General features: G+C 41.3%; 1 long non-coding RNA gene across 1 annotated transcript; it reads right to left on the reverse strand.

Annotated features, from left to right (window-relative positions):
• Positions 1 to 44,604: 44,604 nt before the first annotated feature.
• On the reverse strand, positions 44,605 to 243,203 carry LOC113594217 (uncharacterized). The gene is made up of 4 exons (XR_003414537.2): positions 242,333 to 243,203; positions 75,610 to 75,822; positions 75,136 to 75,251; positions 44,605 to 44,682 (listed from the first exon to the last, which is right to left on the reverse strand). It is a non-coding gene; the product is annotated as an uncharacterized LOC113594217 (long non-coding RNA).
• Between the last annotated feature and the right edge of the window lie 21,378 nt (positions 243,204 to 264,581).

A 264,581-nucleotide genomic window follows, 5' to 3' on the forward strand; every position in this document is an offset into this window, starting at 1 on the left:
TTCTGTTTTGTGACCGTAGTCCTCCCACTGGTTACTCTCAGTTCTATGTTAAAGGGATTCCATGCTCTTAACAATGACTTCTCAATACCTGAATTCTTTACTCTGTCTCTAGTTGGCTGGAGTTTGGCATTTGGTAGTTTTTTTTCCCCTCTATCCATGAGTGCTATTTCTAGACCTCTTTCTTTCTTTTTTTTTTTTTTTTAAGTTTACATATTTTTTTTAAATTTTTATTTTTAATGTTTATTTATTTTTGAGACAGAGAGAGACAGAGCATGAATGGGGGAGGGGCAGAGACAGAGGGAGACACAGAATCGGAAGCAGGCTCCAGGCTCTGAGCCATCAGCCCAGAGCCTGACGAGGGGCTCGAACTCACGAACCGTGAGATCGTGACCTGAGCTGAAGTCGGAAGCTCAACCGACTGAGCCACCCAGGCGCCCCAGTTTACGTACTTATTTTGAGAGAGAAAGAGAGCAAGAGAGAATGAGCAGGCGAGGGGCAGAGAGAAAGAGAGAGAGAGAGAGAGAGAGAGAGGATCCCAAGCTGACTCCGCGCTGTGAGTGCAGAGCCCGACACGGGACTCAAATTCATGAACTTCGAGATCGTGACCTGAGCTGAAATCAAGAGTCAGCTGCTTAACCCAATGGGCCACCCAGGTGCCTTGACCTCTTTCATATTTGAGAACTCCTGTTGCCTTTGGACTTCAGGGGCAGTAGGACTGGGCCAGACTTCTCTTTCTCGAAGAACTATGCAGCTATTGCTACACTGTCTCTGACACTGAACTCTGCTGTGAGTTGTCTAAGGGTAACTTGATATGTCCTCCCTTTGAAATCTTCCTTCATTTTTTTTCTTTCTAATAAACTTTATGGCTCAGAGCAGTTTCAGGTTCCCAGAAAAATTGAGCGAAAAGTACAGAGGGTTTCCATATATCCTCTGCCCGGACAGACCCCCCCCCAGCCTCCCCATTATCAACATGCCTCACCTGACTGGTACATTCGTTACAACTGACGAGCCTGCCCTCGCACATCGTTATCACCCGAAGCCCATCGTTGTCTTTAGGGTTCACTCTTAGTTTTGTACATTCTATAGTTTCGAGGAATGTACAATGATATGTGTCTACCATTATAGTTTCAAATATATACATATAGTTTCAAAAATACATATATTTTATATATCATAACATATTTTATGTAATACACATATGTTTACATCTAGTATAGCCACGTATATAGTCACGGAGAAGTTTCCCCACCCTAAAAAGCCTCTGTGCTCTGCCTATTCTTCCCTGTCTTCTTTCCAACCTCTGGCAGCCACTGAACTTTTTACTGTACCCATAATTTTGCCTTTTCTGGAATGTCAGACAGTTGGAATCATACAGTATGGAGCCTTTTAAGATTAGCTTTTTTCTTTTAGTAATTACATTTAAGTCTCTTCTAGGTCTTTTCATATATTCTAATAGCCAAATAATGTCTTCATTTTTAAAATTGAAAAAATATAATCTGAAGTATCTGAATGTTATTATTCTAGATCTTTTTTTCTTGGTATAAGATGTGACCTCTAAATTTTATATTATAATCTTTCACACATGAAAACATAATAACAAAACAAACTCCTCTAACCTTTCCACCACAACAAAGATCAGAATTTTTCCAGAATCATTGCCTCCATCAACATTCTTCTCTGCTCTCTCAGCCCACAGTCTATCTAACAGAGATAAACACTGTCTTGAATTTTGTATTTATGATTCTCTTGTTTTGTATAATGAGTTTTACCACATAACAATAAATATATTCCTCTAAAGCATATATTGTTTAGTTTGGTGTGTGGGTTGTTTTCAGTTTTATAGAATATATAATATATAGAAATACATAATATATATAATAATATATAGTCTTCTACAACTCGGTTTTTCACTCACTATTATGTGTTTAAGATTCATCCATCTTGTTGCATAATATTTCATTGGGTAAATATGACTTAATTCTCCTATAGATAGATAGGAGATAGATAGGCACTCAGGATGTTTCCAGTCTGTCCTTTTTTGTTTTTAAGTTTATTTATTTAGTTTGAGAGAGAGAGAGAATGAGCAGGGGAAGGGCAGAGAGAGAGAGAAGGAGAGGAGTATCCCAAGCAGTCTCCACACTCAGTGTGGAGCCCAGTGTGGGGCTTGAACTCACGAAATGCAAGATCATGACCTGAGCTGAAATCAAGAGTTGGATGCTTAACCAACTGAGCCATCCATGGTGGACAGTGCCCCCATGATCACTTACTTCTATCATGACGTACACATGCAATTTTCTCTAGGAGTGGAATTGTTAGATTGCAGGCCAATGTAAACATTCATTTTGCAAGATAATGCCAAATTGTTTTGCTAAGAGTGTTTACTAATTTATACTCCCACCATCAGTATATAAAATATATGTTTACCCATTTTCTTGCTAACACTTGGCATTTCAGACTTCTTACTTTTTGCAAATTAGTAGATGAAAAATAGCACTTCATTATGGTCTTAGTTTGCAGTTTCCTGGGTTACTAATGAGGTTGGCACCTTCTCAAATGTTTGTTGGCTGTTTTGGTTTCTTCTGGGAAAGAACTGTCATTTACTTATTTTTCATTTAATTGTTTTTCTTTTCCCTTTTCCTTTTTAAAAAACATATATTTTTATACATTGGTTATATTCATCGCAAATATAGTCTCACTTTTTTGGGTTAGTCTTCTCGCTTTTTTGTTGCAATATTTGAAAGAAGTTGTTAATTTTAATATAGGCAAACATCAATCTTTTCTTTGGTGTTAGTGCTTTTTGATTTCAGAAGTTTTTTCCTTATTCTAATGTCAAAAAGATATTTTCCCACATTATCTTTGAAATACTTTAAAGTTTTGCCTTTCACTTATAAGCCTTTAATCCATCTGGAATCTTACATAACACATGATCTTGTATATGGTATGAGGTAGGGACACAATTTTATTCTTTTCCACATAGATAACTGTCTCAGCAACATTATCAAATGATAATCACTGTAGTATATCAAGTATTGATAAATATGTCTGTGTGTCTTTTCTAGGCTTTTCTCTTCTGTTTATAACAGAAGCTACACCAATACCACAGTGTCCTAATTAGTCATGCTTTATAATAACTATTGATTGTGGGGTGGGGAAAATTCCCCTGACTTATTGTCTTTTTTTTTAACTTTTTATTCTTTGATATACATTTTAGAAACAATTTTTTAAGTGTCTCTGAAAATTCTATTAAGGTTGCTTTAGTTTCTGATTTTTTTTTTTGTTTACACTGGCAAGCATTAAATCTATAGATCAGATTAGGAAGAATTAAAATCTTCTGATATTGGACCTTTCTACCTCTTTACGTGATAAATTTTACAATTTCAGTCTTCTTTAATGTCTTTCCATACAGTTTTATAATTTCCCCAAACAGGTTCTGCACAATTTTTGTTAGATTTATTTCCAAGGATCTTCTATTTTTTCATTGCTATTTTAAATGTCATGTAGTTTTTAAAATAACAAAGTTTAGCTGGTATTTTAAAAATGCAATTAATGTTTGTTTCTTGATCTTTCATGTCCATCTTGCTTTATTCTCTTATTCTAATAATGTAAATCATTAATCTTTAGATAATGAGCATTTTATTACTCCCTTCCTAATCTTCATGCCTTTAATTTTTGTCTTCTTGTTTTATGGAACGACCAAGGCCTTCAATAAATGTTGAGTGTATGCAGTGATGATGAGAATCCTTATTTTGGTCTTAATTTTAAAGAGAGTACTTCCAATATTTTCCCATCAAGAATAAAGTTTTCTCTAGATATTTTTAAATAATATTTATTAGGTTAAGAATGTTTCCTTCTAGGTTCTAATCGGGTATTTTTAACCTGAATAGCTGCTGTATTTTATCAAATGATTTTTCTACTCTCATGGGATTGGTATATGGCTTTTCTCCTTAATTCATTAGTGTGGTAAATTACATTCATAGTTTTTCTTTTTTTTTAAATTTTTTTGTGTTTATTTATTTTTGAGAGAGAGAGAGTCAGAGTATGAATGGGGGGCGGGGCAGAGAGAGAGGGAGACACAGAATCTGAAACAGGCTCCAGGCTCCGAGCTGTCAGCGCAGATCCCAATATGGCACTCAAGCTCACAGACTGTGAGATCATGACCTGAGCCAAGGTCGGACGCTCCACTGACTGAGCCATCCAGGCGCCCCCATAATTTTTCTAATGTGAAACCCCTCTTGGCATTGCTGGGATCAACTCAGCTATTTCTGTCAATTCAGCTATATATGCTGTCAATTTTTGCTTGATATTATTTTGTTTAGGCTTTTTACATCTACACACACACACACACACACACACACACACACACACTAATATGGTTATAGACAACCTACCAGGTTGTATTTTACAGAGTATGTAATGTTGGTGAACTGCAGGATTTGTCCGATGACAAATACTTAATAGCCACTCAACAGATACTTTTGATACTGATGATGAAAGTGATAGAGTTGACAGAGTGTCTTTCTATGTTAGAAAAATGCCACTTTAAGATGCTGGTTTGGAAGGGAAGTATCTGATTACAGAGGCCATTATGGACACTGTAAACACAGCCAGTCCACATGTGTCCAAATGGTATCTATATAGCCAATAGAGAATAAAAATATTTTCAGAACAGGATAATATTTCCAAGTTTCTGGAATATAACGGTGAAAATTATTTGGGGGGAATGGGATGTCCTTGCTCCCAGAGTAGAATTTTCTGACTTTAAACAGAATATCCTGTCTCTACAAGAATACATTTCACCGAAAGTCTCTAATGCTGCAATGGAAATTGAAAGGGACAAGATAATTGATGGTTCCCTCAATTAGGGATGTCGTTTGTTACTATAGTAATCACGCTCCCTGTCCTCCTTATATTCCTTGCCTTTTTACCTTTCCTTAAACATCAGAATTTATATTTGTTTTTTAAAATGAATTTTATACATGAACTATAATATGAATCATCTTATTTTCAGGTCTTAGGTATAATGCTTACTATTACACTGGTCTTTCTTCATTTTTTTTCATTTAATCATTCCAGGACTTATTGTTCTCTCTGCCATCGTGTTTTGTACTGTGTAATGACACTCCTTTATAATTTGCTTTCATGTACCAAAATACAGACAATGAATCAAAAATCAATATTATAAAATGATAAAGCAACTCCAAAACACACAAATAATTTTTTAAAAGCAAAGGAAGTATGTAAGGCAGAGAAATAAATATACGTTATAGATTGCATGAGGACTCAGACTTTTTTCAAAAGTCACAAGGACGCTAAAATTAGGAAGTGGCAACAAAAATCAAGAGAACAACTGGACCGTGAAATTTTATCCCTTAAAAAAGGAGAGGATTTCTCACACTAATGTCCTCTCGATGTTTTATTTTTATCCTTCAGCCTGTATGACAATTACAGAGGCTAACAAGTGGATTGCTTGCTCCAAGATAAAAATAGAAGGGAAGCTGTGTGGCAGGAACGTGTCTGAGGCTGTTTCTTTGACGAAATGGCCTAATCCCACAGATATCAGTGAGCAGGGAACATGATGAAAGTCATTTAAATTCGAGTACGGAAACAAAGGCTAAGAAATCAAGAGAAAGCCTTCAAATGAGATGTAATGTAAGGGTTGATTTTGTTCATATCTGAGGCGTATATACCAAGTGAAGGGACGTGCCATGTTTCAGTATTTGTCCTGACTGCCATAGGTAATTTATTTTTAAGAGTTCTGCACTGTATCTATCCAAGTATGTGATTCAGTATATGACAACCCCAGTCCTGGGTGCCAATAATCCCTATTTCTGTCACTGATATGTTTCATCGGTCATTTATCCAACACACTCACTTCTGCCTGACCAAAGGCGAGAACAATGACAGTCATTCCAGGGAGCTGCAAGTTAAAAACCAATCCAAACAAAACACATTGTTTTAAAATACTGAAGGCAGCCTGATGCATCTGGCAGAAAGCTCCCCCAAAGATCATTCACTTCAGAGAAGCGGCTAATGTTCCAGTAGCTTCTTTCACTTTTTGCCTTTCCAGAATAGCTTTGGGGTATTAATAAGACTTCATGGAGAGCCCATGACGCTCAACAAAGGAAAGGACTCTTGAGAGAGTCCACGCATTTAAATTGACATTGGCCTTCTAACTCCATAAGAAGCCATAGAGTTTTAAGTGAGACTTTATTGGTTTGTTCTGTGCCCTTTAGAATCCCCTTGGATTTTAATGAAATATTAGAACTAATAAAACAGTGAAGGGCACTTGACCCAGAAAGAATCCTGAAAAGTCCACTTTTATATTTCTTATTGGAAATACACCTGCAGTCACCTATGTTTCTCATTCATATTTTTTTTTTCAACGTTTATTTTATTTTTGAGACAGAGAGAGACAGAGCATGAACGGGGGAGGGGCAGAGAGAGAGGGAGACACAGAATCGGAAACAGGCTCCAGGCTCTGAGCGATCAGCCCAGAACCCGACGCGGGGCTCGAACTCACGGACCGCGAGATCGTGACCTGGCTGAAGTCGGACGCTTAACCGACTGCGCCACCCAGGCGCCCCTCTCATTCATATTTTTAAGTGAATGCCATTGAGGACGTATTACAAAGACGTAGGGAGTAGATATCCCTACACGTTCCTGATACCTCAACACTAGGTAAGCCACCATCCCCAGTCCTGGGTGCCACTCTTAGGCAGATGGGAGGGTGAGGAGAAATCCTGAATTAACTGAGTTAAAATATGAAGTTACTGAATTATTCCAGAATGGATTAATGTTATTTTTTCCCATAATCAGAGATAATGAAATTTAAGGTCGAGATTAAGTTGAGTTACGGAAAGATACAGAACATTCTTTTCTTTCTCACACATGAGTAAGTGACCAAAAAATTAATACCCACAACATCTTTCTTTTGGCTTGTATATTAGTTATCTATGGGTGCACAGCAAGTTATGTCCCCCTCCCCTGCAAGATGGCAGCTTAAAACAACTACAATAATTTACTTCACATAGCTTCTGTGGCTCAGGAATTCCAGAGCAGCTCAGTTAGGTGCTGGATGGTTCTGGATCAGTGTCTCTCCTGGCTACTATGAATATGGTGATTGGAAAGACTGACTGGTTTTGAAGGGTATCGTTCCAAGATGGCTCATCCAATCACTGGCCAGTTGGTGCCGGCTGTTGGCAGGAGTACTCAATTCCACCCCATGTCTATTTTTCGTAAAGCTGCTAAAGTGTTTACACCACATGGTGGCATTCACTTCCTCCCAAGTGAATAATTGCAGAGAGCACAAGGTGGAAGCAACATGTCTACCCTCAGAAGTCATAGCCCATCATGTCTACAATATCCTATTGGTTACAACTCGTCAACCCTGATCAATGGGGGAGGTGGGGACTGGGGGCCCCTTAACTGAGGGACCCTTTAGGAGGTGGCTAACACAGTGTGCAAACTAGAACTACATGTTTAGAAGCATTTCTTCAGTAGTTATAAATACGGAAATGGTATTTCAAGTGGACATTCAAACAGGCATAAGCAGCCAAACCGTGTGAGAACTCAGTTTTGTATTGTTCTCTTGTTGGCACAACATCATCTGATAAAAATCACAGGATTTTCCATGGTACACACCTCTTTTTTTTTTTCCCCACTCCACAGTGGAGTGCAAATGTTGTTTTTCCAGCCCTTACATAAGGCTAAAGTACGGGCTCCTTGTTAAAAGTTACCCTGTATGTTACAGAGCAAGGTTAAGGCTCCGGCTGAAGTTATTTAATACACACGAAGCATTTCATCTACATTTTGTTGTTACTACAGATACGAGCCAATAAAATCAGAGGAAGGAAAATAAGTGTCTGAATAAAAGGAAAACAGGCAAGAGTTACAGTTTGTCGGGAGTATTATACAGACATCTTTTCCCAAGTAAGATAAGGGGAAAAGGAAGGTAAAGAAACAGAGAGAAGCTAGAGATGGACCTCCAGCAGGGCCTTCTAGTTCACTCTCTTCATTTTGCAAATGAAACACAGGCCTAAAAACTTTAATGGACTTATCCAAAACCACACAGTAGATTAACCAGGCATATATTCAGAGGTGATTTCACAGGACTGAACGTCTTTCTCCTGATTAATTTTGTACTTACACACAACATCAAACAAGTCAAAAGTCCAAACTTGAGTTAAATCATCAGCTATATATTGTCACCCAGACAAATAGGAAAGTGATTGCTTGGTGACTTCAACTAATCGCAGTTTTTTGGTTTTTTTTTAGAAACATCGGTTTGGTCCAAAAGCTTTGCATTGTGAAGATAATGCAGGCTAATGAAACTTTCTTTCCAGGTCCCAAACTGTAATTCACGGTGTTGTGGGTTTTTTTTTTTTTTTTTAATGAAAGAGACCTTTCATTAGGACGGTCTCCTTACAGAAAAAAAATACTTCTGTTTCTCTTTTGTTTCGAAAATAATCTCATGTTTTATATAATTTTGAAAACGAAGGATACTTGTTTCACGCAGGAAGCACTAATCGTAGAAAACAGTGCGACAGTGTGCCTAAATTCGGATCCGATGAAACTGCTCTCCTACAGCTGAATGTCTGTTTACTTGGTATATTACAAGTGTGTCCCAGGAAATGTTTCCCAACCTCACTGCTTCCTTTCAACTCCCCATTGCCTGCTTCCCTTTTGTGTGCAAAACTTTCTGATTGTTGTCATTTTGTTTTCATGCCACATTAGCCTGGAAAACGTTCTTCTAAACAAACAAGTGTTGTCAAAAGGCAGAAGATGCACTATTTATCTTGGATTCTAGCCAATTAAAGTAACCCATAAGAGTCTGTGGCTTGGTTTAGAAATGTGGCCGCTTCATGCGGAAACAGAATTAGCATATGCTAAATGGCGACTCTGAGTTGCTAGGACAAGGTGGAAGAGGTCCTGGGTTTAATTGATTAGAAAATGTGAAAATTAATGGGCTCTGCAGATGAAGAAATACAGTGATGATGCACAGGCACCTACATGTCTTTATAAAATCAAACATTTATTGAGTACCTACCTTCGATCATGGGTGAGGCTGGCGATAGGGTTTCAAGGTTGACTTGGAGTTTTAGGGCTCAAATTCTATTTCTCACCTCTTCTATCCTCCAGGTTTTATGCTCAATGTATTAAACACAGAAGGAAAATGGCCAAATACCTTGGAAAATACTTGCTAATCAGTGCTCCTCCAGAAAAGGTTTGCTAACATGGCTCATGCCAAGAGGCTTAAACACATCTCAGCCTGTGTTAACAGCCACTAGACTTCACCCTATTGGAAAACCAATTCAAAACACAACCACCAGTGCCCGTGACAAGGAAATAGGAAAGAAATGTAAAAAGAAAATCATGTAGTTATCACCAATGCCTAGTGTTTAGCTGCACAGCCTACCCAGACCCTTCCTATGGACTACCCTTGATAGTCCATAGGCTTCCGTCTTGATGGAGCCTGCCTCTGTAAGATGGGTCAGGAGCACTACTTAGGTAGCCCTACCGTTTGAGAACAGAAAGCCCCAGGAACGAGTGCAGGAAGTAAAAGTGAGCAAAGAACCTGCCCTGAGAAAACTGCCATCAGAAGCAAAAGAAAATATTGGGCATTCATTGGCGTTCATCCATTTTCAATGCAGTGACCCCATCCACTAGTGAGCTATGACCCAATGAATGTCAGACTCAGACCAAAAAAACAAAAGAAAACAAACAAAAAGCAAAAAGCCAAAAGCAACCAACCAACCAAACAACAACAACAACAACAAACAAATAAAATGAAACAAAACAGAACAACACACAAAACTCCACTGATATTTCTTTCTGCAAGCCTCCTGCTGGGGAAAAGAAGCTTGGGTAGGAATTCTGTTTCTTTTGAGGTTTAAGTGTATGGATGAAGGAGTCTCCCTTCCCATCAGGCACTAACCTGACTCTTAAGGACTCCACCATCACCATCTAGCTGGATAAATGTCGGCTTATTACCTCCGAATTTCAAATTCTCAAGTCCCTCTGTGAAATGTGAGTGTCCCCCCACTAGCTGTGATGGGTAAAGGCATACTCCCTGTAGGTTTACCCAAAGATTCCTCTGGGCCAATCCTGAGCAGGCCTACGAGTCACTTAGAAGTCTCCCATCCCCTAAGAGATGGTACCCAGAGGAAAGATCTAGAATTAGTCTTGCAGCATGAAGACAGTGTGCCTGGGGCCAGCCATTGACTTCAGTGGGACCACTGAACAACATTTCCAAGTCCTCCTGGGACGTCTCAGGACTGGCTTCTACCCTGATCCTTTGAGTATGTTCCAGCTTTCTCACGTGCGGACCTCTAGAACTGTGGTATGACTTCTCTGGCTCAAAGGAAGAACCTGCGTTTCCCTTGTAGTTGTTGACGAGATCTCACCGCAAAGCCCATGCTGCTGCTGGCTCGGCATAGCCAGGAAATATTATGATCACTCATTCCTTCAGTGTCAGCCCCAAGCTCACCACACCCCTGGGTTAGTGTCACGTGCCCCATGCCTTAGTTTCTCTGGGGGCCGGCCACATAGCTGGGTCAGCCCTGTTGGCTCTGGCCCGTGTTTCCAGCTTCCTCTCCGATTTCTACCAGTCCTCTATTGAAATACAGCGCGCCTGTTTCCACAAAACTGGAGAGATCCACCAAGGTGAGAGGCTTTTACATCATAAGCAACCCGACAGCACCTCTCAGAGATGGACAGCAGTGGCTTTATGTAGGCAGTGCCCTCTACCCGATTGCAGTGTGGCTAAGGCACGTGTGAGGCTCTCCCCTAAAAAGAATGCAAACTGTATCTTCCACCAGGAATGTCCTGGAACCCAAGAGCAGAGGTACGCCTCCTTTCCATTCAGCCCTCGCAAAGGCCTTTGTTACTCTCTTCGTAACAACTACCAAATAGGTACCTCCGTTGTTTCACCCATCATACCATTTTGTAACTACTGCATTTAAGTCTATTTCTCAGTTTTGTTGCAAGGTTCACAAAGGCCAGGACCCTCTATTAACTCTCTTTGTATTATCAGTACCGAGCAGTATGCTGGGGATAGAGTAAGCCTTCAAATAATGTGTTTTGTGACTGAGTACATAGTTGGATGGATGGATGGACGGATGGATGGATGCATGAAACCAGCCTATAGATGGATTGGGATATGATGGCATATAAATGCAAAAGATCATTACATGTCCATCCCATCGTATCATGGCGCTTGAGAGACCTCTGACAAATCCTAATGTACAGAACAAGGTGTCAGTTCTAAGACAGATTTTTTTCCCCCTCATGCTTTACATCTTTGAAATGGGGAGGCATCTCCCAATTTCTACAGGCCAGGAGGCGGTCGGGAAAAGCTGCCATGAAATGCCGGTGCGTCCAAAGTAGTAAGGTCTGGATCAAGGGTTTGGAAGGAATTTGTGGAGAGGACGGAGGACGGTTTTAAAGACACGCAACATTAACAACATTTCTGATACCACGGAATACAACAGTATATGAGGCAGATCACAGTACCTCCTGCTTCGGGTAAAGATGTTTTCAGAAGAAACAGCATCTGAATGTAAGGAAGCTTTAGGAATCCCTTACCCAATTCAATTTGCTTATGTTCTCTCTTTTACGGAATGCACATGAGTGCTGTATCATAAGAAGCTAGGTCTAAGCAGCTCTAAAACGGATTTCACTAAAAAGAAAATAAAAACTGAGAGAGAAAACGTATGTAGATCTAATTGATAGCATTTTTTTGCTTTCTTAGGAATCTATAAAATAAGGGTGGTTTTTACAGTCCATGATATTATTTTCCATGAAATATGGGGTGCTTGCTGTAAAACTGGTGATTTTTCTCCCTCTTTTGAGAAACCGACGGGACTGATAAATTGCCGCTGTTACTGATTTCACTAAAGTAAAGGGACAGGGAGCGCTGCAGGTATGTTTCTTCGATAAGTCTCACACTGTTGCCATAAATGAACCCCCCGGATGCTTGCAAATTCCCAGTTTCTCTGTGCAAATTGAGGTTTTGTTACGGTTTAATGTTGCTGCTGAAGAAAAGAGAGAGACCCGCCCAGGGAAGCCACATTAAAAACAGTCGACACATTTTTGGTAGCACCGTGGGTCATTGCCACCCTCCACAATCTCCACCCCGAAAGAACACAAGCACGTGCGGACTGTCACCAACCCTAACTCTGAGGTTGATGTGAATTTGTTGCCAAAGCGCTCTCTTCCCTCAAAAGAAGATGGTGAGTCCCCATCTTAGATGATCAAACATAAAAGGGAAATGATAGCAACAGAGGAAAGAATCTTGTAAGCAGAGAGAGCTGAACTATCAAAGAGAAACAAGAAACCCTTTGGATAATCACAAGGTCTCTGCTACCTCTCTTTGCGTCCTGAACTTTCCCCTTTGCTGCTTATTTTAAGAACCAAAATTAGGCCTCACACAAGCCGGCCGACCTTGCTATTTCTGCAAGGGCCAGAACCACAGGCGAAGGTGTCCGCACGAGGTGCAACATCTCTGTTTTTTTTTTTTTTCTTTTACTGCTCCCCACCCAGTGGGCCCACCCACTCTGTGGCTTCCAAATTCTCCCCGGCCTCCACTTGACCTCCAAACAGTGGGCAGCAGGGCGTGGAGGGGCGTAAATGATAGCTCAGACTCTGCTCCTCAGATGGTGCATTTGACAACGGTGTGGCACACGGCCCATCCCAACGGACGAAACACACAACTAGAAGAAGAAACAAAAGGCTCCCTCCCGTACAGATGCCCCCCCGTGTGCAATTACGGTCTGTAATTCCCAGCCGCAGCATTGAAATCCGTGCCTTTTCAAAGCGCTCATGGTAGATTGCAAACTGCTGAGTTACCACCTTCCTCGATGAGTTGTCTTTGGAAAGGCTCCCCCTACTCCACCCTACACTTCATTAGAAGAAAAGAGAAAAAAAAAGCGTCCAAAAGGGTTATAGGTTCATCTCCAAATTGTGCATCGGTTCCTAGAAGCAAAACTAGGGTTTGCTCTTTGGGGTCCAGAAAAGGAAAGCGGAAAAGGGAAAAGAAAATATTTGATATTCCAAGAGTGCCAAGTCCCAAAGCTTCCAAATTCTCTCCGGCAATACCCTTCCACATCTGTAGTCCCTGCAGCAGCTGGGACCCTGATGCTATCCGTTATTGCACATCCATGCAGCTTGGTTGTGTGGGAGAGAAGCAGCTGTATGCCCCACATTTAAAACATTTAATTACTATTATCTCTTCTCGAAAAGCATGCCAGGTGCCGTGGGAGGAAGGCGGACAACACCCTGGGCAGGTTCCACGGGGCTTGGCAGCTGCAGGGAGAGCCAAGGGGAGGGCGCGTGGAAGCCGTGAGGTAGCGTCTGGTCTGAAGGAAATGAAATACCGCTCGCGGAGTGCTTATTAAAACGCTTACTGCTTGAAAAAATCCATAGTAAAGGCAAGTCTTTGGGAAGCAGACAGTTTCCCCTTTGGCTGGTCGTGTTAACTTTATAGCTGGAATTTTGAACACAATTTTGACATTTGTGTGGACTTCAAAATAAAAAGAAAAAAGAAAAAAGAAAAGAAAAGATAGGGAAACATGAAGCCACTTTTTATTGAAAAAACATGACCGCGAACAAAACTTCTCAAGTCAGCCCTCCGCCAGGGGGAGAGCGCAGCCCTCCCTTCTGGGGCTCGGCGGACCACACGGTCATGGCCACGGTCAATAAAGAAGCAAAGCCGCATCGTGACCGCGTAGGCCCTGGCCCTCCTGAATTGCTCTGACAAAACGGCCCTGGCAATTTCACCAAGACACTTCAGGACATCATGCTCCCAGCAGCAGCGAGGTAACTTCCCGTGCTCTCCGAATTTATCTTTAAAAAGCTCAATTTGGTTTAGTTTTTCATGTTAAAAAATAAATGTTACGGGCCCTTGGATGGCTCAGTTCGTTAAGCACTGGACTCTTGATTTCCGCCTGGGTCATGATCGCTTGGTGGGATCCAGGCCTGCATTGGGCTCTGTGCTGACAGCCTGCTTGGGATTCTCTCTCTCTCCCTCTTTCTGCCCCTCCCCTGCTCATGCTCTCTCTCAAAATTAATAAACTTAAATAAATAAATAAATAAATAAATACATAAACAAACAAATAAATAAAAATATTTTATGTGTAAAGTTTTTGGAGAAGTAATTTATGCACATGGCACAAAATTTCAAGGAGCAAATCGTAATTGTATATGCTGAAATGGGGTATTCCCAACCTTTGCCCCAGTGATTCTGCTCCCCCTTCCTAGGGACAGCCATGGTTACCTTTTCCTGCAGATCCTTCCAGAATTCTATGGCATACGCAAGCATACCCCACATGTGGCCTTTTCTTCTGTTTCTTACGTGGGCTCTTTTGGTCCACGCAAAGACGTTTAATAAAAAAAGGTAAGGATTTGGTGAAATGGGTACTTTTTTTAACAAGGTGATGACATAGGTTATTTTGCCAGATTCAACCAGATATCTTTTAAAATTTATTTATTTATTTTGATTGAGAGAGAGAGGGAGAACACGAGCAGGGGAGGAGCAGAGAGACAGAGAGAGAATCCCAGGAAGGCTCTGTGCTGTCAGCACAGGCCCTGACATGGAGCTCCAACTCACGAATGGTGAGATCATGACCTGAGTCGAAATCAAGAGCCGGGGCACCCAGGTGCCCCTCAACCAGATAGTTTTAAAGTTAGTAGAGTGTTAGGAAATGACTCTCCACCTTAAAAGTAATTTTTTAAAAATACAGATGCATCCCAACTATCCACACTTGCTGAATTGCAATGTGAGAACGGCTCTCGCTCCTCGTTTTTCATGGGATTGTGTCCTCCAGCGACGTAGCTTTCTCTCTTACCCCGCTTCATTATGATCTCATGCATCCTCACTGATGTTCGTCAGCTTGGCCTTTCTTTAAAATTCGTATAGTATGTTTTCAAGGTTTGCTAGGTAGAAATGGCAAAAAACATATTCACGTTTGAACTGGCCAGCAGAAATCAAATCACTTTATCCCTGACCACCCACGGCTGGCCAATGGCAACATGAGGGAAGTGACATTCTACTGGAAAGACCAGTTGGCCAGGATTTAAGTAGATTTTGATGTATTCATTCTGACTTTATTAGCGTCTGGAACTCAACTAAATCTTCAAATCTCTCCAGCCTCCTATTTCCTTTTTTTTTTTTTTATATTTTGTGTTGTTTTTTTTTTTGTAAAAGAGAGGAAATCACAATTAGAGATTTCCATCTTCAACGTTGTCTCTTGCCTGACATTTTCCAGTGTTTTGCTCATATATATCAAGTCCATAAGCCTCAAAATGATCAGGGCAACAAGACAGTCTCAAGTGTGAAGGAAAAGGATGGGGACAATCGCAGAAATTTGCTAGCTCTTATAGAGTGAATATTTGTGTCCCCCCCACCCCACCCCCCAACACACACAAGTCATATGTTGAAGTCCTAACCTCCAATGTGATGATATTTGGGAAGTAATTAAGTTTATTTTTTTATTAATTTTTGTTTCAACTTTTTTTTTAATTTATTTTTGGGACAGAGAGAGACAGAGCATGAACAGGGGAGGGGCAGAGAGAGAGGGAGACACAGAATTGGAAACAGGCTCCAGGCTCTGAGCCATCAGCCCAGAGCCTGACGCGGAGCTCGAACTCCCGGACCGCGAGATCGTGACCTGGCTGATTTCGGACGCTTAACCGACTGCGCCACCCAGGCGCCCCTATGGAAGTAATTAAGTTTAGATGAGAGGGCACCTGGGTAGCTCAGTCAGTTGAGCGTCTGACTTCGGCTCAGGTCACGATCTCATGGCTCATGAGTCCAAGCCCTGCACTGGGCTCTGGCTGACAGCTCAGAGCCTAGAGCCTGCTTCATATCCTGTCTCTGTCTCTTTCTCTCTGCCCCTCCCTTGCTGGCTTTCTCTCTCTCTCTCTCTCTCTCTCAAATATAAACATTAAAAAATGGTTTAAAAAGAGTTTAAATGAGGCCATGAGGGTGAGGCCCCCAAGGTGGGATTAGTACCCTTATAAGAAGACAAAGAGACCAGAGCTCTCTCTCTACCCTGTGGGGACACAGTGAGAAGGTGGTAATTGCAAGCCAGAAGCCAGAACCCAACTATGCTGGCACCTTGGTCATGAACTTCCCATCTTCCACGACAGTGAGAAATGTATATCTACTGCTTAAGCTACCCGGTCTATGGTATTTTGTTATGCCAGCCCGAACTAAGACTCCAGCTAATTTCCTAATTTCTCGACAGCAAATAGTTTAGCAACTCAAAGATAGGGTTTCAACTGATGCCAATTCCTCTTTGTTCCAATCATATAGACCCTTTCAGCATTAGTGCCTCGGAAGTGCATATTTTATCCTGAATAGTCGGCAGGCCTTATTCTTGGTACAGGTGCCCCTGGGCACGTTTCCTGCCCCTTGGTCCTGCCACGGACTCATTGAATGGTAAGAATGTGAGTAGGGCAGCGACTTCTACCCAAACTCATGTCATTAAGCAGCCTGAATTCTGGATGATTGCAATGAGCTGGGCTGTGTCTGAGGACCTAAGCCAAGATGGGACAGTGGGCTCCAGAGATTGGAACTGAGAAACGTGGAAAAGTCTTTCCAGGGGTTAGGCCAAGGTCAGGAACCAAAGACCTGGCTTTTTTAAGGAGTGGAATGAGATGTGGAAATCAAGTAGGAGGCAGCATCCATTTTGTTCCTCTAATTGTTACATTTGTAACTTTGAATAAGTGTTTGACTCAGCAAATTTGTCCTAAGGGAAAATTATGTGCTAAGCATCATTTTAGGCACCAGGCCTAGAACAGTGAAGGGACCTCCCTACCAAAAAAAAAAGGTGGAAAGGAAATAAAAGGGAAGAAGAAGAAGAAGAAGAAGAAGAAGAAGAAGAAGAAGAAGAAGAAGGGGGAAGGAGGGAAGGGAAGGGAAGGGAAGGGAAGGGAAGGGAAGGGAAGGGAAGGGAAGGGAAGGGAAGGGAAGGGAAGGGAAAAAGAAAGAAAAATCTCAGCAAATTTGTCCTAAGGGAAAATTATGTGCTAAGCATCATTTTAGGCACCAGGCCTAGAACAGTGACGGGACCTCCCTACCAAAAAAAAAAGGTGGAAAGGAATGAAAAGGTAAGAAGAAAAAAGGAAAGGAAAGGGAAGGGAAGGGAAAGGGAAGGGAAGGGAAGAAGAAAAGAAAGAAAAATCCCTGGCCTCACAGAGCTCACATTCTAACATGTTCTTTCTACTCCATCAACCTTGTTAGTGTCTCTAACTCCTTTATTTAACAAGAGAATATTGGTGTTCCATTCTTCTTTTACAGCTGTACTTTTATTTTGTACATCACCAGGATTTTTAATGTTTTCAATATTTTCCAAATATAAGTAGATCTTCCATTCTTTGTCTAAGTGGGTTGATTCTAAAAGTAAAAAATAAAGTCTATAAATGGATTTATGTGATCATAGCTATGTAAATGCCAATGACTACAGAGCCAGGTGAAAGGCTAGGATTGTATTTTTTTCTCTCAACAGTCTGATGGCATAACTCCTGAGCCAATCAAAGGAGACTATTTTTTTAAGTTTTTATTTAAATGGCAGTTAGTTAACACACAGTGTAATATTAGTTTCAGCTGTACAATATAGTGATTCAACACTTCCATACATCACCTGGTGCTCATCACAGGTGCCCTCCTTACTCCCCATCACCTATATAACCCATCCTCCCTGCTCCCCTCCGGTAACCATCACTTTGTTCTCTGTATTTAAGAGTCTGTCTCTTGTTTTCTCTCTCTCTCTCTTTCTTTTTTTCCCATCTTATTTGTTTCCCATTGCTCATTGAATAAAATCATATGGTATTTGTCTTTCTCTGACTGACTTATTTTGCTTAGCATAATACTCTCTAGCTCTATCCATGTTGTTGCAAATGGCAAGATTTCATTCTTTTTTATGGCTGAGTAATATTCCTTTAGATAGATAGATAGACAGACATTATATATAATACAATCTTTCTATAATATATATATACGTATAATCTATATGTATATATATATTATATATATACACACATATACATATATATATTATATATATACACACATACACACACACCATTGTCTTCTTTACCCATTCATCAATCAATGGACACGAGCCATTTCAATAATTTGGCTATCATAGCTAATGCTGCTATAAACATCAGGATGCATGTATGCCTCTGAATTAATGTTTTTGTATTCTTTGGGTAAATACCTAGTAGTGCAATTGCTGGATCATCTATTTTTAGCTTTTTGAGGAACCTCCATATAGCCTTCCACAGTGGCTGCACCAGTTTGCATTCCCCCCAACAGTGCAAAAGGGTTCCCCTTTCTCCACATCTTCATTAACATCTGTTGTTTCCTGAGTTAATTTTAGCCATTCTGACAGGTGTGAGGTGGTATCTCATGGTGGTTTTGATTTGTATTTCCCTGATGACGAGTGATGTCGAATGTCTTTTCACGTGTCTGTTGGCCATCTGGATGTCTTCTTTGGAGAAACGTCTGTTCATGTCTTCTACCCATTTTTTTAATCGGATTATTTGTTTTTTGGGTGTTGAGTTTTAGAAGTTCTTTATATATTTTGGATACTAAACTTTTGTTGGGTGTGTAATTTGCAAATATCTTCTAAAGAAGAAAATTTATATTCTAATCATTTGAATCAAGTGAATTCTATGTTCTTACACCAAATCAATTAAATGGTTAAAATCATGGTGTGCCACATCAAAAAAAAATCATGACACATTTTACTTTATGTCAAAATATCTGAATATGAATTTCATGTGTGTGTTTTTATTTTTCCTGAAGTTTTCAATTGCTTTCTTATTGACTGAAGAATCATGCACCTTCACTTTCTCCCCAGGCTTATACAGATTATCAATCATGCTGTCCAGTGCACAGAACTCCCCTTTTCCCCCAGAGATGTCTCTCCCTGAACTCCGCATTCTCTTCCAATCGGGGGCAGTTGCTATATAAGCCCATTATCTTGGGCTTACCCTCATCTCTTCACTATTTTCCCAGGATCCACTGTTTCTTGGATATTACCTCTTCCTCTTCCTTGATTTTTCACTCTTGTCTTCCCAGAGGACATCCCTAAATAACTTTATAAGAAAGGATCTTAGAAGACCCTCAGAGATGTACATCTAAAAATGTCTTTTTTTTTCCCTCTTATACTCATTGGACATTTTGACCAAGTATAGAATTCTAAGTTAAATAAAGAAGTGAAAAAAGGCAAGCTTCATACTAGGAAAAAAAATATTTGTAATACACACATTTTTAAAAAGCCAGTACACAGAATTTATAAAGTACTTCTAAAAATCAATAAGAAAGAGACAGACAACAGACTTTTAAAAAATGGGCCGATACTATATAGGAATGTCACAAAATAAGATAACCAAATGACTAAGAAGGATGTGAGAAGTTGCGCAATATCAATACTTACCAGGGAAAATCAAATTTAACTTACAGTGAGATATCAATGTGCATTGACCAAAATGGCTTAAATTAAAAAGATTGGTAATACCAAGTACTGGCAAAGGTGTAGAGAAACTAGAACTTCAGAATATATTGCTGATGGGAGGGTACAATTTTTCTGAATTACTGCAGAGCAGTTTCTAATGAACTTAAACACACACCTACCTATGACCAACCTAGCAATTCCAATCCTGGGTATAAACTCAAAAGAAATGGTCCAACAATTCATAAGAACTTGTGTAAGAATGTTTCTAGTAGCTGTATTTACAATAATTTCAAACTAAAACAGTGCAATGCCCACCAAAAGGAGAGTGGATAAATGAACCACATTATAATAATACAATGGAATATACCCCTAATAGAAAGGAATTCATCCAACAACTTGGATGAAGATTAAAATAATTCTGTTGATTCAAAGAAGCTAGACATAAAAAGTATATGCTGTAGGATTAAATTTATATAGGTTTCAGGAACAGGGAAAATACATCTATGGTGTTAGAAGTCAAATACTGATTATTTGAGGGAGGAGATAATATATATATATATATATTTTTCAACGTTTATTTATTTTTGGGACAGAGAGAGACAGAGCATGAACGGGGGAGGGGCAGAGAGAGAGGGAGACACAGAATCGGAAACAGGCTCCAGGCTCTGAGCCATCAGCCCAGAGCCTGACGCAGGGCTCGAACTCACGGACCGCGAGATCGTGACCTGGCTGAAGTTGGACGCTTAACCGACTGCGCCACCCAGGCGCCCCGGAGATAATATATATTGACTGGGAAGGGGCATGAGGGAAATTTCTGGGGGGATGGAAATCTTCTATAACTTGATCTATATGATGGTAACACCTATGATCATCAGGCACTACACTTGAGATTTATGCATTCCACCATGGGTATTATATCAGCTTCTAAAAAAAAAAAACCAAGAAAGATGTCTAGGTTGAAAAATCATCTTTCAGTACTTTGAAAGCTTTTCCTCATTGCCTTCTAACATCTGCAGGTGATGATAGGAAGTCTTGTACCAGTCTGATTCTCATGCCTTTGAAGTCCAAGTTTATTCTCTCTGGAAGCTTAAGAACTTTTCTTTAAACGCCTTGTTCTGAAATTCCATGAGGATGTCTCTAAGTAGGAATCTTCTCTTCCATTCATCCCACTTGCCCTTCAGTATGCCTTTTCAATTTGAATACGTGTGTCTACCTTTATGGCTGGGACAGTCTTTCTATTACTCTTTAACAGAATGTTCATTCTTCTTTTTTATAAAGATCTACAGCTCTTGAACCTCCATGAATCAGAAGACAGACATCTTAAGTGAAGCCTTTATGCCTCTTTCTTGCATTTTTACCTTGTGTTTGTCTTTTTGCTCCATGTTTTGTAGATTTCTTCTGCTTTATCTTACAGCAATTATACTGAATTTCTGAGCGCTCTTACTCTGTGCTCCTGTTACACAGGAATTTAATTGATTTTAGGATGTAATATCTACTCAAATCTCTTTTGAGGGGACTCAAAGATGTTGTAAAAGTCCCCTGCCTTCTGAATTATGTCTATTTTCGCTTGGAATTATGGTCTTTGTCTTTCATTTATTTTCTTTCTATTTATATCTATCTATCTATCTATCTATCTATCTATCTATCTTTCTATTTATTTTCCTTGTGTGTTTGATCCTCCTTAAAGGATACAAGTTAATAATGAAGGTTTGTATTTCCTCTTCTTCTCAGTGGGAGGATTTGTTTCCTGGACAGACCTCTTCTTGCCTGGGCATCTTCCCGAAAGATGTCTGTACAAGGGCAGGGCAGGTTGAAAGGTCAGCTTTCTGGTAAGTGGGTTTGGAGCTCCCTGACAGCTCAGGGGTATCCTGATGCCAGAATGAAGAATATCTTCTGCTGACATGTCAAAACTCCTGAGAGGTCCTTGCTTTCCCTGGTTTATTCAGTATCTCTAGAGAAGGATCCTACAGGCAACGGCCAGGCTGCATGTAGTTCTGCCCGGGTCAGGGAGTATGTGGGTCAGCCAGGCACTGACCTTCGTTCAACCTTCCCCTGTCTTACGTCTTCCGCTCACCTCTTCTTTCTTATGATTCCTGTGCCCAAGCTGTTAGCCCTTCCAGGCGGATGGATGCCCTCCTCCACTGCAGACCCTCGTAGAACATTCTGGGCTGTGGTCTTTCTCCTCTGTTTCATTGGTCTACAGGCTTCCAACCACTTTCCACGTTCTAGAAACTTCACGAAGTCTGTCATCTATTAGTATCATCCTCCCCATTCTCTTGCCACTCTTAGAAACTTTTATGGGGCGCCTGGTGACTCAGTCAGTTAAACATCTGACTCTTATTTCGGCTCAGGTCATGATCTCACGGTTTGTGAGTTCAATCCCTGCATCAGACTCTGTGCTGATGGCGCGGAGCCTGCTTGGGATTCTCTCTCTCTCTCTCTCTCTCTCTCTCTGCCCCTCCCCCCACTCATGCTGTCTCAGTCTCTCTCAAAAATAAATAAATTTTTAAAAAAGAAGCTTTTATTATCACTTACATGTAGCTTTGATTGGAAGAAAGGGGATAGTCAGTTGATCTTGAATTGGAATGCACGTTCTTTTCCTTTCTTTTTCCTAAAGAAAATTAATCTATTTAGAAAAACCGGATAAGATTGAGGATGTCACAAAACCAAATTGATTTATTAAGGCATCAATTGACCCTTTAGGGCAGGTGATCCCGAAATCTCTACTCCCACCAGCTTTTCATGCTTCCCTGTGCCTGCCCATCATTCCCACACCCCACGTGAACCCAAGCTCATCTCCACTGACTGCTTCCCCACGAAGACCCTCTTCCTCACCATGACTGGCCCCCTTGGTCCTTCCCCAGGTCCTACCCACACCCACTCAGATCCAACACTTCACGCAAGTCTGACTTTTCTTTGCTCTGTCCATTTAGAGTCAACGAGTGCTCAAAACCTCTCAGTTCTGCCTATTTCATCCTACGTTTGGAGTGAATTCTCTCCTTTCACTCAGCCTGTGCCCAGAAAACAAAAGGGATTACAAGTAGTAACAGGGAACATTGGCTACGTTATCGCCAGCGGAAGGGCAAAGGAATCCCCACTCGACACCCAGTGATACCTTTTCCCTTTATGTAGATGCGCCAAATCCATACCTTAGCTGAACGGGAAATGCGTGCTGATTAAACATTTAAAGAAAATAAATGGAGTTTATCACAGAGAAGAATTTGTAAACATCTTTTAAGGGTTGAATGCAAAATGCTTATATTCTTAGACCTAAAATTAGTTTCAAGTCCAGTAGACCGATTCCAATTTCTCCTACTCTGTAGCCATTCTGTTAAAGTCCCAACCCCATCTCATTTGTTTCCTGTCTTTATGTAAATAAGACACTGCAAGTGCATATGGTATCTGAATCATCATATTAGCTAGACAGGACCTTCTGAGAACTAAAGTAAAATGTGCGTAGAAATCACCCTTAAATTTTCTCAAATGCATCACGCTCATGTGGTTTTAGTGCTCGTCTGATGACTGCATCATCGGCTGTAATTAGAAGGGTATAAACTTGTTATCAGGCTGAACTGCTGATAAACCTGGCTTAGGAATTTAAGATGTTTTGCTTTAGCTCATACTCACATCTCTACTGAGATTGGATTGTAAGGTTTATACTTAGACACTTGAAAAACTCAACCTGCCATGAAGTTGTTACTTGTGTGCCCCTTTCATCGAAGTGAATTGATTAGAAGGTGACCCCGGTGGATGCTGGGAGGGTTTGGTGGGACGAGGGGCGGGATGGTGATGGGAGAAAGGGGGTAATTATATTCAGCAAGGGTGTGATGTCAAACAGAAAGGCCATCACAGATGGTGTCTGATTACCGTTGGATTATCGCCAACAACTCATAGGTAGCTGCGGAAAAAAACAAACGTGGCACCTATGGGAACCTCATTGTCAAGGCCTCTCTCGGTGCCCTTCAAGGACTCGGGATTATGCCCTGTGTCACTGTAATTGACTATATATATATATATGCCTATATAACTATATAATATATAATATATATATATATTATATAATATATATATATAACTATATAATAAATTGTCATCTACATGTGTGTGGATACGTGTGTGTATCATCTATGATTCATTCTAAGAACCCTCGTCATACCAAAACTTGAATGTATTGAATAGGTACATTAACCAGAACATATTTCCATCACATAAGAAGACTTCGTGACACAAAATGATTTTACGAAAAAGTAAACTTCTCTATGAATTTGAAATTTGATTACAGTGTATTTACAAAGTTAATTTCCCATACAGCTTTCAGTTAATTCACTCAGTCACTCTTGAATAATTATTGATGACCGCCCCACTCACGTTTACAAAAACACATCAATTAATGTAGAACAAGACTAGTATACAAATCAGGACAGGCCAAGGTCTTGATTAAACATGATGTCCCGTTGTTGTCACCTCCAAAGTTGACAGTGACTCATTTAAAAAACATTTTTTTTAAGGTTTATTTATTTTTGAGAGAGAGACACACACGCAGAGTATGAGCAGGGGAGGGGCAGAGAGAGAGAGGAGACACAGAATCCGAAGCAGGCTCCAGGCTCTGAGCTGTCAGCAGAGAGCCTGATGTGGGGCTCAACTTCACAAACTGCGAGATCATGACCCGAGCAGAAGTCAGACACTTAACCGACTGAACCACCCAGGTGCCCCAACAGTGACTCATTTTTTGCTAAGCAAAGGGTGTTGATTGGCAATTGATGTCTAAGTTCATTGACAGCATCATAACTCTGTGTTTGCACCTTGACGATCTGTGATTCTCCAGCTTTAAAATGTCCCCACGATTCCCTGACAACCTGATGAAAATTGAAAATACTTAAACAACCAGGTGCTTGTCCATCAGTGTAACAAAATCAGCAGGACTCTTTTGGAACCGGGTAGACTTAAATCAAATAGTCTCAACCCTCAGTGTGTTGGACTTCTTAGTGAAAATAAAGACCACAGACTGCAAAAAAGAAAGCCAGAATCCGAAGATGCTCTCTCGAATTCACGGGAGCCATGTCTAAACAAAAATAATGAGAGCAAAACTCCCTGTTGTTTCTCTGGGAAGAAAAAACACACTGTCACTACCGGTAGGGGAAAATAAACATTAACCCGTGTAAGACTCTTCTAAAGTGATGAGCACAGGTCTAGAAATTGAGAGCCAGGCCTGGGCTGCCTGGGTTTGAAGCCTGACTCTGTCTTATATGCACGTATGTGTTTTAGGGCAAGTTACCTTCTGTGCCTCAGTTTGTTTATCTGTCCAGTGGTGACAAAAATAGCACATGTCATATGGCTACCTTGGGATTAAATGAGTTAACACATACACTGCTTGGAGAAAGCTTAGCATAGCCAAAGTACACACGAGTGTTTGCTTCTGGGATTATGATGGGCCAGGACCTTTATGATTGCAGTCAATCCCTCCAGGTGGATAGTGGATACTGTGATCTCCATTTTTCCTGATGAGAAAATGGATCTCGGAGGAGATGAATGATTTTTCCAAGTCCACATAGCGGGTAAAAGGGTGAACTGCCACTCATACTCAAGTGTTTGTCCTAACAAGCCATCTGTTTCCGCTCACGAAGAGGAAGCAGCTAACGAGGTAGCCGGCTGACTTTCTCACTTTTCAACTAGCTCCTTAGAAGAGGGTGCTGGCTAGACTTTGGACAGCCACCTCAAAGACGCCCCGTGCCTCCCAGTCCCCTTCACAGCCAGGGAGGGGCGGGGCCGGGCCATCACCCAGCCCCAGCGGGGGGGCAGCCAGCTCTGGAGGGAAACAGAAGCAGCGATGAGCCAGCCCGGGTCCTAGACCACTTTCTCTCCCCTATTATCAGACAGGCTCCCTGTAGAGGCTGACAGTCAGGGTGTGTGACTGGCTTGCTCTTTCCCTTTCAAAATGCTTTAATTTTTTCATACCGTACTTAATATTTTATTGTTTCTTGTGGATGAAAGGGGAAAAGCTTGTTCTGAAAAATACATGACTCCTCCTTCCACCGACGGGGTCCGTCCTGGAGCGGTGTTCACAGCCAGGGCTGCCAGCTTCAAAAACAAATGGTCTTGGTATCTTCAGAAACCAGATTTTCATATTTGTTCTCTGAAGAGCGGAGGGTACATTTTTAATAAGTCTCTAGTTGGGATAAATCACTAGCTCAGAAACAGCAGGCAGGGGCTCAGGAGCCACCCTGGTGAGTAATTTGCCTGTGTAAACAGGAACCTCAAGGAAGTCTTTTGTAAGGAGCTCCTTGTTGCTGGGTGCCTTCCTCTCCCATTATCAGCTCTGATCTCAGAGAAGGGGATTTGCTTGCAACCCAGATCTGGCCGCTCCCCAAACCTTCCCAATCGAACCTCAAAACTAAATAAAAAGGCAGATATTCATCTTCTCAATCGTATTACAGTATGTTAAGTACGACATTAACGTAGCTTGGACATATTTCTTTGTGACAAGGCGTAGAACGTGGGAGTCCTTCTGGTTTAATTTCTGATGCACGGTGACTGAATACAGATTATACTTTCTATGACTAATAGAAGCCTATACACTTAAGGTCGAAAGCAGCCTCTTGCCGCGGTAGTTGGGGCTGCTTCGATGTGATCTGGAGCAAGGAAGAGTTAAGTTAGCTTTCGTGGAAAGAAGTGGAAAATATTGTTATCTTACCTCTCTCTGAACCCACCCATTTTGCATTTAACCCAATGAGCAGGTGGTCTTGAAAAGAACTCCTTAGGTAAGTAATTTTTTTACTGAACTGCTGCTTGAGCCTTCTGAGCCTCGGGTGAGATCCTCTGGGGACTCCATGTGGAAGAGTGCAAGTGTCCTCATATACCAGAAATGGATTAAGGGAAAGGGACGTGTGACACACCCACAGAAGGGTCTTCTACAGGGTCGCTGGGCAGGCAGACAATGGGAAAGGTGTGAGGGTGTTGTCTTCCCTTTTGAGAGTACTGTCGATGGAATGTCAAACTCTTTTCCAGCTAGAGAACCTGATGTACAGAAGGATACGGAGCAAGGGTCCTAGCGCAATCCTCTCTGCTCTCCTGCCCCTACACATTAACTGGTTGGAACTCTGGGCGTGCCCTGGGGGTCACATAAGGTCCTTCTCAGTTCCCAGCCCTGAGAGAGGAGGATGGGCTGGATATTTTCCTTTGACCTTCTAGATCTAACTCTCCAGCTTCTCTCCTCTGCCCTGCATCCCTGGAGATTGACACTGTACAGATTGCACGAATGGGCTCCCTCTCCCCCTGGCTTCCAACGGGGTTCAGTCAATGGGAAGCACCAGGAAGAGGAGAGCATGGAAAATAAGTGAGACGAGGGTCTTTATTTCCTGACCCCCGTTCATGGGATCACTGCCGTTTGACTACATCCTTCAACCCACGACACAACTCCTATCTGCCCCATCTTGCAGTCACAGCGATTAAGCTCAGAAAGAACACCTTCTGATGCATCCACTGTGACCAGAGAAGAGGAAGCAGGGATACATATAGATATAATTGTCCGTGGGAATGGTAGGAAATTAAAAGTTCTCACATGATGGCACCCTCTCACGGTGCATGTATGAAGGAAGGGTGCAAATGCCCTCTGGATGCACAGGAGGAAAAGGTAGCGGTGGAGAGGGCTGCTGAGGTATGGCAGAAGTTGGAGAGAGTTCACTCAGACCAGGTATGCATTTACAGCATCTTTAGAGGCTGCACGCAATTCGAGCACAGGAAACTGCAGTGGCACCAACTTTCATGTGTGGCACTTAGCAGCCTGTGAGTGGGAGCAGAAAAGGCAACTCGTTGGAAAGCTGTAAAACAAGGAGTCTCCTGGGCCCATGGGAGAGGAAGGGAGGACGCTGAGAATTGAAAACTTGGGCAAAAGGGCGTCTGAAGAAATTTGCCTCCTGGTCATGATGGGACTGAAAAATGAGGTGAGGAGGCGAGCTGAAGGAATAGGGAGACGAGATCGCAAAGAAAACTGAAGAACAGATGCAGTGAGAATAGGAGGTTGAAGGAACTAGCAGAACATGTGACGGACCAGGAAGTGTGAGATTTGGTTAGAGGGAAGCCATGTTTGGTGACGACAAATTTTAGGGTATGATCATGGGAGATGCGGGGGCGGGGGGGGGGATGTCTTGAAACTTGAAAAGTTCATGAAAGGGGCAGTGGGTTTCATCCAGAATGATAACAAATCCAATCAGAAGACTGTCAACCCATGGCTAAGGCTTCAGTAGCTTGGAACAGATGAGGTGGTTGATGGCAACGAGAGTAGGAGGTGGATGGTATTGGCTTCAAATTAACCTGCTTTGTGCATAAAAGGGTGGATTATTGGCCTCAGAACAATAGTGGGAAGTAGGAGAATGCCCACGCTGCCTCCTGACTTTAAGATATGTGGGAAATGATCAACTGCAACACAATAAAGCAGCCAGGGAAGGAGCACTTTCAGGGGAGGGTCAGGCTTCAGGATGATGGGACGTGAAAAACATTTAGAGATTTGTTTTTAAATGTTCATTTATTTTTGACAGAGAGAGAGAGAGAGAGAGAGAGAGAGAGAGAGAGAGAGAGAGACAGAGCGTGAGCTGGGAAGGAGCAGAGAGAAAGGGAGACACAGAATTGAAACAGGTTCCAGGCTCTGAGCTGTCAGCATAGAGCCTGACGTGGGGCTCGAACTCATGAACTGAACCGTGAGATCATGACCTGAGCTGAAATCAGATGCTTAACCGATTAAGCCACCAGGCACCCCAACATGGAAAAATATTTAATAATGAGGTCAAGAAAAGGGAAAAATTCATTTGTTATGAATCTGGGGGACAATACAAAGGCTTAGGATAAAGGGGGTTAGGGAAAAGTTGGGTTGAAAGATGACCAGAGTAATGTATATTTTGTCAACAGCCTTTGTGGAGGTACAGACCATGATGAGTTTTGTTCATCTTAAGTGGTCCAAATGACCTACTTGTAGCAGTATTCAGGTACTGGGAGAGGGAGAGGGAGAAGAGAATATGCCCAGTTTTCTCTGGAAGAAATTAGACCAGATAGATATAGGGTTGGTTGACCTTTGAGGGATTCCTAATAGCAGGGAGCATGCAGGCATGCGGTTAGCTAATTTCTTGAATCCTTACCACAGTGGTTCTCAAATTTTTCTGTCATGGGACCCCTTTATACTCTTACAAATTATTGAGGGCCCCCCCAGAGAGTTTTTGTTTGTATGGGCTACATTTATCTAAATTTGCCATACTAGAAATGTAAAATGAAAAATTGTTAAATATTGATATATTATTTTAAAAAACAGTAGCTAACATTTTTTAATAAAAATTTATTTATTGAGAAGAAATTTATTTCAATGGAAACCTACATATTGTCTAGAGGACATCACTTCTGGATTATTGAACTCTAAATTTTTTTCTTTAAGCTATTTAATAACTCTATAAATTGTAGATGTAGACATGCAAATTCTCACCTGTCTGATAAGGACAAGATTGGAAAAAACTGTTTTGCCTCCATTACCAATTCACTTCAACATATCTTTACTCCATATAAATTTGAGTTTAACTTATTTTTTGAACTGTTTGTGGTATCTGTTTGTGGTTCCCTTGTTGACTTACAGGTAGAATAAGATCTTGAACCTGTGTTTCTTTCAACACCTGTATGAAAGTCATGATTTGACTTCTTTCTTTTTGGAAAACTATTTTTCTAACAAAGTGTATTTTCTGAAACAAAAAAAAGTAGTGAGAAGAGTAGGGTTGTTTTATATTTTTGAAAATCATTTTAATGTCTGGCACGATAGAAGGCAGCTGGCTTCCCAAATCTGCTTCTGCATTCAATCTGCTGGAGATACGTTGTTTTAGTTGAAGTATATGAAGAAAATCTGGCCTCATACAGATATGTAGCTGGAAGAGGGGGGAGTATTTTAATACCTTTTTCAGATAATTGTGGGTATTCCATATCAAAACTTGCCAAGTTGCAGGGTTTTTTTAGTTGTAATGTGGAATCTAAGACCATTTCAATGAACTTTTCTACTCTGTGAAATTAAAAATTTACAGGTCTATCTTTCACTTTGAAAAGATCTCTGACCCATGAATGATTTTCTAACATCGCGCATTGATCATGGGGAAAACACTGGTTTGCTGAGTTATTTGGATCTTCCAAATGTTGACACATCTCGTGTAATATTTTTTTTAAACATCACATTGTTAACATCACCACACTCTAAAATAATCCTTAAATATTAGGGATCTGTCAAACTTAAAGGTGAATATGTTTTCCAAAATTCTAATTTTCACTTGCAAGCTTGAATTTTACCATTAGAGAGAAATACAGTCAGTTGTTTCGCATAAGAGACAGGCTCACTCACTCACTTTTAAGAAATATTTGCCAAATACCTAAGTAAGTTTAAATAACCACAGTTTTCTCATCAGGCATTCTTTCATTAAAAGATGCCATTTCACAGAAATACTCCAGCTTACAACTCGAACACCTATCCAAGTGCTTTCTCTCAATATAATCATCGTACTTCAGAATGCAGCAGAAGTACCTTAGGGGTATTTCTCATTTTGTCACACAGACTACTAAACAAACAAACAAACAAACAAAAAAACAAAAACAAGAAACAAACTTATACCCACGGGCTGAGATTTAAAATTAATTATTTTTAGTGATTCAAAAAGGACCTTCTCAAATGAAATTGGCCTTTTCTTTTATAGTAAGTGGGTGAAGGGAAGAATCCAACAACTAGCAGTTTAGTGCTGCTCTCTTGGTTCATTGTAAGGCACCATGAAATGTATCCACTATTGCTTCATCAGTGCAAATATCAAAGTATATAAGCAAATACTGTCTTAACATTATTATGAAAGTAGTTTTTCTCCTGTGGACCCCCTGAGAGAGTCTCGGGAACCCCAGGAGTCCACAAATCACACTTTGAAAACCATAGCCTTATCAGATTCTCCTGTGTGTGTCCTTTACTAGAGGAACTTGTACCTCTGCAGTGACTGCTCTGCTGGTGTGTGAGCTGCTTTCATTTCTCTTTCTCTGGGGCTTGACATAGAGTCAATTATCAAGAAGTGTTTGTTGGAAGAAATTCACCAGAGTGGAGCCAAAAGACAGAGTGATGAAATCTACCTGAAGGAATTAGGCAAGTTTAGAAGAAGATGATATTAAAGTAGGTTTTGAAGGGTAAGAGGGATTTTGATATATGAATCTGGCAGAGAACAGCACTGTGGGTAGAAGGAATACAATACATACATGAGAACTTTGCCATGTTGAGCTGGTCTGACAGATGAAGACATCCATCACGCTGTTGGAAGTGCGATCCTGGTACTTGACACACACATTTGGATTAGGAAAAGAATTGAGAATCATCAAAATATAGATATTAGTTAGAATCATGGCAGTGCATGTGATTCCAGAGGAAACGTCTGTAAAGTGAATGACAATGAGGGATGGGGGAGGAAAGGATGATGAAATCGTTCCCATATCTGCTTTCAAGGTAGTCAGAGGAGAAGATGCCAGAAAAGGTATCTGACAATGAACAACCAGATGTCAGGTTTGGGATATAGGAGAGTAGTATTCTGGAAAGAGTTGAAGGAATAAAAGAGTGTCTCAAAGTATTAAGAATCTGAGGGTGTAGCAACTTTTTTCTAGATAGATCCCCTGAAGCCAGGGAAACAAAAGCAAAAATAAACTATTGGGACAACATCAAAACAAAAAGCTTCTGCACAGCAAAGGAAACAATCAACAGAGCTAAAAGGCAACCTACAGAATGGGAGAAGATATTTGCAAATGACATATCCAATAAAGGTTTAGTATCCAAAATATATAAAACACTTATTAAACTTAACACCCCAAAACAAATACTCCAGTTTAAAAATGGGCAGAAGACATGAACAGACATTTCTCCAAAGAAGACACCCAGATGGCCAACAGACACAGAAAAAGATGCTCAACATCACTCATCATCAGGGAAATGCAAATCAAGACTACAATGCAATATCACCTCACTACTGTAGGAATGGCTAAAATCAACAACATAAGAAACGACATATGTTGGTGAGGATGTGGAGGAAAAGGAACACGCATGCACTATTAGTGGGAATGCAACCTGGTGCAGCCACTGTGGTAAACGGTGTAGAGTTTCCTCAAAAAGTTAAAAATAGAACTGCCCTACGATCAAGCAATCACACTACTAGGTATTTACCCAAATAGGTAAATACACATAAGATACATGTACCCTATGTTTATAGCAGCATTATTTAGAATAGCCAAGATATGGAAGCAGCCCAAGTGTCCACTGACTGATGAAGAAGATGTGAGACTATATATATACTTATATATGAATGAATATATATACATGAATGAATATAAAATGGAATATTGCTCAGCCACAAAGAGAATAAAATCTTGCCATTTGCAACGACATAGGTGGAACTAGAGAGTATCATGCTAAGCAAAATAAGTCAATCAGAGAAAGACAAACACCATATGATTTCACTCATATGTGGAATTTAAGAAACAAAACACATGAACAAAGGGAAAACAAGAGACAGAGACAAACCAAAAAACAGACTGTAAACTATAGAAAACAAACTGATAGTCACCAGAAGGGAGGTGGGTAGGGGATGGGGGAAATATGTGATGGGGATTAAGGAGGACACTTGTGATGGGCGCCAGGTTATATATGGAAATGTTGAATCACTATATTGTACACCTGAAACTAATGTTATACTATATTTTAACTAACTTGAAATAAAAGACTTAAAAATAAAATAATTAAAACAAATTAAATTAGAAAAAAAGAATCTGAGGAAAATCAATATTGAAAGCTGTCCATTTGAATTGATAATGATGAAATGTTTGGAGCCCTTTGCTTGGATGGTTCCATGTAAGTGATAAGGAGAGAACATATAGAGAAGGATCTCTAGAAAAGGAGCCTGTGAAATGAAAGAAAGGAGGAAATTCTAATGAAAGGGTGACATCTCAATCTTGGAGGAAGAGAGAGGATAGGGTCTAAAGCACAGAGAAAGAAATTAGAGTTCTATTAGAGAAATGGTACCTTTTCTCTGAGGCTGGAGACAAATATGGGAATAAATAATTAAGTTTATATGTATAAAAAAAGATGAAAAATTTCACACCTAGTATCCTCTACTCTATGACAAAAAAAGCAAGTTTTCTTTTGAGAGTGAAAGTAATTAGGCATAGAAAGCATTCTTGCCAGATTATCCAGCCAACAGAGCCTAGGGCAAAAGCTTCTTTTCTAACACTTTGCTGGGGGTGGGGGTGGGGGGATGGTGGTGGCACAGTTAGCTCCAAGGATGTGGGAGGGAGGGAAAAGGGAGGAGAGACAGAGATGGGGTAAGAGCAAGTATGAGAAGGCACATTACTGAGATGGCTACTGCTTGTTGTCAAGTGCAACTGATTATGGGACACCAAAGGTCCATCTGCAGAAGGTCGTGCTAAACATTGCAGGACAGCCCAGGGAAGCAACAAGAATGAAGAGATGCGAGTTTTTCCAGTCACCCCTATCTCCATTGGTCAGTTTTGCCCCAGAGAGTGTGAACTCCCCTGCACTACTGGTTTGTGAATATCTGGATGCCTAGCAGTTATCCAAAGAGGCCCCAGGGTGGGGTGTGGGTTACTCCGCCCACGTGAAGATGGCAGATGAAGGATTACTTGGAAAGAGTCCATACAAAGCAGGTCTTTGCAGTGCCATCCAGGGCAAAACTCATGGCTGAGGGCCCACGAGAAAGGTAAGGCCAAGAAGTTCTGGGATTAAATGTAATATACAATATGTCTGAAATAGGAAGTTAACATAATGGTAAGTCTTTAAAAGTCAATAGCTCCTGGGACCGCTGGGTAGCTCAGTCAGTTAAGTGTCCGACTTCTGCTCAAGTCATGATCTCATGGTTCGTGAGTTCGAGCCCCACTTTGGGCTCTGTGTTGACAGCTCAGAGACTGGAGCCTGCTTCAGATTCTGTGTCTCCCTTTCTCTCTGCCCCTCCCCTGCTTGCACTCTGTCTCTCTCTCTTAAAAATAAACATTAAATTTTTTTTAAGTCAAGAGCTCCTTAAGAGCAAGAATTTTTGAGTAGCATTGAAGGCACATTGGATACCAAACACTTATACTGGCAATAATTTTTGCAAGGCTATGTTATTTCCTTGAACAACATTCAATGGCCCCAATAGGAGAGAAATACAGTTACATTATAAAGTTTAGACTGAAGATTTCTGGGATAGGATTAGAAGGTAAAAAGAGGTAAGGTTGTAGGTAGGTAATGAAGTGACCAATAATAGTTTTGGACATGGTGAAGAAGGAATCATATTTAAGGACAGGCAAAAAAGATTGAGAGAGAGAGAGACAGAGAGAGAGAGAGAGAAAGGGACTGGAGTTCCTAACATAACTGAAATCTGGTTTAGTGGGAATGAAAGAATAAATGTGGAAGGATATGAAACTGAGATCATAGAATAGCATATTGGAATTTGCTGTTTTGGAAGGGAGACATTTTGGCAAAATGAACAACCATTCTTGAGTCACAGGAATGAATTCATCAGGCAGAATTAGAATGAGAACTCCATTGGACTTCATGTCGAGGAGGGTGGATGGATCAGCTCTAGGAAGTATCTCAGGATGTGAAGTGAAGAAAAGATACGAGATGCCAAAATCAGTGAATACTGAACTAGAGGTTGGTAAAACCAGTGACAAGAAAGAATGGGAGGGAGAATTCATTCATTCCATGGTCTGGGGTACTGAGTATCAATAGCTTGCTGGGCACTTCCGCAGGTTCTGGGAACACAAAGATGAACAAGATAGTCCCACAGTCTAATAAGGAGACATACAGGAAAACCAATATGATAACACAATAAGGTGTGTGTTTTTGTTGTTGTCATTTACTATTTTTTTTTATTTAAATTCAAGTTAGTTTACATACATTGTAGTCTTGGCTCCAGGAGTAGAACCCAATGATTCATCTCTTACATACGACATCCAGTGTTCATCCCAAAAAGTACCCTCCTTAAACTCCATCACCCATTGAACCCATCCCCCCACCCATCACCCTTCCAGCAACCCTCAGTTTGTTTTCTGTATTTTAGAGTCTCTTATGGTTTGCCTCCCACTCTGGTTTTTTTTTTTTTTTTTTTTACTTTTCCTTCCTTTGCCCTATGTTCATCTGTTGAGTTTCTCAAATTCCACAAATATATAGCCAACTAGTCTTTGACAAAGCAGGAAATAGTATCCCGTGAAAAAAAGGCTCTTCAGCAAATGGTGCTGGGAGAATTGGACAGCAACACGCAAAAGAATGAAACTAGACCACCTTCTTACACCATACCAAAAACAAACTCGAAATGGATGAAAGACCTAAATGTGAGACAGGAAGCCATCAAAATCCTACAGGAGAAAACAGGCAGCAACCTCTTTGACCTTCCACAGCAACTTCTTACTCGAGATGTCTCCAGAGGCAAGGGAAATAAAAGCAAAAACGAACGACTGGGACCTCATCAAGATGAAAAGTTTCTGCACGGCAAAGCAAACAAGCAACAAAACTAAAGGGCAGCTGACAGAATGGGAAGATATTTGCAAAGGACATATGAAATAAGGTATGTGTTTTAATGAAGCTATATACACCGTGCTTAGGCAGTCATGGGAGCTGATGCCGGAGTTAAATTTTGAAAACTGATTTAGAGCTTTGTAAGTGAAAAGAGAAGGAAAGGAACTCAAAGTAGAGGAAAGAATGTAGTCTTTCTACAAGCCATTACAAGATCATCCATCTTGCCTCCAACCCAGGGGGTGTGACAGGAGATCACAGGTCTCGTCAAGACAAAGACTGAGCACTCTGGTCCGGGATCAATAAATTATAAATGCCCACTCTAGAGGACTGAAGACGAGCAAAATAAAGTCGTAAATGAAAATCAGGAGTATTATCTTTAGAATTGTCTGCTTACTTTTAAGGATATATTCCGGTTGTTTCCCCTTTCTTTTACTACTTTTGAAGGAAGATTAACTCATTTTATTTTTATGGCACTGGTTGCACTTCCAATTTTTAGAAAAGCAACACAAAAGGGAAATAGCCTCGTAAACTATCATTAGCCCTTTAAACTGGTCCTGTGGATAAATGATCAGAGGATAAGGGCTTCGAAGACTTTTCTCCTGCGTTCAAACGATCACTAGTTGCTGTGCTACCCAACATCACTCTCCCACATTCAGTTCTAGAGAAAACAGTGGAGGCAGCATAGGACGGGTGACAGAGTACAGCTGGGACAAAGTCCTGAGCTAGGTACCGGCCGCACGGCTAAACTAGGTACTGGCTATTGGCAAATTTTTGTCTTCCCAGAAACTTGGTTTCCTCTGCTATGAAATTAGGCCAGAGCATAGTTCTGATGAGGTAGAATCTAGAATCCCCAAGATCAAAGGACTCAGTCAACAAGGACACCCTTACAGAGCTTTGACACCCTCAGAACATCCCCTGGAGCTGTCCCTCGTCCTGCAAGCACCTTCCCAGTCTGCTCTCTGGCTACGGTTTGCCCGATCCTGGATCCTCTGCTTAGCTGCCACATCACTTGTCGGCATGTCCTTCGATCTCCTTCCCCCTGGAGGCTCGATAGCTTTTATCGTATCCTCAAAGGGGCCTGGGAGCCAGAAAACTAGCCTTCCGCATCAACACAACAGGTTTCCAACCTGGAGGCACGAGAGTGGGCGGATGAGAAAGAAGTCTATTTCTTATGCACCAAAGCAAATATGCTATTCTCAAGAATGTTGAAGAGTTATTTTGTTGCTGAATCATAATCTGTCTCTCAGTAAATATTTCTTAATTCAAGGAAAGACCTGGAAATAATTTCCTGTATTCCAGAAGAAAATGGAAAGGAAATTCATGCTTTGGATCTCAGGGAAGTCCTGGCAATAATTCTTGTAACCCAGAAGAAAATCGAAAGGGTATTCATGCATTGGACCTCCTATCACTGGTCAAATGAATCCAAACTAAGGTGACTATTTTAGGATGTGATTATTCCTGTGCTTTCTCAGGGATGCAATCTCTCCTCCTAGGAAGGCAGAGGAAAACTAAATGATCCAAGGAAGCCTCTCCAAGGCCATAACGTCTAACGATTTCTCAGGAATATCCCACTTCAGGCAAGCCATGGACATTTGCACCTCTGTTTCCTCATCTATGAAGCAAGAAGTGTGGACCAGATTAGTGCTTCTCAAACTGTGGCCATGAACTCCCTGCACAGAATTACCCAGAATTTCTATTTAAATTGCGATCGCAAAAACATCGTACTAAAGGAGGACAGTTAAACACAAAAGGCTACAGGCTGCGTGACTACATTTATAGGGGATCCCGCAGGAGGCAGACTTACAGGAAAGAAAACAGACTGCTAGTCGAGCGGGGGCTATAGGTAAGGGAGGGAGAAGGAGACAGATTGCAAAGGGGCGCGGAGAAACGTTGTGGGGTAACGCAACGGTTGTACGTTGTGATTGCAGTAGAGGTTAGGCGCTTGTAAATGATCACTGAAATTCATCACACGGTACGCCTCAGAGGACTGAATGTTACCAAATGGGAGTTATAACTCATCCCCGAAATTTCAAATTCCTGGGCCTCATCGGAATCTGAATTTTTAACAAGCTCCCTCAGTGGATGTTTTATTCACTAAAATTCGGGAGCTACTGAACTTAATAATTTATTTGGCCCTTACGAATTTAGGATTCCATAAAATTCCAATCTGGGTGACAGTGACAAAACGTTCCCTCGTGTCAAAGAGGTATGGCACAGGATAATTTTAGCTGTTAATGTGGACTATGAATAATCTGAAAGACAAGAACTCTGGAAGTTAAAAAAAAAAAGTGTTTTAAGCTCAGCAAACCTCTATCTGGGGATCAGATTTAGAAGCAGATTTAGAGGAAGGATTTCACGTGGGGGTTAAGTGACCCAGGCCTGGGCAGAGAGTCCCTTTGCCTCTGGCTACGTCTGCTCCCTTTTGCAATTCACAAGAATGCAGGCTGTGGGAGCGAGAGGAGCCAAAACAGGCACTGGTGTAATTTTGCTATGCTTACCAGCATCGTTCTCATTCCTGGGAGTCTGAGTTTTAAATAATTGTAATAAGCAAATGCATCCCTTTCCAAATCTCCAAGGCCTATTTTATTGTTCGAGAAATATAACACAAGGGCCTGCTGACGTCCTTGGAACGCCGCTCCTCTCCCTCGGAAGAACAGAGCAAGGGAAAGCCTGGCATTCTAGCTCTTTGGCCACTCATGTGGACTATGCCATCATCCATGTCCATGGACTGCGTTGCTATCTTATCTACCTTTCCATTTGGGGATCAAGTGTTATTCATAATATATATATATATATTTTTTTTTTCCGTTACTCCAAAACAAGAAGTGTTCATCCTCTGGTGCAGTGCCCTGGTGTGTGAGATCACATTATTGATGGCTAACTCTTGTCAACTCCTGGGGATGGACCACAAGCCGCCAGCAGCTGCCTGCAAACGGCCTCCACGTGGGCAGAGGAGGCCATGAGGGGATCCAAAAACCGAAGAGGATTTCAACACTCGGACTGTAATAAGTGAACGGTTTCTCAACAAACAAATAACATAGAAAGAAAGAATGCAGGAGAGCTAAGGTGGGGAGCGATGAACTCAGCACGACCAGGCTCAAAGGTACAAGCCTATTGCAAGCCTCTCTGGTTAGCAGAGGGAAAATGGAGCCCAGAGTCACTCTCTCCCGCTTGTCTGTGTCCTCCCTCCCTCTCCAACCCTCTCTCCCTCTCTTCCCTGAGTCAACACTTACATGAGCACCTTTTACCCAGATCCAAAAGGGGGATGGGCGAAGTACAGTCAATATGAAAACCATAGTTCCTTTGCAGGACCTTGCAAAGAGTGGGAGCCTGATAGCTGAACGATGACAATCAGGGAGCCTGATAGCTGAACGATGACAAATGGCATAAAAGTGCTTTAATGAAACTAAGCGCCACAGGACCCCAGAGGAGCAAGTACCTTGCTCACCACAGGGAGGCTTTCTCACCTTCTCCCAGGAGTCCTCATCTGGGGGAGATCTGGCCTCTCAATAGGCATTTGGCCATGTCTGAAGACATGGATGGTAAAGGACAAGACAGCAGGAGGAGAAAGAGAGACTTCAGGTGGTGTTATAGGTCTGTCAACCACGAAGGGAGAGAGGGAAGGAAGGGGGATTAATCAGGATGAGCCACGGACCACAGTGTGGCCCTGTAAAGGTCATGGTCAGGCTGAGGAGTCCACGAGCACCTGCTGCCCTTCAGAGCAGTCCTAGAATCAGGCCCTTCTCTAGTTGTGCCTACCACGCTCGCTGGCTGAGAGCGTCTGGGAAGACCATGGCCTTGGCGCGAAGGCCACGATGGATTCAGAAGTCTGGCCGCAGAAGCTGTCAGCTCACGATGCTCCTCCCAGGAGGTGCTCCCCAGGAGGGACTGAGTGTGCACCTCCACGGCCAGCCCACATAGACAGTGACGCTGTTTCGGTTGCTAAGCCAGATTCATTATAGGTCTCCATCTTCCTTCCAGAAAGCTAGGCCGCTCACCCGCCCTGAATGAGGAGAGTGCACGACGACTCTAAATTTTCTTCCTAAAGCCTTTTTGTTCTTAAAGCTGCCGGCCTGATCTTTCGTTATGTGTACCTGTACAATACTAGCAAGAGACTTGTCCTTCTGTGTCACAAATTAAATGAAGCAAGGTCAGCACACACACACACACACACACACACACACGCATTTTTTATAATATCTATTATCTCCACAGTACATTGCCTATTGGTTTCAGAAACCACCTTTCTGGGGCACCTGGGGGGCTCAGTCAGTTAAGCGTCCAACTTCGGCTCAGGTCATGATCTCGCGGTTCATGAGTTCGAGCCCCATGTCAGGCTCTGTGCTGATAGCTCAGAGCCCAGAGGCTGCTTTAGATTCTGAGTCTCCCTCTCTTTCTGCCCCTCCCCCACTCATGCTCGCTCTCTCTCTCTCTCTCTCTTTCAGAATGAATAAAAATTTTTAAAAAATTAAAAAAATATATATATACACACCACCTTTCTGCCAAGATTCAGGATCTTTCAGATGTTTGAAGAATCCTCTCTCGGCAAATAATGGAAAGCAGTACAGGAAATATCTGATATTTGATGTCATTTTATTTGGAAGGGTACAATGAGGCAGTAAAACTCCTCAACTAGTTTTGGCACCTCGACTCCTGTCTTGGCACCTTGATTTTGGCAGGCCGAAAACACCATCCCGTGGGGAGCCATCTGCCTGCGGTGCTCGCCCCTCAAGAAGAAAACATCGTTCTCCTTTCATGCTGTTGACTGCACTGGAGCCTTGTGGGTCCCTTAGGAAAGGATGCACACGTACCCCAAACCGAAATCTGTGCTCACTGCGACCAGTCAGAGAGCATGCTGTCCCTGGGATTAACGCAGCCCGCGCTCAGGCACAAAAAGACCCTACCCGTCACTAGCCGGTGTTTGGGCGCATTCACTGCTGGACCGCAAGGAGCCGCTCCGGTGTTGTGGGTTTAAGAATCGGGTGTGGAATATGAGGTGGCCCTGGGTGGAATTTCTTAAGATCCAACCGCCGGGAAGAACTCTTCTGAACTAGAAGGGAGAAGGTAACAGGAGGAAGGAGACACAGTGTTTATACGAGCTGTGATGTTCAGGTTTCATCTTTTTTTTGGTGACATTTGGAGGAAAGTAATCCTAGCATTAAACCTCGCAGTGAGAACGCTCCAGTTCGCACCCAGCTTCAGGAAATGCGAAGAGAACGGCGCGCAGTTTGGTCGGCATGCTCGTGGCATTTAGAAAATCCCATCCCGTTAACTGGTGAAATTCGCAAAGGGAAACGACCCCACGTCAGGTGCTTTCCTTCGGGGAACACCACACGCGCACGTGGGCGAGTTTGCAGGCAAAGTCCCAAGTTTCCCGCTCTCGTGTCCCAGAAACAGCCAGGGAGCTGAGGAAGGGGGACCCTCTCAGACTATTATTTTTCCAGAGGATTCAGCGTCTTGATTTTATTTGGAAATGATTTCGAGGAGAAGACGAGTTACCGCACCACGCCTCATCAATGTCAGAAGGCTTATCATACACAAACGGTCAATAATGACTTTAAAAAGCGATTAGGAACTAGTTCCTTTCTCGATGCAGCACACACTATAGTAATAATCCAAATTGCCTGTGACTTATGGGTATATTTGGCAACAACCAGAGTTCCCACTGTAGTGTGAAATTAACACCACAGACTGGAGCTGTGGCATTTATTGAGCACGAGGGAGCCGATTATAGCCTCATAAATTCAAAGGCAACCTCTGCTATTACTTAATTAGAATCAGTATCTATGCATAAATTACAGCAGCAATAACTAGTACTGTTAAAGATTTGTCAGCTTCCTTATTATCCAACAACCCCTTATTTATCGGCGTAAACCTATAATTTAGGGAGGTTGTAAGTTGTCTGTAAAAATGGTTCAGAGGGGAAAATTGGCACATGGTATCCTGGAGGCCACTGGTGTTTTGTTTCTAAGCAAATATTTAAAATATTAATCTTATGCTGTTGCTTTAAATAATAAAGAATAAAACCACGAGATCCCGAATACGTCCCTAATAATAAATTTTTCTGGCTACATATGCATGTTTTTTATAGTACAGAACTTCATTTTAAAATAAGTGTTGTCTTGGTTCTTTTCCTCCTAGAATTGTTTTCTTTTTAAAATTATTGTAAACCAAACTTGATACACATACACACGCTCCTAACGAACATTAGATTATTACCCTCCAGATCCATTTGTATTCTTTGTTCCTGTGTCTATTACTTTTATGTAGTTGTAATCGATGTGCACATTTTATTTTGGGTCTGGCTTTTTAAATTTTGGGCTTAACATTTTTTCAAATGGGCGTGAGCCTCATCAATATAGTCCATATATAGCTCAGTCTTCTATCATGTTAATCTTCTAGAATACTTCAGAAAGATGAAATAATCATAGTCAAATATCTTTGAATCATGCAGATATATATTCCAGCCTACGAGGTCATTTTTCGCCATAGGAAGAGCCAATTATGATAAATCTATTAAACTACGAAACTATTTCAGGGAAACAGTTGATTGAGAATGTGGAAGAGGCTCGTGAAATAAAATGAATTCATTTTTTGATGCTATCCTGTTTTTCATTTTTATTTTTTTTTAACATTTATTTTTGAGAGACAGAGTGAGACAGAGCACGAGTGGGAGAGGAGCAGAGAGAGAGAGAGAGAGAGACCCAGAATCCGAAGCAGGCTCCAGGTTCCGAGCTGTCACCACAGAGCCTGATGCGGGGTTCAAACTCACCGACTGCAAGATCATGACCTGAGCCGAAGCTGGCTGCCCAACGAACTGAGACATCCAGGTGCCCCGGTGCTATCCTGTGGTTTTAAATATCATTTGGCTAAATTAACAATTTTTCAACTGTATGCTTTTCTACTCTGTAGATGCTACGTATTTCATTTACAGAGTTAGAGCCACATAATTCACAAAATGAGAAATTGCATAGAAAGGAGCAGGTAACTCTCTACTTTCAATTACAGTCAATATTTTTTTTTTATTCTTCAAATGGATATAGTCTAGCCGTTAGAAGTTCAATATTTTTAAAAATCATATTTAAAACTTTTCCTCTGTACAATTGTTTTTGGTTTTTTTTTAAAGATTTTGTCTGAATGGGGCGCCTGGGTGGCTCAGTTGGTTAAGTGCCTGACTCCTGATTTCAGCTCAGGTCATGATCTCACAGTACATGAGTTTGAGCCCCACATCAGTCTCTCCCTCTCACTTTGTCCCTCCCCTGCTCATGCTCGCTCGCTCGCTCTCTCTCTCTCTCTCTCTCAAAATAAATAAATGAACATTTTAAAAAAAGGATTTTATTTGAAGTAATCTCTACCCCCAATGTGGGACTTGAACTTACGACCCCAAGATCGAGAGTCACACGCTCTCCTGACTGAGCTCTCCAGGAGCCCCTGTACAATTTTTTAAAAATTACATTAGGGTAATCATTTAAAATATGGGATATACTACTGCTAATAGTAAATTATTATCATTATTGCTGTTATCATCCACCCCAACAAATGTTTCCAGCCTCCCTTTCCTTATTGTGGTGTGGGTACAGTGTGGGCATTTTAATGTTAGGAACATTAAGTAAACAAACATTTATTCGGGGCAAATGAAAAGGTAAACAGCCAATTTCAAGCCTGTACCTGACTGTACAAAATTGAAAAAAAAAAATGTCAGGGGCAGGTTTGAGCAAAGGAATTCAACTACTAATATCATAGTTCATCTGCTTTGCTATATAGGGTGTCTATCTGCCTCCGAAACTTAAAACTTAAAACTAAAAACTAGGCTGACCCACCCACACAACGTAGAGATGAAAGCCAGCCAGAGTGGGCTTCTGGATATTGTATCACTGTATACTGATGCCTGGACTCATGAATTTGGCTGCCGGAATGACAGAATTGGGTTGGCTCTGTTTAATCCCATCAAATACTTATAAGCTGTTATGATGATGAGTGGGGGAAAATATTGCTGGACTATGGCAGCTGTAATAAGTGCGTGGGTACAGAAATGCAGAGAAATTACTGTAGACAGGCTCAATTTATCCAGAGGGAGGGCAGAATGTGGAATTCTGCCTGCGTGGAATAATTTCTGGGTTTCTGGTATGACCTTGCTAGTGAAAAAGAAGCAGGAGAGCTTTCTGCTTTCATATTTTAAGCGAGAAGTCATCAGCTAAGACATTGAAGGACAACATAATTGCAAACGATGTCGAGGGGGGTATATTTTAAGAAAGTCAGACCATCTTAGTGTTGGAAGGAGAGTGGAAAAAAAGAATTTAAATTTCATCCTACTTCCTAGTCAATAGAATCATTACACATATTTCATTCGTAGTAGCGTTTGATGTGTGTATAAAGGGTGAGGGTGTGTTAATTTAAACCTGTACCCACAGAATTTCCTCCTCTTACTTCCTCCTTCCTCCAGAGCTTCTGGGATGTGTGTGAGGATGGAAATGGCAGACGCCTAGCACAGATGAGATAACTGAACATAACTGGGGCAGGTAGAGGGGTTGGGAGGAGCTGAGAGAAGGAAAGCAAGTTTGGGCAGAAATTCTGCAGAGTACAACTTTGGAGAGATACAGGGGAAAGAAGACATTCTTGGAGAAGGTTAACTGTGTGATGTGGTATGTAAACTCAAGGGACTGCTGGGAAGGATTTTCCTCCCTTAAAGGCCGGGTCTGAGTCAAGTAAGCACATAAGATGCCCAGTTAAATTTGAATTCCAGATAACAACGAATAGTTTTCTGCAAAGGTCTGACCCAATTACTGCGTGGGACGTACTTAGACTAAAAAAAATTTTGTGGGGCACCTGGGTGGCTCAGCACTTAGGCGTGTGACTCTTGGTTTGGGCTCAGGTCATGATCTCACCAAGAGCCATAAAAGCTCCAAATCGTTTTCTAATTTATATAAAGTAGAAATTCTATGATGTGTCTTTGTGAATTTGCCTAAGTATACATCTGCATTTATTGAATTTCCAAATCCACAATATACTAGGAGAATTGGTTGTCATGTCAACGTTGATGTATTTTACCGAGTGACTATTTTATTTTTTATTTTTAAGAAAGCCAATTATGCAATAAAGTCAAAGAAACATTGCTGCAGAAAATGGACAAATAGGGATATTTTGTATGTCTTCTAATGTACATGGATTAATACTAACCAACCACAGCCAGAAATATCCCTTCTGGCGTCTTATTACCGAAGATATGACATATAGAATATGAGCTATTAAAAGATATTGCCTTTGCTCCCCTGGTTCAAGAATTATATCGAATTCACGTTCATTAAAGAGCCACAAAGTGCACCAGGCTGTGTCATATGGGACGTGAGTGTCTTTCAGGTGAGGACACTGTTTCCAGGAGCCCTTGGCCCGTGATATTTCTGCGTATCTAAAACATTTTTTTGTGAAGCTTCAACCCCAACTCACCCTACTATTTTTAGATGGATCATAATGCATGCCATCGGTTAGCAATGATGGTTTTTTCCTCTTAATAAGGAGATACCAGTTGTATATGCTGTTGCCAGAGAAGGTAGTTCAATTTTTACTGTCAAAGGGGCCAAACACCTACCTTTTATGAAGCCCATTTCCCTTTGCTTTTGAGTGTCCCCATGCCCTGAAAGTCGGTGTGACAGCCAATCACAGTAAGGTATATTCTTCCTGCAAGGGTAATGAGAGTTACACTTGTGATGGCAAATAATAATAATAAAAATAATATAAGAATGAAGGGGATGATGATGATCATATCAATAGCATCTACTGGTCTACTCAATTTTGGTCTACTCAAGCCTCCCTTCCCACCATTCTTTAGGTAATTGCACCTTCTATCCTTTGGGAATGGCTGCCTCTCTCCTCATACAGATTTAGTGAATGTGCCAATTACGCCGTGCAAGAAATTCACGCGCATGCATGTATTCATATACCTCAGAGACTGGCCCGGCCATGATCAAATGACTCAAATCAGAACAACCTGAGTTTTAGGAACTTACGGTTTGGCCTTCAAGGACACTGGAAGACACTTCACAGACACTGAGAGGAAAATATGTTCTCTCTTTCTCCTGGGGTTGCTAAACTGAGATTATGAAGACTTACAGTTATCTCTGGTGATGTCCGTCCCCATCTAGTCACTCATTTGCAGTGGGGATCGATCATAAAGCAAATGGACATTCAGAGAGCAGGGGTGACACTCTCAGACTTCCTGGCATCTCTAAGGCCAGTCCTTTGCCTCGACACACCATCCTAGTTCCACGACACACGAACCGGTATGTTCGACTTTTTCTTAAGCTAACTTATGGATGACTTGACATGGCTGCCATTGTTATCAAAATCTAATTTAGTGCCCTGTATCAGAGACTGCAAACTTGCAGCTTCGTAGGCATGTCCATATTCCACGTTATGAGTGCCAGGACACCATTATAACCGTTATTCCCAAAGTATGTAACACATTGGATAAGAATCATAAAAAGATCATTCTTTTTGTCCATGGGCCTATTTCAAATGCACTAATGAAAAGAAAATACATTTTGGGGGATTGTTTCATCAGATTCTCCGGGAAGATTTTAATGGGCTAGCCATACACAGAACTCTGGCCCCCTAGGTAATGAGGTCATTCCTATTGTCAAGTCACATAGAATAAGAATAGGGAGGGTGATTCCCTAAAGAGATGCTGGGTAGACCAAGGAAATAAATGGATCACTACAACAGTATCATTTCACTTATTATTATTCTCGTCCCTATAAAGTAAGATCTACTTTTGTTTTTGCAGATAAAACAAAAACCGAAACAGCCTCACAAAAGTTCAGTCATTTGCTCTAGCAACCCAAGTAGTCAAGAAAAGTTGGATTTCAAACTCAGAACCATCTGGTTCCCAAACTCCCTCTCTCTTTCACCATGATGCTGTCCAGGAGGACGATGGCAAGAGGTGCTAGACTTCACTAGTAGCTGATTGTCCCTGGTGGAGGAAGCAGAGAAATTGTCATGTGGCGGCATGGTGGTATAAAGCCAACCCTGGGGAAGAATCTGCTTATCAGATTTAGAACCAATCATCCCCTGTCCAGAAAAGTGACTGAGGTCACTACATGAAAGAAGGACTTTAAACTGGTGCCTATGAAGACAGACATGGAGAACAGAGGAGCAGTGAGACTAGGTCATCAGATAGATGGTTTCGTACCAAATTAGTGAGGAGAATGGTTAAAGGAAAAGAAGTAGGATGACTCTGGGCAGCCCCTAAGGAATTTAACTCAGGAGGCAAGTTATAAGCACTTCTCTTCCTAAGATAATCCTAAAAGGTTATTCCCTTTCCTAGTAGTTCCTAAAGACGCTCTAAGCATTCATTTCCTACCAGAGTCAAGAGTGATCATCCAAAAATGGTTTTTACCATATTTAACCAGGGATTGAGCCCAAGACCCACAAATCAAAATGTTAGACTTCTAGTTGCTGGAGGCACAAGAGTAACCTGTGAAGGCAGTCAAGCCACCAGGGCAACAAGAAGTGGGTGGAAGAGGTGGGGCAATGGTTGTTTGCCAATTGGTAGGGCAGTGGTCCTATATTTTAAGGCACCGTAAGACCATTCTGGGTGTTTTCCTGCTGATTGGAGGCTTTGGCTCTACCCTTTTCCTCATGAGAGCCAGGAACCAGCAGCTACTTTTCATTGCAATACCCTACTTCCTGCTGCCAGGCCTCTTGGGAGTCTGGTCTACCCCAGGTTAGACTAGATAGAAAGAGGTTAGAATCAAAACACACAAATGTTCAAATGTGTCCAAAGCAGGTTCTTAATGTTTTCTAGACATGAAGGCATTTCTCTGATGTTTGTTCTCATTAATCTTGCCTTTTTCTCTTTTGCTCAGAAGACCTGTCTTCATATTCACTAGGGGCTGAAGTTGAACAAAAGGCTTACCCCAGATGTTCGTGCATATCTCTGCTTGTGTACTTGAAAGGAAAACCTTCTAAAGGAAGCGTTCTCTACCAGGTCAAGCCATGGGAGGAGAAAATAAAGTCTGAAAGGTTGAAATGAAAGACAGAGGTATGGGCAGATGCCCGAGGGAAGAGTTAGGATAAGAGATAGAAAACGACTATGTTGGTTACAGTTAGAGAGTTGGGACAGGCAACAGGTCATGCCTGAGTGGATTAGAAAAAATCAATAATGTATACAATCTGGTAATTATAAAGCAGAATCCGGGATGCAGGAAAGTATCTAGAAACCACGTTTCTAGGTGTTAAGTGGGAGCGAAGAGGTACAGGTATTACACCAGAGCCGTGATATTTTATGAGCTGAGCTGTGGACAACCTGGTGTATGAGCCCCCAGTGCACTTAACTTTTTGATGTTCCTATAGGTCTCCCCCCCCCCTCAAAAAAGGTGGATGAGGCCAAATTGGATTAGATTAGAGTGGATTGGACTAGACTGGATTGAATTGAATTGAGTTGACCTCCAGTGGCTGAAGAGACAGGCAGTTCCCAATAACCAAAACCAGAGAGTCAGAGAAGAAAAATCATATAACTTTCCACACTCTGAGAACAGGTTGGAAGGGGGAAAAGAAAACATTTGATTTCTTAATCACAAGATTTGGCCCCAAGTGTCTTGTGTTTAATGTCTGAAAAGACTATCTGGTTTGCCAACTTTCTGTTTTGCACGACTGCCCAAATGGGTTACAGCTGTTCAGTTTAAAAGCTCCTGACTCTAAACCAACTACATATCTTATTCTTATGATTTGAATGCCACATGAATCTGTATGTACTTTTTGGGGGGAATTTCATATCTTCCCTTTCAGAAGGGACTGAAACTCTTCTTCAATGAGTTGACTCTACCTCAATGAGCCAGAGTTGTGCATGTCCCCAAATGCACTCTATGACTACAGGAGCAAGTCATGGTATGACCCTTTAAGGCTTCCACTTCTAGTGCCTTCTAGTTTTCCCCAGGATCTCAGAATATGTCTGCACAAGGACAATCCAACAATATGTCCAGGAATAAGCTGAGGTTCACCAAAAATAGAATGGAAGAGATTTTTCTGGTTTAGTAAAGTTATTTTTGCATTTCTTCTTTCACTTTCTGCTTCTTTGTCCCTATATACAGAAGTCATCTGAGGTTTCCTTACAAGTCTTATGAACTTGAGATGTCTCTACATGGACCATCTACAATATGAGTAATGTTAGAGCTCACTTGGGCAGGAGACGTGAAGTTTTATGGATCACATACAATCGAATACACCCAGAAAGAAAGGAAGACTAGAGCAGGGAATTTATAAAGTCCTGTTCCAGGGCCAGGAACTGAAGAGATGCTGCTGGAGAGGTCATCTGCAGTAGAATGTAGGATGAATTCTACCCTAAAAGTTATTTTAATGGCTATCAGTCCATTCCAGTAGCTTGGTAGACAAATGAGGTAAAAACGCATAGGAAACTTGGATGTGTGGGAGAGCCAATATCAACAGAACCAACTGGGTGGCATCATCATCTAGGTCTGTGTATGGATTCAGGACTCTTGCCAACTTTTTGAAGGATAAATGCCAGAAGCAAGGAAGGCCGACTGCCCCCACAATCACTTTTTTGGATTCAGAATAGGGTTCTAACTAGAACTAGCAATAGAAACCCAAAGAGAAAACCACAAGAGGCAGAGGGCAGGAGCAAGGTCTTAGTGTTCATACTGATGCTGCTTAATCTAAAGCATAAATAAACAGGATTAACATACCAAAATTTGTCCCAGGATATGGATGTCAGCAAATGACACTGGATTCTATGTAGCATCCTTGGAACATTCAAATCCCGCTTGAGGAGGGCCAAGGATATTCATAATTATTACCAAGACAGGAATTGGCATTATAGGTCATGGGCATTACGGCACCAACTCTGAGCAGTTAGAGAAGTCAGGGACAGCAAAACAAAGCAGGTGCTGCTACTTAGCTCGTTCCAAGTGCTGTGATGTAGATCAGCATCGAGGAAGAAACAGTTAAATATTAAGGAAGCAGCAGACATCCGAATTTAATACTGTGTATCTTTTAAATCAGTGATTTTCAAAATGTAACTTGCATAAGAATCATCTGAGGACCTTGTCAAATGTCAGATTCTGATTCCGTACGCCTAGGGGAGGGCTTGAAGTTCTGTGTGTTTGAGAAGTTTCCAGGGGCTACTGCTGCTGCTGATCCACAGGCCACACTGAGAGTGGGAAGGGTCTAGAACAACTCTGGCTGCTCGTTCGCTTTCAACAATGCTGACGCCTGGATCCCATTCCCAGAAACTCGGACTCCATTGGTTTGGACTGGGCTTTGTGTTTGGGTGGTCTAAGAGCTCCCCTGGGAAATTCCTTTTAGGAATCCATTTAGAGCCACTTCAGATCTCCCATGGATAGTAGCACAATGCTCTTCTTTATCTCTTTTAGTTTTTAATCCTCCCAATAAGTTTTCTATTCATAGTCCCAGGGGTTGTTAAGTATTCAAAGGGCTAGGCACTCTGGGTGTTTTTTCAATCACGAAACATCTCAGGGTAATACATCTTGTTTAATTCTTTGTTCAGAAGTGATAACATTGTGTAACTCAGAGATTTTTTTTTGTTTGTTTACCTTTTTTTTTTTTTGACCTCACTGTAAAAGGAACCTTTCAAAGTATTTTCTCAGAGTAATAGGTAGATGGAAAATTTATATGTTCCCATTCTCTTACAAGCCATTTCTTGCCTTCAGCAGTCTTCCTACAGCCCTCTTCTGTTGTGTTCATTTACTCGGGCTGCTTGGATTGTGTCCTAATGATGTGTTTGTTCTCTCATTACCCTCATAGGCTCCAGCCAACTCCACGAGCACATTCTTAGGAAGTTGATGTCTTTGTTTAATTCCGCATACTTCTCCTCTTAGAGCAAGAGGGCAGATGAGGACAGCTATCAGTTACGAGATGTGTGGAACACATAGATAATCTAGCTCTCTATTGAGAAAATCATCTGTGTGAAGAAGATCCAGTAACTTTCCACTTCCATCATCCATTCTCTTAAATCTTGCTCCTTCCCAACCCCCCTCCCCCGCCTCCTCCAACCCCATTCCACCCCTACTTTCTATCATCCCAGAACAGAACGTTTACATCATTTGAAAGGTCGGCTTCTGACGACTTTGATTCTCCATTAGGCTGATTTTTTTTCTTATTTGCTGTTGTGCTGTAGCATTCCAGAAGCAAATTTATCCTAGACACTAGGCCTACCTACATCTGGGGTGGGCTGCCACCAAAAGGATTTTGGTTTTGGCCTTGGAGTGTGAACAGCTTGGTTTCCCCTAAGCAGAGATGAGTGAAAGATAAGCGTGGTTTTCTTTACAAGATTGTTTTAAAATATTTAATACAAAGATCTAAGGTTTTTTCTCAGAGGACCTTTCAGCAATGTTTTCCAGACTACACATATTCCTCATTAGTGGGTTGTGAAATAAATTTGGTAATTCTTGACCAGCACTGTTTTTCAGAGATGGGAAGAATGAAGAAGAGAAGGCAAAATATCAGAGAATATCTCACATTCTAAGTGTAAGGGTAATCTTTTTCTTTCTTTCTTTCTTTTTTTTTTTGACAGAATTCCCATTTCAATTATATAACTACAAATTGTATTACTGTGAGCTGTGTTTAAAAAGATTGAAAGCCACTGTCCCAAAGCGATCATCTGTCAGCCCACCTTTATTCACAATCTTCCCCAAACTATTATAACCTAATGATAATTTATTATGATTTTAAGATCTTCGGATAAGACATCAGTCTGCTGTTTTGGCACAAAAAGACAGTCTGCACAAAAAGAGCCCTCTCAAGATGAAAACCTCTAATTTCCATTTTTAATCATATTGGAACATTGGATTTTATTTGGTTCACTTTCGTGCAGTCTCCTCCTGGTCTATCAGGCTTCCGAAGCAAAGACCTTTTTCTTTTCTTCAGTTTACATTTATTTTTCCCCAAACACTTCAAGACCCTCTTTAAAGTTTTTTATTTTTATTTTTATTTATTTTTTATTTTTTTGAAGCTGCTGTGTCCTTTTTAGGAGAAAGGAAAGATCAATGGCTCTTAAAATCAAAGGCTCAAAAGGAACTGATTTCCCATAGTTCAATAGTGTTCTGGACTGCCACTATCCCTGGGAGTTCACAAAGCCTTCCCAGTGGATAGAATAGTTTGAAGGGAATCAGATTGGATCTTCACCCTTCACATATTTTCCTTCCTAGAACTGAATAGACTGGGAATGTATTACAGTCAAGCCATCCCATTTACAAATGCCTTCTTCCACTTTACAAAAGAGGCATACAGTCTACTGCATCTTAATATGGTGCACTGCTTCAGGGTGTTAAAAACCCATCAGACACCAAATGAATTCAAAACACTGGTCTAGGTCTGGGAAAGTGAATGACCCTAATGACTGAGTAACAAATGTACATGCCTACCAGGTAGTTTCCAAGTCACGCTTTTGAAAAATTGAAAAGGCAAAACTCTGTTGTTGGATTGTAGATCATTAACAATAATTTTTCAAAATATATCATGGAACTTTTGACAAATAGCTCAAAAGGAGCTCCAAAAAATTAGAAGAAGCTCTGAGTATGTGAATGGGGCTTGCCAGTTAGAAGGTTTTGCTTTAGGCTCAACAGATAAGGAACCAGCTATTACATTTGGACAGCCCCAAGTTTCAGATAAGAAGGACTTTGCTCTAGGGTCTTAAAACTCATGTTTAGAAGGTAAATTGAGAAAATTTCTAAGAATATAGAACAAAGAAAAATATGAGAGTAAAGAAAAATGACAATAAGGATTTATCTAGGAGGCCCAATGTCTATCTGATATAAGTTCTAGAAAGACTGAATAGAGAAAACAGAAGGGAAAATTCAAAGAAACAGAAGCAATTTTCTACAGCTAAAGAAGAACATGGATGTCCACACCGAATGGGTCTCTTGGGTGCCCAGCTGAATGAATGGGAACAGCCCCCCAGATGCACCATCATGATATTTCAAAGGATCAAAAATAAACAAAAGATCCTAGAAGCTTCCAGCTCAAACCCAGGCCCCCACAACCAAAAAACAATGTGTCCCATCAACGACCAAATGCTAGAAAACTAAACAGGCTGTTGTCAATGTTCTGAGAGGACTATATTCAGCCAAACTATCAATCCTGTGCAAAGGCAGAATAAACATATTTTGAAAAATAGAAGATTCAGAAATCTTCCCTCCTAGTATGCTTCCTAGAAAGTAATTTGAAGACATGTTGTGACATTGTAATTTATAATAAGAAATATATATATGGTCTTTGTCCTTGTTTCTGGCACAGATTTCTAAAACCCCTGACATTTCCTAAGTGAGGAGAGGATAAAGGTATCTCCTTATGTAAATGAGGAAAGCACTTAAGGAAGGGGAATGGTTGGCAGGAGAACCAACCATGTGGTTAGAGGGTTATAACTTTCAGTTTCGCCCCCCTGACTGTCCAGGGAATGAAGAGGGGCTGGAGGTCAAATCACTTGCCAATGGCCAATGATTTAATCAATCAAGATTGTGTAATGAAGTGTCCCATAGAAAGCAAAAGCAAAAAAAAAAGACGTTTGGACAACTCCTGGGTTGATGAGCATGTGGAGATTTGAGGAAGTTGGCATACCTGGAGAGGCCACAGAGGCTCCACACCTTTCTCCCACACCTTTCTCTGTGCAACTCTTTTATCTAGTTATTCCCGAGTTGTATCCTTTTATAATTATCTGGGAATCTAGTAAGAGAAATGATTCTCTGCATTCTTGGAGCTGTTCTAGCAAATTAATCCAATCCCAGGAGGAGGTTGTTGGAAACTCTGATCTATGGCCACTTGGTCAGAAGCACAGGTGACAACCTGAACTTGCAATTGAGTTCTGAAGTTGGCAGTGGGGGTTGGTGGGGAGGCCTGTGGGCCTGAGCCCTTAACCTGTGGGATCTGATGCTCTCTCTTGATAAACAGTATCAGAATTGAGTTCAATAGTAGGATACCCAGCATGTGTCAGAGAATTGTTTGTTGGTGATGTGTGAGAAGCTATCCTCCCCTTTCTCCACCACACACACACACACACACACACACACACACACACACACACACATTGGAAATTGTCTCAGAATGTCTTTTACCCTCTGGGTAACTGAGAGAGCAAACCCAGAAAGAAGAAAACATGACATCCAAGAACATGACAAATCGAATCCAGGAGAGCAGAGAAAGGAAGAAAGTCCTGACATGGTAACTTTGAACAGAAATAGAGTAAACCTCAGATTCTAGGAGATCTCTTTGGGGGTGGGACGGGTAAAATGTTGAAAGGTTTCCAGTACCTCTCGACCTTTCTCATATCATGGCACACACACAAAAATGATACTATATAATATATATCTAGTACACTGAAGTAAACGAAGAGGGTGTATGCCCCTGAAGGCCAACCGATCTGTGTGCCTTGAGCCTTGGGCCTGCCTGGCTGACCTGAGGGCTAAGGGATCAAGAACCTGGCTGACCTGGAATCCATTCTTGCAATCAGTTGCTGGGAAGCTATGAATTACACAACGTGATTAAAATCTTGGTATGACTTGGTAATAAAATAAGATAATGGGTGGCTTATTTTTCAGAGAGAGAGAGAGAGAGAGAGAGAGAGAGAGAATATCCAGTCAAATTTTGGGCTGGAATAATTATTTTGTAGTGACATTGACCCATGAAGGAAAAACATGTAATCTGAGCACACTCTTCGAGTCTTCAGCAAAAAATATTTACAGAGTCATAATATGGTACTTGCTGATTTTCACCTTTTTAGAATCAAAAACATTACCATTGTCAAGGAAAGGGTGTAAAATGTAAATATTCTTAATATTGACTGTATTTTTAAGAAAAGCCAGCTAATGGAGGTTGAGGGATGAAAGAGGCTGAGGATCATGGAAAGAGGACTAACGACTTTATTTTATGAATTTGGAAGCTAAGATGTATTGTCCATTAAAGGGCGAGCCTTCCCTCAGATGTCTGTCATCTACTTCAGCTGCTGGGTTCTCAAGGAAATGAAATATCAGTCTTTCACCCTTGGGATGTCCTTGATTGAGAGAGAAGGAATGTGAAAATAAGTGCTACCTCCAAGGCACCAAAGGGTGAAAATTAAAAGCAACTAAAAATGGCATTGGAAAGCTCCCAAGAAATGAAGACATGAGCAAGATTTCATATTTCTGTTGCCAAATTGCTATTAGGAATTCAATAAATGCTAAATGCTGAGAGAGAGGTTGAGAGTGAGAGAGAGAGAGAGAGTCTGTGGTCTATTAAATAAGAACCAAAAAAAATAGGTTTAAAAATCCCCTTTGAAAATTCACGGAGGGACTATATAATATGGAGAGAGGTAGGAGAGACGATAAAATAATTAAATCCTCATGATTCATGGCAGGAAGTCAATAGGCAATGCCTAAATTTGATACATCAAGGAACTGTATCATAAGCATATAATTTAGCATATGGAGTAACCACTAGAAGAAGTAAAAACTGAAGAACTTTTCCACCGTGTCCCCAGGACCTAGAACAGTGACTGGTTTACTGTATATACTCAATAAACATCTGCTGAACAAATGAATTGGCTGAATAATGGGCAATAATGAGGAAGGGAAGAGGGAATTTGATACTGATGCTTACGTGCTTTATAAGCCTGAGGGGTTTCATTTAGGTGCCTCTTTCCTTGCAAACAGAACTCCTATTTCTACCCCTCAGGGAACGTGATCCCATCTCTAACTAAGGGGTAAGTCCTGATTAGTCCAATGAAGGATAGGTATTATCTCTGCTTTAAATGTCTGGTAGAATTCTCCAGGGAAGCCATCTGGTCCTGGACTCTTATTCGTTGGGAGATTTTTGAAAACTGATTCAATTTCTTCACTGGTTATGGGTCTGTTCAAGTTTTCTATTTCTTCCTGTTTGAGTTTTGGAAGTGTGTGGGTGCTTAGGAATTTGCCCATTTCTTCCAGGTTGTCCAGTTTGTTGGCATATAATTTTTCATAGTATTTCCTGATAATTGCTTGTATTTCTGAGGGATTGGTTGTAATAATTCCATTTTCATTCATGACTTTATCTATTTGGGTCCTCTCCCTTTTCTTTTTGAGAAGCCTGGCTAGAGGTTTGTCAATTTTGTTTATTTTTTCAAGAAACTAACTCTTGGTTTCATTGATCTGTTCATTACCCATGGTAATTCTATGCCACCAGCCAGTGATTGAATTAGAGGATGTCACGTGGCTCAGTTTTGTCCAATGAGATATTAAGGGAGGATTCTTGGGAGACTACTTGCCTCTTCTTTCTCTCAAAGTTGTCCTGAATTTGATGCCTGGCCTGACAAAACTATCTCAACACCAAGAGGGAGCTAGTCTGAGGGAAAAAAACCAACGTCCACACAATGGCAGGGCATGGAAAGAACCTGAGTCCTTAAGGAATGTCAGCGAGCTCACAGTTCAACCATCTCTCAACATGATCTATATGCAAGATAATAAAATTTCCTTTTTGTTCCAACGAGTTGAGTTGGGAGCTACTGTCATTTGTTCTCAAGGCATAACGGCAGATAAAAGTCTCTCAGCATTTTTTGGTAACAGTAAACATACGCCCGTGTTAATGTTTATGAAAATAAAAGATAAAATGAAACTGCATAATTTCATCCTATTACAATAGAAGAGTATTTTTAAAGATCTGTGTTTAAATTGTCATGTCCTCCCAACTTTGGTGGCCAGGTTTCCAGCCCCGGTCGTCCTCTCCTCTATTTTCACTCTGATTCTTGTTTTCCAAGACAAATTTTACAAAAGCTCTTCTCCTCCAGGCTGATAACCTCAGAAATTTCACAATAAACTCTAGTTGAAAGGGGAGACCTCTTCCTGGAAGCAAAAAGGAAAGCAGAGAACATGGCTACATTTGCCTATTTAGTTTTCTTATCATGGTATTTGTTCTTTCAACAAAGTGTGAGACAAAGTCAACAGCTGGGAGGGAATGGAACATAATGAGCGCAAGATACGAAGCAAAAGGAAAAGACGTAAATGAGCCATCTCGAGGACGAAAGGAAATAAATTACAGATGTGGAAGGAGTTTGAATGGGATATTTCCTATTGATTTCAGAACTTCACTTAGAGCCCCAAAGCTGAGAGAAATTGAAGGGTCTGCTGGACACTTTTAGGAAGAGTCTGCAAAAAGGTAGCAAAATGGCCTAGTAATCACGATGTCGTACAGCCTATATAACCATGGTCTGAGAATTCACAAAGGAGGGTTGTTTGGAAAGGAATCTAGAGAAAGGGGGTTTAGAATGAATCAATTTAGGTTAACTGTACTGCCTTCTCTAAGGACAGTAGAAGGTTTGGAGGGCCCCAAGGGAGCAATCAGAGGGCATCTTCAGTAAATAAAATGTAGAGCTACAGTTGCTTGCTTCTTGCTTTCACCTGTTCATGATGAGAGCACAAGAAAAGAGCTCAGTTAGTGGAATCGTCCTGAAATGGGCTGATCCAACAGACCAAGCGTTGTGCCGTTTGCTGCAGGGTGAGCGGTCATCAAAGCGGGGAGTCAGATATGAAGATTCTTACAGCGTCTTTGCTGAAAGAGTTCTCTCCCTTTTTTTTTTTAACATTTATTTATTTTTGAGACAGAGAGAGACAGAGCATGAACGGGGGAGGAGCAGAGAGAGAGGGAGACACAGAATCGGAAGCAGGCTCCAGGCTCTGAGCCATCAGCCCAGAGCGTGACGCGGGGCTCGAACTCACGGACCGCGAGATCGTGACCTGAGCCGAAGTCGGACGCTCAACCAACTGAGCCACCCAGGCGCCCCAAGAGTTCTCTCCCTTTAAGGCACAATGAACCCAAGGTTTAAAAGGCTGTTTACTTATCTCTTGGGAAGGTGGTGGAGAAGGTGGTGGGGTACGGAACCTGAGGTGGTAGGTTTCTCTCCACTGGGGGAGGGGGTCACTACAGACAACAGAAAAGCCAGCAATTTGAATATCTGACCTGACAGAGGTCAACTGACAGACAAGTGACAACTTCCGTCAGCCTTAGCTGAGTGAAAAGTTCTTTCCTGATCTCCAATTCATTCATCCTCTCTTGATCTTGAGGCTTCCAGGAGCCCAAAGACACCTAACAAGGGTTTGGGTTGGGGTGGGGGTAGAGAGGAGAGAAATGGACAAGCAAAGTGAAGAAACATTGAAAATGTGCACTCTGCTCCTCTTAAGCCACTGAACATCCTCCTACTATGGGTTAGTCCTGAGTTGGGGAATAGGAGAAACTTTGAACTGGGTGATAAGCTTGAGTTGTAATTTAGACTGGACTACACTTTTTTCTTTGGGATCAGAATGTGTCTGTTTATGGCTGAAAGTGGTCAGGCAGCATAGAATATGCCTAAGATGCCATCAGTGGGCAAGGAAGAGAAATCCTTGTCACCGAGCTGGAAAGCAGTGGCTAGAGAAAAGTAAGGAACTTCCTGCTTTGTCCCTGGAAGTAAAAGCCTGTTCATTAAACCTGTCATACTCAGTGAAGGTATTGTGACAGACCTTCCAGACAGCACCCATTTTGGGCTTCTAGTCATTGCTTTCAAGTGATGCCAGTCGGCCATATTGTGATTTCCACTGCTCTCCCCACCCCCACAAAAGATTCTGCTCCTCCAGTATAGACACAGAAACGAAAAGAAGTACGTTGGGTTTGACCAATGTTCAGATTTTGCTATATGAATACATAAGAAGAGAGTGAGGACAAGTGAGCTGAAGATGTTTTCGAGAAAGTAACTACAGTGAGTGATTAGGAATGGAATCCAAGTGCTGTGAAGGGGAAAATAGAGACAGCAGGAGGAATAGAGAAAAGGAGGCAGAGTTATGGGGCAAAGGCATGGACAAGAACTGTTAACAGTTTAGGAAACTACTAGAAATAACTGTTAGAATAAGTTATAGTCTCCAAGAATGATTTGTTTGACATGGAAACTTCAGAGGCTATGCAGCTTCCGATGGTGGCAAGATTTAGGATGAGCTCGTTGGATGACAAGCCATGGGAGATGAGGCAGTTAAGTAACTAAGTGGTTAAAAGGGTAATTTTGTGGACTGGTTAGAACTGGTTTCAGTGAGTATTAACTTTAAAAGAGTCGGACCAGGTTTTCAGTTTAACCCGGTTTGATCCATGCTGAACCAATAGATGTAACCCTTTGTAATTGTATACCTCATTGGTTTTATCCACCATGAACTAAATCTGCACCTGTTTTACCTAATTTAAAAATAATTATGTCAAATTATGCAGTATATTAGTATGAAGTATTGGGGTTTTTTTACTTTTATTAGTAAGTTGGAAGATTAGATTACATTTATAGTGACTTTGACTTTATTTAGAAAATCCACGCTAAAGTAAGGAATACTCCCACCAAGTTGGAGAATACTTTTTTCTAAATTTTTAAAAAATGTTTATTTATTCACTTTTGAGAGAGAGAGAGAGAGAGAGAGAGCGCACGCAAAAGCAGGGGAGGGACAGAGAGAGAGAGGGAGACACAGAATCCAAAGCAGGCTCCAGGCTCTAAGCTGTGAGCCCAGAGCCCCATGTGGGGCTTGAGCCCACAAACCATGGGATTGTGACCTGAGCCAAAGTTGGATGTTTACCTGACTGAATCACCCATGCACCCCAAGAATCCTTTTGAAGAAAACACAAAATGGTTTCACCAAGTGGGTCGATCCATTATCAAGATAATAAAAATCATAAGAATCCGTAATGCTTTCTTCTTTTACAAAATATGAAAGTTGTCCTGTGGTTTGAATTTATCTCCACAAGGCTTGACCATTTTTCTTAGTAAGAGAGACCCTCTACTCAGACTGTATATCATAAACCTTATATATCATTTCTGAATACTCACTTTGTCCATTTGATGATATTATTTCTCAGCTATAAGCCTATATATTTGTGATTACCTTTATGTAGGCAAAAAAATACCTTCCTTACAACTAAATAAACTTGTTTGTATGGGGCACCTGTATGGCTCAGTCAGCTAAGCGGCAGACTCTTGATTCTGGCTCAGATTGTGATCTCACAGTTCGTGAGATCAAGCCCTGAGCAGAGCCTCCTTAGGATTGTCTCTCTCTGTGTCTGTCTGCCCCTCCTCCACTCATATTCTCTTTCTCGCTCTTTCAATAAATAAATAAAGATTTTAAAAAATAACTAAGTGAACTTATTTGTAAATAGATTGAAGCATTGTCTACCAGTGAAAATATATTTCCATCAACACTCTGAGAATCATTTAACCAAGTCATCATTAAGTAAAAATGTGGAAGAGATTGAAAGAGATATAATTAGATCTTCCTTTCCTCTTGTTCAAGTGAGGTAGGCCACATCTCTCTGACCTTCCCAACTCTGGGAAGCCATTCAAGCCATGAACACTATGTTTTAAGATCCAGATGCCTCTCCCTGATAGTTATAACCATACGGTACTAGAACATCCTCCGCTCTGTTATACCATATCCATGGATATAGCCCATTTAACAATCATAAAGTATAGAGACTAAAAATGAATTTGAAAACATATCAATTTATTATAAAGATACTTAACATCTGGATGTTTTGCTAATCATATTATTGGTGCTTTTACATAAATGAATATTTTTTAAAGTATAGTTTTAGAGTCCTACATCTGAAGCACAAGAGATTATTTTCAAAGTGCAGAGTCCAGGATCAAACCACAACCCAAATGATTTATACTCTCTGAGGGGGAGAGAAGGCCTGAGAATCTGTAATTAAAAAAAACTCCCACAGCTAGTTTTTACACATGAGACAGTTTGGGGGCTGTCTTTAAAAATCAAGGTAAAGTAACCTCAGCCTAATAAATAAAGAATACTGGGGATTTAAGTTGAAGATTTTAAAAAGGGCATATATTGAAGTGTGACCTACCTTTACTGACAAATTCAAATGGAGAGTGGAGAAAAGTTGGATAATTCCATCTCCCTCTCTCTCTTTCTCTGTCCCAAATTCAAATCCCACTATTCCATCAGAAAGCTTAGGTCTGAGTCATCAAAAAAAAAAAAAAATACCCTTAATTCTGACTTTCCATTTCTTTATGTACACTTTGGATCAAAAAAGAAAAAAAAAAAACAGGGGGTACCTGGGTGGCTCAGTCGGTTCAGCATCCAACTTCAGTTCAGGTTCATGACATCACTTTCAGCTGTCAAGGCAAGGCCTGCTTTGGATCCTCTGTCTCCCTCGCTCCCTGCCCCTCCCCACTCACTGTCTGTCTATCTGTCTCTCTCTCAAAACTAAATAAACGTTAAAAAAAAAAAAGAAAATTATTTCAGACTCCTTCTTGGTGAGAAGTGAAAGGTTTTGCATTGTAAATCAGGGTTCAAGTACATTTAAGGGCATTTTGTTTCCCTCTGAATACTTCTGTTCAAATGATCCTCTTTGTCTCCTGTCTCCTCAGCCTTTCTTGGCTCTTCTCGACCTCTGTACCTCTGTACCCGACTGAGTGAAATCATGAGCGTTTCAGCTCTTTCTCAATTTTTGGCTTTTCCCAGCACTTACCTTCCTGCCCAAGGTCACTCACCTCATTTTTAATTTGCACAAACCTGTTCTATTTACAGAGATTAGAATTTTTTGCAGGCTCCTTGAAACCCGTTGTCTGTACTCCTAAGTGTTTGTCCTTTCAAGACTTCATAGCTTCATTGGTTCCCCCTCTGAACCTGAGCGAAGTAGATCAACTATGGAGGGAGCATTTGCGGAGATGTAGAGATTTTTAAGTCTGGTTCCCTGCGCTTTTTAGAGAGAAGCCATTCAGCTTTTCAATCCTTTCATTTAGATAGTTGCTCGAGGAAGAGATGGCAGAATAATTCATTTTTAAATTGGCTCATCAGAAAATGGAAAGACTCAGTGGCCATTCATCTCATCTAAAACAACTCACTCCTCCCCAACAATCTGTGTGTGTGTGTGTGTGCACGCATGCACCTGTACACGTGTTTATAAAACAGAGAGGAGAGAGAGAAAGAACATCTACCTCTGGTAAAGCACCATGATGACTGCCCTGGGATACACAATGATAATTACAACGCACTCTGTACTTTCAGAGGTGTTTTCCATATAAATTTGGAGGCAGATATGTCCACAGACACTAAGAGGAAGCTGGCAAAAGGGGCTGGACTGGAACAGCTGAGTCTAGGCTTCCTATGCACGCCAGCATGGTAAGAGCCAAGGCTTTAGGGGCAAATGCACCTGATTTCACATCCCAGCTCAGCTTTTCTGTGACCTTGAGGAAGTGGTTAACATTTGCTGAGCCTCAGTTTCTAGGTCTCTAAAGGACAGCAGCACCTAGTTCCTGGGGTGGCTACAAAAAAAAATAGAGATCAAGTAGGTAATGTGCCTAGCTCGTGGTAGGGGCTTAATAAATAGGACTTATTATTATGGAAATAGCCAGCAGGTGGAAGTTTGCAAATCGAGCTCACTGCAACTGTACCTGGAATGCAAAATCAACAGGCGTGGACCCAAATGCAAATCTCCTTTTATTTCAAGAGGTTGGCTCCAAATTAGAACGTAGTTTTTAGGGCAGGGGTCTACTTTCAATGCTGTGTAAGCAGTGTAGGCCATGGTAGAGACTTGGAGGTTAGCAAAGCATGTGAAAACAAAGAGCCAACTAAAAACCCCATAGTTTTGATTTTTTTTTTAATGTTTATTTTTGAGAGAGAGACAGACAGAGTGCAACCACAGGAGGGGCAGAGAGAGAGGGAGACACAGAATCGGAAGCAGGCTCCAGGCTCTGAGCTGTCCGCACAGAGCCTGATGTGGGGTCCGAATCCACAAACCATGAGATTGTGACCTGAGCCAAAGCTGGATGTTTAATTGACTTGAGCCACCCGGGCGCCCACATTGCACCTTATTTAAAGGATAGATGTGTATGTGCTGCCATAAATAAATGTCCGTGACATACCGATGTGTGAAGAATTTGCTTTTGTTTTACAAATCCATTCCCTCAGCTTCTGGTGATGGAAATATATGTTGTGTGGAGACCATCATTCCCCTGTTTCAGTCAAGATGCTTTGGCCAAGAGGCAGGTTCAAGACTCAAGCTAAACCATTGACACTTTCCTGGGAGTTTGAATCTCAAATGATATTTACACAAGCATGAAAAGGGACAGAGCCCTGAAGAGACTCCGTGGGTTCCTGCCACCACAATGCCCTGAACTGCTGGTTCCTGTCCTTTCCAAAGATCTTTACCTAACTCTTCAACCTGTGTTTCACTTCTTCCTTAAGGAAGAAATATGATGGGTCACCTGGATATCTCAGTCGGTGAAGCATCGACTCTTGATTTCGGCTCAGGTCATGATCCTACAGTCCTGAGATTGAGCCCCACGTTGGGCTCAGCACTGGGCATGAGCCTGCTGAAGATTTATTCTCTCTCCTCTGCCCCCTCCTCCGCTTGCATGTGTGTGCATGCGCACACACAACACTCTTTCTCTCTCTCTCAAAAAAAGGAAGAAATATGCTTTAGTACATGAATGAGCTTTCTTTTATGTCCCCTACATATGGATCTGATCTCTTAAAATTGTTTCCAATAAACTACTTTTCCTTTTAAGGTAGCCAGAGTAGACTTCTATGGCTTTTATACAAGAGATCCTAAAATATAGTGACAAAGTAATAAACATTTATATATTATAAATGTGTGTATATATATATATATATATATATACAATATAATAAAAATAAATATAAAAACATTGCTGGTAGACATTAAACCCTGAAATAAATGGAAAGATATGCCAGGTTCCTGGAATAAAAGACTCAATATTTGGGGTGTCTGGTTGGCTCAGCTGGGAGAGCATACAGCACTTGATCTTGGGGCCGTGAGTTTGAGCCCCACATTGGGTGTAGCGATTACCTAAATAAATAGAAAAAAACTTTTTTTTTTTTAAATTTTTTTTCCCAACGTTTTTATTTATTTTTGGGACAGAGAGAGACAGAGCATGAACGGGGGAGGGGCAGAGAGAGAGGGAGACACAGAATCGGAAACAGGCTCCAGGCTCCGAGCCATCAGCCCAGAGCCTGACGCCGGGCTCGAACTCACGGACCGCGAGATCGTGACCTGGCTGAAGTCGGACGTTCAACCGACTGCGCCAACCAGGCGCCCCTAGAAAAAAACTTTTAAAACCCCTCAATATTATTATTATAAGTATATAAAATTATTTACTTTATAAATTTCACACGAAAATTTTTTTGTCATGTGTATCATTTTTGTAAGTAAAAAGCACTGATAATTTAAAAAAGAAATCTAGGTCACTGGGAGTGTCCTCTGAGATGGAAATAAATTTCTCCGGAATCCTCTCTTCTAGGTAGTTAACGGCTTTCAATGGGAAGGTGGGGGCAGCGTTTATAGCCAACTGTTATGACACCCCAGAGGGAAGCAGAGAGCCGCACTGATTAGGGGAGAAAGGAAGTCAATGGGGAAGTTCAAGAGTGCCAGTTACTCCATGTTTGATTATTAGTTAAGCAGGAAAAAGCCATCGGATCAAGAGACAACTGATATTGAAAAGAAAGTTTTTATAATCATAGAGGAGCGGACACACCATACCATGGGGGGGCGACATGGGGAAGAACTGGGGTGGACAGGAGGCAGAGGGAGTGGGGGCACTGTGGGCAAGAGCCCTTATCGTGGCTCACCTTTGAAAGACACACTTATGGGCAGACTGTTGACTACCTTTCGGAATTGGCTAACTCTGGGAGGCGCCATCCCTCTGGGCTCAGCATGGCCCAGAGGGATGGCCCAGCTTGGATATCAAAGCATTGGACTTCAGGAAATAAAAGACATGGTTAATACACTTTACAATCTAGATGAGACTTGAGCTCCTGCCCCTACCGCAACCCGTAGAAGTTCAAAATCCTCCCTGGGAGTTCTGTAAATTTTCAAGAAAGCCGACATTGTATTCTCAGAGTAATCCTGGTCTCTGGGATTCTGCGTTTCCACAGATTGTCTCTGTTCTATACCACGTAATCCCAAGGTAGAATGCAGTGTTCTCTTCAGTTTCCAGGGTAGGGGAGGTGGGGCCAGTTGGGGGGGGTGTGGTCACATGGAACCTGCTTTTGGGAAACCAGCAATCTTTAGTCAGATGGGTGAAGGTGGGTGCCAAAATGGGTCACATCATCTTGGGTTTATCATCTTAGTGGCCCTTCTCTTTTCATCTCCCTCTCCTTGCCAGATTGCCCCCTCATAATTCCAAATGTTTCATCTTATTCTGTACAAAGTAATTTCCTTTCCCTAGCACGTTTATGCTCTAGCCACTGGGTCTTATACACTTTCTTGTATAGACCAAAGTCAATTCTCATCATGTTTTTCCAAAAGAAGACAGTGCCTCTTGCTGTGAGGAGTTCTGGTATCACTTGTGAGGAACAAATTTTCTGCACCTCTCAGGTTCACATGTAACATAGAGCAGGATACTAAGCTTTATGAAGGAAATATATACTGTGCAGTGTCCACAGGGACTAATCAAGAGGAACAGACTCTGGGATTTTGAGAGCAGGGACAGGATCTACCAGAGACTTGCCTTAGCCAGAGAACTTGCACAACTGCATATCCTTTGTTGATTAATTCCACACATATTTATTGGGTGCTTACTGTGTGCCAAGAGGCAATCGGCTACATGCTAGGGAATTCAAAGATAAAGAGGGCATGATCTGAGAAGCAAATGTCCAGGAGGAAAGATAGATACGTAAACAGGCAGGAGACAGTGCTACAATGGAGGACTCTAAAAAGTTGGAGTGATTTGTACATATAAGCCCAAGCCTATCCCAAATATTTGGGGCCTAGGAAGTGTATCAGTGGAGTCCCAGGCATCCTATCTCTCAATATTTAAAATATAGAAATCAAGCCAATAGATTGCTTAAGAAAATATGCTCTGCTCTTCTAATGTGACCAAAAGAACTTCATAAAGCCTTAAGACCAGGTCTGAGTTTGGATTTCTCAGAGTTCTGAGACCATGGCTCCCCGTGTGAGACCCTTGGCTTTCTTTCCACCTCTTTATCCCCCCGATTCCTTTTCATACTTGCTCCCACGCTTTTGGACACCCAGGCCACGTGCATAAGTTCCATCCTCAACCTCCACAAGCAGCCGTCCTTGGTCACCACTTAGTCCAGGCTGTACCCACCAGGGGTGCCATTTTTTCATTAGGAGCAAAGCCCAAAGGAACAGACCCTCCACAGGCTCCAAGTAGGGTCAAGGCCATTTAGACAGATATCCCAGATTCCTAAATATCAGAGGGTGGGCTAGAAGGTGCGGCGGGCAGGGTGGGGGTGGTGGGCAGGCGGTGCATCTTTGGACTCGCCTACCCCATTGGTTCCAGGGACTCTAGCCTGCAGTATGAGGCACGACCAGGTGAGGGCTACTATGAGGTTTTCTGGCATATGGTCACTGCCTGGCTTGGGTCAAAATGAAATATCGCTTAAGCTGCTTCATCGTGTTTTCTCAAGATGAATCATCCAAAAATGCCTGCAGCCTTCCAGCTGTGGATGCGCTGATTTTGTGTAAGGGTGGAACGAGTGTGCCGATTTGATTTTTAGCCCCCGCCTGATGGATCCTCGAAGATGTGTTATTTCTGGACTCGTGAAGCATTACAATTCTATTTTCCAATGGCGACATAGACCAATAAGCTACCACCAGGGAAGAGAGAGGAGGAAGAAATTCTTCTTTCTGGCTGCAAATCCCCGAGTCTAAGTATAATAGGGCCATCTTCAAAGACAAAGGACCATGTGTTTTCAAGCACTTCTTTCAACCAGACATTTTCCTGTCAACTACCTGTTTTCATTTACGACCATCTGCAGGCCAGACGTGTCTTGAATTGGTTTTTATCAGGGTCACAAGGAAAGAACAGAGCTCCAACTGAGCCACAGCAGGGCGATTTCTTCAGTGCAGGGGTGCCTCATCTGCCCTTCTGTCTATCTTGTCTTCACCTCAATTCCTGGTTTTGTTTGACTTCTGCTTCTTTTCCAACCTTTCTTTTGATTTTTCCTCTCTCAGTGTCTACGGATCTTCCAGTGGCTTATCATCTCTATCAACTCCTGGCCACTTGCCACGCTTTGTTCTCTTGTATTTATACCCTGCGGACTTCTGTTGGCTCTCAGGCCTGATATATTGCTGTCTTGACCCCTAAGTTTCTTGTAGGTTGGGAAGACCTAACCCTCATCATCTTAGCCAGTTTCCTGACCAATAGCCCCCCACACCTTACCTAGTGGAGTCAAAACAAGCAAGCGATGTCCTGAAGCAAAATGCCCTCCTCCATTCTTAATTCTCCTATATCATGGTGGCAGGGATGGGAGGATTTAAGGTCTCATTTATTTGGCTGCCTCTTTTCCAATAACTTTTCCTCCACTCAACCCCAAGAAACTCATCTCCACCCCATCATACTGTGGACATCAATGTTATGTAAGAGCACTCCGTGTTACATCATGCATCTCAGCATGTGACCCTTTGACCATGACCTCATAGTTCCAACTATTCCCACTTTGGATTCATCAGAAGCTCTAGTCTATTGACCCCTCTGTGCTAAGCAATCTTCCTGCCTGTTAATTTCTTCACTTCCTTCCTTATCCAGCTTGCATGCCATCATCCTTATTTCCAGACCACTCCCACTGATATCCCAAACTCCTTTGTGCCTTTGCATTTTGTCACATCCAACCTGGGGTCAACCCTGCTGTTGGGCTTTCTGTCCGGTAACGCTTAAGCCATCCGATAATTGCTAGAGAAGAATACCACAAAGCAAATTGTTATTACTACACATCCATCATCACTGACCTCAAATGAGCCCTCAACACTGCCCATCAATCCTACCCGTTTCTCCCAGCCAGCTGGCCTCACCTCTCCATTCTCCTCAAAACTGGGATGATGCCTGCACAGCCTGACCCTACTGTGTATAACCAACCATCTTTCCTCCTTCCTTCACAGAGAAAATGGAAGCCTTAAGAGAAAATTCCCTTAAATTTTAGCCACCAAGTCTACAAACCTCCCTAATGTTCTCAGGATAATGACCAACACAAAACTGCCTGCCCCTCAACCCATCACCCCACAGCCTCGTGCTTCAGCCACAGTGGCTTTCTTTTAGGCTCCCTAATGTCATGTCTGAACTTCCCTGATGACAAGAATCATTCAAGTTATTTGAGAAGATAAAATCTTTAAACCCACTAGATAATACCTTAAGGCAACGAGGCTAGAAAGTGTATCAGACTTAAAAAGAGCTTCAGGTCAAAAAAAAAAAAAAAAAAGAGCTTCAGGTCATTCTTACTATCAGGAAATATGGGGGGGAAACAACAATCTCACCTTCCACAGGGCTTTTCAAATGCTTTTCACAGTCCTGGGATTTTCTCCCTCCTTTTCTCCCCCTGTCTCTCTTCCCACCACACCAGATTAATTCTTACTCAACTTCCAACTTTCTAGTCACGCAGCACATCAGCAGGAAGGCCTCTCTTCAGAACCCCCAACCATCCCCCACCAAGTTCAGGAAGCTTCGTTTGTCATATACTCTCATGGGACCACATTCCCTTCCTTCATGACCCTCACCCCATGCACTCGTGTGATTATCCGGTAAGTGTCTCTCTCCCTACCAGACTGCGATGTTATGTGCCATATATGACTATCACTGTTTCTACAATTATCTGGGCAGTACATAATCATTTCTTAATAATAATTAATACTAGAATAAATATATTAATGAATTAATTGGCTCGAAATTGACAAGAGATGTTAAAGATTAACAAATCCCAACCTCAACAGGAAGTATTCTAGCCTCTACTTGGATATTTTTGATACTGGGAAATCTGTTCTACGTGTTGGATAATGTTAGAAAACTCATTTTTCTATTCAGTTCAAACCTGCCCCCGTGTAACTTCCCACACCAATACTTACAGTTCAGCATTTTTGAAAATATGATCTGTTCCTTCTCAATGACATTCCCTTCCAATACGTGAATACTTTTAGCACGTGTCCCCTCTGTTTTTATTTCTCCAACGTGAATAAATACATTTGCTTCAGCAGTTCTTGATTTGAGATGATGGTTCTCAGACTTAACTATCCCTCTCCAGCTTGAGCACACTCTAATAAACACAGAAACAAGATAGAAACCACAGAGCCATGGAGCTCCCATGCCATCAGAAAAGTAGCTGTAAATCATTACTTTCAGAAGATGAGGCTGTCTCCTTCCTTCCACTGGTTTACCGTGTAAGTTACAAAGTCATTGCAAATTACCAAACTGCAGTATCTCCAAGAAGGGTGGTACTTATAAGGTGATGAATCCACAGGACACATGGGATTTATTACAAGTACTTTTATTTGAGCAATTTGTTGATGAGTGCCCAAGATGGACAGACTGATCAGTAATAATAAAACCTTATGGAGATTATTCCCCCAAATGCTGTCTGAGAGAGAAACTGAACCAGATTCCTTAACCAAATCTAGGTTTTCTGTACCTTTCCATTAGTAGTTTTTATGTGTCATCTCTGGAGAAATTTTGGATGTTTCAAATCTAAACCTTTATCAAGGCTGTGATTTATAAAAATAGCCATGGGCTTCTGTTTATCTCCATTCATTAATCCTAGCCAGCTGCCGAGAAGAATTGGAGTTTAATTCCTATTACTCTCCCATGGCCCCCACTTCCCAGGCAGGTTGATACAATTATTTCTGGGATGAATGAGGAGGCTGTCATGTTGATTGACTGTTTCCAGTGCTCGGAAAAGGGAGATAGTTTGATCTTCTAGATTAAGAGAATTACATGTCCCCCGAATAGCTGGAAGCCTTTCCAAGGGTCATTCTTACAGGCTACCCTGAAAACCAGAGCCAGAAGGACCATGTCACTGCTTGGCTCGGGTCCAGGGGACCAAGTGCCACTTAAGAGAGAGTGTTGAGAGCTGCTTAACGCAGTATGTTTTAAGATAGTAACGCCACTAACTTAGAGTAAAATATGGCAATAAATGACAGCCTGCAATTTGGGTATGACCTAACTGCTTATTGCATCAGATAATGCAGAACAATATCAATCCAAGGGCGCCTGGCTGGCTCAGTCAGGTAAGTGTCCACCTCTTGACTTTGGCTCAGGTCCTGATCTCACTGTTCATGAGTTCGAACCCCAGGTTGGTCCCTGTGCTGACAGCACAGAGCCTGCTCTCTCCCCCTCTCCCCGACTTTCTCTCTCTCTCTCTGCCTCTTCCCCCCTCCCCCGCCCCCTGCTCCCACACTCGCACGCTCTCTCTCAGGAGAAATAAACTCGAAACACACAAAAAAGAACAATACTGATCTAGTCTTTTTAAGCTAAGAAAATTAGAGACAAAGCTGGGGCACTTGCTATGGGAATGAAACAGAAATGATTCACAAGAAAAAGAACCCACAATCAGAATTGACAAAAAGTGCCACTGCATCATACTCCACAAACTTCACAGTGCCCCCCACCCAACCAACCCCCCTTCCTTTCTTCCATTTCTTAACTTCTTTCTAAGAAGTTTTAAGCATTTTCATAATTAGAAAGTCAAAACTGAGTAAAAAGTGAAAAGATCTCAAAGAGATCTCACTTCTATTCCAACTCTCTCTCTCTATGCCCACCCATCTCTTGTAATTATTTTTATCTGCCTCTGGTTTATACTCTTGGATAACTTTGTACCAAGAAAAAAAATTATATTTATATTTCACTCATCAATATATCCTGGAAATCACTCTACCAACTCACAGAGATCTTCTTTGTCCTTTCCCACAACCGCAGAGAACGACACTGTGTGAATGTGCCATCATGTAGCCAATAAATCTCTCACAAATGGACCTTTATATTGTTTCCAATATTTTGTTTGTATAAATAACGCCACAGTGATGAATCTTCTGCACGTGTTTCTGTTTTTCATGTTTGCGGAGTGTATTTTCTGGCCCAAATTCCCAAAGGAGAAGGTGCTTTGGAAAAGGGTGAATGCATACGCAGTTGGGTTAGATATTGCCAAATTGTTCACCACGGGATCGTACCACTTTGCACTCAAGAGAAGGAATGGTTTTGAGTGGCAGAGTGTCTGGGAGGGAGGGGGACGGGGACAGAGACTGGAGGAGAACTCTTTTCTGAGGTCCTTTACAAACCCCTTTGCCCTGGGCAGCCCTGCTCTGTGATGCAATCTCTTGCCAAGAATGTTTTCCCCTACGTTTGCTGTTGTACATTCAGGAAGCCATTGAGAGCCGGACCCAAGCAAGTGGTGATCCCAACGCTGTTGTCCACACCCAAGGGTCTTCTGTCTCCCTACATCCTTTCCCAGGCTAGGTCAACCCAGACATGGGGAAAAGCTCCTAAGAGCCTTCGCCATCCGTAGCGCCTATGTTTACGGACCATCCGCCATGTGCCACACGCTGTGCTAAGCTCCTGTGGGCTCCAGATGCCACCCTTTGTCACCTTGTCATTCTGACTTGAAGGACGCATCGTTGAGATCCTGACTGGGCATTTTCCTAACAAGCTGCTGCTGGGAGCTTAGAGGGAGGACCAGTCTGGACGTTTCTTCCCCGGAGAGGCTTTCAGATTCCTTTTCTTCGCATGCCTCCCTTCAGTTAGGATTTGGGGGAGTGAGTGTGGAGAAGGCTCTCAGAGCTGTCCAGCTACCTGAGTCCCAGCCCTGGCATCTGTGGGTCCCTCCCTCCACAGCTCCTGCCGCTTCTCAGAATTGAATTATGTTCTCTTTCCTGGGGTCTGGCCTGCAGCAGGGGACTTTGCTCTTGAAAAAGGCGCTGTTCACCTCTGGCCTCATCCCCCCCTCCTCCCGTCTCTACTATTAACCATAGCGGTTGGCATCATCAGGGACTTGGCTAGAGGAAAAGATGGTTTTCTTCCTTCGTATTTGCCTGCGACCTGCCCAGGGGCACCTCCATAGTGACCAGCTGTGATGTCAAGTGACATTTTGGAGAGCAGAAACCAGCAGGGACCGTTATTGAACGTGGACCTCCTGGCAGCATTGGGCTCATGGTTTGGGGCTGGGTTTCTCCCAGGAAGACGGCTTGCTAGTGAGCCCTTCGCTTCCCACCCAGGTTTCTCTCCTTTTCTAGCCTGCCTTGCCCCGCCCCCTCTCTCTTCCAGGCTCCTGTTCTAGACCTCTTCTCCCAGGGCTCTCAGCTCTAGCCAGAGGGTGCAACATCACAGGCTCCTTCTCTCTTCTCCCCCATATCCAGGCTCAGCTGGCTTCACTCCTGACAGCAGTCACTCCAGACCCAGGAGAAGTTAGCCAAAGTGGCTACCCTGAGAGACGGAGTCACATGGTTCACTGAACCCGCCCCACCCCCCTTCATGCCCAGCATGTATTTGTGCCAATGCCTGGGCCCCAGAGCTTGTGGGGAAAGATGGAGGGATCAGCCAGCCAGCAGCCTTCTTGGAGACCTCCAGGAAGGCAAGCTCTCTCTCCCCACCCAAGTTCCCCTGCCACTCACTTTGGAAGTCGGGGCTCAGGCTACGACCGCCAACCCAATGCTCACATTTCTCTGTCAATCCCAGAACCTCAGGAGTGTGCTCGTTACGACCAGCTAGCTCCACACAGATGTGCGAGGCAAGCAGAGCGAGAAACGAGCCCTGTGTGTAATTGTATCATACAGTAGACACCTCCATCGAGGTCCATTGGTTTAAAGGGACAGGGGGACAGGGAAGGAGGAGGGATGAGACTGTCACCCCCTCCCTAAAATAAAGCTCGTACCTTTGAGATTGTACCTGTTTACCCTTGACGTCAAACTAATAACTGTGTCTCGTATGGAGGCGTTTGCTGGTTTTCTTTGGTGTTTTTTCTAATGCAATAAACTCATTTCTGCCTGGGAAAAAAAAAAAAAAGGACTTCCTTTCTCTCAGGTCCCTCCTCTATGTTTTAGAACATCTGCGTCCACACCACCACCCTCTCCCCCGTGCCCACCATCTATTCACTATCAGCATACCAATACTATATTCACACCTCCCATTTTTAGAAAGAAACCCTCCTCAAGCCCTCATCTGTCTCAAGTTACTGCCTAGTTTCTGTTTCCTTCTGAGCCCAGCTTTCCAGAAGTGTTATTCACATGCCCTCATCTCCCATGGCATAACTCGATCCATTCCAGAATGCCCTTCTCCTCCGATTCCAATCCTCTCTTGTTTCGAATGACGAGCAAACACCATACCGCCTATGCTCGTGAGTGTTTTCCTCTCACCTCCATGATGCTTGGGCAACTTTTGACACCGTTAATTCCCCTCCTTGAACCGTTCGTGGGTAGCTTCTAAAATCACGGCATCGCTGCTTCCTCTTCCCTTCCTGATTTTTGCTGAAGGTTTTTCCAGTGGGACCTGCTCTCGTGACTTCCCAGTAACGGAGTTCCCTAGGACTCAGAACTTCACCATTTTGTTGTCTCTTCTGTCTCTAGTGATCTCATCTGTTCTTGTGGCCTTTCCTAATGATGCCCATATTTCCTTTGTCTCCAGCCAGCCCTCTTCCTTGAGTTCCAGACTCATGACTTGACAGATCTGCCTTGTCGCTTTACCAACATCTCAGTACAGCGTGCCCAAAATGGAACTCACAATTCCTGTCCCTAAATCTATGTCCCCAACGCTTGGGGCCATCCTTAATTTTGCCCTTCCCTTCAGTTCACTAGCAAATTCCGATGGTTCTATCTCGAAGATGTTTCCCACTCAGTAGGGTCTCCCCACTTTCCTTGCCTCCGCTGTAGGCCATGTGTCATGATCTCTTGGCTGAACCACTGCATCATGCTATTGACTGACCTTCCCCTCCATCCATGCTTCATCAAATGGCTGAAGAGATGTTCTAGACATAACCAGGTCAAGTTCAGCAGCTCTTGCTCGGACTCGGAATAACCAAACTCTTAAGGCCCTTGCATGCCTGGCCTTTGAATATTTATCCAACGGGCATCTCGTCCTACCACTATCAGCTGTATTTACTTCCTTTCTGTTACTCCGATGCACCTGGGCTCTTGTCTTGTCTTCCTACACTATGTAGTTTCTGTTTGTCCTTGAGATTCAGCATAAATGTCACTTCTATAAGAAAGCCTTCTCTGAGCTCCTTCTAAACGACCTAGCTACTACCTTATTATTCTCATTTTCATGTTTGTTTCATTCATAATACTCATTGCTGTTTGCTGGGGCTTTTTGGCCGCCTGCCTCCACTCTATAAATATTTGCTGATGTATCCCCAAGACCTACCACGTTGGCCGCAAATGATAGGAACCCAGTAACACTTTTTGAATACGCGGATGAATTAATGGATGAATGTAAACACCACAAGAGCAGGGGCCATTTCTGCTTTGTCCTCTCCAGTGTTCTCATTGCCCAGCATAAGAGAAAAACTCAATAAATATGTGTTGAATTAATTACATAACCCCTATCTTCCAGCCAAGGAAACTGAGGTGTAGCAACCTTAAGCAACCTCCTCCTGAGCACTCAGGCAGGAAAGAGGCAGAGCCAGGACTTACACCGGCATGTCTGACAACTCAATTCTGAAAATATCGGTGCCGGAGGGGACTCTGGATTTTATTTTATCTGACAGCTCAGTTCTACAAATGGAACAAATGAAGGTCAGGAGAGTGAAATGACATACTCAACTCATCTGGCTTTGACCGATATTGTAGGACCAGGTCTCTGACTGGTTTACCTGACAAACTTTGTTAAATCTCCTCCTCCGTCCTGCACCCTCCGTACCTAAACGCAGGGCTGGGGGGCCTCGACGGCATTATGGCAGGACTCCTAGATTTCCGTGTTCTTTGCAGCTCAGAACTTCCGACACTTCCTTTCTCAATTTGCTCCTGCTCCTCCCCCACCATTTCTGCCTTATTTTAAGATTCAAGGGAAAGTTACATTGCATGCCACAGGCTTTGTTCTCTACTCCAACAAGACAAGAGAAAAAAAAGTAAAAAAGAAAAAAATCACCAACTTTCCCAATCTTTATGTACCTTGGGAAGAACAAGAGTGCCACCTGAGAACCGCCTAAAGGAACGGCAAAATTTATCTCTAGCTCCTAGCCATAGGTGAAAAAGTCTGTCTGTAAGAGTCATTCAGAAGAAATATCATGATCAGTCCCTGTAATCAGGCAATAAATTGGAAAAGAAGAGGGTAAAATAATGTTCATGGCAATACTGAATATGAAATTCCTTGGTGTGTATGCAAGAAAATGAATGACCCTACATTTCTGTGGTTTTCACTTTATTTTAACTGCTGGCGAAGACTGACTTACAATGCAAGAGGACAAACCATTCTTATTTACACTCAAAATGTCAAATCCATTTGCCCTCAAAATGCCATCACCTTGCAGAGCTCTACCAATTTAACCTGCACAGAAAATAAAAGCTAAAAGCAGACTATGAGGAGACCTGGAATATTAAATCTTGCTCTCTTTTCTCTACAGCCTTGATCAAACACCCTGATCTGCTGCAACCCTTCCAAGATGGAAGTGTTTTGAATTCTAAAATAGCTTAGCACCAAATGTGTCATAATTATCCGAAGCTATATTTAGAATGATGAAATTTGCCATGAGATCTGAAATATGCTTCAAATGTCAGTCTTCTTTTTAATTAATATGCCAACCCACCTTTGCAATAATCAAGTTTTACAGTCTCCCAGCGCTGGATAACTTGGATGCTGTGTGTGTGTGTGTGTGTGTGTGTGTGTGTGTGTGTGTGGTGTGTGCGTGCATGTGTGTGTTTGAATCTTACAATTATGATAATGTAATTTTTCAATAGATCCTTCCTTCTCTGCAGATTGTCAGAGGAAATCTGATTTCATCCCAGTGGTGTATTTTGTCTATAAAACCAAATGATGTGAAATGAAGTATCCTGTCATAATGGCCACAAGTTAACAAAATCATTTTAAAACCATCACATCTACCACCCTTATGATCTGATATTTATTGCAAGAGTGCAACGTACGATAGTGCTTTGGCCAACCCATTTCTTTTTACTCAAATTCTAGGGTAATGAATCTGGATGGCTTGGATTTAAAAGAAACACATCTTTTGTTTTTTAAAATGGATATAGCTTTTGGAAACATTGATCAAATTGGAACGTGTCACCCATTTCACACTCCTTTTTATGTCTCTCAGGATTTTTCATTGAATTTTTGAATATTCAGTATTTGATAGAAAATATTTAAAAACAGTCTCACGGAGCCCTAAACTGTAACAATTCTGTTATCTTTTCAAATTGCATTGTATGAATGGGAAGCTGATCTGCCAATACTGATTTTCTTACCTTTACAGACTCATTTGGTGAGAGAGACAACCGTTTGCTAGAAGCTTCATTCACATCTTGAGACTTGTCGGCCAATGCAAAAAGTAAGATATCAGTTGTAGACCAAGTAAGGTTGCCTGAAAAACCGAAAAAATACACAATTGAGAGTGTCCAGAAACTTTTCTTTATCAACCAGACAAAGCAATTTTATGTTTGTTACACCTAAAAAAAAATTGGGGCTTCTATTTTATATATTTTGCTTATTTCAGTTTACGAGTAATTTATTGTACTTTAAAAGATATTCTTCGACAATTTGGAAATTCAAGAACACACACTTCCCCAGAAATGGTTGGAAAATTATATCATAGACAAATGTCTAACTTTACTTTTTACAAAGAACTGTGTCACTAGCAATAGAGATCACAAACAAACCCGAAAAGCCCTTAGTGCATATGAGAAGCTGTTGGAATATGCTGTCGGGTCAATGATACTCACTTGGTTCTTGCTCAACTGGCCTGAAATGGAACATGCAAACGTTGGCCTCAGGTGTCTTAGGCATCACAGTGTTGCCAAGAACAGAAACTCCAGTCTTTCAGTAACAATTCTCAAAATTATAAGGCGGAAGGCTTTGTTCCATTCTTAAGTCATGATGTAGGCTTCAGATCTCTCCTTTGATGTGGATGAATATCTGTTCACCCTTTATTACCTCTAAGAAGAAGACAACACAGTCTTTGTTAGAAGAGTACCGTAGTATTTAAAAGCACCCCACTGGGGAGTTTATGCTTATAAATTTATTTATCAATCAATATCCAATTTATATGTACCAGATAAGACACTAAGTGAGAAAACCTTGCCCTCACAGGGCTTGCAGTCTGGCAGGGAAGACAGCACCAAGCAAGCAATTACATAAACACGTTGAAGATCAAAACTGTGATGAATGCTATGCAAGAAAAGGAAAGGATGAAATTTACTGCAGAGGGACTCGAACCTAGTCTAAAGGATTAGGAAAGACTTGCCCAGGGGACCCAAGGATGACTAGGAAAGCAGTGGACAGTAGCAGGGTAAGCAGTCCAGGCAGAGAAAAACTAGGTCACTTTTTACTGCCATGGAACCTTTTTTATTGGGTATGTATTCATTCCTCAATGCAAAACCCTGGCTCCCTATAATTATGCTTTAATCATTAAAACCTTGCTCTTAGATTCTGCATCTTCTCTGAAGACGTTTTTGCTATTTCCCCCCTTAACAACCACTCAACTCTAGACTTGTACTTTCCATCAGTTCTATACAAACAAATCTGGGCATGACTTGGGTATTTCTTTACCATGTGCATCATCTAAGACTTGTGTTTCCACAAATCCTCTTGCCTTACCTTTCAGTTGCTGCCTCTCAAATCCCCCCAGGAAGACTCTTAATATGCACTGAACATTAGCCTGGCAGTGTCCACCTCCCCAGCTCTTGCCCCATCATTCCTAGACACGGGGGTGGACCATATGGTCTAGGCTCAGCCAAGTAAGCAACGCACTTTCCAGATCCATTGTGATCAGCTTATGAGGACCCACAAAAAAGATAAATATCTCCAATGTAGTAGAAAAAAAGACTAGGTGGAAAGAAACAATTTTTCATTATGTTGTTATAATCCTGACTACAGATTTTCTTTTTCATTGACATATATTTGACATATAACATGGTGAAAATTGAAGGTGTACAGGTCTATATAAATTTATATGAAATAAATATGTATATTGCAATATGGTTGCCATTATAATAATCACTAGCGCCTCTATCATATCACATAATTATCATTTCTTTTTAGTGGTTGGATAATAAAATTTTAGTCTATAGCAAGTTTGATGGTTATAATGCAATATTTTTGTTTATATTCACTATACTGGGCATTGGATCTGTAGGGTTTACTATTTGCTGCAAGACTGTACCCCTAAACATCTCTCTTATCTCCCTCCCATCCATTGGTAATCCTCATTTTACTCTCACTTTTTACAAGTTTGGCTCTTTCAAATTCCACATAGAAATGATATCATATTTTCTTTTTTTACGTCACTTATTTTAAGAGAGACAGGGAACCAGTAGGGGAGGGACAGAGGAACAGAGGACCCAAAGCAGGCTCCGTGCAGATAGCAGAGAGCCCAGTGCAGGGCTCCAACTCACGAACTGTGAGATCATGACTGAGCCGAAGTCGGACGCTTAACCAACTAAGCCACCCAGGCACTCCTAGTATTTTCTTTCTCTGTCTGACTTATCTCACTTAGCATAATAGCCTCAAGGTCCATCCATGTTATTGCAAATGACAGGATGTCCTTCTTTGGCACAGACTTTCTTGAAGCCAGACGTATCCTTAGCATTTTTCATTAGCTGAGATAATGACTTTCCCCACCTTATGTTATTTTCTTAGTGAGTTTTTTTTTTTTTTGTTTCTTCATTTATTTAAAGAGCGAGAGTGAGAGCAGGAAAGGGGCAGAGAGACAGAGAGAGAAAATCCCAAGCAGGCTCCACACTGCCAACACGGAGCCCAACACAGGGCGCAAAATCACAAACTGTGAGATCATGAGAGCCAAAACCAAAACCAAGAAGAGTCAGACGCTTAACCTACTGAGCCACCCAGGCACCGCTCTTTTGAGCTTTTGGGTCGGGTTTTCTTTCATTTTCAAATCAGAGTCCGTGTGTGTGTGTGTGTGTGTGTGTGTGTATAAAACCTGTGTTGGTCTTCTGATTTTTGTATTGAGCACTAGCTGCGTGGAAAGCTCTACCCAAAGTCCTGAAGTATTCAACAAAAGGCAAAATCATTATACTTCAGGAAGAGTGGAATGTCAATTCGCTCCAGCCAAAGGCCACCAAGAACATACCTGTGGATGAGTAAGCTGAGGGCTCTATTAGCAAGGGAGAGGACATACCATGAGGAACGTGGGTGTCTCAACAAGAACCTGTTAGAAAGGACTCGTGGTACTTTGAAGGAGACACTAAGGAAGCTGGGGCTCTCAGGATTCAAGCCTCTCTGAAAGTGGCCACAATTCTAGAGTCGGCTGTTCTCAATAACTCTTGTCTACAGGGAGGGCGGACTAGGATGAGGATTAGGCTATAATTGGTACGGAAGTAGCACCTCCTCCTATCAGCGAAGAGAAGGGATGCTTGGCGTTTTGTGGGTCGCACAGCGATTTTATTTTTCTCTGTGCCCGACAAAATCACAAAGTCCTGAGCGTTCCCACTTGATCCGAGGCTCAAAGCGATCTGGCCTGATGCTGACATTCACCGAGATTATCTATGTCCAACAGGAGAACAAGGTGCCGCTGTGAGCACCAGGCCAGCTTCTAACAACTCTGGGGCCCGGCTGTGAGCATCACGCTGGTGCCCGGATGCCAGAGGCTGGGGTTTGTTGTGCTTTTTCTCCTTCCCTCTTGGAGGTTAAGAGATGTGGAGTCACAGCGAGAGGGCTCCAGACCCTTTTTGGGTTGAACCTGGCTCTTCCGTTCCTAGCAGCCACTCCATGCGCAGGCAGAGTAGGAAGGTGGCCTCCTGATTCTGGTTGGGAAGGGCTCAGAAAGCTCTGGTAAGACCCCTTAATTATTCTGCAGCTGAATCATGCTGCCAGACTCCCCTGAACAGACACCAAAGGCTTGTACTTCCTCATGAAAGCAATGGCATAAAATTCAAATTCCCCAAGGAAAGGCAACACATTATTCAACTCTTACCTCTCCCGATAAGGACAGGTGACCCACAGGGCAGAGAGTGTTGTCATCGTGTCTCCAGAAGGAAGCACAAAGGAATTCTGTTGCTTGACTGGGCACAGCATTGATGGAGGAATCCTAGGTTCTTTCCCAGACACAGAGGGCCACGTAGCTCCCCTTGATGATTCTCTGTTCTCTAACATCCACCACAGAAAGAAACCACCCAAAGACAGAGGAGTGGCTCTGCTGGGTCCAAATCAGCTCACCTAGGAACCAGGAGGCTGAGCTCCCCACTCAAGGAAGTGTAACAGGCTTGCCAAACCCAGAATCTTTCTCCCACAAAATGTAGGGGACTGTCCTTTACCTACACTACAAACTGATCTTTTTAATTTCCTGGACTTCTTCCTGTTCCAGGATACGTCATCATGCCCTAGTCATCTCCCTGGGCCCTCAATAATGACCTCAGGCCAGAACAGGTGGGAAGTATTGAAAGAATTTGATGTCTGCAAGAAAGTTCTTTCTATCTTGCCACCTGTCATCATCTCCTGCTTCTAAAACAGGTGTCAGCTTCACTTAGCCACTTTTTTCCCACCTGCCCAATGAAGAAGAAAGGACCCGGGGTACGAAATGCAAGTGTGATTTATTACCTTTCTTGTATTGCCAGAAAGACCTGTTCATGCTGAATGGCCGGTTTCACCTTCTTTATTCTTTCTTTCCAATGAGTCTCTCCAAACTGGAGTAAAAGTGATTCATTCATTTACTCATTCAATACAAAACACTTAAGAGCCTACCATCGGTGAAGGGCACTGATATCAGAGAGCTTCCTGATAAAGAGAACAGAAAAAAGCCTGGGAGCCCTCAGGACGGGGTGCTGGTGTCTCATAGGGGGAGACAAAGGGCAAAGAAAGGAGAGCACTGTCTCTCATCACTCCCTCCGTGAACCTGGGGTCCTAGTGGAATGCTCCCTGTCAGCATTTATGATCCCTCCACCAGGAGTCAATGGATGCAAAACTTCTAGGGAAAAGATTTAACTCGAGACCCTCAGGATATTGAGGATATGAGTGGTTCTGGCCACTGGGGCAGTGACTTGGGAGAATTTCAACTCTCCTTTGGGAACCCAGGACAGTTACTGTGCTACCGTGGAAATAAAAACTAAACACTATAAACAAAAAATGTAGCTCTGAAATAGTATGGTCCAAGAAATCGTTGAGGTTTGGAATGAAATATGTTTGTTGTAGGATAAGAATAGGTATGTTAATCTCATGCAATTTTGTCCCTTGGGTTTCTCTGACATTTTTAAGTGAAGTGATCTTATTTTCAATAACCTTAATAAAATTTGAGTTTGAGGGAAGCGTAAAAAAATCCATATTTCATCCCAGGTCAATGTTCTGCTCTATTTTAATTTTTAAGGCAATGCGGGGGCGGGGGGGAAGGGTGCAAAGAGTAAAACAAAGGTGCCAATGGTGAAAATGGACATGGGGTGCGCGATGTACTTCGAACCGCGTGCACTCCTAACCCGAGTGAGATTTTCGTGGCTCGCCCCCAGGGGGGAGGAATGTCATGGTAAAAGTTGTTTAAGTTGTCCTCAAAATGATGATATATTTAGAAGGAGGAAAGTGAAATTCGTACTATAAACTTCTGTGGGCTCAACCGGTATGTTATTCGTGTGCTCTTTTTCAGTTTTATATTCTTTATTTTTAGAGAAAATTACAGCATTTTAGGTCTCTGAGAGGGAGCAGCCACAGAAAGCTACAGTAAGTAATAGCCAGCTATGTAACTCAGTTTCAATCTGCCTTTTGCATATATCTGCCCCGTTTCAGTCTGCCCGTGTTTCTGTTATTCATCTACCATTGAAGAAAACTCCCACTGGCATCGTACACAATGTCCATAGGTATTATAAATATCCTCTCATTTTTTTTCCCACTGAGGGATAAAGCACGGGGTCAATTCAAAGTCAATCTTAAATTTTTAAGGCAGGCAAGTATATCATTTGCATACAGATCAGCAAGCTGTCCTTTACTTAGGGAAAGATTTATAGATACTTTAAAATCAGGCCTAATCTATAAAACAAACAAGCACAGAGCTAGAGCTAAGCCAGAGAGAGAGAGAGAGAGAGAGAGAGAGAATTGAGAGAGAGAGAAAGACCAGATCAGATTGTAATAGCTTTGAATGTTTGTCACAGAAGAAATTTCTTTCTGTAAATTGCTTTTGGTTAAGATTCCAAAAGCCCCGGTGGGAACTAAATTGGGGACCCCGATCTGGGAGGGCTTGTGAGTAGCTCTGAGGTGCGAGGCATCATTGATTTGCCACTTAAGTTACCACCACAAAATGTAGGTTTGGGGTTTTGCTGTTGTTATTTAAATAAAACCGCTTTTTTTTTTTTTTTTTTTTTTAAATTCAGTCATCTCCAGTTTCATCAATGCAAGCTTGCAATTTGCTTTGGTCAAACAGAACTCACGTGTAAAGGGCATCCCCTGAAAGTCATTCCTGTTCCTCTGCCCACCCTGAAGCGAAAATGCACCATCCCAGGAAAAGCCAGGGCAGATGGCCTGGACGTAGGCACATGCCATGCTCCTGGGACTTAATCACGAACGTGGCTCTCTCCGATATGCTAAGGGGGCTGCCTGCATGGCCCAAAAACAGAAGTTTAGGGACAGGAAGAAAGAAAAGGGCAGAAGAGAAACAGCTACCACAACGAATTGCGCTTAGGGAATGTTTGGACGTTTGGGAGCCAGGCCAGACCCTGGAGACTCAAGAATTGTTGCTCTCCTGGGACTTCCCTGCCTGCGTTCTCCCCTCCCATCCACCATATGGCCACCTTGAGGTTGACCCTTCCCTCTTCTCTGGACACATACTAGTCCTCATTTAAACCCATTTTGCAGAAAGGATCAGCTCTTCCCACTTCCTAAGGTGTCAGTGATGAATCCCAGCCTAAAGGGTTAATTCCTAAAATCAAATTATTAGTCTTTCAACAACTACAAAGAAATACTCCCCCAATCAGGGCGCCTGGGTGGCTCTGTTGGTGAAACCTCTGACTTCGGCTCAGGTCATGATCTCACACTCCATGGGTTCAAGCCCCGTGTCGGGCTCTGTGCTGACAGCTCGGAGCCTAAAGCCTGCTTCAGATTCTGTATCTCCCTCGTTCCCTCTGCCCCTCCCCCACTCATGCTCTGTTCTCTCTCTCTCTCTCAAACATAAACAGTAAAAAAATTTTTTTAAAGAAAAGAAATACCCCCCAAATTGTAATTACAAATTACAAAGTTAATTACAAAAAAAAAAAAAAATGAACAGTATTATTTAAAATTACCGGAAAAAAAAATCACAGAATTGCAAAATTAGTTTTCAGTTACAAAAAAGGAAAAAGGACAGTTTGGTTTTCTATGAGGAAGGGGTGCAGGGCCTGTGCTAACGTCCTCCAGACATGATCTGCATTACTCAAACGTGTTCTGGAAGGGCTGTTTTCCTCGAGCTGTTGGTAGGTATTTCACATACATATGCACAAAGACAAAGGCGGCTGAAACTCTAGAGGAACGAGAGTGCAGAGCTTCCCTGAGCCGTCGGTGTGCTTATGTGAACTTTGGGCCTCTAAAGTGCGAAAAGTATATACATCATTTCCAAACCTATTTGTCATAGAAACTGTTTTGAGGCATATATCCATGTTGTAACCCCTTTTTCCGTGGTCATGTCAACTCAACCATGAAATAATCAGACACAAGTACATTTTTTAGATCACTCCTTGAATTTTTCTAGAGCCTTCCTTGAACACCTTATCATTTGCCCTTCCATTCTTACCTCTTTCCTGTCTTCCTCTGATTCCCCCTGCCCCGCCCCCAAATCATTTCATCTGGTCCCTCTAACTCTGTCTTCAGGACGTCATTCAGGCATGATCTCTTCCAGAAGTGTTCCTTGACGTCTCACGGCTTCTACCCTTTGTTAGTGTCCCAGGCTACAAGTTACCAACAACTCGGTGGCTTACAACAACTCTCAGAGTTGTAGAGACCAGAAGTCTGAAATCGAGGTGCTGTGGGGGAGAGGCACACTCCCTCTGGAGTCCGCCCTCCGGAGGACAGTCCTTCCTTGCCTCTTCCAGCTTCTATTGCCCGGAGGCCTTCCTTGGCTTTGGCGACAAAACTCTAATCTCTGTCTTCATCTTCACACGACCTTTTCCCCTGTGCCTATGTCTTCCCTTCTTCTGTCCGTTGTAACGACACTGCCATTAGATTAAGACCCGCCCTAATCCAGGCTGATCTCAGCCCAGATCCTCAATTCAATTACATCTGCAAAGACCCTTTTTCAAAATAAGGTCACATTTACAGGTTCTGGGTGGACAAACCCTGGCGGGGGTAGGGGGGGAGCGTCATTCAACCCACTACATACCCCGGGCTCTTTCACTTATGTCCCCATGATTTCTCAGTACCTTTGGCATGCGTTTATCACGGCATTTCCCGTCCTGTGTTATAACGACTTGCCCCCTGTCCCCATCACACCAGTCTTTACTGTGGGGTCCTGGGGGGGTAGCATCAGTGCCTAATCTGTCTTTGAGTCTCTATCACCTATGCAAATGGAGTTTCTGTAAATGTCTGGATGAACAAACAAACCTGTCCCTGAAATAGCTTTTTGCTCTCTTAAGGCTGTTGCTGGGTATCTTCCTTCCTTTCCCTACATGGTGGTTATATGATAGCCAAAGATCTCTAAATCATCATTGTTCTCACATAGTTACGTTTTATTTTTTCTAATTTTTATTTGGGTATAGTTGACACACAGTGTCACATTAGCTTCAGGTGTATAACGTAGCGATTCAGTTTCTCTATCCGTTATGTTGTGCTCACCACAAGGCTGGCACCATAATCAGTTGCCTTTTAAAAAATGTGCGAGGGTTTGATTCATAATTTTGCCATTTGGCGGCAAATGTGTGCCTTGTTATAAACAGGCGGCATCAGTGCGCTGACATTGGCGTCATTATTTTTACTCGTGTATCGAGAAGGCAGAGAAATGCCTTGAGAAGTGCGCATTTTTGTCCAAAGCACCAATTCCTACACTGTTCGCCTACCGCGATTATTATCCACCAAAGGCATGGAAACCACAAAATGCCGGACAGGTTGGTGGCTGTCTTATTTGGGGGTGACTGAGGTTTTTGCCTGTGAGTCTTTGCCTCTACGTAACAGGTCCCAGTAGGCTATTTTCTATTGGGAAATACAGACATTTCTAAAAAAAAAACTGTTCTTGGCCCTTCAGAAACTGATGACCAATTTGGGGTGAACAGAAACATAAACAGATCACTTTGGTGCCTTGAAGTGAGAGGTGCCATGTGCACGGTGTGGCCTTTTTTCCATGGAATCCACATAAGGCAGAAGTTCAAAACCTGTCCAGCGTGGAGCCTTCGAGACTCTTGGATGCGGTTCAAACACCTTAGCGTGATTTCCAAGGGTCTTTTTCTTATCTCTTCAACCTCATTTCCCCTCCTCCCAGAACATTCTTCAGCCACGCTGCATTACTTATTCCTTCCCAATATGCTATGTTCTCTTTCTCCCCTAAGCCTCCAAATATGCCATGAGCTCTTCCAATGCCATCATCTACTGCTTCCTCCCTGCTTCCCTGCACCCCCCTTCTGTCCACACTGCTGGGGTGTCACCTAGCCCATTCACTCTGTGAATATCAACCCAGATGTCGCCTCCCGTAAAAGCTTTCTCTGAACTCCCTAAAGCTTTCTCTAAACATCCCTCCTGAATCTGCTCTTAGAATTCTTCCAGGCGATCCTTCAACCCTCTGTGCAGTCACCTGATTATCTGCCTCTTCCATTAGATTGTGAGTAACATGAGTGTAGTGGCCACATCTTGTTCACCGTCTTGTCCTCAGGGCTAATAAATGCTCCTGGTACATAGAAGACATTCAGTACAGACTTGCAGAGTGAAGGAAGGAAATGTCTTCCAGAACTACCTGAGTGTTTGTCTGTCAGGCTTGGAAAGTGACCAACCCAGTTCTCAACCTCCTCTCCTTCTCCCTGCAAGATCGAGCTCACAGCAGGGCTGTGGGTCTGTGTGAGAGAACCCCCAGCAACACCCAGCAGAACGCAGCCACTCATCTGCTTCTATACGCTTCTTGCCATGAGACAAAGATGATCTATTTTCTGACTTTGATGCTTGTTGCATTTTAATGAAAATAAAAATACCATTTCCTTTTCTCACATTAACGATGAGAGGAGGCTTCCGGATACGCAGAGATGCCAAACTTTCTTTCCTTATTTCTTTGCCTCCCATCCCTCATTTAGATTCCATGGCTTGTTGCATCAGAATAAATCATCAGAGCCTGCCCAAACTTAAGCAGCTGCTAGCTTTCCTGGTTTTTCCTAATGGCTGGAGAGGCTTTCTGCAGAGGTGCTCTAGTATGGGGAAGGCTGCTTCAGGAGGTTTGCTAAATGCCTGCAGAATGTGGTTATGCCATGTAAATGGCATTCCTTCATTTGTTTATTCAACAAAAACTTTCAGAAAGAACAAATGAATGAATGGATGGATGGATGGATGGATGGATGGACGGACAGACGGATGATGTCTTCCAGAACTGAGTGCCATTTATGTATGTACTCCCCTCACTCCGGTAATCAGCAGTCTGACCTGTACCCTGTTCTGGAAAAGGTAGAACATCTATTAATCTTTCTTCATGATCCATCATTTTTAAGAACGAAAACTTAATCAACCCTGCTTTTTGACCCTGTGATGATTAGGCAGCATCTGAGGCAAGTATCCTTTTGTTTCATAATCAAACTTTTCATTCTTTGAGCCATGAGTCAAATTATCATAGATTTTTTTTTTAATTCTGGGTTTATTTATTTTTTAAAGACTCTTCTTGGAGCACATTCTCACCAGGATTTGGTGTCATCAGTGTCTCAGATTTTGACCATTCTGGAAGTGGTATCTATCTCTTTGTTGTTTGAATTTGCATTTTCCCGATGACATATAAGGCTAGCACAGAGTTTTCAAGGAAGATCGGTCTTCCTCCCTCCAGACCCTAGTTAGAAACTCCAGCAGGAAGGTTATCAGTTGCCTGATATGAGGGTCAAGATAGAAAAATGGTGATAACAGGGATTTTAGATATGTTTTTTCAGGTTCAGACCCTGACTGATAATTCACCCACGAAGGAGCACACTATCCTTTGACAACTGTAATGACATTTTGTCAGATGACTCTTTTACATTAATAGAAAAATTTTGTTTTAAAATATAAACTTGAAAAAGACATGTTTGGGTACGAGAAAGAATGACTACAAAACAAGGTAATTGGCCTCTTTATTGCTGTCTCTGGGTATCTGCCCAGAGAGGAATACATTCCGTGGGGCCAGAGTTTCAAATCAATTTATAGTCCTGGTGGTCTGGATGGCACAATAGATTTCCTACTTGCTACTCGATCTGTGAAGCCCAGACGGTCCTAATTCAAAGCCAGACTTTACTAAAAATCATTCCAATAGACTAACTCCTGTGACCCCAAGCGAAATGAATTTAGAAGTCATAGACAAAATGTTTTGTGAAGGCCTATGATAATTAAACATCTAATGAAAATGCATTATGACCTATGGTTTTCTGTAGTGGGTGGAAGAAAGAGGTGTTCATCTAGGTCTTTGGCAAATAGTACTTTGGGTACTGTTCTTAGGTTAGAGATCTTTGTTAGACATATTGGAGTGTCTAATTATAATAAATATCTGTCTGTATCTGTGAAGATGTGTTTCTGAGCCTTTGACATGCATTTAATTTGGGATCTGTAAGTTCACACCACTTAACTTTATAGTCTTCAAACTAAATTCTTACCGACCAGCTGCTTTTAATTCACAACTTGCTACGATGGAAAGGTGACCCCACTAGCCAGGGCTCTTTAGAATATAATAGTAGGTATTTTCACAGGCTAGTAAAAAAAAATTTTCTCTTTATCAAGAATTGACTGGGGCACCTGGGTGACTCAGTTGGTTAAGTGCCCAGCTCTTGATTTCGCCTCAGGTCATAATCTCACAATTCGTGGGATCGAGCTCCACGTCAGGCTCTGCACTAACGGTGAGGAGCCTGCTTGGGATTCTCGCTCTCGCTCTCTCTCTCTCTCTCTCTCTCTCTCCCCTCCCCCACTCATGTTCGTTCTCTGTCTCTGTCTCTCTCTCCCTCTCAAAATAAATAAATAAACTAAAAAAAACCACCTCTGGGGGAAAAATGAAGAAGGGACTAACCAAGGGGAAACAGGCTACAAGTGAGATAAGCCGTAATATTCACCATATTATCCTGAACACAGAGAGGAAAGGATTTCAGCTTCTGTCATGGGTAAAATGAGAGTGGTTTTTTCAAGACAGAATGCTAGGCTCTCCACATTAGAACCAGGTTTTCCTCTGGAGACTAACAACCTGTAGCTCAAAAAGGAAAGCTATTAACAACCCCTTAGCTGCAGTTCACCAGGAGCTAGACCAGAATGTTTTATTTCACTCCCGCTCTCCACGAGACATATAGCCACTTAGGACAAAAAGTTCATCTTACTCTCGCTGTGCTTGAAGGATCTCAGCCTCATGGATTTAACTAGTCTATCATAAGCTAGCAGTAAACAAGTGTCAGGAGGAGGCCAAATAAATAACACAGAAGTTACTCACAAAGAGTGTTGATACATCTCTTGTCGACAGGCTGCATGGATATAGATATCGGGATCTTGCACTATGGCCCATTAGCAAAGGGTCTTCTATATGCCAGGCACTTTAAGTTGCTGCAAATATAGGTATTCTTCCTGCCCCTCGGTAAGTTGATAGACCAATGGGACGTAGAAGAAAACAAATAATTACAGTAGGATGTCTACAGGTGCCCAGAAGAAAGAAGATGGATGTTTCTTTCTTTAGGAAGGAAGGCATTTACCACCAGGCTAAAATTCTCCAAACTCCACATATCAATAGCAACAAAGACACCTAAACCCTCGCTATTCGAAGTGTGGTGCCCAGACCAGCAACCCTGCTGTCACCAAAGCACGGGTTGGAAAGCCCCCAAACCTCAGGCCCCTCTTAGTGACTCAGTCTGCATTTTAACAAAATCCGTAGGAGTTTCATATGCCCATTAATTTTGAGAAGCACTACTCTAGAACAGTGTTCCTCAGACATCAGCGTGTTTCAGAATCATCTGCAAGGCTTGTGAAAGACAGCGTGCCTTATGCCAACCCCGGCGTTTCTGATTCAGTGAGTCTGGCTAGGGCTCTAGAACTGGCATGGCTAATAAGTTCCCAAGTGATGCTGATGCTGTGACCTACGGATCATTTTGATAATCACCGATGTAGATCATATCTAATACTGCATCCAGAGAAAGATGAGAACATGAAACATCTCATAGGCGATTAGGAAAAACTACACTATGACTCTGATATCTTGCATACTCAGGAGCAAATCTGCTCCTTAATGGACAAAACTCCCATCCTGTGTACCCTGGCCATATTATGCAAAGGTAAAGGACGATAAGTCTTCTACTTGCCACTTTATCCCCAGTCCCTAGAACAGAGTAGGTGCTCAATAATATTATGCTTTCTTTTTCCATGAGGCAAGTTAATCATGGAAAGTCATCTCAAATGCCGAATAGTATGGACAACAGCCTAGGTCAGACCAAAATAGTTTATATTCATAGTTGTTCAGACTAAACAAGTTGTCCACGATTCGAGTCTCCAGTGGCCCCCTAAAAGTTCTACTACCTGAAAACCTCTCATAGATGTTTGATTTGACTTTTCAGGTCAACCACATTGTCCAGTGGCACATCACAACGGTCTATGTACAGGAGAGAAGCCATGAGAGCTTTGCCCACATCCTCCATAGTCTAAGGTCATGGCTTTTCAAGGATATGATCACTTCTACCTTCATTTTTGTTATACTGAAAATTTCATGAGGGATACAAATCGTGACTCCTCGAATGTGCCATGACTCCATCGGGTGTTTATTTATCCCACTTATCTTGCTTTTTCCCCCCATTTCTTCTGCCTGTTCCAGCCTACACGAGCTCCAGGAAGTAAGAAGCTAGGTTGGATGTCTTCCACCTGGCATTCTGGACGTGTCTCCTTATTATTCAACAATTCCAGCCAGTTACATATGATGTAATATGATTTATGGTATGCTGAGTGGTAATGCCGAAACGTGCATTTATCTCAGCAGTTAAAAATGGGTAAAAATAAGAACAAGAAAATAATATCCTCACCCACACGAAGTAAATCCATTACTCGAAATACTATTGGTATTTCTCATACGCTGAAGATACAGTCCATCTTCCTTCTTTTGTTGAAGAAGTGCAGAGGTGTTTTTTTTTTTCTTCTAGAAATGTTCCCGAGCTGTCCGTTATAGTGCAAAGCCTCTAAAAGCTTAAGCAGTGAGGCAGCTATGAACTCTGCTATCACTTATTTATTCAAAGTGATTTTGGAAAAGGCAACTGACTTTTATTCATATATTTTATCAAACCTTCAGAATCGCCATCTTTGAAGGACGCGCTGTTGTCTTGGCAGAAAAAAAGGAAGAGACTAAAACTGCGTTAGCCACAACTCTCGGATGACTGCTGATTGAACATTCCACCACTGCCTCCCTCTTCCCCATATTAGAAGGGGAAAAGCACGTGATAAGGAGGGGGTGGGGCTTGTATATGATATGCTCAGCTTGGCCGTCACCAATGCGCGCACTGTCCATCCTACACCCGTTATCATGGCAGCAATAGGACGTGCTCGGTTTAGGTGGGAATACACACACACGTACAGACACACACACGTGCACACTCAGACACACTCAAGCACTATGGATGTTTGTGGAAGAGTTAAGAACCAACTTCTCTCTTTTTTTTCCCCCCCTAAAGGAAGAAATCAGAGGCTGGAGAGAGTTTTTACATTATCCCTACAATTACCTAACTTGCCCCCTTCTTTTTGCCTGGGCCGGGGTACTAAAAACTGAAACAGACCCTTCAAGGCTTAATTGGTATCACACCGCCAGAAGCTGCTGTTAGCTGTTAAATGTTATTGCACTTTCCTTCTCCCCCTTTTTCTTTTCTACGATGGCTAATTGCCAAGATAAGTTTCCTCTAATGACACACCTTTGTCCTTTGCCTTACTCCACAGTGTGACGAAAATAAAGAGGAGCCCCACTGAAAACAGGTGAAACGTTGTACACTGAAGTCTGGTGGCATAAACCACTGTCATTTCAATTCTCTCATGACCTTTGTGGTACATTTTATGCAAAGAATAAGGAACAAAAATATCTTAGAGAAATTTCCTGAACTTCTTGTCACCTTCGCTTGGGCATTTTCTGGTGATATTATTAGGGGTGAGAAAGGGTGGGGAAAATAAAAAAAAAAAAAAAAGAGTAAACTCTAGGAAGTGCTCTTATAATGGAGCCCGTTTGGCAATTTAGCAAATAAATCTTACCCAGATCCAAAAGGAAGCTGGATTATGGTGAATTCTGTTCTAGGGGTGAAGTATTAAAATGAGATTTTAAAGTATGCTCATTTTACACAAATGTATGAACGTAAGCCAGCAAGGATATAAGCAAATTCAGATCTTTCCTGGCCCTTTGGTCTCGGGAACTCTTCCTAGAAATCACATATTTTCACTGACTATAATACTACCTATTTGGCCACCTGCCTTCAGTTCTACAAAAACAGTGACTAAAACTTGCCCAAGAACTTAGTCTGCAGGCTTTATTTGCCTCCTACTATCCCAATGTGTGTAGAAGGAGAAACTAGGAAGATTTGGAATGAGCAGGAACGATCCACAAAGGAATAGACTGACGTCTGAAGAGTTGACCCTGCAGACATACCTGCTTCAAGGCAACAAGTGATAGGTAGAACATGGAGTGAAATGGGTCCTAACCCTCCATCCCAAATTTGGTTTGTAATCTCAGGGGCCTTTTATTTCCAGTGGAGCCATGGTGCTGTGGCGAGAACAAGGAACCGTGCATCTCAAGTCCTTTACTGACCCCGTTGCATCACTGAAAGATACTCTCTTTATCTGGAAAAGGAAATTACTATTACCTACCCTAACTAGGCAACTGTAGGGTTCAAAATTCTTTATGGATGCGAATGTGCTATCCCTGGTGCTATCACTGCATTCAACTAAACTTTTGGAATGCAGAAATTTGCAAAGATTTCCTTTTTTCCTCTGAGACTTTCCTCAGAGAAAATAAAAGTGGATAATAAATACATTGTGTTCAGTAGCAATAAAGTAGACCTTCAATAAAATCGCCTTTTATCGCTACAACAGCCATTCTGGGCTAACTCTACTCTAAAAAAAACTACAACCCACAAACACAAGAATTCATACAGGAAAAAAAACTCAACTCTCGACCCCAGCATACATATTTACTTAGGAAATGTCAAAGACCTATGAGAATTTAAGGTGGTGAGTTATGGCACATAAGCGTTCTCAAATCATCCAGATTCCCAAGAATTCTTTCGGGACCATGCACTTTGCTCATTAATTACAAAAAAATATGGCATTGCACACCACAGTAACTGCTCTGGAGACGTCTTCACTTGATGTGTGAAGAAGAAAAATGATCACGGGTACAAGTCTCATCCGTCCATTTTCTCTCATCTAATGTAATCCCTAAATGGGCCTTGCGATGTTCAGTGGTGTCATTTTACATCTTATTTATGCCCTATAAAAAACAGGGAATTCGGGTAGTGTGGTGTGCGTGCTGAGCAAAATGACAAAGCTATCAGCTTCATACAATAATTCCCGTAGTCTACACAGTATATATCAAGGCATTTCGTCCCTGTGAATTATATTCTCAAGGCCCCCGCTGTGGTCTTCTCTTTGTAGTGGGCTTGTTCATAAAGCTTGAAGCTGTTAGTGTTTGCAGAGGAGAGAAGATGAATAAGTTGGAAGAGTTGTATGGGAAAATTCTTACTCTCAGCAAAAAACTAGCCTATTTATGGAACAATTTTAAAGGGCGAGGTATTTTTCTTTCTGACCTTTAATGGCACACACACACAAAATCAATGTAGATGATTTTTCATGGAGGAAAGTGTAGACTTTCACTTTGGTGCCAATTTGGAGTTGTCGTTGCACCTTCTCGTATTAGAATGATTTCAGGATAACGAGTTTCTAGTTTCACCTTTGTACCGTGTTCTTACCGCTCACTCAATGGTTTGAACAGAGGATGTCACTCAATGTGCGCCGAGATCTTGGCAATGAAAACATCACCTGGGTCTTCTGAAGGCACTGGGCCAAGGTCAGAACGTGCCGCATCACTCTCTAATGACGGCAGAAAGCTAAGAAAACCGTTTTCTCCCCGATCAAATGCAGTCCTCTCAGGACCTCGCTTGGGCGTTAAGGTCAGGGATTGGGTGCAGGGAAGCCCGAATGATGTACATTAGAAGATACGTTTGCTGATTTGTTTAATGTATGCCTTGTTATTTCTAAAATGAATTACACTTCCTATTATCAATGAAATAAAAATAGATAACTCACACTCAGATAGCATTGAAATCTGCTAAATTAACCCACCTACACCAAAATAGTTACTTTCCATTGCTGGCGAGGTTGTGGGGAAAAGGGCAGGCTCATTCGTAGCCATGGAAGCAGCAGTTGGATGGCCATTTATGCTTTCTGATCCACTTCCAGAAATTTATCCTATGGTAGTATTCAAATGGCAGCATAAAGCTATAAATGTTAAAATATTGACTGCCATTATTACCTCTGGCCGTAGAATTTAAATGAACTTGTGAATCCAACAATAGGGGAAGAGTGAAGTCAATTTAGTAGTTTAACTGCATAGAATATTATAAAGTCATTAAAAATAATTATGAATACTATGTAACAGCATGGAAAATATTTATGACGTTCTATTAATTGAAAAAGCAGACTATGAAGTTACGATGATTGCTGTTATTACAACTACAGAAAATAAGCGCTCAAACACTCAAAGAGGACATACAAAGGTGATAAAAAATGCTTTGTGGTAGTCTGACTAAAGGTACAATGCTCAACATTATACTTATTTTAGTGACTTTAAAATTATTAAAAATTAGGGGAGAGATTTGAGTCTGCTAAACGAACCTTGGATGAAGTCAAACAGTTCATCTGTCTCTTCCCCCCACCCTCACTTTCCAGCCTCTGAGGCAAGACTATCTGCCTTAAAAACCAGAGTCCACCCATCTAGCAAGGAATACTGGGCAAGTCATTTAGCCCTGGGGCCCCCAGTTTCCCACCTTAAAATGGCGATGATAACCGTTCCTATCTCATAAAATTATGTGAGGATTAATCATTTTACACAAAGTAAGTAGCTTGATACTTAGTAACTGCTTAGTACAGTTTAACTATTATTATAATTTCGATAGAACGTGAATACTTTGGGGAACTTGGGACTAAGGTTACCAGAGGAAGCTGCTTAATTTAATTTTAAATTATGAATGCTCCTTCCTTTAGATTGGTGGAATGCCGTGAGAAGGGGAGGGTAATTACAGGGAGGTGTCATTCGTAAAATGTCAGCAGTTTCTTACACATTGGTAAGCCAAAGACGGTGTTGATGGACCAAAATAGTCAAGAAAACTTTTTAGCAAGGCAAATTTAACCAAAAGCACGATCTATGACAAGATAAACAAAAACGGAAATCTCTTTATACTCCACCTGGGAGTTGCTGAATAAAATTACAGATGCAAATTAGGCTCACAGTCTGAAAATGCACCAATCTGTTCTGGTTTGCCTAATTACACTGCTTCTCTCCCCTCAAATTGCCATAATGTGTGGCCTTTTTTGATGACATTGATTAACCTCATTTTATAATGTATGGCTCTGTTGATAGAAACAGATTCACCTCAGACATTTATCGTCAAAGCAACTGGACGGTGCTGCAGATTTGAGGACGGGAGATTGTTCTTTCTCGGCGATTTACAACCTGGTGCTTTTTTGTAGTTTCCACCACCAGATGGGTGTTTTATTTCTTCCTGGATTTGTAGGACAAAATGCTCAGGTCTGGATGGATCGTGTCATTCATCCCCTTGTCTCCAAACAGTGGGTTTCACACAATTAGGCTTTTCTTTGCCCCTGAAAGAGTAAGACACTACACTATCTTAGGCTAGTTAACCTCCTTTACTTCATGAGGTTATTCGCTTCAAAAGAAATCTTTAAGGGGTGTCTGGGTGGATCAGTCGGTTAAGCATCCGACTTAGGTCCAGGTCATGATCCCGTGCTTCTTGGGTTCAAGACCCGCGTCGGGCTCTGTGCTAACAGCTCAGAGCCTGGAGCCTGCTTCAGATTCTGTGTCTCCACCTCTCTCTGCCCCGGCCGCGCTCATGCTCTGTCTCTCTCTTTCTCAAAAATAAATAAACATTTAAAAAATTTTTTAATAAAAGAAATCTTTAAGGAACCACGGATGGGGAGAGGGGAGAGTCGAGGGGAAGGATGACACAGATATATAAACAATTACATAATATACAATTTTTTACCTCTTGCACTGGCAAAAATCTAAAAACTCTGATGCTATGCTCTGTTGGCAAGGCTGTGGGGAAGCGGGCACTTACATATTTTTGGTGTGAATATAAATTTGTACAACCCATATGGAGGGCTTTTGGCAATAACCACAAAAATTATAAATGCATGTACCCTTTCAGTCAGCAATTCCATTTATGGGAATTTATTCTACAAGGAAACCCGCACCCTTGTGACATGACGTAAATGCAAAGTTATTCCTTGCAGCATTGTTTATAATACAATAGATCGGGGGGATAAACAAATGCCCATCAATATTATGCAGCTTGGTAAAAAGGAATAAGGACACAAAAATAATAAAGATCTTTAATATATGCTACCAAGTGGAAGGAGCAGCACGAAAACAATAAATATGGCATTCTTTCTATAAAAGGAGGGGAAGATCTGAAAACATATTTGAATTTGCTTGCTTTTCCAATAAACACTCTAGACAATCCTTAAGGACCTAACTTAAAAAAAAAAAAAGCTGTTACTTTGCGTGGCTAGAGGCAGAATTGAATAGTTGAAGGATGGGTGTCTGAGGAAAAACAACGTGAACTGGTTTAGTGTTTAAAAGAAATTTGAATAGCACTATTCAGAAAAGAATACACACACATACACACACACACACATACTATATATATATAGAGAGAGAAAATGTGCTAGAATTTATTCTCAAGTAATGTGATAACCACCAAAAAAGTATCTTAAGCCACTATTCATTCACCCTCCTAGATCATTTTATGAGCTCAAGGATTCATCCGTTGGCTGGTTTGTTGCGAAATTCCTTAAGAAGTGTCTATTATATGCGCCACACTGCTATATTAGTACATCACACGAGCCAGGAAATAATTGATATTCCCTTTCCAGTTCCAAAGTACACTCAGGCTCTGGATCCTATTATTCAAACAAACCGCACTTGGTCCCTGACCTGGTCTCAACACAGGCTTCTCTCAGGGAAGGCTCTGCAAGGAGTACATGGAGGCCACTAGACCTCTTCTTCCTCCTTGAGGCCCAGGACCACCTGGAGATACGTATCATCGAGAAAGGGGACTTCTGGATTTGGGAGGGGAACAAGGACAAACCATGTCCACAACTCCCGAAGTCAGGCTACCCAGCGAAGTCTAGGAACACCTTAGAGTCACTTATTGAAACGTAGGATACCAGTCTTCCCACCCTTCAAGAGCAAGGGGGGCAAGTGACAGCAGGTGCACAGGCCACAGCAGCCACGCATCCCCTGCCTGGAGGCACCAGGTGCAGCAGACATGGAGCCAGCTCTCCCAGAGGGTCTTCGCCTGCAGAGAGTCTAAGACTGCCCTCACCTTTGGTGGCTCTTCCCCAGTAGCGTCTCCTCTGTCTCATTCAGGGGCCATCTCTTGGTCCTCAGTCCTAACGCAGGTTAAGGAATCCCTACTCCCTCCCGACCCAGAGCTCACCCTGGCCCACGGACACTCTACGGGTTGGCTGACCCCCACCTCTTGCCCAGGCATGACCAAGCCCCGGCTTCCATCCTATTCTTGCTTGTCCTACCCCTCCCCCACTGCAGATGGAGTAGCCTTTTCTGGAGCACGGAACGAGACAGGTCTCTCACTCCCATTCGAAGTGGACACCTTCAATAGTTCCTACTGCAACAGATGTTGCAGAGTTCAGAGGCCTTATTGCCTGTTGTCTAAAATTCTCCGGGATCCTTAAGTCTTCTCCCAGTAGGGCCTTGCCTCCCAGACCCGTTTGCCGGCTTCCATCTTCCAGGACGTTTTACCAACCGGTAAAAACCAGTAATGTTGGCAAGCAAGCAGAGCGCCACCTGCTCAAAAGGTGTGTTCAACACTGGGGGGGCCTGGACCATAGGGCTGGAGTGTTCCTGGCCCAGGTGTGGTCTTGAGGGGAAATCAGGGACATCTCAGCCAAAGGGCTGACACGGGCCTTTGCGGCCATCTGAGTGTAAAGGCCAGAGCAGCAAGGATCCTGGGGAGATTGAATTGTCGCCCAGGAAAATTCCCTGTGAGGGGCCCAGAAAAGTTTCATGTAAACCGCCATTGAAGGGTTTCAGGCATGGCCTAGAGAAGAACTTAACAAATCACATAAGAAGGGGCTCTGAAAGCTACCTCGTGATGGCACTGGACTGCCCCTGAGAAGGACCCAAGTGACTGGGTGAACCACTCAAGGAGGGGTTCAGGGAATGAATTCTCGAGGGGCAAAGGGAGAACCTAGACCCTGGTTCTAGAAAGCCACTGGATGGTGCCCACTTGGTCCGTGTGGCAATACTTGGAGCATTTCCATCAGAGACGGGCCCCTGGGCTGAGCTTTGTCATGGCTTGCTGCCCGCTTTGCTATTGGCCTCCAGAGAGGTTGGCCAGCAACCTCTGGATGTCGTCTCTACCTTTGGGGTTGTGTCTTTCATTGTCAACCAGAGAGCTCTCCTCCAACCTCACCTGAGAAGAACCTGTTGCTCAAAGAGATGTTTCATCCATCCAGTTTCAGCAACTTCTCACAGGAGCACATCCTCCAACGGGGATAACCTCTGCTTTCTGGAATCAATGATGCTTATCCTTCTCAGACACATTTGTTTCTTCTAACAAAGAAAATGGAGTATTTGTTCTGTGTTGATATGGGTTGAGGCTTGGGTTTCCCTGGAGCTTGGGCTTTGAGAAGGAAAGGTCAGCTTCAGTTTTACCCGAATGTCTGCCCTGATTTCTAAAGCATGGCCAAGTGCACGGAGGGAGGTCAAGAGGGGCCTGGCATAGCCATCACCATCCAGGACCTCTTCATTTTGACCTGCTCGTATGACCTTTGAGAATTTTCATCTAGAAATTCCATTAACTCTGGTAGCCTGAGCCAAAATAAGCCTACTCTTGTCAAGTTTGTTTATTTATTTTGAGAAAGACGCAGCACGAGTCGGGGAGGGGCAGAGAGCGAGGGGAGACAGAGAATCCCAAGCAGGCTCCACACTGTCCGCATGGAGCCCAGCACGGGGCTGGAACTCACAAAACTGCGAGATCGTGACCCGAGCTGAAACCAAGAGCCGACGCTCAACCAAGTGGGTGGCCCAGGTGCCCAAGCCCACTCTTATTTTGCAGCCACAGGGACAGGTTTGGGTTTCTTTAGGGATGCCAAGGGGTTTAGACAGGGGCTTGGGGCTGCTGCATCCTCACCCCTCCCCTGAGCCTCAGGGTCTGTTCCTTCCTTCTGTCCAAGAGGCTCAGGAGGGCGCAGACTATGGTGGACTTTTGGGGGTATGGCCATTCTTCAGTGCGGGATGGGGCTTAGGGTGACGGTGATGGGAGGTGGCTATTTCTCTCTGCAGGTACTTCTCGTCTACCTCGACCTGATGTGGATAATTTACCTTTGTTACAGGTTAATTTACCAAACTGTAAATTGCTGTCCGTCATCCAGGAAGATGAAGCCTTCACTTTTTCCTCTCAGTTGCTAGAAAGTTCTGGGCTTCTGGATTTAAGGCTTGTTCACATTTTTTTTGCCTTCTGGTCCTAAACAAGTTGTTAGGCACTTGCTCTACATGTCTCCCCCCAGGCTGTCTTGTAGCAGGGCGGTTAGCTGCTTGTTCCCAAGAGGAAGGTGATGGAATCGGGGTTGAGGGTGGGGCTCTGGGTTGAAAGAAGGGATGTTACCCGAGAGTGGCAAGAGCTCCAGGAACTTGAGGAAGGGATAAAGGGGTCCCACAAGCAGAAGGGGCCTGAGGAGTCTACAACAGTCCTGATAGGGAGAGCGGATATTTTTGATGGATTAAGTGACCCGGACGATCTCCCTTTGTCCCCAGATGAAAGACACCGGGAAAGTGAAGGTATAAAAGCAGCATATAAGGACGCCTCGGTGGCTCAGTTGGTTAAGTGCTCAACTTAAGTGGCTCAGGTCATGATCTCACAATTGGGGAGTTCGAGCCCCACTTCAAGCTCTGTGCTGACAGCTCAGAGCCTGGAGCCTGCTCCAGATTCTGCGTCTCCCTCTCTCTCTCTCCCCCTCCCCCGCTTGTGCGCTGTCTCTCTCTGTCTCTCAAAAATAAATAAATGTTAAGAAAAGTATTTCAAGTGGCATATAAATGCGTTGGTAAGTTTCTGCAAGCTTCTCAGGGTACAGGGTGCTCTGCTTTGGAGGGGGCGTTAGACAAGTCTCCCTTTAATATCCCTTTCCAGGGGTGTTACTGCACGGAGTCCGAGGGTGGTCATTTCCACAAGCACAAAGGCAAACCTATCAAATGCTAGACGTCACCTGAGAGTCGGCTCTGACCTTGCTGTGGGGTGTCTGTCTGGGGTAAAAACGCCTTTTGACCAGATTGGCGTTGGAAAGGCCAAACTCACTCAGCGTGTACTTTACGATTATTTTATTCCTCATTGTGTTTTTTTTTTTTTTAAATAAAATACTTGTGGGGTTTCTACGGAACGCTGGGCCCCGCACCTGGTCCCGGGGCCAAGACCAGCTGCGTGAATTGTAGGGCCCTGTGCAAAATGAGAACGCAGAGACCCTTATTCAAACGGCAGGAAAAAAAAAAAAAGCGTTGCCAAAGGTACTAAAATATAAAAATTTTCCTTTCCTTGTGGTCTCTCAACTTCTGGTGGTGTCTTTAACTCTACTATTTCATATGCTTCTAAGGAAGGAAATATTTAAAATGCCGTTTTGGCATGAATTTTTGCCATTTTTCTTTATATTTTGCGATTTTGTCTTAAGTGCAGACACAGGAGCGTTTTGCTCACATGCAGAATCCCAGAAAACACACAATACGTATTTGGTAGCCCGTATATTTGTCTATATATTTTGCCTTTAGCAGCATAGTGGAAATGCTTCACAGAAGTCACTTGACTGTTTTTATTTTGCTTCTTGATGTACTTGTTTGACCACCACTGCACCAGCAGCAACTGTGGAGTGAGGAAGGACTGAACTGGAAAGGTACTAGGGGGCGTCCTGCCCTTCCTTCTTCTGTGCCATCATTTTTAGCACAGACAGGGTCTAACGGAGGAGAGTCATAGGAGTAAAGGATACGACAGGGTTTTGTTCATTTTCTGTGGCTACTGTGACAAATTACCACAAACTTACTGACTTAAAACAACACGGTTATTATCTTACAGTTCTGGAGGTCCGAGGTCTGAAATGGGTCTCACTAGGCTAAAATCAAGATGGCGGCAGGACCACGTTCCTTCCAGAGGCTGTAGGGAGGGATCTCTTCGTTTGCCTTTTCTGGGCTTCAGAGATCACCCTCATTCCTTGGCTCACAGCTCCTCCTTCCATCTTCCAGGCCAGAAAGATCTGGCCAAGTCTTTCTTCCAGTTTTCATCTATCAGGTTCTTTCTCTTTTGCTTTTGCTCATGAGGACCCTTGCGATTACACTGGGTATAGTCAGAAAATCCAGGATGATGTCCCCATCTCAAGGTCAGCTGATTAGCAACCTTAATTCTACCTGCAACCTTAATTTGCCCTTTGCCATGTAACCTAATATAGTCTAGTTTACAGATAATAGGATGTGGACATCTTTGTTGGGAGGGCGGGGGACAGCACGGAAACAGGCATCACTCTGCCTGCCACAGGACTCCTTGTTGGTTCTTGCTCCTAAGAATGCCACTGCCTTCTTGCTATGTTCACAGCAAATTCCGGCTCCAGTGGAAAGTAGAGTGGCCTCTTGAGGCTGTCGTGTGCCCACTTGGCCATAGACATAACACACTTACTTTGTGCTCACTTTTAGTCGTGCTGAACTCCCGTGCATAATGGGTGCACTGACATTCTTTGCCCATGGGCATTGCACACGCTGCACACGCACGGAGCAGCTATGACACGCACAGGGCAGCTAGGAATGGTGGAGCTCCATACTTACTCGTATCTAGTCTGCGGCTCCCTTGTCCCATCAGACTTCGCTCACGGAACCCAGATTGATTCAAGGATAACAGCGTTCAGATTCTTAGATGGTGACAGCAAACTTTGAACCAAGTACAGGGCTTCTTTTTTATTATTATTTTGAATGTTTATTTATTTTTAAGAGAGAAAGAGACAGAGCGCAAGCAGGAGAGGGACAGAGAGAGAGGAAGACCCAGAATCCAAAGCAGGCTCCAGACTCTGAGATGTGAGCACAGAGCCAGGACGCGGGGCTCGAGCTCACGAACCGTGAGATCATGACCTGAGCTGAAGCCGGACGCTTAACCAACTGAGCCCCTCAGGCACCCCTGGTACAGGGCTTCTGAGACTACGAAGTTCACACACCCCTGTCCTCTTGAATTCTAGCAGCATGACTGACCAACCGAAAGTAATTTTTAACAAGTTCATGTTAAAACAGTAAGACTTGAATATGATAACAACAGAAAGAGAATTATGATTTTCAGCAGATCTCTTAATTATCAATCGTCACTCGCAGACACAAACACACATACTCCTCCTACTCAAGATGTTCGTGTGCACAGTTGTTCACACTCATATGGGCCACTTGTGGAGAAGGAGGAGAAAGAAATGTTTTCGTGGCACCGGATGAAGTCTCTTTTCAGGTACCGTTGGGACGTGTTAGTTGGACAACTTTTTTAAAAGTTTTAAATTGGAAATTACAAAAAAACACATAAATACCACAAATTTCTTACTTCTAAGTCTACATTCATTGGCCATCTTTTGATATAGGATCATGGCCTTTACTTTGAGTATGAAAAGTCTGGAGCACCAACTTTTTCTCCTATAAATCACAGCCACGATTCATAATCTGCTATTTGCAATCAACTACTTACTCATGTGTATCATTTTCTTTAAAGTGATACAAGAAACCTTAGTGGAAATACTTATGGGTCTTTGCACACAATTTTGGCACAACTTGAGTTCAGAATCTTTTTCGTTTTGTAATCCCCTCCCCAAACTGTCATAATTGTTGGCCATCCACAATTAATTCATCAGGATATTTTTATTTTGTGACTGGTCTTTATGGAGTCTTTTTTCAAAGCATTCAATTATGTTTTCAGAGGAATAATGACTTTTTTTTTTTACTTACATTTCATTGATTGACTTAATATTTAATTAAAGTTATAATTACATAAGTACAACTGGCATGAATATTTAATCAAATGATACCATTTGCTAAGTATTACTGCTGTATGAAGTTTAAGAACAAAGTGAAGTGACTTTGTTAAGCACGTGACTTACCTGCTGGGGGGTTTGAAGTGCTCAGGCTCTGAGAGATGAGCCAAATAGACATGAACAAGGAGCATGGCATGGCCACCAGTCAGCATGTCTTACGTGGATAGTGGAGAATGTCATTGGATTTGGAAATGGGGTTGAAGGGGAACTGTTTTCAAAATACTCCTATTTCAAAGAAATGCCCCCAAAAGATTCTGCTGCCTTAGATTCTTCATACAAAATTCAGGCTAATCAAGTCCCTTGTTTATTCACTGTCCTCTTGGGGCTCATTTCCTCTGTAAGGCTTTCCACACTCCCCCATGTATGAAACTACTCCCTGCTTTGTCCTCTTATAGTCTGTCACAGCACCGATCACGTAGTATTGAATTATTTGCCTTTCTGTCTTACTCCCTACTTGAGAAGATGCTCCAGAAATATTCTAGGACATTTCTGGTGTCACAACATGTAGTTGGACCCCGAGATTCTCTTTTCTCAGTTATGTAGCCTTACTTTAAACAAACAAACACACAAACAAAAAAAGATTCTATTATCCAGCGTTCTTTGAAACAACTCTTTTTCACTAAGTGATATTTTTGAAACCTGCCAATGTGTGTACAGTGTCCATGTCTGGAACGTGGCAAATTCCTTATGTGTTTGCTACTGTTATCTTTTCACCTCTATATTAATTGTGATCTTACATGTCTTTTTGCAATATTTTCACTTCTAATCAGTTTTTTTTATATATCTTTAGGGATTGATCTGTAAGTAGAACTTCAATTGCTAACTTGCTGGTATCCTTAGTTTCCATTGTAATCTATTGGTATAGCAGCCATTGTAAACCTTCTGATTATAACTTATCATTTTAGTGATCACTTTTGTATGTTGGTAAGAAAAGTAGAAAAGGCAATATTACCAGCTAAAAAAAAAAAAAGTTGAAAGAATATAGCATACGCAATTTACCCCAAAGTACATAATGGATCGAAACAGGCAGCTGGAAAAAGAATTCCAAGTAATCTTCTTGTTATTAGACTCTGATTTCACAGGACCAAATATTTCCTTCATATTAAGTGGCACGAGAAAAAAACACACACACACACTCTTTAATTTAAGTACCAATATTATAAGAAGAGCTAACAGATTGTAGTTTGAGCTGTGATCCTGTCTGGAAGTATACATCTGACTAATTGCATTCCACAGCATTATAGCCCAGCATTGCTTCACCCTCAGGCACATCCTACGTTCGCTAAAACCTGAACCACCCTCCAATCTGCGTACTTTCCCCAGGCTAGTTCTTGACTCTTCTGGCATCATTCCCTGATCTGATATACTCTATCATCTTGGCCACATTTCAGGCTCCTTAGCCTGGAAATACGTCCCCAACAACCCCAGGCTGATCCAGCCAAACAGAAGGATCCAGCTACTTCAAATCCTTATGAGGACAAAATTCTACCATAATCTACAAGCTCTGCAATCGTATATGACAGCCCTGGGTGCAGTGTGTATAGTGGAATTGTCATACAGTTCTTGTCCTTTCTGGGGGTACCCCCAAATCCTGCTTTTGGTTTGTTCACTTGTGTCTTACTTCTCAGAGCTTTGGTGACCTGCAAGAACTGTTGGGTTGTTTTAAGTCTTATCATCTGACAGTAATATCATAAGAAGTCATGGTGGAAGGGAGAAAAGCGATGAGTGTGACATAGCCTAGGCAACTGAAAAGGAAGACAGGAGAGTCAAGAGGGAGAACATGGTGCACAGAGTAAGGACCTGTCCTCAAGACACTTTGTGTGGTTACCAGCCATTGGTGCTTCTTTGGCATTTCAATTAGCCTCAGCATCCATATTCTCAAACCAAAAACATGGGGCAGGAAAGTCATGTAGACTGTAGGACAGACTATTTCAGTCATGATTGGCCTAGAAAACGTGGTGGCATACATGTAGACCATTTACTTAATTCTGTAGAGCCAGATGAACACTGTCCTACTAAGCCTTGCCTACTAACCACAGCTTTTCCATAGTTTAAAGGGTGGAAAACACATGAATCATTTTTTTGGCACAAAGATGATTATCTGGATGAGATTCTTCTCTTGGGGCTGTAGGTTTCATATGTGCACAAAGGTTGTAAGAATCTTGATTTGACATCAGTTAGAGAAATGCGTGCCCTGATACGTAAGGTGGCAACTTTGTGGACCCACAGCTGGCTAGCAAAACATTCAAGTAGAGGGTATGATAGGTGTGGGGGTGGGATGGAGGCACCAGTGAACCTCGTTTTTTTGGTAGTATTTTGATGAGGATGAAAACTGAAGTTCTCCTTCCTGAATTGCCCGGTAGCAATAAATAATTCTCTCATCACTGCTTTGAATCTCTTAATACATTATCCTTCTTGCAACTCTATATTCTTTCTGAATTTTTCCATCCCTCCCCCTGCCCAACCAAAACCCAAAACCTTTTTTTTTTACCACTCATCACATTAATTATCTGAGCTGCCCCTGCATGAGTATAGGGGGGAATACACTGTTGAAGCTGTTAGTCAGCTGTAGAAAGTAAGTGAGAGTAATTCTCCCTAGGTACTATGGAAGTAAGGTGCCCAGCTATTAGGATGTTGCCAACAGAAGAGCAATGGAAGCATTCTTCTCAAGGTCAGGGACAATGCAAGAATGCACACTAACTCCATGATTATTTAACGTGATATTAGTGTTATTAGCCAATGCAATTAGACAAAACAATTAGACCTATGATGGTAAATAAATGATCTATAGTTGCAGATGGCGTAATAATATGCCTGGAAAATCCTATAGAATCAGTGATAAAACTACTTCAAAAAAACAGATGTAAAATAACATGAGAAAAAGTAAAGCTTGCCCATACTCCACTAATATCTAAATAGAAGTACTAATGGAAGAGAAACTCAACCTACATTAGCAATAAAATGAACTTAAAAGATAAATAAAGAACTTAGAAATAAACTTGAATAATGTTCAAAATCTATGTAACGGAAACTATAAAACATCCTTCCTCCCGTCTTGTTCTCATTTGAATACCTCCACATCATCAAGATATCAGTTCTTCGGAGTTAAAATACCGAGAAGTTGTTTTTCAGTGCTGAGCAACTAAATTAAGTTTATGTTGAATAAAAAGCATGCAAGAATATAATTGGAGGGCGAGCCTGGGTGACTCAGTCGGTGAAGCATCTGACTCTGGATTTCAGCTCAAGTCATGGTCTCACAATTTGTGAGTTCAAAGCCCCTCATTGGGCTCCACGCGGGCAATGTGGACCCTGCTTGGGATTCTCTCTCTCTCTCTCTCTCTCTCTCTCTCTCTCTCTCTCTCTCTCTCCCCACTCCTCCCAGCTTGCTCACTCTCTCTCTCTTCCAAAGTAAATAAATAAACAAAAAAATAATACAACTAGGAAAATGCTGAAAAAGACGACCTATGAGAGGGGACTGCCCTATCAGATATTAAAAATGTAATAAAGGCACTATAACTAAAACAACAGAATGGTACATGGAGAGATGACCAGACCAACAGACTAGAAAAGAAAGTCAGGAAGTGGACTTAACATTGTATGGAAATCCAGTGTATAATGAAGAGGGCAGCTCATAAGATAAAGGTAACTTGCTATGGAGGAAACATAAACTTTAAAAAAATTACATTGGGAAAAAAGGTAAGCCATTTGAAATAGATGAAATTTAAAATGTGATCCATTCATCACAGCATATGCAAGAATAGAATCTAAATCAATTAAAGATCTATATGGAGAAAAGCTCTATAAATAATAGAAGAAAATGTAAGTAGAGTCTATAATTTTGGCGTAGGAAAAGGCTTTCTAAGTATGGCTGAAAATGCAGGTGGAATAAAAGACTGACAAGTTTCACTACATAATTTTTTAATGCATGGCAAACAAAACAAACAAAAACACTACAAGTAGAGTCAAAAGAAAAAAAGACAAATTTAAAGATCTTTAAAACATGTATCATAAAAAAGAGGGGGAAAAGACCAAAACTGATATAAGTATTAGTAAAAGACATGTATAGACGCTAAAATGGCTTTTAAACACATGAAAACATATTCAATTCAAACTATACTTAAGTGCCATTCCTCATCCATCAGATTGGCAAAAAAAATTAAAAATACTGAAAAAGTATTCTATTGGAGAGGTTGTGGATAACAAGCACTTTCTTTTTTTAATGTGTATTTATTTTTGACAGAGAGAGAGCTCAAGTAGGGGAAGGGCAGAGAGAGAGGGAGACACAGAATCCGAAGCAGGCTCCAGGCTCTGAGCTGTCAGCACAGAGCCTGACTTGGGGCTCAAACTCATGAACCGTGAGATCATGACCTGTGCCAAAGTCGGACGCTTAACCGACCGAGCCACCCAGGCACTCCAGGTAACAAGCACGTTCATGCATTGTTAGTAGAAATGAAAAATAGCACAATTTCTATGGAGAGAATTTGACGATATTGAGAACTACGTATGTGTTTACCTTCTGAACCAGTAACTCTACCTCTTGGCATTTACTCTGAAGATACACCTCGAAAAGTATGAAAATACATATCCATATGATTATTCATTGCCACATTGTTTGTAGTTGCAAAATACTGGAAAGAACCTAAATATCTACACAGGAGATGAGTTAATAATGACGCATGTACACACTGATATACTAAGCAGTGGTAAGAGGTACAAAGAATGAGGAAAACCTCTGCAAGCTGTTATGGAGGGTTTTCAGACTGATCATATTAAGTGAAAAATAGAAAAGTGGGAACAAAATTTAAAGGAGGACACATAGGAAAAAACTTATAAATCTTGTCAGTGTTTACAAAAAGCAACGCAGGAAGATTAAACAGAAACAAAGTTGATTACCTACAGAGGTAGTTACTATGAGTCCAGTTGTATTCACCTCAAATCCATGGGCTGAAGTTCTAAACTCCAGGACTTCAGAACGTAAGCTTGTTTGGAACTCACCTCTTTAGAGAGATAATCATGTTAGAATACGGTTATTAGGATGGACTTTAATCAATTATGACTGGCGTCTTCGTAAGAAGGAAAAATTTGGACACAGAAACATGCACAGAGAGAAGACGATGTAAAGAGACATGGAGAGGGCGGCCATCTCCAAGGGGAGGAAAGGTGCCTGGAACGGATCCTTCCTCACAGCCCTCAGAAGGAATCAACCCTGGTGAAACCTTCATTTCAGATTTCTAGCCTCCAGCACCGTAAGGCAATAGGTTTCTTTTGTTTAAGCCACCCAGTCTGTGGTAGTTTTTAATGCCAGCCCTAGAAAATTGATACAGATATAGTAGTGGTAGTAGTGAGAAGGATAGGATGTGGTCCACGTGATCAATTACTCCTTAAAAAATCACTTTAGTGGAGTAAAGCAACAACTATTTGATTTGGTGAGTCAAGAAGTACTTCAGGGAATAGTGTGCAACAGCTCATCTCTGTTCCACAGTAGCTGTGGCCTCTCCCGGGATGGCTTGAATGACTGAAGGGCTGGAACCACTTAACTGAGGCACGATGTCTGGGTTGTTCTTCCAGTGACACCTGCTGGAGCAAGAAGGCTTCTTCACTCACATATCTAGTACCTAGAAGTAGCTGGCTGAATAATTGCGGGCAGGCATCATTATTTTCTCTTCATGTGACTAACTTGAGCTTCCTCACAACATGGTGGTCTCAAGATACTTGAACCTATTACATGTGACTGCCTCCTCTCAGAATGAACATACCAAGGGTCAGGAATTAGAAGCATTTTTCCCACCATGTTATATTGGCTGAAGCAATCACAAGCCAGTCACAAGCTAGTCACGACCTAGATTTAAGGGAGGTAGAGAAGTACATTCCATCTCTTGATGAGGGAGTTGCAAAGTGTCATTGCAGAAGAGCATGTGGGATAGAAGATATTGCTGCGACCATTTTTGGGAAATATGAGAAATCATGGAGTAGAAGAGATAGGACAATAAGTAACATTTCTCTGAAATAAATAAATAAATAAATAAATAAATAAATAAATAATTATAACTTTGGAAAGCATTTTAGTCTTCTAGAACAGGGGTTAGCAAACAAGAGCCACAGGGAAAATATAGCCACCTGTCTGTTTTTAAATAAAGTTTTATCGAAACTCAGCCATGCCCATTTGGTTATGTATAGCCTATGGGTGCTTTCATGATAAACCACTAGATTTGAGTAGTTGCAATAGAGGCTGTATGATCCATAAAGCCTAAAATATTTAGTGTCTGGCCTTTTACAGAAAAAGTGTTTTCAACCCTGTCCTAGAAAGTAAAAATAAATAGATAAATAAAATCCACAGAGATGGGGAGAAAAATAAAAGAAAATTGAATGAAAACAGAGAACAAATGGCCCCAGCTGTATTCCAAATGAATAGCAGAACCACACTGCCAGGGAGAAGAAAGAACTAATTAAATTGCCTTTTCAACTTAATAATTTGACTGTCTACCCTCAGCCTATAGAGAAAAGAACATTGCAAACTGATCTTGAACTCCTTTTGTAGATTTGGGTTTTGTGATGATATTGGTGCAGAAATTCTGAAACTAATTTATGTGCATTGTAGAGTTGAGGAAATGATTGGGAAAGTATTGCTGGTGTTAGAAGTGCTGGGTTATTTCTACAGAAGAAGGAAGCTACAAAACAGAATGGAGAACCACCAGGAAGAGCTCCGTGGGGTCGGATGGAAACTGGAGGCACCCAAAGGAATCTGTATCTATATCTAATCTATATCTCCTAAGTGGTGAAAGGGCCTAGAATCAATGACATCCCAGTTTCAATAAGCCTATTTAGAGCTCGTGTACTAGTTTCTGTTTAAGGGAACAGGGGCTTTTTGGAGAAATTGCAAATTCCAGCACTGGAGTAGGAGAGCAACAAAAAATGAACCTGAAACATCTCATGCCAGAAAGGAAAGAAGTGCTCAAAAAAATAAATAATTGGGCATGTCAAATGGACACAGGACAGCACTCTTCAAAACTGTCAAGTTTATCAAAACGAGGGAAGTCTGAGAAACTGTCACAGAGCAAAAGAGGCTAAGGAGACGTGACAGCTAAATGTAATGTGGTGTCCTTAATGGGATTTTTGGAATACAAAAAGGACATTAGGAAAAAGTAGTGCAATTTGAATAAGTTGTGGCGTTTAGTTGATATTCATGTACCAGTGTTGGTTCCTCAGTGGTCATAGATGAATCATAGTGATCGAAGATGTTAACAACAGGGGAGAGTGGGTGCAGGTATGCGGGAAATCTGTGTTGTCTTTGGAACTTTTCTGTAAAATTGTTTCAAAACTAAAAGTTTACAAAAATGTACTTCAAAAAAACACCACTACTACCACCAATGATATCCCTTCCCCTCTTTACACACACACACACACACACACACACACACACACACACACACACACACCCAGGAGCTTGCTCCCAGTGGCTCCCACAAGGAAATCTAGCCAAATCTAGGAAAACTTCAGCATAAAAATTAAGGGTAGTGGTAGATGATAACCCACTGAATAAAACAGGAATTAATGAGCCCAACTGATAATAAATAAATATTCTCAGGGGCAGAAGTAGGGCTCTTCCTTGTGGAAAGCCAATGGCAAGGTGTAGGAGGAGCATCCAAATTGGAAAGTCACTATTCTGCTAACCATAAGCATCAAAATCGCATCAAATGAAAATCATTAATGGTTCTAACTCTGTTGGCAGGGCGGGGAGGGAGGGGGATGAGTAGTTTGATGAAAATATTATGTTTACATGGTCTCAAGTGTCTCCCCAGAGACTGCATATTATTTTCAAGGTGGAACAACACTAACTTTACAATGGAAAAAAACAAGCAATATCTTAACTGGGTGATCAAAACGAGCATCTCTGACGATGGGCAGATGGATCTATTGTACATTCCCATGCGATAGCTTGATAAGGACCCATGTACTTTTTCACAATTCTGACCAGGAATATAGACTTAAATCTAATCAGGGGAAAATATTTGAACAAAAACAAAACAAAACAAAAAACTGAGGAGGGTTTTATAAAATAACTAGCTTATCTTCTTAAAATATGTCAGTAATGAAAGACAAAAAAACAACAAAAACAAACAACAGAAACAAGCCTAAAGAAGATAGAAGACACTCAATCTCCAAAATCAGTATTAGATTCTGGGCTGAAGAAACAAAGATGCTACAAAATCATTGAGACAATTGATAAAACGGGAATGTGGACTACATCTTAGATTAAAACGTTGTATCAATGTCAAATTTCTTAAATATGATAACTATACCATAGATATATAAGAGAATATCCTTGTTTTCAGGAAAGACACCCTCGAGGCTGTTGAAGGTTAAACTATTGAAGGGTAAGGAAATATTAGACATGCAGCCCACTTTCAATTGGTTCCAAAAAGTAATATGAAAATAGAAAGAAAAAAAATTATATTAAGATTGTATGAAAAATCATATGAAAGAGAATGAAAAACTAATATGAGAAAGACAGAAAAGGAAAGAAAATTATAAAGCCAATTGGGTCAATTAGAATCTGGGTGATAGGTATTTGGGAGCGTTCTGTACTATTCTTGCAACTTTTCTTTAGGTTTCAAACTATTTTAAAATGGAGAGTCAAAAAGTAATTTTTAAAAGATTTATATGAACATACCTCGCCCAAGAAGAAATTCAACAAATGGTAGTGGTTTGTTTTGTTTTTTGGTTTGTTTGCTTTGTGTGTGTGTGTCTATTAATCTGATGAATGGAAATTCATTGTAGAATGTGACTGTACTGGGCAGAACATCATTGTCCAAATTTTCTCCATTTAGAAGTTAAGGAAAACAAACATTTGATATCCCAGTTTCTCCCGCAAAGAAAGGAACATAAATATTTGAGGATTTGGAACATAAACTATGCCTATATTGGCTTCTTTTCCTTGGTAGCTACCAGCTTAAAAATCTTTGGAAGGAAATAATAATAAGGAAGCCTGTGGTTTCTTAAATAAATGGACTGAATAAATGGATTACTCAGAAAATGTACAGACTGATGGATTGATAGGTCAATAGAACTAAATGCTGTTTTAGAACCACCTATGACTTTGCTACAAAAGAATATTTAATCTGCATTTCTAACACACACTCTGCATTAGAACTCAGCTTCCTCGTATGCTGAGAAATACCAGGAAGAGACTGTTGGAAACTGAGTTAGGCAACCTTCCTCCCGCTACAGAAATCTAGGGGGAGCTTACAATGTTATTCCCTTTAAATATGCCAATTTATTGGAGCTCAGATTAAAAGATGCAGCAAAAGTCCACTTTTGTTTGAAGGTGGAACAGGCCCCATGAGACAAAATCGGCCGCGAAGGAAAAATCTCAGCTGAGACAAAAGTTTACACCAGGTTGACACGGATCATATGTTCTGAGTGTGTGGGTCTTTGATAATCCTTCCACACCGAATAAACTCTTTCGGGACATTCTGGGGTGAAAGTCAGCTTGATTATTTGCTCTTTTTCTTTTTTGGTCCTATGCAAATTAATGGGACCCTTTCTTAGCTCCAACCAGGGGGTTATGACTATTAAATCCACGATGGAGGGCGGAAAAACCCACAAAAATCTGGAATTTTTCCCGTAAACGTCAATTTGGTGACAAAACACCAGTCTCTTCACCTTCATCGCCCTCCATTGCCACATACATGCCACCAATCCTAGGTCTAGTGCCCCATTGATAGCCATCACTCTGGAGTTCTTTTCATATCCTTCTATTTTGCATATACTGTGTCAGTAATGCACACCACCTAAAAACCACACTTAGCACGGTTCAATGTCATTTTCGTACAGCTTTATTTTACTCACACCAAGCGCGTTCAAATAGAACCTACGTTTCCACGGATGCGGCACTACTCCCGGCCACCATCTTCTCTCACTTGGGCTAATAGAACAATCTTCAAACTGATCTCCTTGCTTTCAGGCTGCCAACAGTCCACGCCTCTCCTAGCAGCCAGGGTGACCATTTTGAAATATAAATCACTTTCCTGCATAAAGCCCTCCAGTGGCTCCTCGTTCCAATAAAATTCGAACTTGTGGCCTCTCTGCAAAGATTGAGAAACTCGGGCCCCCGCCTGCGTCTCCAACTTCTCCCAAAACTCCCGTCCTCTTCGTGAGAATGTAGTTACACTTCCCTTCTTTCTGTCCTTCAGACATGTCAAGCTTATTCTGATGCAAGGCCCTTGCACCAGCTGCCCCTTCTACCTAGGATGCTGCTCTGCTAAATCTGCAAACGGCTGCCTCACGCTCACCATCTGGCTCTCATCTTGAATCTCACCCCCTCATGGAGGTTTTCCCTGAACATGCCATTGGAAGTATTCTTCCCGTGTATTCTACTCAAGCTCATTCTCCTTTATTCAAGTTCTATTCAAGCTCAAGTTCTTTATATGTCAAAACTATGACTATCTGAAGTTACTTTTTACATGTTTATTTTCCTTCCCTCATTTACTAGACTATCAGCTCAAGGACAAGGATCTCATGTGAGTGGTTATCATTGTTTTTCTAGGATCTAGAATTGTAAGCAGTTGATAAATACTTGCAAAAGAAAACCCATACAATCCAGTGTGCAATCAGAAAAAAGGCAATAATTTATTAATACCCATCGTAGAATTAAGATTTGCCCACAATTATCTGATTTCTAGAAACTTTTGCTCAGTGATGTAAGTTGGGCGAGTTGGACCCATTCTTGCCTACGTATTTCTCTGCCTTGTTGTCAAAAGTTTGTAATCCCTTACAATGGAGCACTTACACTGCTCTATTTCTTCCCCTCAACTTAATAAAGCATTTTTCAACCTTCTGGAAGTTACTAGAAGGTAGGTAGATTGACTGACTTCCTACGACCTGTATTTCTTGATGCAGCCTCAACTGGTTAAGCTTGAGTTTCCATAGCCTCTTGAACTCTGAGTTCTGCCTGGAGTTTTTTTGTTTACTGCATCTTCATATAAGCACTTATTTCTTCCTTTTCTTTCACCTTTTTTGAAAGTACATCTTAATCTACATGTAACTACACAATCAATATTTTTATATTTAATTTTAACACCCAGAAAATAATATTATACCACTATGGATGTGCACATTGTGTGAATTAAATATCAATATGGCATTGCTATTTCAGAGGCCTGCCAGACTCCAGAATAGCTGTCATTAACACTAGTCTCTGCTATGAGGACTGAGACAGCAGCTCTAGAAGAAATGGAAACCACCAAAGGTAGGGGTTATCCATAGTTGCAAGGGTTTCAAAGTTTGACCTCAAATGGCTGGTCTGAGTTCTCACACCTATAATTAAGCATGTGTGATCTCGTGATTTAGAATAAGAAATATATGTGTATATTTGGTCTTCTTCCAACGTTCCTGGCACAGAGCTCCTAAAATCCTTGGAATTTCCAGGAACAATCCAGGAATTATCCTGATGAGGTGAGTTCTACATCCCAATTAAGGCTGTGGGTTGGTTGCCACAAGAAGCAACCATGTGATTAGAGGGGTGGAGTTTCAATCCCACCCACCTCCTTTGCCCTTCAGGGAAAGGAGTGGAGCTGGGGGTTGAGTCACTTGTCAATGGCCTACAATTGAATGAACTGTGCCTAAGTAATGAAACTTGCACTAAAAACCAAAAGGATGGGGTTTGGAGAGCTTCCAGACTGGTGAACATGGAGAGAGAGGTGCTCCTGGATAAGACAGAAGAACTGCACCCCTTCCCACATACCCTGCCCTAGGAAACACTTCCATCTGCCTGTTCCTGAGTTATCTCCTTTTATAATAAACCAATAATCTAGGAAATACAATGTTTCTCTGAGTTGTGTGAGCCACTCTAGCAAATTAATCAAACCCAGGGAGAGAGTTGTTGGAAATTTTCATCTATAGCTGATCAGTCAGAAGCAGCGGTGACAACTTGCACCTGCAATGGGCATCTTTTCCAGGTAGTCTTGTAGGACTCAACCCTTAACCTGTGGGATCTGACACTATCTCTGGAAGATAGTGTCATAATTGTGTTAAATTTGTTAAATGAAAACAGAGACACAGAGACTAATCTTGAAAATTCCCTGAGCATACAAGGCTAGTTTAGTCATACAAGCAAAGTTTAATTTAGCTTATCTTGCAAGGTTAACTTGGCCTGGGTCATTTCTTGCTTCTATGCCTCTGGAAATAATAAGCAAAACTTGAACAGTTTCCCGAGGTTGACACGGGGTAGCCACTGACCAATTTTCTATCATTCAAGAATATTCTAATATTATCACTAACCACTGTGAAAATAGTCACTGCCTTCTCACTATACAAGCTGCTTTATAACAATATACCCCTGAACCTCATCATGTTATGGTTTGAGTTCTCTATATTCATAAACTGTTTTATTGTTATTGTTTTGGTGTGTGCACAATAAGCTTTTAGTCATTACTGCTTTAGTGACTCATTGCTTTCACCTCTACTCTTTCTGAACATTTGACACTTCATGGTGTCAGAAGTGGGATACAAATAAGATGGCCCAAAGACCCCGACGGTAGTGAGCAATCACATGCTAGTACCCACAGAGCTCACTGAGCTCACTGCTTTCTTGCTAACCCTACAGTTTGAGGATCTGAGCTCTGCTGACTTGGTGTTCTGAGCTCACCAATTTTATTGTGCTGTTTCTGTTTCTGTTCCTGTCTGTTGAAGCTTCTTGTTGACTCACCCTATTATGTTCAAAGGAGGGGAAAACACATGATTCCCTATGTTTTGAAACAGCTGTTGAAAAACAAGGGACCTCATATTTAAGATATCTTAGGGAATCTAGAGGCAAAGCTGGGTCCCACCTGCTCTGTAGACCAGGATACTGTGTCTTTCTAGAAAAATGTGTCAACTCTTAGAATTGTAGTGGCCATCTGGGAAAGCCTTGATAAGTCCACCTTAAGGGGTACCCTTAAACCTCTGGAGACAATGGGATGATTCTTTGTGATATACAGAAGCTTCTAAAAGATAAAATGACTCCAGAAACAGCTCTAAAATGATACTTACAGCATGCAAATAAACAATCTTGGCCATCTGAGCAGGTAACCTTAATTCAGTCTATCTGCCAGAAACACAATTTAGATCCAACTATTCTTTTGAGTTTTGTATTATTGTTTCTGAGACATGCCTAAAGTTTTAAAACAAAAGCTATAAGATCTCTATTTGTGTTTGCCTGTATGTTTATGTATGTGTGTGTGTGTGCTACAGATATGTAGTATTTCCCCACCTCCAGATGGTATCCCCTACATTAACTTGTAAAGAGTTCTGTTTAATTGGCTTAAAGAAAATTAAGGATTTATATAAATCAAGTATATTCTTAGAAATATAGAAACTAACTCAAATGTTTATCAAGTTCACATAATCTGGGATGAGTGATGAAAATGAAAGCAGTTTAACTTAGTTGGTTCAATAAAAGCATGTGTATCTTTAAAATTTGTCAAGAAAAGTAGCACATAAGATCAAGGTTAGCTGTCTAATGTCTAATCCAAGCATAATTGTTAAAAGTAAGTAATATAAATAAATATAAATAAGATAAAGGTTTATACTAAGCTAAATGAAATAACATATATTGATCAAAAATCTTAATCATTTCTAAATTAAGATAAGCCTTAAATGTTAAGCATAAGCTTGTCTACTTCTGGCTTTTAAACTTTTTACAGAGAGACAAAAGATGTGTGGGCTTATTGATAAGCATGTTTTATGCCACATTAAAAAAAATGTACTATGAGGAAGAAGAGCAGGGATTAGAGAAAGTTATGCAGGTGTCCACTATTCTGCTAGCCTCAGGGCTGGCGGACAGGGTGGGAGAACAGAAAAATAAATTGGAGACCTTACCGTGCCATTTTGCAAAGCTAAGAGGGCACGAGATGCTATGAATTAAGATGTAGGTGTTTAAGACAAGGCCTGCTTAGGATGCTAGGAGCTGAATTCTCTAAGAAAGTAATGAAAATGAAGATGAGGATATTATGGTGACTGATGAAGAAGCAGATGAAACGCCCCATGGCATCCAACCCCTGATACAAAGAAAAATTTTAAACAGCGAATGCCACAAAATGCCTAGGGCAAAATTCACATTTTTTTTCCTCTGTCCCTTGAAGTTGTAAATCTTATCATGTCTTTGAAATGTAAACACCCCAGGAGATAACCAAAACTTTGCACACAAAGACTGCAGAGAAAATCTACCTTTGTGACTAAAGATGAAACAATTACTGTTTCTCTCTACCTGAGCCTTCCAGAATTCGGAAACTCTTATTAAATATTCTTACTTTTCATGACAAGATATGTGTTTGCGGAAATTCAACAAGAATCTGTCCTCCTTGCAATAGGACACAATTGGACAATTGTGGGCTTGGCTTCCCAGCCGAGAGGCTTCTCAAAGTCCAATCTAAGATACCGTATGAAAAATTCCCACAAAGCAGATTTAGAAGACCTGTATGGTCAATCACTATTCTTGCTGCATTTATGTCAATAATCAGGCCAACTTTATTAAAACTGGACAATTTGCAAGCAAACCAGTCTTACTGTGGTTACCTTTGACAGAAATGGAGATGATTACAGAGAGAAAAAGTAAATTTTAGTAATACACCTTTATGGATATCAGATTCTAGTGCTGTTAATTATCTCTGAGGTTTTCTTTTCTACCTGTAAACTGGACTGCATCATGAATTCTTCTAGTTGCCTCCAACATGTGGCTAGAACTCTCCAAACTCACATTCCTAATTCTCTCCCACTCTTTTGACTTGGAATTACTAGGAAGGAAACCCAAACTGCCCTTTCCCCAAAGCCATGCCAGCTAAAACTGGACAACTTCTCATCAGCTTCAGAGAAATCACCACGGCAGTTCAAGTGTGGATGATCTTCATGCTCATTGCTATGTGGCCACCCAGAAAGCTCACCAGAGACATTCGCACTGCAAACCAGAACAATCTGTCGGATTGCCTCTGCCTTCCCTCACTCCATCTGAAGATGCTTAGAAACTGACATCGAGAAATCGCCTTACCTGGCAGCTGTCCAAACTCAGAAACTAAATTTATAATTTGCTCCAACCATCAACTTCTGTTTTCTTTTGTTTCCATAGAAATGCCTCTCATTAAATTATCAAACTGCTCACCGTATAGAGACAGCCTATACAAAAAACTCACCTGCAACGCTGTCTCTTGAAACAACACATCCTCATATTCATCCTATCCTAAGTAATCCTGAGGATATGTGATTGCTAATACATCATGTTGTGCCTATGTAAGTAACTTTTTAAGGAAGTAAAACCCACTTGATGTATTTAATTGGTTGAATCTTGGCTCCAGGGCATCTCTGCTCTGGAGAATGTTTTAATCCTCGGCTATCATCGTATTACCCCTCTCTAGTGGGTTGCATACTCCCGAGGGTTTTAAGTGCCTACTGGAAGCCACTCACGTGCCAGATGGTATCCATCCGGATCGGACAACTGGAGGAAATCAACAATAACCACATAAATAATGAGGAGGACTTATGGCCCTCCAGCCTGATGACTCAACAGCAGAAACAGCAACTACGTGATTCTTCAGCCTGACTACATCAATGGTGGTAACCAAGGATGATGGTTGGCCTAGCCTGCTGAGAAAATGACCAAAAGGGGGGATTGTGAAAATCGAAAGCAAATGGAGACCAACCTTGAGAATCCCCTTAGCATACAAAACCGGTTTAGTCATAGAAGCAAAGTTTAATTTAGCTCATTTTGCAAGGCTAACTTGACTTGGATCATTTCTTGCTTATGTCTCTGGAAATTTAAGCAAAACTTGAATTGCTTCCCAAGTTGATATGGGGTAACCACTGACCAATTCCATATCATTTAAGAAAATTCTAGGGTTGCCTGGCTGGTTCAGTCAGTGGAGTATGCAACTGGATCTCAGCGTTGTGAGTTCAAGCCCCACGTTAGGCATACAGATTACTCAATAAAAAAAAAAAAAATTTTTTTTAAAGAAAAAAATACTCTAATATTATAACCAATCACTGTGAAGAATAAACAGTCACTGCCTTCTCAGTAAAGAAGCTGCTTTACAACAATATACCCCTGAGTCTCGTTCCATGTTTTGGTTGGAGTGTTCTCAGTTGTAAACTGTCTTCTGGTGTGTGCACAATAAAATTTTACTAATTACTACTTTGGTGACGCATTGATTTTATTCCTGTTATTTCTCAATTTTTGACAAATTTTAGGGCACCCAGCTGATGTCGGAGAATTGCTTGGTGTAGGAATCCCCACCACCCCGATGGGGTTTTGGAATGGTGGGGTCCGGAGCCAAGAAAGAACTCTTGAAGACGTCTTTGGTGCAAAAAGGTGATTTTATTTAAGCATGGAGACAGGACCCTCAGGCAGAAAGAGCTGTACTGGGGTTGTGAAGAGTGACTGGTTATCAACTACGGAGTTGGGGGAGGTAAAGTTAAAAGGGAGGCCTCCAGAAGGACTTTGATATGCTAAAGAAGACTCATAAAATGTCAGGGCCCTCCTGGCTATTGTCAAGGTAAGGTTGTTTTTCCTCCAGTTAGGCATTAACATTAGGACAGGAGGGGGTTCCTGGAGAAAGGTTATACTCTGGGTTTGTCTCAACTATTTGTCAATGGGCTGCAGGTTATAAAGAAATTTAATTCTATCTGCCATTTCCTTCCCACCTTTTTTCCCCACATGCTGTAGAGGGCAAGGTGATATTAGGGCTCCAGGAAACCGAGTCCATAGGTTTCTGGGGATTTGGCCATTGATAAGATTGCCTTTTTCTTGTAATCTACTAAGACATTTGTAAACTGATAGAGATTCAAGTCCCATCTGACTATGATCTCTATCAGTTAACCATTTTGCTTTCCCTTCCTTTGTTCTTGGGCAGCCAGGCATGCTTGTGGAATATCACACATATCCCATCAGAGGGGCGTGGAGTGCTAGCTCGTGTTTGGCCCTCAGCTTGCCTCGTGCTCCCTCATCAACCCCCATATATTGAAATTGGTGACCAAAATCCTTAGCATGCAATAATCACTGATAACTAGAAACAAAACAAAACAAAACAAAACAAAACACTCTAAGTGTTCTTAGAACACAGAAAGGAACCCTAGGAAAAAGATACTCGATGCCCAACTAAATTGGCACATAAGTTCTCCAAGTCACCGTAATGTAGGTATTAAATGAAATATTGCCTTCCTTGTAGTCACAAGCTGGTAAGAAAGAATCTGAGGACTTTCCTTATATTTAGTAATTAAGAATATATCTCTGATCAAAAACAAGGACTTAGGAGAGGTGACTCCCGTTGAATGAAAGAGTGATCTTCCTGAACATTATGGTATACTGAAAATATCTAAAATGAGAATAGTGAAACCATCTTTAAGTAGTAGAAACATCTCTTGGTGAGAAGCTCATGCCCCTACATCCCTGGCCCCCATTTATCTTTATTTAAATCCAAGTTCTCTGTAGGCATAAAGTGAGATTTCATAATTCTGGTAACTCAGAGATTTTCAGTGGATTAAACACTCCTGAATGCTAAATAGCCACTGTCATGCACTATTCTCTCAGAGATTAATTCACTCGTATTGTTTTTGAAATGCTTATTGTATCATCCTTCATCAAAATTATTTAACCCTTCTGAAGTGTGGGATTTTCAAGCTCTCTCTGAGTTTCCTCTTTCCCATTCCTATTTCTACTTTGTTCCGCTCATTTTTTATTTTTAACTGTATTTTTACATGTGGAAATAACAAACTACAAACATGCAAAAACACAGGCACAGCTGCACGGACTGCAACACGCTCTGACGTGAGCAGAATTCGGAATAAGAAAGAACCTTCCATGTTTGTGGGCTGTAAGCTGGCACTGTATTCCCCCTCTTCTGGAATCAGATTCTTGCAACATTTATGCCTAAATGTGAATATGCCCAAGAGAGAGCATTAAAACATCTTTAGTAAGCAAAAATTGCAAATAGATTGAAACCAAGTCGTGAGGGAGACAGGATCAGGCAGATTAGCGAGGTTGCAACGATGGGCCGAAGGCGTAGTAGAAGAGATCTGGTAAAAGAGTTGGTTAAGTGACTGGATTTTGATGACAAGAAGCAGATCGCCATAAGACTTTCTTGAGCTGGCAAAACAGTGGGGAAATAGAGCTTCGCATATAAAAAATAGATAGAGACGGTATCCCACTGCATAGAGGAGAAAGTTGAAGGTGATGGTGATGTAGAAACATACAAGTATCTGCCTTTCATACAAAAGAAACCTAAAGGTAGGCACTCCAGGGCTATCATCAGGGACCCGAGTTCCATCTCTCTTTCTAATCGACCACAGATGGCACTGCTGTCTATCCTAGATGTTACCTCTTGTGTCAAGAGAACTGCCAGAACTCCAGTTATCACAACTACATTCCAGGCAGCTGATAGAAGGAAAAGGGTAAGCACAAAAGGACATGAGCCTTTGAAGACACTTTCCAGACGTCTTCAGCTTATGTTTCATTGGCCTAGGGGAAGAAATATCTTGGTTATTCTTACTTTTTTCTCCAGCAGGGCACACTGCCCAGGAAGAAGGGGAGCATAGATACTGGGCACTCAGCTATCTCTGCTCTGTCGGAAATGGTAAATGACAAAATACACTTACTCTGATAGATTCGTGGAATTGATTTTTACAGGTGGAAACAAAAATGTTACCGACTTACCAAACAGAATTACAGTAAGGCATTATACACTCTCTGAGTTACCTATACATATGTTTTGATTTGCAGGCAATTGGAAAAATGACATTCTAAGAAGACTTCTGAAGCTAATTGTTGTAAATAAGCCGACGAAATTGAACATATTTTTAGATCTTTCACTTAGAGCTGCTTACCAAGAATATTATTAAAATAGTTAAAAATAATCAGAGAACAACATCTTGTTTCTTCACTGCTCTACAAACAAGGAAGGAGTTTTCAAAAGCAGAATCAAACTTATAAATAACAGAGGACGCACTGATGGATGTGAGAGAAGAGAGGGCGGAGGAGGCGTGAAATGGGTGAAGGGGAGTGGGAGGCACAGGCTTCCAGTTCTGGAATGAATGTCACAGGAAAAAAAGGCAGAGCACAGGGAATATAGTCATTGATATTGTAAGCGCGTTGTATGGTGACAGATGGTAACCACACGTGTGGCATAACATACAGAGAAATCAAACCACTATATTGTATACCTGAAAATAATGTAACACTGTGCCTCGAATATACTCAAACTTTAAAAAAAGGAAGAAGAGTTTTGTTTGTTTGTTTTCCATCTATGAGTTCTTGGCTGCGCAACTGGGACGCAAAAGAAATCAATGATGAAGGGGTATTTGCCTAACGTTCGAGGCCATCCTCTTACATGAGACGCAACCCCAATGATGTCCCTAATTAAAGCAAACAAAAAATAGACACACACAGACACGGGAACTTACACGTCCAAATTAGAGTCGTCTTTCAAAAAAGACCTCTTGGAAAGGTGGACGTGTCCTTCTAGTCATACAATTGTTATTTTAAAGGTTTTTGCCATTCTTTTCTTCCAAGGTGGTTGGAGCAGGGAGGGAAGGCAGAACGGGGCATTGTCTTAGGGGTTGCTATGAGCTTCAGGAAAAGCTTTGATCCAAGACTATTATCTAACGTGATCAATGACATGTCCATTAGAACTAGCTGCAAATAACTTTTCATGGTTTCCAGTCAAGATTTCCCGAGGGGCGCCTGGGTGGTTCAGTCGGTTAAATGTTTCACTTTGGCTCAGGTTAGGATCTCGCAGTTCGTGAGTCTGAGCCCCGCGACTGGCTCTGTACTGACAGCTCAGAGCCTGGAGCCTGCTTCGGATTCTGTCTCCCTTGCTCTCTGCCCCTATCCTGCTCGTGCTCTGTCTCTCAAAAATAAATAAACATTAAAAAAAAAAAAAAAAGATTTGCCACCATTGAGGACACAGACACGGACAAGTTAAGGCAAATCAACTCATCTTATCAGTCCTCATTTCTTCATCTGAAAAATGATGAGGAGGGATTAGACCGGTGATCTCTAGGTCCCCTTTCAGAATGACATTCTGAGATTCTGTATTCTCCTGTGCTGACCCAGTACTTTCGATCCTACACCTAGGAAATTTAGGATTCATTATTTTAAAATCTCAGTCCCTTTGTTTGTAATAAAAAATGCAGATTACCAAAACCTCACATCGATATCGTATCAGCACACATACATACTATGTGGTATATGTGTGTCTATAAAATAAGTGATCACCCAGTTATATTAAAAATATATAGGAAATAGAAACGATCTACCAGTCAAAACCTAAGTTAACTCAGTTAATTGCTGTTACTTCCTTGCTGGCTCCTCTAAAACCAAGACCTCCAAGAGGTAAGGACGTAGGGGAGGAAATTAACATGTATCAAAAGCCTACTAAGAGTCAGGCAATGGATAACAAATGTTGTGAAAATCACGATGGTCTACAAAGGCTCATGGAGTCAAAAAGCCTACGAATTACCCCCCAAACAACAACAAAAAATTTTTGATTGATTGATCGATTGATTTTGAGAAAGAGAGCGAGCGAGCAGGGGAAGGGCAGAGAGAGAGAATCCCAGGCAGCGACCACAAAGCCCGACATGGCGCTCAAACTCACAACATGAGATCATGACCTGGGCCGAACTCAAGAGTCAGATGCCTAACCAACTGAGCCACCCAGGCGTCCCAAAACAAAAATTTTTTCAAGCGACTTTTCAACACCACCTAGCCGTTACCAACCCCCTGCCCGCTCTGTTCCACTTAACTCTCCCTTTTGCTTACTCTGAGTTTCAACACCTCAACAGACATACCTAAGTCCCAGGGTTTTGTGGGCATCAAGTGTCAGGAAACATGGCTTTCACTTTCACTCTGCTCTGTGACTCCCTAACATTGCTTTATCTGAGGAGGTTGAAGCGCATACAAATACATGTGCTCTTTGTAAATTCTAAGCTATTTTGTTCCAAATATTTCTTTGCCCATTTGCACTGAATTACAAACTTGATGAGCACCGATAGGTCAACTAACCAGGTCTGTAGTATACTGTTCTCCCCTGTTACTCCAGCTCAGTATATTCTGAACATAAAAATCTTTGATACCTGAGATAAGTGTTAAATGTATCTGAGAGGTTTCAATTTTAAACCGAAGCAGCGTTTCATTTCTCACTTGCTGGATTTTTCTAACTGGTCACTGATGAAAAGAACGCTGTGTGCATTGAACCATTCAATCCATTTTAGTCGCATGTATGATATTTCCCTTTCTCACAAAAGTGCCTGTAAATCCCAGGGCAGCCCCATGCTGCTTTTTCTTTAATGTAAATTACCTCTGTGGACTGCTGCTTAGAAAGTTTAGTCAATAGATAAATTTCCTATGTCCCCTCTAGTCTTTCTGAGGGTAATTTCTCCAATCTAGCAAAACCAGCTAGCTAGAAACCAGATTTCTATGTTTAAAACAAAACAAAACATACAAACAAGCCGATTTACACGGAAAACAATGGGACTTCCAGGGAATTATAGGCAGCTGAGCCGATGGCTCTAGGGGGAAGCATTTGTTGGTATAATGTGGCACACATCCTGTGTGTTCATATCTCTGAATTCCTGCTTGTGGCAGTAAGGGTGGCACGAAGGAAAAAAAAGATGGAGAAATATTGAATTGCTCTAAGAACTGCATGCCTGCAGATCCAAAGAATAAGGGAAAGAAGTCAATACGTCTAACAGATGCAAGTCAGCAAATATTTACCCGAGACTTGAGGAAATATACAAACAAAAAAACCCCCAACACACACACACACACACACACACACACACACACACAGAATCATCATAAATTCATACAGTCTTGGTTGGAGGGGCACTTGGGTGCTCAGTCAGTTGAGTCGGCCTCTTGATTTCATCTCAGGTCTTGATCCTGGCATTGTGAATCAAGTCCCACATCAGGCTCCATGCTGCGTGTGGAGCCTACTTGGGATTCTCTCTCTCTCCGCCCCTCTCCCCCACTCACACTTGCTCTCTGTGTCTAAAACAAAAAACAAAAAGAAATATAATCCTGATGAAAGCAAACACTAGCTGTCTGCAGTACTAAGAGGTCTGCTTGCCCTGTCCATGTCTCAGAAATTCTTAGGACAACAGCATCCATGATACAATTGAGACTATTTAGAATTATGTCTGGCTCATCACTGGCAATTATGATGCCCATTTCTGCTTTAGGAGGTATTTTGATTTTTTTCAAATGTACTTGCACTTCTCAGAAATCTCTTTTCAATGACAGTATCTTAACAAAGTTAATGAAAGCAAAGCAAAAAGAATTAACGTGGATGAAACGCCAAAAACGAGATTTTGCCAGAAATGTTTGCTTGCAATCTACAAGAGCTCTTTAAATCAAAATGAAACTTCCCATCCTCCCAATAAAAGGAGGGGTTAAAAAAAACGCACCCTTTGAACAACCCCTAGACAGGACCTAGACATGCTCCCCCTCTGATCCAGTTAACTTTCCTTTCTAATGCATAGCATTAATCTGAAGAACTCAACTGGGGGCAATAGATACACCCATTTTTGGCTCTGAGAAAATGTGTGGAACTACCCCCCCAAAAATTTAGGATTAGCAGAAGCCACACAAAAAAATAAGTGAAGTAGAGAGAGAAAGGGAAAGAGAGACAGATGTTGTTATGGGTTGAACTGTGTTTCCCCTCATCCTCAAGTTCATGTGTTGAAGCCTTAACCCCAAATATGAAATGGGACCTATTTGAAATAGGGTCTTAAGGAGGAAATTGAGGTTACAGGAAGTCAAAAGGGTGGGGCTCTAATCCAGTAAGACCCATGTCCTTGTAAGACAAAAGATACCAGTGAAACAGTGGCACAGAGGAGAGGCTATGTACACAGCAAGAAGATGGCCGTCCACAAGCCAAGGAAAGAAACTTGAGAAGAAACCAACTCTGCCACCACTTTGATCTTGGACTTTCCAGCCTCAGAACTGTGAGAAAATAAATTGTCTGTTGTTTAAACCAGTCTGTGGCATTTTGTTATCGCAGGCCTGTGCCTTTTTTTCAATGACTACATTAGGGATACCTGGGTGGCTCAGTCAGTTAAGCACTCAGTTCTTGATTTCAGCTCAGGTCATGATCTCATGGTTTGTGGGATCGAGGCCCATGTCTAGGCTCCATACTGACAGCACGGAACCTCCTTAGGATTCTTTCTCTCCCTCTCTCTCTGTCTATCCCCTGCTCGTGTTCTCTCTCTCTCACTCTCTCTCAATACATAAATAAATAGACTTTAAAAAAATAAATCATTGAGTATGTTCCAGTAAATAGGAATTGATATAAATGAAAGATAGATTTTGACCCCACTCTGAAAAATTTGGCTTCTAATAGAAGATTGATCAGAAAGCCTGGGGATCGAAGACTTTTGTTGTTGCCATGCCCATAATGGAAAAAAAAGCTAATTAACTTCCTACTCCTAAACACACTGTGAGTTGCAAGGACAGAATGTTCCAGTGGAGACCATTTTGCTTTCACTCTCCTTCCTCTGTTGAGACTCCCGCTGCAGTTTGGAAAGTCTTGGCAGCTCGTGCTCGTAGAAATGGCCTGGAGCTTGTCAATTCATTTCTTTAAATCACTGAACACCTATTGGGAGGTAATAGAACCTGACAAATTGATGGACTCTAATAAAGCCCAACTCTAGAAATAAAACTGATTTAATTATCAGTCAAGTGTGTATGGTTAACATGAGATATGTTCAACCTATCCTATAGGATTGCAGGAGTATGGCAGAAGCCATCTTCCCAAAGAAAGTGTTACCAATTTGGGTTTCATACTCAGTATGGTTGTAATATTCTTGTTTATAACTCTATATACATTTTTCTATGCTATGGGGCCATGTCCTACTTATCTTTACCCTGTCCTCCTAAGGTCCCAATACCTCACTTAGTTACAGCCGTCTTACTCACTTTTTTACTCAAATTTTACTCAAATTTTGTGAAACGAGACAGTCTATCAGTCAATCAATCACATTTAATGAGAACACCTTTGTGACAGTATGTCCACCCGAACCTTTTTCCCTTCCTTCCAGCCACAGGTGAGTTCTTTGGCAGTTCCAGAATCATCTGTTTAGCAAGCACACTTATCAAGGAGGCACTCACATCTGGCTAGTGCTTACAGATGAGGATATTCTCTTTAGCTCACCATTTAACAAAGATTTTTTTCCCCGCCATTTATTTATAGAAGCTAAAGTTTTCCTTTTTACATCTTTTACTTTTAATGTGCAGGTGCAGATTCCCATTTGAGACGTTTTAGTGTCTCATCATTTATAAACTTCTGATGATGTGTGGGTTGCTGGACTGGGGCTGCTATTGGTAGATGCATGAAGAGAGGATGCCACTCACAAAATTGTCTATGTAACATGTATGTGAAACAACCAGCTTTATAAAAATGTTAGTCACTACTGGGGCGCCTGGCCCCATAGTTAAGCGTCTGACTTCAGCTCAGATCATGATCTCACCGTTTGTGAGTTTGAGTCCCGCATCAGGCTCTATACTGACAGCTCAGAGCCTGGAGCCTGCTTTGGATTCTGTGTGTGTGTGTGTGTGTGTGTGTGTGTGTGTCTGCCTCTCCCACACTCATGCTCTGTCTCTCTCTCAAAAATAAATAAAACATTAAAAAAAATTTTTTTAATGTTAGTCACTATTTCATGTTTTAATTAATCAACCTTTGGGATTTGTTGATATTTGGAACAAATGGTAGTAGTTAATAATTAAAAATAGGATTCGCTTGATTCTTCTGGAATGAATTAATCTATTTTTCAAATCACTTTTTATTTCTGACAATTAACATAACTCTCCTAGATTTTTTTTAGATTACACGTAGATTGCATATACTTTGATAGTCAGTGTGTATTTAAGGTTTATTTCCTAAATGTGTATTAAAATGACTTTTCTGCTATCCTATGATCCAGTAATCTTACTAGTGGATATTTACCTAAAAAATACAAAACCACTTTTGTTTCCCTTGCCTTTGGTGATATGTCTGATAAGAAGTTGCCCTGGCCAAGGTCAAAGAGGTTTCTGCTTGTGCTCTCCTCTAGGATATTGATGGTTTGGGACCTCATCAAGGCAAAAAGCTTCTACACAGCAAAGGAAACATTCAACAAAACTAAAAGGCAGCCTACAGAATGGGAGAAGATATTTGCAAATGACAAATCTGATAAAGGGTTAATATCCAAAAATCTATAAAGAATTTATCAAGCTCAACACCCAGAAAACAAATAACCCAGATAGGAAATGGACAGAAGACGTGAATAGACACTCTTCCAAAGAAGACATCCAGATGGCCAACAGACATATGAAAAGATGCTCAACATCACTCATCATCAGGGAAATACAAATTAGAGCCATGATGAGATACCACCTCATGCTTACCAGAATGACTATAATTAACAATACACAAAAAAACAACAGGTGTTGGTGAGGATGTGGAGAAAGGGAATCCTATCGCACTGTTGGTGGGAATGCAAACTGGTGCAGCCATTCTGGAAAATGGAATGAAGTGTCCTCAAAAAACTAAAAATAGGGAGGAGCCAAGATGGCGGAACAGCATGGAAGTTTTTGTCTGTCTCGAGTCCATGAAATCCAGCCAGACCAACACTAAACCATCCTGCACACCTAGAAAACTGATTGGAGGATTAACACAACAATCTGCACAACCTGAACCACAGAATCCAGCAGGTACGCGGCACGGAGAGGTGAACTTGGGGAGCGAGAAGCCGCCGGAGGCAGGGAGGTGCTTTTGCGGGCAGAGAGAGGATGGAGATGGGAAGGGGGGGAGAATACGGGAAAAGCACCCCTCCCCAAAAGCAGCTGGAGAGAAAGTGGAAAATTGAAAATAACTTCAGGGACTAAACTTAAAAGGGAGAAAGGAGAAAGGAGAGGGTTTAAATTTCATTAAGAGGGTAAACAAGGAGAACACAAAGTCTGCAACTCCGCAGCTCGATACCTAGCAGTACTGCAGTGGGAAGGGCGAATGCCAAGGAGTAGAGTCGGGTCCAGGAGGTTGTTGGGCCACACAGGGAAAAGCGGTGGATATTTGGTAGAGGCTGTGAGGCCACCAGGGCCCAGCAGACCCCAGAGAATGGCCATATTCGCTGGTGCTGGAACAAGGTCGTTAAGGGTGAAGCCTGGTGCCAGATGTGTGTTGTGATTTTCCATAATCCCTGAAACGCTGCTGCTTCACTATCTCGCGAACTTTTTCTGGGGCGGACCGGCACCTGGCTGCAGTCTCTGGGCACCGGAAGCAGCACAGTACCCAATCATTCCTGGGTGTGGCTGGCACCCAGCCATTGCTCAGTGAGATCCTCCCGCAGAGTGGCGGAACAGGTCAAAGCCGCAGTCCTTCGGAAGTAAGGGGCCGGGGAAAACAGCCGCATCTGAGACAAAACTCAGGAGAGAGGTACTGCCTGGGGCCTGGTCACAGAGAGTGAAAAAGCGGGGAGTGGACAAAAGCTGAAGACAGAGGACAGGTGCATGATTGCTGACCCGAGGAACAGAGTACCAATACTAGAGACTGGGTAGCTGGGTGACGCCATTTTCCCTGCTCCCGCGCATACACATACGCACCTACCGGTGCCAAAACAATTCACCCCCGTAGGCTAGAAGTGCCATCTAGTGAAGAACGGAGCCGAAATAATAAAGATTAGAGCAGAAATTAATGCTATCAAAACAAAAACAAAAAACAAAAAAAAAAAAAAACCACAGTAGAACAGATCAATGAAACCAGAAGCTGGTTCTTTGAAAGAATTAACAAAATTGATAAACCACTAGCCAATTTGATCAAAAAGAAAAAGGAAAGGACCCAGATAAATAAAATCAAGAATGAAAGAGGAGAGATCACAACCAACACAGCAGAAATAAAAACAATAATAAGAGAATATTATGAGCAATTATATGCCAATAAAATGGGCAATCTGGAAGAAATGGACAAATTCCTAGAACTACCAAACTTCTATATACACTACCTATATACGCTTCTATATACACTACCGAAACTGAAACAGGAAGAAATAGAAAATTTGAACAGACCCATAACCAGTAAGGAAATCAAATTAATAATCAAAAATCTGCCAAAAAACAAGAGTCTAGGGGCAGATGGCTTTCCAGGGGCATTCTACCAAGCATTTAAGGAAGAGTTAACACCTATTCTCTTGAAGCTATTCCAAAAAATAGAAATGGAAGGAAAACTTCCAAACTCTTTCTATGAAGCCAGCATTACCTTGATTCCAAAACCAGACACAGACCCCACTAAAAAGGAGAACTATAGACCAATTTCCCTGATGACCATGGATGCAAAAATCCTCAACAAGATATTAGCCAACCGGCTCCAACAATACATTTAAAAAATTATTTACCACGACCAAGTGGAATTTATACTTGGGATGCAGGGCGGGTTCAATATCCACAAAACAATTAACGTGATTCATCACGTCAATAAAAGAAAGGACAAGAACTATATGATCCTCTCAATAGATGCAGAGAAAGCATTTGACAAAATACAGCATCCTTTTTGGAAAAAACCCTCAAGAAAGTAGGTATAGAAGGACCATACGTCAAGATCATAAAATTTATATATGAATGACCCAACGCTAATATCCTCAATGGGGAAAAACTGAGAGCTTTCCCCCTAAGGTCAGGAACAAGACAGGGATGTCCACTCTCACTACTGTTATTTAACATAGTATTGGAAGTCTTAGCCTCTGCAATCAGACAACACAAAGAAATAAAAGGCACCCAAATCGGCCAAGAGGAGGTCAAACTTTGACTCTTCACAGATGACATGATACCCTATATGGAAAACCCAAAAGATTCCACCAAAAAAACTGCTAGAATTGATTCATGAATTCAGCAAAGTTGCAGGATATAAAATCAACGCACAGATATTGGTTGCATTTTTATACTCCAACAATAAAGCAACAGAAAGAGAAATCAAGGAATCAATCCCATTTACAGTTGCACCAAAAACCATGAAAACCTAGGAATAAGTCTAACCAAAGAGGTGAAAAATTTATACACTGAAAACTATAGAAAGCTGATGAAAGAAATTGAAGGAGACACAAAAAAAATGGAAAAAGATTCCATGCTCCCAGATAGGAAGAAGAAATATTGTTAGAATGCCGATACTACCCAAAGCAATTTACATATTCAGTGCAATTCCTATCAAAATAACACCAGCATTCTTCACAGAGCTAGAACAAATAATCCTAAAATTTGTATGGAACCACAAAAGACCCTGAATAGCCAAAGCAATCTTGAAAAAGAAAACCAAAGCAAGAGGCATCACAATCCCAGACTTCAAGCTATACTACAAAGCTGTAATCATCAAGACAGTCTGGTGCTGGCACAAGAACAGACACTCCAATCAATGGAATAGAGAACCCAGAAATGGACCCACAAACGTATGGCCACCTAATCTTTAACAAAGCAGGAAAGAATATCCAATGGAATAAAGACAGTCTCTTCCACAAGTGGTGCTGGGAAAACTGGACAGCGACATGCAGAAGAATGAACCTGGACCACTTCCTTACACCATACACAAAAATAAACTCAAAATGGAGGAAAGGCCTCAATGTAAGACAGGAAGCCATCAAAATCCTCCAGGAGAAAGCAGGCCAAAACCTCTTTGATCCTGGCCACAGCAACTTCTTACTCAACACGTCTCTGGAGACAAGGGAAACAAAAGCAAAAATGAACTACTGGGACCTCATCAAAATAAAATCTTCTGCACAGTGAAGAAATAATCAGCAAAACTAAAAGGCAACCAATGGAATGGGAGAAGATATTTGCAAATGACATATTAGATAAAGGGCTAGTATCCAAAAATCAATAAAGAACTTATCAAACTTGACACTCAAAGAGAAATAATCCAGTGAAGAAATGGGTAAAAGACATGAATAGACACTTCTCCAAAGAAGACATCCGGATGGCCAACTGACACATGAAACAAATTCAACATCACTCATCACCAGGGAAATACAAATCAAAACCACAATGAGATACCACCTCACACCTGTCAGAATGGTTAACATTAAAAACTCGGGTAACAACAGATGTTGGCAAGGATGCGGAGAAAGAAGATCACTTTTGCATTGTTGGTGGAAATGCAAGCTGGTACAGCCACTCTGGAAAACAGTATGGAGGTTTCTCAGAAAACTAAAAATAGAACTACCCTATGACCCAGCAATTGCACTACTAGGCATTTGTCCAAGAAATACAGGTGTGCTGTTTCGAAGGGATACACGCACCCCCATGTTCATAGCAGCGCTATCAACAATAGCCAAACTATGGAAAGAGCCCAAATGTCCATCGATGGATGAATGGATAAGGAAGATGTGGTAGCTACATACAATGGTATTACTCGACAATCAAAAAGAATGAAATCTTGCCATTTGCAACTACGTGGATGGAACTGGAAGGTATCGTGCTAAGTGAAATTAGTCAGAGAAAGACAAAAATCATATGACTTCACTCATATGAGGACTTTAAGAGACAAAACAGATGAACATAAGGGAAGGGAAACAAAAATAATTTAAAAACAGGGAGGTGAACAAAACATAAGGGACTCATAAATATGTTGGACAAACTTAGGGTTACTGGGAGGGTTTGGAAGGGGGGATGGGCTAAATGGGTAAGGGGCATTAAGGAATCTACTCCTGAAATCATGTTGCACTATATGCTAAATAATTTGGATATAAATTTTAAAAAATAAAAAATAAAAAAATAAAAAAAACTAAAAATAGAACCACCCTATGATCCAGCAATTGCACTATTAGGCATTTACCCAAAGGGCACAAAAATACAAATTTGAAGAAGTACATGTATCCCAATGTTTATAGCAGCACCATCAACAATAGTCAAACTATGGAGAAAGCACAAATGTCCATTGACCAATGGATAAAGGAGATACACACACACACATACATACACACATACACACAATAGAATATTACTCAGCCATCAAAAAGAATGAAATCTTGCATTTCATTTGCAATAATGTGGATAGAGCTAGAATGTATTATGTATTATGTAGAATGTATTATGCTAAGTGAAATAAGTCAATCAGAGAAAGACAAATGCCATATGATTTCACTCATATGTGGAATTTAAGAAACAAAACAATGGAATCTATGGGAAGGGGGGAAGAGTAGAGAGGGGAACAAACCACAAGAGACATTTAATGATAGAGAATAAACTATGGGTTCATGGAGGGAGGTGAGTGGGAGATGGGCCAGGTGGGTGATGGGTACTAAGGAGGGCACTTGTTGTGATAAGCACTGGGTGTTGTATGTAAGTGATGAATAAATGAATTTCTCTCCTGAAACCAATATTGCACTGTATGTTAACTAAATAAAATTTAAATTTAAAAAATATAAAAATATATAAAAACATTAATTCAAAGGGATACATGCTCCCCTATGTTTATTGCAGCATTATTTACAATAACCAAATTATGGAAGCAGCCCAAGTGTCCATCAACAGATGAATGGATAAAGAAGGTGTGGTATACGCATGTGTATATTTATGTGTACACACACACACACACACACACACACACACAATGGAATATTATTCAGCCATAAAAGGGAATGAAATCTTGCCATTAGCAACAGCATAGATGGATCTAGAGAGCATAGTGCTAAGTAAAATAAGTCAGAGAAAGACAAATACCGTATGATTTCACTCATATGTGGAATTTAAGAAACCAAACAAACAAGCAAAGGGGAGAGAGAGATAGAGAAACCAAGGAATAAGACCCTTAACTATAGAGAACAAACTTGTGGTTCCCAGAGAGAAGGTGGGTGGGGGGGATGGGTGAAATAGGTGATAGGGATTAAGACAACACTTATCATGATGAGCACTGAGTAATGCATAGAATCAGTATATTGCACACCTGAAACGAATCTAACATTGGATGTTAACTATAGTGGAATTAGAATTAAAAACTGAATAAAAAAGTAATAAATTTTCTGTTTTTTTTATATTACATGCATACACTTTATAATGAATAATTGAAAAAATGTCAAGTAGTACAGAACGTAAACGTTTTCTGAAATGCTACCATTTAAGTTCCCACCCCCAGACACATTGCCCAATTTCCCACCAATGAGATCAACAATTTGTATATATTTTCCATATATTTTTCCATGCTTATAAAATCATTAGGTAACATCATGGTAATGTGGAGCGGCATTTTTGTTGTTGTTTCATGGAAATGGCGTCATGTTACGTACACTTCCCTCTCCTTATTTTTCTTACTTAATGATACATCCTAAAAATCTCTTCAAATTGACTGTTAAAGATCTCATTCCTTTTAGTGGCTGTATAGTGGAATTCCCTGGTATAGGTCGGCAAATTTTACTTCTTCTTCTACTGATGGATTTCTTTTTTTCCCAACTTTCTTGACCCCTGCAAACAATGCAACACTAAATAATATGTTCGCCTAGCCTTACATGTATTGGTGCTTTTATCCCCCAGCTTGGTAGTGCTAACTATGTATGTTTTTAATTTCAGTAGCTATTGTTATGAATCTAGTTCTCACGTATATGAGGATCTATATCTATGGTCTCTGTTTTAATGACTTATTTTTCTATGTCTATGCCATTACCACAATGTTTTGATTTCATGAATTTATAGTTTGTGTCTATAATTGATTTTTAATCAAGTATTCAGAAACAACGAGGCCAGTATTACCTTACCATTCTTTTTCATACTTTTCTTGGCTAGTCTCACATTTTTAATCTCCCAAATAATGTTTAATTAAATTATTAATTATTTCAATTAGTTATCCTAATTAAATTTCATCTAATTCATTTATTTTACAAAAATATTTAAGAGTTATTAAGCCATCTATCTAAGCAAGAACATAGAATTTCTTTCCAAGTGACCAGATCTTGTCTATGTCCTTCAATAAGATTTTACAGCTTTCTTCGGTGGGGTCTCATACTTTTCCTCCTAAGTGTTTATCTAAGTATCATATGGTTTTTGACAAATCTCTTATATTTAGAAATAGCATCTGTTTTCTATCAAGTTAGGTCATCATCATTATAAACGTCCAAGAATTTTAATTTCCTGCTTAAGTAACATTTGCCCCCAAAGCTGGGCTGCTGATTATTCTCGTTATCAATTACTGTGTAGCAAATTATCCCAAATGTAGTAGCTTTAAACAAGTACCATTCTATCTTATCTCATGATTTATAGGTCAGAAATTCTGGACGGGCTCAGCTGACCAGTTCTCCTGTTCTAGTGGTTCTAGTCCACTAGCATCATGCAGTGATAGTCACCTGAAAACTGGGCTGATTTGAAGGGTCTGTGAAGGTTTCGTTCGCAGGCCTATTATTTTGACAAGGACAGCCATCAGGCTGGGTTTGGCTGGGCTTTCTCTCCCTGTATTTGCGGAGCCCCTCCCCATGGTCCATCTAGAAGGATAGTTGAACTTCTTACATGATGGTTCAGGTCTGCAAGAGACCAGGATGGAAGATTCTAGTCCTCTTAAGTAAGTCCAAAAGTATCATCACTTCACATCTGGGACACTCTACTGGCCGAGGAGTTGCAGTGTAGTTTCAAGAAGGGAAAGAAACGCTACTTCTCAGTGGAAAAGAAAAGTTCTGACCCTCTTTAATCCACCATTTATTTATACAAATAAATAACGGTTTAATCAACCGTTTATTTATGCAAATAAAGAAAAAGCCAAAGCAGAAACTTACCTCCCATCTATTATCATCGTCATTGCCTAAAGAAAATAGGTATTTTAACACGCATACGTAAAAGAAAAAAATAAGTCGGCTCAGAAAAAAAAATGGGATTTTAAATTGAAGAAGTTGGATTTAGGGAAAATACCCTGTATTGCCCTTATTATTTACCTTTTTCACAGTTTGGTGAAATCTGTCCAGTTGGGAGAATGACTAATGGATCCAGTATCATCAATCCTGCTTCAAGAGTATTCTGGTGAGGTGAGAAAGACATGCTTCGATTTTGGATTCAAATCTCCTGGTCCCAAATTTCTCCTGCAATCTCAAATCTGACGAAGCTTTTTCTAACCCGTATAGAAATCAAACCAAAATACGGTAGCCAATGCAGTCTCCTTCTCAGGGTGGCACCTTTGTGGTTCTTGTGAGAATCTGAGACTGTTCTGACTGCCAATACCATGTGTTAGTTCAATGCAAAATAAGAACTCGGCACAGAACTCAGCACACCTTACTTGGAGATCCGTCTTAATGGTTGGGTCTAGAGACAGACCTTTCTAGAGTCTACCATTGCTGCCTCCCATTTTTACCTACAGGGCCTGAAGCAAGGATGTTAATTCCTGATACAACAAAAGCAAATTGTACAGAAAAAAACCTCAGATGATCACTGGAGTGTCCCTAGAGTGAGTAATATCATGGTGGCTGTGACTACTTTGAACATATGCTCAAAATCACTAAAAATACGGATACACTAAAGCATAGTATAGAGAAGTAAATACATCTAAAACCAATTCTGGGGACAGGTATGGTTTTAGTAAGGGACATTTGGATGACAGTCTCAGGTGCTCTGCTGGTCACAAGTGAAAGAAAACCCATTTTAATTTAGCTTATAGTAAAAAAGAATTTATCAGCTGACCTAACTGATAATTTGAGAAATAGTTTAGTGTATCGATTAGGGCACTTTTACTACATGTAATAAAAACCTCAACCCGACTGATCTAACAACAACACCAAAAAACAAAACAAAACAAAACAAAACAAAAACAAAAACACAAACAAAACCCTATTATTTACATAACATAAATTTCAAGATACGGGATCTCTAGGGTAGATTAAATCAGTAGGTCTATTCCATCATCAAAAATAGTGGTTCTGGGGAGCCTGGGTGACTCGGTCAGTTGAGCAACCAACTGAGTTTCAGCTCAGGTCATGATCTCATGGTTTTAGGAGTTCAAGCCCCACATTGGGTTCTACACTGGCAGCACGGAGCCTGCTTGGTTCTCTCTCTGTCTCTCTTTGCCTCTCCCCAACTCGTGCTATCTCTGTCTGTCTCAAAATAAATAAACTTAACATTTTACAAAAATAGTGGTTCCTATTGTTTTTCTCTCCACCATGTACTCTTCATGATGTCAGAATTTTTCTCTGCTAACTCCTTTTGTGGTCCCCAAATGGCAACTACAATATCCAGCAGTTACATATAGACATAGCAAGATAGTTGATGAATGGGGATTTGTGACCACCTTGTGTCTTTTTGGAAGAATGAAAAACCTTTCCCAGAACTCCCCAGCACACATCCCCTCCTCTTCCATGGGAACACTGGGTAACATGCCCATCATATATCAATATTAGACAAGGGGAATAAGATACCAAGATAGACCCTGGGTATTTAGGATTTATTCCTGAGCTGTAGTTAGGTTTATTTTCCTAGAGGAGTGCATGCCTAATTAAACTGGAATTAGTTTAGCAAGAAAAAAAGGATAAATTGGTGTTTAAGGGTCCATCAAAGACATTTTCTTTCTTTCTTCTCGACTTTCAACATGTAGGCTTATTTTCTAAAGCTTCTCTTGCATTCTCAAGATAGTAGCGTATCTCCTAGGGCTATAAGCTTCCTCATTCGTATCCAATGATAAGAAATAATATCTCTCCCTATAGCTCTTTTGGAAGAATTTATTTATTTATTCATTCATCAAATATGTATTAAGCATGTGCTACATCCCAGGTACTGTTCTAGTGTCTGGAGGAAAAAAAAAACAGCAGAGAATAAAGAAGTCCATCAAGAAGCTTACATTATTGTAAGGAAAAATAGAAAATTAAAAATAAACATAGCAAGTAGTGGTAATTGCCATGGAGAAGATTCAGGCAGGAAAAGAAAGAAGAGAGTAAAGTTTGGGTAAAAGTACATTTTTTTTTGTACAGTTCGTTATTTCAAATGGGGTTGTCAAGGATGACCTCTCTCATGTGATATTTGACAATAGAACTGAAAGAAGTAAGACTGCCAAATGGTTGATAGATGGAGACAGGGAGGGAGAGAGGTGAATGGAGAGAAAGAAAGTGGGAGGGATAGAAGATAGATAAAAAGAACAATGGATTGATCTGGAGTGGCACGGGTAAAGGTCTTGAGGCAAGAGCATTCTTGTTGTGTTCAAGGAACAGCAGAGAGGGCATAGAATACATGCAAAGTGTTCAAGAGGAAGAATGATAGGGAATGAGGTCAGAGAATTGATGAGGAATGGGGGAAGATCATATTGATCCACAAAGCGCATTTTCAAATTTTGGCTTTTGAGTGAAATGAGAAGCCATTTGAAAGTTTTAAGTAGAAAGACCAAATGTCTGACTACAGTAGTAAAAGAGTCATTCTAGTTTCCAGGTGGAGAAGAGACCATAGAAAGTGGAGGGGAAGCAAGGAGACCAGTTAACAGTCTTTACATATGAGAAACAGTGGTGGTTTGGACAAGCATGGTCAAATAGGGATGATGAGAAGTGGTCAGGTTTGCATATATACTGGTACTACTGTTGGCAGCTTTTGATAACAGATTGAATGCTGGGTGTAAAAGAAAAGGACTAACTAAGAATGACACCAAGGTTTTTGGCCTAAACACTTGAAAGAATGCGATTTCCATCTACAGAGATGGGGGCGAATACATAGCGAGCAGGTTTACAGTGGATAGACTCATGGATAGGCAATCCAGTAGTTTTTAGGTGTTGTCATTACATCGTTATAAATGGTTGAGGCGTTTATAGGTATCCAAGTGAGGATATAAAGTATAGAACACAGGAGAGATATCTGGGCTTGAAACGAATTTGAGAATCCTCCACAAATAGATATCATTTAAAGCCATGAAATTGGATGAGACCACCCACCAGAATGGTGTGGATGGAAGAGAGAAGACTAAACTCAGGGACACTCTAATAGAGGTCAGGTTCATGAGGAGAAAGGAACAAAGGATTTGAAAAAGAATATCCAATGAGGGAGGAGGAAGACCCAAAATGAGTGGTTTTGTAAAAGAAAAATAAAGTTCTTTAAGGAATGAGGAGGGACAACTTGGGTCAAATAAGATGATTAAGAATTGACCACTGGATTTGGCAATGTGGTGTGGTTGAGAGAAAAGGTTAACTGGCATAGAGAGGAGGACAAATGGATACTGCACACAGAGACAACCCTTTAAGGAGTTTTGGTAAAAAGGGAAGCAGAGAAAAGGGGAAGCCCCTGGAAAGAAATGTGGGTCAAGCAAGTTTGTTTTTAAGGTAGAAGATATTAACAGAATGTCTCTATGCTGGTGTGAAGGATTCAGGAGACGGAAATTTGACCACAAAAAGAGACAGAAAAGCATTGTTGGAATGATATCCTCAGGTAGGGGAGAACTACAGTCCAGTGCAGGATCTGGTTTTCCACAGAAAGTTAATCCACCATAATGAGAAGGAAAGCAGATTACATGGACACCGGGCGTGGGGAGGGGGTAGGTGTGACAGTGGAGAAGAGAGAAATAAGGACAAGAAAATGCTGGCAATTTAAGTAAAGAGGAAGTATGAAATCATTATCAAGGAGAGTGGGAGAGTTAATAGGGAAACACAGGGGAATTACCAAAAAGCTGAGGGTCAGTGTGGGGTTATGGTCATGATTTAAAATCAAATCAATCAGCAACTTGTGTTTTTCTTCAGCTATGTTCAGCTGCTTTAGTGCAGTAAGGGAGTGGACAAAGTTGAGCTTCATCCACAAATGCAAGGGAGGGGAAAAGGGAGTTCTGAAAATGAGTTTATAGAATGGATTATGCTAGAAGGATAGCAAGAGTTAGCATAGAATGGGATGATTGAAAGAGATTATGGAAGAGGTACACTTATTGGTAATGACAAAGTCTGGGGTCAGACCACGGAAGTGGTATCTCACATAGAGAGGGGAAGAAGAGATGAAGGAATTGAGAGACCAAGGAATTAGATGAATTCTCCATGTAGTTCCTGAGTTTGCTAATAATTGAATAGGAATAAGCTGGAGAACATGGAAGTGAACCAAATGTCAATATGTCCACACCTTCAAGGAATGAGAGGGAACAACTTTAAGAATGAGTCTTTCCAAGTATTTCTTATTGATCAAATTAGATGATATGCCATTTCTAAACCAATCACTATAGCAAAGGTGATGAGCCCCATAACTGGCTTAATCTAACCACAGACTCTGCCTAGAGTTGAGGAGTATGCAATATAAGGAACACAGTGAAAAAAAGTAAAGAAACACTTCTCAAAAAAAATTTGAGGTACTTGAAATTACTATAATAGTATATAATATATACTATATTCAGAATGTATTTCCCCTTTAGATAGCAAATGATAGGTGTATACAACAAGTACTAACACAATACCTAGGATGCTAAATCATGATTTACCAAAGTTTTGTTTTCTTGGGCTTTCTAACTGATTAGATGATTGGATGGATGGATGGATGGATGGATGGATGGATGGATGATAGATAGATAGATAGATAGATAGATAGATAGATAGATAGGAGGGAGGAGGGAGGATTATATGCTATGCAAAAGCCTCAAATCATATGTAATTGTTACATTATCCAGATATTCCCTACTTTGACCAACTTGACAAGATGGAAAACTTTTTTTTTTTTAAGTTTAGAATCCAGCTGATCAGTCATAGTATTAACCAGAGCAACAGTTTGAGTTTCTTTACCTGAATGGTAATATTTGTAGTATCACTGGGTTTAACATTGTCCTTCTTTCTTCCTATAACAATCCTTCATCAATCCAAGCAAACGTTCTCTTCTGTCTGCTTCTATCCTTCCTCTTTTATCCAAGTCCTCAGAAAATAAAATCACTGAAATGCAAAATTGCATCCCCTATTGGCGTGTTTAAATCTTCCAGGTTGTAATGTGTGGCTGAATTCCAGTCTCAGAAACATTGGCAGAAATGAAATATGCCACTTTCAGGCTTGGCCTTGAAATTTCCCCACATGAATGTAAGCATCACCTCCTATCCATATAACAGGAATCAGAACATTCCCAGATAATACAGACATAAATGGAAGAAGCCCAAATACTTGAGTCATTAATTAGAGAAAGCGCTGCTCAGAAAAGCCATCCAACCTGATACAGATGAAGACTCGAATAAGAAAGTAACTTTTTGTAAGTTTATTTATTTATTTTTGATGGTGGGGCAGAGAGAGAGAGAGAGGGAGAGAGAATCCCAAGCAGGCTCCACACTGTCAGCTCAAAGCTGGATGCAGGTCTCAATCCCATGAATCATGACATCATGGCCTAAGCAGAAATCAAGAGCTGGACACTCAACTGAGCTACGCAGGGGCCCCAAGAAAGTAACTTTTATTCTGTGAATCCACAGAGATTTTGGAGTTTATTTCTCACTGCAGCTTTGATTAGCCTACACTTACTAATAGAGAAAAGAAAGACTGTGTTCTCTAACTATTGTCACATATTTTTCCTAAGAAAGTCTAAAATCCTTTGGCTTTTTTTTATCCACATGACTTTAACAAGACCAAATTACACAAAGTTGTTACTAGGAGCCCCAGGTTCACTAAGTTTCCTCTGGAAACTTCCATGGCAGCCAGTTTAGGAAAGGATTATCAGTACTTCTCAGAACATTGTAAGAGTTGCTTTAACCCAAGAGGCACATAGCATTGTCTGATAAGATTTGATGTTGGTTTCTTGGTCATTAAGTCTAAAAGTTTTCTTGACATGGAGAAAATTTGAGGCCAAATAAGTTATTCCCCCACATGACTACAGTCAGAAACGCAAAGGAAAATACTGAGCTTAGCATAGGATATTCAAATGTTTACAATTTTTATTGCATGAATCTTCAACTGCATCTCAGTCTCAAGCTGATTGCCCTTGCTATTTCTTAGGTGAGGATTTTTACTTCATTATTTTCAAAGGGAGAACTCTCTTGCCCTTAGATATAAAATGGAAATACCACTAATTTCTTGCCATGGGTACCTTACCAAATGGATACAACAATGCAGTTCTTTTAAGTTCAGTCTTAGAACAATGTAATTTGAAACCAACAAGCCATAAATGGACAGATCACCACTGTGACCACCAGTATGTGACTCTTACCCTCAATCCATCAGGCTAGTTCGGAAAAAGACAGCACTGGAGGCTGCTTTTCTGCCAGTGCCTAATAGGCTATTGTCTGTTTTACAAAGAATATCTGTACAGCAAGCCTACAGATTGTCTGCCCAATCAATTATTTCTGAAGCTTTCCAGTGGTGACTTATTTTTGAGCCTGACATTAATACCTTATTAAGTGGCCACATTGGAAGTAGCTCCATGATAACCAGCTGTGAATCCTCCTCCTCCTCCTCAAATAATTTTAAATAAAAACTCTTGGGCATTTTTCTAAATCTGTCTTTATTTTTCCCAAAATAGTATGTTTTCTCACCTCTGCTTGTTCTATTTCTGACCAGAATCTGATACTCATCATCATTTAGAAGTTCTCTTTGGTTCAACCACACTAATGGGACTGGATATAGATAGCAGCTACTCCTGATTTGCAATGTGACCTTACGAATTATTTAACTTCCAGATTTTAGTATCCCCAGACAAAGAACAGCTACTGTTGCCTACCAACTGCTTGCCACAGTGAAGGCACAGGCGTTGTGTCATTTGAAAGTAAATTCAGATTTCAGCTCTGCCATCTACTGGCTGTGTGGCCTTAAGCATGCTACTTAACCTACCTGAGTCTTTGTTTTCACTGTGAAATTCACTGTGAAAGGCATTACTGTGAACTGTCAGACTTAAGAGCTGATATATGAGGTTACTAACTCAGTGCCTGGCACATTACAGACACTCAACGAGTGTCCTTTAGCAAGTTCTCTATGAAATACTAGGAACTCACTGGTCTGGGAGTACTACATAGCTACAAGGAAGAATCACTGAGCATTCTCTAGAGGCAAACTGTTACCCAAAAGGCTTATGGAGGAAGGTGGAGTTACTAATAACTATATCAGTTCTACCCTAGGGAGGGAGAGGGAGAGTATACCAAAAATATTTTTATCCCTGGGTTTATAACCCCCAAGATATTTTCAGTGGTCAGCTTTACCGTGCATCAAAATGACTGCACGTGTCTCTGTCAGATATAACAGGATTGCTGCTCTGCTGAGATGGGGGAAAAGGAGACTCCCAACGCAAAGAGTGCCTCATAGCAACAAGAGTACAGCCACTGTGAGTCAGGTAAACCTCATGAGTCCAGGAAGCACACGTTCCCTCCAAATTTACTAACTTCTGAACTTGCTCAGTCGAGACTGCTAAACTTCCTTGGCTTTGATTCTTGGGAAATGAAATCCTTCCAGCTGTGAATCTTTAGCACTGCAGGTTAGCTCTTTATACTTGGAAGAACCATTAGGAAGGCAAGCTTGAAGGAGGAAAAGAGCTAGTATTGATAAGATAAGATGCAATTATGTATTGATCAGATGTAGCCGGAAGACAGACTTGAATTGATGATACTTCCTGTTTTGATCCTTGCTCAGTCTCAATTGTAAATACACTTAAGAATGGGTGTAGGGGGCACCTGGGTGATTCAGTCAATTGAGTGTCTGACTCTTGATTTCAGCTCAGGTCATGACCCCAGGGTCATGGGATGGAGCCCCATATTGGGCTCCATGCTGACCACGGGGCCTGCTTGGGATTGTCTCTCTCTCTCTCTCTCTCTCTCTCTCTCTGCTCCTCCCCCACTCATTCTCATTATCTCTCAAAAAAAAAAAAAAAAAAAAAAAGAAAGAAAGAAAAATAAAAAGGAAAAGAAAAAGAAAAAGAAAAAGAAAGAGAAAAAAGAATGGGTGTAGGACTGTGTAGCATTGTGTTTTCTGCCCAGGCACAACATATTACTACCTTTCAAAGCCTATATCTATGCCACATTCTTCATCAAGCTTCTCTAGGTCCTTCCAAATGAATGTCATCTCTGCCTTCTTTCAACTTCTCTTTAAGACACACACATTTTTCCTTACATGTAAGAGGAAGGGTATAATAACAAGAGACAGGACCTGGAGGTCCAACAGTCTTGAGTTCAAATTCTGCCTCTACCATTGCTGCATGTGTTACTCAAGCTTGCTGAGCCTTAATTACATCATCTCTAAAATGTGAGAGGTGATATCACACAAATAGAATTACCATGAGCATTATATAAAATCATGCATGTAAAATATTTAGCAGACCCACAGTAAGTGCTTAAAACATTGCTGTGGTTATATTATCAAGGTTATTATCATTATCATTCTTATCTTTTCTACCATGACATAAGCTCACAGGGAATAGGGACAAGGTTTCATACTGCATTGCTTCCCTTGGAAGATTTGACTAAAATAACTACTCATAAAGTGTTTGTTGAGTGAATTTACATTGAATATTTATAGTCGTTTGTTTTAATGAGAATGCTTTTAATTGTAACTGATGGAGACCATAATAAAACTGACTTAGGCAAGTGAGAAATTTATAAGAATAAGACTGAATACATCTCACTGAACTGAAGGACACCTGAATGACTAGAACCTGAGCAAGGCAGAAATGTGCCTGGGTTTCAGGAAGAGTTAAGAACTTGAATGTGACAAGGACCAACTTGGACCTCCTTTTTTTCCTCTCTTGGAGTGTCCACTTCAGTTTCAGCAACCAAAAACTGGCGTCCCCTACATAGAGGGAAAGCAATCACCAAGAGATCCTGAGCTTTACAAATTGTGGTTCTCCTCTGCAGAGGGGAACTGACTCTTCCTCTCTCCCTTTCACCAAAATCGCAAGGGAATATTCCCATTGGCTGAACTTGTGTGGCCACTGTCTGGCCTTGTGGTCAAAGTGAGACAGGGCTTTGGAAGGAGGTGGTTCCTGTGTAACTATACGGTGGAAATAGGGAAGAAGGAATTCCCAAGAGAAGGAGAACACTATTTCGGAGGAAGGATGGGTACAGGACAGAAAAGGCCACACTGATCGCTAAACTAGGATCACAGAGTGCTACAATGTTCTTGAAACACAATAATGGTGATTCTAATACACTCTGGTATTTTAATGTCCAGATACATACAGCATGTAGATGACTGGAATGGCAGTAAAGGCCCAAGGCTAATGTACCTACCTCCAAAAAGAAAGAGGCATAAAATATTGTACTTTTTAAAGAAATAACAGTATGTGCTGGGACTTCAACATATAATATTATCATACAAATAAATCAAATAGACCAACTTAAATGGATCACTTGACTAGAACAATATGCCTTTGTATGGGCTGATCTGCACAGCCCTGCCACCCAAAACTACAAGCTATTAAAGCATTCTCATGCTCATATGTGTTGCAAAGTGGCTGGATTTTTCTTTTGCTTCTTATTTTTTCAGAGTATGGATTTTGACCTAAATTTGGTGTTCTGAATGACAGACACCTACTCTAGGTTTAAGCGATAGAAAATTAATAAGGAAACAAGTGTAACAAACAAGGAAAGGAGAGGGGAAGGGGATTTTATTTTTTATCTTCACAAAAGCAGTACCTCGTTTTTTATCCCAAAATAAATACATCAAATAAACCATCCTACACGTTAAGTGATAGTACTCATGATGTCCCTTCAACAAATGACTGGGACCTCACCACAAAATCAGGCACTTGTGATAGGACGTTTTAAGACACAATAAGAAAAACCAACCCCCATCAAAAAAGTAAGGAAAAGAGAGGGTTCCCAGTTGTCATTGCAATTGAATGACATTCTACCCAACAACTTTTTGGCATCTGGAATTTAGGTTTGCCCCCATTTGCAGGCCTGTAGCAATCCCGGCTTGCCCAATTTATCTGAATCTTGGCAGAGAAAAGATGGCACTCGCAAACTGGGATGTGAAGAAAATGTAATAAAGAGACTATTTCCTATTTATAGGCAAGGAGTAAGATAAACACAAAGAAAAGTGTTGTCATCCAGGGCTAGTGATGACAGTATGCCATCACTTCCCTAGGTAGGAGTGAAGGGGTGAAGGAAATGTGGAGCCATGGGTACCAAAGATAGAAAGGGCTGTGGAAGGGGCACCTAACAAACCCGTGGCCTCCCATGGGCCACTCTGCAGGGAGCCAACCAGAGAAACACTTTGCCTCAGTCTCTTCCTTCCGTGGATCTCCTGCTGGGGCTCCCGTTAAACCATCTAACTCAAAGCCAGAGTGCAAGGGAGTCAGTTGGTCGAACCCTTACAGGTCATATTCCCAGGGCCCAGGGCAGGGCAAAGAAGGGTGGACAGTGGACCCTGCACACCAAGGAATGGCCTCCTTATACACACAGCCCTCTGACTGGATCATATCAACACTTGAATTCCCTCTCGTTGTGATCACCCCAACCACGTGGTAGGAGATTCACAGAAAACTCAAAAAACCTCACATAACTTAATACTCTACAAATGCTAGGGGAGAAGTGAGAACGTGCCCTGCTTCAGTCCAGCAATTTCACAAGAACCGCTTGGCTCCCTCCTTCCCCGGAGATCTAGGCTGTCCACCGGGCATCATTAGTGCAGCATCGACTGCCAGGGTATTGGACAGCTGACATCCCTTCAGGACAATGGCTCTTGCATTGCATACTGGGCCAGGTCCCACCAAGCCCACCCTCTCTAGCCCAGTATACAGTACACGTTTAACAGCTTCCAGGGATCAAGTCCTAACCCCTGCTCCTGTGGTGTGAGGTGTTGACAGAATTATGGCCTCTTGGCTCAGAGTTTCTGAAAATTCCCACAAGGGAACCAACAGGATTACAAATCAGGGAGTACAGATGGGCTGCCTTCTGAGTCCCAATGCCTCCTTACACGGACTCCAGAGTGCCTTTTTAGAATATGAAATTGAAGCTGAAAGTGTGTCCAACATAAATTTTCCCATCTCGTGGGGGAAGCATTTAAACTGTTACGGCCAAACGAACTCATGTAGAACCAAACTATAGCACAACTTGCCTTGACCATTGGTACTTGCTTCATTCTATAAGAATCTAGAAGCCCGCTTTGCTTCCCTCCCTTCCTGCAGGCTCCGCAGCTGAAGCACACTCAGTGTGAATGATCAGAATATTCATTTCCCAATGAACCTTACGGATGACCCCACCACCATGGCAGTTCACCACTGTGGCCTCAACCAGACAAAACACGCTACTCGAAAAGAAAGAGAAGAAAGACCAGGAAAAACACGCCTGACTAGGATTTACAAAGCAGGCACGTTGGGTTCTTTGCCCTTCACAGTGATCACGTGAGGCAGCAGGCAGGCGTCATTATTGTCCCTGTTTTAAGGTGAGATTCATTGACACTTGTCAACGTCACAGTTTTCCAGTGGCGGTGCCGGACTTGAAGCCCAAGTGTTAGGCCATGAATGTCGTGATCTCTCCACTGTTTTATGCTGCTTTTTGTAGAATTAGAGTTAAGTCATACTAAGGCAGCATTTCCTCTGGGCGGGAGGTCACCAAAGCCAACTCATAAATAAACAAAGGGATTATGTCAGCAAATTTGTATCTTCGTCCTTTAGGCCTGTTTATATATATCATCAAAATAGAAATCCCTTATGCCATCCCAATGTTTTGTCTCGACAAACTGAACCTTCTGATATTTGAGAACCGGGTATCCAGCATTATTAATGCCAGGCGGAGAATACATTTGAATGGTGAAAAGGGGGCTCCTTTTATTCCTCACTCTTGTCATAGAATGGCTAAGTAAAAGGCCAGTTTGTTGGTTGTGCAACTTTCCCCGATGATGTGAGCTTTAAAATTTTTACCACGGTCAGAACTTCCAACCCTTGAAAACTCCAACCAATAATCCTGGAGAAACTTCAAGGTTTGCTCAGACTTTGAGAAAATAATTCCGATGTGTAGTATTGCATGACACAATATGTATGGGATCATCTGCTCTGTGCCTGCAATAAAGCAGGCCCTTCGTTGGAAATGAATCTGAATCATTCATTAGGGTTTTCTTGCCTGGTCAACACACCATTTTGTATTATATCTGAAGAAGAAGGAAAAACAGTGATTTATTCTTTTTCTCTCCACTTTAAAAGGGCATAATCTTCATTAAGATATAATAGATTGGAAAGGGAATATATGTTTCAATAATAATAGTAAAACAAGTGAGTAGCAAAGAAATGTGTGTGCAAAGCATAAATTCAATAGAGGTAGATTTATCTTTCAAGATTGCTCCTTACTCCTTATAAATTTATCAGACACTAAAGCAGTCTGAATTTATTAGTAAATGTGTGATTTAGTTTGCACATGCTTTAGAAGGAAGAAAATGTTATTTTTACAATCTTTCCTTCATAATGAGGGTTCAGCGGGGGGATTGGCTCATTTGGTTACATGATTCTGTTTCTATAATGACACGAATCATACTTCGATGATTAATGCTAAAGTCTCATTCATGGTCCTTCTGTTTCCCTGTGGTGCAAGACATATGCTATCACTCAGTGTGTGTGTGTGTGTGTGTGTGTGTGTGTGTGTGTAATGCTATAAAATTACGTGACTTAGGCACATAAGCCTAAGAATCATTGATCTTGATTCACTCTAACTGTGAGAGATTTAGAGACCCCTGACAGTCCTATTTTTCATAACCCTCTCCTTTCTACTTGTTGTATGGGTCTGTACCTTTTTTTCCCTCAGCAGCCTTTTTGGCACTGTGCTCTGGGAAGGTGAAATATCCCTACATGTCCTTCAAAAAAATTCTTTTCCCAATAATTTGCTATTGAAATGGGTTGGCTCATTAAGTTGGCTTATTGCATTTTTCTCTCGAGGGTTTTTTTCAATTCAAGTTCTGCACTCTTTCACATTTTGTTTTCCATCTTATTTTTGGAACAGCTCCACTTAGTTTCCAACCATATCTGCTTGCTAAATAGACTGATCTTTTCTACTTGTAAGGAGAGGGTACGAAGAAAAAAATTCAATGTGAAATGGTATCCTGGAGAATAAACAGAAGCAACTAATTAAGATAATTGACTGTATGTTAGCATTTTTGGTCCTTGAAAACTAGTGGGGTTTAACGGAGTGTCACCCATAGCGGCCACACAGGGAGAACACTGTGCCTTTCCATCCTACTTCTGTCCAGATCAGTCTAATTTTAGTTGTCACCCACTGCTCTAAAAAGTTTAGCGCCTTTAGAAAATGTACACAAAAAATGGCTGGTAGGCAATGGGTCACATCACTATCATTGCAAATGGACTCTTCCTCCTCCTCCTCTATGACCTGCAGTGTTCCACTGCAGTAAATGGCACTATCATCCAGCTCACCAGAACCTCTGGAGCCATCCTTTACTTCTCCAACCTGACCCTCCATCACCATCCAATCACCACGCCCTAGGTATGCTGCTTCTTTAACATCTTTTGAATATATTGAATTTTCTCCATCACCATGACTATCACCCATCTCCACAGGATCACCATCATCTCACAACCGGACCATGATCGTACATGTGTCCACAGCTACCTGCTCATTTCCCACTCTGCAACAATTGATGGTTTAAAACATAAATCCCAATACACCACGCACAGGATTAAAACTTTTTTTCCTCTCTTCCTTCCTTGTTACTTGCAGTTTGAAAAAAAAAAAGGAACATTTGTACTCATTTTAGGACTTTGAGGTTAACTGAGGGACTATAAATTGATGTAGTATGTGTATTGGGCCAGGAGAGAAAGAAATCCTGTTCAGAAGGAAGAGGATAAGGCAGCATAACAATGAATCACAGAGCTGATTCCAATGCTGGAAGAAAGGAAAAAGACAATATTGAGAAGTCAGCTTGAACCCCAAAGTCCAGATTAATGTGGAGGAATGAAGGGCTCCAGATAGTACATTACAAAATAAAAGAAAATAAATAGATGGGTTATTCAACACACATCATCGTGATGAAAAGGTTGAGGAGTAAATAATAAGAGGCTTTTGTGAGAAAACAGAAAGATGAAACAATCGTTGCTACTATGGGAAACAACTTACACAAGAAAGTAAATGCCATCGTATCATGGCTCAGATGTAAACACTATGAAATACTTATGTATACAGACTCTGAATAATAATTTAAGCAAGAATCATTTGTATCCACAGTAGGAGAATGGGAGAGCATGTATAAGTGAACAGGTCCTCATCTACCGTACTTGGAAATCAGCAGGACTGCCTCAATTAGAAAAAAAAAAAAGTTAAAAATAATATTTTAAATATGACATTTTAAAATATGAAGATAAATATAAACACAGTTAAAAATAAGTTTACGTGTTTGCCTCTGGAGGGTTTTGTTTGGGGAATAACAAAAAAGAAGACGTCAGGTTTTCATTGAACATTGCAGCATAATTTGGCTTTTTAAATTATGGCCATATACTATTACTCTTAAGAAAATGTATATAAATATCTACAATGGTAGGATGATAAAATATGCAGCTAAAACATCAATCAATGAAAACAATATTAATACCAGGCAAAATAAAGTTTTAGGCAAAAATGTTATTAGAAAAAGAAGTCTTTTTTAATGTTTATTTATCTATTTTGAGAGGGAAAGAAAGTACATGAGCAGGGGAGGGGTAGAGAGAGGGGGGGACAGAGGATCCCAAGCAGGTTCCACACTATCAGCACAGAGTCTGATGCAGGGCTTGAACCCATGAACTGTGACATCATGACCTGAGCCAAAACCAAGAGCCAGAGGCTTAACTGACTGAGCCGCCTGGGTGCCCCTGGGAGGGGGCAGGGGGAGTTTTATTCAATGACAAAAAAGGAACAACTCACCAGGAATTTATTATAATTCTATACCTGTAACCCTCTAACAACACCAATTCAGAAGGCAGATAGTGAACTTGGAGTTCCGTGAAGAAATAAAACACCCACAAGTGATTTAGAAGGGGAAAGGGACAGAGAAATGTGTATACTCAACAGTGTGTACAACGCAGCAGTTTCAGCATAGACTGGTACTCGTGAGAAATGTTTTGTACATGATTATTCATAACACACTTATTCATATTAGCCCCAAACTTGTAATACGCCAATATCCCTCCATCAACAGGTGAGTAGATAAACAAATTATGGTATATTCATAAATGGAAAGCTTCTGCAAAATGAAAAGGAAGTAACTACTGACCCCTTTACATTAATAAACCAAAAATATCATTCTGAGTTAAAAAGACAAACACAAAGGACCCACACTTTATGATTCAATTGTTTGAGGTCACAGAACAAACAAAACGAATCTATGGTGACAGCAAGTAGATTGCTGGGTTCCTGGAAAGGCAGTGGAGGGGGGAGGAGTGGATTTGAGAGCAGAGGCACGAGGAAATTTTGGAGGTGACAGAAATGTTCAGTGGCTTGACTGGGATGGTTACAGAGGTATGCACGTTTGTCAAGATTCATTCGTATACCCAGATCCCTTATTCTATGTAAATTATAGTTTAAAAAAATGTTACTTTTTTAATGTTTTATTTATTTTTGAGAGACAGAGAGAGAGAGAGAGAGTGAGAGCAGGGGAGGGGCAGAGAGAGAGGGAGACAGAATCTGAAGCAGGCTCCAGGCTCTGGGCTGTCAGCAAAGCCCAACGTAAGGCTCAAACCCATGAAACGTAAGATCGTGACCCAAGCTGAAGTCGGATGCCCAACTGACCGAGCCACCCAGGTGCCCCATATGTAAATTATAGTTTAATAAATTAGGCTTTTAACGTTTTAAAGGCAGGGCATGTGTCTCTAGAGCAGTTCAGGCTGCTATAACAAAATGCCATACCCTGGATGGCTTAAACAGCAAATAATTATTGCCCACAGTTCTGGTGGCTGAGAAGTCCAAGATCAAGGTGCTGGTGGATTCCAGGTTTGGCAATAGTCATCTTCCCGGTTTGTAGGCAGCTGCCAGTCATCTTCTTGCTATAGCCTCATTTGGTGGAAGGGTAAACAAGGTGGGAGACGGAGAGAGAAAGACAGAAAGCTCTCTGAACTCTGCCTGTAAAGGCACTGATCCCACATGGAGGCTCTATCCTTCATGACTTCATCTAAACCTAATCATTTCTCAAAGGCTCCACTTCCAATACCATCACATTAAGTAAGATTAGGGTTTTCAACATATGAACCTGGAGGGACACAAACATTCAATCCACAGCAACATGGGGCTTGTCAAAAGGCCTCTGGCCTGCGACCTGGTAACTTGTACACATTTCTTGGCAGTGGGGACTGGGACTTTGACAGAGTCAGACTACTTAAGAAAGCCAATGAAAAGGCATAAGTCCTGATAGAAAGGAAGAGAACACTTTCCTCCCATGAGAGGTGGAAACATGAGAGTGGTGATGGCCCAAAACCTACCTCAGTGGTCATGCTGGATGGGAGAAGTAGCACGAGCCAGTCAAGGCCACCAAGCAGTTTTCACACAGAAGCAAGAGCAAAATTTAATTAGCTTCTGAAGATGTTGCTGGAGGCTCCACTGAATTAGTTAGGTTTTATGACCATAATTAATATGATATAAACCCATAATACTCTCTCTCCCATTCTAAAGCTGATGTGTTCTGGGAAACTGAAATGTACATCTATTTCATGGTGGTGTAATACGACCAGGAAAAACACATGAATAAGACTATAGAGACTGAACTGCTCTTAACCTCAGTTCCTCTTTGTTTAAAATGAAAACATTGGTCTAGGTGATTCCCAAGGTCTCTTCTAATTTTATATTCTAAGGCATAGTACCTTTCCTTAAAGATGATGGAAGGGAATGACATTCATACATACATAATAAGAAAAAATAAATACAACATCAGTACTTGCATATACAGAAAACTCAAGGTAATCATTTCTAACTACTATATCATATTAATTGTTGATGTTGTATTATCATAATTACTATAATTATAGTAGAGTAATTATAATATATTAAATATTTATGAGATTTTAGTAAAGTGAATGGAAACAAGATAATTACATTTATCTATCTCATCTCTTTATCTATGAATACCAGCAATAACTGGCTAGGAACTATAAGGTAATGAGAATAAAAAAAATTAGATTTAAAATAAGAGAAAAAAAGCATCAGTTAGCCAGGAACAACCATAACAAGAAATTTGCAAAATCCACACAGCTATAAACTTTCCAGACAGCTATAAAAGATCTGAGTAAATAAAAGGAGCCATAAAATATCTCTGGATGAATATTTCCTGGATGGAAAGTCTGAACTAAGCTGATCTCACATCTCCTTTTAGCTATCACTCTCTTCTATTCTCCCCTTCATGATCCAAATTTTTCGAGTTGTCTTCCTTGCCCCTCTCCATTTCTTCTGTCCCATTTACTCTCCAACTGACTGCAGTCTGTCTTGCACCCTCTCTCTAGGCCACAAAGACTATTCTTTTCAAGGTCACTAACATACTTATTCCCAAGGCCAATGACAATTTGCATGCAGGGTCCTTCCTGATATCACAGGAACATCTGACAATGTTGTCAGTCCCCTTTTCTAAGAAACCGTCTTCATTCTACTTCCAAGAGACCACGCTCCTCTATTTGTCTGCCCTCCTCTGGCTGTGTGTTCTCTCTCATTTTGTGGCTCCCCATCCTCTGCCTGAACCTTAAATACTGAACCTTAGACCCTCTGAGGTTATCACTCTGCAGACACTGTCCGGAAGATCACAGCACTCATATAGCTTAACCCACTCTTTAAATACTGAAGACACCCCAATTTGTACTCCATATTATCTCATTGCCGTCCAGATCTCAATAGCCTATTGGATGTGTAGTTCGAGCTATACTACACACATCTCAAACGCAACATATGCAAAAATTAGCATATTCCCCTGCCATCCTTCCCTTTCCTGCGTTCCCTCTCAATGAATAGAACCAACAGGTACCCAAATGCCACCTGATCCTTCTCTCTCCCTTATTTTACGTGCCTAATCAATCACCAATTTCTGTTTATTTTTAACTCCTAAATATCTTTCAAATATACCACGTATGTTAAATTCTCCCATATCTCTTCGTTCCTGGTACCATTACCCTAGCTGAGGCCAGCATCATTTTTCTTTTGTTCTGACTCATTAGAAAACTTGATTTCCCTGTCACATTTTTTTTGCCTCCATTCCAACTGATCTTTTGTATTGCAGCCAAACAGACCATTCCTGAAGGTGAATCTGGTCAAGCCGCTCTCTCACTTAAGCCTTTCAATGATTCCCCACGATCCTCAGGACAAAGGCCATACTCCTTAATGCAGTTTGGCCCCTCTTGGCAAAGTCCCTGTCCAGCACCAACCCTCCACACTCTGCCCCAGGCACACAGAATTACTTTCAGTTTCTCAAATGCATCAGGCCCTCTGACTCGGATTTTACAGATGCTGCTGCATCTATCTTCAATTTCTTCTCTCTCACCTGTCGTAAACCTCAGGACTAAACCTAAATGTCATTCATCTAGAAAGCCTCACTGACTCCAAGCCTGGGGTAGACTCTTACCATATGTTCCCCCAACACCTGGTGCCTCTCTTCTCATCACTCATGTTTCACTGGGTTGTATATATCAATTACTCTCCTGCTTCCTTCTCTAGAAACCATGAATGTGAGAACAGGAACTATGTCCATCTAGTACATTGCTGTATCCTCATGTCAAGCACAGTTTCTAATATGTAGTAGGTGCTCAATAATTATGGGATAAAATAATTTATTAATTGTAAACCTGTAATAACATCAATAGTAGTATTGATACAAGAATGACTGGATCAGGGCACCTCGGTGGCTCAGTCAGTTAAGCATCTGACTCTTGGTTTTGGCTCAGGTCACGATCTCATGGTTCTTGAGTTCAAGCTCCGCACGGGGCTCTGCTCTGACAGTGCAGAGTCTTCTTAGGATTCTCTCTCTCTCTCCCCCCCCTCTCTGCTTCTCCCCCACTCACACTATCTCTGTCTCTCTTAAAATAAATAAATAAAACTTAAAAAAAAAAAAAGAATAGATGGATGGATCAATACAACAAAAGCCCAAAACAGATCCTTAGGAGATAGAGAATTTGACAGAATTTAGTGAAAGTATCTTGGTAAACAAGTGAAGGAAAATGAGAATTTCTAAGTTACTATTGGCTAGCTTTTGGGGTAATGAGTGGAGAAAACTTTGCTAAGATAACAGTTTATGGAAAATGCCACCAAAAAGTGTATTTGATTCCATAATCACTTACATGACTATTTGTCATAAATGTCATGAGCCAAATTAAAAGACAAACTGAAACTGGGGGCAAAAAAGTATGTTCATTAAATATGAGAGACAAAAAGTTAAAATCCTTTTTTATATAGTTATGTCAGATTTTAAGATGATGATCCCAGATAAATCACCAAGGACATAAGAAAACATATGAGATACAAATTAATAATGAACCAAAAATTCAACTTCAGTTATAATCAAAGAAATGCAAATGTTAAAAATGAGCATTTTTTTAACCTTCACATTAGTAAATAATTTTAATGTAAAAATTCTAAGTATATGAGGCATTATTGGAGGCATGACAAATTGATACACCTTTCTGTTAAGCAATTTGCAATACCTATCAAGACTCCTTAGAATCTAGAATTCTTTGATATTCAAAGAATCAAGCCTAAAGTTAAAATCCAAAGTGAAAAACTTTTGTCCACACAAATATTAATCACAATGTTATTTATATTCATGTAAAATCAGGAAAAAAGAAAATTTCTAATGTTTATTTGAGAGAGAGAGAGAGAGAATGCGGTAGGGGCGGGGGAGGGAGGGAGGGAAGGAGGGAGAGAGAGAGAGAGAGAGAGAGAGAGAGGGAGAATCCCAAGCAGGCTCTGTACTTGTACTAAGACCGATGTGAGGCTCAATCTCATGAAATCATGTCCTGAGCTGAAATCAAGAGTTAGACACTTAACCAACTGAGTTACCCAGGTGCCCCGGGGCGGGGTGGGGGGGGGAGTATTAAATGGTAAGAAACTGGTGGAGTAAATTTTAGCATATCTACAGACTGGAATGTTTTGCAAACATAGATAGGTACATAGGCAAGTAGGTAAATAGATTTAAAAAATGAGATTACCATTGTAAAATTAAGTACACACAAACACATTCACAAAGAGGCCACAAAGACATAAATATATTAGATATGCTTCCCTCTAGGTTAAGAAAGAGGCTATTTTCTTTTCATATGTTTCTGTATTTCCGCATTTTCTGTACTATGCATTCTTTTTATAATCCAGCAAAACAAAAATGATAAAAACTGACTGTGATAGACTCTGAGAAAGCTAACTTGACCATATAAAAAGTGTCTAGACTGAGAGAGTCAGGTATTGATTTTTGCATTGAAAAATCCTTTGGGGTGTAAATGTGGGTGAATCCTACAGCCAATAATGTGACTAAAGGACGTCTTGCACTGACTGTCAGCATAGTGAGGGCTCAGGAATTAGAAAAGCATTTAGGGGGTGCGCCTGAGACCCCAGTGTGGGGTCTGGAAACCAAAGGAGTGGGAAACAGAGAACTGAGAAACATGAAAGGGACGCCAAGTGTCCTGAAATCAGGGAACTTGGAATCACAGATGGGGATATAGGTTATGGGCCTGTAGACTTGGGAAACAGGAGCTTTCGACAACACACAGAGCTCAAGGAAGACCTCAAATGAGCTAGACATGAGGCTTCTGGGCCACCATGTTACAAGCCTGTTTCAAAGTCAAAACGTGGTATTCCAGAAAAGGGATGATGCTTAAGTCTGAAAATAAGAATACTGACTTGGGGGTGCCTGGGTGGCTCTGTCACTTAAGCGTCCAACTCTTGGTTTCCACTCAGGTCCTGATCTCACGGTTTATGGGTTTGAGCCACGCACCAGGCTCTGTACTGATAGTACAGAACTTGCTTGGGATTCTGTCTCCCTCTCTCTCTGCCTCTCCCCTGGTTGCTCTCTCTCAAAAATAAATAAATAAACATTAAAAAAATTTTTTAGAATACAGACCTGAAAGGGAGACTGAAGAAAAGGAAGGCTTCAGGGAACCTACCAGAAGAGAAGACTTAAAAGGTGCACATGTGCTAGGGAAACTTAGGGCGATCAGTGGCCTTTGCTCAAAGTTCTGTATTCCTACCCATGACAGTAGCGTCAAAATGAGCTTGAAAGCGTAAATACAGTGGATTTGTTAGAATCCAGTTCACCACCAGTGACAGAAACACTAAAATAAGAATGATTAAGATAATTCAGAAGTTTGTTTTTCTCTACAACACAAGTCAAGGAGTAGGCAGTCCTGCTGGGTAGTCTGTGTCCCGTATCAGGGATTCAGCCTCCCTCTACCTTGTGGCTTTGCCATGCATCAACTCCATTTTCGATGCCCCCTCCAGTTCTGCGACAGCCCCTCCAGCTCCAGCCATCTTATCTCGATGCTGATCAGCAGTGGAAAAGGAAAAGGTCGAAGAATGGTAAGGGAGGTGTCCAGATGCGGCTCCCTGATGCTTCTGTTTATGGCCCACAGGCCAGAACTTAGTCACAGGGCCGCACGTAGATGCAAGAGAAGCTGGGAAACGGAGTATCTATTCTGACCAGCTACGTGCCCAGCTCCACATTCTACTCCTACGAAAGTTGGAGAAAAGGGTACTGGGGGCTAGGCAGCAGTCTCTTCCAAAGCGAGATTTTGATAAATGAAGTAAGAGGCGAGAGCTCCAGAAGAGGGGAACGTTTTGCGCAAAGTCAAAGAGAAGCGAAGAGCATCATGGGCCTGGGACCTAGTGAGTATCATCCACCGGCTGGGGACGGCCTGATTCAGACAGCTTTAGCTTACATATTTGTCTCATGGGGGTGGGTGAGGGACCAATGATACCAGGACTCCTGTTACTTTTCTCGTCTCTTTACTTTCTCAACTTGTCGTCATTTGCATCAGTTAAGATGCTCGTGGTAGTGTTGGTAGTTTGTTTTTTATAGCACTTAACTGCTCCAAGTTTGTTCTCATCTCCCGAGGACTATTAAAATGACTCAAACATCTACAAGGATGCGAACTGCAAACGGCTGGGGATATACTCACCCTGGATTTAAAAAGCATAGGTTTGCCAATGTTAGCTACCCACAACCAGAGATCTAAGCCAACCCGCCTGGCCCAAACTGGTAATTTTCATCTTCTGCAATATTGCATCCAAGAATACAAGTTAAACAGGCATATGACATTCAAAGGTGAGACCACTGAAGAGTCATTACAGCATGCCAGATGATTATGTCTCACAGAGCCAGAAAAACAGTATTTTGTGCAAAGTGTGATTGCTTCATTGCTCCATTTCCAGTAAACTTGATTTGAAACAGGGGAGATCGTTCCCTTAACCCTGTCCCTCAGCCCCGATTCCAGAAAATAAACATGACGCCATTTATCTGGCCCTTGGGCGGGTCTCAAAACTTTTGGACAAGTGCCTTTATAATTTGCTGCAATCAAATGCCTTGTGCAAAGTGTGGTCAACAATGGAGTGGCAGAAAATCTAACCCACTTAGGCACTCAGGGTCAAGTGTTCTTATCCATAAAGTATAGCATCAAGGTGAACTTGTGCTCACTGTCAAAGAAAGAGTCTTAGTGATGGGAGCACATTTGTCTCTAAAGTAACCACCAGACGGGCTGCAAACTAGCCATTTTTTTGCAATATTCAGTGGGGAGCTCCCGGAGCTAACGCTACCTTTGGGGGAAAGCCTTTGGCAGAGAAGGACATGGCCAAACAGCTGGAATGAGTTACCGCTGTGCAAAAAAAAAAAAAAAAAACACTGGTTCTGGCCCTGTTCACACTGCAAACATCTTTATGCCCTCAGTTTAAGAACCATTATCTACAGGGAATATGATTACCATTTCTCACTGTTGTGCTCTGGCATTTTTCTTCCAGCACACGAGCTTGCTGCATTAAAACCTTTGCTCTGGAAACAGCTGGCTCAGCTCGAACAGCTGATCAAAAATGAAAGCCATGCTTATTCCTTTACAAGTTTCATATCTGAGCATGAAATCGAGGGATCCGATCCCCTACGGCCCTGGGACTTTTCTTGGGACAAAGTGCTTCTTGTCATGTTCCTAGTCTTGTCTTCATAATTAAGAATTTAGAACCACCTTCCTCTGAGCATTTCCACAGACACTACATCCATGACCTTCATTCATTTGTGAACCAGCCACACCATTTTTGCCACCCCCGCAACCCCACCTCTCATATATATTTAACTGGCAAAAGCAGTGAGCGGAACAGTGGGATAACGTGCTATCATTTGAGTTGAAAAAATAAATTAAAAAAAAACTTACAGCATGATTTACATATAATTGGACCCCACCTAAGTTTTTCACGGGGATTATATTAAAGAACATAGTTACTAGTCAGAATCAGTTTGGGGTAGCAGGGAGGTGATTTAAAAAACACGCCTTTTCTACTCAGCCATGAAAAAGAATGGGATCTCGCCAGGTGCCACCACATGGATAGAGCTAGCCAGTCAAAGACAAATACCGTATGATTTTACTCATATGTGGACTTTAAGAAACCAACCAAACAAAAAGAGATAAACAAAAATCATAATCTTAAATACAGAGAAGGAACTGGTAGTTACCAGAGGAGAGGTGGGTGGGGAGACGGGTGAAATAGATAAAGGAGATTAAGAGTACACTTATCATGGTGAGCACTAATTAAAAACGGGAAGAAAAAAGAAACATGGTTTTTCCATTTGCATGCAGGTGAGGCTACTGACACATGATGTGGAGACAAGGGTCCCAGGATCTGCCCTTATTATGAATAGTATCAAATGTCTCAATTTCTCTGATCCCTAGCTTCGCGACCTAGATAAAATGGCAACAATAGTCATAGTCAACATCGTTATTATATTATGCTCTCCGAATGGCTCTTAAAATTAACAGAGGATTGTGCAACTTGTCTATCTCCATATCCTTGCCAACATTTGTCATTTCCATCTTTTTGATAATAGCCATTCTAACAGGTGTGAGGTGACACCTCAATGTGGTTTTGACTGGCATTTACCTGATCATTAGTGATGTTGAGTAACAAACGAATTCAATGTGCTTTCAGTTGGTTGGATTCTTCCCCCAGTGGTGGGGAAGCATCTATCTGAGACCACCTGTCACTCACTTCTAAGGCTGGACAATCTCTGATAAAAGATTAGCTGAGATCCATGGCATCATCTGGGGCAAATGAACAGCTTCTCTTCGGCCTCCCATGCAGCTTTACCACCACACCTTGGTCACATGCACTGAAGAACTGAGCCAACCAGCCACAGTTAAGCTGATATTTTGGTCCCCTGAAAACATACCCATTTGCAACTAAATATGCTCAAGTTCATAGAAATTGGCATCTGAGTTGTTTTTTTTTTAATTTTATGATCTAGCCAAATGTATTGGTGGTTGAAACCTAGCAAGAGAAAGAAAGCTTGCCTACTAGTTAAGGAAGGAGGGGAGTCTAGTGGTTGTGTCAGGCTGACTGCCCATGGCTTGAATAAGACAGCTTTCCCAAGTTGCTGCAGTTTGTGGACTACTTGGCGTGGACCTCAGCAAATCAGACTATTGGCATCTTTTTGTTAAATCTACCTTAGCTTTCGGGAGAGAGAGCCATTAGAAGAAACCATTTCCCCCTTTTGTTAGTTTGATTCATGCTCCAACCTCCTCTAAATCATTAAAGGATGAAAATGTTCATTAACACTATTCCCTCTTTGCAGATCTCCTCTCTGGTGGGTAAGTGAGGGTCTATTCTTTCCTCTACTTCAAGGACATTAAGGAAAAATTCAACACGTAGGGCAAGAGGGAGAAATGTGGGAGCAAAGGCCATATGATCCGACCTCATTTAATTATTCAAATTTTATTTTGAAGCCAAATTTTCAGCAACACAGCTTGATGTCACTTAGGGACAATAGGAAAGAGACAATATGGTGTAAGCAGTTGACCAATTTTAAGTCATCCATAAATCAGCTTCAAATTTTGCTATATCCGGGACCTCCAAATACATACAAAATAGGGGGAAAAGCAACATTCAGAATAACATGAATAATATGCTACCATTTAGGCTAAAAAAAACCTTTTATGCAAATACACACACACACACACACACACACACACCACACTCTACAATGAACATAATATATCCCTGAAAATACCAACAGGAAATTGTTGACTGTAGTTGCCCTTACAGAAAATTTGTATGGCAAAAACCAAGGGTATACCTTTCTGTAATTTTTTAATATTGTACCATTTGTATATACTATCTGCTCAATAAAATAAGTATTTTTATTGAGATATAGCTGACATATAACATTATATTAGTTTCAGGTGTACAACATAAGGATTCATTATATGTATACAGTGTGAAATGATCACCACAGTAAGTCTACTTAACATCCATCACCTCACATAGTTACAGTTGTTTTTCTTGTGATGAGAACTTCTAAGATCTATTCTCTGAACAACTTTCACGTATACAACACAGTATTATTAACTACAGTCACTATGCCGTACATTACATCACCAGGACTTATGCAGTTTGTGACTGAAGTTTGTACCTTGTGACCACCTTCATCCACTTCACTGACCTCCACCCTCTGCCCCTAGCAACCAGCAATCTGTTCTCTGTTTCCATGGACTTGGTGCTCTATTGTTTTGTCTTGATTACAAGTGATATTATACGGTATTTGTCTTTCTCTGACTTATTTCCCTCAGCATAATATCTGCAAGTTCCATCCATGTTGTCATGTCAGGATTGCATTCATTTTTATGACTGAATCACATTGCACTGTGCGTGTGTGTGTGTTTGCATATATGTGTGTGCATATGTGTGTGTGTACATATATATTTCACATTTGCTATATCCATCCATCCACTGATGAACACGTAGGTTGTTTCCATGTGTTTGCTATTGTAAATGATGCTGCAATGAACGTGGGGGTGCATATATCATTTTGAGTTAGCGTCTTCATTTCCAGTGGATAAATACCCAGAAGTGGCGTTTCTGGTTCATATGGTATTATTTTTTTTTTTGAGGGACTTCCATACTGTTTCTCATAGCTGCACCAATTTGCATTCCCACCAACAGTGCACAACGGTTCCCTTTTCACCATATTCTTGCCAACATTTGTCATTTCCATCTTTTTAATAATAACCATTCTCACAGGTGTCAGTTGATACCTCAATGTGGTTTTGATTGGCATTCACCTGATTATTAGTGATGTTGAACACCTTTCCAATCACCTTTCAAGTATCAAGTTGGACATCTGTATGTCTTCATTGGCAAAAAATGCCTATCCATATCTTCTGCCTATTTTTTAACTGGATTATTTGTTTATTTATTTGCTATTGAGTTGTAGGAGTTTTTTTAATATATATTTTTGGATATTAACCCCTTATCAGATATTTGATTTGCAAATATCTTCTCCCGTTCAGTAGGTCGCCTTTTCATGTTGTTGAGGATTTCCTTTACTGTGCAGAAGTGTTTTCATTTGGTGTAGTCCCACTTGTTTATTTTTACTTTTGTTGCCTTTGCTTTTGGTATCATATCCAAAATAAATCATCACTATGAGCCCCATCATGGAGCTTACTGCCTGTTTTCTTCTTGGCGTATCATGGCCTTAGGTCTTATGTTCAAGTATTTTATCCATTTTAAATTGATTTTTGTGTATGATGCAATATAGTGGTCCATTTCCATTCTTTTGCATGAGGCTGTCCAGGTTTTTCAGCACCATTTATTAAAGAGACTGCCCTATTGCATATTCTTGGCTCCTTTGTCATAAATTAATTGACCATATACGTGTGGATTTATTTCTGGGCTCTCTATTCTATTCCATTATTTAAAAACTATGTTTTAATAGAAAGAAAACCTTGTATCACCACAAATTGAGGGTAACTGTAAAATGGAACTAATACACTGTTTTGTGTCCTGCTCTGGAGTTGATAAAAGGGGATGTTACAGAGACATTAAAGACTAGAACCAGACACGTTCTCCTTTATGCATTTAGAACTGTTGAAAAAAGAAATTGATCAAGAGAATGAGAACACAGGCGAATCACTGGAAGAAAATATTTGCCAAAAACCCACATCTGATAAAAGACTGTTTTCCAAAACATACACGGAACTCCTAAAACTCTACACGAAAATGAACAACCCAATTTAAAAATTGGCAAAGACCTGGACATCTCACCAAAGCAGATATACAGATGGCAAATAGGCATATTAAAACATGCTTCACACTGTATGTTGTCAGGGAAATACAAATTAAAATAAGAATGAGATACCACTACATATCTATTAGAATGGCTAGTTGTAAAAAATGTACCACTCTAAATACAGGATGTTGACAGTAGGGGAGGGTGTGTGTACGTACAGGACTAGCAGGTACATGGGAACTCTCTATACTTTCCACTCAATTTTGCTGTGGATCTAAAATTGTACTAAAGAACAAAGTTTATTAATTAAAAAAAAGAAATTAAAACATTTATAACCTTATGACTCGATGACATTTAACTCCATGTTCATGCCCTATTGAAAATATTCACCCTTTGGGAAACTCTAGTATCACAGAAAAGGCATTCAACTTGAGAATCATCGTTTTGAGTCAGGTGCTCATCATTTTCCAAATCTATTTAATCAATCCAGTGTTCATCCTTCTCAGCCTTCTATTTTCCAAGGATTGAGTGGGATCAAATGAGATCATGCATGTGAAAATACTTAGGAAAGAATACCCAGATCAAAGGAAGATTATCTCTAGAATGTCTTATAGTGAATCATTCGAATCATTCTTATAAAAACATATTTGTCACTGCAGAGTTTTGTATCTTCACTTAAATATTTCTAGAAATAGGCTGAGAATGGGGAGAAGCCAGAGATTAGACAACAGTTGTCCAAATCTCACGCTGAACCCACTTAGAGAATCAAATGGGTAAATACATTTCATATCCTGACAGAAGCAGAACAAAGAAGGAGGGGAAACATTAAGCAGCAAGAATGGGGACTATTCTGGGGGGGTTGTGTCACAAGACAAGGGACTCTCCTTAAATCTGAAAGGGAAGACTATGGGGCAGTGAGTGCTTTAGCCAAACAGATATGGGATCCAGGCAGCCATTCCCTCCATCCTAACCAGGATGCTGGGCTCCTCCTGGTTAAGCGGTTGGCACAGCAGTGGAGAAACTCTGACTTAGAGGATTTATTCCTCTTTCACGAATATAATCACATTTTCCGATTGATTGTTCTACAAGAGGTTGTGTCTATGTGACATCACAACATATCAGTCAATTATCTTAGACAATGAAATCAACCAGTATGGGTTTTTCTTGTGCTGTGTTCCATGAGATGCATAGGTATTCACCTGGGGAGAAAATGGGTATCTGTGGCCAAATAAGAACAATAATATCTGAACCAAATAAAGGCAAACATTCCTTTTATGGAAAAATATCTCAGAGCCTTTAAATAATGCGCTTCCTACTTCCTAGAAGGATATAGGTAAGTGATGTTTTCCTAACGCCTGACCATGGGTCTTCTCTACTCCACCAACCCTTCTTCTCCCTTTTTTTTTGAAAACTTTATTTATTCATTTTTGAGAGAGAGAGAGAGAGAGGGAGAGAGAGAGAGAGCAGGGAAGGGGCAGAGAGAGAGGGAGAGAGAAAATCTCAAGCAGGTTCCACACTGTCAGCATGGAACCCAATGTGGGGCTCAAACTCACAAACCATGAGATCATGACCTGAACTGACACCAAGAGTCAGATGCCTAACAGACTGAGCCACCAGGTGCCTCTTTTTTTTTTTTTTAGTTTATTTATTTTTGAAAGAGAGACAGAGAGAGTGAGCGGGGAAGGGGCGGAGAGAGAGGGAAAAAGACTCCCTTTTTTTTTTTATGTAACATATATTAACAATATATTTTCAAAACTTTGAACTAAGTACATTGAGCAATACAGGCAGGGGTTGCCTTGGGCTATACTGCTCTGAATCCCTGACAGTATATTCAATAAACCGTGGAGGAATAGATAAATAATTTAGACAAGCCAGAATTAGCTTCTCTTCTAGGACTGTTCTCTTAAAGAGGATAATCTTTGAGGCCCCTTTCAAAAGACTATACAAACATAGATCTATTGTTTCATAAACAGCTTTAAGCATACTTATGCAAACACACACACACACACACCCCACATGTAAACTCTCATTTTCTTCCAAAGAAGAATGCACACACAGAGACTGTATGCCCATGATTTTTTATGCCAGCGTTAAGAAATGTATCATAAGAGTGTGTTAACTCAGAAAGCACTCCACTGGGATCTTTAGACCTCATTATTTCTCAGCATAATTAAATCTTTATTAGATTAAACTGCACTTTTTCTGGACTTCTCGATAAATTTAGTACCAACTTTTAATACACCGTTAGATAAGACCCAAAAAGAAATTTAAAGAAGAATATCCCTTACCAACGCATTCCGAATTCTCAAATCTAGAAGAATCCCCACAGACATGTGCTCCCTACGTTATCATGACATGACTTTCAAGGTATTTTTTTTTCCAAATAAGAAAAGGAAGGAATCAATAGAACTAGCACAAGAAGGCTTTTGGCTGGCAAGGAAGTTAAAGGTAAAAATGGAAAGACTTTAAGGAGGATGTGGTTTTTTTTGACAGCACAGACATATTGGCCCAAGTGTGAGGCCAAGCAAAACGAGGAAAACTTCAGCTCTGAAATTACAACACTCTCTTCACAATGCAACGACCTAAATGCTGCAGCCTTCACTCATTCATCAACCACCGCATATCCATGCTCCCTCCCAGCCCCTCTCTCCTGCAACCATTGCCAAGAAAGGCAACCATCCCCTCCCCCACGTTATTCTTCTATACCTTGCCGAAGGTTCTAGCACTTGAAATTTACCCAGAATTAGTGAGCAAGAAAGGCTGGAGTCTGATGTATACTGAAGGCACACTCTGACTTCGATTTGCCAGGGCATCACCAGGAAGATGGCACTACAGTTTTTCTGCCTAAAAGAGTACTTTTCATTGCACCCAGGTGTGGAAGTAAGTGCTGTAACGGTCTCACCAAATATGTGTTTCTTCAACAGCAAAGTTAAACCACCCAAAAACATTGCTGAGAACTTTAATATAGGAGAATCAAAATTCAGCAGTATTCTTCATTCACTAAGCAGCCCAGTTCTCACCACCTAAGTTTGTCTAAGGTGATGCAATCACTTGTAAAGTCAACACAGTCAAACAAGAGTGTGCGTGCGTGCGTGCGTGTGTGTGTGTGTGTGTGTGTCTGTGAATTGACAGATGGTGGGTAAATGGGTTTCCATAGTATTTAGTGATTGCCCCTGCTATTGGATTACCACATTGCATTGAAATCTGTTTCCTCTATACTACAAACTTCTTAAGAAAAAGGATCATGCCTTTGTCTCCCCTTTTATCCCCCCAATACACAGCACAATGCTGGGCATGTGTAATAGGAACTTGGTAAATATTTGTTGAGCTGACCCAAAATGACCTGAACTTATCCTTGCAGGCCACTAATACATCCACCCAAAGGCTCCTTTCAGAAAAGGATTGTTCCTTGTGTGACAGAATGCAAGCAATAGGAAATCACAGCCTAGACTGCTCTGTGAGACAACATGTGACTTCCAGGTTCTGGGATCCACCCATTAGGGATAGAGCATTTCAAGCCCTCTTACAGGAAAAAAAAAAAAAAAAGAGTCGTCACTCTCAGATTCTACCTCCACTTACATAAGCCCACCTCATCCTTACCAGCCCTTACTGGTGCTTGGCTTTCGTCTAGAAATAAATTTTACAAAGGAGTTTGGGACAACAGGAGCTACTCTTGCAACCGCTGAAACTGAACTTGCTTCCCTCTGGCTCATTTCACATGCGTTCCAAGAGTTTGCTGAATGAACTTGCACACGCTGGTGAGTTGAAAGGGAGAGCAGTTATGCTTGCAAAATATTTAGTCCTTCTCAGAAGAGAGAAGCTCCTTTTTAAGAGGTGGAATTTTAGAGGTAGATTTTTATATAGTTTGGTGCAATTCAGTAATGTTCCAGACAGGAGGATGTTTATCCAGTCCCAAAGTCTGTCTCTTTTAACATAAATGTACCTTTTTACCATTTACAACACTTCTAAAATTCAAGAAATGAACAGATTTCCTGGGAAAAAAAAAGGACAAAACACTTCCCTTTAAGCCCCTGGTGTTAATTTCATTCGTGCTACCTTAAACTTATAGATATAAAAGCCCTTCTGCTCATAGCTCTTGGACAACTAAAAAAAAAGCTTTAAATTAAAGACAGACAAAACTTCGAGCCAATAAATTTTTAATTAGCCATCGTAATTTGATGTGATGGATGATAGTGGATTGCAGAGAGTTAATCATTTCTTGCAGTCTGAATCCGGAATCCATGTCTATGGGTATGGGTCCTTTCGGATTTGGCAGGCTTAAAAGAATAGATGCCATTTGATGACTCACTTCCTTCAATTGGATTACTGCAAAACTTTCATTTACAAAATGTGTATTTGCATCATTTACATATGAAATTGACCTCTATTATTCTCTTATTAGCTCAAGATAATTAAAGTAGGACTTCTTGGCACAAAAGACCCTGGATAGATAATCACAAAGATAGGCACTAAATTCATCCCAATGATCTATGTACCTGTCAGGATTTCTTTTAGTTGCAAATTAAAAAATACAACCCAAACTGGGTCACAGCTGAAAGAATCTTAGGCAAATACTCCCCATCGGTTCGAACAGGTTACGTTCTCATCTCTGAGGCCAGTGGAATGAAATGTGCCGATCACCATCAGAGATAATACCAAGAGCCATAGATGGCATTACTTTTGCCCAAGCTGTGTACCTAAGAGAGAGAGAGAGGTGGTTTCTAAAGAAAGTTGGTGTTGCTGTTATCAAGAAAGAATGGTAATAGATGTGCCACACAATCAACAATCAATGTCCACTATGATCTAGAAGATGTTTGCATTAGCATTTCAGATTTATTAAAACATGAACATGACATTTAAAAATTAATGTAAAGAACTCTCAGACCCTGCAAAGGTGGTCCTTAGATACATCCAAGATTTCTCAGACTCATGTTGAGGAACACTGACCTAGGAGTTACAGGATAACACAGGGGTGGAAAGAAATGTAAAACCTGACATTAAAAGTTCAAGAAAGCACATCCAGATGAGCAGAGGAATTTGATCAACCAAATGCCTTCGTTCATCCAGGAGCCTAAGGGGAAGCCATTACCACCTTTTAGATAATTTGATCTGATACTTTATATAAATAAAAAAGACTTCCATCTCTGTCTTGCCCTCCTCATATGAAATAGATTTCCCCAAATTTGGAGTTCACATTGGGACAGTCTGACTTGAACCACAGGCTACACGGCATTGATGAAATCTATTTGGGGAGGCTCTGGGAGGCACATTAAAGAGACCACAGTCTAACAGGTAAGGTAGTGACAACAGTGGTCTATTTATTCAACAATGGCCCAGGATTCTCTTGAAGAACACAGAGGGGGCTACCTGGACTGTAACATGAAATAATGTGGCCTCAGTGACAGCACTGGTGGCTTTCCCCAGGCAGGTACATTAACTGAACAGAGGTGGGGTCAAAGTCCTGTTCTCTTTGTCTTTGTCTCTTTGTACTGATATTCATTCTTAGTCTCTTGAAAACCGGTCTCATAGGGAACCTAAGGTTATCAGCAGCCTTTAATTGTTAATATGTGGACACAGTTGTTACCACATGGAATAATCTAGGACTTCAATTTTTGCAAAGAATGGGCATCTAAGTCATGTTTCTATCTTTTGACTTCCAGGCAGTGATGTCCCTGGACCACTTCAGATGCAAATGTGCCATTTAAAAGTTTCCATAACCCCTGTCCTTGTGACTCTCAACAATGTGCACGGTCAGTTAGGATTCTGGATCCTATTCAGGGTCTCCTCCTGATTACGCCAGTAGCAGAGTAATCCAGGACAAATGATTTAATGTTTTTGTGGTGTCATTTCTCTGTTTAAAACAGAACGCTGACATTCACTTTGCCCCACTCAGGGCTGGTAATAGAATAAATAAAGGAGATCTCAGATGAGAAAATGATGTAAAAATTAATAGCAACCAGCGCTCATGGAGCTCTACTCAATTATACACATATATCTTGACTATCTACCCTCTCCCTAGGACTAGTACTGATTCCTCAGTTTTGTCCTAACGTGAAAAGTATGCAAATTCAAGTTCACAAGATTATGTTTGGAAAGGGTGCCCAAAACTGGAGCTTAAGCTTTGTGATGATCTGTAGATGTGAGCACACATTTGCCACAAGCAGTCTCATAGAAACACGTTTGTATGTATCGCAAACTGGGGGAAAATTGAGCTCACTCTCCATCGTTACAATTACTACTGCAATATTGTCATTTTATTACTATACCTTAATTAAATTCCTCTTACTAGAACTTAAAAACCATGAGAACCCAGACAGATTGAATGTAGCAGACCATTAAGTCACCCTCCTTTTCCTCATAGGATTCTGTTTTAGGGCACAAAAGGGACAATATTATAATGTAATTACTACTTTTAGCAGCAGTGAGTAATACCAACCCATCATCCAAGCACCAGAAATTGACAACAACATTTTGTTATGCTCTGTGGCTGCAGGCTCCTTTTTCTTTCCCCACCCAAGACTAAAAATCCAATAATGTCTTTCATAAGGGGGGTGATGTGGCTTGAGAAAGATCTGTTTATGATTCATGCTAAGGAGTGAGCATAGTCGGCTACACAGCAAGCCATTCGCCTCAGAGGAAAACATGTTCTATGTTGCATTAACTCGGCTCTGAGGCAAAATATCACCGCCACATCATCGAATTAGGGCCTGAGTAGACAGCACTATTATCACCTGGCCCTGTTATCCCTTCCACACCAGAGACCTTGAAATGAGCTTCCCAATGGCTTGTGTGAAAGGTATCATTGATTCCATCTCACAGATGAGGTAGCTGAAATAGTGCAATATAGGATCACTTATATCTCGGTGAGATACTTGCAATTTATATGATAAAGAAGAGGATCCCAGAAACCTAGAGGCTAATTGCAAAATTAAGCAGCCAACAAAATCACTAGCTATGGTTCCATTTATTTAAAAATTTTTTTTAACGTTTATTTATTTTTGAGACAGAGAGAGACAGAGCATGAACAGGGGAGGGTCACAGAGAGAGGGAGACACAGAATCTGAAACAGGCTCCAGGCTCTGAGCGGTCAGCAACAGAGCCTGACACGGGGCTCGAACCCACGGACCGTGAGATCATGACCTGAGCCGAAGTCAGACGCTTAACCAACCGAGCCACCCAGGCGTCCCTGGTTCCATTTTTTGACTCAGGCTCTCCTAGCCCTCAAGGAAATTATGAAGTGAACAATTTTTCCATCCAGGGATCTTTCACTCCCTCCTGCCCCATCCATAGCCTGTTTTTTTTTTTTTCTAATTGCCTACCCAGGATCAAATCCCTCCACAGGATTGCTTTCAGATAGCCGCCCCAAACAGAAAGCAGGTTGATAAATGTATTTACTCTTCACTCATTTTTTTTTTCATTCATAAGAGCATTTGTTAAGCTATGTTCTAGGCACTATAGCAGACTCTTAGCATGCAAAGAATGATATGTCAATATCCTGCCTTTAAAATTCATAGTCTCATGTTGTATTTATAATAGGTTATAGCTTGGTAGGGAACAGGAGTTAGATTTGAGGTGCCATCTAGGGAAAAGGAATGTAGTAGGTAACACTGAAAAATAGAAAGAACATTTAGAAGGTGGTAAAGAATGCTGAGGACAAACATTGTCAAGGCCTACCCCGTATTTGCCAAACCACCAAATCAGCTCTCAGAACCTAAGAACTTTCCACCTGGATCCTGCCTCCACAATCTTCTTTCAACCATTCAGCATTATTTGGGCCCTACTTACGGCAGGCACTGCACTTTGGAGTGCTACATGGAGCTTACCTTAAGCAGTTCACTGTATAGCTGGGGAGACAGCCGCTAAACACGTAATTACGACATCCTTAGTGACGTGCAATCAACATCAGAGGTTTTGTGCAATACGCTATGCGTATGAGAGAGGGTACAGAGCAATTCATTCTCTCCATGGGAGCTAAGCAACGTTTCCATAGCAGACATATTTGAACAAAGTTTTAAAGGATGAGTAGGAATCAAACATCATATATAGGGAAGGGCATATTATATGTAATAAATAGGCATTCCTTTTGAAAATCAGAAGATTTGGCTGCACCAGGCCCAAATTGCTGCATGTGGCAATAATTGCTGGAACTGAGTGGACTGCCTGCATGGCATGTGTGTTGAACTCAACCCATGGCGTGTACTTATGTGCTTAATCCCTTAAGCAATTGCTATTGAGATCTCTGGTCCATTGATTCCAGCCTGGGTCCACATGATTACAAGGCAAGCAATGGAATTAGTCAACTATATGCAGCTACCACTTAATTCTGTATTTTTTTAAACAGAATTGCTTATTTGATATTTTGTAACAACTGATTTAACATTTAAAGAGGTATCTTTTGACTGCACAGAACACCATGACCCAAAGTAAAGAATTAAGTATCGATGACCCAAGCAACAGCGAATTATTCTGTCAATTGAAACAAATCAGTCCCTCAGAAAGAAAGAGCCCAAAAGCCTATCCAAAAGCCCATGGGTCCCGTCTACTTCTACACCTGTCAAGTGCCAGCTTCACTCATGGTATTTCATGGAGTTCTAGTTTAGATGGATACGTGGATAGTGGTACCAGGTCACAGGGGGACTCTGAGACCTCCGCATTTTGGTGTGATGGAGTCTACAGTGGTTGTGCCGGGTTGGACAACACAGAGACAGGCTCTCAGCAGCCCAAACTGAAACATCAGGCCTCTACTAGCTGTGATTGCATTTCTGCATCAAAATGATCCCATGATCCCATGGCTGACAGACCAGACTGCAATGAGATTCAGGGTTCCAATTCATTCCATCACCTGAAGTGAGATCTGAAGTTGCATGCATCTGAAAACATCTGAAGCTATCTACGGGGAGTGTGTCCGTGTGTGTGTGTGTGTGTGTGTGTGTGTGTGTGTGAGAGAGAGAGAGAGAGAGAGAGAGAGAGAGAGAGATACCTTAGAATTCACATTACCTCCTTATTAAAAAGATCACAGAGATGTGCTGAAAGCACTCCCACAGATCTTCCTGTGAAGATCTTATAAAAGTTATAATATCTGAAGAGAACAGCAGAGCATACTAAATTTGGTTTTGCCCGGCTCTGTTTCTTGATTAGGTCTGGCTAGACAAACAGTCTGATTTAAATGGTTGACTTCAATACCTCCTCAGAGTTGAATAGCTTGCACTAAATCTATCAGACTTCCATTCCAAAATCAGCACAATGAATCTCCTCATTCCTTGCTGCTTTATTTACTTTTTAAAACCATTCTTTCATGGAGGGAAAGAACTGGAGAGTGGTTTTAGTATTTTCTTTTTACAAGGATGTGGAGAGCAAAGCAAAAAAGGATGGTAAGATGACAGTGAGTTGAATCCAAATAATTGCTGAGAACAGGTGTGTGTGTGTGTGTGTGTGTGTGTGTGTGTGTGTGTGTGTGTTCAATGGTCCTAAGAACGAATATATAAAAATATAAGAAAAATAAGTTAAGGCTCTAGAATACTCATTGTAAATAATGGGCTTCTTAAGGAACTGTTTTTACATTTTCGGGAAGGTGAGAATATGTCTGAAAATTGTAGTGATTCCAGCAATTCTGCCTGATTTATTTTTCCCTGAGTATACTTGTTCACTGTAATATTAGTCCCACCTATGTGGTTGGAGCTGCCAAATTAGATGATTTTATATAGAGACTCAAACTCCATGACTGCCAAATTCAACTGAAGACCAAAGTTGTGTCTACATGACTAGGTAGAATTAGAAGAAGAAAAAAAAACAGTATTTTTCCAATGCCTGCCTCTGTTATGAGAAAGGCTGGCCTGAAAGTTCAAGAAGCTACCCTAACAAACCAGTGAACTTGACGAACTCAATAGACATTACCTTAAGAGAGATGAAGAAAAGGTTGATTTGTATCAATTTAATTCCAAAAAAAGTCACAGTCTGAAATCCAGTAGAGTTATCTGTAGTAACATTCAATGATGATAATAATGATATAACCCTGACCTATTCCAATATATGACAATACTTTTAAAATAATTTTTAAATTAAAATGTTTTAAGTTACGACAATAAATCCCAGTTCTGGCATTTCTAAGATTTTTTTTTTAATTTTATTTTTATTTTTTCAAGTTTATTTATTTATTTTGAGAGAGAAGGAGAGAGCAGGAGGGACAGGGAGAGAGGGAGAGAGAAAGAATCCCAAGCAGGCTCCACACTGCCAGTGCAGAGCCCGAAGTCAGGCTCAAACCCACAAACTGTGAGCTCATGACCTGGGCTGAAACCAAGAGTCAGACACTTAACCAACTAATTGACCCAGACGACCCAATTTTTTTTCTTTTAATAAGAATGATTTAAACTTACATTTCTATGTTCATCAGTGTTTCATATTTTGCCTTTGATTTATTGTGCTTATTTTTAAGATTATTTCTCATCTTCATAGTAGTTTGTGTGGGGCAACATTGGAAAGAACTGTATCTATAGAGTAGGCTACACCACTCAACAATTCAAGATATTTGTTCAACTTTATTTAAATTTAAGAATCATGACATCCATACTTTAAGAAGTAACCTTGATAACAGAGCTGCTTTATAAAGAAACACAACTAATTAAAGGGAAAAAATACAGAGATCACATCTGGAAACTGCTAGAATTCAAATGGTGTTTCCCCAACCCTGACTTAAAATAGAAGGGTAAAGAAAAATACATACACCTAAGGCTTTTGTAAAAAAAAAAAAAAAAAAAAAGCTCTCATTCTCTTTCTTTTCCTCTCTCTTTCTTTTCATTAATACAATGGTCGTTTTACACATAAGACCTTAGATTTATTTACAAAAGCGTCATGTGTAATGAATTCTCATCTACTAGAGATCTGAGAAGACCATCTGGAATAAAGAGAGTCTACGTGAGTCAGTAGGTCCCAACAGCTGGCATCAATGTGCAAACCTTCTGCCATTTTTTTGGATTTTCACTGCTAAGTTATTGTATTTCTAAATACACCATTGCTTCTTTAAATAAGCTTCCAACTTCTGCCTTTCCACAACATCGTTGGATTTGTTTGTCATATGGCACCCAAACAAAAAAATGCAAAACTGAAAAGGAGTGCTAATTAAGTGTGGGAGTTGCAATGTTAAATGATTTTTTAATAAACATCAAATTTCTAGATTCTCAAGAGAAGGCGGCCCAGCCCCTTGGAGAAAACACGGGCTCTAAAGTGAGAAAGATGATGTGTTGATGCCCATATTTGCCAGCCTTGAGCTTCTTTTCTGTAAGACTGGGGTGATCATGCCTGCCTAAAGGAGTTGTCATGAGCATTAAGTGATACAGAAAATGTAAACTTTTAGGGCAGCTCTGAAGTCTTGTGTTAGAATGCCACAGAGAAGTGTGTGAAGTGAGCCTTCTTTGAAAGCAGTTTAGGACAATTCAAGAGGGTCCCTATTTCCCTCCAATTGGCTGACGGCTCTCACGGCAGCCCTTCTGGGAACCAAGACATAGGGGATGGGGAGGCCATGGCACCATGCTTTCAAAGGAGAGTTGAACTTCAGAGCTTAGAGAGAGTCATCTCATTAAGGCTTGGCTGGATCTGTGGGAAGATATGAATGCCAACACATCCAAAGTAACATAATAGTTCTCTGTGCCTTCTCTGAATACAGAGCTACTCTGGGGAGCAGCGGCAGGGGCCCTCACATTTTTCACTGATGAAAAAAAGGCTACCCTGATGTACAATAACACTCTGGGGCTCCTGTGGATTTTCTTTCAGGGAGGTGTGTTCCCACACACCTGCTGAGAGGTCACTCTCAGGCAGCAGCCCTGATTGCCTAGAATTTGGATTAGATAAACCCACTTGCCATTTCCCCCTTTCTGTTGGACCGGACATCAATGGAGCCCAATGATGCACACAGCAGAGCAGTAGCCAGTGCCTTCCATTATGCCGGGAAAAAAAAAAAATCCTAGAGACTCATTACCATAAGAGGAGTTAACCCAAGGGCCCAGTCCAGGCAAATAGAAAATTTTCTTCATCACTGAAGTCAAGAGGAAAGGAGAGCCTAACAGAGATGAGACATATTCCTGACAAAATGGAAGCAAATGAGAACCCAAGACATTCTCACGGAAAGAACCAAACCAATAAATGCTTATATAATATCAGCTTTGTAACCAGCACTCGGAAGAAAAGGGAATAAAAAGTATAGGATGAAGTCCCTGCCTTCAAAAATATTATAATGCAGATTATAAGCTCAAAGAAAAAAAAATTTCAAAACCATAGAAAATGAAATAACAGTAGAGCATTTATGAAGTAGGAGGAATGATGTTAGGGGGATGGGGGAGAGTGAGGGAGAGAGAGGTGGGTGGGTGGGTGGATGGATGGATGGATGGATGGATAATAGATAATAAAGAGAAAAATGATAGAGGGAAAAATAGAGATGATAGATAGATAGGTAGATAGACAGACAGACAGACAAACAGATGCATAGACATCATGCCCTGAATGGAAGTTGGATACTTAACTAACTGAGCCATCCAGGTGCCCCCCAGTCTTGGATAAGTTTAAAAAACTAATGAGGGATAAAACGAGTGAGAGGTAGAGCTGGGATTTGAGTTCAGGAGTAACTCCAAATACTTTTTCAGAGCTTAAATGATGTCATACTTCTCTCCCCAGTGCTGACAGGTGGCTCAGCTCAGGTATTTCAGCATTATGTACCCTTTATGATTGGTATATTTCTGCTATGTGATTTTATTGCAACGATTTCATGTTTTGCCAATTTTTTTGAAAGAAGGAGGATCTACATACAGAAATTGTATTAAATTGACTCCAAAGCTCATGTCTGTCTGTTGTATCACACCGTGCGTTAAAAAAACAGATCGCAGGGAGCCTGGGTGGCTCAGTCAGTTAAGCATCCAACTTCGGTTCAGGTCATGATCTTGTGGTTCATGAGTTCAATCCCTGTGTCGGGCTCTGTGCTGACAGCTTGGAGCCTGGGGCCTGCTTCGGATTCTGTGTCTCTGTCTCTGTCTGTCTGCCTCTCTCTCTCTCTCTCTTTCTCTGCCCCTACCTGGCTTGTGCTCTCTCTCAGAAATAATAAATGAATAAACTTGGAGAAAAAAAAGAGCAGTGATTTAAAAAAAAAAAAGGAACAGATCTCAGCAACAATTGAAACTGAAAGGCAGAACAAGGTGTATTGCCAACTGCACTGTTAGGACCAAAAAAACAAAAATAAAAGCCATCAACAGTCACAAAGGAGAGATCTTTCATTCTCACTGAGGGATTCAGGGACAGAAAGGGGTGGGACTCCAGTGGGGTCACTGAAGGCTGAGAGAAGCAGAAGAGAAGCAGGGGTAGGTTTCCCACATAGCTAGTAAAAGCAAGAAAGAAAACAAAATTCGAACCAGAAAGGAGAGAGACATTAAATGCCAGCAAATAAAAACAATTCGAGCTTGCTGCATGTTCAAAGCCATTATTGAAGTTTCATTTCTTTGGGGGTCCCTGTTTGACATTTGTTGCCTTCAAATCGATACCTACTTTGGGGGAAGGTTTTCCTTTCCTTCCTCGGACAACCTGCCCTCCCAGCAACAGCTGATCCCAAAGGTGGAGGAACAGGTGCTCATGCCATTTCCTGGGCAAAGGAATCGTACCAGTGTTCAGACCCATCACCCTGCCGGTTTCACAGGTAAAGATGCATTTGGGGAGAGTCTTTTCCCTTTCATATGCTGCCTGAGAATGCTCTGGTTTTCTCTGGAAAGTGAGATAAGGCTTTCCTTCCCTCTCCTTAAGGCTCTCCTGTGAATTCTGCAATGCCAGGAAATTAGCAAAAACAGTGCTGGTAGTGTCACTTTCTCCACCTCATTCTATTTCCCAGCTAGACTCTGGGGCCTGCAGGTGATAGACAGAGCCAGTTGGTACCGGCACAGATGTTCCCCCACATCCTCACTATCCCCAGAGAAGAACAGCCCTCAGAGGCATGGTCAATCCTAGGATCCAGCAATTGCACTCCTGGGCACTTACCCAAAGAATACAAAAATACTGATTTGAAGGGATACATGCACCTTGATGTTTACAGCATCATCAACAATAGCCAAATTATGGAAACAGCCTAAGTGTCCATCAGTTGATGAATGAAGAAGATGTGTGTGCGTATACACACACACACACACACACACACACACAATGGAATGTTACTCAGCCATAAAAAGGAATGAAATCTTGCCATTTGCAACAACGTGGATGGAATTAGAGAGTGTTATGCTAAGTCAAATAAGTCAGTCAGAGAAAGACAAATACCGTATGATTTCACTCATATGTGAAACTTAAGGAGCAAAGACAAAAACAGAGTGAGAGAGACAAATCAAGAAACAGATTCTTAACTACAGAGAACAAACTGATTTTTACCAGAGTGGGGGGATGGGGGAAATGGGTGACGGGCATCAAGGAGGGCACTCGTTGTGATGAACACCAGGTGTGGTATGGAAGTTGAATCACTATATTGTACACTTGAAACTAACACTACACTACATTAACCAACTGGAATTTAAATACCAACTCTTAAAAACAAAACTGCTTGCTTAGCCTCCAGGAGCAATCTCAGACATGAAATATTAAGGAAGCCCAGAGCCCCCTGTGTAAGCGACTGACTATCCAGTTGCCAGAGAGTTTTCCTCATTTATAAGTTTCATGACTCTGCCAACATATACCAACTCCTGCTCTCAAAGGGACTCTTTTCCTCATCGTTGCTATTATCAAAAAGCATTTATTAAACATTCATCTGCCTATGGTGCTGGGTACAGCGGGGCACAAGGGCCATTTTCTGTTTGAAGTAGAGTTCTATGGGACCAACGCATTTACCCTTCTTCCCTTCATTTGATAAACGAGGAGTCAATTTCTACTACCCACAGAGCAGAGGTCAGAGGATCAGCAGCCTGAACAAAGGCCTTCGACACAGGCCAGGAGGATGGGGATCTGTTCTACCCCGCACCCTAAAACAGGTAGGGCACATGAAGATGTCACTTGCAGTTTCAAAAGGCTCACCCTCAAACTGGAGACGCAAGGCAGCAGGCAGAAGTCTGTTCCCACAGGCATTTTCTTCACTTTCTATCCCTTCTTCATTGACTCTTAAAAATTATGTGATATTTGAAACATACTAAAAAAAACGTGTAGCAAATATGTGAATTATGAATATGATAATAAAAAGAGCAGATGAACCTACCAATGATCTTAATATGAGAGCTTTACTCTTAGCAATGAATCTCCCCGTATGCTTTGTTCCTCTTCCACCCTACACCTTTCCCTCCAGAGTTGAACATTGCACTGAATTTGGTGTTAAACGCTGATTTGCTTTAGTGCATATATTTATAAATAAACAACATATTATTTCCTCTTGGTTGGTTTTGAACCTTATGTAACGAGCCTCCGTTTGCACCTCCCTACTTACAAATGAAGTTAAACATATTTCCTTTGCCTCTTCAGTAATATGTCTTTTCCTTGTTTCTTCTACTGGGTTGATGATATTTTTTTTTTTTTGATGATTTGTAGAAATATTTCGGACATACAGATGGTTAAGAGGCCCATGAAAAGATGCTCCACACCACTCATCATCAGGGAAATTTAAACCCAAACTACAGTGAGATATCACCTCACATCTGCCAAATGGCTAGAATCAATAACGCAGGAAACATTATTATCTCCTTAGGGCTCTCCTGTGAATTCGGCAATGCCAGGAAATTAGCAAAACAGCGCTGGTAGCATCACTTTCTCCACCTCATTCTATTTCCCAGCTAGACTGTTGGCAAGGATGCAGAGAAAGGGGCACCCTCTCGCACCATTAGTGGGAATGCAAACTGGTGCAGCCACCCTGGAGAACAGTATGGAGGTTCTTCAAAAAGTTACAAATAGAACTACCCTGGGATCCAGGAATTGCACTATTAGGTATTTATCCAAAGGAAACAAAAATATTGATTTGAAGAGACACATGCATCCTGATGTCTCTAGCAGCATTATCAACAATAGCCAGATGTGGTGAAGACATATGCAATGGAATATTACTCGGCCATCAAAAAGAATGAAATCTTGGGGTGCCTGCATGGCTCAATTGCTTGAGCATCTGACTCTTGATTTCAGCTCAGGTTATGATCCCGGGGTCATGGGATCTAGGCCCACATTGGGCTCTGCAGTGAACGTGGAGCCTGCTTGGGATTCCCTCTCTCTCTCTCTCTCTCTCTCTCTCTCCCTTTGCCCCTCTCCCCCACTCATGCTTGCTCTCTCTCGCTCAAAAATAAATTTTTTTTAAAAAAAGAATGAAATATCACCATTTGCACTGACACGATTGGAGGAGCTAGAGAGTATTAGGCTAAGCAAAATAAGTCATTCAGAGAAAGAAAAATACCATATGATTTCACTCATGTGGAATTTACATTCAAAACAAATGAACGTAGTGGGGAAAAAAGAGAGGCAAACCAAGAAACAGACTCTTAACTATAGAGAACAAACTGATGGTTACCAGAGGGGAGGTGGGCAGGGGGATGGGTTAAATAGATGATGGGGGCTAAGAAAGGCACTTGTGATGAGCTTCAAGCATCACAAGTCATGAATAGCAGTGTTGAATCGCTACATTCCACACCTGAAGCTAATATTACACTGTATGTTAACGAACTGAAATTTAAATAAAAACTTGGATAAAATGATTTGTAGAAATTCTTTACATAGTCCAGAAATTAATTCTACTTCAAGTATATGCCAGGCAAAGGCTATCTCCTTGTATTTTCATTTACTTTGTGGTGTCTCTGATAAGCAGAAGTTCCTACTTTAATGTAGCTGAATTTTTAAAAACTTAAGTTAGTGCCTTCTGTATCTTACATGAATACATATTTTCTTACCCCAGGATGTAAGTTGTCCTACAGTTTCCATAAAAAGTTCTGAATTTCAATATATATACTTTAATCCAACCAGAGTGGAGTGTCTTTATGATATGGAGTGGATCTCCTCAAGGTTAAATTTGGATAGCAACTCATTGATAATCAACTCTGTTGGTATCGTCTATTGAGTGCTACCTCCTTTCCCAGTCATTCGCCGTGCCACCTGTCATATAAAGTGCCACATGTGGATTGGTTTTTGAGCTGCCTATTCTCCTTAGTCTAATTTGTAACCCCGTGTGAATTATAACTCCATATATTATATCGATTACAATGGCTTTCTCTATACATGGTTATCCGGTCATGCAAATCCTTCCATTGTTTCCTTCTTGAGCAGGGTCTTGTTTCACCTTGAGACTTTCTTCTTTCATTTAAATTTTAGAATTAGCCACCATTCACAAAAATAAACTCAAAATGGATAAATGACCTGAATGTGAGACAGGAAACCATCAAAACCCTAGAGGAGAAAGCAGGAAAAGACCTCTCTGACCTCAGCCATAGCAATTTCTTACTTGACACATCCCCAAAGGCAAGGGAATTAAAAGCAAAAATGAACTACTGGGACCTTATGAAGATAAAAAGCTTCTGCACAGCAAAGGAAACAACCAACAAAACTAAAAGGCAACCAACGGAATGGGAAAAGATATTTGCAAGTGACATATTGGACAAAGGGCTAGTATCCAAAATCTGTAAAGAGCTCACCAAACTCCACACCCGAAAAACAAATAACCCAGTGAAGAAATGGGCAGAAAACATGAATAGACACTTCTCTAAAGAGGACATCCGGATGGCCAACAGGTACATGAAAAGATGCTCAACGTTGCTCCTCATCAGGGAAATACAAATCAAAACCTCACTCAGATATCACCTCACGCCAGTCAGAGTGGCCAAAATGAACAAATCAGGAGACTATAGATGCTGGAGAGGATGTGGAGAAACGGGAATCCTCTTGCACTGTTGGTGGGAATGCAAATTGGTGCAGCCACTCTGGAAAACAGTGTGGAGGTTCCTCAGAAAATTAAAAATAGACCTACCCTATGACCCAGCAATAGCACTGCTAGGAATTTACCCAAGGGATACAGGAGTACTGATGCATAGGGGCACTTGTACCCCAATGTTTATAGCAGCACTCTCAACAATAATAGCCAAATTATGGAAAGAGCCTAACTGTCCATCAACTGATGAATGGATAAAAAAATTGTGGTTTATATACACAATGGAGTACTACATGGCAATGAGAAAGAATGAAATATGGCCCTTTGTAGCAACATGGATGGAACTGAAGAGTGTGATGCTAAGTGAAATAAGCCATACAGAGAAAGACAGATACCATATGGTTTTACTCTTATGTGGATCCTGAGAAACTTAACAGAAACCCATGGGGGAGGGGAAGGAAAAAAAAAAAAGATTAGAGTGGAAGAGAGCCAAAGCATAAGAGACTCTTAAAAACTGAGAACAAACTGAGGGTTGATGGGGGGGTGGGAGGGAGGGGAGGGTGGGTGATGGGTATTGAGGAGGGCACCTTTTGGGATGAGCACTGGGTGTTGTATGGAAACCAATTTGACAATAAACTTCATATATTGAAACAAATATAAAATAAAAATAAATAAATTTTAGAATTAGCTAGTCAAGTTCCCTTAAAAAAAAAAAAGGAAAAGAAAATTGTTGGGATTTTTGATAAAAATCGTCCCAAGTCTGTAATTCAATTTAGAGAGAAGAGACACCTACGTAATACTGAAGCATTCTGTACACAAATATGGTATATTTCTCTGTTTCGGTCTTTTCAGTGACTTTCAATAAAGTTTTATTGGTAAGCAAACAACCATTATCTTCATTCAGATTTTGCACATTATTTGTTAGGTATACTTTGGACTCCATTTGTTTGTCTCCATTTGTATTACATTTCTGTGTGCTGCTGCTTTTAGAAGTTGGATCCTTATTTGTTTTTTTTTTAATTCTTTTTTATATCTTACTTCACTGCCAAGGAACTCTACTACTCTCAGGGACGCAGCCCTGAAGACTGCACAAGGTGGGATTCACATACCTAGGGGGTGAATATCACCCTCTAGATCTGTAGCGCGTCCAGGCTGTGCAAGCACACAGGAAGGCCTTGTTCACTGTCCTGACCTATTACTCCCTCTTGAAGACTTCCAAGATTTGTAATAAATTCAGTAAGCATAAAAAAAAGTGTTCGCTGTCATTTCTTCAGGACATAACTATGTTTAATGAGAAGGTCTGCCAGGGTACTAATCTTCTAAAATGCCAAGAGCCTATCTCCACCTCTTCAATCCCTTGATTTTTCTAAATCTCTACAATCTGGCTTCAGTCCCCTTTGGTCTAACAACCTAGGAATTTCAACTGACACCTGTTTGCAAAACTAGGTATTTACCTCCATTTTCTCTTAATTCTCTGCTCAGATTGTCTGTGCTTACTATGTCTTCCTTCTTGGAATTCTCCCCTTCCTTAACATCTATGATTCTATGTTATCCTGATGTAGTAAGTAATATTTTAATATACGTTGTTCTTCTGGTATTTACATTTGCTAGACTTGGAACATCTTGTCCCATATCACAGCAAGACCAGGCCAAAAAAAAAAAAATTATATTCTGGGTTTTACAGTTTCCAAAGCAAAGTTCCAGGTGTATGACAAAAGTAATAGGAAAACTATGTGAATAGGAAAGCCATTATTTTTCCTACACTTTGATAAACCTTCTGAGCCATGGAAGGTGGAGAAAGAAGAGACAATGAAGAAAATTTGGTTGACCCCATGACTGGAGACTAGGTAGAGCCCAGCCCAGAAAGAGCAAGCAGTCATGGGTAGAGTCAACATCCAGAGACGTTACTGCCCTGCCCTGAAGCACCACCATCTCTGGTCAGCACAGGGAGTGTGTGCGAGCCTTGCCTGTGTCCCAGACCATCCAGTTTCCATTCTAGTGGGTAACGTACATCACGACTCTTGTCACTGGTGTTCAACGAAGAAGTTCCATCGTAAGCAGCCATCCCTTTACTTAGGATCATTCAGCCGGAAAGACACCTGTTTCTGCCCCAGGTGTGGTTTTCAGAAGTTAACTGCCTTAGATAAACAACACTTTTTCCGATTTAGGAAACCCAAGAGCTACCAGAGAAAAAGTAAGGTTAGGACACGGAGAGCAATGAACATCCTGTTGGCAGTCATCCTATCCCATCAGCACTGGGGTGGTCTCACGGGGACACACCTCCCTTTCCCTGCACCCCTGCTCTCTGACTATTCCTTCCTGCTGTCCTTCACTGGATTTGCTTCTTTCTCCCAACATCTAAATGCTTACTAAGAGTTTACCTTTGGTGCTATCTCCATTCTCTCTGCCGTCTCTGGACACAGGTCACAAGTTCTATAAGAGACATGGGTTTAAAAGGTAACACAGAATCACCGAGGAAGGAGAGCTCAAGTTTGCCTTATAATACAAGTCAGACACTTTCCCGGAGAGTAAGTGACACATGATCCTGAGGGGCAGCGTCACTCGCAGAGATACAGCTTAGCGCCACCAAAAAGACACAAGGTGACAGCAGTTGCTTGACAAAGCGAGGGACCCATCTGTATGGGTAATTGCTTGGTGACCACATTTGCTATTTTATGAATATTTTCTCATCTAGTTTAGGAAAACCTTTCCCAAGTCTTCCTAAGTAGCATCACTACGCTCATGGCTGGCCATGGGTCTTTAGAGACTTGCTGAAAACCAAGTGTAAAGCTGGCTCCCTCCTCCAAGGCACTAATGTAAAAACCCATCCGTCCCGCGCAGGTGCCCTGATGCTTTGGTGCAAGCAAACCAGACAAAGCGAGCGAGTCCTGCTCTCTCCACTGCGTTCTCCCTTTGCATCGGAGCATGATGAACCATTTTCCAAGTCCCGGGATAAATCAACCTGTATTTTTTTTTTAACAGAACTCTGTGGCAACTTTATAGTTACAATAACTTGTTCAATATTTTCATTACTTGGAGATAACAGAGAACACGAAAAGGGCCAGTGGATTCTCGGGTCATTAAAGCCAGCGCCAGAGTCTACGGAATGCCCCTGAGATGCGTGTAATTGCCTCCAGTAATATGCACCTTGTCATGTTTCGTTGCCAAAGCTATCAGGGACTCTTCACTGTCTCTTACCAGGCTCCCACTTGCTACAACAAAACTGAACTTGTGGTAGCCCTGACGTTTGTGACAAGATCATTAGTTGCTGAAGACAAGGCAGGGCGCGGGGGCCTCGAAATTTCAGGCGAGCCGCGTGGGTGGGCTGACGGCCGGAAAAGGGGGTGTTATTACCAGGAGGCCTGCTCATTCGCTTTCCGTCTTTATTATTCTAACTGAAGCCCACATGTCATGAGTCGTCTTCGTGCTGCAGCACCCCCGTTTCCTGCATACTCACAGATCTGCCACCCCCCCCCCCCCACGTACACACCCAATCCCAAGAGGCTTTAAAGTATCCGAAAGGCTCTTCCGTCAGACAGCTGCCTGATGAGAAGTCGACATGAGACCGAAAGCACTTCTGGATTCCGCAGCACATTTGTTCTTCTCGCAAGAGCCGCGCCTCAAGTGGGATTTGCTACCAAGGAAGTAGTGGGACTTCGGTTCCTGAGGCTGTGCGATCTGAAAGCTCTTTTCCTTGCCTTTCCATGGGCTCCCCTCCCTCAGAAGCTTCATCTCACGGCCACAGGGGACGGAAAAAAAAATCAGAATACCTTCTACCTCTTCCTTGCTGGGAAACGCGGCAAAGAAGCGTCATACTACGGTTGTTGCAAAGAAATTCAGATTCTTGGATTAGCGTACAGGCAGCATTGAAGGCGACATCCTAAAATTGCCTGAGGATGGACAAAAGCCCCGAGAGTGAGGATTATGTAAATAAGCCAGGTGAGAAAGAGCAGGTTTGCATGTTCGAGTCAGGAAGGTGCTAGGGATGACATAACATTTGTTTGAGGTCAGCGCCACTTACCTGCTCGCGTTAAGGAATTCCTTCGTCTTTAAACGTGACTGCCAACCTGAAGATTTTCTTAATGTTTATTTTTATTTTTGAGAAAGCACAAGTGGGGGGAGGGACGGAGAAGGAGGGACCGAGAATCAGAGGCAGGCTCCGTGCTGACCGGCTGACAGCAACGAGCCTGACATGGGCTCGAACTCATGAACCATGAGATCATGACCTGGGCTGAAGTCAGGCGTTCAACCACCCAGGTGCCCCAGAGAAATTTTTTTTTATCATTAAGCAGCAATTCGTTGAGACAAGAGGTAGATTAGTGACACTTGAATAACCTGTTAAAGTTATTCGTACCTTATGAAATATTTTAATTCCAAGTTACCTTTTGCAGCGCCTCGATGAGGGTCTTGTTTAATACGTAGGGTCGTCATTAAATGCCCTTCTCAACACAGACTGGCAGAGTCTTACGGTGCCAGAGTCCCTGACAGAGATTCCATTGAGTTCAGGCAATACAAGGCTCTTGGGCTCTGAGCCCCATCTGAAGAGGAGATAATAATCCCTGCCCTACCTATTTCTGGAAGTAATCGTGGGGGCCAAACGAGGGAAAGTGTGTCAAAGTGTTGTAAGCTGTCAGGGACTGTGCATATTCAGGTTGCTGCTGAGACATCCTAGGATCTTTATCTGCGTTCAGAAACACCTACACCTTACATGGCCTTTCTCCTCCACCACACTGAGGTCATTTTGAAAAGTAAAGTTCTTAATGTGTGTCAGAGATCTCCAAACATTGGCTGGAAAGAGGGCAACGCGTTCACAGCTGAAGAACATCCGAGCAGCTGTACTTTGGAGTCTCTCCCGCCCCTTAACTATTTTACCCCGGACAAGCTGGTACGGCTAATTAGTTGGATGAGAAATTCCTACAGGGGACGAGGCTACAGACTTGGAGAAGAGGCTACCGCTGGTTGCCTACTTGGACCTGGGAACCCTCTTTCCAGGAGTCTTCTCCTCCACCCAGCCCTCCTCCATGGCCCAAGCAGCTCTCTCAGGACCATCAGCACCTTCTTTAAGGTCCAGGTCCCTCTGGTGGCTTGATGACTGGGCTTCCACAGAGGAGGGCTGACTTTAAGGAACATCACGGATTCTATGCAAAAACTCAGGCTGGCCCTTCTTCTCAGAGCACTCACCTCCTGCGTTTTTGGAGTAGGCGTAAATATATACCACTAGAGAGACAGAGACACGGGCCTTGACCTCTGTGCTCTGGTCAGGGGATTATATAAATGCACCACTCAACTCTACCGCAAGGCACAACCCAGCAAGTGCAAAGAAGCATCCTGAGGGCTCAGAACTTTTGTATCGAAGTCAAAGCGAAAAGAGAATGAATCCAGGAAGGAGCATCAGGAAATGGTGTTAGAAAAATGGTGTCTTTTGAGGGGCACGTGGGTGGCTCAGTTGGTTTAGCATCTGACTCTTGATTTTGGCTCCAGTCATGATCCCAAGGGTTGTGGGATCAAGTCCTGCATCCGGCTCCGTGCTGAGCTTGGGGCCTGCTTAAGACTGTCTCTCTCTCCCTCTTTCTCTCTCTCTCTCATTCTGCTCCTCTCCCCTGCTCACACTCACTCTCTCGCTCTCTCTAAAAAATGGTAATATTTTTTAAAAAGAGGGTGCCATTTTTATAAGTGAAAGTGCGGAAGAAACAGCATACACAAAGGCTCAGGCTGGAGAAGCAGGATCGTATTTAAGGCAGGGAAGTTACCTGAACAGAGAACAGGTGGACCATGGGGAAGCTGGGGTCACAGGCAAGGGTGTCGGGTGTCAGGCTCTTGTTTTCAAGTACCCACTGCAGTCCCCTTTCTTCCACCTCCCTGTCCCTTCAGAATCTCGGTGTTCATTACCCCCTCCTGCCTCCTTCCCTCTGTCACCAAAGCTGCTACCAGGGAAGGATCTGATAGCGATGATTTCAGGCCCAGTGAGAATTGAAGGCAGACTAATACTTCATCTTAAACCTTGGCTCAATTATGGAGTAAAAGGCATTTTTTCCTATCAAAGGAATTCCAGGAACCAAGATGAAGGGACACCGCATCCCTCAGCCGACTGAAAGCCAGTGAGACTAAAGGAATATCAGAACTACGTGATTTATTTGTCATGTGGGCAGGCGGTCTCACCTCCCTTCGCTTCAGTCTCCTTGTCACAAAATCCTGTTATGCCTATGTCACAGCTGTTGTAAGGCTCATAAAACAATCCGCCTAAAGACAAAACACCTTGACTACAAGGATGCTCACCCCTCCCCCTGGAATCTCAGGCTGCTCCCGGGCACCCTGGTGACAGTCCCATCACAGAGCTAATGGCTCAGAGGGGGGCAGGAAACTGCACAACCCTTAGGACATTCTCCCTCTGGCTTCACCAAGGATTTCACAAATGCACAGGACTCTGGCCTGGGCTGCCCCAGTGTAGGCCGCTGGTGCTGGAGCACTTTCGGAGGAATTAGACAACAGATACCACACTTAGCTCTTAACCTCTCACAGGTGCTGAGTCTGGGAGCACATCTTCCAAGCGGGGACAAAGGAGACCTTGCCTACTCACGGGAACTCAGATCAGCACTCCGCCTCTTTGAACACGATTTCTTTTTTTTAAGTTTTATTTATTTGTTTTGAGAACGAGAGTGAGAGAGGAGGACAGAGTATCCAAAGTGGGCTTTGTGCTGACAGCACAGACCCCAATGCGGGGCTCAAACTCGCAAACCGTGAGATCACGACCTGAGCCAAAGTTGGACTCTTAACCGACTGAGCCACCCAGGTGCCCCTGAACGTGATGTCTTCTGTGAATTGGAAATGATACCACCTGTCTCGTCCACCTGAAAAGCCTAAGATGCATTTCACAGAAGCACACTCTAATTAGTGTCTGTGATTCTGACAGAAGGGCCTTGGAAGGTCTTTGAAGCATGGGGCGTCCTCTGAGGTCTTGTCTCAAACGCTGTGTCCTTGAGGACATCTTCCCTAGTCTCACGCAGAGAATTCCTTTCCGTCTGTGTGCTCCCCGAGTACTTCAACACTTCCTCTGACACACGCCCTGCCATCCTCTAATTAATCGCATGTGTGTGCCCCCCACCGAGGTCCTTGCAGGTCAGGAGTCCTACGTTTGCCACCTTCCATTTCCATTTCACCTGGAATCCCCACGACCGGGCACAAGGCGCTTGCACAGAAAACGCTTGGATGGGTGAACGCGTTCTCAGACAGTGGTTTTCTTCTGGACTTCCTTTCTGCCTGTAGGACTCCCCAGGCTTGGAAACAGGACGCTTTTTAGATGCTTGGTAAAAACTGGGCCTGGAGCACCAGGAGGGAAGTACGGGACTATTAGGAGAGGATGAAAAAAGTCAAGTACAATGTGAGCTACTGCATATTCAGTCTTTGCCCTGAGGGCTCTAAGGCAGAGATGCCCTCACACCTTTCTTTTCTATCTTAGAAACTGTGTCCCCCAAATATTTTTCATTGGAACACTGGGATTCCAAATTAGGCCACGTGATCTTACTGATGGGTCAGCTGCCGAAGTGCCAATAAATTACTCAATGGCACCACAGCGTTGCTTCGCTCAGGCTCCATTAAACACGCAATATTCTACCCACAAATGCCAAGAGACAGAAATGAGATACTTTTATTGCAAAGCAGAGGTATGTGAAGCAGCCAAACCAAAAATTTTGCTAACGTTTTTTAGCCCCCTCCGTCAATGTGATCCCAGGATGGAATGCGACCCAGTATTGAAAACGGAACAATTTAACAGTGTTTGCTTCCAAAGCATGAAACATGCAAAAATGTAGTCTGGGGGATGTGGAGCCAGGCTGGCAAAAAGATTCACCAGTCATTCTTGGGCACTTTTTAAGGGGAAGTACTATTGAGATTCAACTGAGCTGGGCAAAGTCCCAGTCATATTAATGACACTGGCTCAATTGCTTTTGGTAGCGAGAAGAACAGGCCGTAATGGGTTGTGATGCACAACGTTGTGTCTAAAGACATGGTTTATTAAGGAGGAAATGATCACTGGGGTGTCTGTCTACATAACGAAGCACTTATAACCAAAAACCACCAGGGCAAACAGAATGTTAAAAATGATCCCGAATGCTACAGAGAGTTAAAACAAACTGATATCTGTGCCTCTGGTTGGGTCGCCGTTCTTTGCGATAAAATTGTCTCCTAAGAGGCATGTATGTTGTTTGAGGTTAGGAAGACATGCCTCTAAGCTTCTGTTCAACAAATCAGAATTCCTTTTACCACGTGCGATTGCTGGATTTCAGGCAATCATTTATGGCACTGTTACAGATAGGCGAGGCTTCCACTATTGAGCGCTGACATGATGCTAACTTATTAGCTATGTCCCATTTAATCCGCCCAACAACCTTCCTACCAGATACTATTATTATGCTCATTTTATTAAAGAGTAAAATTGAGGCTTAAAGACACTATGCACCTGCCTCAAGACCACACAACCAGCAAATAGAAAACCCAACTTTCTAACTCGGGTCCGGCAAAGTCTAAAGTCTGCCATTCCCATATTATGGACAAAGACACCGAGGCTGACAGAGGTTAGTTACTAGACCACAACTGGTCACCCTACAAAGCTGAGATGTCAAAGTAGGTGCGTCAACTCCAAAGCCAACCTCTTTTCCTGTTACGTGACCATGCTGTCTCTTGAATTTGCCTTTCTTAAGACCCTTTACGTGACTGGATTCGGGTTGGAAACTCAGCTTTCTCCAAAGCATCAGCCTCTTTGGGTATTTTGTACCCCATAAGAAGCTCAGTAGACTCCTAACTGCTGAGGAAGAGGGCCTCTGTCATTCCCACACAGCCATGCAGTTGTGCCCATTTGGGGTCTCTGCAGGTTGGAGAGACAGCTTGAGGGAGGGTGCAAAGCTGTGGGAATCTTATCAGAGGCACAGATGTCCCCAGGTCCATGATTTACCCTTAGAGACTTCTTGACCTTCTCCCACGTATTGAACGAATATGCTTTGGCAGCTTACTCTGAGCCAGTAGCAGGACAGGCTTTAGGGACACAAAAGGGATGATTGTGGTCCCTTCCCTTAAGTACAAAAATAACAGACAAAAATTTGTTGAGCATTTAGTATGTGCTAGAAGTCCTCCCAGTGTTGCATATGCATGAAGTCATTCAATCCACACATACCCCATGATCAGTACGGGTGTACTGGTCCCATTTTACAGGTAAGACCACGGAGGTATAACTTCCCCATTGTCTACTATGGGACGCAGACCAGTAGATAAACCTCGTCAATTCAGTGTATTCAGTGCTGGGCCTGAGGTCACGCAGGATCGTGTGGACTCTTCACCCAGCCTGGGAGTTAGTAAAGGCTTCCCAGAGACCAAAGAATGAGTTGGAATGAGCCACTGAATAGGTGAGACAAGAACTTTTGACATGGAAGGAACAGTGTGTGTGAAGGGGAGGACAAGTTCAATGTGCCTGAACACAGAGAGGGCAAAGATGAAGCCAAGGGAGTAGGTACCCAGGCCTTTCGTGCCATGAGATGCGTTACCAGGGCCCGAAATCTTTTTCACACCATCAAAACCAGACACTTTTCAACATCACGAACTAGACTGTCGTGATCTAGACTGTACATGACCTAGAACGTAATCTAGACTGGAGCAAATCAAAAGTAGGAAAGCACAGTGTATGTCACATTCACCCACAACATTGCTTTCGAAAGAAAAGGTGGATTTTTTTTTTCCTTCGACTCATATTGATTCCGGGAGGTCTTTAGTTTTACCTGAAGCTATGGTGATAAAAAGTGCTGGGGGAAAGGAATATGTTTGTCTCCCAGAGTATCCTCCACAGGAAGCTTTTCACGAAATGCTAGACTCACCAGCCCTGTTCTGGGCAGACCCACCAAGTGGCACACTCTTGTATTCACCCTGATTCCTCTCCAGCCTCCACCTCCAAAATCTGGGGCTCAGAAAGGTGTCCGACCACCGTCTACTGCTCACACAATGAGTCCCCAGCTTCCTACCCAAACGGGGGCCCAATAAAATCTTATCACAAGAGCATACGTATTTCATATTTAAAAACACAGACGATTCACAAAAGCATAGCCATTAAAAGTCCAGGGTGAAAAAGTCACATCTTGAGCTTTGTAATCCAAGTATTACCTGGCACTTAAAAACCAGCACTATTATGGCGCCTGGGTGGCCCAGGCGGTTGCACATCTGGCTCTTGATTTGGGCTCATGATCTCAGGGTCACGGGATCAAGCCCCGCACCAGGCTCCGCACTGAGCACGCAGCCTGCTTGGGATTCTCCCTTTCTCTCTCCCTTTGCCCCTCTCCCCGACTCACGTGCACTCAGTCTCTGAAAAATAAATGAATAAAAATAAGTAAAAAATAAATAAAAACCAGCACTACTGCAGTCTGCAACAGCCAAGACAGGGAAACAACCTAAGTGTCCATCAACAGATGAATGAATAAAGAATATATATATTACACACACACACACATACACACACACACACACACCCCAGAATATTATTCAGCCTTTCAGAAGAAGGAAATCCTGCTATTTGCAACAACATTGGAGGGCATCATGCTGAGATAAGTCAGACACAGACATATACTGTATGATCCCACTTGCATCTGGAATCTAAAAAAAAAAGAATCTGAATTACTCACAGATACACAGACTAGTCGTTGTCAGATGCAGGGTGGGAGAGAAAGGTGGAGTGGGTGAAGGTGGTCACACCGCACAAATTTCCACATATACGAGAGAAATTCTGGTGATGTACTATACGGCATGATGATTAAAATTAACAAAACGAGATTGTATATTTGAAAGCTGCTAAGAGTAAATCTTAGAAGTGCTCACCACAAGAGAAAAGGTAACCATGTAAGGTGATGGATGTTTAGCCCAGGTTCCATTGTAGTAGGCACTTTGCAACATGTACACATATCAAGGCAGGCTGTGCTTTGCAAACGAATACAATGTTATATGTCAATGACAGTAGAGTAAAATTAGAACAAAATTTTTAAAAGAAACCCAGCAGCAAACGGTAATGACCACCCACAAATTAAGACAGTTTCCGCGATGAAGCCATCCCTCCAAAGCTCAATGGAATCCCCAGCCCTGGTCATCTCATATACTCACATCTACAGTTTGGGTCATGCTAATGACTTTGAAAAGTCTCTGGTTCTAATCATTCAGAGAGGATTTCAGGCCATGACAATGAGCTGCATGACATCAAAGGCCTTCAGCTCTTACCTCTCCAGCTTCATCTTTTGCCTTCTCTCTGCTTCGGGTGCACAATTCTGCTCAGTCATCCTTGAGAATGTCCAGGTGGACTTCTACCACTTTCCTAGCATGGTGGCCACTTGTGAAAATGGTTAAGACTCAGTTTATTGCTCCCAAGTAAGGACGCAAGTGTGAGAGAATACAAAAGACAAGAGCCAGTTAGAGGCCCCCCAAAGGGACATCGCAAACCCTTCACCTCCGGTCCCCTCTTTCTTAGAACCCACTCTCACCTCGTCTCCCAAACGTGAGGCCCCCGGGGGAAGGCCACGGCTCAAGGTGAGGGACTGATTGAAGGAAGAGAGTAAACACTAAAAACCTAATGTCACAAACTGAACTTCAAAGATGCTTTTACTGGGTAAATCCAAAATGTAAATGGAGGCTGAATTTAAATTAAAAAATAAAATGTCCCTAAGTCCCACTTCTTGACTCCTCACAGACTATATTCGGGAGAATCAAGTCGGTCAGTCAGTCAAATGTTTTTCGGAGCTCCCTCAGCCATCACATACACCCGCCCAGGCCTCTCATGTTTTTACTCAGCAGGTATTAACTGAGCATGAGTCTGTGTCCTTGGAGCGCCAAGGTGAGCACGGCCCTGCTCTCTGCCCCTAGCAAGACCTCAGCCATCTTGTATTGATCTGCTCTTGAGGCAGATTCTAGAACCAGTCCCAGGGTAGTGTGGGCAGAAACCCAAGACAACTCTAACTGGTTGGGCCTTCTTCCTCCTCCACTCACTCACTAAACTAACCTCTAACGTCACTAAAAGGAGATGTTAGAGGTGAGAAGCCACAGAGGGAAACACAATGGAAAGGTCTGCTAACTAAGGCGGAGATTTTTTTCCTTGGAGCTTCACCTTCATCCCCAGACCAGAGTCCCCGCCCCCTCTCCCCCCTCCCCATCCCTTATGTTTGGATTTTCTCATCCCCAAGCTTGCGAAGAGTTGTTTCTTTTTAACTGCCTTCAATAAGACGTGAAAAGAGTTGCCTTCAAAAGTCCCCCTCGTGACTGAATAATGCCTGTGACTGTGGTCTCCTAAGTATTTTACCTTCAAACTAAGAATGTCCTAGCGGGACTTTTTCATAATAAGTAACTACCCCTGGAAAACATAACGTACGAGGCTGTATCATTTTCTAAGCACATAAGCAAGATCGTTGGAGGCTGGCAGCTGCTCGGAGCCTCCATTCTCTATCTTTTCCTACCTGGTAGGTATACTTCGGAAAATTGAAAATAAGACAGTGCTTCCTCAGGCCTCAGACTTCTTTAACCACAAAGACAACCTCAGCTGCAATTCATATTGTCTGCTTCCACGAACGCTTCGAAAATGGCTGAGGCAGACAAAATTCTTCAGAATCCAGCCCCCCCCCCCTTGAATCTGGGAGGGGAGAGAAGGGGGGAAAGGGATTCCTTTCTCCTTTTATAACCTCAAGACAATTGAACGTTGCCAGTGGAATTCTTCTTGCGAGCTAGTCCCAGAGTTTGACCTCAGGCTGTTACAGAAACAATGTTTTCCATGAGGTGCTCTTGGTTAAGAAATTTCCTCTCACCCCAAGAGGCCAACAAAGCGTGGCTTATACACCCTAAGCCTCAACTCAAATGGCCTAGGCCGGGCCGTCCAAGCCGGCAAGAGCTATAATTTCCAAGTATAACTCTGCATGCTATGTGCCCACTTGTCATTTTACGGCTGGGGGAATTTTTTTTTTTAATAAAAAAATGATGCTTGGGTGAGAATATGCTGAAATTCCCTTTGGAGCATGCAGACAAGTTGCAGAGAAGGGACAGCTCGGAGGCAGCCAGAGACGTGTGTGAGGGAGTTTTCTTTGCAAGGGGGAGGACAAAGACGTGCCTGCTGTCTAGCAAAGAGCTGCAAAACAGGCTCCTGGTCCTTTTCTTGTCTGGCCCCCCTCTGCATAATTCTCTCCCAATGAGCTGAACTGCTGACTCAAAATGACTGCTCCGTCCCCAAGGAAGAACCAAGGGAGTTAGCTAATGCTGGGCTATTTTCAGAAAGAAAATAAGAAAAGAGCTGGGGAGAGAGGCAGGGGAGGGAAGGATGAAAGGGACAAGAAAAAAAAACACAACAAAACCTACACGTACCTGGTGGTAGACACGTACCCTATAAATGAAATGTTCTGGTTCTGCCCCTCAAGACCAAAATCATTTGCTAAATCTGTGTTCACTGCAGAGCCGCATATTAAACTATCAAATAAGAGAGCATCCGTCTGCTCATGAGGCTTTTCATTAGGAAGCATTCTGTAACCACACAGGGTAATAACCTGACGGATCCTCAGCAAATAAATAATGTGTGCTATTTCCAGAAGTAATCGCTGTGTCTCTTCCTTCCTTTCTGGGTTAGAGTGCAGTAAACTGAGAACCTGTCGTACTCTCCCATGCACCTTGCCAGCTGTAGCTCAGACAGGCGTCATTACCTTCTATGTAAACACCTCGACCTCTCCTTTGAAGTACGCACCTGTTTGCACAGGGTGTCCGTATGCCGAACCTTCCCTGTTGACCTGCCAACCTGCACTGCAATGTTGCGGTGCAACATCCTCGGGATGGACACCTGCGACTCCTGGGGGGGGGGGGGGGGTTATTATGCTATAGATGAAGCATCCAGCTCTGTTGGGTCATCCTGTCTGTCCAGCATGGCCGTCCAGCCTCCAGCCCTATGGTCTTGATCTCACTCCGGGCAAAGTGTAACCATTGTTCCCCTGTTCTACCTCTGGCTTTGCTAGAACGGATCACCCACAAAAACTTCCTAGGGCCCTAGGACGTGGGTACACTTTACTGCACTTTCCTGGGCCAATTTTATGTCGGGAAGGGAAAAGCTTTTCTTCTCCTCAGCAAAACCCAGATACATACTAAATCAGAAGAAGCATTGGGGAGAACACTGGGCCGATCTTATCTCACTTTTTGTGTCTTCTCCTACCTTAGAAACAGTTGTGGAAAAACCTTGAGGAAAGGAGATTGGCCAATGGATGATAGTAGTAACCCATTCATTCAGAGCTCAGTTTATCCAAGAGAGGTAAATAATTTGAAGACAGTCTAGAAGGTCCTATTCAAACGGCCTCTGTTTCCTGAACCCAGTCAGATGCCCGGCCATTCCTGTCTGCCTCTCTTCCCTGATAAGGCTGGATGGCCCTTACAAAGCAAAACCTCATTTTGTCAAAGCAGCCTGGAATGATTTTTTTTTTTTCTTTCCTTTTTTTGTTACATGTGCGGGCTTTTCAGCCCCAGGATCTTTTAATCTGATACAACTCATTTAAAATAGATGAGAATGTTCCATCACCCAATCTAAACGCCTTTGGGAACAGAAGGGAGCTGTCATAATTGCAAACCGTATGGTGAATTGGGAAAACCGTCAGGCGGGGTTTACACGGCTCACACGGGCTGGAACGAGGCGCATGCACACGGAGCTTCCACAGCCAAGGGGAGAGATCCTAGTGCAGATTTCCAAGCAGTCTGTGGGGCAAAAAGGGGTGTCGGGGCCAGTCGGGCCTGTTACATGACCCCTCGGCAAGACCTTGTTAAGTTGAATCACTGCGGTAAAATCCAAACGCTCCCATGTAAGCATCTTCCTCGTGGAGTCATGAGACAGTTTCTGTTTTGTGGTCTCCTTGTGGCCGCTGCGATGGGTTTACTACCTGCTATTTTGCTAAGGTTATGACCCTGTCTGGCACTATCAGCTTCCCCAAGTGTGTATCTGGATTTCTCCTCTGTGTTTAGAACACACAAATTTCCCAGTCCTGGCCTCTTGGCCAGCTCTTTGATATACAACCTTGTTCCTGGAGAATTGGGTCTCCTGGTGTTTGATAACATGCCTGGTTTTATCTCATTTCTTGGCCCTCTACTGTATGTGAGATGTGTCTAAACTGCTCATCTTGATTTCGACCCCGAGACCCACCCACCCACACACGCACGCACACACACACACATACATTATTTGAATACCCACCATGTGCCGGCTCTCAGGGGGTTCTGTGGTGAACAAAACAAACCTGTATTTCCTCTGCTTAGAAATCTTAAAATTCAGCAATTAAGACAGATACTAATCCTTAACCGAAATAAACATATAATCATAAATTATAAGAGCTACTATGAAAAGAACAAAGCACTCTGGGGCAGACTGGCAGGAAAGGCCTTTCCGAGAAAATGACATTTACGCTAAAACCTGAAGGATTAGTAGGAGTCAAACAGCTTTCCAGGCAAGGAAAACAACACGACCAAAGAAAGATCTCCTGGCAGGAAAGAGCTTGGCAAATTCAGAGAAATTAAAGTAAGTTAATGTGACTGGAGGCCAGCGGGGAAAAAAAGGGAAAGTGAAATGAGGTTGTGGAATCACGAAGGGCAAGGCGATGTAAGGAATTTGTCGGGTATTTGGTGTTCGGGTCTGAGGCACGGGAGGGCACTGCAAGAGTTTAAGCAGCAGAATGACTGTGATCCCATTTATGTTATTCAAAGGGCAAGGGCAACACCTGGAGCAAGGAAGCCAGTAAGAGAATAATCTCACAAAGTATGAGAAGACTGGCTTTGACCCTCAGGGAATCTACCTGGTTCAGTCCGCTCCCCCCGGACTCTTCAGTCCTGGACCACAGTCCGGAACGGGTTCTTCTTGCTCTGGCTGAGCATCTGTTCCCGTGAGGCCTCGGTCCTGTGGGAACTCAAACATCACTGAGACTTGCCCACCTTCATCAGAAAAGCCCAACCAGAGAAGAGAGCAAGACAACCACAAAGCATGTTACGAAGAATAGATCTGATTTTCAACAATTTGTTCTTCGGCCATAAGAAGGACCCTAGGGGTCAGTCACTTATATCTTTTTCAAACCCCTCTCCCCACCACCAACACAGGGGAAGGAAGGACCAGGAATTAAAAGGGCAAGTAGATGGCCTTATTTCAGAGATTTCCCACACTGTAGAGGTGACACAAATTTAATCGGAAGGTAAGATGAACTATAAAAAGAAAAAAAAAGTAGTAAGACTGACTTTTGACAAAATGCAGCACAGTATTTCTGATTCAGGTACTATGTCGAAGGATAGAAACTTAAACCTCTGAGAGGTCAAATCCAGGCTTTGATCCAAAAAATAAATAAGTAAATAAATAAATCCTTAAATAGAGTAGAGAAAACCAAATGACCTGAACTTCAACACACTTCCAAGAGATAATCCTAGGTACGAGTTCTCTCACAAATATTACTGAATCCTCCCAGATACCAGGAGGTCCTCGGGTCAGAGGTGGTGAGAAAGAAACATTTATTTATTACAACCCAGGTTTATGGAGGGAACATTTAGTGGAAACCTTTTTCCATGGTCAGGAAATTGAAGAGTTGTTGGAATCAGTCAGAAAGCAAAGGTTTTTGAATAAAAGCCAGGGTAGTCTTGCAGGAAGCCCTAGGGTCCATCGGTAGTAAATATTGATAGAAGTTCACAGTGAATGTTGCTGAATTGTGTGGATGGCATTTTACTGTCTCTATATCCCCCCGGTGTGCTGGGGGAAAGGAGAGGGGCTAATAAAATACGTTGTGTGTGCACGTGTGCATGTTTGATTTCTCTAAAAGGAAGGCAATGATATGCCTCAAAGCACAGAAAGACATTTCAGTGACATCTGTTCTGAAATACTGCAATCACCACCTTACATTCATCCTTTTTCCGGGCTGAAAGCAAATAAATAATATTGGTTTAATTCATTTTACAGTCTGGGTTGTAAACCCAGTTGAACGTCTGGTTAACTGGCAGTGGGGTAAATTGCTTGCTCACAGTAAGCGCCCCCTTTAATGATCACTTTAGGCAAAGCTAGACCTAGGGGAGGAAAGAGACATTTTTATCTTCACGTTACCAACTCCTCTGTTTAATGCTTTTGTGACATGTCACGTATTGATTCCAAATCTGGATACTTCTTGACTTCAGCAGGAAATTGGAAGGAAAATTTTGAGGTTTCTGTAGATGCTATGTTTAGCTCTGATACCAGGAAAACAGCACAAAATAAAAGCACATTGTTACCGTCCTGATCTTAGAAGAAGCAAGAACGGAGCATAGGAAAGGAGAAGAAAGAGCGAACAAAATAGCCCGAGCTGATGCCCGGCCTTGGTCTGAGAGTCAACGGCATTTACTCAAAAACAAAAAGAATTGCTCATAAGACAGGATGTGGAACCAGAAAAATGCTCCAGCTGGTCCTAGACAAGGATTCCTACCTTAGCTTTATTCTTTTCATGATGGGGTAGCTTCCCATAAGTCAGATGTACCCATTATAGCCATTTTAACAAATGCCTTATAATACAAATAAGAATAATTTTTGATTCATCCACATGGTTATCATCACATGAACCCAGAAAATTCTGCACAGTGTATTTATAAAGTTATATGGCGTCTACTATTTGAGAGTTAAAACTACATCCAGGAGAGTCATTGCTTTGTCTCATTATTCTTGGTCTAGATGGTTCTGGCAGGAATCACACCAATGGAAAACACCGACTCATGAAACAGATTTGGAGGTTACTAAGTGTCTCTTTTGAAGGAGCTAGTCACAATAAAAAGTAATAATAATAGTTGTTTTCCAGTTAAACAGGGCTTATACTTTCCGAAAGTTGGGAGAGTGAAGAGTATGAATTGGAAACCGAACTGACACGGCCTCTGCTCCTGGCCTAGCTCTCTGGTGTCGAGTAACTGGGTGACCTTGAGCATGTCACCTACAAATGGGGGATAGCAGTCAGGGATTAAGCAAGCAGATTGAATACAGCCTCTGTCACTCATATGCATAAAACACCGAAGTCCTTGCAATCATGATCAGTGCATAGTAAGCGCTCAGTAACTGTCAAAGACCCTTCCTTAGAATACTGACTTTAGGCAAATAACTGAACCTCTCTTGGGCCTCAGCTTTCCTTATTTAGAAACTGAGCTAAAAAGTCATTATAAATATTAAATGAAATAACATTTATGAAAGGGCCAGGCACAATGCTAAGCAAATAGTAGGTGCTCAGTAAATGTTTTCTTCCTTCCTCAAAGTTGTGTGGGTTTATTATGTATGACTAGTCAAAAACAAACAAACAAACAAAAAAACCTTCTTCTGTTCCATAACAAGATCTTTGGGGGGGGGGGGCGGGGGGGGGGGAGAAAACATGGGTTATAGGACCCAGCTCACCATAAAATTTTATTTATTTGTTTAAAAAATCCTTCTTGGGGCGCCTGGGTGGCGCAGTCGGTTAAGCGTCCGACTTCAGCCAGGTCACGATCTCGCGGTCCGGGAGTTCAAGCCCCGTGTCGGGCTCTGGGCTGACGGCTCAGAGCCTGGAGCCTGTTTCCGATTCTGTGTCTCCCTCTCTCTCTGCCCCTCCCCCGTTCATGCTCTGTCTCTCTCTTCCCAAAAATAAATAAAAAACGTTGAAAAAAAATTAAAAAAAAAATCCTTCTTGAAAAGAGCCAACCAAATTTAAAAAACAAAAGCAAAAACATTCTCAGAACCACCATATCTCTTAGCGGATTTTTAAATTGTGGCAAAAAATTCATCACAGGAAACCTACCATCATTAACCATTTTTTAATGTACTGCTTATATATTCACATTGTTGTGTAACCAATCCCAAAAGTGAAATTCTCTTCCTTCCAAAAGTGAAATTCTACACTCATTAAACAGTAACTCCTCATTCTCCCCCTCCCACAGGTCCTAGCAACTACTATTCTACTTTCTATGGACTTGACTACGCTAGATACGTCATATAAGTGGAATCATAACAATACTTGTCTTTTTGTGACTGGCTTATTTCACTAAAGTTTCATCCATGATGTAGCAGGTGTCAGAATATCCTTCCTATTTAATGCTGAGGAATATTCCATTCTATGTATATACCACACTTTATCTATCCATCCATGGATTCTCTTAGCAGATTTATCCAAAATCTTTTCTAAAAATAAAATGTCCAGGTAACAAAATGGTACCATGTTGTCCCCCATAACCTCAGTTTAGCAGTCTGGTTCACTAAAAGGAAATCAAAAATCACGGGGAAAATGAGTTCATTTGTGTCCCCCTCCCCACCCGCACACGTACGGATGGTCATATTGACAACGTGTTTTCCTCAAACCTCAGCAGGCTCTTCCCCCCTCAGCTCAACCCTGACAAAACAAAATAATAGCAATAAAACTCTCAGTTCTGTTTCTTCACCCACCAGCTGAGTGTTATTGCACTTGACTCTTTTTACACTGTGGTCTCACCTCTACACTCTACTTGTCTCTTCTCTGACTTTGTTGCTTGGTTTTGTTTTGTTTTGTTGTTGTTGTTGTTGTTGTTGTTTGGCAGGAGGAAGTGGGGGAGGATGCAATAACAATTCTTCCAGAAGGAATTTACCAAAGGAGAGGACACACAGAGACCAGGAGGTGTGGACGCTCAACATCAAATTCTTCTTGGATCCACATTCTCCGTTGTCCATCTGGCTGGGATTTCTTTGGACTTTGGTCTAATAAAGCTTGGCCATCATTCATGATTGCCTTCACATTACACAGAGGAAAGAGAAAATAAACACCCACACTACTAGCTTTGTTTTTTCAGAATATTTAAATCCTGCACACCAAAATGGTCTGCTTAGCAGAGAGGGAACTGTAAGAACTAAAAGGGACAGAGTCTGGTTCTGCCTCATCTTTCAAATCCCTGTGTGTGACTAGGGGCCACAACGACTCTTATTCAGATGCACAAGTCCAAACTATTTTCTGGCAGAATTTCCAGGTCCTTAGCTTACTAAATTGGGTGAAGAGGCTATTATTGATATTTTCAGGGTGCACCAAACCTTCCTTTTCTTTCCAATTAAAGCACAACATGGCATCCTACCCTTCTGGCATGGGATCCTTTACAAGCACGTTGCATCATCCCTGCCAGCTTATAAGCAGGGACACCGTTTCCTGTATATCTTTCCAGCTCCCACCGCCTGGTGCTGAGTCTGGGACATGATAGAGGTTGTTCAGTCTCTGTTCCCTCCTATCCCTCTCCCCCTTGAAGCCTCTTTCCATTATTGTAACTCCTCTGTGGTTGGCATTTGTATTATGCCCTCTGTTTTCCTCCCAGTGATCAGCACTGAAATCCTCATAATGGATGGGTCTATATGTTTGTCTCCAGGACTACCAGAAAGACCATATACTCGGCTATCATTCTTACTGGAAAGACATGATACTGGTATAGAAAATAAGTCAGGAAGGTCTGAGACAGAGAAAGAAGTGTGGAGATCTAAACAGAGAGACTCCAGGGTGGTTCTGTTCCATATGGTGGCCATTAGTCACACATGGCTATTTACACTTAATGTGAAATTAGTTCAAATTGAATAAAGTTTCAAATGCTGGTCCTCTCACACTGCATAAAAGCCACATGCAGCTAGTGTCTATAATTAGATAGCACAAGTATAGAGCCTTTCCATCATTGCAGAAAGTTCTATTGGGCACAGTGCTCTAGAGATTTCCAGATAAAGGTCTGATTAGGAGCTTTTAACACCGGGATGAGTATCCATTATCCATATGATGACAATATAGCCTGCTGTCCAAACAGGAATATTTTGGAGAGAGAAAAAAGGCATTCATATTATGCTGGGGCTACAAAGAATGGAAAGGAATACTATGGAAAATTATGTCGGGATGTCTTAGGGTTCTCCAGAGAAACAAAACCAACAGGATACATATAGATATAGAAGAGGAAAGTTATAAAAACTGGCTCATGTGATTATGGAGGCTGAGAAGTCCAGTGATGTGCCATTTGCAAGCCAGAGACCCAGGTACGGCAGTGGTGTAAGTCACTCCAAGGCTGAAGGCCTGAGATGAGGGACCAAGGATGTAAGTCCTGGTCTGAGTCAAAGCCCAAGAACCAGGAGCTCCAATGTCAGAGGGCAGAAGATGGATGTCTGTGCTGAAGTGGACAGAGAGAATTCTCCCTTCCTCCACCTTTTTGTTCTATTCAGACCCTCAACGGATTGAATGACACCCACTCACACTGGTGAGAATGATCTTCTTTACTCAGCCTACTGATTTAAATGCTATTCTCTTGCAGAGGCTCCTCACTGACCTACCCAGAAATGACCAGCTATCTGGGCATCACCTACCCCGTCAGGTTGACACATCAAACTAAGCATCTTGGAAGGCAAACTTGGAAGCCCCATCACCCCGATCGTCACCGTCTTCTCGGAGGTGTCCTTCAGGGAGACTGCGATTCGAGCTGTGCCTCCGGAGCTGTGCGTGGGTCTCTATTACTTTTATAGACAGAACTAGAATTAGAATTCCTTTTTAAAAGGCCCATCCCCTAAAAACATAATCTTCTTTCTGAAACAGGGCTATTCTAGAGCGAGCTGAAGCCACTCCCTCTTTCTTGATGCTTTTTCTTTCTTAGACCATTCCTGTCTTAGAGCCCCAGATCACACTCAGATCTGTGTTTTCCCTGGGTCAGACCGGAATGAGACTTGTCTCATCCAAAGTGAGCCAGGTCCTAGGCAACAGGATTGTTTTTCAACAGTTTCTCTGATGTGAGACTCTGCTATGAATACAGTTGTTTTTAAATCATTTTATCTGCCCCAGGCTACACACCCATCATATTGAATAGTGGTGCTGGAGGGGGAGGATCTCTGAAGGTACCTAGGAAGGAGATCCCTTTTTTGTTTCATTGTGTTTGGGGGCACCTAAGAACACCGAAAAACCTTCATTTTCAAAGTATTACCAAATAATGTATCAAACAGCTACACTGAAACCTCTTTAAAGTCAAAGGAAAATCAAAGCACCCCATTCCCACTTTGAATTTCCTCACATTCTCCTCTCCTGGAATGAAGTCAAAGCTCCAGTCTGAGTCCCACTGAGGGACAGACAGGAACACAAATGCCAGCCTCCTCCTTGCCCAGAGTGAGGCAGTCAGCGCAACAGGATGGAATCTTCCTTCTCCCGGGGTCATCCGAGAGGACTGAGTTTTGTCACTAACTTTTCCGTACACCCCTTCTAAAAACCACAGAGACTCCAAAGTGTACCATGGCTATAGGATTAACCCTGGAAAACAGTAAAGGAGATAATAGAACCACTCTGAGCCTCCCAGCTTTGGGTTCGTAGATTTGTGTGGTAGGAACCCAGTACCCGCAACACCAGGGGTTCAAAGATCCCACGACCCAGCCTAGCCTCGGTGGGCTGGTCCTGCTTCCGGTGTGCAGAGACATCAGAAAAGATTCACTTCTTCTCAATGATTGGCTACCTCCACTCACACCACAGAGGCCATATATGTCCAAAGTCCATCCCACTCAGGGAGTGTAATTCAGCTGCCTTGCTTAGGCCACTATTTCCCACCGAAAGGAATAGCCCGGCACCTACAGTGTATTCAAGCACATTTGTGGGCACCGGGGATATAGTTGCAAGCGAGATAAGAGCCTATCATCACCGCCGTGAGGTAACCGGACGGAGGTATGGTCAGTGAAAGCTCCTGGAGGAGGCGCCAGTGTCCTTGACCTGAAGGTTAAGAAGGAATCAACCAGGCAATGGAGGAATGATGAGCTTGAGGTCTTGAAGAGGGAACAGAGAGCGCTACATTTCTAAGGGCAACCTGGGAGAAGGCCAGAGGGCCCAGGCCTTGGAAACAAGCACAGGGAGCAAGAGAAGACAAGTTTGAGAAAGTAAGCAGAGGGGCGCCTGGGTGGCTCTGTCAGTTAAGCGTCTTAAGCATCCAATTCTTGGTTTCGGCTCAGGTCATGATCTCATGGTTCTTGGGTTTAAGGCCCATGTCCGGTTCTGTGCTAACAACTCAGAGCCTGGAGCCTATTTCCGATTCTGTGTCTCCCTCTCTCTCTGCCCCTCCCCTAGTCTCGTTCTGTCTCTCCCTCTCTCAAAAATAAATAATTTTTTTTTTAAAAAAGAATGTTTTCTCTCTCCCACCAATGGAACAGACTTTGTAGATTTCTGAAAAGGACTTGGGGCTACCCAAAGTCTAAAATTATACAAATTAGGGACACCTGGGTGGTTGGTTGACTGTCCGACTTTGGATCAGATCATGATCTCACGGTTCGTGGGTTCAAGCCCCGTGTCGGGCTTTTTGCTGACAGCTCAGAGCCTGGAGCCTGCTTTGGATTCTGTCTCTGTCTCTCTGCTCATCCCCTACTCACTCTCTGTTTCTCTCTCAAATATAAAAAATAAAACATAAAAATAAATAAATAAATAAATAAATAAGTAAATAAAGTATACAAATTAACACAACAGCAAGAGAAACACAAACAGGTTCTGTGACTTGACCAAGGTCATATAACAAGGTCATATAACAATAAAACATAAAAATAAATAAATAAATAAATAAATAAGTAAATAAAGTATACAAATTAACGCAACAGCAAGAGAAACACAAACAGGTTCTGTGACTTGACCAAGGTCATATAACAAGGTCATATAACAAGTTAGGTGACCTTTTTGAGTCAACATCAAAACTATGTTCCTCTCAAATGGTGCAACTGATCCAGCACAGCATGTAGGAGACAATGTTCCTCTTTGAACAATTTGTACTTGGAAAGTGAGACTATCTTTAGACATTCCTACTGGTTCTCCTGGGACCAAACACTGTATCACGGATTTGAAAATGCTTACATTTTAGAAACAACTGCAAAATAGGAGCATTCATTACGCCCCTGAGTAGCAAAGACTAGCCCTGCCTTTGCCACCCTTGCAATTGATATTTTATTTGTGGGGAGGCATTCTGTTGTCAGCCAATATTATTTGTAGCCTAATAATTTATTCACAAAATAACCCCACTTACTTGTGTTTCAGATATATCTTTCCTAAGAGACTCAATATATTTAATGATCGCATCACAAATATGCCCAACAGGACAGTGCAATTTGCAACTCAATAGAAAAAAAAAGTGTGTAAACAATACGATATGGTTTCCGTATGAAGAACTGAAGGCTTTGCTCCAAATGCACTGGCCCCGAGACACTGGAGACAGAGGCGCAAGGCACAGCCGCTCACGTGGTCTGCAAGGGTAATTCCGCAGCCAAAGCTGAGAGCCGGGTCATAACCCACGACCAGCACTGGTGAAAGACAAGTCATAACTGACCATAATAACAAGTCCTTCTTCCCCAATCCGATTTGTCTGCCAGACAGGCCATCTGATGACTGTTTTGTATGGAAAAAAGAACGTAGACCAAAAGGAAAACACACACACACACACACACACACACACACACACACACACACACACAACTTGAAACATGGGGCAAAGGAAAAATCAGGCGAACACCAATGCAGACCCACCCACCTAACTAAAACAAATTTAAAACACTTCTAAGGCACACGTAGTATCCTATATCTTTTGTTTTTCCTAAACCATTTTGTCTTGAGCCCTCAGGGCTGAATTAGTGGAACATCTAGTATCTTCCTCTTGCCACACGCTTTAAAATTTCCAAAAGGCTTGAGAGAGATGTGATGTGACTCGGACCCCCTCATCTGAGGAAGAGAGACCCCGGAGTCCGACAGGTCCATAGCTACCTCTGCTTTTTTGCCATCACGTGATGCGGGGCTTACACGGTCACCCTAGCCTGCTGCTGATTCGAGTGCTGACAGAGACAACCTGGACCCTCACGGGAAGGTGATTCTGCTCCCCCAAGAGCACTTTTGATCCAGAACGTGATGAGTTCCCAGCATCAGAACTCTGAGTGCCCACGTCCCAATACCAACACAGTGGGTCCAGCCCCAGCATGTTAAGGACAAAGAGCTACTGTCTCCTTTCTTTCCCTGGGATCCTTATGTCTTTCCTCCCTAAAATTGGGCGGCTTTTCCCATGAATCCCAGAAATTTAAAAGGCCCCAGACATGTAAACACTGCGTGTCCCTACAGATAGCTGCTCTCTCCAACATGCATTATTACCACTTGCTCCATAAATTTTGTGCAAATGAGGAGGCAGACAAGACACGATTGAAAATTAACATACTTATTGAAATGTGCTAGGCATTCAGCAGATTACTGTTTGTGCTTTCCGACACATTTATGCCATTTATTTGCAGCTCCACAACAACCTTGTAAGATATATTTTATTAAGTTTATTTTGCAGATGGAAGAACTAAAGTTCAAAGAGGTGGAAAAAACTCTGCAGTGAATAGCAAGAATTTGAATTTGAAGCCAGAATTTGAATTCTCAACTTTTTTTTTCCATTCCATATTCTGATGCGTACAAAGGAAAAGAGAAGAAGGAGCTTGGTTCCCTACCTTCTAAGATGTGAGGCTCACACTAAGTCAGAAGAACAAAACTGGGGGGTACCATTAAGGGCGAATGTTGAATGCTGATTTCCCCCGCTAGAATCTCTGGAGAACACATAGTCCCTGTCTGTAAAGAGAATGCTGTAGAAAGCCCAGGACTAGCCTGAGGGTGGCTCGTGCAGGAGAATGAACATCATGTTAACAAACCCAACTCTGGGTGATAATCACGGGGGCAAACGGTGGAAACACAACCAGAAAGTCAGGATATACCCGGACGCGGAAATGATTCGCTGAGGGGAAGATAAAGAGGATTCAAAGACTCACAAGAATTCACTCTGACTTGAGAGTACTTCATGACACGATCCCAGGAAGCTAAAAACAGAAGGCTCCCCTGGGAGCAGAGGGACCATGTGTCCTGGAAAACAAACAGTGTTCCACCATCCAGGATTTTACCTTCCCTCACTCACTATTCCAATCCCCACATCCCAACTCAGCTGCTAGAAGAAGAAAAACAGAAGGGGCAGTAGTAAAAGTCCGAAAGGCAATCCTCAGAGTCCTAACTTCCTCTGCTTTTCAAAATGCACTTGACGTTTCATTTGATTGGATGTGCCATCGCATCTTGGAAAAGAGGACGCTAGAATACAGAGAAGCTGAGGTGACTGGTCTACGTGACTGAGCGATGATGGGGTTTCAAGGCTAGAACTCAGCTCCGTATTCCTGTCGGACAAATGGAGAGAGGAGACTAGAGAAGAACATTCCTTCTCACAGCACTTTTCGTTTTATCCTTTCACCCTTGATGTGTGTGAGGGCGGGAGGGGGGAGACGCACACGTGCATGCACACACACACAAACACACACACACCACACCATTATGCAGACACTGAAAACAATGGTTCTATAAAGAAAAATAAGAGCTTCTAGGTATGGATCCAGGTGGGGAATGTCTTACACTGAAGAATATGGTGAATGGACCTGGCCTGGTACACTGAAGTCTGTGGCATTCTGGAAGAAGCCTTGGACTTCTTTGAAACCTTTCTGGTCAAGACACAGATAAAGGGGAGATTCAGTCTGCTAACACCAGGGCCAGTTAAAGAAGTAGAAAAAAGCAACCGAAGGGGCTCCTGGGTGGCTCAGTCAGTTAAGCGTCTGACCCTTGATTTCGGCTCAGATCATGATCTCACGGTTTGTGGGTTTGAGCCCTGTGTTGGGCTCTGTGCTGGCAGCATGGAACCTGCTCAGGATTCTGTCTCTCCGTCTCTCTCTGCCCTTCCCTGCTCATGCTCACTCTCTCTCTTTCTCTCAAAAATAAATAAGTAAACATTAAAAGAAAAGAAAAATTAACCGGAATCCTTCTGAAATTAGTCTATTAGATGAACATGGAATCTTTATTATTATCTATTATTATCTTTTTATAACCACAGAAGAGTGTGATAGTATCGAGACTTCCATCAGAGGTATCTTTTTTTTTTTTTAATTCATACTCAGGCACACTTACGTGCAATTTTTCTGTGTGGCTTCTCTACACATTGGGAATGAGGGGTATCTAAGGACAAACTTTGGGTCTTTCTCTAGTAGCTCCCTTAAATCCAGACAACTGGGGCTCCCTCTAGGGGCCCTGTGTTTTAGAAGGCCCCATCTGGACCTCTTACAGAGCAAGAGTAAGGAATCCACAGGCAGAAGGGTTTTGCCAGTCCGGAACCCATGCCCCTGACCCTGCTCTGGGTACCTGGGACCTGGAATCCCCTGCCCAAATAGTCCAGAATATACCTGGGGACTTGAATAGCTTCCTTCAACTGTGTATTCTTCGGAAAGCGAACAATGCTGCCCATGTGCCCCCAGGTCTGTTCAGGGGGATGGGAGGGGCCCACAGCCGGCGCTTGGAAACATGGATGCTGTCATGTGAGTGCCCCAAGAGGAAATGGGAAGCAAAGAGGGTAGGCCTCAGTCGAGTGGGGTCCCGAGAGTGAGAAGGTGGCCTCCATTCAAAGTCTTGTCCCAGGCCCCACAAATGAAATGAAGGCGGGTGGGAGGCTGGCCCCACTACCTCCCAAGAAATAGAGCCTCATAACTAGACTCACTGCCTTCTGCTTCTGCCTCAACTTATCCTCCATTCTGTGACCAAGGTCTTCCTTTAAAGACATAGACATGATCTTACCAAATCTCTGACTAAAAATACTTCATGGCTTCTATTTTTTACAATATCATAACCAAACTCCAGTTACTCACAGTCCCTTATGATCTGACTAGTCTCCAACCATTATTCCTCCCACAAACACTTGCTGTGGCTTACAGCACTGACCATCTTAGGCAATCTTTGTTTTTTAAAGTTTTATTTTATTTTTGAGAGAGAGACGTAGTGGGGGGGTGGGGAGGGCAAAGAGAGAGGGAGACACAGAACCTGAAGCAGGCTCCGGGCTCTGAGTTGTCAGCACACAGCCCGACACGGGGCTCGAACTCACAGACTGTGAGATCATGACCTGAGCTGAAGTCGGACACTTAACTGACTGAGCCACCCAGGCGCCCCTAGCAATCTTTTGAACTTTAAACATAATCTGTTCACTCAAGCCCACGTATGCTTAATGATGATGTTCTTTTGTGTGGCCAGTGTATAGAAAGTACAAAATAAATTTTTTTTGAATTGAAATTTATGATTTACTTATAAGACAGAACAATTTTTTGAGATGTTTTATTTACGTTTGTTCTCTTTGTGTTTCCCATGCTTCCCGCCCCTTCTAAGCAGGTTGCCAACCCTTTCATATTTCATTGTCTTGGAAACGTTTTTTTCAGTCTGGAAAAATATATGCTTCTTCTGCATCTCAAAGGTTTTTTCTTATCGACAATAAAAGCCTAAACTCTTTCAAGAGATTATGCTCTAGAGAGGAAGTATGCTCCAACTGGTGGCTGTGGGAAAGTGCTTTTGAAAAGAAAAATACAGGGGAAAGAAAACAGATAGCCAGAAACTAAGCGGGGACAGAGATTGGCAGGTCTCTGACTTTGGTGTCAGTGTCCTGAGTGGCAGGTCCTCGGGGGCTGTGGGGTTAAGAAGTTCTAGAGATGGGGCGCCCGGGTGGCTCAGTCATTTAAGCATCTGACTCTTGATTTTGGCATAGGTCATGTTCTCTCACAGTTCTTGGGACTGAACCCTGCACTGTCAGCACAGAGCCTGCCTGGGATTCTCTCTGCCTCTCTGCCCCTCCCCCCAACTCACTCATGCCCTTTCTCTCTCTCAAAATGAATAAAAAGTTTAAAAAAAAAAGTGATAGAGATGGATGTTGAGACAATCTCCACAAGGTTGGCTGGGGCAAATTGTCGTGATGCCAGGCTACAACATTAAGTCTTCTGTGGTGTTAGCCAAGTAACATTTCCTGGCTCCTGAGTAATGTACAGTTCATTCACATGGCCCTTGAGTCAGTGGAAGGATGCTGGAATAATTACACAGCCATCTCCTGCTCAGGACATAGGTATGTGGCTCGAACAGTGAGGATCATGTCTAGCCACTTTTACTATTACCAAGTTGATGTCTTCATTGGTCGCCAGGCTATCAAATAGAGCTTGAATGGGATTTCCTCCCGCTACATCTGCAAAAGGAAATGTTTCCCAGCCCTTTATTATTTGTTCCCTTCATCCCATAGTTTTTTCTGCATAGCCGGTAGCGTGAGGCCAGTAATGAAAAGCAAGCCCAGTGATCTTCCCAGGGCTGCTTCCGCTGGCTTGACAGAAGACATTCTCCGATGGACCCAACCAAGAGCTACCTATTCTAGAGGCCCACTCATCCTAATATAGCGCAGTCTCAGAAGTTAAAGAGGGTCTTCTTATCTAGTTAGGATGAGTAAGAACGACTGTAGAGAACTATGTTATAGGCTTCCTAAAGTCATCGGGCTTGACCATTAGACATCAGCACAAAACGCAAGCAGCTACAACCAAATGCAGACATCTTCTGTCTACTTACAGGTTGTTTTATCTCTCACACACTGCTACTTGGTCCTCACTGTTAAAAGCAACTTACAGGTGTTTCAGAATGGGTGTGTCAAGCTGTCTGGGCTCTAAAACCCACCGTATCATATCAGGATATTTGTCTTGAACTCATCTCACAGATACCAGGAGTCAGCTCAAGACACGGTGAGCTAGAACACGAGATCCACCTCTCTTCCTTCCTTCCCCGTTTCAGATATCCAACTGGACGGAGGCATGTCAACCTAACTGACAAAGTGTGTCTATTGGATGGTTTACCAAATGTCATTTTGTCACCCACACACAAATCTTCCTCCAGTGCACAGTAATATCTTGGGAGACAAAAAATTTCTTGAGAAAATGTAATAAAGGAGTAGAAAAGGTTAGAAGAGTCTAGTCTGCACATTAATGCTGATTTATTATTCATGGGTCTGTTACCAAATTGTCCCATGAACGATCTACATAATCATCCTTAGATACTTAGAACAGAGCCAATAAATGTTAAGTAAACAGGACGTTAGGCCATAAAATCACAAAACACGTAGCTGTTCCCGCTCACCAGCTGAATGCATATTTCTCATCCACAGGAGAGACCTGCCTCAAAATTTCTCGAGCCTCTTCACTCAGCTTTAAACCTCATAAATAATAGCGAAGACATCCATGCCACCTTGGGTTGTTCCACTCCCTTTCCTGCTGGGACACCAAAATATTTCACCCACACTAGCATTTATCCCTGTCGAGACAGGAAGATAGAACCCAAATAATCAGCTACTTGGTAGGCTCTCCAATCCCTTCTCTCTGTTTTGGATTCTTTCTCAGCCAGAATCTTCATCTCCTGCTACAACACCTCTCACATCTTCCATCTGCAAGGAGCCTCATTTAGATGTAAATCAAAATCAAAACACTTCTTCCAGACTGAAATGCTCTGTAGTTCAGTCAGATGTGGTCATATTGTGGCAAAGTGAAAACTGTTCTTTTCAACTCAGTGAGTTCAGAAACTACAATACGTGGAAATATGGGGGAGACATTAACATTTTAATACCATTTTAAAATGTTGCCTGTGTTCTAATTCAGCTTCCAGGACAGGTGCAGTCAAGAGTCGTGTGCAGACTCCCCTAAGCTCAGCACAGAAAGTCAAATGTTTTTGTTTAACTTTTAAGACTGTTGAACTCTCCAAAGATTTGATGTATCCCCTGCATATGAGACATTAACTCATGAGAGTCTCACTTTGGAGAGCCCTGAAAAGTTACAAGAACAGTCTTCTTTTATATATGTTTTTTAAGTGACTCTGGATCATCTACTTTCCTAATGCACATCTGTCTCTTGTCTTCCCCAAGGTCTCCCAAACTGTGGCAGAGGGACAAATGCCCCTATTTGCAGTAGAGGAAGAGTTGCCATTTGCAAGTTAGACAACAACAACAACAACGACAAGAACGATAATACAAAACTCTACTCCTTCCTTCTACAGTTCGAGAAGTGTCCTGGACCATGTTGGTGTTCGGAAGTTAACTTGGAGAGTCAGGCTTTAAGAGGCTTTTAATTTACATAAGGGAATAATGAGCCCAGTTGTTCTGGAGGGCAGGGAGACTGCATGGCCATTGACCGCACCTGTCCTTGTGTAGGGTGTTTCTTCTCAGGGCCTACAGTGAATGGACAAGTAGCATGAGTTTGGCGATACTAATACCTTCAAGATGCCTTCCTCAGCACTGCTTGGCAGATCCACCTCAAGGAGTCCAGCATCTGTACCATTCAGCTCCCCCCTAGCTCCCAGGTTGGAGGAATCACAACCTGGGTACTGTCGCCCCTAAATTTCCCCATCACTACTACTTTCCTCATGTCCACTGCCTAGAAAGTCTTCCGCTATCATTAAAAAAAAAGTGGGGCACCTGGTTGGCTCAATGGGTTGAATATCTGACTCTTAATTTCGGCTCAGGTCACGATCCCCGGGATTGAGCCCCGTGTCAGGCTCCTTGCTAAGCATGGAGCCTGCCTAAGATTCTGTCTCTCTTTCCCTCTGTCGCTCACCCCCATTTGCATTCTCTCTATAAAATAAAATAATAATAATAATAATAATAATAATAACAATATTTTTTAAAAAACCTTATTTATCCTACTGGTCATTTGCTTTCTAAAGCAGATCTCCACACCAGATAAGACTGAATCTGCTTCTGAACCCACCCTATAGCTTCCACATCTATCACACATTACAGCATTAATTAATTATGTGGATCCCTTGTCTTCCCTTCCTGATCACAGGTACCTACAGGGAAACTGTATAGTTTTTTCACTCTTTTCTCTGCATCCTCCAACATCCAACACACTGCCTTGCACATAACAGCTACTCGATAAATATTGACTGAATGAATGGATAAATGAACACTTTAAAGAGTCCCCAGAAGCCAGGGTTGATTTCAGAGAGAAATAATGAATGACCACAAGGATTCAGCTGGTGAGCTGGTCAAATTCAGAGACGTCAAATTCTAGACATTACAACTGGGAGGTTACCTTATAATGTGTATGCAAAATTTTATAATTTGTCACTAATAAGATGCTTCTGCAGTAGCCCATTTCTTCCCAATGGGCATCTATCTAACTAGTGAGGAGGATAAAATTGCCCACACAACTGGTTCTTAAGACTAAAGAGGAGAATTGGATTATTTGGGGAGTTTGAACTTTCATGCTTTGAGACTCAATCAAGAAATAGGGTGAAACCTTTGTAGTTCCTGGACGCAGGGCTCATAAGTGCCCCAAAACCCTCTGTAGCTTTTCATATTTTAATTTATTTTTATAAAACAAAATTTTGACCTCCTTAGAAAATGAAGAGTATATGTGGGGGGAAGGAAGAGTCAGGACACCCCCTAAAGATGACTAGTTTTCCCCCAATATCTATTCTACTCTTCCTGAACTTTGCTAGACACATGGTTACCCAACTAAAGACTAACTTTATCAGCATGCCTTTTGGCTTGGTGTAGTCAGATGACTTACTTCAATGCCATGGGCTGTGGAGGGTAACGTGTGCAACTTCAAGGTCATGTTTTTTACTGGAAACTCTCCTACTTTCTCTCTGCTCTTCCTTCTAGTTAGGGCACAGACAGGTGGTAGTGAGACACTCTTGCCCGCACTCATGAAGGGATCCTAGAGTCACAAAACAGAAAGAACTCTGGGTCTCTGAATAACCTCTTCAAGCACTGCCTTTCCTCTGGACTCCATGCCAATCTGGACTTTCACATATGAAGGAAAGAAAATTCTATCTGGAGTAAAGCACTGTTATGTGATTTCTGTAGAAGCGGCCAAGCCACTATTCTCATTAATACAGCATGTCAACAAGATTCTATGGAGCATTCTTATTTTAGAAAATAAATATACAAATTAAATAAATATTTAAGTGAACTTAAATGACTAGTGTGTGTGTGTGTGTGTGTGTATTTGTGTGTGTGTGTAGTTAATGACAACACAGGTTTTACAAACGAGCATTGGCAATCAATCATCAAGCATTTGTTAATGGCCTAGGGAGTCTCTAGACTATCAAGAATCTTCATAACCAAGCCTAGATTTTATAAATTTTACCTCATGGAAATCTGAGTCAAAGAGACAAATGAATAGGAAAGTAAAAAAAAATGACTAAGGGTCATCTAATTTGCCTTTTTTCCAAGCCTAGTGCCTAGAATAGCTCTGTAATATTGTGTTTTATCAAATAAATAGATGGGTGAAATTCCAAGCATGCCTAGAGCACCTCCTATGTACCAACTATACATTTTCTTTAAAGAGTGTAAATTTAGATTGAATGAAATAAAACATTTCCTTGATCTGTTATAAAAAATGACAGCTAATTAAAGGGTTATATTCACTGTGACTTCTTTCTCACTTGGAAACCAAAGATGAGATAAAGATGAGGTTTCTCCATCACACTTGGGCTGTACAATATTTCAGACCAGAAACAAGTACTTTTTTTTCCACATAAAACCATTGTGCAACGAGGAATCAAAGGATGTCACTATTAAACTTTGTAGCTAGGGCTTGCCTAATACATTCTGAACTAAAGTCATCCACAGTAAATGCAGGGAGACAGATTATAATGGATGTTTTATAAGTTTTGTTTAAATTGCCTGACGAATTTGAGAATTTCAGAATTAAGTATATTAAATGGGCATAAAAAAAGAAATCATTAGCATCATAAAAGAATTCATACAGGTTTAGAAATTAGCATATAATTTACAAAAGGAAAGGAAAATTGGGGAAGATAAGAAATAATGCATGACAAAATTAAGTACTGAATGTTGATGCAATATCCAAAATCATGAAGATCTAAGAAGTTTAAAAATATAGATAACATCTGCTCTCAATTGAGCAGGATTCATTTGCTAGGAAATTTGCCAAAGACATAAACAGCCTAAAAATCTAAATATTATAAATGCTTTATGATTGTTTTGATTGGTTTGTTCTTCTTCAAATACTGGAATTTTAAAAAGATGGACAACAAATTCCAGGCCACGGTATTTATTACCAACAACCTCTTGGCTGTCATTCGTTTGTCCCTTCCCATTCTGTCTGCTTTTCCTTCCTTTCCTATTCTGCCTTAAGACATAATTTTCCATTTAATTACAACACTGTAAATCTGCATAAGTACATTAAAGTTCCAAAGCACTAGTACAATCATTCTCTCCATTGACCCTCACAACCCTTCTGAGGGGGGTAAAGGGTGAGTATTTGAATTCCTGATTTTCCTCAATTTACCAGTGACACAAATAGGTTCAGAGAGGTTTTGTTTTGTTTTGTTTTGATTTAACTTTATTTTTTATTTTTTAAAATTTACATCCAAATTAGTTACTATAAAATGAAGCAATGATTTCAGTAGATTCCTTAATGTCCCTTATCCATTTAGCCCATCCCCTCTCCCACAACCCCTCCAGCAGAGAGGTTTAACTTACCTAAGGTCTGACAGATCTAGAATGCAGGGTTCCCAATGGATTCTATGTAGTTGCCCTCTTCACACACTAGACTGTCACCTCAATGGAAATCATGAGACTCCTTAGCTTTTAGAGCTTACTGTGAAATTTATGGTAATGTGAATATTCATTCATTTATCAAAGTCTCTTGAGCACCTACTAAGTGCCAGTCATGTGTTAGAGACAAAGTACTCATGAGAGAGCAAAATGAACATGGTCTCCCTCCTCCTGGATCTTACCATCCACTGAGGAAGAAACTAATTTGTTAGTTTCAAATACAGATGCATTGATATACTCTGATGTCATGTCGTGAATGAAAAGCCCAGAGTGCTCTAAGACAATAAAGGACAGGATCTTACTTAGATGGAAGTGTGTGTGTGTGTGTGTGTGTGTGTGTGTGTGTGTGTGTGTGTAAGAGAGAGAGAGAGAGAGAGAGAGAGAGAGAGAGAGAGAAACCATTTGAGCTGAGACCAGAAGGAGAGTAAAGGAGATGTAGGTTGAAGGGTGGGTGGGGAGGGAAATAGTCCTGGGGGTGGGGGGTAAAAGGGTAAAACAGCATGTTCAAATGCTCTGAGTGCCTAAAGCTTTCCAGGAATTAAATAAGAAGCTAAAAGCCAGTGTAACGGTATTTTCCCACACAATGGAGGAGAATTTTGTGAGTTCATGCAGGAGTCTGTGGGCCATGTTGAAATGTTCGGGTTTTACTCCAAGCACAATGAGAGGTACTAGAGCTCAGGGAGAGACATGATCCAATTTATGTTTTAAAAGATTACTCTAACTTATTTGGTAGAGAACTAGCTGGAGTGGGGCTAAAGTGCAGACAGAAAGACAAGCCAAAAAGCTTCTGTGGTAGTTCATGCACAAAATGGTGGTGACTTAGACAGACTAAGACAGCACTGAGGGTACTAGAAGTAAAAGGCTTTAAGATATATTGAAGGTGGACATGAAAAGACTTCACATGGAAGGGAATTGAGGCTGGCTCTCAGGCTTCTAAAGGTGTCACTCCAGAGGTAATTTTAGCCACCTGAATATTCTCCTTGCTGCCATTTCACAGTAGAGCCCTCATGTGCACATCACTTGAGATAATCAGACTCATGTCCCACACTTATTGACAAATCATTTCTTATTTTAGGCTGTAGCAACCTGATGGTATTTTTAACAGGAATCCACCCTTCTCATATGCATATTGAGACTGTGTTAGAGCACATAAAGATGTATTTATACAGCTGAAGGTGTGAGGAGAAAGGAGCGGGGTTTTTAACAACTTTCTACAGAAAGGCACAGATATGATCTGGGGTAGTTTCTACACAGGGAGGAAGAAGGCATCCCCTGTTCTAAGACAGAGGACAAGTCTAGTTCTTCCAACTCATGGAGGCCCTTTGAAAAAAATGAAGACATTCCTTGGAGGAAAACCAATGAAATGGGAAGTCCTCCCGCCTACTTATTGCCTGTCATATATACCCCATTTCTTTCCACTCTCCATTTTGAGTGAAGAGAATATTATGGTACAAAAGATAAATACAACTAATAATGATAATAGGTAATAGGTGTACATGCTTCATAGTTTACATATGGCTTCTATATATATTAACTTACTATGATCCTTTTAATTGAGAAACGATGGCCATTTGACCAACATATTGTACCATATTGTACCAATAGGTAGTCTGAGTTTAGGCACCAGCTGTTTACATCTATTTCTGAGAAAGCCAACTTCCCAACACCTGAGGACCTCAGCAGCCCATAGGAGGTTTTACCCTCATCCCCTGCTGGAAGAGGAAGCCACAAATCTCATGAAATTTATCTAAGATTGGAGACAGCTGCCTTCTCCCAGTGACGTGAAGACAGTGGCTCCCAGTTTGAACCAGGTTGTACCAGTCAAGCTGGTGTGGGATAATCACTCAAAGCCAGGCTTGGGCAATTCTGTGTATCGTTCCACATATCCTTCTTCTTGAGACACAAATATTATATCCATGTACAGATGAAGAGGCAAGGATATAGAAAGATGAGATGGGCTGCCCAAGATGGTTTCAGAGGCTATATGGAGCCCCACCACTTTAATATCTCCCTTGCTACCACACTGGGATAGTACAACAGGGAAGCAACAGCTTGCCCCTGTGACAAATGCCAGGACTGGATCTGGCCAAGGCTGGTGACCAGGTTAGTGCCCCATGGTTGTCCGGTCCTGGAGGGCAAGAACCAGGGCATGAGGACCTGATCAGACGCCAAAGTCTGCAGCCCTTTACCATGGTGAAGATCAGTTGGATAAGAAACAAAGATGGTGCAAACCATTTCTGATGGCCCAAAGTCTATTTGCAGATTTGTAAGTCTACACACCCTTAGAATCTGCTCCCCACCCACACACACAATTATTTTTCTGCTGCCGTCCTTGCAATGATACACAGATTACTGGTCACATGTATGATCTAGGGTCAGGTTTCAAGAAAGAGGGTATCCTGAGCTATGTGAGCTTATGACCAATTAGAAAAAAAATCTTAGAGCAGGAACAGTTATGCTTTGAGAGCTCTCAAAATACCATTTCGACCTCAAGTGAAGCCTCAATAAAAGTATACAACTTATTTAGAATTTGCCAAGAAGTGGCAATGTGGCCTCTTACAAATTTCAAAAATATGAGGAGACTTGAGCTGTAGGTCTAGCTAATAGTGTCCTTGGTAAGTAACTTCACCTCTCCAGGCCTCAGTTTCTCATCATAAAATGAGGATGATGGATTGACTGATCAACTCTGGTGTTCTGTAACTCTTTGCTGGAAACACACACACACACACACACACACACACACACACACACACACACACACACCCCGTGTTGCCCTTCTAATAAATATGTGATCAAACAGACCTGGAAAGAAATTTTCTACAAATGTCAACTGTCAAAATGCAAAGAGGCCCTTCAGACGTGGGGTCCCAAACTACTAGTCCTTGGTAGTGCACACATTCAGTAGATTCGTTAGCAGACATAATGATAAGAGGACGTCTCGATATTAGTCATGAATTGCAGAGTTTACTTCCCACAGGCAAAGCCTCCAGGAAAAGTTATCTTAATTAAAAAGGAAAATAGTTGATCAAAATTAAATATTGCCAAGATGCAGCCCATGGGAGACAGATAGGAATATCTTCACTCACATTTTTAATCAGAGCCCAGAGTGATAAATGGATAGTTAGCCCTTCCCTACTCATCTTAGTGAGTGCTCTCTTGATGTCAAAAGTGATCATGCCTTCCTTTAATCAACCCTTTCCCTTTCTAGATCTCTCTCTCTGTCTCTGAATTTAAGGGTACCCACAATTCAAATGGCACCATCAGAGACTCAACAAGGTTTTAATGGAGAGAGGCCTCTCAGGGAAGCCACGTGGCTTGAGAAGTTATTCCCAGACTAAATCATTCCCCGACTGGCCCGGAGATGTCTGGATAACCAGACAGACTGATTCATTTATTTCTTAATTTTTTTTTCTTAAAGAAAAAAATGCCAATAAGAGCCTTTCAAAGTTATTAAGACTATCTCAAGAAGAGTTCAGAATAATCTACTGAGGAATTCATTAACTGTCGATTCTTTTATATACATAATAGATCAAAATTGATAGCACCGATTAAATTTTAATTAGGAAAATTTCTAATGATAGATTTTACAGTCTCTTTAATGCCATCTATATATGCATTCATTCATTTATTCAACAAACATTTTTGAGTGCTAAATATTTGCCATGCTCCACACTAAGCATAAAATAAGTTCATGAAAATACACCTACGACCTATCTAATTTATTCATGGGACAAAGTATGGTTCCTAAGAAAATGTTTATGGAGTTTGCTACTCACAAAACATCTCATGCCACTGGGGTATTCTTTGCCTGTTTTCCAAAGACTAGGACCTGGAATATAATATCCAAGTTTGATCTCAATTTCATGGACTGAGCAAATACATTCCCCGTCCAGAAAAACAGGTTCTGGTTCCCGATAGTCTGTGTGACTTGGACGATTTTGAGTTGATTAGCAGGAACTGTGTTATTTGGTTATTTATGCCATTTCTGTTTCAAATAGCTTAAAGTTGTACCCCAGGAATGATCGAAATGCCAAAAGCAATTTCCAGCATTCCAGAAGACTAAGAAATTGAAAACCAAATATTTGGGGTGAAAGTAAGTGTATAATAAGTGTTTATCCTAAGTTTTATATAAGAATATCATTGCCTACACGTGCCAACTCAAGATGTCTGGGTTTCACACCCTTTCTTTCTTTTTCCATCCAATCAAATGGCACATAGAATTCCCAAAGCAAAATACACAAGAAGCTGTTTTCTTTTGAACCTTTTTATCAGAGATGTACATCCTTCTGTCCATCGTTCCAGATGTTCAAAATCCCATAATAGGTAAGAATCACTATAGCCATTTGCTTTCTACTATTTTACAGGTGGGAGAAAAAGAATTTCAAATCACCAAATTTGTGGCAGAGATGTGATTAGGCTAGATCTATAGCCTCAAAACACTGACTCTCCACCCAGAGCTGTTTCTAAGGCTTCATATGATCACATTCAACATGTCGCTTGAGATTAGAACCTTCAGAAGGATGGACTCAGTCTCTTCCCTTGAGGAGCAGAAGAGATTGTTATGGAAGAGAGGGTGTTCATATAACTTTCCCCTCAAGGCTTCCCTTTGCTTCCTTTGTTCTTTACCAAAAAAGTACTGATGCTGTGACTCATGCCGTCAGTTCTCTTCATGGTTTGTCTCCCAAACCAGACTCCCTCCACCATCAATAACGAAAACAACTCAAAACACAGCATCCCAGAGTCACTGGTTGGTGTTGCCCTGAGCCCCGCCTCTTCCTTCCAGACTTCTTGACTGTCTTTTACACTAGGTTGTAAAAACTCCATCTTTAATCACCACCATCCCCTTCAGGATTTCAAAGGACTAGCCTAGCAGTTCATCTTAGAGATGCAAATAGTTCCCTGACTTGCTCATTTATCTTAAGTCACATGTAGAAAGTTCCTTGGCAGCTGCTCCAGGGAACAAAGGTGAAACCTCCAATTAAGAATGACTTATGTGTATTCCTCCAGCCACAAGTCGCCCTGTCTTGTTAACCTTCTTTGCCCTGCCTTAAGAGGTGGGAGCCTATGTACTCAAAATTCATTTATTCCTGTTATGGGTAATTATCGCAATTTCTGATGATGCCTCTAGCTATTGAAGAGTGATGATATGGCAGGAAGATGTGTCTCTCCACTTGGGAAGAAAATATGAAGGACTGTGTGACATAGATTGGGTCTCAGTTCATAAACATGGCAAATTAATAAGCCTCGTTAAAGAACAAGATTCAAATTTAAACTTCCCAGCAGGGGAACGTTTTATGTCTTGACTGTGTTCTTTAAATCTAAATGAGAGTAGGGACATAGAGTAAAGAACTAGGACAGCAAATTTTGTGGTATCTCACCTTTAATAGAAGAGACAGTTACACTACGCTGGGTGAATGAATGGCCTCTAAGATAAGATTCCATCCCATCTCTTTCTCCTTCTTTCTTTCTCTATCTCTCCTGCCTTTCCTAGCAAAACTTCTTGAAAACTTATCACTGTCCCTGCTCACCCACTTCTGAATGCACACACTGCCATCTGCCTTTGGTCCACACACTTTATTAAAACTGTTCTCTCCAGGATCAGTAACATTATCCTTGTGGCTAAATCTATGAACCATTTTCAATCCTTCTCTTATATAATGCAGGCCTCATTCGGAACTTCTCTTAACTTTGAGCCCTGGAAGAAATTGCCTAATCTCCCTTAATTCCATGGCCTGTGGAAGCCCAAAGACCTTCCAAAGGACTGTGTGAGAATAGCCGATGGCTATGAAGAGCCTATTGTGTGCCAGTCAGTGTGGGAACTCATTTAACCCTGACAACAGTCTTATGAATTGGGAAGTACTACTATCCTCATTTTTGTAGACAAGGAGACTGAGACTCAGGGCGGTTCCATGGTTGATAAACGGGAGACCAAGACCTAAACCCAGGCAGGTTAGACCACCCTCCACCCAGCTCTGTCACCCTTATCTGCCAGGCCTCCTCTGTGCCTTGAACTTCAGTGTGTTCTCACCTGCTCTCTGTTCCTTATCACACCTTCCCCAGGGTGAAACTTGGCCTCCTCTCTAAGTTTCTGTAAAATAACAATCATCAATCAAGCACACATTTATGACATTTTACAGAATTTTTGTGATGTTCCATGAATGTGTCCCCATCAGAAACAATCTGGGGCCCCTTTTAGCTTCCCAACTCTTTCCCTCCCGTCTCCTTTCCTTGCCATTCCTTCCAGAATTACTGCAAGATCTTAAAATTCTTCTTCCATCCTGAAGACCAACTTTTCCTTCTTTTGAAAACTTGACACGTGTTATCAAGTGTTTATCAATTTTTTCCCAACACCCCCATCTCCCTCTGCAACAAGTATTCTGGCCCCACCTGGCAGACAACACTAGTTGTTACTAGTGGTAGTAACACTAACCACCCCTAACTTACAGCAGTTGTTTGACCCTAAATAGCATTTTTGACTCCTTGCCACCCTCTCCTTGACATAGTCTCTAAGTCATCGTCTTTGAGGTGCCATGCTCTCCTGATTTTTCTTCTGTCCTTCTCATTAATTCTTTCTCGACTCCTTTTGGAGCCATTTCTCCAATGCTCATCCCCTAAATGTTCATGTTTTTCAGGATTCTTATCCAAGTCCTCTTCTTTCCTTACCTAACACATTGATTCCCAAATATGTCATCTATAATCATGGCTTCAGTTATAACCACAACTCCCACATTTATATCTCCAGCTCTCACCCTCCTCACACACCTCACCAGAATTTTCCATGGAACATCCCACATTTCCCCTCAATATACCAAATGCTTCACACCAAATTCTCCCCAAACTGAATGCTCTTCTTCCAAGACCATCTCCCCCATGTAATATTTTCCCTCTACACCTGCCATCGGCTGGTGCCCAAGCCATTTCCCTGACTCCTCTTTCCCATCTCCACCCAGTCAGGCCCCAAAACCTCCTGATTCTTTTACAAAGCTCTCTAATCCATTCATTTCTCTCCTGTTCCACTGCCACTGCTAGGAAAAGCCACTGTCATGTCACAGTGACTACTGTCTTCGTTTTTCCCATTTGAATCAATTCTCTACACAGCTGTCAGAGAGACACGTTTAAAATGTAATTTAGATCTTTCATTGCCACACTGAAGACCCTTCCCCTTGCCCTGAGGATAAAGTTGTGCATTGTCTGACCCTGGAGAAGCTCAGCAGCCCTGTATCTCCATGGGGCTCCTGCCTCTGTTCGTCCTCACACTCTGTATGTCAACCACAGGGAACAGCTTTCAGTTCACATATGCCATGCTCTCCCTCAACCTCAGTCTTTGGATAGGCTGTTTCCTCGGATCACAACTCTCCACTCTCCTTTTTCCTTTTAACACAACTTCCTCTGGGAGACCATTGGCAGGCGACTTTCCCAGGAGGGCTTCTCTGACTCCCCTGGACTGTTTTAGGCGCCCCTGTTGTACAAATTTTAGTTGCAGGTGAGAGACGACTCTCTCAAACCAATTAAAAAAAATATATTGTTTCATGTACCTGAAGAGTTTAGAGGCCCAGCTTCAAGCCTGGTTGAATTCAAGTACTCAGATGGTCTCCTCAAAGATGTGTCTTTCTTTCTTCATGATTCAATTTCTCTTCCTCTGTGTTCAGCTTCATTTTTGCACAATTTCTCCACCTTGCTGACAAGGTGGTCATGATTAAATTATCAATTTGGCAACCCCAGATGAGAGTGACTTCTCCTGGAAATTCCAGCTAAAATCTCAGGAATTCTTCTCACTAGCCAGACTTGGATCCCATGTCCTATCCTGAAGCTGCGGTAGACATGGACCCTCAATCAACTACACAGATAGGCAGTGGAAGAGGATGCATTCCCCCAAGGGAAATTAGGGTGCTGTTCCTGGGAGAACAGAGGTTTGAGGAGGAGGTTAGAGCTAGCAGACAAGAATTAGATATAGATAGATAGATAGATAAAATTAGATAGATATGATCTGATAGATATGATAGGTAAGTAGGTAAGTGAATGAAGAGAAAAAGAAAGATAATGTTTATTTCTTTAAATTACACTTTAGAGTAATTCGATTCATTGAACATAAGAATATGGCTTTTTGTTTCCTTGTTGCCCACAAAGGACCCCCTTTGAGAAACACACAGCATTGGCTGGGAGAAGGTAAAGAAAGGAAACGAGGAGAATATTGTCAGATTAAATTTCTTCATGAGATCTGAGCCCTGTCTTTGCTCTACACCTACTCTAGTTTATGAGCTTCCTATGCACTTGTTAAATAAATAGAGGGTTAACTCAGAGTGGGCAACACTGCTAGAAAGGAATCCTGAATATCCAACCTCTGTTTTCCATCTTAGGGCAACCTATCTATTATCTCTTGAGAGAAAGACACAGCAATAGTAGGCATCACTTCTAAATAGGTAGTAGTAAGTTTGGGCAAAGGGGCCTGTCCCATTAGTACTAAGTGAAATCACTCAGGGTTCTAGAGAAGTTAAATATGTGGATGTCCTCAGATTTAAATAACAATTTTGAAAGAACAAAATTATTAAAAGAAAATCTGGTTTTAGAAGGTATGAAGGATGTGAAACTAAAATTCTTTTTAGAGAAGCATTTACCAAGTTGTTTAGGGTTTCCTTTCTTTTTTTAATCTTGTAGTTTCTAAGACAGATAAACTTAAGCTAAGTGACTTGTACTATTGCATTTCCTCCCTGTTCACAGCCCAAGTTCTAAATATGGTCAATAAAACCTAGATCCATCATGGAAGGAGTTTCAAAAATGATCATGATAAAATCATGTGAGATTTTTAAATCTCAAGGAAAGGTAATGTAATAAAAACTGTAAATGGGCTCATCAGTCTCTGCTCTCTGATTAAGATATAATTCTTCGGTTGGGCTTTTTGAAAAATAGTTTTGCAAATTATGTTTATGATATGCTTAGCATCTTGTATATAAGTGAAACTGACACAATCCTCTTGTGGGAAAGGGAAAATGGCCTTCCATAAAGTACCAAATTCCACTATTATATTCATTCAATTGCTTCTGCCTTCAAGAAATTTTTTTTTGCCAGAAACTGCGCTAGGGACTAAAATTTGGATTTGAAGGATACAAAAAATTTGTAAGGCCTATACCTGCCTCTAGGAAGTCAGTCTTGAGAGAAAGAGATGTTTAAATACATCCTTGCAGCAACTGCACTGGGGGAGTGTCCTAGACCAGTGGGAGTAGAAAGAAAGGTGTGATCAATTTCACTACACATTAAATTTAATAAGAAATCAACTCCATTTTTTAATAGAAATGGTTTCAGCATTTCATGGTTTATTGTAATGTTTGCTATTGGGTTTTGGTAAAGGAATCTATCATATTTAAATAGTTTCCTTTATTTCTAAATTACTTGGAATTTATATTAGGAATGGCTGTTGAATTTTATGATGCCTTTCAGGCATCTATTGATATAATCATTGACTTTCTTCACTTAATTTGTTGATGTAATAAATTACACTGATAGATTTCCTAACATTGAACTATCCTCATGGTCTTAGAATAAGCTCTACTAGGTCACATTATACTGTTCTCACAATACGCAGCTGGAATCAATTGCTATATGCTTTATAGAATTTTTATATCTATATTCTAATAGGAAATTATAATTTCTCTTTTTTATAATATATTGATCAAACTTTAGTGTTAAAGTTATGCTAGCATTACAAAAAAGAATCTGCTCCTTTTCTATGGTCTTGAATAATTCGAATAACAGTGAATATTTTTTTTATTTTAAAGGACAGATATAATTTTGAAAAACCTATACATGTTCTCTCTTTCACAGCCCATTTCTCAACTTGGAATGAAATAAAATTCAGGATCCTGTTGAATATATACATTATTTATGGGGTTGTTTTAGTTGTTCTATAGATATACATTGTTTGGGGTGGGTTCGATACAGACTTACGTAATAGAGATCTGAGTATTTACTGGAGGATCCTCTTGGGAGTGCTGACCTGTAGTAGAGGAAAGGAGGCAGGACTGAGCATTGGGAGAGGAGCTGACAGGATCAGAGAAGAGGATGAAATCAACAGTGGCTTTGGCCCATTCTGCCAGGCTAGGATGGCCCTATGGCCCTTCAGGGTTGTCCCTTGTTTGTTTGGGTTTTTTTTTTAAGTTTATTTATTTATTTTGAGAGAGGGGGAGAAAGAGAGAGAGAGAGAGAATGAGCAGGGCAGGGGCAGAGAGAAAGGGAGAGAGAGGATCCTAAGCAGGCTCTGTGCTCCACATGGAGCCTAATGTGGGGCTCAAACTCACAAACTGTGAGATCATGACCAGGGCCAAAATCAAGAGTTGGATGCTTAACCAACGGAGCCACCTAGGTGCCCCCAGGGGCTGTCCCTTGTTATATGTCAGCATTCCCCCAGACAAACAGAGCCAATCGAAGATATATAGAGAGGGGCACCTGGGTGGCTCAGTAGGTTAAGTGTCAGAATTCGGCTCAGGTCACAGTCTTGTGGTTCATGGATTTGTGCCCCGCATCAGGCTCTCTGCTGTCACCACAGAGCCTGCTTTGGATCCTCTGTCCCCACCTCTCTCTCTGCCCCTCCCCTCCTTGTACTGTCTCTCAAAAATAAATAAAACATTAAAAAAAGAAGACAGATATAGATATATAGATATAGATATCCTATCTCCAGTAAGAAAGATAGAAAAAGAGAGAGGGAAAGAGAAACCAAGAGAGAGAGAGAGAAAGGAGGGAGGGAGGGAGAGAGAGACAGGGAGAGGGAGATTTACTATAAGAAGAATTGGCTTATGTATTATGGAAGCTAAAAAATCCGATGATCTGCCATATGCAAGCTGGAGGACAAGGAAATTGGTGGTGTAGTTCTGGACCAAGAAGTCCTGAGAACCAGGAAAATTGATGGCATAAGTCACAGTCCAAGGGCAAAAGAAAACTGATGTCCTGTATCAACAATCAGGGAGAGAGAGAGAGAGAATTCTCCCTTCCTCCACTCTTTTGTTTTATTCATACCCTCAATGGATTGGATGGATGATGCCCACCTGCATAGGGGAGGGCATTCTGCTTTCTTCAGTCTGCCAATTCAAACATTAATCTCTTCCAGAAACACCCTCACAGATACCCTCAGAAATAATGTTTCACCAGATATCTGACCACTTCATCCATAGCCCAGGTAAACACCTGAAATTAACCCATCACATTCCCTAATGAGGCAGGTCTTTGTATCCTTGCATCCACCAGTCCGTGGATGGGAATTGCCTCTGGGCCTGGAACCCAACCTTGAGGGAAGCCACTCCTTTAGGCTGGGAAGCCTGTGGGACAGACTTAATTGTAAACTATTCTCAGCCAACACTCTTAGCAGTTGAGGGAATGAGCACATGTTGGGTCTGAGTAGTAGGTGCACCATGACATCCACTGCATGTGCTTGAGTGGAACTAAAACTTGCATTTCATCCCCTTGGAGCAAATATCAGCACGGATCAACAATTTCCAGATTTTCCAAAACATCTTTATTCCTTTATAGAAACTTTATTCCACAACTTTATCTAGAACGCAGGTGCTCAATCAACTTTAACATGGTAATTTTCAAATAGGATCACTGAAAATGCATGAACAATTTTTCCACTTGGCAAATATAAGGATTTTTGCATTCACAAAGAAGAAGTTTTGAGCCTCTCAGATGACAGTTTCTCTACTCACAGCTTATCTTATCTCTTAGATATATAATAGTCATGGTAAAATATCTCCCATTTGTTATACTATTGCTATAACATATCCTGACTTCATTGATCAAATAATGTTCCTCAGGATTATAGAATCCCTCATAATATCTTGCCACCTAATGCGTCCATTTTTTAAGGCAAATGTTATTAACATTATTGGTAAATATAGCACATCCCTTGATATCTACATAATTTTCTCAAGAAGACCCCGTTTCTTATGCTACTATGAGAACATCATTTATTAGCAGGAGATTCAGGGTTCTCTCAAGGTCTGGTCTCAATCTACTTTTATGATCTGACGTCCTAACTCATGCCTTCCACCCACGACTCCCCCAACCTCAACCAAGATAGGTGCAATATGCTTATATACTGCGATATATTGCAAAAGTGCTGTCTTGACCCAGTTTTGAAGTCACGTCTCAAAACTCTCAATTCCCCTTCATGGACAGTTTGCCAAGCCCCCTACCAAACACTTCCTGTATCAGGCACCCTCCCTCTAAGGCAATTAAGTATACACCCCAACTGGCCCCTTATGAGTCTCCCACATACCTGGGTCAGGTGCTAAACAACTAAGCACAGCCTCTATGTTTCAGAGTTGTGTAATTATTCAAATTAACCAACAATCCCCAGGAAACCTGCAATCACCAGCTACCGTAGCCACCTAGATTGCCACACACAATTTACCATCTACAACTCTTGCTTGCTATCATTCCGTCCCCAGGCACAACCATTTGTTTGGCCTTATGAGGCAGCGTTCTCTCCTATGGAGTTACATAAGTAACAGAGTTCTGCCTCTCATCCACTCCAAGGTCACTGCACTCTGCCCGCCCATCCAGAGTCTTTAAGTTTGACACATCTGTTTGTGCATATGCTTCTCTGTCTCCAGACACTTATCCTGTATTCCCCTCCGTGACATCCTCCTACCTGCCTTCATCCTCGAATGTGAATAGCCCATCCTTTTCAGGCGGAAAGCAACCAAGTATCCCCTAGCTTCAGGGACTCTCTTCCATATGCATATTCTTCATCTGCCTGCATGTCTCTCTTTAGGCTACTATTAAGGCACTTACCCTTTGTTTTTACATTACAGTGCTTTATGAGCAGACCTGTTGTCTTTGCCATTTGATAGATATTTGAAGACATTACAGTCGTTTAGTTTCTTTGACTGCCTGAAGTCTCTGGCATGAAGCCCGTTACACGGTGGCCCCCACGACAAATATTTATTACGTCCGGTTTGTCGGAGCACGCTCTACGACTTCAACCCTGCACGGAAGTGACAAGTCGCTTGCCTGCCATTTTGATCTTCCTTCCTTCCGTGCCTCCTCTGATGCAAAGTGGAAGAGTTGCAGGGGTGTGGATGGAGGAAAAGTAAATACTGAAAGAAGGGTTTGCAGTCTTGCTCCAGCGGCAGGGAATGAATAAAGGCGAGGCAACAAGAAAGCAAATGACCAAAATACTTTGGGACAGCTTGGCGTAGGGACCTGGAGAAGGCGAACAGCAAGTATTTGTTAACTGTAACAACCAGATATCAGAACCTTAAGGTTAAGGCACTAGGATTAGGCCCCATATCATTTGAGTTGCATGCCTATAGAGGACCACACTGGACCAAATTTTTTCCTATGGCAGTTAATTTGCCTCTCTGAATTATTCACATGGTAATTAAGGTCACTTGGCTTCTAATTGCATAAGATATTGTTTTAAAGACAAAATGCTTTTTTCTTTATAATTCAGGAGCTGTGGAATTTTTTTTTTTTTACCCTGCAAGATTCTTTGAAGTCTGGTCCTAAAATACTTTGAGTGGAAAAAAAAAGAAAAAAAAAGAAAACAGCTAATAAAATGTTCTCTCTTGAGCCACGATTAATTTAAGATACAGGGTGCTTAACAGATATCTCTAACGAAAATATGGTTTTAGTTTGTTTTTAATGCAAAGTGCTATGTGTACTGGCAGATTTGTATAACTTAACTATCACACGGCTAATTAAATGAATTTAATGACAAAAAGTACGTATATATATTCAAAGGAATAAAAAGCTACAGTGCATGTGCGTAGCTGTCAGGCTGGCTTTCCTTTCTGTTGGCAGTCTCTCAATCTCTCTCAGTCTCTGCCTCTATATCTCTCCCCCTACCTCTATCTCTACAGACATCTCTATCTCATTCTTTACTTGTTCCTACTGCTTAAACCCTTCATCCCATCCTGTATTCCAATTCTGGAGACAGCCAATCCCCTAGGCTCACCTCATGATGAGCTGACCTACTGAACCCTATCATTTCCAAGGTCACCTTCTGGGTTTGGGCTGCCTTACAGATGACACACACTCCAGCTCTAATCAACACCTTTCCTGCACAAACAATCCAGTCCTGTTCCCCTGAGCTGTTAACAAAGCAATCGAAACTAGAAAGGGGTGCTGACTGATTGACTAGTTCGGCCAACACAATCATTCTTATCTTTCATTTTTCCATGATGGAAAATAGAGGCTGAACACTTACAATAATTGTAGGCTTCAAAAATATCTAATCAAACTGCAGAAATCCTGGCCTTTGGTTTATTTTAACAGGCCTTCAGGACCAGTCAAACCAATGGATATTTAGGGTAAGCATCTGTTTCTTCCCAGCACGTTTTCTCATGTTCTAACACATCCAGAAACAGGACAGAACTCCAGCACTGGACAAGAGTTTAGGAATTCTTTTTCATGTTATAAATGAGAAACATCGAGGCCTGGAAAAATTTAGCTTTATTTAGAGGTCTTGGCTCTTCCTTAGAGAAGTTTAGACCTAGTTCATAATACAAGAAATAGTCCTTGACACAGCTTTAAAAAAACAAAAAAACTAAGCACACTTTAATCAACTGCTTCATCGCCTAACATAGCCTTCAAATTCTATAGGAATCTAGGGAGGTCAAAAATTACTACGAAGAGGCCCAGGTTGAACCCTAAGAAGAGACAATGGAGAATCATGGTAAAGACAAGCCTCCAGCATCAAGCTGCCACATTCACTGTGGGTTGGTCAACACAAGAGAGGCAAGGCCAAGTGGGTTGAGTCATCTGTTGAGCAGCTTTCTACGTCAGTCCAAACTCTTCACAATTAATCCTAAAAATCAGTCTATTATTCCTTGAACAAGTCATTATAGGTATTGAAGCAGGAAGAAAAACATCATGAAAACAGCATTTCACAAAACGAGAGACAGTATAGCACAGTGGTTAGGAGCATGAGTGTTGGAGCCAGGTAGCCTGGGTTTGAATCCTGGCTCTACCGCTTGTTCTGTGACGTTGGGCAAGTCACCTAAACTCAGTATCTTTATCTGTACAATGGGAATAATAATACCTGCCTCACAGGGATATTCAGAGGACTTAACAAGTTAATATTTACAGCATACTTAGAGCAATACTTGTTCTTATTAACAGTGTTATAACCACAGATGTCATTGGAGGACAATGTTGCTTGTAAAGGGATAGTTTGACGGCTTCTGGCATAAACCAGACAGAGATGGTGAGATATGAATATAGGACCACATGGTAAGGAATAGCAGGCACTGCACCAAGAGAGGGATGAGCGCATATAACTGAGGAGGTCTAGAGGGTAAATCAGAGTGAAGAGTTACAAGGTGAGCTCACAATATGGAGAATATACTGGGTGCATCCAAGTTAGCCACCTTGGAGAAATAAATGTGAAGTGTGTACATTTTCACAACTTTGGAGTAAAAGTATCCTTGAACATCATTTCTACAAGATGCTTGCCCCAAGAAAGATCCATAGATCTCCCCACTTCTGCACAACCTCCCATGCTTGGGGGTCAGTACCGCTTGGTTCTTTTCATTCCCCACTTGCACATCCAATAACACCCTTGTCAAAAATTTCCCTTTCTGTATTTTTGCCTCCCAGCTTATCCTGCTCCCTTTGTTTCCCTAAAGTCTCCACTAGTTAGTTCCCACCACACCCAGGAAAATCTATATCACAGCTCTCAGAATAACCACACGCAGTGTCACCACACTTGACTGCACCTTGATCCAGAAGAGAGATCTAAAATCCCATCTCAGCGCCTCCTTGTGTGGTGGTGACATTGCCATGTATATACACATGAGGCAAGATGTGAAGGAGTCATTCTTCCCTCCCGGCGTAAGACTTGGAACACAAACCACTACCTTGATCCTCCCTTCTGCTCACTTTTTTTTTTTCAACATTTATTTATTTTTGGGACAGAGAGAGACAGAGCATGAACGGGGGAGGGGCAGAGAGAGAGGGAGACACAGAATCGGAAACAGGCTCCAGGCTCTGAGCCATCAGCCCAGAGCCTGACGTGGGGCTCGAACTCACAGACCGCGAGATCGTGACCTGGCTGAAGTCGGACGCTTAACCGACTGTGCCACCCAGGCGCCCCGACCCTTCTGCTCACTTTATGTATCCCCTCTGAAGCTTCCAAATCCAAAATAACAAAATCATTGGGAGTTGGAGCACAACCAAGGTTCTGTGAGAATCGAAAGAGAGTACAAAGAATGTGTACAGCCTACAGCCTCTTTTTCATCGCAGGGCCAGTCTCCCATAGGCTTATTCTCTTCCTAGTTCTCTCTTCCTCTTTTCCTCCTTACTGAATTCATTCTTATATACTTAGAAATCGATGTATAAATTTAGAAAATGAAAAAAAAGAGACACCTTTAATTTTTATGGATTAGGGAACATAAGTTCAAAGATGTTTAAGTGACCTTTTCCAAGCTTCCAAGAACCTGCTATATTCAGCATGGATTTGAAAACAGCTGATTATCCTCTAGCACTCAGAATCTAGTAGGTCCTGGGCCCCATAAACTCACAGTACGCCATCTCAAATTATCTCACAACAACCTGAGAGGTACATGCTATTATTGCCCTTTTACAAATACAACATCTGAAGCTCGCAGAGGTGAACTACCAGCAATCACTCAACTAATAAGCAGTGGCCACAAGCCTTAAACCCAGGTCTTCCAAATCTCTCTTGCAGCCATATTGAACTATTCTTTCCTCCTACATCTGTACCTCATTCCAGACTCTTGTTCATTTGTGTAACTTTTATTTGATTATCATTTTCAGCATATAAGATGACACGGCAGGAATATTTGTCACCCCCCACCTACCCCACATGGCCCTTTTTCCTTTTATAATCCACCCAGTCTTTGTTAGAATTCCTGTTGGCATTCATGAAGTATGCTTTTGGCTACAAGTAACTGAGAACCCAGCTCTCAGAGGTTTAAACCATAATTAGACAAGATCACAAAGACTGGTATGGGTTTAAAAATTAGAGAGAACAATCCAGAATTGGCTAAAGTAGTTTCACTTAACTATGCCCTTCACTTACTACCAAATTGGCGAAACACTGAAAAAGATGTACATGAGGGGCACCTGGGTGGCTCAGTTGGTTAGGCATCTGACTACTCTTGGTTTCAGCTCTGGTCATGATCTCACAGTTCATGAGTTCAAGCCCCACATCAGGCTTTGCACTGAGGGTGCAGAGCCTACTTGGGATTCTCTCTGTCTCCAACTCTCTCTATCCCTTCCTCTCTCTCTTAAAATAAATAAACTTAAAAAATTTTTTAAAGAAAAAAAAGATGTATATGAGCCCAGGGAGACAAGTTAATGATTCTCCAATGCCTCCTCTATCTATCAAGAATATGGCCCACCTGAAACTAATGTAACATTCCTTATAAACTATACTCAAATAAAAAATTTTTTCAAAAAGAAAACGCCCAGATTTAGTGTTAATACAAGGAATCCCCTGATTCACAGGAGCTCAGAACTACCTGCTCACTGACTTTGACACCATTTTGTTGCAAAAAAGGGTAGTCTCAGCACAAAATGGCCTCCTTACATCGTATAAGGAAATCTTGCCTTAGTTAGTTATTTCTATGTTCTATTTCCCACTGCATCATCAAGCCTACAACACCTGGTCAACATCATGACCAGCCATGGGATGAGTTAGTAGCTCAATAATGTCTTCCAAAACCCAGGCCCCAAACAAAACAGACTTTTCACGAAGTTAAACTCCACAAACCTCCATGTATAAGCTTTTTATCTTCTTGCTTGTCACAAGGTCACAAGTTGCCAATATAGATCCAGACAGCCCATTGTCACACCAGCATACGAAGCAGGGCAAAATGGGCAAAGGGAACAAATTTTCTCTTGCAAATCCTTGCATTGTTATCTGAATAGGAAAATACTTCACAAATGCTTCCTCGTGACTTTCTAGTGACAGGTTATTGGTCAGAACTGAGTCATGTGACCACGTTGGTTAACAAGGAAGTTGAGAGGAATAGCTATTGATTAGATACGAACAACGTCTGCCACAGAGACACTCCATATAGCACACGTGATATCTTTTTTCTTATATGACTTATGACTTGGGAAGATAGCCTGTGTGTTCATATCATCTTAAATTAAGCCAAAGCTCCATCCTGTCAAATGTTTTCTCTTTGATCCAGCTTTACAAAGCAACCAAGCTCTCTCCTTGTTGTTGTGTGTTATTTCTTTAAAATCTCCAAGAGGTCTACAATTTTACTAACCGATTTTGTACTTCACTGTGAGTCATTCTGCTGGTTTCCACTATAAAAGGCTTCACAATCAAATTCCCAGAAAAAAAATCCAATGTAAGAAACTCCAATTCCTGATGTCTTACCCCTTATTCTTAAGCTAAATAATTGAGGGCTCTTATACCAAGCCTGCAATGACAAGTCTTCCAGGGGCTTTCCTATCAGTGGGCAAATCCCTACTTCAAATAAGCACAAGCACAACTGTGGCTGGAATCCATTCTTTCCTTAATGGTGTTTGTTTTTGAACCTTTCTTCTGACACTAACTTTGACCTTGAAACCTTTATTTTTCCTGCTAATCAAGAGCAACCCAACATGAATTTCCAAATATTTCTTTGCGTCCTTTCTTTTCTTTCTTCTCTAAATGAATCTAAAGAATAAATGATTTTTTAATGTCTGATCTTATCTAATCTGATCATTTTTCCCTCTTGTGTCTCCCTTTCAACTACCTCTGGATTACTACTGAGTATCCTATCATCCTTAACTAGTCGAGAACTCCTCTTACTGAAAATTCAATTATGCATAGACTGTAAGCCATAAAATCAAAATTAGTGGACTTTCTCTGCAGTCACCATAATTTGTAGCAAGTATTATATATACAAAGCATTATGACTTTTTTTGTCTGCACCTCTATACAAATGTTTAATGCAAGTCATTAAAATTATGGAGGTAGACACAAAAGAAGGGCATAGGAAAAAAATCCTGAAAAATTTATAAGGAGTGAGGCCTGATAAATGTCAATTAATTATACAGATATAATAATTAATAATTTAAGATGTAATGAACACAGGATTTCTATCAATGTTAGGTTCAGCTATGAGAACAGAGACCTTCAAAATGGTTGCTTAATATTGCTATTTATTTCTCTCCCATGGCTTACAGCTCATCGGCCATAACTTGGCTAGGTGGCCAAAGGGAGTCTATAAAAAAGACTGACAAAGGTAGTTCTTTAGCTCATTGTCACTGTGCTCAGCTAGCTGAAGGGAAAGTGTCAGGGAAGAGTAGGAAATACATAGTCCTCTAGTTTGATGGTTGCGCTTAGCTAAAAATTTGCAACCGGTTACTTAAAAAGAAGAGAAAAATGGGTATGGGAAAACAGTTGGATGCATCACTGCATCTCAAATAAATATTTTAAAGTGTTTTCAGTCTTTTACTCTGATGTGCAACCTTCTAACTCATGCAATCTTAACAGGATGATATTACCCCCAAGGGTGGAAAATTGGTTCATGGGGTTGGAGAAAGCATAGCCAAAAAATATTATGTATAAAAACACAGAAATACATACAATACACTGCAGATATGCAATATAACTATGGTATTAAAATTTCATGGGGAGGCTTTTAGGGAAAAAAAATTCAAAAGACTCTTTGAGTGGTGGTAGGGTGAAGGACACTGGAAAAAAGTTGAGAAATATTGTTCTACTGAGTGCAAGAGTTTTCAGAAACCTATCTCAAGATGGGGCAAAAAAAAAGTATCTTTTGGCAAAGATTTGTACACTATAGGCTATATAATGGAATAAATAGAAAGGACACGTTATGTCAAATTGGACTGACCATTCAACAAGTATTTTTGGGTATTTATATATAAGAAAATATACTGGCTGCGGGGGACACAGCCAACAATAGAACTGACGTGGCTATTGGAGAAGGCAGGGGTTGGATTTTGGGTATTGCATTGAAGGCAAACGCAAGGTCAAGTGTCCAAGGCATCTAACTCGGCTTCTGAATTTGAATCTTCTTCACTATTTCCTTGCCAAGTGACCTGAGCAAATTGTTACAATTTGCCACCTAATAATCTACCACCTAATATCCCCCTGACAACATTTTTGTGAGGATTCAAAAAGATGATATTCAAGACACTATGACCATATGTGGCATATACCAAGTTTTTAAGAAAATGTTATTCTTTATATTATTATCTAGTGGTTTCCTCTTATGTATTTTCACTGAATTCATGTTTTATTCCTATCTTAAATTGCTTACATTTGACTAATGGCATCCACTCATTGCTTCTTCCTCCTTTACCCCTCACCTCATCCTGTTAATATTTTGTGATGGCTTAGGGACTAGATTTTTGAAACCATTTGGACTCACATGCAGTCTGAAAGGCCTAAGACCCAGAAAACCTGAGATATATGATCATACTTACTATTTCATTTATTTCATCAACATATTCATTGAGCACCTACTTCATGTCAGGTTCTAGGATGGGTTTGGCGTTAAAGAGGCTGGAAAGAACAAAAAGGACCCATACCTGTACTTGAAAAATTATGGCCATTTATAAGTATGAAAAGAGTAGTAAAAAGAGGGGTGCCTGGGTGGCTCAGTCAGTTAAGCGTTCTACTTTAGCTCAGGTCATGATCTCATGGTTCATGAGTTCAAGCCTTGCATCAGGCTCTGTGCTGACAGCTCAGAGCCTGGTGCCTGCTTCAAATTCTGTGTCTCCATCTCTCTCTGCCCCTCTGTTCACACTCTCTTTCTCTTTCTCTCTCAAAAATAAACAAACATTTAAAAAATGAAGAGTAGTAAAAAGAAAAGGGCTATATGCTAGAATAGGAACACTTGGAGACCTTATATGATGAAAGAAATGTCCTCTAAAAGATGGAAGTGTCAGGTGAAGACATGGAAAAAACAATTTTGAGAAGAGGGAATAGTGTATACACATCCATGAAATGAAAAGAAAAGAGAATGTTGGAAGGATGTCCAGTAAGAATGGAGCATACAGACACTAATCACCTTGGGGTCCTGGTCTCACTCTCTAATTGCTACCATGTTCCCACTCTTCCTGTACCTCTCCTTATTTGTATTCTAGCTCTCATTAAAATTCCAAAGCTACCCTAAAAGGAGTTCAACTTTGTCTCTGTCTCTACCTATCTTTGCGTGTGTGTGTGTGTGTGTGTGTGTGTGTCTCACTTTGACTCTGTCTGGCTCTCACTTGTATTCTCACACACACACACACACACACACACACACGTAAGTCTCCTTACATTCTCCACAAATTTGCATGTCTTCTCAGTTGTCACTCTTGGTATAATGAGGTCTACTTTTGCTACTCAGAGTGAAGTCTATGGACCAGCCTCTCCTTAATCAATCACCTAGTAGCTTGTTAGAACTACAGACTCTCAGGTCCTACAAACACACACACACAGACACACAGACACACACACACACACACACACACACACACACACACACGAGTCAGAGTACCAGCATCATCACTGAAGGAATCAAATCTGCACAATCAGGCGATTCGCATGCAAATTAGATCTAGAGACACCTGCTTGGCCTAAAGCAAAAGATCTGGGGTTGATCCTTTGATGAAATGTTAGCCCAGGGAAGCTCCAGGCTCCTGAGAAGAGGGGTGGTGACATGAAGGCACAAAGAAAAGCATTTTGATATCATCCCATCCCATCTCCCAAAATTAAACACTGTGCCTCTTTCACTTCCTATTCCCTAATGGTTCTCTTTAGGCATTTAGATTTTGTCAAGTTAATTTTCTCTCCCACTCTTCTTAACAACGAACTTTCTAGCTCAGGTGTTTTATGTCAGGCTAGATGTCTTCATCTTACATTCTTAAATCAAGCTTTGAAATAATTTATTTTGTATGTTTTGTGTGTGTCATCTCCTGGGTCTCCTGACCTTCTCAACAATGTGCTACAGCATAATCTAAATATAGTTTTTGCCCTAATATATGGGGAAAATCCTATAACTCTTCAAATATATTTCCTTGTTTTCCATGAAGGTGCCATATCTTGTCATCTTATCTACTTACTGCTGGTAGTTTTCCTCTCCCCTATTGAAATCACCACTGAAATTTCCAGGACCTGACATTCCAACAGGACACAATCAGTACAAAGAGGATAACAAATGCAGGGATTTTTTGTTCAGGAATTGGAACAACTCCCTTTCCTGCCCCTACTCCCACTCATCTGGCATTTCCGTCATGGAAATCTTTTCTTCCCACAGCTGGTGTGTTCACAACAGAGGGTGGAATCACACCCACCCCCATTTTCAGGCACCCTCTTCCTTCCTTCAGGGACATTACATGGGTCACTGCCACTGCCTCCACAGACTTTTCTCCAAATCATCCTCAATCAATGACCTTAAACTTCTCTGCTTCTTTACTATGTAAGGACCAAGTTTCATTAGATCTTCTACTGTCTCCTCGGGATTCACGTTTCCATGAAAACTGCTTCCAATGAAAATATCCTTTTTTACTCTTTATCCACTTTATCACTTTATCCCTTTGCAGTCTGTAACTGGTGTCTGTGATTTTCAGCATGGTTTCCTTGTATTTGTCACAGAGAGACAGGAGTTATTAGCAAACAGAGCAATCAAGATCTACAGAGGGATGACTCTGGTCCAGGCTATGCTGAGCACTTTTTTTTAAATCTCTTATCCCCTTCATAAACCCTTGATGAGGGGGCTATGCCCCCAAACTGTCAGCCCTGGAGCGAAACTCTGTGTGTTTGAATTCCAGCTCCACCTCTTACTATATCTCTGTGAGACCTTGGGTAAAGCACCTAGCCTTTCCATGATTCAATTCCCCTTTCTATCAAATGAAGTTAATGATACTTCATAGGATTGCTGTTAAACAATAAAGTCTGTTGCATGTAACAGAATAAGGCCTGACCCAACCAATTTTAATTATTGCTACTATCATCACCCCCATTTTACATATGAGGAAAATAAGACATAAAGAAACTTTATAACTTGCCCAAGTTACACAGGGGTTGGTTATGGGCAGAACAGGTAGTCTGCTCTGTAACGTATGGCTGCCAGAAGGAATTAAGGAACTAAACCATATGACTTCAGAGAGTCAGTGAAGGAATCCAACTGTGTAGTCAAGGCTACACATTTAATGGTGTGGTGCAGGAAGTACCCAGAGTTGGATTACATGCTTGAACAGTAGGAAACCTCTTAATGAGTGCTCAACTCACAAGTTATCTTCTTCCTACCAAAAACCAGGAAAATAGAAAAGTCCTCCCACAGAAGGGCATGGAGAAGAACACATTTTTACTAAGTATTTGAAAATACAAATCTAGAACAATGCTGCACACTCAGAAAACATAACGTGCACAGATTTGTGAAGTATTAAACACAAACAAAATCGCTGAGTCCTACAAATGCATTTGTCTAATCAACACATATTTACTGAGTGCCTAGTATGTGCCAGAGAAGGTTCTAAGTGCTAGAGATACAGCAAAGAAACAAGCCCCTGCTTTCATGGAGCTTAAATTTAGAGGAGCAATGAATACACAAAATATTCTGAAATAGGAAAAGAGTTATGGATAAAATAAAAAGGGTTAATGTCACAAGATAAAATATGTATTCTTTAAATGTCAAAAAGATATCAAGGTAGACACTGAGAAATCTCTGCAGTGAGTGAGTATTGCTGTTCAGAGCCAAAGTAGTAGCTAGTATCACAAGGACTGACATGAATCAGCGTAGAACCAACCAAGAGACAAATCAAGAAACTATGGGGATCCAGGACCTCCAGAAAAAGATCCAGACAGAAATACTGTAAAGACATTTTCCTTGGCCACTTTAATAATAAGTCACCTGCTCTGAAATCATCTGTATCTGTGCCTGTGCTCCTAGATTGTATATAAGAGCTTGATCCTTTCTAGTCACTTTATAAAAGCCAGAATTAAAACAGCCCCTTCCTTCACAGGGTGCTTGGTTGTCTTAGTCAATAGAGCATATGACTCTTAATCTCAGGGTTGCAAATTCAAGCCCCATGTTGGATGTGGAGTCTACTTTTTCTTTTATTTAAAAAAAATTTTTTTTTAGTGTTTATTTTTGAGACAGAGAGAGACAGAGCATGAGCGGGGGAGGGGCAGAGAGAGAGGGAGACACAGAATCCAAAGCAGGCTCCAGGCTCTGAACTGTCAGCAGAGAGCTCGATGCGCTTCCCAAACTCATGAACCCTGAGATCATAACCTGAGCCGAAGTCGGACACCTGAGCCACCCAGGCGCCCCTAGTGTGGAGTCTACTTTTTAAAATATAAAAATTAAAAACCGAATGAATAAAATAACCCCTTCAGGTACTATTTGATGGTACTTGAACAGGAAAGGGCCAGCTGACAGTTATGGTTGCAGGTCTAGAGCCTAGCAAATCCCAGTAAGCAGTCCCTTCTACATACTGGTGTCTGGGCAGGGACTTTGGCTCCATCGTCCATCACACCTTCCTCAGCCTCCATTTTGTGACCTTCTCCTGTGCAGTATTTGACCTAAGATTTACACAGAATACACTACAAAATCTGAAGCTCCCATGTTGCTCAGAGAACCCAGAATGAACTTAGCTTATTTCCACCTCTTCCATAAGGCTACTTCCTGCTTCATAGCATAGCTACTGTATCCTCATCCTTTAAATTCCTGAGGTTGGAAGCATGCTTCTTCTATCTGAGTTCCACACAATGCCTTCAAGAGAGCAAGTTACATCAGTAGAACATAGTGCTGTTTCTACTTTAAAAGAAGATAGTGATACAAAAATTAAATTCAAAATGGAACAAAGACTTAAAAGTAAGAGCTAAAACTAGAAAGCACTTAGAAAAAACACAGGGGGAAAGCTTCTTAACATTGTGTTTGGCAATGATTTCTTAAATATGATACCAAAGGTATAGGCAACATAAGAAAAAATAGGTAAATTAGACTACATCAATGTTGAAAACTTTTGTGCATGAAGGACACTATAAACAGAGTGAATAGGCAACCCACAGAATGGAAGAAAATATTAGTAAATCATGTATCTGATGAGGTGTTAATAACCAGAATATATTTTTAAGCCCTACAGTTCGACAAGAAAGCAACAAATCAACTTAAATATGAGCAAAGGAACTGAATAGACATTTCTGGAAAGTAGATATATAATTGGCCAATAGGTACATGAACACATATTCAACATCACTCATCATTAGGGAATTGCAAATCAAAGCCACAATGAGATACCACCTCATATCCATCAGGATGACAATTATTTTTTTAAAAAAATAGAAAATAACAAGTATTGTCAAGGATGTGAAGAAACTGGAGACTTTGTGTGCTGAGTGGCTCAGTTGGTTAAGTGGCTCTTGATTTCTGCTCAGGTCATGATTTCATGGCTTATGAGTTCAAGTCCCATATCAGGCTCTGCGGTGACAGCTTGGAGCCTGCTTAAGATTCTCTCTCCCTCTCTCTGTGTCCTTACCCCACTCATGCTATCTCTATCCCAAAAATAAATAAATAAACTTCTAAAAAATAAAGAAATGTAAAATGTATAGCCACTATAGCAAAGAGTAATTCCTGCTAGAATTACTAAAAATATTCAAAACATAATTACCATATAATTCAGCAATCCACTTCTGGGCATATACCCAAAATGACGGAAAGCAGAGACTCAAATAGATATTTATACACCCATGTTATGGCAGCATTACTCACAACAGCCAATAAGTGGAAGCAACACAGGTGTTGCTGTCCACAGATGAGATACACAACGTGTAACATATACATACAACGGAATATTATTCAACCTTTAAAAAGGAAGTTCTGACACCTGCTATAACATGGATGAACCATGAAGACATTTTGCTAAGTGAAATAAGCCATTCCCATAAGGGTAGATACTATATGATTTCACATAGATGAGGTGCCTAGAGTAGTCAAATTCACAGAAACATAAGTTAGACTAGTGATTGCCTGGAATTGGGGGTGGAGGGGATGGGGACTTATCATTTAATGGGTACAGAGTTTTAGTTGTGCAAGATAAAAAAAAGTTCCAGAGATAAAGAATGACGACACTTGTATAAAAATGTGAATATTCTTAATTAACATCACTGAACTGTACATTTAAAAATGGTTAAGATGGGTGTATGTTCCCCTTTGAATCAGCATTTTTGTAACCTTTGGATACAAAATAGCTAGTAGTGCAACTGCAGGGTCAGAGAGTAGTTCTATTTTTAATTTTCTGAGGAATTTCCATACTGTTTTCCAGAGTGGCTGCACCAGTTTGCATTCCCACCAACAATACAAAAGTGTTCCCCTTTGTCTGCATCCTTGCCAACATCTGTTGTTTCCTGAGTTATTAATTTTAGCCATTCTGACAAGTGTGAGGTGGTATCTCATTGTGGTTTTGATTTATATTTCCCTGATGATGAGTGATGTTAAGCATCTTTTCATGTGTCTGTTGGCCATCTGGATGTTTTCTTTGGAAAAGTGTCTATTCATGTTTTGTGCCCATTTCTTCACTGGATTGTTTTTTGGGTGTTGCCTTTATAGCAGCACTATCAAAAATAGCCAAACTATGGAGAGAGCCATCTCTCATCAATGGATGAATGGATAAAGATGTGGTATATAGGGGTATTTGGTTGACTCAGTCGGTTAAGCATCCGACTCTCGGTGTCAGCTCAGGTCATGATCTCACAATTTCATGGGTTTGAGCCCCACATCAGGTTCTGTGCTGGCAGTGTGTAGCCTTCTTAGGATTCTCTCTCTCTCTCTCTCTCTCTCGCTCCCTCTCTCTCTCTCTCTCTCTCACCCTGTCTCTCACTGCCCCTTCTTTGCTGATGCTGTCTCTGTCTCTCTCAAAATAAATAAATAAATGTAAGATAAAAATGTTTAATTAAAAAAAGATGTGAGATACACACACACAAATGGAATATTACTTGGCAATCACAAAGAAAGAAATCTTCCCATTTGCAGCAACGTGGATGGAACTAGAGTGTACTTTGCTAAGCAAAATAAGTCAATCAGAGAAAGACAAATACCATATAGTTTCATTTATATGTAGAATTTAAGAAACAAAACAGATGAACATAGGGGAAGGGAAGATAAAATAAGATAAAAACAGAGAGGGAGGCAAACCATAAGGGACTCTTAAATATAGAGAACAAACTGAGGGTTGGTGGAAGGGAGGTAGGGGAGGGGATGGGCTCAATGGGTGATGGGCACTAAGAAGGACACTTTTTGGGATGAGCATTGGGTGGGCTCTGCTCCTGGAAGCAATACTACATGGTATGCTAACTAACTTGAATTTAAATAAATCAATCTTTTAAAAATGGTCACAATGGGCAAATTTTATGTATATTGGCTATTTTAAAAAAGATTTAAGAAGAAGGCAAAGAGGAAGAAAAGGGGAAAAAAGAAGGGAGGAGGCAGCAGGAGAGGGAGAGGAATAGTAACAAAAACAATCACAATTAGTGTAACTATTTGGAGAAAGTTGACAATTCTTTCCCTATAAAGGATCAATGAAGGATCAATGAATGTGATACTTATGTTTTCTCTCTCCTCTGTCTCTTATTTTTCTCTTCCCCTTTCCCTACACAAACACACACTACTCACACTTGATATTATTCAGATAGGTAGATAATTTTTCTGACTTTTCCAACCTAACAATACTATCTTCCAAAATTTTTCAAGAAAAATAGGATTAATCATAAAAATGTTACAAACTCCTTCTTCGAAACGCCTGATTCAAATTTACTGTGGGTAGATAAAACTCCATGTATACAAAGCAATTCTACAAAAGAAAAACAAGGAAATGGCCAGTTTTGTGAGACAAGATGCATTAGAATAGAGGAAACATAAGTTGGTAGGGGCAAAAAACAGTGGCCTCTCAATTCTCTCCCTGGGGCTTCAAAAATTACAAGTCTCGTGTATTTTTTAGACTATTTCAGAAAGAACAGCTGATCTCTAAACAAGCTGGGTGAAAGCTGTGCCCAGTTATTTCTGTGGTTGTCTGTGGTTTGATATGACATTTTCTAATCCACGTACTCCAAATTAGGCTGTTTGTTGGATTTTCTAGAGTGCTCTCCCTATATGCTTCATGTTTTCAGTCACACCATAAGGAGAGAAAGTTCCTTTTATCCCTTTAGACCCAACCATCCCCAAAACACTGAGACCATGCCACTGTTCTTAGGGCCCCGTCATATTTGAGCTGTGAGGCCAGCGTTCATCAGGATCTCTCATCTACCAGAGCCCTGCTGGAGCTACCATGACTGTGTATGGTCAAAAGATGTCAGACAAGTGTAACTTATTACTATTTTAAACGTCCCACAGCCAACCACCTTCTGAGATATGTTTTTAGATTCTGCCTCCATTATCCTGGGAAGTAGAGAAAAAACCAGAAAGCCTCTCTTCACCCAGTTCTTCCCTCAAAATAGTATCATGAGGAGGAAAAGGGATGTGGAATCTCGTTTTACAGATGAGAAGTTTGAAATTTAAAGCAAAGAAGAGGGATGACAACTCAGGAAACTTCTTAAGAGCCTGCATTCCAGCCTGGGTTGTGACAAAGATCAAATTCTAGCTCTGTCACTCACTAGTTGTGCAACCTTCAGCAAGTTACATAAACTCTCTGCCTCCATTTTCTCATTAATAATACATATTTCCATCCAGTGGCTGTGAAGAAGAAAGTACTGAACACGATACCTGGCACATAGAAAGTATCGATTAACGTTACCTATTGGCGTAATTACCACGATCGTTAACAGACTTACATTATCCCCTAACTATTGCAAAGGTAATTATTTCTGTACCAGGCAAGATGTTCTCAGTATGCCATAATAACAAACAACCCCTCAAATCTCCGTGGCTTACCACAAAAATGTTTTCTCACTCTTGCAACATGATCATCGCCCACCAGCTGTGGCTCTCCTCTGCATCATCTTCGTTCTGCAACCCAGGTGGATGAAGCAACACCCTCGGGACCACTGCCCAGAGTTGTGGCTAAGGGAAAAGAGAGCAGAGTGAAGCACAAACTGGGTTTTTAAAGCTTCTGCCCAGAAATGGCACGTACCACTTCCACTCATGTGCCACTGGCCAAAGCAAGCCCAACCTCAGTAGCATGGAGGCAAGCAGCGTGGGTTCACAGTAATAAATCCACCATAGTAGAGGTGCTGAGATCAAACCTCTAAGGTTCTTTCCACTGTGCCATTCCATCCTTCTGTAAATTAAAGTTTATGAGATTTTTCTGTAAAACTAAATTTGTGATCATAAAATATATAATTTTTAAAAGAGAGACGGTTGGGACTCTTGCTTTGTCTGGATGCTAGTCTTCCCATAAAATGATGCCATTTTCTTGTCATGCAAGTAGATGAAGTAACCCAAGGCAGCAGCAACAGGAGTCTGCTGAAGGCTTGTTGCTCTCTTGGGTCCCCTGCTGTTGGTGAGTCCCACTTTCTTCACACCGCAGGTGGTCACCTCAGTGACCACACTTCACAGGTGGTCACTGTCTGAGACAGATGTCAAAGGGCCGTCCTTCCATTAAATTCATCTTGCCATTGCACCTTTCGGTAAACTGAGGTCCTTTCACAAAGACTGGCAAGACCATTAGCCTTATCCTTTGAGTTTCTATTCATGAATAAACCCAGAAAATAAACTCAGCCATAGTCTTTATCTCATATCATAGAATCACAAAAGCTTAGCATGAACAAGTTCACATAACTTAACTCAACATCCAATGCAGAAACACTTCCTTCATGGGGGTGCCTGCGTAGCTCAGTCGGTTAAGGGCCAGACTCCTGATTTCAGCAGATTTGAATGCTTGCGAAACTCATTCCTTCAGAGACATGCAATTTCACAATTGGAACATTCTGACTTTTAGAATGCTTCTTTTGGGGCACCTGGGTGGCTCAGTCAGTGGGACATCCGACTTCAGCTCAGGCCATGATCTCATGGCTTGTTGGTTTGAGCCCCACCTTGGGCTCTGTGCTGATAACCCAGAGCCTGGAGCTTGCTTGGGATTCTGTCTCTGTCTCCCTCTGCCCTTCCCCCACTTGTGCACTGTCTCTCTCTTTTGAATATAAATAAACATTAAAAATTTTTTTTAAAAAATGATTCTCTGATGGGTATTTAGGAGGGCACCTTTTGGGATGAGCACTGGGTGTTGTATGGAAACCAATTTGACAATAAATTTCATATATTAAAAAAATAAAAAATAAAAAAAATAAAAATAAAAAATGATTCTCCTCTTGTTGAGCTAAAATCTGGCTAGGCACAGATTTCAATTTTTTGTCCTAATTCTGCATTCCAGTGGAACACAGAAAACTATATCATCCCAAATAAGACCTTTCAGTAGTTGAAGAAAGTCTGTGGAATCTTTTCTTGGTCCTTCCTTCTCTTCCTCCCACTATTTATCATATGACAGGGATTCCAGAGCCCTTCCACACCTACTTTACCAATCTGGCTATAAAACATCCAGTGAAAAACTCAAACTTTTTAATCAGAGGCAAATATACCCCCAAGCTGCTGATGGAGAGGGCTGAAATAGGAAGGTTAGGGAAAGCCATAAAATCTGACAGTATCATTTACTGTTCTATTTGCATTCAACAAATAAAGGGTAATGAGATCCTTTCAGACATACTTGGTGGATGGGAAGAGAGGAGGAAAAAGACTGAACTCTACATTACATATTCAGCAACTTGCTCTACAATATTAAAAAGAATGTTGTGCTTTTTGAGGTGATCTCATTACAAATTCTATCAGGAGGGCCAGGCTTTGAATGTCTTCCAGAAGTAGATACGAACAAGGTAAAATGCTTTTTCCCAGGTGTGCCGTAGGATGAGCAAGCTGCAGAGGTGAACAGCAACCAGGCTTGGAATGGAGAACTGGCCTTCCATCCTGAACAGTGAAGCAAGCTGACTGTCATGGGAAATAGAATTTTCATTTGGAATATTCACTTACCTTGAAGGCCATGGGTCACAAAGCAAAGAACAAGGAGGAAGAGAATTAATTAGCTTCCCTTAAGTAAAAGGATGTACTATCAAGGGTCTGTGTAAACTTTACATATAGAGCTCCCACCTCACTGGATAGCTTCCTAACATGCTTCCTCCCTTGCTTCAGACCTCTCCTCATGTCACCTCCTCAGTATAGCGGGCCCTGACTCTATTTAAAATTGCAATCCCAAGCAAGTTGAGCCTTCATCCTCCTTCGCTGTTCATTTTTTCCATAGCACATATCACCATCTAATATGTGTTTCTCATTACCTCCTTTAGCGTAGTTCTCCTCCCACTGTAACATTAGATCCAGAAGGGTGGGGATTTTTATTGTTTTCTTCACTGTCCTATCCCAATTGCCTAGAACTGGACCTATAATTCAGTGTGTGGTTTCTCTGTTTAAAAAAAAAAATACATAAAAAGGATCTATTCTTTTAGACCATACATTCTGGTGGAGTAAATGATTGATGAAAATCAATAAAATAAGCAGGTGATGAGGGTTGATGTGATGGCAAACAAATGGGGTGGTCAGAGAAGCCCTCTTGGAAGTGGTTTCATCTCAGCAGGCGTGCGGGATGAAAGAGTCACTTGGATAGAGACAGAAGAGCATCCAGACAGAGGAAACTTCAAGCATAATGCCCTGAAGACATAACAAGCTGGCTTAATAATGGAAAATGAAACAACTATACACCAACAAACTAGACAACCTAGAAGAAATGAAAAAGTTCTTAGAGATATGCAGCTTACCAAGACTCAATCAGGAAGAAATAGAAAATCTGAATAGAACAATTACTAGCAAGGAGATTGAATTAGTAATTTAAAATCTCCCAACAAAGAAAAGCCCAGGACCAGATGGCTTCACTGGTACATTTTACCAAATAATCAAAAAAGAATTAACACCAATCCTTTTCAAACTCTTCCAAAAAATTTTAAGAGGCAATACTCCCAAACCCATTTCATGAGGCCAGCATTATACCAAAACCAGGAAAGGACACTGAACAAGAAAACTACAGACCATTATCTCTAATGAATATAGATGCAAAAATTCTCAATAAAATACTGGCAAACTGTATTAAACAGCACATTAAAAGAATCATGATCAAGTGGGATTTATCCCTGGGACACAAGGATAGTCCAGCATATACGAAACATGATATGTTACATTAATAGAATGAAAGAAAAGAACTGTATGATTACGTCAACACAGAAAAAGCATTTGACAAAATTCAACATCCATTCATGATAAAAACTCTTAATAGATTAGGCATAGAAGAAACACATCTCAATATAATTAAGGCCATACATAACAAGCTCACAGCTAATATCATACTCAATGGTGAAAGATTAAAAGCTTTTCCCCTAAGCTCCAGAATAAACCAAAGATGCCCACTCTCACCACTCCTATTAAACACAGTAATAGAAGTCCTACCTAGAGCAATCCAGCAAGAAAAAGTAGTAGAAGGCATCAGAATTAGAAAGGAAGAGATAAAATTGTCTCTGTTTGTAGATGGCATGATTTTATACGTAGAAACTCCTAAAGATTCAACCAAAAAATTGTTGCATCTAATTAATGGATTGAGTAAAGTTGAAGGATACAAAATTAGCATATAAAAATTAGTAGTGTTTCTAATAATGAATTTTCTGAAAAAGTAACAAAGTGATCCCATTTGCAATTACATCAAAAACAATAATATATTCAGGAATAAATTTAAGTAGAGTAGGGAAGTGAAAGATCTGTACACTGAAAACTATAAGATACTGATGACAGAAATTGAGGAAGACACAAGTAAATAGAAGGGTATCCCGTGTTCATGAGCTGGAAGAAGTAATATTGAAGTAATATTGTTAAAATGTTAATACTGCCAAAGGCTATCCATGGATTCAGTCAAGATTCCAATGGCATTTTTTTTACAGAAGTAGAAAAAAACACTCCTAAAATTTACATGGAACCATGAAAGATCCTGAATTGCCAAAGAAATCCTGAGAAAAAACAAAGCAGAAAGCATCATACTTGTTATTTCAAGCATGCCATAATGCTATAGTCATCAAAACAATATGGTACTGGCATAAAAAATGACACATAGACCAATAGAACAGAACTGAGAGCCCATAAATCCAAGCATATACAGGCAACTAATATTTAACAAGGGAGCTAAGAGTACTCAATTGAAGAAAAGTCTCTTCAACAAATGGTACTGAGATAACTGGATATTCACATTCAGTAGACTGAAACTTTGGGGCATGTAGGTTGCTCAGTCGGTTGAGTGACTCTTGATCTCAGTTCAGGTCATAGATCTCATGGTTCATGAGTTTGAGCCCCACATCAGTCTCCATGCTGACAATATGGAGCCTGTTTGGGATTCTCTCTCTTCCTCTATCTCTCTCTCTCTGCCCTTCCCACACTCTCTGTCTCTCTCAATAAATAAACTTAAAAATAAATGAATGAATGAATGAATGAATGAATGAATAAAAGACTGAAACTGGACCCATACGTTAAATCGCTCACAAAAATTAACTAAAAATAAAGACTTAATTGTAAGATATGAAACTCCTAAAAAAATACATAAGAACAAAGTTCCTTGATATATGTCTGGTAATGATTTTTGGGATGTGACACCTAAAGTACTATATACAAAATCAAAAATAAACAAGTGGAATTGTAGCAAACTAAAAGCTCTTCACAGCAAAGGAAGCCATCAATAAACTGAAAAGTCAAGCTATGGAATGGTAAAAAATATTTGTAAGCCATATGTCTGATAAGGGGTTAATATTCAAAACATATGAATAACTCATACAACTCAATAGCAAAAAAAAAAAAAAAACAAAAAATAGGCAAAGAACCAGAATAGACATTTCTACAAAGATCTATGAAAGGCTAAGAGGCATATGAAAAGATGCTCAACAGCACTAGTCATTAGGAAAATGCAAATTAAAACCACAATGAGGTATCACCTTATGCTAGTTAAAATGGCCATTATCAATAGACACGAGATAACAAATGCTAGCATGGGTGTGAAGAAAAGGGAATGCTTCCTCACTGTTGGTGGGGTTATAAATTGGTATAGCCACTATGGAAAACAGTGTGAAGGATTATCAACAAAAATTAAAAATAGAACTACCATATGATCCAGCAATTCTGCTCCTGGGAATATATGCAAAGGTAACAAGGACAATAACAAAAACCTATCTGCACCTTCATCTTCATAGTCAAAACATGGAAACAATCTGAGTGTCAATGGATGAGTGGATAAAGATATGCTATATATTTACAGTGGAATATTATTGATCCATAAAAAAAAAAAAAAAAACAAGGAATCCCTACCATTTGTGACACCCTGGATGGACCTTGAAGACACTAAGTGATATTGTATGATCTCACCTATATATGTAATCATTTTTTTAAAAAGGTCATAGGGGCACCTGGGTGGCTCGGTCGGTTGTGCATCCGACTTCGGCTCAGGTCATGATTTCACAGTTTGTGGGTTCGAGCCCTGTGTTGTGCTCTGTGCTGACAGCTCAGAGCCTGGAGCCTGCTTTGGATTCTCTCTCTCTCTCTCTCTCTCTCTCCCTCTCCCTCTCTCCATCTCTCCCTCTCCCTGCCCCTCCCCAACTTATGCTCTATCTCTCTCTCAAAAATAAACACTTTTTTTTTAAGTCATAGAAAAAGAGATCAGACTTGTGGTTACCAGAGGTGAGGTTAGGAGAGAAGAAATTGGAGACAAGTGTTTAAAAGGTACAAACTTCTCATTATAAGTACGTACTTGGGATATAATGTGCAACATGATGACTATAGCTAACACTGCTGTATGATACATAGAAAAGTCATGAAGAGAGTAAATCCTATGATTTCTCATTGCAAGAGTAAATCCTATGATTTCTCATTGCAAAGAGAACATTTGTTTTCCTTTATTCTTCTTTCTTTTCCCCTTATTGTACTGTATGAGAATATGGATGTTAGCTGAATATTGTGGTAAATCATTTAACAATAAAGCAAAACCTTGGATTGTGAGTAACTTGCTCTGTATGTGTTCTGCAAGACAAACATTTTTTTTTGAGAGAGAGAGAGAGAGAGAGAGAAAGAGAGGGCACAAGTGAGTGAGGTGCAGAGAGACAGAATCCTACAAGGAAAAGAGAGAGAGAGGGAGACGGAGAGGGAGAGGGAGAGAGAAGAAGGGCTCATGCTCATCCAGTGTGGGACTCAAACTCATGAACCATGAGACTGACCTGAGCCAAAGTCAGATGCTTAATGACTGAGCCACCCAGGGGCCCAAGATAAGCAAGGATTTCTAATAAATTTTAATTTGATAAATGAGTAACGTTTTGCAATAGGAGTAGAATGTGACACAGAATGTCACATGATCACAACAGGGCCAATGGTTCTTGAAATTCCCTTTGACATGTGAGTGCATGGATTACAGGCATGTTTTCAGAAGGAATTATGCTCGCAAGCCAAGGTTTTACTGTATATGTAAATCAAACCATCAAATTGTACGCCTTAAACTTATACACCCAGTAAAAGTGGAAAAATAAATACATAAACCTAATTCAGTTTTCCTTAGGATGAAAAGTTGAGGAAAAAAAAACCAGAAAGTTATCCAAGGGTCCTGAAGGGCTGTGATCCCAAGGATAGGAGGGTATATTTGGAAGGAAAGACAGGAGCCGAATTCTGGAATGCTCTCTTCCCCTGTCCCCTTACTAATCACTGTGTGGGTGACCAAAGTAATCTCTAGTGACTGCTTTGAACACCATTTCTTGGGCTCTCTGAGCTCCTTATTTTTCAAGATTCTCAGCAGAAATATTACTTCTTCAAAGTCGACTCCCCCAGAAGCAATGCAAGCCCTATGAGGGCAAGCACCTTTCCTTATTGACCAGTATTCCTAATGTCTAGAACCATGATTAGCACATGATAGGCACTCAAAATTATTTGATGAATATCTTAAGTCATTGTCTCTGGGAAGCAGACTCTGAGACGGAGATTTGTGCTCTGCGAGTTTACAGGGAGCGGTCGTGGGAAAAACACACGTAATTGGGTAAAAGGAGCAAAGCTGGACAGATGCAGTTGAGATAGAATGGCCCCTTCGGAGATACTGCCGATGGAGACACAATAGGGCTCAGTCTTGTAGTTCCACACGGACCAGTCATTGCAAGCGGGCTGTCCCCAGGGAGCAGGTGGGAATTAATTTGAGGGAAGGGAGCTCCCTTCAGCCAGGACAAGTTCCAAGGAAGCCTTGAGCTGTGATCCATCAACAGCTAACACTCGGGGTGACTGGGGAATTGAGACTTCAGTTCTGAAAGGTGGTAATCAGGCAGCACATCATGGCACCCACTGCAGTAAATGCGGGAACAATGAATGGATGCATTCTTTACTACCTAAACTTACGTCAAAGCATCTCTAATCCAGTTGACCATATCCAATACAGCTCTTATCAACCCTTTCATGTGGCATACTCTTCTACCCATTTCAACAATATTGTGTAAAGCATACGTGCATAACCTGAAAATCTTTCTATCCTAGAAGATTCTTAAATCCGTTATGTCACAAATAGTTCTAGCCCATTTGTATTACCCTATTTCATTGTAGCTCTTGAAAATAAAGACATCTCTTTTATAAGCATGTCACAAACATCTTAGAGTCAGGAAATGAACCTGTTTAAGGTTTTAGCTCCATCAACAGTGAAAGTCATATAGAGCTAATGAATTCTTTAGGTTCATTTTGTTTGGTGTCTCCTTTTCATCTGGTTATTTTCCTGCCTTTAGTCATAATGAAAATTCAATTGACCCTCCAGTTCCTCTGCAATGCTTTATTATTGTTTTTTCTTCTACGTGAAATTGCTGAAAAAATAATAGTAATACTAACATGGGGCAACTCATCTGTTGGAAAGTACGGCAGGTAAATATGGACATGATAATAAAACAGTCATTTTACTAGAAATGTCCAGGTCTCAGGGAGCTAAATTGAGGCAAACAGCTTTGTCTTGTGTTTTAGACAGTTGTTTCCATGCCCAAGCTTGATGCACTCATAGAATAACTTATGACTAAAATGACCCAGCATAATAGTTCTTCATCTTTTAAACCTTCTATTAAAAATAACAATATGTAGCAGAGTAGCTAGAAAGTATGAGGAATTATCTTCATGTTCAAGCTAGGAAATCAGTCTCCCTACCATACAAATATGCCCGACACCCTCCTCCACCTGCACCAAAACATGCCAAGTACTGGGTATTTCTGACTGGACAGAGAATCTGATGTCATCCAAACATTGGACCAAGAAGATGAAAATCATCTGAGCAAGTTACAAATAAACAGGAAGAGGGCAGTCCTGAGTAAATGCCTTCAGTATGAGGTTTGTTTTCCTGAACTATCTGCGGCATGGTATGAATGACCTGCCCTGATTTTAAATATCAAGAAACAGAGTAGACATTGTAAAATTGACCACACGGATTGCAAATTGGTGCATCCACTTTGCAAAACAGTATGGAGGTCACTCAAAAAATTAAACACAGAACTACCATATGATCCAGCAATTCCATTTCTGGATAATGTATCCAACAGAGTTACAATCTCTATCTTTTTTTTTTAATTTTTTTTTAACATTTATTTATTTTTGAGACAGAGACAGAGCATGAACAGGGGAGGGTCAGAGAAAGAGGGAGACACAGAATCTGAAACAGGCTCCAGGCTCTGAGCTGTCAGCACAGAGCCTGACGCGGGGCTCGAACCCACGGACTGTGAGATCATGACCTGAGCCGAAGTCGGACGCTTAACCAACTGAGCCACCCAGGCGCCCCACAATCTCTATCTTGAAGAGACATCTGTACCCCCACGTTCATTTCAGCAACATTTCCAACACCCAAGACATGGAAACAACCTAAGTGTCCATTGACAGATAAATAAAGTATGACATGTATGCACGATGAAATATTCAGCCTTAAAAATCCTGCCATTTACAGCAACCTGAATGAAAGCTGAGGGCATTATGGTAAGTGAAATAAGTCACACAAAAACAAATACTATATGCTCTCACTTAGATATGGAAACTAAGAAAAACAAAGTCATAGAAACAAAGAACAAGTTGGTGGTTGCCAGAGGAAAATGAGTAAAGGTAGTCAAAGGATATCAACTTCCAGTTATAAGATACATAAGTTCTGGGGATGTAATGTACAGCATTGTGACTGTACTTAACAATGCTGTATTACATATACAATTTGAATGTTGCTAAGAGAATAGATTTTAAAAGCTCTTATCAACACACAAAAATTGTAACTACGTAAGGTGATAGATGTGTTAACTATCCTTATTGTGGTAATCATTTTGCAATATATAAATGATAAAAATGATTTTGTTGTACATCTTAAACTTAACAATGTTATATCTCAATAAAGCTGGATAAATAAGATTGACCACCTTAAAAAGACTAGGAAAATGCAATCAATGTTATGAATGGTGGCTAGTGATAGGAGAGGAAGTAGCTTACTTGTGGCATAAGGAATGTGTTTTTTGCTAGATCTACTTTTGTTCCATGGGCAGACATGCACACCAGCTGACCTGGATCTCAACACAGCATCTTAGAATTCCTAGAACATCCTCCACCTCAATAATGATGAGCATCATTTTCATCCATCAGTACGGTTGGATACCCACTGAACTGAACCTTGTCCACAATCATTATTAACGGTTTGCTAAAGTAAGAGATAAGTGGGAAATGTGAAGTGGGAAGAAGGAAGAAATGGGAGTTTTCATGAGTTCCATGACCCATAGCTTGGAATCAAAAAGCATTCACAGCTCTGACTCCTATACAAATATGGAACTTCTTCCAGACTAGCTTCTTTATAGACATGAAGAAGGTTATCTCCTGCATTATATGTGTTTAAGGGCCTGGGAAAGCTCATTACTCCCTAGAATCTTTTTTCATTCACTGAATAATGTCAGAAGTACCACACTCTTGGCTTGGGCCTTTGGGATAGTGGTAAAAGAATTGGAGAGGTCAGGTAATAGTGATAATTTTTTTTCTCCCTAACAATTTTGCCTACAACCAATCTTGCCTCTTTTTGGTTTTAAGCTGATTTTATGGATCTATATTGGCTTCAGAACCCTACTGATAAGCTGATATGCTTTTGAAACTTCCTGATAAGCTGATACAATTTTCACATTCTTCGAGTGAAGAATGGAGTAGGGGGAAGAGCCAGAGAGACCAGATGACATGCTCAGGTGATTTAATGGGATAGAGATAAAGCTGGGTCTAGAATGAGGGTCTCCTGGCACCATCCTAAGGACTATCGCTCCCTTTGATCCTTCTGCAATGTTCTATTTCCATAGGGCTGATTTGTATAGATATGCAGAGGGACATAAGATGATAGAACATCAAACTCAGTGCAGTATGTAAATGATTCTCAATGGGTTAAACCATGGATGCCCAACTTAGAAGTAGATATGGCATGAAAAAAAATCATAGCACCATGTTATCTTTGGAAAGTATACATTTTTTTTACATATTACAAACTACAGAGCAACTGGACATCTTCTTTGCTGGTGGCAGTATGGAGAATCTGAAATTATTTTCCCCAATAGGGATAAAGATAATATTTGAACCAACTTCCCTTCTCCTCACCCAAGGACACATTAGAATCTTCAGTGGGACATGTTTGGGGTGTTTATTGGAAGTGGGCATGGGTTCAAAACACCAGACTAAAGCCTAGTTCTGATACAGCTAAGGTCATAGATGGAATGTTCTTAAAGTTTCATTTTATTGAGAAAATGCTTAACCTCTTTATTTGTAACTGACTGCACACAGAATGTCAGGAGAAAGAGAGCAATGAAAAGCTATTTCTCCTGCTCAGAAAATAACCAGAGCATTTAGCTTTTCTAAGAAAGCTCTACAGCATCATTTCTCTGCGTGAAGGACTACAGTAATTTTACTAGGACCATTATAGGATAAAATCTGAAGTTCTTACCATGGAATGTAAGGGTTGTATTCTGGCTCTCTTTTTCCTTACCACCTTCCTTGCTCATCCGGCCCCAGCCATGCTCAAGTTCTTTCTATTGCCCAAGCATTTCAAACTGCTACTTGTTCTTAAGCCTTTGCATTTGATGTCCCCTCCCCCCTCTCCCAGGTCTTCGAAAGTCTGCGTTATCTTGTAAGCTAGGTATTGGCTTCTATAACATTTCCTCCAAGATGCCTTTCCTGACCAGCTAATCTAAAGTCAAGGGCTCCAATCATTTCTCTGTGTTCTTTTCTTCAAAGATTTTAGCTCTATGTGAAAAATGTATTTGTTAATGTGTTTGTTGATTATCCTCCCAGCAAGCTTCATGAGGACACGGACTTGATTTCTATTTTCGTTGCTATATTCCCGGTCCCAGTAGGGTACCAGGCCCACAATAGCTGCTTCTCAAAAACGTGCTGAATAACTGATGCAATAAGTCAGTTGACATGGTAGTAACTCCCGCCCCTTACCCAGGGCCACAAAATATGTAGTAGAGACAAAAGATTATAGGTAGCAAAGGTACTTAATAATAAGATTTTAGATGAAAGCATCTACTCAGAGTCTCCTCTGCCACGCTACACACCACTAAAACCCTGTGGGTTGGGTATTCGTATTATTCATTCCGATGACGGACCATAGGGCAAGCTGAGGGCCAAGCACAACCTAGCACACCCCACACCCCCAGGTGGGATCTGTGTGAATGTCCTCAGGCACTTTTGGCTGCCCAAGAACAAACGAAAGAAAACAAATGGTTAAGGGATAGAGAACACAGTCATGTGAGACATGAGTCTCCATCAGTTGACAAATGTCTTAGTAAATGAAAGGAAAAAGGTAATCTTATCAACAGCCTAATCTCCAGAAACCTATAGACTCAATTTCCCTGAGCCCCTAATATCACTCTCCCCTCCCTGGTGATGTTGGGAACAAAGGCAAGAAGGAAATGGCAGGTAAAATTAAATTCTCTCTTTTTTTTTTTTTTAGTTTTTAAATATTTATTCACTTTTGAGAGGCAAAGAGAAACAGAGTGTGAGTGGGGGAGAGGCAGAGAGAGGGAGACACAGAATCTGAAGGGGACTCCAGACTCTGAGCTGTCAGCACAGAGCCCTATGCGAGGCTCAAACCCACGTACCATGAGACCATGACCTGAGCCAAAGTCAGACGCTCAGGCCCCCCTAAAATTAAATTTTCTTATAACTTGCAGACCATTGACAAATACTTGAGGCAAATACAGAGTGTAACATTTCTCCAGGAACCCCCTACTGTCCTATTGTTAATGCTTTGCTAGAGGGAAAAACAACCTTAGCCTGACAATGGCTAGGCCTCCAGTAATCTGTGAGTCTTTAGCGAATGAAAGTCTCTTTGGAAATTTCCCTTTTGACTTTACCTCCCCAAGTGCATGATATATAATCAGTCATTCTTCACAACCCCAGAGCAGCTCTTCCGCCTGAGGGTCCTGTCCCCGTGCTTTAATAAAATCACCTTTTCCTCACCAAAGATGTCTTCAGGAATTCTTTCTTGGCCCTCATTTCTGAACCCCATCATCACCCTAAAACCCCATCAATTCCATTTTATAAATGAGAAAACTGACATAGGAGAACTTAAGAAACTTGCTCAAAGTTACATACTTAGTAGATGGTGAAGCCCAGATTTGAGCCCAGGCTGTCTGATTGCACGTAAGAACTATCTTTACTCTTTATGTTTTGAGGAACCTCCATACTGTTCTCCACAGTGGCTACACCAGTTTGCATTCCCACCAACAGTGTATGAAGATTCCTTTTTCTCCACATTCTTGCTAACCCTTGTTATTTGTCTTTTTTATTCTAGCCATTCTGACAGATGCAAGGTAATACCTCATTGTGGTTGATTAGTGATTTTGTTGATTAGTGATTTTGAGCATCTTTTCATGTGTCTATTGGTCATTGGTAGGTCTTCTTTGGAGAAATGTCTGTACATGTCTTCTGCCCTTTTAATTGGATTATTTGGGTTTTTTTGGTGTTGAGTTGTATAAGTTCTTGGTATATATTAAATACTAACCACTTATCAGATACATTATTTGCAAATATCTCCTCCATTCAGTAGGTTGCCTGGTCATTTTTGTTGATGGTTTCCTTCACTGAGCAAAAGCTTTTTCTTTTGGTATAGACTCAACAGTTTAATTTTGTTTTTGTTCTCCTTACCTGAGGAGACATATCTAGAGAAATGTTTCTACAACTGATGTCAAAGAAATTACTGCCTATGTTTTTTTCTAGGATTTTTATGGTTTCAGGTCTCACACATAGATAGGTCTTTAATACATTCTGAAGGATTTTTTTGTGTATGGTATAAGAAAGTGGTCCAGTTTCATTCTTTTGCATGTAGCTAGTTTTCCCAGCACATTCGTAAGATGAATGGATAAAGAAGATGAACAGACGGACACACACACACACACACACACACACACACACACACACACACACACACCCTGGAATATTACTCAGTCATAAAAGAGAATGAAATCTTGCCATTTGCAATAGCATGGATGGACCTAGCGGGTATAATATAAGTGAAATAAGTGAGGGAAAGACAAATACCATATGATTTCATTCATTTGTGGAATTTAAGAAAGGAAAAGGAAAAGGAAAGGAAAAGGAAAGGAAAAAAGGAAGGAAGGAAGGAAGGAAGGAAGGGAGGAAGGGAGGGAGGGAGGGAAAGGGAGAGAGAAAAAGAGAAAGAGAGAAAGAAAGAACAAAAGGAAGGAAGGAAGGAAGGAAGGAAGGAAGGAAGGAAGGAAGGAAGGAAGGAAGGAAGGAAGGAAGAAAGGAAGGAACAGACTCTTAAATATGGTGAACAAGCTGGTAGTTGCCAGAGGGGAGGTGGGTGAGGGAATGAGTGAGATAGATAAAGGGGGTTAAGAGTACACTGATCACAATGAGCACCGAGTAAGGTATAGAATTGCCGAATCATTATATTGTACGCCTGAAACTAATATAACACTGCATGCTAATCATATTTCACTAAAAAGGAGAATTACCCTTGTTCCACGTCCTCCTTTGTGCTTCTGTTTCAGCGCCCCCTCAACTTACCCTACTGCTAAAAACAACTGAAGCTTCACTGGTTCTACTCTGAAGGATGGACTTTTTAGAAAATACTGTAAATCATTTTGGGGGACATCACTCTTTTCTACTCCTTAAGCCATAAAAACAGAAATATTGGATCTGGGTTTCCTGAAGTCCAGGATCATCTGAGCTCTACCATAGAAGGCAAATATTTTTAAACTTTTGTTTGCCACTGGACTGTGATTGCTGTGATTGCATCACTTGGTAGTAATCTGCATCCCTGTGTAAACAAATTCCTTAGGAGGCAAGGAAGAGGGCTTGCGATACACGCACAAAAGAGAGGGGGAAAGAAACCAAACAGAATCTTGCTTTTGTTTCCAAATTTGAAGTTTCTGCTTTGATAACGCAAACCAAGCATTCATCTTAAAAGCATCCTGCAACATCCTTGCAAGGAAAGGTCCTACCCTCTTCAAAATTCTAAATCTTTCTTCAAGACTTGAGTTTTTGCCTTGCCTGGTAGGTAAGTTATTTTCAGAGTGAGTGAAAGAGCCAAGAGATAGGGGATTTGTTTCCTCTTCTTATTTTAAAGAGTCTGTTACAGTCCTGGTTGTGAAACATTTTTTTTAATCTGGATCTTTGACCAAACTTCTAGAAATGCCAAGTTATGCCTGGGTTGTGTTCATTAAGCTCCCACTGGAGAAATGAAGCTGTCTCAAAGTCCCTCTGGAGGGACTTACTTTGGGGGGACTTCTTCTTCTAAGTGCTGGACTGAAGGTCTAGCAGATTGATTTTTGTGTTTATCAGAGCAAATAAAAATAAAATTTCAGCCTCCTAACAAATTTAAAAGAAATCCTTGAACCACATATTGTTCCCCTTTAAGCAGGCAGTCTGTGTGAAATGTTTTATTGTAAAATAAATCAATAAATGCCTCGAAGTGGCCAAGGTAGCATATATGCTTAAAGAATTCCCCCTAGCTTTGAAACCTTTTTTAATATAATTATCTTTAAAAATCAAACAAAAAGAATCTCTGGTGTACTATTAAACACACCAACAAATCCAAAATAAATTACCGGAGGGATGGCCTAATTTTCAGTTTGCAGAATGAGATACTGGCTCAAATTCATTTCTAACCTGGATGGGTTTTGTTAACCCACAAACCCTGGCTGATCTCAATAGGAATCTCTGTTTAAGTTGACAAGTCCAATGTACATGAAGTTCAACTTGAAGATGGTTAATAGAGTTGTCCATGCTAAGTATTATTATCACATTCATCCCCACGGGGACAAAGTGTTCAGACAGAGATGGCCTGTAGATTTGGTCAGAGGTAGAGGAAAGGGGTAGAAGGGGAGTAAGAGGAAAGAGAACAGAAATAAATAGAAGGAAAAAAGATGCTCTGTGCAAATGTTTTGGACTTAAGGACACAAGAAAACACATACCATACCCTTTAGAAGACTTTACGTACAGTCTTGTATATTTCTTTCTGACTTGAAATATCTTACCATCTCCAGAAGAGTATTCAAATAGTCCTCAAGCTGTCTGGGATTGTCCTTGTATTTGCCAGTAGTTCAGAGTCTTGGCCACAGCAAGTGGCTAAAAGCCTAGATAATGGATCCTATTCTCATCGCCTGAATGAAATTAATAAAGCCTCTGAGTCTAGATCCAGGGAAGCATTGCTACCATTAAAATTTAAACTAGTGCCTGCACATTGCAGTCCGCAAAACATTTAGACCCATGCGATGTGAATCAATTTTCTAAGGGGGGATAAAGTTGCATGATCCAATAAGTTTGAAAATCTTGGGTTTCAACCAAATACAAATCCAATCACATGATTCTTCATGAAGGGGACATTTATGCCAAGTTTTCCAAATGTTTTTGGGTGGAGAATGTCCAGTGGCTACTGTCCCATAGAATGCATGTTAGGACAGATTAGACCAGTTCCTACTTCACCTCTTTCACTGAATAACATCTATTCTTTTTCACGAATAACCAGATGGCTACTTAAAATCAGATGACTGGAGACGAAGCAAAAGTCTGTTTTTCTTAATGACTTTAACATTTTGATAACCCCCAAAGTTCCAGGAGTAACTGAAACCACCCACACTGTAGCAGAAAAACCAGACCCTGGGAAAGTATCACGGCAAAATATCAGAATAACCTGAGGCTCCAATCTGGGCCTTACCAACTACTTACTGCATGGCCTTGGGTAAGGTCTGATCATCTCTGAGGCCCTAATGTTCCCCTTTGACATGAGGATAATGACGCAAACTTCACAACATTTTATGAGATTTAAAGGAAATAGTGTGTGGAAAAGCACCTTTCCAGAGTTGGCCTCAGAGCTGATACACCATTAAAGCAAATTCTTTTCCCCCCCCCAGCAAATATTCCACTCTTGAAGCCCAAAGCAGGAAAACTAATGAAGTAAATAAACATCACCTTTTAGCTCAAACAAAACAAAACAAAACAAAACAAACAAACAAACAAAAAAAAAAACAAGCAACCTTGAGAAACCCTCTTTGGCATTCCAGTCTGGGTGGAGCAGATACACGGTTTTGAGCCCACTTGCAAATGATGAAGCGCTAAGACTGCTCCTCCTGAGACTTCCTTCTGGAAAGGCCTCCTGTCAAGAAACATGGAGATCAATCTCATCCCAAAGGTCAACATGTTTGTCACCTCTTGTCTAGACTGTTGCGATGCTCGCAACCTGGACCTCCCACGGGGAGCAGTCCGGTGACAGCAGATGACCCAGACGTGACAGCACGCCTGCTAGTGAGGTCAGCCCCGCGGCAAGCACAGCACAGCCAGGCAGACTCGCAGCCTTGGCCGCTGTTTCTACGTCAAGGCCAATTTACGATCTGGGCTCTCAAATTAAATCACTAGGCCAGTGATGAGCCCGGCTCTTCATTCCATACAGCCCACTGATAACTTATTGGACACGGACGTACTGGAACACATGGCAGATATCTCTCCATTCAGGTCTGTTTTCAATTCAAACAACTGGCCCACGTGTGCTGCTGGCGATAGGTGTATGTGCCAGAGCTAAGAGGAGTTTGCGAGCAGTACTGCCTCCTCAGATCAGAGGCTGAGGTTCAGAGTATCTCAAAGGATTAAAGAAGTAAACTGAGCACAGAAGAGTAAAACCGGGGTTGGCGGGGGGGAAGGACAGAACCAAAAGAAGCTATAGTGTTCTTACCCCCGTCCTAGCTCTTTCCCCAGGTCATTGTCTCGAATTGCTTCGAATTCAAAACACACTTAGGGGCACCTGGGTGGCTCAGTCAGTTAAGCATCCAACTTTGGCTCAGGTCATGTTCTCATGGTCTGTGGGTTCGAGTCCCACATTGGACTCTGTGCTGACAGCTCAGAGCCCGGAGCCCGCTTCAGATTCTGTGTCTCCCTCTCTCTCTGACCCTCCCCTGCTCACACTCTGCCTCTCTCCCTCTCTCAAAAATAAATGTTAAAAAAAAAAAAAAAACACCCACATTCCTACAATCTATCTGGTGCTATACTAAGACATTTTTCCAGTAGGGGTGGTATCATCAACATTCCCTATCAGCTCTTCTTATTTCTAGTCTGTTCATTTAAAAAGACACTGACAAAAGGCTATGAGAAAGGATAATTATGTAACATAACCCACCCCTGGAGGACATGCTGGGTTTACGCACGCAGCCTTGGTCTATAAGGCAAAGTGAGTCTCTTGGAAAAGAAAATTGGTCCTTTGCAGGATCCAACCTCTATAACCTTGACCAAGAATTAAACTAATTGACCATTGCTTGGTCTTTGGAAAAAAGAGGCTGATCTTTGTGTCACTTATCGATTTGCCAAAAACATATTTACTTTTATTTAGATGCACGTGGCTGTGAGCAACAGCAGGAAAAGAAAGGAAAGTATGTGATGGGAATGCAAGCTGGTGCAGCCACCCTGGAAAACAGTATGGAGGTTCCTCAAAAAACTAAAAATAGAGCTACCCTACGACCCAGCAATTGCACTACTAGGCATTAACCCACGGGATACAGGTGTGCTCTTTCGAAGGGACACAGGCACCCCCATGTTTATAGCAGCACTCTCAACAATAGCCAAAGTATGGAAATGTCCACTGATGGATGAATGGATAAAGAAGATGTGGGGTGTATATATGTGTGTGTGTGTGTGTGCATATATATATATATATATATATATATATATATATGCACACACACACACACAAGGGAGTATTACTCGGCAACCAAAAAGAATGAAATCTTGCCATTTGCAACTACGTGGATGGAATTGGAGGGTATTATGCTAAGTGAAATTAGTCAGAGAAAGACAAATATCATGCGACTTCACTCATATGAGGACTTTAAGAGACAAAACAGATAAACAGAGGGAAGGGAAACAAAAATAATATAAAAACGGGACAAAACAGAAGAGACTCATAAATCTGGAGAACAAACTGAGGGTTACAGGAGGGGTTGTGGGAGGGGGGACAGGATAAATGTGTAAGGGGCACTAAGGAATCTACTCCTGAAATCATTGTTGCACTATATGTTAATTTGGATATAAATTTAAAAAAAATTTTTTTAAATAAAAAAAAAGAAAGTATGTGAAAGGTAAAAAGAGAACAGAGAACCCGGTAGAATCAGGAAGAGAAAATCAAAGAGGAGCAGAACACCCTCTCCCAGAAAGCCAGGAATAAGAATGTATGACAGAGGTGGTGGCAGGGGGTGGGTGTGGGGGTTGTTTATAGTTATAACAAACAAAATTCTGTAAGCAAATTGTGCTCCATTTTTACACAAGCAACTCCCCCCAGAGCTTCCTTAATTCAACCCAGTTTCTGATAATCATTCCCTTTTCACTTTTCCTCCTCTTCTCATGGAATGAATACCTTTCCACAACTCAAGACCAGATGGAACATTCCACGTAAGAATCTTAGGGAATATCTAAGATTCCATCCAAAGGTCTGAAGTCTCTATGGGACCAGACTATCTTGCTTTGAGGTAGTCTGGGCACACATTTTCCATGTCGGGTTTATTCACAGGAACTTGCACATCAGTGCCCAGGCTGTCTTTTGCCCTCGAGGTCCTCCTTGGATAAAACTCAAAAGGATTAGGAGGTTTCCTCATAGTTCTCTTTCCGAGCAGTCTGTCATTCTTGGTACATCACCCTCACTTTCCGAAAATGGCACAAAATTCAGCCAGACTCTTCCAAGAAGGAATTATGTCACTCCTTAATCCTAAGCTGCTGCTCAAGTAACCCAAACAAGCTCGTTCCCCAGTGGAGAAGAAATGTACCCTGCTTCTCTTTAGAGGTCAGGAATCGGATTGTGGGTCTCCTGGCTGGATTGTTCCTTGGTACAATCACAGAAACAAACAAGAGTGACTTCTTTCTTTTCTGAATGAACATTTTGTACCGAGTGACACCCTCTCATTATGACCTCTCAACTGTTGTCTATTCAATATTTCTGCTCCTTTCAACATGCCCTTCCCCTGTGGGTCTCACTCATTTCTGACTGCTGGACAGTTCTAAAACGGAGCACCTGGACCACGGACATTAGGAGGCATGCAAGGGAAAAATAAGAAGTAATAAACCAGTTGGGCAATCATCTTAAGTGACCAAAAAGCAGGTCAGGCTATAAGGGCAAGAGCAAATTATATGCATGCCATGTATAAGTCCTAGACCTCCACCCTCTGGTTACTCACACTTTGATAAGCCTTCGGGGCATTAAGGAAGAAGAATCACCTCTTTAATAAGAAATTTTTTTTTCAAAAAATCTTTTTCTGTTTCTCTTCATCTGTGCAGGGGGAGGTGGGAGGGGGCTTTATCTCAGGTACAAGAATGATGAGGTCCAAGTCCCCAAAGTGACAGCACTACGGAATTGTATGCAGACTGAAAAAAAAAAAATTCCCATACTTAAAAAAAACAGCTGTGTTCCTCAAAGAACTCAAGATACAATTAGAAGTTTTAGCTGGACTGAATTATCAAAATTGAAAGAATAACTACACAAAAGTAAATGGATAGTATGATTCTTCCCCATGTAAACTGAAGCATGAAAATATATTAAGAAGAAATCTTCAAAAAAAAATCTTAAATAAATGGAAACATGGAAAGATTGTACTAAAGGGATCAGTGTCCATGCGGGATATAAACTTAAGATAACTCTTGATGTGCTCTTTTGAAGGCAAATTATTATATTTTTAAAAATAGTAATTAAACATTTTTTGAATACCTGACATGTACAAAACCCACAAAAAAATTAATGAGGCATACTTCCTAGATACAGGAGTTTTGATATGTAATTGAAGAGGTTCAACAAAATATAAACTGAGACTGTAAAACTTAGACATGTATCTTTCCATTTGATATTCAAAATAAGTCTGACTTCTGTAGAAGTGTTCATTCTATTTAGTGGGAGAAGAAATTGAGGCTAAGAGAGGTTAGATGATTTGTACCAAGATCAGGCCCGAACTTAAGTCATCTGACACCATATCTGCTACAATTCAAAATAAAATATCACAAGGATCAGAAGGGAGGTCTGTGCAGAGAGTTACTGGTATTCTTGCTTGTCGAGGAGATCAGAGAGATGTTCATGGAGGGATTTGATCTGAGCCTTGAAGGAGGGCAGAGTTTTGACCAACATAAGGGGGCATCAAGGAAATTATAAACTGAAGGATATCATTTAAAAAGAGTGAAAGATAGGGGCGCCTGGGTGGCTCGGTCGGTTCAGTGTCCGACTTCGGCCTAGGTCATGATCTCGTAATTCGAGAGTTCCATCCATCTTAGCGCTGACAGCTCGGAGTGTGGAGCCTGCTTCCAGATTCTGTGTCTCCCTCTCTCTCTCTGCCCCTCCCCTGCTCATGCTCTCTCTCTCTCAAAAATAAATAAATTAAAAAAATTTTTTTAATAAAAATTAAAAGAGCAAAAGGTAAGGAGGCAGAAACTAGTGCGTATTTAAGAAATGGTAAGCAGTTTGGTTTGGCCGGAGCCCAGGTTATGTAAAGAACAGCAGCAGGAGATAAGGCTGAAAATTTGGGTTGGAATCAGGTCATGGAGTGCCTTGAATGCCTTGCAAAAGAATATGAACACTTTTGGCCAGCAATGGAGAATTATTGAAGGTTTTTTGAATAGAGAAACGGTATAATCAGAATAGAGCTTTAAAAAGATTAATCTGGCAGCAAGATGCAGAATATTTTGGAAGAGGCTAAGGAGTTATGAGGCCAGGGCAATAATCCAGATAAGAAATAATAGGGGTCTGAGCTACAATAGTGGGAGTAGAAAGAGGAAGAAAATAAGGGATAAATATGAAGAATGTTCAAAACATAGGCTCAAAAGGACTCGACTAATTAGATGAGAAAATGCAAATCAAAGAAGGAAGTAACTATAAAGGTAATGACAATTATTGAAATAAAAAATAAACAGAAAGAGCATGTTCATAAAGACATAAAATAAGTTCAGATTTGGTCATGTCCAGTGCTCTTCAGAGATACGTCATGAAAACGTGTAGGTATAGGGGCACCTGGGTGGCTCAGTTGGTTAAGTGTCTGACTTTGGCTCAGGGCATGATCTCACGGTTCGTGGGTTAGAGCCCCGCATCAGGCTCTGTGCTGACAGCCCATAGCCTGGAGCCTGCTTCAGACTCTGTCTTCCTATCTCTGCCTCTCCCCCACCAGCACTCAGTCTCTCTCTCAAAAATAAATAAACCTTTAAAAACTTTTAAAAAGAAAATGTGTGGCTGTAAAAACAAAATGCCTTATTCTCCCTGCCATACCCCTACCCCTATACACACACCCAGAAACCATTGTGGCTTCCTTGATCAAGAACATAATCAGGCCCTACAAGTGGCCAGGTGTTTGTTAAATTACTAAAACAGCCATTAAGACATATGTGGTCAAGGGGCACCTGGGTGACTCAGTCAGTTAAGCCTCCAACTTCAGCTAGGATCATGATCTCACGTTTTGTGGGTTCAAGCCCCATGACGGGCTCTTTGCTGACAGCTCAGAACCTGGAGCCTGCTTCAGACTCTGCGTCTCCCTCTCTCTCTGCCTCTCCCCCTGTTTGTACTCTTTCTCTCACTCAAAAATAAATAAACATTCAAAAAACTTTTTATTTTTTGATTTCTTTAAATATTTAAATTTTACTTAAA

The sequence above is a fragment of the Acinonyx jubatus genome, chromosome D4 (genome assembly GCF_027475565.1).
Source record: "Acinonyx jubatus isolate Ajub_Pintada_27869175 chromosome D4, VMU_Ajub_asm_v1.0, whole genome shotgun sequence".
Lineage (NCBI taxonomy): Eukaryota > Metazoa > Chordata > Mammalia > Carnivora > Felidae > Acinonyx > Acinonyx jubatus.